This window comes from Pseudorca crassidens, chromosome 5, assembly GCF_039906515.1.
Source record: "Pseudorca crassidens isolate mPseCra1 chromosome 5, mPseCra1.hap1, whole genome shotgun sequence".
Classification (NCBI taxonomy): domain Eukaryota; kingdom Metazoa; phylum Chordata; class Mammalia; order Artiodactyla; family Delphinidae; genus Pseudorca; species Pseudorca crassidens.
This window is the reverse complement of record NC_090300.1, coordinates 83,624,109-83,874,555: the sequence shown is the minus strand read 5'-3', so window position 1 is coordinate 83,874,555 and position 250,447 is coordinate 83,624,109. Positions and strand designations below refer to the sequence as shown.

Sequence of the window (250,447 nt, the reverse complement as noted above, 5' to 3'; positions counted from 1 at the left end):
TCAATAAAGGAATAAACACGAAGATGTAAAATATGATATCAAAAACACTAAGTATGGGGGAAGGGGGTAAAAAAGGTACATCTTTTAGAATGTTTGAACTTAAAGGACTACCTGTTTCAAGTTATAGGTCAACATATATGAACCCCAGGGTAACCACAAATCAGAAGCCTATGATAGATACACCAAAACAGAGGAAAGGAACACAAACAAGCATACCACTAAAAAAAAAAAAACCATCAAACTACAAGGGAGGAAACTAAACAAAGAAGAAAAGAGAAGAATTACAAAAACAACCAGAAAACAAGTAACAAAATGGTAGTAAGTACAAACTTATCAATAATTACTTTAAACGTAAATGGACTAAATGCTCCAATCAAAAGATATAGGGTGGCTGATTGGATAAAAACACAAGACTCATCTATATTCTGCTTACAAAAGACTCACTTCAGAACTAAAGACACACATAGACTGAAAATGAAGGGATGGAAAAATATTTCATGCAAATGGAAATGACAAGAAGTTGGGAGTAACAATACTCTTTATTAGACAAAATAGACTGTAAAACAGTCTATAACAAAAGACAAAGAAGTGCACTATATAGTGATAAAGGGATCAATACAAGAAGAGGATATTACACTCATTAACATATATGCACCTAATACAGGAGCACCTAAATATATAGAGCAAATATTGACAGACACAATGGGAGAAATTGACAACAATACAATAATACTAGGGGACTTTAACAGAGCACATACATCAATGGATATATCATCCAGACAGAAGTGGTCTTAAATGACACAATAGAACAGTTGAACTTAATAGATATGTGCAGGACATTCCATCCCAAACCAGCAGAATACACATTATTTTCAAGTGCACATGGAACATTCCCCAGAACAGATCACATGCTAGGACACAAGTTTCAACAAATTTAAGATGATAGAAATTATACCAAGCATATTTTCTAACGACAATGGTATGAAACTCGAAACTAATTACAGAAAGAAAAATGGGAAAAGTGCAAACACATGGAGACATACTACTAAACAATGGGTCAATAAAGAAATCACAGAGGAAATTAGAAAATACCTTGACAAATGAAAATGGAAACACAACCTTCCAACAATCTATGGGATGCAGCAAAAGCAGTTCTAAGAGAGAAGGTTATAGCAATATTATAGCCTTCCTCTAGAAACAAGAAAAACCTCAAATAAACAACCTAACCTTCCATCTAAAGAAATTAGAAAAAGAACAAAGCCCAAAGTCAGCAGAAGGAAGGAAACAATAAAGATCAGAGAAGAAATATATAAAACACAGATCAAAACCAAAAAAAGAAAAAACAGAAAAGATTAATGAAATCAAGAGCTGGTTCTTTGAAAAGATAAACAAAATTGATAAACCTTTAGCCAGTATCATTAAGAAGAAAAGAGAGACGGACCAAATCAACAAAACAGGAAATGAAAGAGTTATCAAAATAAGAAATAACAACCAGTATCACAGAGATACAAAAAATCATAAGAGAAGGGACTTCCCTGGTAGTCCAGTGGTAAAGAATCTGCCTTCCAATGCAGGGATGCAGGTTCAAGCCTTGGTTGGGAAACTAAGGTCCCACATGCCATGGGGCAACTAAGTCCATGTGCCGCAACTACTGAGCTAGCATGCCTTAACGAGAGAGAGGCATGCCACAAACTACAGAGCCCACATGTTCTGGAGCCTGTGCGCCACGACCAGAGAGAAAAAACCCTCACACCACAACTAGAGAAAAGCCCATGTACCGCAACAAGAAGCCTGCATGCCACAACGAAGAAGCTGCGCACCACAAAGAAAGATCCCACATGCCTCAGTGAAGATCCTGCATGCCACAACTAAGACTTGATGCAGCCAAAAAAATAAAGAAAATTTTTTTAAAAATAAGAGAATACTACGAACAGTTATACACCAACATATCTGACAACCTAGAAGAAACGGACAAATTTCTAGAAACTTACAAACTTCCAAGACTGAATCAGGAAGAAACAGACAATCTGAACACACCAATCACTAATAGTAAAATGGAATTTGTAATAAAAATATCCCAGCAAACAAAAGTCTAAGACCAGACAGCTTCACAGGGGAATTTTACCAACCATATAAAGAAGAGCTAATAGCTATACCTCTCAAACTATTCCAAAATATTGAAGGGATGGAACACTCCCAAATTGATTCTATGAGGCTACCATTACCCTGATACCAACACCAAAGATACCACAAAAAAGAAAATTACAGGCCAATATCTTTTATGAATATAGATGCAAAAATCCTGAACAATATATCAGCAAACTGAATCTAAAAGTATATAAAAAGGATTACAAACCATAATCAAGTGGGATTTATCCCAGGGATGCAAGAACAGTTCAATATTCACAAATTAATCAATGTGATACACCACATTAACAAGTGGAAGGGAAAAAAAATCACATGATTATCACAATAGACAGAGAAAAGCATTTGACAAAATTCAACATCGATTCATGATAAAAACTCTCATCAAAGTGGGTATAGAGGGAACAAATCTCAACATAATAAAGGCCATCTATGACAAACCCATAGCTAACATCATATTCAACGGTGAAAAACTGAAAACTTTTCCTTTAAATTCAGGAACAAGACAAGGATGCCCACTCTTGCCACATATATTTAACATAATATTGGAAGTTCTAACAAAAGCAATTAGACAAGAAAAAGGAAAAAAGGCATCGAAATTGGAAGGAAAGAAGTAAAACTGTCACTATTTGCACATGACATGATATATACAAAACCCTAAAGTCTCCACCAAAAACTATTAGAACTAATAAATTAATTCAGTAAATTTGCCAGACACAAGATTAATATATAGAAATATGTCACTTTTGTATACACAAATAATTACTGTCAGAAAGAAAAGTTAAGGAAACAATCAGGGAAGTTTATTTCTAGGTACTTTATTCTTTTTGGTGTGATTGTAAATGTGATTCCATTTACAATCACACCAAAAAGAATAAAATACCTAGAAATAAAATAGAAATAGAAATAATAGAAATAAAATACCTAGAAATAAACTTCACCTAAGAGATGAAACACCTATATTCTGAAAACTATAATATATTGATGAAGGAATTTGAAAATGACATAAAGAAATGGAAAGATGGCCTGTGTTCTTGGATTAGGAGAATTAACATTGTTTAAAAGACCATACTACCCAAGCAATCTACAAAATTAATACAACCACTATCAAAACACTCATGACATTTTTCACACAACTGGAACAAATAATCCTAAAATTTGGGGCTTCCTTGGTGGCACAGTGGTTAAGAATTCACCTGCCAATGCAGGGGGCACAGGTTCAGGTCCTGGTCCAAGAAGATCCCACATGCCATGGAGCAACTAAGCCTGTGCACCACAACTACTGAACCTGCACTCTAGAGCCCGTGCACCACAACTACTGAGCCCGTGTGCCACAAATACTGAAGCCCACGCACCTAGAGCCCATGCTCCACAACAAGAGAAGCCACCGCAATGAGAAGTCCATGCACCACAACAAAGAGTAGCCCATGCTCACCGCAACTAGAGAAAGCCTGCATGCAGCGAAGACCCGACACAGCCAAAAAATCAAAATAAATAAATAAATAAAGTAATAATAATCTTAAAATGTATATGGAACCACAAAAAAACCCCAAATTGCAAATGTAATCCTGAGAACAAAGAACAAAGCTGGAGGTATAACTCTTCCAGACTTCAGACTATACTACAAAGCTACAGTAATCAAAACAGCATGGTACTGGCATAAAAACAGACACATAGACCAATGGAACATCATAGAGAGCTCAGAAATAAACCCACACATCTATGGTCAATTAATGTAGGACAAAGGAGGCAAGAATATACAATGGAGAAAACACAGTCTCTTCAACAAGTTGGGCTGGGAAAACTGGACAGCTACACGTAAAACAATGTAATTAGAACATTACCTCACACCATATACAAAAATAAACTCAAGGGCTCCCCTGGTGGCACAGTGGTTGAGAATCCACCTGCCGATGCAGGGGACACGGGTTCATGCCCCGGTCCGGGAAGATCCCACATGCTGTGGAGTGGCTGGGCCCGTGAGCCATGGCCACTGAGCCTGCGCGTCCAGACCCTGTATTCTGCAACGGGAGAGGCCACAGCAGTAAGAGGCCCATGTACCACACACACACACACAAAAAAAAAACTCAAAATGGCTGAAAGGCCTAAATGTAAGACCTGAAACAATAAAACTCCTAGAAGAGAACATTGATGGAAAACTCTTTGACATAAATTGTAGTAATATTTTTTTGTATCAGTCTCCTAAGGCAAAAGAAAAAAACGCAAAAATAGACAAATGGGAACTAACTAAACTTAAGAGTTTTGCACAGCAAAAGAAACCACTGACAAAATGAAAAGACAACCTACAAGCAAAGAAAATATTTGCATATGATATAACAGATAAATGGTTAATGTCCAAAATTTATAAACATCTCATAAAACTCAATATCAAAAAACCAAGAACCCAATTATAAAATGGGCAGAGGGACTTCCCTGGTGGCACAGTGGTTAAGAACCTGCCTGCCAATGCAGAGGACACGGGTTTGAGCCCTGGTCCCGGAGGATCCCACATGCCGCGGAGCAACTAAGCCCGTGTGCCACAACTACTAAGACTGCGCTCTGAGAAGCCCACGCACTGCAACGAAGAGTAGCACCTGCTCTCCGCAACTAGAGAACACCCACACGTAGCAATGAAGACCCAACACAGCCAATAAATAAATCAATAAATAATTTAAAAATAATAATAATAAAAACACTTGGAGAAAGAAAAAAAAAAGGGCAGAAAAGCTGAATGGATATTTTTCCAAAGAAGATATTCAGATGGCCAACAGGCACATGAAAAAAATGCTCAATATCACTAATCATCAGAGAAATGCAAATCAAAAATAGAATGAGGTATTACCTACACCTGTCTAAAATGGCTATCATCAAAAAGTTTACAACTAACAAACATTGGTTAGGATGTGCAGAAAAGGGAACTCTAGTATACTGTTGGTGAGATTTTAAATTGGTATAACCACTATGGAAAACGATATGTTGGTTCCTTAAGAATCAAAAAGTAGCACTACCTCATGATCCAGCAAATCCACTGCTGGGTATATACTCAGAGAAAATGAAAACGCTAATTCAAAAATATACATGCACCCCAATATTCACAGCAGCATTATTTACAATAGTCAAGATATGGAAAAAACCTAAATGTCCATCAACAGATGAATGGATAAATAAGGTGTGATACACACACACACACACACACACACACACACACACACACACACACACACACACACACACACACACACACACCGGGATATTACTCAGCCAAAACAAAAGAACTGCATTCTACCATTTGCAAAAACATGGATGGACCTAGAGAATATCATGCTTAGTGAAATAGACAGAGAAAGACAAATACTCAACATTATCACTTATAAGTGAAATCTAAAAAATAAAATAAATGAATGTATATAACAAAACAGAAACAGACTCACAGATACAGAGAAGAAACTAGTGGTTACCAGTGGAGAGAGGGAATTGGGGGAGGAGCGAGATGGGGTATGAGATTAAGAGACACAAATTACTGTTACAAAATAAATAAGTAACAAGAATATATTGTACATCCCAGGAAAATATAGCCATTATTCTGTAATAACTTTAAATGGAGTATAATCTATAAAAATACTGAATCACTATACTGTACACCTGAAACTAATGTAATATTGTAAATCAATTATATCTCAGTAAAAAAAATCCTAATGTTACTATCCAGAAAAAAAAAGAGACTAGGGGAAGGTATCACTACAATGAAGGAAAGAATGTCACTACAGATCATACAGGCATTAAAAGATTAATAAGGGAACATTTTGAGGACTTAGACAATAAATTTGGTATTTTAGCTGGAATGGACAATGTCCTTGAAATATAGAATTTACCAAAACAGATACGACAACAAATAGAAAATCTGAATAGCTCTATACCTATTAAGTAAAATGAATTCGTTATCAAAAAACCTTCCACAAAGAAACCTCTAGGACCAAATGGTTTCAATGGTGAATTCATCAAATATTTAAAGATACCAATACCAATTTTACACAAATTCCTTCAGAAAATAAAGAGAAAACACTTAACTATCATGTTTTAAAAGGCCAATATAACCATGATACCAAAACCTGACAAAGATAAGAAAATAAATTTACAGATCTGTATTTCTCATTAATGTAGATGCAAAAGTCATTAACAAAATGTGACCAAATCAAATCCAGCACTACAAAAACAAACGAAAACCTGGACAATACATCAGGACCAAGTGGATTTACTCCAAAAATGCAAGGTTGGTTCAACATTCAAAAAATCAGTACAATTTACCATATTTATTAGAGAAAAAGGAGATCATTATGATCTCCATAACTGAAGAAAAAATTCAACAAAATTCCACTGATTCATGATCAGAAATTCTCAAAAAAACTAGGAATAGAAAAAAATTTCCTCAATCTGACAAAAGCATCTATCAAAAACCTAAAGCTAGCATCACAGGCAATGGTGAAATAGTGGATGCCCCCCACCTCAAAACTGGCAACAAGTCAAGGACATACACCCCACCACACTTCTATTCAATTGTGTAGTAACGGTTCTAAATGGTTCAATAAGGCAAGAAAAAAGCATAAAGATTGGAAAGGAACAAGTAAAACTGTCATTATTTGCAGAAAACATGTTTTTTTTTTTTAACATGGAAGAACCTAAGGAGTACTAAGGAGCAACTATTGGAGCTATTTAACAAAGTCACCAGACACGGGGCAATATACAGAGGAAGGAAAAATATGTGTGTGTGTGTGTATTAGCAACAATTAGAAGATGAAAAATTTTAATTTATAATAACAGTATAAAAACCTGAATACTTAATAATAAATTTAACAAAAGATATGCAAGATCTCTGCACTGAAAATTACAAAACACTGTGAAAAAATAAGTGACCTAAATAAATAGAGAGATATACCACATTCACGTATTGGAGCACTCAACATTATGATGATGTTGATTCTCCCCAAATTGATCTATAGATTTAATAACAATCAAAATACCACAAGCATTTTAGTAACTTTGATAAGTTGATTTTGAATTTTATATGTAATGGACAAAGGTCAATTTTAAGCAAAGTTGAATGGTCCACGCACCTGAATTCAAGACTTGCTATAAAGTTTCCATCAAAACACTGTGATATTGGCATAAGGATAGACAACAAGATAAATGTTACAGAATCGGGGGTCCAGACTTACGCCCAGGCATATATAGTTAAATGAGTTTTGACTAATGTGCCAGAGCTATGTAATGGGGAAAGGATTGTCTTTTCAACAAATGATGCTGGAACTAGTGAATAAATGAAAGGGAGGAAAATGAATCTTAACACATTACACCAAACACAACTAATTTGAGATGGATCTCAGAATTAAGTTAAAAGCTTAAACTATAAACCTCTTAGAAGAAAACATAGGAGAATATCTTCATGATTTACCTGCACAGGAACCAAAAAGTACTAATCATAAACTAAAAAACAAACTGATGGATGCCTACAGCTCCTTCTGGGGAGACGTCGTTCACCATTATGGCCAATGTGGATGCAAAGCCCAACACAAAAAGGTCTTGGGCTTGTGGACAAAAAAAAATGTTGTCTGCCATTTTAGTAAACAAAGAATGCCACACAAGCCATCAGTCACTGCAGCTACCACCAACGGTGCACCCTGAGGGGCATTCAGGATGGAGAAAAATAGGCTATTGGCCCTAGATAGTTAAGATGCATGTCAGAGGAATAATCTCAATGAACCCAGACCCTTGCATCTTCCCATACACAGAAAGGCACTAAAATCATTAACTTGAAATGTCTGGATTTTTTTGTGATTTGCAGTAATCTCTTCATGTTCAACTACATTTTTTTTTTTCCAGCAAAACCTCCTTTATATCCTGGCTCCTCCCTTACCTCTTTGGAAAGTTCCACAAAGCTATCTAAGAGGCTGTTTACACACTATAATCCTCAGTAATATCCTCGAATAAATCATAATTCTCAACTTTCAGGTTGTGCATCTTTTTTTCAGTTGACAGACTTCTGGAATAGGCTTTTTTTGTTTTAGTGATCATTTCTCTCAAAAGGAAAGCCTCACTACAAGCTCCCTGTATCATCTCCTGTACAGAAAAAGGAACTGAGACAAACACAAAGAAGTTAAGAAGTGAGTCATCCACGAGCACTGATGTCAGCAAAATGGCAGAATGGGCGGCTCCAAACTCCTGTCCCTCCACACAAACACTGACAAACAAGCAGCACCTGTCAGAACCAACTTTGCCAGAACTCTTGAGAAGAGTCAGAAGTTTACGTCAACCAAGCAAATGCTGAATTAAGAAAAAGGCCACTTAAAAACGGTAGGAAAGCTCTGCGGCAGTTTTACTTTTCTTGCTACATCCCCTCCCTGGCTCAGCAGCAGTCTTGAAATCAGCAGCCTGTATTCCCAGTGTGGACCCCTGGTCCCTGGTTCTGGAGGGAGCAGAGCAGACCTTATTCACTAATTATTGTGTTTGTCTGTCCTAACCTGTCTGGAGGCCAAATGAAGGACTGTGTAAAGTGCTGTCTCTGTTTTGACTCACTTGTAACCCACACGGGGAAGGGTGTGTGTGCGTGACAAGCACTGCTCAAGAACTTTGTAAGGCAAACAAAAATCCGCAGCTTCCTGGGGACAAAAGATTCAGGTGGAGACATACAACAGACTGCCTAAGGCCTGGGAGGAAAAGCCAGGGAGAGATTCTTTGGGAAATAAGGACCATTCAAAAGTGTAAAAGACTTGAGAAGACCCTAAGCTTTTATAGTTGGCTGCTCTCCAAAGTTCAGCGCAAGCAGGAAGTGAGGACTGAGGGAGAGTTGCAAATGGCTAGGTGTTAAAAGGAGTGCCCTAGGACAAGCCACTCCACAAAGAGTAGGTAAGGTGGGGGGTTTGTTTTGTTTTGTTTAGCTCCTGGATTTCAAGGAAATCTCTGTCAAACACTAACTGAATATAAGCTAAGCCTTCAACAATTAAGAAAAGCAAACCCAGGGGGACAGGAAGAATCTGGCTTCCAGAGTTAACATATTGTAATATCTGAATGTCAAATTTTCAACAACAAAAAAAATCACAAAGCATACAAAGAAGCGGTAAAGTATGATCCATTCAAAGGAAAAAAAAAGAATTGACAAAACTGTCCATGAGGAAGCTCAGATATTGAACTTACTAGACAAAAACTTTTAAAAAACTGTTTTAAATATACTCAAAGAATAAAAGAAAACCAAGGACAAGGACTAAAGGAAACTAACTACAGCTGTTGAGAGAAGGTCATTGTCATTAATATTGCCAGAAAGAGGCACTGTTGTGTTATCAGATTCCAGATTTTCACATTCTTTCCTCAATTCCTTTATCCCTCTTATATATTATAGTGATTTATTTAAAAATAAATTTAGAAGTCCAAATCATATCTTAGTTTTTAGGTAATTCCATATATATTTAATACACAAGTATTTCTTTACTGTCAAAATATAATTTATCTCTATCATGACTTTTGCCATCATTGTGTACGTAAGTTTTAAAAAATTAAAGAGATTTTACTCATTTAAATATTAATTCATTTAATAATAAATTAAAAGTAAGCATGAGTTTCGTTCAATACTATCGTGAGCTGCAAGGAAGATTCTTTTTTTTTTTTTTCTTCGGTACGCGGCATGTGGGATCTTCCCGGACCGGGGCACGAACCCGTGTCCCCTGCATCGGCAGGCGGACTCTCAACCACTGCGCCACCAGGAAGATTCTTTCAAGGTGGTTGTGAGCTGATTTTTTTTTCTCCTTTTCAATCAAAACAGAACTTTATTAAAGCAGTGTTAGGAAAGGCCATCTTTAAAAGAATTATTGAACTGAACAGAGCATTCACCAAATGAATGTGGTACAGGTGATACAAAACAGCTGCCCTCAGGGAGATTATAACCTAGTAGCAAAAATAGACACAGGTATCACATTCTGCAATATAATTCATGAATGAGGGGAAACCAGTGTTCCAAGACTCTGAGAGGAGAGATACTGGGGCTCAACTGAGTACTGAGCAGGACTTGTGGGGCTCCTGGCCACAAAAGCCTTTCTGTGTCCCCCATTTCTTAATTACAGGAAATAGGCTTCATTCAGCCTCCTTGACCTCCCCTGAGTTGCAGCAGGCAGGTTCAAACATGCTAATTAGGGAAGGGAGGAGATGCAGAGACAAGGGAGGAGCAGTCAAGAGGAACAACAGTGCAGCCTTGGGGCAGGGTCCTGGTCCCCCCTCAGGGGATATACATAACAATATCTTTGAGCTGTTGTGCAGATACACAAGCCCCACCAGGTGGGAGAAGTTCACGGTCTGCTACCCACAAGCACGCATACCCACAAGCACGTTAGACCGTTTGGAACCAGAAGGATGATGCTGCTGCCTCCCACTTACCTCACCACCAACCAATTAGAAGAATGTCCACGAGCTGACCACGCCCTCTTTGAACCATTACTATAAAACTCCTCACTACCCCCTCCAGGTGGGGACACAAGAGTTTTGAGGGCATTAGCCCACTGTGGCCCCCTCTGCCTGGCAAAGGAATAAGGCTATTCTTTTCTACTTCACTCCAAACTCTGTCTCTGAGATTTAATTCAGTGTCAGAGTACAGAGGCTGGATTTGGCTCCACAACCACAAGTATGACTGATGGTGCCTTGGAGCAATTATAGGGTCTGGAACAGCTGAAACTCAATTTTAGTAGCTCCCCCAGTTGCTGAAACCTGCCATTTCTAGGAAGGGAAGATTCTTGGCACTGCTCCCACTTATGAAAAATGGGACCACATTCAAAGAGAAGGTTCCTATTCCTTGTCTTCTTGGGTCTTTTCTATCTCCACCCAAGGACAAAAAGGGAGAGGGTGCCTCTAGGATTGCCTCACGTGGGTCAGAGCTGCACCTCCATGTGTCCTGCCCTGGCTGCCCCCTGTTCCAGGGGTCTCCTAGAGTACACCCCGGGGGAATCTTAAGAGATTTTGAGAAGGATACCTGTCTAGTTGATAAACATCTATTTTCCTCAGGCTCGACCTGAATTTATACCATTAGTGAAAAAGTTTTATTCGGGGATCTTACTGAGGACTATATCCTGGGAGATGGCCTCTCAGATGCTCCGAGAAACTACTCTGAAGAGGTAAGTGAGGAGTCAGGATATATAGGAGTTTGGGGGCTGGAAAAACAAAACAAAACAAACATGTGGTCGAACATCAAAAGATTACTGTGAATCACAAAGAACAGACATCTCAAGTTAATGATTTTAGTGCTTTTCTATGTATGGGAAGATGCAAGAGTCTAGACTCATTGAAATTATTCCTTAGATATGCATCTTAACTGTCAAGAGCCAGTGTCCAAGGCACAGGATGTTTGCTATCTTTCTCCATCCTGAATTCCCCTCAGGGGGCACTGCTACAGTGGCTCATGGCTTGATCCTTGTAGACCTGGGATGGTGAGCAACATTCCCTGTCCACACATTACCCCTTTAGTTGACTCTCTCTGTTCTTCTTTAAAATACAAATATTCCTCAGAGGGAGGTAAAACATTAAGTGGATTCACACTAAGGAAACTCCCTAGGTTTATCATATATGCTTTTCTGTTACCAGCAGCTTAAGAGCTCCACATTTCTGGTTGCTGCAAAAGAGTAGAATATAGGTCGGGGACTCAAAACTTCTCCTACTTTTCAGCTGTGCTTGAAGCTGACTCATCTGGGGACATCAGTGTGCTGTTCTTAATAACAAGAGTGTACTTTCTGGGTGTTTCTTAGCTTAGAGCTGTGCCTGAAGTTAAAACTGCCCTTATAGACTCAAGAGGCCTGGCAGTCCTGCAGCCTTTTTCCTGTCTTCTGACCACACAAGAGACCCAAAGGAAAAGGGATCCAGAAGATCCCTGCAGAAACCTGAGAACAGTTTCTTTGCCTCAGTGGTTTTATTACCTGTTCTTAGTTCCCTGTTCCTTACTGTAAATAATTTGCTATTTTTATAAGAGAGCTAAGACCAGGCCCTTGTGAGCCAGGATGGACTGAGAGATGAAAACTATGTATTTTACCCATGACCCAAGGACTTCTGGCAAGCTGCCTTACCTGAGCTGGGATCTGCCTTTTTCTCCTGGACACAGAAATGCCTGTCTTTACAAAAGGGCCTACTTCTTTTTTTAAGACTTTGGTTTTTTTTAGAGCAGTTTTAGTTTCGGTTTTTTTTAGAGCAGTTTTAGTGTCACAGCAAAACTGAAAGAAAGGTACAGAGTCCACATATACTCTCTGAACCCCACTTGCACAGGCTCCCACCAAAATGGTGTAACAGGGAAGAGCCAAATCTGACTCCATGTTGGATCTGTTTCTTCTACTTTAACCTTTGCTTCCCATTGCTTTTGTTCACTAAAATGATACTGTCTATACACAATGGCCTGCCTCAGGGAACCCTACCCCTCTGCCTGAATGTTAAACCAAAGTGCCTTCGTTCAGGGAGGCATCCTGACCCTGTCCACCTGTGGATGGCTGCAAGAAAGAAGAAATTAACACATCCCCTCCCCGAGGCTGGCCATTCCAGGGGATATCTGCAAAATTTATGGCCTTTTTATTTTACTTCCTCATTTCCTCCCCTTCTCTATGCTATAAAAGAAACTGCATCCAGACCCCCGACAAGATGGTTACTTTGAGACATTAGTCTGCCATCTTCTCCGTCTGCTGGCTTTCTGAATGAAGTTGTACTCCTCACCTCAACAGCTCGTCTCCGATTTATTGGCCTGCTGTGCAGCCAGTGGAGCGAGCTTGGACCCGGTAACAACTGGACATTTGTTACAATCAATGAACCTACATTGACACATCATAATCACCCAGAGTCCAGGGTTTACATCAGAGTTCACTCTTGGTGGTATACATTCTATGGGTTTGGATAAATGTATAATGACATGTACCTACCATTATAGTGTCCTACAAGATTATTTTCACTGCCCTAATTATCTCCTTAGCTCCCAGAAAGACCTACTTTGAATCGTGGAAATAAAGTCTCCTGGGATTAGTTCCTAACCATTTTCAGCCTTCCAACCCCATGTGGCTGTGGTCATGACCTTCTGGTCATAGCTTATCAGGGTACCAGAGGTGCCACGGGGCCCAGCATGCAGCCCCCAGGGCACACTAGAGAGGCTGCTTCCATTGGGACCAGGATCCAGTATTTCACTTATTCTAGGTTCTTCCTGTCCAAGGCCCAAGTCAACCTCCCAACCAGTGGGATGTATAATTCAGTGCTTCCCAGTCTTAGCAGAATCCCCCGTGGACAGTCAGAATCTTGACTGAAAGAAAAGAGCTCCATGCCCACGGGTCCCAGTCACCACTGCTGCAGATCTCTTGCAGTGGGCTGTGTGAGCTGCCCTATTCTCTGCACTTGGCTGGGAGGAGCAAAGCAAGCAAGCACTTGAGAAATGTTGACCCCTAGGAAGTCCCAGACTCAAATCCCCCTTATCCCCTGGGAGGGGCAAACTGAGTAAAAGAGACAAACCAATTTAACTAAAGACCAACCAAACAAAAACCATACTTAGATATTCTTGCTCTTCTCATCAGGAGGGCTGGATTAAGACATGAATTCAAAACAAAAACAATTTAAATCAGGAAATAAGTGTAAGGAGTCGGAAATTTTCACACGAAGACTGCCACAATAATTTTTTGAGAATCCCTAGTTCTCTCCCCCACACCGCCCCCCCACATTGCCATCTAATCAACAGTTCTTCTCCCCTTCCTCTCCCCCTCCCTCTTCGTGGCCAGAACCCTCTTACTGTTGTCTGAAACATGTATCTAGCCCACTCCCTACATCTGCCATAAAGCATCCTTAAGAACAAAGCAAGTGGGAGAAACATATCCTGTGAAACTCACCACTTTGGGCTTCTGTCTCCTCTTTTCCCTTGAGAGCTAGAACAGCCATCAGCAGCTGCTGCTCGGAACCCAAAGGATTAGGCTGACGAATGAGGGGCTGCTGGCTGCTGGCAGGGCCTGGTGGAGGAAAGAACCGTTAGAACCTTTCCCCATGGTCCATGCTCCCTGCTCCTGGTCAGCCAGCGTCCTGAGGTCTGAGCCACAGATCACACTCTTGTGAGCTGTGCTCAGACCCCTCATCTCAGACTCTTTCCCTCTCCCTGAGTGCTTGTCTCTCTCTTACACAAACATGCAGTTTCAAGTAAGGAACCCTATCCAGGAAGGTGGCTCAGACAAAGGAAAGAAGTGTCTGGAGATCTAAGTTCGAATTAACTTTGCCCCGGGGGCTAAAGTGCAGAGCCCCTCAGATGCATGAAATTTGCTCAGAACTAATTAGACAAAGCAGATACTAGCAACATTCCTCCCCTTCTCCTGTGTTTTACAGTGAAGACATCCCAGAGAAAAAGTCAGGGGCACATAATGAGAGTAAATACGGTAATCTGGTCACTTGCAAGTTCAAGTACTGGACTTGGGACTTAGTAGTGCCAGATGGGGGGCACTTACAGCCTCCCTCTGACCTGGACTGAAATGTGGGTGACAGACAAGATTGGATCAGATCCTGGGAAATAATAACCTATGACTACAGCACAGGGAAGAGGAAGCACTGCCCTGACCAGAGAGGCAGCCTCTCACCCAAGTGAAGTGTTTGTTCACTCCTGTGAAAAGCAAAAGATTAAGCTAATGCTCCAGTCTTTAACAAGGCAACTACTTCAGGGATATTGATGTTTTGATTGATCCTTTATTCCTGATTGTTCAAAGTGGACCTCAAAGGAGAAGTCACAGCAAAGAAGTTACCACCTAACAGGCATGGTTTTTCTTTCTCTTTTGCTGCTGCCCCCAGTTCCATGTGAAAGAAGTGTGGGAACACAAATGTATCTTAAGTTTGAGGTCAACATCGCTGTGGGATGTGTATGTGTTGGCCTTGCTGCTCTCCACATTTCTAAGGTGGAAAAAATCATGAAGGGAATCACTTATACTGAGTCTCATTCATAATGCTTCCTGATCCTGCACTTGCCTCCTAGAGAAATAATCACAGTGGAAACCTCAACAGTAATGAACCGCCATGAGCCATACATACACTCAGCCCACTCTCTGTTGCAGTTGGAGCCTCCTGACCCAGAAGGTCGGGGACTGTGGGAGCTAGACAGTGGGAGCATCCCAGCCCTGGTTCCGCTCAGCCTGCTGAATTAGCGTTGGCAGACCCTGGGACCACAGTTGAGACAAAGCAGCGTGACAGTCACAGGGCCTCAAGTCCTCAGTGAGGGGTCCCCTCCTAAGCCTGCCACACACTGCACAGCCCTGGGGCTGTGCTGGCTTTGCCCCAGTGAGTTTTCTGTCTCCACTTGCCAGGAGAGGCACCTTGTCCCATAGAACCGAGCCTCTCCTACAGGTGTCAGAACCACCAAGCCCTCCTCCCCACCTCACAGCCCAGCCTGGCTGAGCCTATAGCCAGAGACTTTGCTTTAAGGCAACTCCACATCTGGGGATGGTCAGGAGTCACCTCTGAGGCCACTGAACCTTGACTCAGTGAGTCACGTGTGGCAGGCACTATCCCCGCCATCCCACGGATGGCTGTGCGACTCTGCTGCTGGGAAGGCCGATGGTCACCACCGAGATGGCCAAGGTAAATGGATTATCTCCACTGGGATGGGTGTTTGGTCTCTAAAGATATGGCCAGAGTCTAAAATATTCTAAGCAAGGCCCCAGAGGCTACAGCTTACTGAATTAGTTGGTTAATACAAAAGATTATTTTCCCATACAACAAAAGCACTTATTTAAAATACATTTTAGTTATATAATAAACTTAGTCTAAACAAGGGGTTCGCAAACTACAGCTCAGAAGCCAAATGTGAGCCATTTGGGGTTCTTTTTTTTATCATCTTTATTGGAGTATAACTGCTGTACGATGGTGTGTTAGTTTCTGCTGCTTAACACAGTGAATCAGCTATATGTACACATATATCCCCATATCCCCTCCCTCTTGCGTCTCCCTCCTACCCTCCCTATCCCACCCGTCTAGGTGTTCACAAAGCACCAAGTTGATCTCCCTGTGCTATGCAGCTGCTTCCCACTAGCTAGCTATTTTACGTTTGGTAGTGTATATATGTCCATGCCACTCTCTCACTTTGTCACAGCTTACCCTTCCCCTCCCCATATCCTCAAGTCCATTCTCTAGTAGGTCTGTGTCTTTATTCCCGTCTTACCCCTAGGTTCTTCATGACATTTTTTGTTTTTTTCTTAGACTCCATATATATGTGTTAGCATACGGTATTTGTCTTTCTCTTTCTGACTTACTTCACTCTGTATGACAGACTCTAGGTCCATCCACCTCACTACAAATAACTCAATTTCGTTTCTTTTTATGGCTGAGTAATATTCCATTGTATATATGTGCCGCATCTTCTTTATCCATTCATCCGATTATGGACACTTAGGTTGCTTCCATCTCCTGGCTATTGTAAATAGAGCTGCAATGAACATTTTGGTACATGACTCTTTTTGAATTATGGTTTTCTCAGGGTATATGCCCAGTAGTGGGATTGCTGGGTCATATAGTAGTTCTATTTGTAGTTTTTTAAGGAACCTCCATACTGTTCTCCATAGTGGCTGTAGCAATTCACATTCCCACCAGCAGTGAAGAGTGTTCCCTTTTCTGCACACCCTCTCCAGCATTTATTGTTTCTAGATTTTTTGATGATGGCCATTCTGACTGGTGTGAGATGATATCTCATTGTAGTTTTGATTTGCATTTCTCTAATAATTAATGATGTTGAGCATTCTTTCATGTGTTTGTTGGCAGTCTGTATATCATCATATCTCTTTCTCTGAATAAACCCAGGAAAGCCTTTTAAGAACTCTGGTAATTAGATGGAGCCCAGCTGGGTACCTCCGGGTAACTAATTCCCTGTCTCAAGGTCTGTAACCTCAATCACAGCTGCAAAGACCCTTTTGCCAATATAAGGAAACATATTCACATGTTCCGGGGATTAGGATATGGATGTCTTTGGGGGCCATTATTCTGTCTCCCACAAGGAGACAATCAAGATATCATAGAGGAGTATCAGGAAGTTAATTAATTAAAATATTAGGCTATTTTTCTGGATTTCATGATGTTTGCTACTTGTCCTTTTTAGTATTTGTTATTTATTGTGACTTCTCTTCTCATTCTTTCTCACAAATACATATTCTCTTTGGTACCTAATTATGTATTTTCAACCTTGTACTCTTTTTTTGTAAAGAAGACTCCTCCAGTTGTATAAGCCTCAGACCCCACATGAGCCGACATAAGCCGACACATGGGCACCTCTACTCACCCATTGACTCAACTGAGAACTTGATGAAATCTCTCCCACCGCCAGCTGGGGAGAGAGTCTGCTGCTGGCCGGGGTGGGTGACCCGTGGGCTCACAGGCCAGCAGGGCAGCCAGGGAGTGCTAAGTGGAGCTGACTGGTGTCTCACAGTGACCCTCCTTCTGTCTGGGCCCTGGAGAGTCACTTTCCCAGCAAATGCAGCACATGGACATGCCCTTAGGGCTGCCCAGAATGACATCTCTGCTAAATTTCAAAACCTAACAGGCAGCACCTTGGACCTCTCGCTGGGCATCTTCTTTCTTGTACCTAAAGCCAACCAATTCCCATGTCAATACCTGACTTCTGGCCCGCTGGCCTGGATGCAGCCACAGCACCGTTCCGGCGGTCTCTAAATACCTGACTCCAAAGGTTACTAGTTGATGGCTTCCCATCCTCCTATTTCCACCCCCGGCAAAGTCTTCCCCGCACCTTCCTTCTACTGCTTCCCTTTCACACGTTCCTTCTGTAGTAGAGGAGCGTGCACGTCACACATTTTTCTGATGTTTTCTAGTTTGGAGTCGAGATCAGCCACCTATCCCGTATCATTCATGCTGCGGGTGCTGCATCTCACAGCCTAATCCCCTGAGCAACAGGAAATCCCGGGTCCTGAAGCAGGGTCTCATTCAGCCTAGTTTAGGAACCTGAAATTGCTGAGTCCGCTCGCAGCACCAGGCTCCCTTTGTGAGCCTCCTGTAACCTGTCATCCTTCTCTGCTGCTCCCAGCTCACCGCTGGGTTCCATCTAGTTCCCATTCTTGAGGATGCCTCTGCAGTCCTTTCCTTGCTCCCTTTTCACCCATGAAAGTAGCACCCTGTGCTACTCTCCTTTCTCCCCTCCCTCCCCACTCCGTTCCTCTCCTCTGCTCTCCCCACCCCCGGGATCCTTGTTCCCTCTACTGCAGAAACAATTCACATTTTCTTTAGAATTTGCCCCTTATCCTCTGGTCTCGGTATGCACCACTCTCCTTCCTTTCTTTCTCCCGAAGTTGGAATCTTCTCCCTGAACAGCACGCTCTCCACCCACAGTGGTTCCCTCTGGGCCGACTTTTGAGGGACACATGCCTCTACAGTTCCTCCTCCACTTCTCTCCCTGCCAGATCAGCCCGTGGATGGACACAGATCAGCTGGTAACATCCCCAGAAAGGCACACTCTCCTCTTCCTTTTCATGCTGAAGGCCATGTTGGCCTCTTCCAGCAGGTTCCAGTTATTTATGAGGAGCCTTAGCACCAGAGAAGTTACTGAGTAGAGAGAGTCAAAGGCCAGTGGCAGGGGCTAGGCCCTCTTGACAGTGAGAGCAGGACAGTACCTGCCACATCTCCAGCCCCAGGGAGCAAAATCCAAAGTCCTCTGACCTCCAGGTGACAGTAGGACAGCTGGGTCCTGTTTGGTCACAGTTAGTCATTCCCTTGTGTACCCCCATGTATGTCATTCATGGAAGACCTCCCTTCCCCCTAATTTAATAGTAGACCTGGGACTTTAGCAAATGAAGTTACTGCCTATATTTACATCAGCCTGGTCAGGCCACTGCTGCATGCACCCAGGACTGAGCCTTCAACAATGTCAATGATTTCTTAGGCAGCACACGCTGTGGAACCATCCTGAATGTGCAGCCACCCCAAAGCTCTCCAAAGGTCCTTTGCCAAAGCTGTTTTTTTTTTTAAAGGGCTTAGTAAAAGGCCCTGGCTGGTGAGAAACAAAAGAAAAAGCTCCAACATAAACAATGAGGAAAATACAAAGGCTAAGAACCACTGAATCTGCAGAAAACAGGCAGCATCAGCCCCAGAAAAACTGCAGGTCCTTTTAGTGGTATGGCCATCTGCTCACATGAGCCTCTGCTTAGAAAGTGAAGGATGTGGAACACAGATGGAGCCTCCCTGGAACTGCTCAAGAGGCCAGTGGACTGACACATGCTCCTCTGACTGTGAGAGGGAGGGCCCGCAGCTCTCCAGAGGGTGCAGGGCCAGATGCCTCTGGATGTGGCTGGAGTGACAGCAAAGTTCCTTGGTCCCTTCTGCTGTAACCAGCATTGAGATGGCAAGAATTGAGGACCTTAGGGAATCACTTTCTGCCCAAGAACAGAGAGCTACCCCAAAGGACTCACATGACATGGAGGGATCTGTGTGAAATGAACTGCCTAGGAACAAGTCTGCACAGAAATGAAGGAGGTTTAATAAATGGTTTACCCACTCAGAAACGCATCTTGTGAAGGATGCAGCACAATGTTGAATTAAGAACACCGGTCTTGGGACTTCCCTGGTGGTGCAGTGGTTAAGAATCCACCCGCCAATGCAGGGGACATGGGTTCGAGCCCTGGTCCGGGAAGATCCCACATGCGGCGGAGCAACTAAGCCCGTGCACCACAACTATTGAGCCTGCGCTCTAGAGCCCGCAAGCCACAACTGCTGACCCTCGCGCCACAGCTACTGAAGCCCGTGCACCTAGAGCCCGTGCTCCACAAGAGAAGCCACCGCAATGAGAAGCCTGCGTACTGCAATGCAGAGTAGCCCCTGCTCGCCGCAACTAGAGAAAGCCTGCACAGCAACAAAGACCCAATGCAGCCAAATAATAAATTAATCAATTAATTTAAAAAAAAAAAACACAGGTTTTGGAGTCCGACTGACATGGGTTCAAATTCTGGCTCCACCACCTAGTAGCCAAGCCATGTCAACTAATCACTCGCCCACAGAGGGGGTGAGGATGTGTGCACTCAGGGCAGCAAGCCCCAGTCACATACAAACAGTTTATTAATTTATTCATTCATTTATTGATGGCTCTTCCTTGCTGAGAATTTACCCCATCTTTGGTATTCAAACTAAATACTGGATTTTACAATTAATTATTTTTTCAAAGGCCTCACTGAAGAAGTATTTTACTTTCATGGAATTTAAGAGGCGATCATTTCCACCCTCTGCTGGCTAGATTTCACACATTCCCAAGCAGTGAGGAACAGGTGCAAACCTCAGAGTAAATACAGCTGGAGTGAATTGAAACTGCACAGCTAACTGGTCTTATTAAATTCACATGAAAGACAGATGTGGCTGGCACATACCAGTCACCTAGTCACTGTCATTTTCCTGCCCACAGGGCATCGTTCTGTAAGAAGGGCTGATATAAGAGTGGAATAGGATCAAGACTGGGGGTGTTGGCTGGCACCCCATCGACCCCAGTCCAGATCGACATCTAACAAAGCTCCAGGCCGTCTGTTTCCATGATCTCCTGCCAAGTAACAAACCTCCCCCAAACTTACTAATTAAACCAACCACCATTTTATTTTCTGTCGTGCTCCTGTGTGTTGACGGGGCTCTGCTGGGAGTTCTGCGCACACAGCATGTGTAGACACTTAGCTGGACTGAGACACGGGTTAGGTCACAAGACAGTTAAGATCTCTAAAAGGCATCTACCCCCCTGTCTCCCTCCTGGCACAGCTGTGCGGGGACGTGTGGGTGCAGTGCGCGCTCACCCCACTATTACGGGCCTCTGAACCTCTCTGTTCCCCTAGGTCCATCAGGAGAATCTGCTCTTCCAAGGGGAAAGCCTTTGTCCAGTGAGGTAGAAAGCATCCCATAGTCTACCCGGTCCTCTGGCTGCCCCTGACCCCCCAGTCCAGAATGGGGACTGGGGAAGGCAGGGAGCTTCTATACTCCTGGGGACAGGTTTCCTCCGGCTCCCTCTTCCAAGAAGGAGAAATCCTGGAAGAGGCTGCCTCCACAGAAACCTGGGGGCGCCTGGGAGTGAGGGGGAAGAGGGCAGGGTGCGGGAAAGACCGAGGCTCGGCCTGGCGCTGAAACATCCCAGAAAGCAGCTCTGGTGCAGGCCCTGTTGGAAGCAGTGCCCACCTCCCGCATGAATGTTGCAGGACAGTCTCCTCCCCCGCTCCCCTCCTCCAGCCGGCTCCGGGGCCCAGCACCCACCGACAGACGCCTGAAGAGCGTCCGCCTGTACCCCTCCTGTGGCCCCGACCCAACTCAGAGGCAAAGGCAGGGCCCACAGAGGGTGTGACTAGTGTCCGTGTCGGGAGGGGACTGGGAGCCAGTGCCCCACGCGGCCTACCTCTTGCTCTTTGTCCTCTCGCAGCACAGCCATGAAACGCAACGCCCAGCTCTGGTGCCCTGTCCAGAAGGGCACCTACGAGATCACCCGGAAGACTCGGCGGCAGCGCCAGGCCTGCCGCCTGCCGCCTGCGCAAGCTCCTGGAGAGCGGCTGCAGGAAAGACAGCACAGGCCGCGCATGCGGGCGTGGGCACGTGAGCCCGAGCAGGCTCGGGCCGCGGGATGTGTGCGGGCGCGTGCGCAGCCGCGGGATGTGTGCAGGCGCGTGCGCAGACGGGCGGGCGTCGGCCTGAGGCCAGCTGCCTCTCCTGGAGGGGTGGAGCGCGTGTGCGCTCTCTGCTCTGGGAGGCCAGGTTCTCTCTGGCCAGGGTCATGCCCGCTTCTCACCTCTGTTGCGCTTGTGTGATTCATTTTGTTCCCTTCATAGTTGTCTAAGGCAAATTGGGGGCGGTGCATTGGGGACGGGAAGCTGGAGACGCGTGGTGTGCTATGACCCCCACCTTCCACCAGCTGCCCAGACCCGGCGTCCTCCGAGGAACTGTGTGCCGCCAGTGACAGGGGGGTTCTCATTTCCCCTGTCCAGCTTTGGTATAACTGTGCTCCCAGGGGCTCTGAGATTAAAGCACATGGGGAAAAGGCTGGAAGCTACCAGAGCGTATTTCTCTCCATCAGTCACAGAGGGACCCGAGACCCTGGGCAGCCTTTCAGGGGCCAAGTTCCTTGGGCATTTGGGCAGAGAGCCTTTCCTGCAGACCAGCAGTCCCTGCCGTCCCCTCCCTGCCAGGATCCCCACAGCTTTGCTCTGCACACACAAGTGGGCCCCAGAAATCCAGGGAAGACCCTAAGGCTACCGGCTACATAGGAAGTGGCTGGAGTCGATATTTCTTGCTAAGCAGTAGCCCCAGCTCTCTGGGGTCTTGGAGTCCCAGAGATCTTGGGGGCCTCTGAGGAGTCTTGTTGGTACCTGTTCCACCAGAGAAGAATAATCGGGTGCATTTATTGAACAACAATTATGTACCAGGAGCTGTACTAGGCATTTCCTGTGCAGTGTCCGATCCTAGCAGCAGTGTGAGGTGATCACTGTCACTCCAGATTACCAAGAAGGAAACTGAAGGCAAGAGAGGTTAGGGAGCCTGTCAAGGTCACCACTAGAAAGTGGCAAAACCGACACTCAAGCCGGTGCGTTAAGATCCAGAAGCCTGAGCAATTTCCATCGCTCCACGAAGTTGTCTTGAACCCGTCCTTCCCCAAGTGTTTCTTCAGAGGAGCCCAGAGTCCTTGAGAGTCTGGAAAAAGGCAGGTTTCTTGTCACGAGCATGTCCCCATCTGCTGCTGCTGCCCGAGCCCCTGCAGGTGCCTGAGGCTGCTTCTGGCTATCCCTGCAGTGGTCATGTCTGACGTGGCCGTGGAGCAGAAGCGGGCCTTGATCAGGAGGAAGAGGAGAGAACAGATTGGGACTCAGCCCCCTGGAGCCAAGGCTCTGACTGAAGAGCAGCGGATGATGATCAGGGAGTTGATAACCGCTCAGGTGAAAACCTCTGATGGCATCTTCACGCGCTTCAAGAATTTCCGGGTATGAGGCTTTAGCGACGGCTCAGCTCCTGCGCTAGCTCCTCAGAACCCCAACCTCATTCCCAGCGGTTCTCAAAGAGTGGCCCCTGGACTTGCAGCAGCAGCAGCATCTGGGAACTTGTAAGAAAGGCAAAATCTCAGATCATCCCCTATGTCCTGAATCAGAAACTTTGAGGTTGGGGCCCAGCAGTCTGTGCCTTGACAAGACCCCTCAGGTGATTCTGACTCATGCTCAGGTCAGGAACTCTGCTCTGTCCTTCCGCAGCAGGTAGAAATTGAGTCTGAGCCATAAATGGACTGATGGACAGCTGAGCTGCCCCAGGGTTGCTGGCGTTCAGGGCTTTATGAGGACAGGGGCAGGACCTGCAGGGGCATGACATTTCTGAACTGGTTTTACCGAACCAATAAACTCCAGTGATCTCAGCAGTGGTAGCCGTGTCTGATCCCAGTGCCCTCTTCCACCTGTGCTCACAGGTATCTCGGTGACCCGTCCAGCTCAGAGAACTGGTAGCCAGTGGTCTCCAAAGTCTGTTTCTTTCCATATTTAGCTCCCAGATCCTTTTCTCTGAGTTTCTGGAGTGCAAGGTCAGGGATGCTTGGGACGCAACCCTGACCAGGCAGGGATGTGAGGGACCATGAATTAATAGATCCACCTGATAGGAGAAGACCAAAAAGAAGGAACAAGTGCTGTGTGTGGAGGTGGGGTGTACACTCCTGCCACTGTGCAGCCACTCAGAGTGCAGCTGTTGCTGTGTCTGCCTGTCCGGGGGCTATGTCAGAACCTGTTTGGGGGAATATATGCTGTCTCTCCTCTCTTCTCTACCCCTCCCGGCTCATGTCCCAGCTGCCAGAGGTGCTTAGCCGTGTCCACAAGATTCGGAGTCTCTGCAGACTCAGTCAAATGAAGAAGCTGCCAAGTGGTGCAAGATCAGGGAAGATCTACGTTCAGCGAAGGCCTCCCTGCAGCTGCGGGGGGAAGACGGCAGCATCTGGAACTACAAGCCCGCAGCCGACAATAGTGGGAAAGAGATCTCTTCCCTGTTGCCCCACGTGGCTGACACGTCAACCTACGTGTTCAAAGGCATCATCAACTTTGCCAAAGTCATTCTCCATTTCAGGTAGAACCCAGGGGCCGGGTGGATGGTGTGGAAAGGAGCAGGAAATGGCCAACAGGTTCAAATGGTCTGGGGTAGATTTCTCTGAATTTGGGGGACGTTGGTGCCAAAAGACCCTCCTTTACCTCTGCCCCCAGGCCACCTGGTCCTGCTGGGGAACGGAGCCCTCGCTGTCTGTATGGCTCATTAGCTTTGTGACTGTGGCCTGCCCTTTGACCTGTGTCTCAGCCTCTTCATCTGCTAGACAGGGGCTAATAATGCCTACCTTGCAGGGCCGTTGTGTGGAATAAGAGAATATCTGGAAGAGCATTCATCACATACACGGTGGATGTTCAGAAAGTAATCCCCCTCCCCGTTTCCCCGCAAAGGGGCAGGAATCACAAGTTGACAGTTCCAGAGCAAAGGAAGAGTTGGAAGGAAAAGGAAGGAAGTCCAGAGGGAGAAGAAGGAAAGGGCCAGGAACAGACGCGGGGTCACTGGCAGTCTGCTGCCCAGAGAAGTCTGAGAAGGAGGACAAGGGGCCGGGATGCCCCAGAGCTAGGCGTGAAGGCAGCAGCCACTGGGCAACCGGGGTGAATGAGAGACCCTGGACCCTTCTGGTGTGGTGGTAACCACAGCCACACAATATGGAGCCTGTCAGGGCTGGAGATGGCACTGGGCGTGTCTTCCCTGGGGTCAGCCACTGGCCTTGCCAGGCCTGGGCAGGTGGAGCTGAATCACACATGAGGAGCCCTGATTTCATCCGCAGGCAGAGGGCAGGTTCTCTTCCAGGAGCCCACAGGTTGCCCTGTGGGTGACACGTAGGACTTATTTACTGGGGTGATGGTGGCCACAGGCTGGAGTGGGGTTCAGATTGTGGCAGAGTAGGTCAAGGGAGCAGGGAGAAAGGCCCCCTTCCACGCATAGACCTGGCAGATCCCCACCAACATCTCATGACCCAGACCCTACCACCAGGGTGGGAGGCCACTCATTTCTCATGACAACCAGTTTGGGGTACAGCCACCCCAGGAGGCAGCAGTTGCTCTCACCTTCATTCCACAGATAGAAAACCAAGGTTAAGGCACGTGCGCGGGATCACAGCTAATCAGAGGGGCCAACTTTGGAAGCAGAGTACAGCCTCCAGAGCCGGTCCCCTGCCTGGTCCTGGGCTGGGAGCTGGGCGGGGCGGGGGGTGAGGGCAGCGGCGGGGACACACGGTAGGAAAGATCAAGTTCACGGCATTCGTGGCTCAACGCCGTGGATCTAAAAGAAGGGACTGAACTCCCGAGGAGACCAAAGCCAGGCAAAGGTCCTCCTGAAGAGCTCCCTCCTGGGTTTTCAGTTGGAATGCCTCCATCAGTGGGGAGATGGGGGCCCCTCTCAGGTTGGGAGGGGTGTCAGTCTAACCGTGAATACTAGAGGCATCCACTGTGGCTGGGCCTGTGCTCAGTGCTATGGGTGGAGCTCAGGGCATGCAGGCTGCCTGGAGAGAAACAGAAAAAACAGCAAATCCCAAACAGACGGCAGGAAGCAAATAGCCCCGCTGCATGGAACTCATGCTGGAGGACTGGCACTTGCAAAAGGACTGCAGTCTGGAAAGACCTCTAGGAGGCACAAGGACAGCTTAGCCCAAAGGACTAGCAGAGTCTACTTAAGTGAAGCTATAGGGGTACTCATTCCAAGTGGGGAAACCGAGGCAGAAAGCAGGAGGCCAGTGACCGGGAGCCAAGGCATCGGCTGGGGGGGTCAGTGGCTGTGCAGGGAGCTGGAGGTGATGGGGCTAGGCTGTAAGGGCCTGGACACCAAGCTACATCAGCAGTGGACAGTCCCTGAAGGTAGCAGGAGACCAGAGGAAGACGGCAGGGAGGAGGAATCTGCTTGCTGGCTTGGGACAGGGAGAGATTGGAGGCAGTTTGAAGGCACCTGCAATAATCCGCAGGGGGAGGAGCCCATCCTCCCTCGCCTCTTCACCACCCTCCCATCCTGATTCTGGATTATGGGAGGGGGTGCTGGCCTGCGGCAGTTTCCTAGGAAGCGGCATCTCTTCCTTATCCTTTGCTGCCAGGGACCTGCTCATCGAGGACCAGATCTCCCTGCTGAAGGCGGCCGCCTTTGAGCTGTGCCCACTGAGATTCAACACGATGTTCAACGCAGAGACCAGGACCTGGGAGTGTGGTCAGCTGTCCTACTGCTTGGAAACCCTGCAGGTGCCCGAGAGATGCCTGTCTGCCCCGGCAGAGGGTGGGAAACAGCCGTGGAGGGAGGAGAGGAGCCACGCCAGGTTACACGGGTCCTGGGATTGCAGGGCATAAGATTGGGCAATGGGAAAAAAGACCTTGGTGAGGGAAGTCTGGGTCTTGGGTCAGCTTCCTGAGAAGTTTACCCCTCCAGCCTGCACCCAACCTACAGGTGGCTTCCAGCAGCTTCTGCTGGAGCCCGTATTGAAATTCCACTACATGCGGAAAAAGCTGCAGCTGCATAAGGAGTGTGTGCTAATGCAGGCCATCTCCCTCTTCTCTCCAGGTGATAACCCCACCTGTCGTCCTACCTGGCTTCCCCGTGCCCCTCCCCCACCTCTCCAGGCTTGCTCACACCCCGTCAGCTTCAGCTGAGGGAGGCAGCAGCCCCTCCTTTGCCTTCCCTAGGGAAGGTCCCAACTGATGGCCTCGCCCTCCAGTCACTGCTCAGCCAGATTGGGGACTCTGGCTGTTTTCTCCTAGGGTCAGAGGGGTGATGCAAAGCCCTCTTAGCGCCCCCCTCACTTCCTTGCCTGGGAATTCCTGGCTCTGGAAGGTGGTTGGCAGTTTGTCCCCTCTGGGATGGACCAAGATTCTCTCGGCCCCCATGGCCTTGTGGGGACCGTACCACCTTCTCCTCCCCACCAGACCGCCCGGGTGTGGGGCAGTGCCGCTTGCTGGACCAGCTGCAGGAGTGGTTCGCCATTACCCTGAAGGCCTACATCAAGTGCAACCGGCCCCGGCCCGCCCACCGGCGAGCAGGAAGCAGAGAGGGTGTGAGGGGGTGTGAGCCCTGCCCCCAGGCCCCCGACTGTTCTGGGTCTCTCTGGGGGCGCAGACCACAGCTGCTCCTGGGGCAGCCTCTAATTACCAGGGCTTTGGGACCCTGCTTTGTGACCTCCACTGAGGCCTCCTGCCCAGTCGACCTAGAACAACTACTGTTTATCGAGAAGAGCCAGCCCTGGTGCCAAGCAGTTTTACATGCACATCACCTTTCATCTTGAAAACAGCCCCATGCAGTGGGCGCCATCATATCCTGTAAGGGACTGGGGGCTCCGGGCGACTGACCCGGGTCCCGCCCCAGGCAGCTGGGGTCTGGAGATGGATCCTTGCGGGCCAAGCCTACAGCCCACACCCTTGAGCACTAACTACCTAACCACCTCCCAGGACAAACAACAGATAACGGGGTAGGAGACTCCTTAGTTAGTCCTGGTCACAACCCGAAGGAGGAAGGCTGCTCAGGGCTTGACCAGATAGAGGCTACCCCCCGTTCACTGGGCCTCAGCAGCCCTGTGACCTGGTACCATGGTCCCGGGCTGGACGGGGGAAGGCCAGCACTGGGTGTGCTAGTGCGAACATAGAACCTCAAGTCCTTACTTGGCCTCCGCTGCAGCTGGCTTTTGAGCTTGGCCTCCTGGGATGCTGGGGGTGGCCGTGTCTTGCTTTGCTCAGTCCTCCCCTGTACGGAGCCAGGAGGCATCATGGGGAAACTGAGGCACGAGGTGTGTCTCAGACACCGGATCCCAGGCTAGATCCGGGGAGGGACTGCTGCCTGCGGCCCGTGCCTCCACAACTACTCCACCCCATCCTGACCGCCGTCCATTAGCCACGGCAGTGATGTCCCCCCGGAATGACCTATTCCCGTGGTGCCTGCAATGCCTGGTTTTCCCACAGACGCCCCTGTGTACAGGGACTCAAGCCCAGGGGAGGGGGTGCGAGTGGGAAGGGTGGGTGCACGCCTGCAGGGCCCAGGCTGTTCTGCCCCCTCATCTGCAGGCGGAAAGGGAAGCTTAAGGAATTCAGCCAAGCCTTGTCTCTTGGCTGACCTGTGAGATGAGATGAAAACCTGAGATGAAAACCCTCCAATGTGTTCAATTTCAGAGGGGCCCCAGTGTTGGTGGGTGGGGGCAGGGCGGGCCACACCCCCAACCCTTCCTGACTGGCCGGCAGGTTCCTGTTCCTGAAGATCATGGCTATGCTCACCGAGCTCCGCAGCATCAACGTCCAGCACACCCAGCGGCTGCTGCGCATCCAGGACATTCACCCCTTCGCTACCCCACTCACGCAGAAGTTGTTCAGCATCACAAATGGCTGAGCGGCCGCCCCACGGCAGTCAGAGCCAGAGCCCTGGGAGCCAGAGCCACCACTCCTGGGGCCACACAGACAGACACTGACAATGCCGGGCAGGTCCTGCCTCTCCAGGGAACTCACAAAGACAGCCGTGAGGGTGGCAGGCTAGCCTTCCTCAGCCCCCAGCTCAGCCTGGGGAGAGCCAAGCCCTAGAGCCTTACATGAAGAGCATGCTGGCCCCTTGGTCAGGCCTATCGAGAGGCAAGGGCACCCTCCCCTTAGAAAAGGCTCTGGGTCTGGAGATCTAGTATCATGGTGGGAGAGGGGATAGGGGATACGGTGCCTGGGGCTGGGGCATCTGAGGGTCTATGCCCACACCCAAGTTCATTAGCTTCTTGGGTATTTTCACTGCTACATCTGCTACCCCTGTCTCCCACTCGCCAGCCGTTCCCAACCCACAGCCTCCTGTCCTGAGTTGCTCCGTGGGTTTCAGGCCTGTGTCCACCAGCAGGTGCATTAGCGTCTGAGGGAGTCTTTTAGAGAGAGGCCAGAAGGCCTGCACCAAATGTCACAAGCTTGTCATTACCTGTCTCTGTTTATTCTTCCCTCCTTCTGGGCACCTCATTCTGTGTCTCTGCATCCATTAAAACACATCATTAAGCACCAACAATGTGCAACCTGCTGTGGGGAATACATGCTGACTGACATGGATCCTGACCTCGAAGGGGTTATACATGTGTGTGACTTGGTGCAGGTTTGCTTCACAACTGACCTGGGGCTGGGTGGCTCCTGAGGCTGGAACGCCGAAGGCTCTGTGACGAGGCTGTACTGACGGCACTTAATAAATGTGTTCCTGTTTACACACCTGTTTGCAGAGCTGAAGAGTATGAAAGTGTCTGCTTTGTTTGTAACCACTTTGAGTAAAAATGTTGCTGCATTTTTCGAAAATTACATTTCAACTAACTTTACATAGGGCATCACACACCTAAGAACCAGGCTTAGCAAATATGATCCTGTGGTTAACGTCAAATCAAGGCAAGAGGACTTCAATAATTAACTTATGGCTAGATTTAAGCCTTTTTTGGCCTTCCTTTCTGGGGGAAAAAAAGAAATCTGGGGGTGGTGAAATAGAGATATTATATATTTGTATATATTTCTAAATTTTTATTTTACTATTGCCCTTTACATATCTGAAGACTGTTGGTGTGAGAACATAAAAATGCATTATTTGAGCTTCCCTGGTGGCGCAGTGGTTAAAAATCTGCCTGCCAATGCAGGGGACACGGGTTCGAGCCCTGGTCTGGGAAGATCCCACATGCCGTGGAGTGACTAAGCCTGTGTGCCACAATTACTGAGCCCGTGTGCTGCAACTACTGAAGCCTGTGCGCCTAGAGCCTGTGCTCCACAACAAGAGAAGCCTCCGCAATGAGAAGCCCGCGCACCACAGCAAAGAGTAGCCCCCGCTTGCCGCAACTAGAGAAAGCCCGTGCACAGCAACGAAGACCCAACGGAGCCAAAAATAAATAAATAAATTTTGAAAAAATGCATTATTTAACTTGGTTTGCTCATAATTATTCTATATAAAAATTTAAAATGAATGATTTAAAATGTAGTAATTAATTTTAAATGGTTAATATTTTGATGCAAATGAAGCTACAAGTTAACTGAATTTTAAGAAACAGATACTGGCTTAGCTTTTACCATTTTACAGGAAGGCCAAACTTGGAGAACATAAATCATTGAGACTATAAATCAAAGCAAACAAACATATTCTCTGCTATCCCTCCAGCCTCTTCTGCATCAAGGGGACATAGAACGCACTCATTTTTAGAAAAGAAACTGAGGGGAAAGGAGCTCCTCTTTCCAAACACAATGAATGCAGATTTTGCCCCCAGCAATTGTGTCTAATTATACTCATTTGGAAATATAAATGTCATTTAACTGTATTCATAGATACATCTCTTCTTTCCCACTGAAATAATTTTGAGTGTGCTATTCACTCAAGAGCCTGAAATGGTTGTTAAACGTAGACTACGATAAGGTGAGAGCAAGGTGAGATTAAGGTGGGATGTAGAGTAAACTCGCATCTCCCAGTATTGATTTTAAAAACACCTGGGCAGTTTCACAAACATTGAATTAATATGTACATATGAATTACATATATTATAAAAACTAAGTGCAGTCCAAGCGCAGTTAAGATACAATGTTAGATGCACCAGAGAGCTCACACTGGATACTTCCTTTCAGCAGCTTTGTGCATCTCGTTTTTAGGGCTAGGAGCCAGATTCAACTTTCCTACTCTCAAACATTTGAATTTCCCTATACTCCCTTCCCTGAGCCCTTGAGCAGTTGAACCAAATGTCAGTTTCTAGGCATCCCTGTGGCCCCCATTCTTTTCCTAGGTCTTGCTTCAGTCAGGTGAGGATGGAGTCAGTCTCCAAAGCTCAGGAGAAAAGCCCCTTACTGCTTACCTTCTGGCTGCCCTGTTAGAGCCCTCCGCCACCAGTCTCTACCTGGCCCGGACTTTAAGGATCGTTAAAGCCTTGACATCAACAACTCTTGTGGGAAGGCCCAGGGTGTCCTCTCCTTTCTGGAGAAAAGAGGATGTAAAGAGAAACATACATTGAATGGACCATCCCTTCCCAGCTTCTGACAACTTGTGGGCCTCATCATGCCATCTTCTACAACTGTTTTAGTTTTCCCCTTAACTGCAGCTCTCCTAGACCTGAAGGTGCTAGTGTGTGGGCGAAGTATTTTTGCACCTGAGAGAGGGGTGACAGCCCCATCACTTTTGTTCCCTTCCTTTCACAGACTTCTCCATGAAGGGGAGCTGCAACCTGAGCGCTCCCTTTCCTAACTACACTTCTAGAGCACCTTCTCAACTGGCATCCAGCCTCACTGCTCTCCTGAGACGTGATCCCGAAGGGCTGGTTCGTCACAACATTTTGGAAGACCTTAGAAATGAACGACGCAGTCTTTCAGGAGTTTTTAAGTTAAAAAGATATCTTGTTCAATCCCAATTCAAATATGGCAGGAAATAACATAGTAGTATATCCCAAACAAACGCACTTCAATGCCATCAGGAGACCCATCCCACAAGTGACATCTTGCATATTTGTGCTGATCCCCACCCTTCCCCCCAAATCCCCGCAACTGGTAAACATGTTAAACTAGTTTACAAATATTAGCTAAGCACACCACCACAATAAGAAATAAAGAGGACCAGACTTTATCCAATATAAATTTGTTTTTATTGAAGCAGCAGTCACATGACTTTATATCTAGCCTTAGATTAGGCCTGACAGAGTGAGCCAGCCCTAAAAAAAAATGTTTCTTTTTGCACTAAGAGACATAACATGTTTACATACATCATCCAGTATTGGAAATGAGCAGACTCAAACACAACGTGTTGGTTACCTGGGAGGTACAGCCCCACTGTTTGTGGTGTTCATATAATTCACAGATACTCCCAAAGACCATTACTAATGGGATGAAAGTTAAAAGAAAATACAGCTACACCAAACCATGAACACAGTAATCAGACAGCAGCTTATACACATTTGAAAAATTCGTCCCTTTCAGGGATGTATTCTTTCTTTTCAAAGCAGTGTCTGCAAAGCTTCCTCTACATCAAAGCCAAAGGTTTCCAAGATGGAAGCTGCACCTGTTGGGGCTATACAATGGAATAAGATCATTTGAAAGAAGAACTGGTGTTCACATCTTGAAGATTCATGTTTCTCTAATTGGAGGAACGAAGTGGTGATGTGACTACATATTGCAGTGGCAGAATAGGTAGGGTGAAGAAAAGAAGGTTGGGTACTGAAATAAAGACCACACACTTGTGAATTTTAATTTCATTTCCAGGCTAACCTACTTTTTATTTAATGCAAATTACAGTACCAGTTAACTATTTCCAAACCAAGTCACATAGAACGAAATGTATTTACAAGGGAATGGGGAAAGGGAAAAAAAACATTGAGCATACTTTTCACAAAAAAGTTTATATTTAAAATGAAAAAAAAAAATCAGTCACAGAGGCATTCAAGTAGTAATAATGTTATACAGATTTTGCTTTTCCTTTATATCAAGACAGATTTGCACAAGTGTTTGCAATAGTTTGTATACAACCCACAGTCCTTTATATATATATATATATAATAAATTTTGTTTTTTAGATTTGATTTTAAGATGGAAGTGGTCACGCTAATTGGTATGTGTACAGGCCCAAGTGATCCATCGGCAACACATTTATGAATGCAAATTTTACAGGCAAGCACATTTTCATACATCTATCTGTATCTGCCTGTAGACAGATATAGTAAGAAAAAAAACTTAAAAATTAACACAAGGAAGTCTACTTTGTCAAGCTAACCCCTTATGTACTGGTTGTCATTTTGCTTTTATTGCAGAGGTGCAAAACGGAGCAACAAACTTGAATAAAATGTCATAACCCTTGTGAAAATAATCCAAACCCCAGGGATTACTTTCAAAGCCTCTCAAACATAGACCTTAGTCTGGGACTCTACTCTGCTTCTAGTTGTTTCTCTTACTTTCAGTGGCTCAGGTTTCTATTAGAAAAGACAGATTTTATTGTAAAGCATGCTTAGTTTATTTTTCTGTATAGGGGAGAAAGTGTTCGACTCTGTGATTAGATGATCACTAACATGAACAAGAAGAATCAGATACAATTTTGGTTTAAAACAAAGAAAAATCCCCAAACTTCTGGGAATCTGGCACTGGCCAAACTTCCTTTGGAAGATTCCAAAGTTAAATCCCTTAAAAAGGAAAGGGAAAAAGAAATGAAATGCCAGTGTCTTTATATCCACAGGGATAGAGAATACAATAGTCCTCTCAGAAACCTTTGCATTGGTGCAGACAAGATGACTGGTTAGGCAGGCTTTGTTAAAACACAAATCAAAAATACGTGTCTAAAAATTAAGAGGACTTAAAAAAAAAAGGACACAGCACGTTGCTGGAAAGAAGGTGCAGTCTTCTGCCTTGCTGGAATGAACACGTGATATTTCAAAAATAGCAACCTTTGGTTTGGTAAAGTTTTTTTTATTCTACTCAAGACATATGGAGTACTTGGAGGCAAAACAAATTTGATTTTTTTTTCTTTCGAAAAAGGCCTTCATGATGTGCACACAGTAAGAATTAAACTGATTTTTTTCAAAGATAAATTAAAATGACATTTCATTGAACAGGGGTAGAGGTGGCAGGAGGGAGGAAAGTTCCCTTGCGAAAACAACAGTCCTCATCATGCGGGCGGCAATTGTGCAGCAGCCACTAGGAATTGCACCACAGCATTTTAGACCACTCATGTATCAAAACTGATACATTAAGAAACTTTGATTCATAAATCTAATTCTCTTTCTATTTCTTTCTCTCATTTGGGAGGGAAGTAGACAAGGAGGAGAGAGAGAGAGAGGGTGGAAGTCTCCCGGAATCTGCTGTTTGTAAGACCCATGGTTAGGGTTTGGGGACAGAGACGAGCAAAATCTAATCTATTCAATATCCTCCAGCTCTAGGGCTCCCTGGCACTACACTAAGTCCCTGGATGGACCGAGTGAAATGAAACTGGTCACTGCAACTGAGGAGGAAACAGATGTTCAGAACCAAATCAAAGGCAGGGCTTAAATGAAATGAGATTATGAACATGGTTTCCTCTTTCCACTCCTGAGCATGGTATCACTGAAATTAACTGTGGAAGGGGCAAAGATAATGTGTTATGAGTGAGCTATTATTTCAAAGGGAAAGGGGCGGGACAGGGAGACATGGATAGAGAAACCAATTAAAACTTCCAAAATGAAAAACAAAAAAACAAACACATGGAAGCGAAGGCACTCCAAACTATATAGATACACTATACATTGCTAGAGTTATTGTTACAATAATACAGGCCGGTACCTACTGTACAGAGTTAAAACTATATGGCTTTAAAAAGCTCGTCTACAATTTGTCTGATTATTAAACAGAATCACTGCCCTGAACAGTAACTTTTTGCTCATTAATAACAGTTCCTGGGTCCACATATTTACATACAAAACAATAAAACTTAAATTTAAAAACATTGAAAGAAAATATAATGTACAAGCTTGAATTTGGTGAGGAGCTTTTTATTATTATTATTATTATTATTTACAAAAAGATATTCAGAGACCTGGATCTCACTTGTATAAAAGAGTTCTGTGATCCCGCCATGATCCTTGAGAAAGAAAAATCATGCACCTCAGCCCTCACACACACACACACACACACACACACACACACACACAATAAAATAAGAGAAAAGCATCTGACTTTTCTCTCTTCTTCTCTTACCCCATTTGTGGGGGGAAAGTGTTTCCTAAAACAAGCACAGATTTTTATGGACTCTAGCAAGTATGCCAAGTCCAGAGTAGTGTCTGTGTCCAAATGTTTGGCTGGGCAGTTTGGTCTGAAAGTAGGTCCATTCCTTTGTCACAGACCTGCTGTCCAGCTTCTTTATAAATCTTTTCTGAAAATCGTCTATCAAAGCCATTCCCTTTAGGAATTATGCTGCCAAATACTTTGATTCAGACTTCTTTCAAATCTTAATTTGCTCTCGGAAGCTCATGATGCAAAGTAAAATTCAATTTGATTTGGTTTGACTGAGTGTGTTTCCCTTCTCATGAACTCTGATATAACCAGAGGCTTGAGAAACGCTTCTGTGGCTTAAGAGCTTAGCCAGACAGTGAGTGAAAACTAAGATGGCTCACCGTTGTCTCTCTGGGTACTGGTTCATGTCAGCAGGCAGTACGACTCTCTTGGAGAGTCACACACACTTTGTTAAGAAGCAGGACAGGGTGCTGGGACCTGCATGAGGGCTGCCGAGACACTCTACTTCCAAATCACCTGGAGGGCGAGACCCCTAACATGTCCTAAGGTGGCAACAAGGAGGGTGAAGGGAGGTTACACACAATCTGGGGCTCAGCTCTGCAGCCCTACAGTTATCAGCTAACCTTGGAAGGTGTATGGGGAAGGAAGGAAGGTAGGCGGGAAAGGCGGCCATCACTCAAGTGATCTTTAAATGTAAAGTACAACTGATTGTGCCTTAAAGATTCATTAGGTCAAGTAATGGCCCATAAGCACCAAGGTGACTAAGGTTCATTTTAGAGTATATAAGGCCCGCATAGATGTCAACCTTAAACATATAAACCAAACTAGTTGTGAAAACCTATTTCCTCACTGCCAACATAATCCTTCAATTCTCCTTGCTTTCCAAGGAATATTGCTTTTTCTTCAAAAACAGAGACTGATTCTTACACTGTTCACTGATTATACAAAGAATAACAGAAACAAAAATTCTTAACTGGGTTTGGGGGGAAACATTCTTCTCATGCTTCAACCAGTCAATTTTGATACTGTGGACAAAAACAAACAAACAAACAAACAAAAAACCCAAAACTAAAGGCAGTATTGAATCTATGTATATAACATATATACACACATTTATATAATCAGCTTTCCTATAAAGTCAGCAGGTACAAGTGACTGTTTATATCATTTTGATGTGTAGTTTTTAATATTCCTACCATCTAAAATTATAATGGTCTATCTCACATGCATCAATAAATAAAATTTAAAAAGCATGAGGTTAAAAAGGCTGAAATTAAATACAGATTCTAGATTTGGATTTAAAATCAGAACTATATGCAGAATGTGGCACTTTCTGCAAGCTCATTTTGCAATTAAAAAATATGAAAAATAAACCAGTAGACTGTTACAGTTCACATTATTTAACTGTGATGTCCTCTCAAGTGTATCTTTCCAAGGGAAGCAACTTTAGAAAAAATCTGGACAAATTCATCCAGTGGTGAGACCTGCCCCTGGCCTGTCCCCTTCCTCCAGGTTCGTTAGCTTTTGACCTCTGCAGTCAGAGGGGCCAGCTCAGCACCCTTTTTAGTCTCCTCCTAGGTCACTAGATTAAAACTGTACTAAGATTTATAGAGAACCTTTGGTCAGGCAAACAAAGATCCACACACAGAGCACACACGCTCCTCCTTTGACAGCTTCCTACGTAAGTTTCTTCACCACTAGCACTGATTAAGAGCAAAATAAAACCTTGACAAATCAATTAAGAATTTTCCCCTTATAGATTCAAACTTTATTGACCTCCAGGGTTACAAATGACACACATTTCCTTTTTTGTCTGCCACACCTGCCATCAACATGCCAAAGGCATGTCTTCAAGTACCCGAGGATATGGATTAATTTTACAAGTGACATTTAAGTCCCCATTGAGTTACACCTGCTAAGCTCCCAACCAATTTCAAGCTGTGCACTATACCCAAGTCTTACACTTGACTTTAAAAGAAAACAAAGTTCAAAAAAACTTCCGCACAGAACAAAGTTTTCTTCTTTTGTGGAAGGGGCATGAGGCAGGAGTCCTGTTTTTAAAGTATACAACAGCAGACTTTTGATAAAAAAAAGATTGTCGTGGGAGAGAGACTGTGTGTTCTAGTGCCCCGCTTTCCCCTCCCCACGACCCCTCCCAACCCCTGGGTCTCCCTCAAAGTGAGAATACAATGAAATTGGTTTGTATTTATAGATATTTTACAAGGTTAAATAAGAACAACAATAATAATAAAAAAATTGAACACTAAAATGAACAGGTTTTTTTTCTCTTTTTAATTTTCTTTCCAAATGTGACCAGTGTTGCTGAGTGACACTCAAGTAACTGGTGGTTTTTCCTGTGCAGCTGGCTGCTCGGGACTGTTCAGGTGGAGTTGGAAGCTGATGCGGAAGCGGCGTTATTGGTCTGTCCACGGTCTCCAGCATTAGCATCTGCAAATCAAAAGCCCCAAGAGAGAGCATGAACAATGCTGTAACACCCCAGAGAGAAAAGTACGTGGCCTCAACTGCAGGCTGAGAGCTATATCTGGAACGTTGTTTTGAATATGGCCAATACTACGAAATCTGAATTTTCTTCTGCTTAGAGTTAAGTATGTGCGTTGGCCAGGTCTTGGTACAGAGAAGACGGTATCTTTGAGTAAGTTACAGACTCAGGGAGCCAGAGACCATTTCTGTCAAAGCTCTTGCCACAGCTGGGATTAGCAGAGCATGAATACTCAGCTGGACTCTAGCTCACTTGAAAATAAGTGAACAGTGTACAGCTGTGAAAACTTGCTAAAAATTCTGAATGGTGTTACACTATGCCATCTGCTTGAGTGGGTGAATGAGTGGGGCAGTGAAAGTAATATGGGTCAGTGGTGATGGAAGAAGCACCAAGCATAAATCAAACTCAGCTGCTTGCTTTCTAGGTACAGTCCCCCTTCGTTATTCATACAAATGGAAGACACAACCAGCAAAAAGGAAATTTCAGCCATTGTAGTACCAATTCCCTTATTCAATTCAATAAAGCATCTTATAGTCAAATGTCTTAGCACTTGAGCTTACTTTACCTAATCCTTTAAAAATACATATAACTTTACAACTAACTTGAACCCCTGCCCCCCCCACTCACTTTTTAAGGTCCATTATTATTTCACAGCCTCCATTAACATTTACACAGACATTTAACTGTGTCCAGACTGGCTCTCCATCTCCGGTAGGCAAGATACTACTGTTTCAGTGGCTTGTCAAGTGGCATCCCTGTCATCACACACGTGACTGGGAATATACTGCTAGGCAAATTTTCTCTCAAAAACTTCACACTAAGCCCTGAGCAAGAAGGGAAGTGGCTTGACTGAGATGGGCAACTTCCAAGAGCCATCGCCCTAGAAGTCCACCACCCTTGGCTATCAAGGCTAGGGACACCAAAAAACAGACTCAGAAGTTTTGTCTCTCTCTCAAGACTGCAGCTCTCCTGTATCCTATGTTGAGTAGAGTAAATGTTATGGTTGAAGGCAACATTTAGTCTTTGGATCTTTCTACTTTGAATTTTTTAATTGAGCAAGAAACAAAAGACCCCAAGGATACACAGCAACTGTAGCTTAAGGAACTCTTAAGGATTAGCTTTTCAGTTTATCATTTTGATAGCCACTCTTTAAAAACTATACTTCCTTCCTAAATTCCCAATTGTTCCTCAAAACAATCTACCCTTATATACATTTAACTCAGCCTTTGGGGAAAAAATGTTTATATCTCTTAATAAGAACGGTTGTGTTTAATTCATTTTACTTCCTTCAAAACATCTATAGCACTATTTGCATGAAAATAAGCACAGACATTATGACATCAGGATCCACACGTTAGTTTCATATTGCCCATGGCATGGCATCATGCTAACTTATCTGCATGGCACATGGACAGGTGGCAAGAGAGGGTATATGATATATAGCATATAACCTAGTCTCCAAAGGCAGGCAAACAGCCCTTCCCAATAATCAGTCAGTAATTGTACTAATACCTCATTCATTAACTCTTGGTTTTTCCTGGATATGCCCTACTTAGCAGGAGTTTTATTCTCAATGATCATCCAAATTCTGTGCATCAATAACCTAACATCAATTCCTATCCAGGCCACAGGTTCCTATAAGGCTTTCTCAGGAAAAATGTTCATTTTCATAATTTAGGGACAGGCTACATTAAAAACAACACTCCTGAGAAAGCCTGGAAGGCACAGAGATATTTCAGAATTATAATGCTCCTCACAAACCCATGCTTATTATTGCAGCATTTCTCATGTTTTGGATGACACTCAGAACCTGCATGATTATCATCAAACAGCACTTTCCTCTCATTTTCAACATGTGAAGATGACAGGTAAAACTGTCACATTCTGGTCTTCCTCAGGACTTAAGAGATCAGCACACATACCAGCAGTGTTAGCAGCTCTGGCTATAGCAGCCATTAGCTATTGGCAAACATTCACCAAGGCTCCTCTACATTGCCAGCCCATTACATTAATTTACTCTTTGGCAATATCTTATTTAGCTACTAATCTGCTATTGTCCTTTCAGCGGCTATTACCTATGAGCTTATGACATTCCCAAAACTAGTCTTCCCTTCCTTGGATAAATTCAAAGGCTGCTTGTATGATCATAATAAAAAGCATAAGTCTTTTAAGTGGGCATATAACCAGAAACAAAATCACGTTCTGAATAATAAAAAACATTCATATTCCTCAGGTTTATAATTTAATGATCTCTTATTTTTCTTTGAATTATTTCCAAATCACCTAATGAGTAAAATTTTAACAGCTAATTATTTTGATTACAATTATCCTTGATATCACAGGATAATATAGTCACAGCACTGGACTCATTCATCAAAAACAAACAAAAACCCTATGCCCTGTGCAATGAACTCTACTTAAAATCAAATTATACATGTCTTTCCTGAGAAAGGAGAGTTCTCCGCTTTTCAGAGGGAGACAAAGCACAGGGAGGAGAAAAGCAAAACAAACAAACGTGACTCTCCATAAACTCAATAGTAGCTCCAACAGACTGCCTGGTTTGCTAAATGAGCAAAACTATGTTTTTAAAGTTCTTCTTGGTACATGCTTATTTTGATCTCACTGTCAAGTCTGTAAATTTATTTTACAGAGTTGAATCTGAATATGGACCCTCTATAATAAAAATGTTCATTAATTTAAAATTCTGATAAACTGTCACTAGACTTAGATGTTTACTACAATTTCTGTAACTTTTCTTCTCAAGCATTTAAAACAGTAACTTTTTTTTGACATTCTTTTTTTTAAATATTCTTTTCCGTTACAGTTTATCAGACCGGATATTGAATACACTTCCCTGTGCTATATAGTAGGACCTTGTTGTTTATCCACTCTATATGTAATAGTTTGCATCTGCTAATCCCAAACTCCCAGTCCATCCCCCCCAAACACCCCTCCCCATTGGTAACCACAAGTCTGTTCTCTATGTCTAAACAGTAACTCTTTAAAAGCAGCAAAGCTCATTTTGCCTCTCCTTCATTCCCTTCCCTTTACATATGTACTGGTAAAAGTGATGCAACCTGGCATTAAGATTTAAACTAAGATCTTTTGATTATAAAGGATCCAACTATGAAGAGTCAAAGATTGACTATATAGTCTCTTGTTTTCAGTCTTGAGATGCTCTTCTGAAGTTCACAGTGATATATCTTCCTTAAATCTAATCCAATTTCACAAAGTTGTACAACTTAATAACTGTGTGATTTTGGAACAAGTTATTTAACCTCTCTACCCTCAATTTCCCCATCTGTAAAATGGTGATAATACCACCCATCTATGTAATAAGGCCTAAGAAGTGCTTAGTAATTGTCCAGTAAATGGAAAGGTAAAAGAGACACCTAGAAATACAGAGATGTATAGTTTAGTGTGACTGCAATAACCACCATCACCACCACAGTAAGTATCAGTGGTAGCAGTTGTTGACATCTGGGTGCTTACCAATGTGCTAGACATCATACTAAGTATGTTGCAAGCATGTCATTTAGCCTACAAAGCAAGAAACAGGTACAATTATTGCACCCATTTTGCAAATGGTAAAAAATGGATGCACAAAGCGATGAGATGTGTCTAAGGTCACAGAGCTAACAAGTGGAGAGCTGAGCACAGAGGGAACAGAGGAAGAATATGATTACCTTTATGCCTATAGGAAACAAGCAGAAAAGATTTCCTAGCAAAGGGAGAAGAGAGGACTTTAATTCAGGCCTAACCCCTACATAATCCAGTGTGATTTCCAGAAGTCTATTTCTATTAACTAAAGAGTTACTACATTAAAACAGGTGAATTTATAATATGAAGAATTAGGAGGATGGCTATTTTATTATCTAATTTTCAAACAGTCTCTATGGGGTATACAGAGATACAAGTGTTTTGGAAACAACTATAGAGCTGATATTTCACTGACTTCCAACATTCCTAGAAACCAATGCTCATTACCACCCCTCTGATACTGCTGCACAATAAACCAACTAACCAACAAACCAAACGAAGGATGGACTTGAGGGAGCAAGGAAAGAATAATTAGTTTTGGGGGAGGAAGGTATAAGACCATTCTTTTACATTGTGGTAGCCACCCTCGAAGATGACTTCAATGAGTCATGCACCTCTTGGTGTCCATGCCCTCATGCAGTCCCCTCCCCCAGTAAATAGGGATGACCTGTGTAACCAACAGGATATTGCAGAAATAATGGTGCGTGACTTACAAAGTTAGGACATAAAAGACACTGTGGCTTCCACCTTCTCCTCCTTGGATTGCTTGGCCTAGGGGAAGCCAGCTGCCACAATGTGAGACACTCAAGTAGCACTACGGAAAGGTCCACGTGGTGAGGGACTGGGCCTTCTGCATACAGCCAGCTCACAGTCACTAACCACACGAATGAGCCATCCTGGAAGTACAGCTTCCAGCCCCAGGCAACCAGCCTTCAGATGTCTGAAGCCCTGGCTGACATTTTGGCTACAACCTCATGAGAAATCCTGACCGAGAATTATACAGTTAGGCTGCTTCTGAATTTCTAACCCATGAAAACTGTGTGAGATACTAAATGTTTATTCTTTTTTTTTAATGTCTTTTTTGTCTTTTATTCGTTTTTAAAAATTTATTTATTTTTTTACTTTTGGGTCTTCGTAGCTGCATGCAGGCTTTCTCTAGTTGTGGCGAGCAGGGGCTACTCTTCGTTGCGGTATGCAGGCTTCTCACTGCAGTGGCTTCTCTTGTTGTGGAGCACGGGCTCTAGATGCTCAGGCTTCAGTAGCTATGGCTCGCGGGCTCTAGAGCACAGGCTCAGTAGTTGTGGCGCACGGGCTTAGTTGCTCCGTGGCATGTGGGATCTTCCCGGCCCAGGGCTTGAACCCGTGTCCCCTGCATTGGCAGGCAGATTCTTAACCACTGTGCCACCAGAGAAGCCCGAAATGTTTATTCTTAAGCTGCTAAATTTTGGGGTCTCTTGATACGCAGCAATAGATAACTAATGCATAAATATAGGTCAAATACTTAAATGCCAGTTAGGGTTTGTGTTCACAAGCCCATGAACCAAGTCCCTCTACAAAATTAGGTATGCTCCTAATAACCTGTACAAGCAAGAAAGATTGCATCAGATGTTCAACTGTTTTTTCCCTAATGCTGAGAAGAGTCTATGGTTCTATGACTTTTGTATTGGATATGGCAAAGGGAATTTGTGCATGTACTGTATTGAGACCAATTTTACTCTGTGTGACTTCAGATGTAAAAATGACAAGTTGGGCAATCCCATAGTAAAACTAAGGGTGAAGCTCTAAGGTATTAGGTTCCCAACAGAGTCCACCAAGCTGCGATTTTTGTCCTAAATTCTTATGTACAAAATTCCATATCTGATACATATATTTTTCAGGAGAGGATTCACAGTTTTATTCTCAGATTCTCAAAGATCTGTAAGAGTTGCTACATAATCGAGTCATGGATTTGATGGGCAGCTGTCTCAATTCCGAGGAAACTGCATCATCTAGCTGCTCAGGCAGTAAACCAAAAGTTCTTACCTCAATTCTTCACTCCCCCACCCCCGCCAATGCATCAGCAAGTCCTGTCCATTCTCCCTCCAAATGTGTCTGATCAATGTGTAAATGGGGAGGGGAAGGAGAGTGAATGGAAGGTCCCACATTTACAAACTATCATCAAAAGGTTTAAATAGAAAAGCAGAAAACAAGGGAACAGGTCAGGAGGAAAGGACAGAGAATAAACAAAGGAGCTGGGGTTCCTAAGACTCTGCTCAGTATTCCAGAACTATGGGTCTATAAAAGTTAAAACCTTCTAATTGATACAAGTTTTCACTGTCTGGCTCAACAGCAATAATGGAAATGTTTTATCTGCACTCTCTAATAGGATGACTGCTAGCTACATATGGTTATTTAAATTTAATTGAAATTAAATAAAAATAAAAATGTAGTTCCTTATTTACCCTAAACACGTTTTCAGATTCTCAAAAGCTATAAAATCATTATTGGCATATTAGTAGAAGAGCGTATTTCAGATATATCAAATCCTTTTTGTGCTTTACATGTACTTTACAAGTATACTTGGGAACTTTAAGTATACTTTTATTTCCTTATTTCCTTTATTATGCTCTCCCAAGCCTATATTATGTATTTCTATTCGCCAGCTATCCTGTTTTTATAGCAAGTTAGAAATGTCTCATGACAGGTCAACTCCTCTAAAAGATAAAGTTTTGGAGGCCTGGGCCACGCTGTTTGTACTGTGTAGCTAACTCAGGATGTTGCTATTCAAGCTGTTCCAAGTGGAAATGCCTCTACTATAAAACTATGTCTCAGACATTCATGTTATTAACTGACACATGAACAAACAACACATGAACCATTACTCACAGAGAATTAAAGGTATACCCCAAAGTTATATTTAAACCGAAATCATAATCCACACTAATGAAATCAAAGTAGTATCAGTATTAAGGAAAAGGATTCAATTTTCACTTTTCTCTTTATACTGTCTACTATGATTTTGACAATTTTGTGTGTGTCATAATGAGGGAGAGGGAGGGGAACCACTCCTCAGCAAAGCACCATCACCTCTCATGTCGTATTATTCCAAGGAAAAGGTGTGGCACAAGACTCCATGGTGGCTTCAGTCATTTAAAAAATAGAACTGAAATTCAGGTGCTAGTGAGCCAATCAATCCAGCAGCAAACCTGGAGGGCTTATCAACAACACTGTTTATACTTGATCTGCCAGCAGTAGAGGTCTTAGCTGCTGTGAGTTCAGGGGCAGAGCACATTTCAATTAAGAGGCTTGGTTGTTCAGGGTAAAAAAACTGAAGGCCATGGGGACACAGGATATATTTTCATCTTTTAAGTTAAAAGACTTAGCTTAGGAACAAAGAATTAAAAAAGGCATATGAATATAAACAGGTAACTTCAGGTAAGGAACTGAGGAACACCTGAAGAACACCCGGAAGAATGTCTTATAGGACACTCACCAACTTAATCAAGAAGGTTTTATTACATTACTTTTGGAGGAAGAAGGAAAAACCCAGGTAAAATTTTTGACTTAATAGGAAAGAACATGTTTTACATAAAAAGAAGCAATTTCCTAGAAGTGATACTTAGCACTGCTCTGGTGAAAATAATGACAAAGATGGTTTGACTTTAGATACCTATACCCAAACTCACTATGTGAACTTGAAATTCTAACAGAGGGTAGATATAGTCTCATTGGTGTCAGTGAATTTGTCAAACTGGCACATATGGATGGAAGTCTGTATTTCAAACACAGAGCCAATAGGAGGAAATGGGTATAGCACTGTACCTACACCCATCTTTTTTCATCTGCTAAGTTGGTAATGCATAAAAATACACGTGTGCACATGCACTCTGCACTTCCCCCACCCCACTCTGGGCTGGCTAGTGTTGAAGTAATAGAGAAGTGAAAAAATATGTGCATTACCACTGTAGACTGGGACAAACTTTCTGGAAGGCAATTTGACAATATGTATTAAAAAAAGCTTCCTTATATCTTTTGACTCAGGAATTCTTCTAAAAACTGGGACACAACCCAAATGTCCAAGAATAAGGAATTAGTTAAAGAAATTATGGTACAGGCTTAGAATACTGGTTGAATACTAAAGTCATGTACTCCCCTTCCCCCAAATAGCATAAGCCCATTAAAAAAAATGGGACAGAGTTATCTCTGTCCACTGATAACTAGACTAAAATATATTAAATAGTGTTACCTTTGATTTTCTTTGGAAGTGAGAATACGGAGAGTCTTATTTTCTAAAATAATTATATACTGTATTTTTAATAGAGAAAAATCCTTGCGTTTTTTAAAAAAGTTATATATTTTTATAAAATTTCACATACATTTAGGTTAAGACAAAGAGAAAATAGACAGGAAAGAGTTCGGAAGATGAACACCTGAGAGCAACACTGTGGGTTCTGCAGCTAGACAGGGTATGGGTGCAGCTTTCCCAGAGCACACTATACAAGTGCCACAGAGGCAAAGGGTAATCATACTTGGGGGTTGCGGGGGGATAAAGGGATGGTAACCATCATTTTAGGAAAGTAAGTATTTGATACACTGACTTAATTTAACATTTTATTTTTCAAAATCAGTGGAAACAAACAATGGGAGAAATTACTCTGGGTTTAATTCTGCCCAGCTAGAAAAAATTGTCTGGTGATGTAGAAGGTGACAGGGTGACAGAAATTCTGGGGTAAAAATAACTGTAATAGTAAGAAAAAGGGATCACTATCCCTGGCTAAACTGAAACATGACTTTAGCAAAATGCATTTCAAAAAGTTCAGGGAACAAATAGGTATGATTTTGTAGTTACAGTCTTCAAAACGGGTTAATAACTGACAAGAAATAGAAAATTATGAAAATCAAAATTCTGACCAACCAAACAATTGCACATACTCTCAATGCAAAGTAAAAGGAGAAGAACCAAAGAAACCAACTAAAAGGGTTTTCTTTGATGGGCTCATAATTTAAAAAGTAGGGCACACATCCCAGGAAGAATAGAAAATAAAAATGTGCACTTGTCAGAACAGGCCAGATTTGGTTTAAATGAGGTAACAGCAAAGGGTTTCAAAGCAAGATCAAAAAACATTAAGCCCCCTGACCAGGTAAAAAGACAGAGAAGACAGACCTTGTCCAACTCTTATCATGATTCCCTTTTCTGTTAGAAGGGTTTTCAACCTGGAAAGGATATAACAAAAATCCTAATAAACAAAATGCAGCCCGAGGAAGGTGAGGGAAATCTATACATTTTAAATGTCTTTAAACCCAGAATCTATAGTCCAACAAACACATTCTTAAATGGATTACAGAAATTCAGTTTACAAATATTTAAGCACTAGAAATTTCCTTAAGTCTTAAAAAAAAAAAAGATTTCATTTCCATCTTTGACAGTTTCTTTTTTGATGGAAAAAAATCTGAAAGTTTTCTTGACAACAGCAAAGCATTTAACTTAGTTTTCATAACATTATTATATAAATGAGTATGGTAAGGTTGGTCTGTAGTTAAGAGACCAGTTATTCAGAGACCGTCAGAAGAATAATACCTAGTAAGCGTTGCATAGTCCCATTTAACTTATTTTATCAGTAACTTCGGTAAAGGCAACAAAACAAAACAAAACAAAACAAAAAACTAGTAGGCTCTGCCTTGTCCTGTTTAATATATTCTATTAGTTGCTTGGATAGAGGCAAAAAATTGATGTGTTTATGAAATGTGCAGATGACAAATAATTGTATAGAAAACCTAACATCCTGATACTTTAGAACATATTCAGGATTAGGATTTAAAATCCTCATTAGTATGGAGGGGATACTAGCCATCATTAAAATTTGAAGGACTTTTGCGTGTTAAGAATTGGGTTGGTTTTCTATAATCCCAGAGTAGGATCACTGAATGAAAGAGGATTTCTAACAAAGTGATACAAAGATGGAATGTGTTACTGAATATTCCAGTTACTGAATATACACAAGCATGAGACACTAGTTCTCAGTAGATAATAAAGAAGGTGAAATCAGTGGTTTTCAAATTTGTTTTAATAGCAGAACTATTGCACTGGAAGAAGACTAATATATACAAAGCAGAGAGAAAACTGCTCTAGCTGAAATTCCCAACCACATCTCACACTTAACTCAGGTGGCACTGGATCAGATTATCTCTAAAGTGGTTCGTATTTGATTAGCAAAACCATAATTCCTCAAGATGTATTACTCTAGATGGTTCAGATGAATGGTCTCCCAAATGGAATAATTGGGAGGATCTGTTGGGGGTGTGGAGAAAAATCAGGTATAAATATCAAAATAAGAAATTATACTTTATGGACTGAGAGTGGTATGTATACTTTTCATGAGTTTCTCGTGTCAATCAGAGCCACAGTCAGATATAATGCCCCCAGGCACTGAGGTATTCTAAAAACAATTTAAAAGAATGAAAGTTTTTGAGGGAAAAAAACTCCCCACCACTAACAACATCCATACCCACTAATTTAACACAACTGTTTTAATTTCTGTATATTTGTATCTAGTTCCTATCCACACGCAAATACATATTTTGGCACAGTTACCAACATGGTACATAAGATTTTTAAGTTTTCTCCACATAAATTAAGATGAATATTTCCACAAATGTAAGTTTCATAATAATTGTCTTTCATGGTTACATACAAATGGAGATTTCATAATGTACTGAAACATTTTCCTACTGTTGACCATTCAGATCATATTGGCTCTCTTCTTTTGTTATTATATAATTATTCCTATTCATATCTCTGTACATGGTAGCTTTTTTCCTTCTATTAGATGTACCCTAAAGTTAAGATTCCTAAAGTGGGATTAGTGAATAAAAAAGTATGAACGCTGCTGTGATAGCTCTTGTACATAGTAATGCTTTCCAACAGGTCTTTATCCATTCATCTGCAGTCACTACCGGAACCTTGAATACAACACATGGAAAAAGTAGTTGAAACATCTGCAAAAACAGTTTCCTCAGTATTAATCTCATTAAACTGATAGAAGCTATCTTTACTATTTTCAAGAAAGGTGAGAAAAATAGCTATTACTGTGATATTCTATTGTACTGATCAAGGTTCTTTTGGAGAGGCTAGAGAATAACAACTATATATTCCCGGAGTAATCTCACCTTTAGGCCATGGAATAATAACCTTTATGCCACAATTTGGATAAGAAAAGGTTTACTTTCTTTGCTTTTCCAGAAGTAGCAATATAGAGACTAAATTGAGATTTCTGCCTACAATGTATTTAAAATTTAATAAGACCTAACATCTGAATACCATTTAATAACTTTGGCTACCAAAAGAAATTGACTAAAATCTAAAGCTTATTTCATGATAATATAGTCAGTATGATCACGGTTGATGGCATCTTCATCATTCTACTTTGCTCTTCTTCTGCTTTTATCCTACCTACTGTAGGATTTAGCTTTGCTCCCAGATCAACGTAAATGTCACAGAACTCCATTCTTATTTAAGTCAGCTATAAACAACATAAAAGCTTCTGAGGCAGTCATCTAGGAGCCTCTGTATTCTGACGATCTTGCTCAAGATACAAACATGTTTGACAGAAGCTGAACTTCAGTGGTGCGGAGCATCAGCAGAAATGGTATTTTAACAGATCAGAAGATAATTTCAGGGCTATGCTTCTCTTCCAAAGTTGTTTCTTAGTGATCTAAATCCAATGTTAGATGACTAGGAGGCACATTCTCAGGCTAGTCAAAGTAGATATTCTGCTTCTTGTTGATACGGTTTTGTCCTAAACTAAAAGTGGCTCTATTTTCATGTATATCCTTCATTAAATTGACTTATACTAAGTAAGCCAATTGTTTAATTAGAGGTACATATTGCAATTAATTCACCCAAAGACATATTGGGTTCTATTGTGGTGCTGCATCTAGGGTGGGTGATTAGAAATTCTAATTTTGATAATTTTAAATTAGAAAAATTTCCAGGTTCAGATCTTCAAGGTCTGAAGCTTTGTAGCTTAACAGTTTACTTCTTCATACCTTGGAACAGACCCTGAAATGCTCTGTGAGGAAAGTTTCAGCCATGTCAGCAGGCATTCATTCCCTCACTGCTTGGGTGGAGAGATGGGGTGCCTATTTATTCAGGCGAGGAGAGTCACAGGTTCTTTCATAAGAATGATCCTTTTTCATAAGAGGATGGATGTCAACCTGCCTTTCACATGGCTGGTTTTTAACATTTCTGGATCTGTCCTTACTTGGCAATAACAATAATAAAAATAGTGTAGCAGTTTCCTTTCACTGAAAGTCTACCATGTGACCAGGCAAAGTGTTAAACACTTTGTACATTTTATATCTTACTTCTCACAACTATATGTAGTGGGTATTTACTATTCCTGTTTTATGGATAAAGAAACTGAAGCTAAGAAAGACAACAAAGAGCATGTATATTTTTAAGGTGTTACTAAAGAATATAACTTATACTACCAAATTCTTATTTAAAATATGTGTACACGCACAGACATATATATTTACATAAATACAGGTGGCCGTTAAGGTCATACAGTCAATCCCTTCATCTAGATGAGTATTTCCTGAGGTATGTTTGGTGACATTTACTTTGGCTTGCATTACTTTGGCCCCAAAGGAAACTGTTTTCCTTTAACTACACTGTGGTGGTATGCCTTTGGCTTACACTGAAGGGCATGAAGGGCACTTAAGAAAGTATCCAAATGGAACTCACCATTACATTTATTGTTGAAACTTTATTGTTGAGAATTTCATTTACTCTTATCTCTTATAGTACCAAATCTGTGGCCCTAAAGGAGAAATACTTCTCAAACAGCAGAGTCAGAAACACTTTGCTTCTCCTAAGCCACCAGTGTGCTTTTAATCTAATGAACGATGGAAATTTTTTTTTTTTTTTTTTGCGGTACGCGGGCCTCTCACTGTTGTGGCCTCTCCCGTTGCGGAGCACAGGCTCAGGACACGCAGGCTCAGCGGCCATGGCTCACGGGCCCAGCCGCTCCGCGGCATGTGGGATCTTCCTGGACCGGGGCACGAACCCGTGTCCCTTGCATCGGCAGGCGGACTCTCAACCACTGCGCCACCAGGGAAGCCCCAATGGAAATTTTTAACAGATATCATTTCTTTATTTACTTTAGCCACTAGGAGGCTCAGAGAAATATGTGAAATCCTTTCTGATAACTATTAAGATACTCAAGGCATACATTCCTTTAATTTTAGCTCTGCCCTTAGCCTACTATTCCTCTATTAAATTCCTCATACCCTGATCTATTTCAACTTTAAAGTAAATTCTCAGGACCAAAGTCTAATGTCAGTTTCCATATTTATGTTGAAATTCGATTTCAACAGCTATAAAATGTATATACCACAATAAAATATTTTTTGAGGACTGCTGTAACCTGTATCAAAGCAACATCAAAATCAGGTTACATACTAGGATCCTACCAGGCAGACAATTTGCCCAAAACCTTAGTTGCAATCATTAACTAGTTTAGTATTTCACATTAAGAAAATCATTTAAAATTACCCAAAACTTACCAATCATAATTCTCATTGTTATTCAGTCTAAAACAATTCCTAGAAACTAGATCAACAAGTAAATGTACTAGTTCGGGGTTAGGGCCTATTTAATGTTTTGAACAATCTGTGTAATCTAACATTGGCCAGTGAATTATTAAGTTTATTAATAGCTCATCTAAGTAATTCTGTCTTCCTTCTAAATAGAGGTCATAGTTAAAAACAAAACCAAAAACAACCTCTATATTTTTACATTTATAAAATTCAAAGCACATTTCAGTACATAATTGATTTGTACCATATTACTCTAAGAGAGCACTGCCACTCATTTTACAGATTGAGAAAACTAATAAGACATTACTAAAACTAATAAAGTTCAAATGACTTTCTCAAGGTTAACATGTGCTGATGAAACTAGAACTAGAAAAGAGACCTTTCTTTCCAAACTTTTTCTGGCATGAAGACAGGCCACAGATTAGAATTAAATGTTTTAAATCCTTATTAGCAACATTCTAAAAGAATAAGATCGGACAGGAACAAACAACTCTGTGTCAGACAACATGAGAGAGATTTTGACCTCACTGTTGAATGCTAAGAACTAGTAATGCAAGATTTTATCTCTTGGAGCATAAACGCCCTTTGGCAAAAATGGGTCTGATCCAACTCAATTCAATGAAACAGATGATTAAATAAAAATGGAGTCAGCTCCTGACATCTGCGTTTTTGGTGGTGGTGGTGGTAGTGGGGTGTTGAGGGGAAGATACCAAATTCTTTGTGAGCCCAACTGTACTACCTACTATATTGCTAACTTCATTTTAGCTGTCCTTCCGAGGACCTTCAATTCACTCAAGGGTTGGGTATTTTCAAAATATCTGTAATGACAGTAATTCTCACTAAATCAGGTCCCAACATTAGCTAGCTATGGGACCAGCAGTGTACCTGAGCTCTAAGCTGAGAGACCATGTGGGCATTCTTTTCTTTTTGGATAGACAAGATTTAGTCATATTCTGATCTAAGTCTTAGCTAAATGTATTGGCATTGCAGTTTTAGCCCTTTCAAATGATTAAATTACACCAATCTATATTCATACTTCTTGAAAATTTGCCTCTCTAGTATATTAATATAATTTATATTCAGGGTGATGGAATTAAAGTGAATTATCTTCAATAATATTACATTTGTACAGACTGCTTTCTGCTATAAGCATCTCACTTCACATATTAATCAAGAAATTATACAGAAAGCATGACTTTTAAAATAACAATTATGGTGACATCACTTAACATTATTATAAGATATTTATACCTCATATATAAAGCATTTATGGGGTCCTTTTATGCTTTTTGGAAATTAAAGCAACATTTTATTCCCATTTAATCATTTGGCTATGCTATGTTTTTGATACTTGGAAGGCACTAAATGTTCACATTCACCAAATGAGATAAAATGAAGATAAAAACAAAATATGTTTTTATAGAAGAGACTTATGTATTCTCACCTGAGGCTGCTGTGGTATTTGAAGGGGTTGAAGCAGCTGCTTGAATCCGAGCATGAGGAGGAATAAGGATGGTAGCTAGAGGTGGATTACTTGACAGTTCTAGAGAAAAGGTAAGACGCATGTGTTAGAATCCACTCTTAAATTTTATGTGAAACTATTTTATTGGTAACACTAACAGAAGATACAGCATTAAAACATTGGTTTAACAGAAAAAAAAGACATGATAAACCTACATCTGAAACTAAATCATGAGCTAGTAATTAACATATAGAGAAAGTCCACAGAAATGGTGTGATACATAACAAAGGCACTATCTGCTAAAATTAGGGTATCTCTGAGAACTAAAGATAGGCCGGGGAAAGGTACTGGTCAAAAGTTTGAGGGTAAGCATATTAATAAGATATATTTCCATCTTTTATTAACTTAAATATACTAGGTTTTCCCTTGGTGCTCTGACAGTATTTGACTGCAGGGATTGAGGGTGACAGTGTCACGGAAAAGAGAATATAATTGCAGTTTGTACTTCGGCATGCACAGACCAAGTTACTCGATAGCAGGTAAGATTTATCCAAACAGTAGTGGAAACGGGATTTAAGGAACACCTGTTTAAATTCTCATTGCTTTTATTAAAAATGTCTTTACTGAATTCTACTTTGCTTTTTAACTTAGTAAGATTATTACTTTTTAAAAGTTTGAAATACGCTTTTATCTGCACATGGAAAGTTTCTCTCTGTCAACTGTATACAAACTGGCTTTCTTTAAAGAATTAAGTTCTGTATATGAATCTTGAGAAAAAGATGATATTGGACTTAATAATGTAAACAACTACCGAGACATGGTGGTGAGCTTGTACATAAAATTATCTGGTGTTAACTTCCGATAATACGACTTCTTCTAGTCTGCCTGGGATAACCCTGGTTTATTCTTGTAGTTCTGGCATTTAACTAGTGAGTGCTTATTTCCACTCTAATAAGTGTCGCTATTAATAATTCTTATTCCAATAATTTGAAGGAATAATTATACGACCGTACTAGCTAAAGGAAGATGTTATCCTCTGAGCTACAAGCAATTCACAGTTACGGCACGGAGTAAAAAAAGTTAGGAAATAGTATTTTCTTTAAATTAAAGTAAAATTCACATAATATAAAATTAATCACTTTAAAGTGTATAATTCGTGGAAGTTAGTACATTCACAATGTTGTACAACCATCACCTGTACCTAGTTTCAAAATATTTTCATCACCCCAAAGGGAAACCTTTAAGCAACTACTCGCCATTCATCCCTTCCGCCAGCCCCTAGTAAGGGAAATATCGTTTTAACGCAGTACTTTACAAAGCCCCTGGCAATACTGATTTATTCAACTTGGTGCCTTAGTAGCTAAATTTTGTACTAAATCAGATACTAAATGATAACCAGATTCTGGTAAAAAGAAGCAATATGCTGATGTCAAGATATATGAAAAATGAATGGGAGGAAAAGCTCAAAACTGAGAGAAGACTATTCATTATCTTTTCCCCTTAAATGAGAAGACTTATTAGGTCAGCTCATCAAATAATAACCTTCCCTGAGTTGGAAAATCACTGCCCTAATGATCAGGTTTGAAGAGATGCTGTTTTCTCATAATCAGCTTTAGTAGCTGTTTCAGTTCTCACTGAGGTACAGAAAGAGCCAATGTAGTTTTACTTCAAATCAGTCCAATTTTAACGCACAACCTTACACCTAGAAAAAGAAAAGAATCACTGATAATTGCCATGGCTGATGAGTTTATGGTTCTAAGAATAAAAATTAATGTAAGATGTGGTAGTTACTCTTCAGTAATCCAAAAGAAAGTCAGACTTACCATCCCAGTTAAGATTAAAATCTTCTAAAATAGAAAAGCTTCTTTAAAATCCACCCATCCATCTACCCACCCACACCCTCATCCAACTAACAATACTGAGCATGAAAGATTGTGTTAGGTCCCAGGATAGACAGATAAAAAGATGGTTGTCTTTGTCTGTTCAACAGAAATAGGAAATGGAAGGACAATTACACAAATAAGCTGGCAAGAAAGGCATTCAATCGATTCGAGACTGGGACAGTTTTAAGTTAAAAGATCTCTATGACTATGAGCCCAACATCTAAAAGAAAACCCAAAAAAGGAAAAGATGACCAAAGATTTTAATATAAGACATTCTGACAGAGCTACAATTGAGATAATCTTTAAAATAAACTGAGTATCAGTGGTCTGTGGTCACATGCTGTCCATTTTCTCCCATTCACTCAATCTTTTACCAGATCACCTATCCTTGTGTATCTGCATGTCCAATTGAGGGCCATGGTGGTTTTGTGTCTTATTCTGGTTAAGGTGTATGTATGCGTACACACACACACACACAGTTGCAGGGTTTGAGAAAAACAATCCTCTTTTTTACTAGGTGGTAGGGGGGTAACTAATGAAAGTGAAAGGGAACAGCAAAGAAAGACGACGATAACCAAAAAAAAGGAAGCTATGGGATACTGGAGGCTTTGCCACATCTAAAGACACAGGGGAGAGGTAAGTAAGGTTCATGAAACAACTTAAAAGACTAAGTTCTTAACCTAAAGTGAACGGTGGATAGCCTTTGGGGGCGGGGAGAACTTTTGTGAAAGTTTTGAGTCACACACCCAAAAACTTAAGAAATTCTAAACTGGACAGCCACATATAGCTCTATTATCTCTCCAACTTCTATACACCATTGTCCTTTTCCTCTTCCTTAATTATATGTATTCCTTCAGGTCCATTGCTTTCCATCCATTAGCTCTTCTCCACTTCAGAGAGCTTGCTAACTGTCACAGCTTTTGCTTGTGTGAATGAGGAAGCCTCCATGTATTATAGCACTGTTTTCTACACTACAAGTCTGTCCCTTTTGTGAGGAGAGACTATGGGCACTTCTGTGGGCTGTCACAAGTAGTCCAAAATGCTTGCAATTTTTTTTTTTTTTTTTTGCATGCAACAATTACAACCTACTCCCAATCTCCCTGTCTATCCATGGCACTGAATAGTAAGGAAACGGAGGCAATGAGTATGCATACAAAATGCACAGAAAGAAAGCAAAAAAAAGGATGGCATTTTGGAGGACAGAAAGAGCAAAGCAACAGACATTTTTAGAATCAGGGAAAGTATATGTATTCTTTTTTTCTTTAAATTTTATGGACTGATTGATTGGCTGTGTTAGGTCTTCATTGCTGTGCGCGGGCTTTCTTTAGTTACAGTGGGCGGGGCAACTCTTCGTTGCAGTGCGTGGGCTTCTCATTGCGGTGGCTTCTCTTGTTGTGGAGCACGGGCTCTAGGCGCTTGGGCTTCAGCAGTTGTCGCATACGGGCTCTAGAGCGCAGGCTCAGTAGTTGTGGCACACGGGCTTGGCTGCTCCGTAGCATGTGGGATCTTCCTGGACCAGGGCTCGAACCTGTGTCCCCTGCATTGGCAGGTGGATTCTTAACCACTGTGCCACCAGGCAAGTCCCAGTATATGTATTCTTAAAGGCAGAGAATATGATGGCGTGTAGAAGAGATTGAAAATGAAAAGTTAATATTTATTCACTAAATATATGTGTGAGTCTTGAGAGCAGGGAGATTATTAAGGAAACAAGGAAGCCCATAATATAAAAGTGGGTCTAGCTATGGAAAAGAGGTGGGAAGAATAAGAGACCGCATTACTCCAGAGACATGGTTCAAACAAAATGGCAACAGGTTCCAGAATGTTTTAGAAAACTTCATGCATGACAACGATTTCTTCAACCAATTGAAGATGCCATAAAACTACTCATTAAAAGAAAAATCCCATAGTAGTTTATGAGGAAACATTATGAATGTTTTGACGGTGTATCAATCATTATGTGGTCCACCATCAAAACATAATGCACAATTCGAACAAAAGCAAATGAATTTAAAAATAGCTATCAATAAGCCAACCAAGAAAGGTATCAACCAACCAAAAGGTTAACCGAACTCATTTAAATAAATTTTGCTGCACTGTTGACACTAAAAACTATAGAAGAAAAATTCCCATGAAAAGACCACTGTAAGTTAAGCAATCTTTTTAAATGTTAAAAACAAGAACAGAACCTAAATCTAGTTGTTTTGGAGAAACCTGAAGTTTCCCTTAAAGTTTCTCTTCTTCCAAATATAAGATTTCCAAATTTATTAATAAGAAAGGGCGGGTTTTTTTTTTTTTAATTTGCAGGGGTGGGGGATAGGAGGAGGGGTGGGAAGAGGTATATACGTTTGTTAAAACTGTGTTGTGTGAAAGCTGAGGATAAGTTTGAGAATAGTAATCAATGTACAAACCAGAAGGAAGAAATCAACCCTTTATTAACTAGACCTCTTACAGTCATAAGTTAGAAGGAAATCTTCTTTGTTACCTTTGAAAGGGCTCAACATGCAGACCCCCAGAAAGGAGTCACTACAAGAGGCAAACTTTCTTTACCTTCTATAAGTAGTCTGAGGTTTTCATGTGTGTATCAGGTCTCTTAAGAATAAATGAAAATTGCCAGTGGTTGTCTATATAGTTAAAACTGCTGTTTTTTTTTCCTATTCACAGAAAATGACTTAACAATGGCATGGTACTTTTTCTTTGAGGAGTAATTTAAATGTTAGGATGGTGAACCTTGATCTTACACACTGAATTCTAATGTTGCTTGTTTGGATATATATTTTTTAGATGAACAAGTAACCCCATTACAACTGTTTCTCTCTTAACAATTTCAAAGTGCCCAGGCCAGGAAATCTCTGACCAAGTTCCTAACGTTGACTACATATGCCATACTCATTCAGAAAAGTAAACAAATACTAAACTAATCAGAATATCAGACAAATAGTAAACAAATTACAAGGCTTGCTCCTGCTGCTTGGTAATATTAGCAATGTTTCATGCGCGGACTACATGATACCTGTAGAAACCCATGACTACTTTGCCTTGGAACTGCCCAAGAGGGAGCATCACAATTTATACTAGTCACCCAAAAAGGTCTGTACTACATTTATAGTAATGCATTGTATACTACATAATGCATTTTGTGTACTACATTTATAGTAATGATACATTTACAAGTTATCTAGCAAAATGTTAGCATTTTTAAAGTCCTGGTGATTAAAAAGAATAAGCTTTAGTAACCTGAAAATCTTAGAACTCCATTCTTGATGAAATGTAATAAGTGTAGCATTTATGTTGAATTCTGCAGGAACCAGTCTGTGTTTTTCTTGTGTCCATTTGTACCATGATTTTACATATCTTATCCTTTCATGCTCTATGTTTTTAGCTTTATTTCTCATTTTTTCTTTGTCCTTCTGGAGTCAACTCATTTTTTATAATCAGAATTTTGGAGCTGTATGTGTCTTTTTTTTTTTTAAACACACGTTCTTTCTTATTTTATTCTTTCTGACAGAGTTTTGAAAAGAATCTTTTTTTTTTAACATCTTTATTGGAGTATAATTGCTTTACAACGGTGTGTTAGTTTCTGCTTTATGACAAAGTGAATCAGTTATACATATACATATGTTCCCATATCTCTTCCCTCTTGCGTCTCCCTCCCTATCCCACCACTCTAGGTGGTCACAAACCACCAAGCTGATCTCCCTGTGCTATGCGGCTGCTTCCCACTAGCTATCTATTTTACGTTTGGTAGTGTATATATGTCCATGCCACTCTCTCACTTTGTCACAGCTTACCCTTCCCCCTCCCCATATCCTCAAGTCCATTCTCTAGTAGGTCTGTGTCTTTATTCCCATCTTACCCCTAGGTTCTTCATGACCTTTTTTTTTTTCCTTAGATTCCATATATATGTGTTAGCATACGGTATTTGTTTTTCTCTTTCTGACTTACTTCACTCCATATGACAGACTCTAGGTCCATCCATCTCACTACAAATAACTCAATTTCGTTTCTTTTTACGGCTGAGTAATATTCCATTGTATATATAGAACTACCATATGACCTAGCAATCCCACTACTGGGCATATACCCTGAGAAAACCATAATTCAAAAAGAATCATGTACCAAAATGTTCATTGCAGCTCTATTTAATAGCCAGGAGATGGAAACAACCTAAGTGTCCATCATCGGATGAATGGACAAAGAAGATGTGGCACATATATACAATGGAATATTACTCAGCTGTATGTGTCTTTGAATATCCTTTAATCCAACTACCTCATCTTTTTAAATTAGTAAACTCAGAGATAGTGTCTTGGCCAAGATCTGCACCTAGTTAGAGAGAGACTGGGAAGGAGACTTTAGGTCTGACTTACTCCATATGCAATACTGCATATCTTTATTGCCTTGGTTATACATCACATACCACCAGTATTCTGGTCTTCCTGGAAGTGTATCTGTCCAAACTACACACAGAACTTTAAGTCCAGACATTAGTTTTTCATTGTTTGTTCCTATAACATTCCACATTCTCTCCAATAGTACAGTTGAGGCAGCAGAGACACTCAAATCTCAGGGAAAGGGAAAATAATCCTCATAAATAATTGATAATTTAGATCCTAAAATTCTGAATACAGTCAATACTGTATGTCAGTAGTACTCTGGTTGCCTGAACTAAAACTAACCTGCCCCCTCTTACTGGCACTCACGAATTTCCTAAGCTCTCCCTTGCAGTGTATTTCCTTGGTTTAGCTTTCAATACCTAGAAGAGTACAGCTTACCTCGATATTTTACTCTTCTAAATTATTCATAAAATATTAAAGAATAATTCTGACACCAATTCCTTTGATAAGTATAAACAGCTCCATCTCTCATTTATTTACTAGAATAATCCTTTTATTTATACCCAAATTTCCTCAAGTCCATTTATCAAGATCTTTTATAGCCATTTTTCACCCAGAAGAACACAGTAGAAAAACAGGGATAGCCATGTGAAAGGTTTATAGTTTAGTTAAAAAAAAAAAAATAGAGGGGCACTGCAAGTGAGAGCAGTTTATGAGTTCCTATTTAGGATTTGATTCATATCCTACATATAAATCAAGATTTCCTATCTTATGTAAATTTGTTCTTGCTATTGTAAATGATAATAAATCTAAAACCAAAAAGACCCTAGTCAAGGTTAGAATATTACAAGATACTTCATTACCTTAATTAAGGTGGTTGAAATACTATGTCCACTTTATTTTTTTTTTTAACTTTTTATTTTATATTGGAGTATAGCCGATTAACAATGTTGTGATATACTATGTCCACTTTAGATGTGGCTGAGGGTAAGACAGGCTAGAAGAAAATACCCAGGATATAGAAAGCTAGGTAAGCAGGTGGGCTGACCATATTTATGCATATCACTATTTCATAACAAAAAAACTGGTTTAAAAATCATTGCTATAAAGATATGGAGCCTCCTAATTATCAAAAATAATGAGTTACAACAGATTTTATAAATAAGTAGTCTACTGCTTTCAGATGAAGAAGTATAAGCCTTTGGTAAGCTGGCCTTCTGTAACACTTGCTTTTGTTGCCCACCCCCAACTTGTCCTCAGACCCTGTTTTCATCACTTACTTTTCTTTAACACAGTCCTAAACGCATTAAAAAAATCTTTCTCTGATCCTTCCCCCATTCCCTTCGGTTTTCTCTTACTCTTCCTTTTACTGACTTTTTTTCCACTTGATTTCTGGAACCCCTTTGCTGTCTCATCACTGTTTTCCTCATGTCCAGATACTCTTTTCCCTGTATCCCAAGACATCCGTAGTCTGCCTGAGTTTGCATGCTGTTTTCTGAATGCTCCAAATATCCTGTTTTAACTCTCATTTAAGCAGTCCCCCCTTCTTCTGGCCTAACCAATAAGCCACTCTTCCTCCTTGTTCCCCCACAAAACTGTCATTCCCTCAGATAACCCAGCTAAGTGGTAGAGCAGTAGACTCTTCAAACTAAGTCACACTAATGTAAATAGTTGATAATCTTTACTTACACCTGCCCAACCCCCATCCTATCCGATGCCCTCAGGGAGATGTTTACTAAAATAATTTTACTTGGTAAAATCTCATAAAATCAGGTTAGAAAATTGGAACTGGGGATGTGTGTGGTGGAATTAACTGGAGACTCATCTTTAAACATACAAAACTACCTATTTCCAGTATATTCCAGCCTTAGAATAGGTAAGGAATTGGTAAACAAAGAGAATATCGATCTCTGTTGGGATTTCCTGATTCTATTTGATTCCTAAGGTCTGATTAAGTTATGTCCAACCTTTGAGATCCAATAACTGAGGGAAAGGGAAAGAAGGGTATGGTATGCTAAAGGTCTGTCCTGGTTTCCAATGTCTGGAGGCAGGTAATACTGTCAGTCAGGGGATCCTAGAACACAGAAACCCCAGTGCCAGAAAAAAAGAGAGGTGTAATAGTTATGGATCCAGAAGGTCAGAAGGATCTCAAAGTTTTCTGTCCCATATCTGTTCACCTCTCTTCTCCCTCTAGCTGATCACAGAAACACTTGTTTTGATTATATGAAAGTAATATTAACTAACATTTATGGCTATTTACTCATGGCACAGTAACAAACATCAAATTGTAGTTAGCTATAAGCTTTACTATATTCTACTCAAGTGTCTAATCTTCATAGTTCTGTTCATATGGTAGGTTTACTTTACTAATTAAAACAACAGTACCAACAACTAGAGGGAACATTAGAAATGCCCAGTAAGTACAGGTTGCATGAATTAATAAATACTGTGTGTATTTAAAGTGGCAGGTATCAATCACTGAAACAGTCATTGAGCACCTACTATATGTAGATCAGGGATTACCTTTAGTTTATCTGGGGAAAATAGTATAGACTTCACTGAAAATTTGCTGTGAGGATGTAGGAGGGCACAGCAGAACTTCACTAATGACACCCTCCATCCCCCCCTACCTCTGCCCCCATGTTTCCTATCTCTGCACTCTCTCTAGCTATACAACCAACTGGAAAGTTAGTTCTCCTTCTTCATTCTCTTGAATTAGCCAGTTTTATTCTGATCATCCATTAACTGCTATTAATTAGTATGTGCTTTAAAGTTGCATCTGCACAACAGTTACATCTTTGCCTTAGTAAATAAGATGACTATTTGCAAAAACTGCTCCAAAATCAGAACAGGGAGGATCAAACAGAAATAACAAAAATTATTGACATCAAGTAGCACCTCTTTCCTGGACAGCTGTGTCCTTATATGGAAACACTGTTCAAGTATAATAGTGATCTAGAAGGATAGGGAGAAAGTACTACTAAGTGATCATAGCCTAGTTTCAGAATGGCTGCTAAGACAGGGCAGCATTTAACAACTTTAATAAAGAAGGGCCATATTACAAAATGATGTCATGTTCAACTTAATACATTGAGTTTTATGAAAAACCATTTCAAGGATATATTCACAGGGTCCCTTTGAAGAGGTACAAAGATTCATGCACATCCTTCTCACTGATATCCAAAGAATCACATAAAGAGTCTGACAGCCACAGAGATTGCATGCCATGTCTACATATACCACATCCATGTACACACATATTCTTCAACTCCTCAAAGTCATATGCACATTCAGACATACACAGAGTCATATTTATGTTTGATATCCTGGGCAAATATAAAAAGTTGAAATATCAAAATAAAACATTCTTCATTCCTTTTTTAAAACTTGTAACAATTAGGTATGTGTGAACAAAGTCTGAGTTAAATTATTTACTCTTTAAAATGAGCCTTTTCTTTACTTTAGTTGATTCTATTATTTGACAATATGAAAACTGCCCACTCACAAAAGTCCTTCCAATATTTTAGAGACCATATTCTAAAATCTAAGCCGATTTATTTTCATGTTAATCTGTCTTATGAACACAATTTACTAGAGAACAGGTAAATAGCATTTACCAGGTTCTAAATCATTATACTGCAGTAAGCCTTAGGATCAAATGAGATACCACTTCACACCCACTGAGACAGCTATTAAAAAAAAAAAAGGAAGACAAGTATTTGTGAGGATGTGAAGAAATGGGGACGCTTGTAACATTCCTGGTAGGAATGTAAAATGTGCAAGCCATTGTGCAAAATGGTTTGGTAGTTCCTTAAGAAATTAAACATAGAATTACCATATGACTCAAAAAAACTGAAAACAAGTATTCAAACAAATTCATACTTGTACACAATGGTCAGAGCAGCACGATTCACAATAGCCAGAAGGTAGAAACAAACCAAATGTCCATCAGTACATGAATGGATAAACAAAATGTGGTATATCCCTATGCTATGGACTGAAGGTTTGTGTCCCCTTAAACTTCATATGCTTGAAGCCCTAATCCACAATGTGATGGTATCTGGAAGTGGAGCCTTTGGGAGGAAATTTGGTCATGAGGGTAGAACCCTCATGAATGGGATTAGTGGTCTTATAAGAAGCGACACAAGAGAGGTGATCTCTCTTCACCATATGAGCAAAAAGTAGCCATCTGCAAACCAGGAGGTGGGCCCCTGCCAAACACTGAATTTGCCGGCCTCTTGACCTTGATGTTCCCAACCTCCAGAACCGTGAGAGACAAATGTTTGCTGCTTAAACCTAAGTGTCCATCGACAGATGAATGGATAAAGAAGATGTGGCACATATATACAATGGAATATTACTCAGCCATAAAAAGAAACGAAATTGAGTTATTTGTAGTGAGGTGGATGGACCTAGAGTCTGTCATACAGAGTGAAGTAAGTCAGAAAGAGAAAAACAAACACCGTATGCTAACACATATATATGGAATCTAAAAAAAAAAAAAAAAAGGTTCTGAAGAACCTAGGGGCAGGACAGGAATAAAGATGCAGATGTAGAGAATGGACTTGAGGACACGGGGAGGGGGAAGGGTAAGCTGGGACAAAGTGAGAGAGTGGCATGGACTTATATATACTACCAAATGTAAAATAGATAGCTAGTGGGAAGCAGCCGCATAGCACAGGGAGATCAGCTCGGTGCTCTGTCACCACCTAGAGGGGTGAGATAGGGAGGGTGGGAGGAAGACGCAAGAGGGAGGAGATATGGGGATATATGCATATGTATAGCTGATTCACTTTTTTATAAAGCAGAAACTAACACACCACTGTAAGGCAATTATACTCCAATAAAGATGTTTAAAAAAAATAATGTTTGCTGCTTAATCCACCTAGTCTATGGTATTTTGTTATAGTTGCCTGAACTGATTAAGACGTGATATAATGAAATATTATTCTGCCATAAAAAGGAATGAAATACTGATACATGCTACAACATGGATGAGCTCTGAAAACATGCTAAGTGAAAGAATCCCACATTATGTGATTCCATCATATGAAATACCCAGAATAGGGAAATCTATAGAGACAGAAAGCAGATTGGTGGCTACCAAGGGCTGAAGGAGGGATTAATGGAGACTGAGTGCTTAATGCATATGGAGTTTTCTTCAGGAGCAATGAAAATGTTTTGGAATTTGACAGAAGTGATAGCTGCACAACACTGTGAATGTATTAACACCACTGGATTGTTTACTTTAAAATGGTTCATCTCATGCTATGTGAATTTTATCTCAGTTTTTTAAAAAGCTTAGAAATTCATAAAATAACAAACTTAGTTGTTTTAAATTTTATTTTCTTTAGTAATAATAGAAAATTATTAGCCAGTGACTAAAGAGTTAAATGTAATTACTTCAAAAATAGTGCATGGGAACAGTGAAACTGAATCCTGGATTTTAAAATCTGATCAAAGAAAGGTTTAAGCAGCATCTCATTTTCAATCAACACATACAGGTGCACACACACATTGAAGAGTATGTATCAAAATATGTCTCAATTTAAGGAGAATTATTCTCCAAAATGTATCCATCATAAATATCACCTTGTATGCATTTGAGTTTCTACCAAGTTGTTCACTTGACAAGGGGCTGTCTTGATTTGTGTATTCTGAGAAACAAAGTACTTGCTGGAGAAGATACTTAGCATGGGAAAAAACTCAATCAAGTTTCCCTTCAAAATTTGGGAAACTTTAAAGTTACCTGACAGAAATGGTAAAAAAAGAGGTAAAGAAATTTAGCACTGACTTAGTAGTTTCTGATGTCAAGACTCCACAGTTCCACTGGATGTCACTGTATACAAAAGCCTTTTAGATACCACTTTAAAAGCAATCCACTAAATAATTATATTATGCAGACAATAAACATATACCTACAGTACAAAAAGGAAAAAAATGTATCATGCTATGTAAATGGATACATGTAGAATTTCCAATGGCGGTCTCAGACAGATTCAAAAAGTGCTTCATATTAAAAACTTTAGGTGATGTAACCTAAAAAACTATATAGATGGTTCAAAAAGTAGCTCTACTGATAACAAAGACACAGATGTAAAAGATGCATATACAGTTTGAAAAAAATTGTTTTATGAAATTTGAGATGTAAAAAAAAATTCCTAACCTAATATTAACTTTACATAATATATAATTTTCAACATATTCAAGTTAACAAAAAGAACCCTTTTGGGATCTTCTAAATGGGAAAATAGAGGATCACTTTATATTCAAGGATTAACAGTTTTAGCATTAGAAAAAAGACTGAAAAGAGCTACACCATAAAATGCTAAAAGTGATTATTTTGAAGACTAAAAGTACTTCGGGATTGTGATTTTAATTTTCTCTACCTCCTCTGCATTTTCAACATTTTCTTCCATCTACATGTATTACTCGATTAAAACAAAAGCAGTAAGAATTAAAAATAAAATTTATTTTCTCAAGAGGTCTAAAACTTGTATGACATGGAATCAATGAATTTCTGTTCTGGAAGAGGCCAAGAGTCTCCCAGTCTAACCTTCTTCCAAATCAGAATCATCTTATCTACAATATTTGACATCATCCAGCTTTTCCCCGATATACAGATCAATATTCTGAAAACAGCTTGTTCCATTATTACCAGCTGAAAACTTCTTTATTGATTCATCAATAATTTTATTTAGTCTCTATTTATGCCAGGGGCTGAGGTCTTTATTTGAGGTATTTTTCTCAGGAGTCCCTTAAGTCTTCACTTTTCCAGGCTCTATATCCAATTCTGCTCCTTTGTATACCCTACCTGGCATTCATTAACATTCTTCTTAGAGAGGCATAGTCAGGACTTAAAGCAACATTCCAAGTGATTTCTGATCAACCCTAGTCAAAATTAATAGTCCCAGGATACCTGAACATTTTTCTTAGATGAACGTAGACTACATCAGCATTGCCAGCATTACATAATAGTGACAGCTTAAGATTATAGTCAACTGAATCATCCAGGTCTATTTTACTAGCAACTTAGATGTTCCAAATCTAAAGTTTAAGCAGCACATTTTTCCACAATCAATTTTAGAAAAGTTTAAATATGGGGGAAAAATTGGCTTTATAATAAAGGAAATATATCTATTTCCTGATCACAGAAAGCTCTCCATCCCCCTTCTATATTTTTAGCTTGACTAATCAATGAAAACAAGCAATCTATTTATTCCTTGTTTTATCTATAGGGAATTGTACACATTTAATGTTCAGTTTAGGAAGAAAATCATATCATCAGAGGCAGTGTGGTTGATGAATGAATGAAAAACGAACATAGAAATGGTGAAGAAATGACTATCCCTGGGCTTTTTAGAAACCACCAATGCACAAACTTAGTTTTCCAATCAGTGTTTTCTCAGCAGCAATGATGCCAAGCCCAGAAGGGATGAGAATTTCTCTTCTACATCCGTTATATATAAAGTTATATTAAGTTCCAAGAAGGGGTTTATAGGACTCTAGTTTTCCCCATCTGTATAATGTCTAAAATTACAAAAATACAGCCACCAATTTATTCCCAGGTTAAAAAAACTTGATATAAATCCTTGGGAAGCAAGAAATTTTAATATTCTAACTTTTATATACAAAGCTGAAGGTTAAATTATACATTAGTCTTACTAGTGATAAACCTCACTCAGTGAAATCTCTATATAACTTCTCCAGTGCCAAGATTTATCATAATCTGCTAAAAATTAGAGAAGCTATGCCTATTTGAAACTTTTTGCCTGCCATTATTTTGTTCAAAACCATACAAGTGGTAGCCTAATAAGTGGTTAGATAGGATGCTTCCTACCTGCATAAGTACTTAATATGCTTACTTTTATCCTACACAGATTTAATTAACAGAGTGTCACTTCACACACATGTGTAATTTTCCCAGAAATGGTAAAAGAATTAAGTGTTAGAAGTTACCTTGAGTGGTGAAGTTGAAGAGTGCAGGTGTGTCTCGCCCATTTGGTAGTTTGACATTTGGGTCCCGTAATTCATCAAAAAATGAATGTGCACAAGCTTCCAGTGGTGTCAATCGGGCAGTTGGGGTATACTCCAGCAGACGGCTACATAGTGCAATCGCCTCTGGTGGAGTTCGAGGTCGGAAGACCTACGGTATAAAAAAAGAGAAGGTACAATTAATGTTTCCTTGTAAGAATCTTAGCAAATTATCCTCTGAGTACTGAGTTAATTCCCACCATGTACAAAAACATGGTTGCATTTGTGAAAGGAACCTTCTAGAATGAAAGGAGTTAACTGCACATGATTTACCACAGTGATGTGAACCGCTAATTAAAGACTATATGAGAAAAGCTCAGAGAAAAAACTAGGGGAAATGGAAAAAAATCTATATATGCTGATCATAAAGCAGTACAATCAAACATGCACACAAAATGTGACAGGCACAAAAGAAAGCCTGAGTTCTGGAGGCAAGCGCAACTAGGAGAATACAAAATTAATTTTAAAGTTTTGACTGCTGTGGCAATAGATAAAACGTTGCCTCTTTTGTGTGATTTTTTTAGCAGAACGATTATGGATAATGGACAGCGCTGTTCAAATTTTGGCAATTAATATCTTTTAAAAAAGAAAAGCTGTTTTACTCTTAGTCTATAAATATTAATGATTTGGTATTAATTGTTCAATAAGCAGAGACTATTATTATTTGAAGAAATTCTTGAATATCCAGAACTTCGCAAAATGTCCAAAACTGTTTTCTCAGGTAGCGGTTGTCGTGAACACGGCCAGTTTACCCTCATTTGAATAAATATTCTAGGGTTTTAATCAGGAATAGAGAAATGTATTTTTCATTAAGAGCTATTAATTCACAGAAAAAGTAAACTGAAAGCTATACTGAAGCAAAATGCAAATAAATAAATTTGCTTAAAGGAATAGAAAGCTTTCTACTCATCTATGTCTTAAAACTCCTAATAAATACATGAAACTATGAAAAATATACTGTGTTCTAAATTATGGACAGTTAAAGAATAAAAGCAGAAGGTGAAAAACAAATAAACGAACAGAAAGCCTTTGAAATTAAAGAAAAATGAAACATATACCCCTTGACAGGAAGAACACAGAATCAAATAGAAGGTGTAGTAGTGGCAGTGGTGGAGGTGGACAGACACATAAAGAGAAAGAGATGTGTAAAAATGGAGGGAAATAGACCTAAAAGTGAGGAAAGAACATGTAGATTGTGACAAGGCACAGAGGAGCCTGGGAGGCTTAAGTTTTCCTAACGAGAAAGGCTCATGTAACATTTGTCTATTCACCTAGGCTGAAAGCAGAACTGGTTACTACTACAGACTCCTTAGGTTATAAGAGACTATTTATAAGAGTACTCTACTCTGAAAATCTTTTTTTATTCCTTTTGTTTTCACACAAAGTTTATTATTAATAAAGATATTTTCCATGGAAATTGAGAGATTGGCTTGGGTAGGATATTAGAAATTTACTTCCGAATATTAAAGGCCTTAGTTAATTTATTTGGCTTGTTAGAAAACCCTCTCTCTAAGGTCAAAAACTGCTTTATCTTTATTCTTTTGAGTAATCTGACTTGCCTCAGTCAAGGAGTTACTGTATTATTTGAAATGTTTAGATCTTACACTGTTCTTAGTCATTTTCCCCTTTCTTGCTCCCCAGCCAGAACCATAATCAAAGTGTGAAAGAAAATAATCAGTGGAAATATTTAGAAAATTTTTCGTAAAAATATTAAGCACTACTGACATTGCTCTGAGGGCAATTTGCATTTGACAGCATATGGATTTATTTTGCTAGCTAGTCTAATAAAAATGTCTCTGCACCAATATGGTAACACATAAGTAGAATTAAAAGTACCACCACCAAAAGCAGAAATAAATATCTTCTAACATTCAAATGCAGGGAAGCTACACAGTGAGTGTAGTTTAAATGAAAAAAAAATTTGTGTTATTGCTATTAATAAATCAGTATTGTAAGCTTATTTCTGATTATTAAAAAAAAAAGTCATCCACATCTTTCTGGTTTCTTACTGGCTACAAGTGACCATCCATGTTGGTACTAAGACACATATTAGCTTATTCTTGCCAGGGAATCCTAACTCACAGTATCAAAGAGTTAAAAACAATAAAGAAAAGAATTCATTCCAAGAGCCTAAAATTAAGACTTAACCCGACTTTTAAAAATGTATCCATTATTAATTTAAACCCCTTGAGAGATTCTTGATGAGAAAAGTCTTGGTTCAGTAATCTATGGATAAAGGTTAAGCAGAAAATTATGCGGGGTCAAAACCCAGTGTACCCAAAGTCCAGATTTCTGACCATAAGACTGGGTGTGGTAGCATGCAACTTTCAAAAATTACGGGCCAAACTAGAAATAGCTCTTCTGAATTATGTCTGTGTCTAAAGAAAAGGAAATCAGTAACTATTGAGATTTGGCTTCTTTTTTTTTTTTGGCCGCAATGCGCGGCATGCAGAACTTCCCCAACCAGGGATCGAACCCGTCCCCACTTCAGTGGAAATAGAGTCTTGACCCCTGGACTGCCATGGAAGTCCCTGGCTTTTAGTTTCTGCTGCTTTTCATTCCTTACTCATTTAAATTGCCTAACACTCGGAATCTTTGGTTCTGTGGATCTTTGTCAATATTTATTCTTGTAAAAATAATAATTTTTAAACCCCTCAACTCCTAAACTTCAGCTTAGATGTCAATAAATCACTCAGGAAACTGACAATCTAAATATACTATAAGCAAAACCTATACCATACAGTGAGTAAAAACAGAAATCACAGCTACCTACATTGTTTTTACTATTACATTTCAAGAATGAATAACTATTTAGCTTTTCAAAAAAAGTTTTCCCCCTAGTTTTATAGACCTGCCCTGAAATTTTGGGAAAAAAAAATTAAGTACATACCCGAACTCCTGAGGTGAAATGTCCTGTTCCTGACGAATCCTAAAGATGAGAATGCAGTGAAATAATCCAAACAGGGGAAGTCAATCCAAAAGAGAATAGTCCAGCAAGGAAAAATATATCCAATGTTATAAGAAATCCATGGTGTGGGGGGGGACATAGAAAATGTTTATACAGTTATAAACTTTAAACATCAGTCTCCACAGTAGCAAGTCCAAGTTTTAAAAATTATTTCACCACAGTGTATGCAAAAAAAATTTGATTGCGCAATGGTGAGGCACAGTAAAGAAACATTTTAATTTTAGTTAATTATGTTCCGATGCCAGTGCGTTTATTAAAAAAATACAAAACCAAAAAAAGTTAAAATCAAAATGAAATCTAGAAGTAAAGTTCCCAAAGTAAAGTGTTTGGTCTTCTACGACCTGGATTCATTGTCCATTGACATGGCTTGGGAGGGGGCATATCAGACTGCTTTTAAAGATACAAGTTCCCAATTTGCTAATTTTCTCTATTAATGAATTTCAGTACACAGTATAAACATTTTTTGCTAAATTATTAGTGATGAGAGAAAAGTAATAAATATATTTAATTTATATTACTATAGATTTCAAGCCAGATATTTTCAATTTGTGTGAGCTAAGAAGGATCAGGCCACCGCGGATTATTCTCCATTTTGGATTGACTTCCCTGCTAAGAGATGTTTACTGACATTCTCATTATCTTAGAGGACTCTTCAGGAAATTGACATATCACCTCAGGAGTGCGGGTATAAACTTACTTTTTCTATTGTGGGCTTTGCCCCCTAATACCCTTGCACCCATTACTTAGGAAAAATAATGAACATTCTTTCTTTTTGGAAAAACTCACTGAAAAAAATTCTATATCTTTGAGCACTACAAATTCAACACAGTTCCATCTGCAAATATGCCCAATTCACCCACCAAAAGCTAAACAAAAATATATACAATGAACAATACAACTAAGGGACAGTCACAGTTATAGGTGACATGCATAGTAATGTACACCAACACCTAGGCACAACGGAGCCAATTATGCAAAAGGGAGGTAGTAGGGTCTATTATGTCTAGGTATTGAGAACAAAAAATGGCAGACCTCACCAGTAGCTGTGAATTCCCTTGGCTATTCTAAGAGTATTTAACATTCTTTTAGGATAGTTTCCAGTGGGGGAATTAAATATTTTGCAAAAATAAATAATCCGCGGATTATTTTTAGTCTGCAGACTAAAATTTAGTACACGGATTAAAATCCGGCCCATCAGGATAAAAATCTCTCATGAACTTAAAACACAACCAGGTGGACAAAAATAGAAAACCAGACTCAAAAAACTGAGAGCACAAAGTAAGACTCAACTGGGCCAACTAATAATTAGTGCGCAGACTAAATATGGCCAGCCAAGAATGTCAGCAAGGCCATGAAGAGCCCAAAACACCCCCTGTAAAAACTAAAACCAAAAATAAATAAATAAAACAAAACAGAACAAAGCAAAAAATAAATAAACAAAAGGAAAGAAAACAAAAGAGAAAGGAAAAACTGAAAAGAATCAAAACACTGACATGAACTTTTAAGTGATTCAAATACTACCTCACCTGTGCAGCAACTCATTTTCTTAAATTGAAACAAACTCTCATCACAAATACTAGTCTATAGAAGAAACTGAGAGAAAAAATTCATTTTTTTCCAAAATAAATTATCTGTGGTACTGAACAAATGCAAATGAGTCCTTAACAGAAGAATTATTCAAAATAAATTTGTATTTGGATAACTCAGAAAGGACAGAGGTAATTTTCTCCTTTACATGTCCTAGAATAGACTTTTGCCATCAAAATCAAATTTCAACCTGGAGCTGTTATGACTGAATCATAAGCCCCTTAAAATTATCATTTATAAATGGTCATATATACCACATCAAGGCCTATGGTTGATTCTCATAGCATCAGCTTTCAACAATTCCACTGTATTAAACAGCCAACCAGAGCAATGTAAGAATGCCTATGAGCAATGATAATTAATCTAAGTAGAATGCAGAACAAGTACTGTGCCTGTTTCAAACAGCTACTCCTCCCAAGTTTTCATTGTGATAAATGTACAATACAGACGACACTGTTCTCTGGTCATACCCAAAATACACAAGCATCCAATGCTAAAAACTGATACACCATGAACATTCCTGAAGAGCAACCCTAATATATAAAATTATTTGCAATTTGTAAGCCTTAAATACAGGACTAAAAGTGAGACAATGCCATGGATTTGTTGACTAGTTAACTATGCTAATTAATCAAGTTAATTAAGAAAAGAACTTAAGTCTACTGAAGTGCTCATGTGCAGTACATAATTCATAAGAAACAAAAACATCCTTTCCTTAGCCACAGCAGAGCCAGCATTCAATACATTTCAGCTGCACTAATTAAAAGGCTTATGGAGATTTCCTGAGCTCTAATACACATAAGGAATATCATATGTGTATTGATATCAGCATTTAACTATGAAATGAAATTTCTCTCTCTAATCTCATTTACTGATAAAATAGTACTATACTATAGAAGTATGAATTACCAAATGTCCACTTATCCAATTTAATCTTTCATTGTTCATAAAATGGTGACTATAGTCAGCTTGATCTTCCTAAGAATATAATATTTTCTTTTCATCCACACCTCCTTATCTTAAGGGATATTCCCCTAAACTACAGCAATTCCTAACTTAAGCGACACCTAAGCAGATCTAAATCCTCCTTCAAAAGTACCCACCCTCATTCCCCCTAGCCCTTCTATCACCCTTAAAGGAGGCTTCCTTTTTCCCTCCACCACCCATGCTGGAACTCTTCCCTATAATACCTATAGTATGTGAAACAACTTTGAATACCAATAGTACATAATCAAGTATATGGTTATATGTATTATTCAATACTTGCTTCAACTGAGTCAGTTATATCATCTCTAAGTTCTTCAAAGAGGAGGACTATATATTTTAGTTCTTTTGCATCCTTTATGGTAGCCAGCACAGCACTGATTACACAGGAGATAAGTGTTTTAAAGAACAAATGATTAAGTCAGAAGCAGATTTTTGCCTTCTTTTTCAATCCACCCTCAACCCTATCCTCTGCTCCCCACAAGTGATCTTGAAACTTATGTCTTAGCATTCTTTCTTTTTTATATTATTCTTCCCACATATGGACTAGCCACACTAGTAGCTGGATTTTAATGTGCAATAGTTTCCAAAGAAATAGGGGTAAAGCCAGTATAAACAGAAAAGTGAGGAGGTCTATTCACATAGGAAAATAGGTGATGTAGGTAGAAAATTCAGTAGAGAACGTAGTATATTTATGAGATAATTGATAATGTACTAGTTGAGGTCAGCATGCAGATGGGGTTGAGTAATAATATACAAATTGATTACCTAAGCAATAGAACAAAACAGACAAGTGGCAGACTTAGGAACCAATAGAAATCCCCAACACAGTTTTATGCTTTCTGGAATACATGTGAGCAAAACAAGGCAGACAGACCAGAAAAGGTAGAGTGGACTTGCAAAAAAAAAAAGTTTGACAGCAATTTTTGTTTTGCGCTAAGACCCTCTGAAGACATTTTTGGTAACATGTGAAACTGTAGTTAGAACAGGTAAGTTTACCAAGTGAAAAATCTTGTACTCAAAGGCTCAGGGAATAAAAACCAACATTATGAAGAAAAGTCTTTTAAAAAATATTATAGTGGGGCTTTTTGGTTTAGCTTTAAGCATAGAGAATAATACATATAATAAGCAGTTCATCTGGTCTGAGTCCTTGATGGCTGAAATGACCTCAATTTTCTGCTTACTCTATTAGCTAGCTGGAAACACTAGTATTCATTCATTTCACAGCATGTGGACTGTGTTCTAAGAAATCAAGTATGTAAGGATTGATTTTTGTAGATAAGGCTTTCTAGGATACTTAACCAATGATCCAAGGTCCTCACATACCCTAAAGACAATCAAGTATTAAGTAAACTTAATACTTAATATTAAGTTTTGGCATACATACTCATGTATGCCAAAAACTCAGCAACAAACATTTTGAGGGAATATTTATTTTATTACTACCATTACAAAAGAGAAATTAGAAACTGCTACAATACATATGGTATGAACTGACAGCTACTGCAGGAGTTATGTGGTGGGAATAATCATGTAGAATTTGGATAATTAGAAAATGTTTCACGGGAGAAGTGAGATTTGAGGTCTTAACAGAAGGTCAAGACTTGGTAAGCAGAGAAAAAAAGAATGTTCTAAGTGTTCACTAGGAAGCGGTAGAAACGAATGTGGCTTCTCTGGGGGACCATTAGGAGAACAGTTTGATTAGACCAAAAAAATTCAGCATGACTGCATGATCCCTTCAAAGTGAGGACAACACTGTCATATGTAGCTAACATATTAAACAGCAATAGGTCAACAGAAAGAGACCAAGGCCCTTGGGATTCTAATCTACTTCCTTCTACTAACTAGATACATCATTTATGAATTTCATTACTCTGAAAGAAAATACAGATATCTGTGTTATCTAACTGACCTCACAGGATTACTTATTACTGGGATAAAGGGGAATACTTGTTTTAACTTTAAACAAAACGTTACTCAAAATTGGGAAGAAATTTATATAACTATTACAATGTAACCTTATCAGAAACCCTTAATCTACCTCAACTAAACACTAAGCTTTTAAATTCATTGCTTAACTGTATGCATTTAAGGGTGAAGGAGTTGGAGCACTTGGGAAAGACTGGGTTTAATGGACTAGATGCCTCAGAAAAAGTTAAGAGCAGGACAAAGAACTAAATCTCTTGTTTTTCTGGAAAGAAAAAGCAGAAATGATTAGGAGCAGAGTGACTGGATAATCTGTCACCCAAACTAGGACAGTGAAGAGTGTGAAGGAACGTGGCATTAATAATTTCACTGGACAAGCATAAATTGGGACACATGATCACTCTTGTCTTTATGTGTATAGTATGTCAAATTTTCCTAAAGGCAATGAGGAATCAGAAAAATTTTAAATAGAAGTGACAGTATCACATGTGCTTTTAAGAAAGCTGACTTTGACAGCAATGAGGATGTGAAAGATATGAAGGAGGGAACTTAGGATGTAGGAGGTTGTTTTAACAATTCTATGATACGATGATGGGCTAAACTAAAGTCAGGGCAGTGGAGATAGAGAGGACAAATCACAGAACTACACTGGAGGTACAATCTTTACATTTACTCTGAACTAAAATGAAATAATCCTTTATATGCATACTTTGTTTTCAAAAGAATTTGGAGAAAAGACACAACAGCTAATTGCTATCTTACCAAAACAAAACAAAACAAAAAAGACAAAAACAAAAAAAATTTTAAGCACAAAGAATGGGAGAAGTGCTTAAACTAGATCATTACTTCATACCTAAAAGAACTGTCATTTGACCAAATCTCCATGTACCAAATGCAGAATATTTCAGCTTCTTCTCTTCTTCCAACCAATCACCATCTCTGTTTAATTCTCAATTTATTTTTTTTTCAATTTACTTTTATTATCACTTCCTTTTGCTTCCCATCTGGCTTTTATTCTTTTAAGTATACACCATACACCAGTGGGGAGGTATTTATCCTCCCCACCCTCACTCTCAATATTGGTCCCTGTTTCAAAACATTAGAACATATTTCCTTTCCAACTTAAGCCTCAAATGCTTATCCAATGAATTAGGTTGTTATGGCTATTAAGTAATAGTCAAGGCCATCTTATTGGATTTCTAAATTCTCAAGATTCCTGCTATATATCACACTAGGATTATTTCATTGTTTTGTTCTTCTGTTTGTTATCTTTCTTACACATCTTAATATCCTCACCTCAATGTTTCCACGGTAGACATTTTCTCCCTTGATCTTTTTGTCTGCCTACATTTTTTGAGAACAAGAGCTCCCAGATCTGGGGATATAGTTGTACTACACTGCCACATAGGAAAGGAGGGTTTACATGCTCACAGCTTCAGGAAATGGGGCTAAAGTGGGTTTTAACAGAAGACCTCAATAAAGGCAAAGCAGGTTTTGTTTCCAGACTCCCGTTTACCTGCCCTCCAAAGGCAAAAAGCTCTTCTCTTTAGAGAACATTTTGTATGTTTTAAAAAAATAACTCCATTGACTGCCTAGCATAAGAGAGCATTTCTCAAGTTGGTGTTCACTCTCCCGTTGCGGAGCACAGGCTCCGGACGCGCAGGCTCAGTGGCCATGGCTCACGGGCCCAGCTGCTCCGCGGCATGTGGGATCTTCCCAGACCGGGGCACGAACCCGTGTCCCATGCATTGGCAGGCGGACTCTCAACCACTGCGCAACCAGGGAAGCCCCAATTATAATCTACTTTTAAAAATCAATATATTCTGGATCACCTGAATGACAGAGTAGTGCCATGGAATTTCTATGTCTGAATTTGGTTTTGTGTTTACACCCACAATAACAGCAACCTAATGGTGTGCACTATTAAGAAATTAATATATGTGTACTATTACATAATAAATGCATTTGTACCAAGTGAGAACCCAATTACGTTACATATATGAATGAAGAGTTCACAAGAGTTTGAAGAGACAAAATAGGTAGGAGAATTGAGTTATTACTCTACACATGGTACAGGAATGGAAGCCTAAATAAAACAAACAAGTAAAAGGGCTTTGTATAGATTATTCAGGTTTGAAAAGCATTAGTGTAAGATATAGAAACATCAGGAATCCACAAAGGCAAAAGAAGATGTAAAGCATGCAAATTCACCACAAATCTTCAATTGCCTGCATGGTAATTATAGTAAATCATTCCCCACATACCATCCCGGCTAATACTTGAAGAGATATAATCCAGGGGAAAAAAATGCAGAATATGACACACACTAATACTGGTGTCAGTCTTGACTAAAAAAAAAAAAATTGAGGACAAGGACTACTAAATAAGATCTCATGACCTCGTTTCAACATTATATTGGTCAGAAACTCTATACATGTGATGAATACTTAGATTAGATTCAACCAAAAAGAATATTACTTTTCTTTCTTCCTAAAAATAACATGCTTATTAAATAAAATATGGAAATATAGAAATGCAGAACAAAGAAAATAAAATCACCTACACTCTTCTTACCCTAACTACTAATTGCTTTTTGTTTCTCTTTAACATGGTTGAAATCACTTGTTACAAACACTTTAACTTGGAGTAACTTTGCTGGATTCAAACTGTAACTCAGCTTCTAAATCCAAACAGGCCACCTAGGATTCTCTGAGTTTAGAATAAGTGAGAGACACTAAATATCTTCTGAACCAGATTCAAAATAAACTTGAAGTACAAAGACCAAAGAATGATTTACCTCAGAATATTTAGTGTTTATTGTAAACTTAAAAAGAGGGTGGGGGAGAGGGCAACATCTTAGTCAGTGAAAGCTACAACCTATAGCTCTGGCACTAAAATATTACTGAGGTCTTTGATTCTAAATAATAAATAATTAGTAATAAGAGGATTTTCTGAAGTGAAGAGAGGTGAAGAGAAGTGAAGAGAAGTGAAGATAGTGATTAACTCGAAGGAAAGTAACTTGAATCATAATACAACTTATAGAAAGAGACCTACTTTTAATCTAAAATTGTAAATTATTTTACCTAGCCCTAAATTACTTCACCTCTTATTATAAAAGATCTACAACCAATTAAATGAACATGATCAAAACATGTTATATATATACATTTTTAAATATACAAAGTCTCTGCTTGAAATACATATTAAAAAGCTGAAAACTTCCAACCCACAAAATATATAATGAAATGTAAGTAAATTGGGAAGGGCGATGCATGCATAGCACGTAACTAGAAGTTTAAAAGACCAGGCATTAAACACACACACACACACACACACACACACACACACACACACACGAGAAGAAGCTTAATCCTGGCTTTGTCACAGCCACCTATGGAATCTTTGATAAGTCATTTGACATGTTTAGCCAGAGTTTCAGAATCTATAAAATGAGAGATTCACTCTAGCTATAAACCCTGTTGAGATTTTTTTCTTTTCCCTCTGCATACAATCTCACAAATCAAACTGACATGAAAACAACTTCGTAATAAAATCTCTCTAGAATCATCTCAATTAAGTATCAAAGCAAAAAATAAAGTCTTCTCATAAATTAGTACTTATGGCTCTTAGAATTGGCTCCGTCTAATTGTTGCGGTTAGGCTTTTCCAATGGCTAGTGACACGCTGTTGACATATTAATTGCTTTCAATGTATACTACTAGTATGATCAAATCTTCATTTTATTCCTGCTCCCAAAACACCAATAGGAAAGTAAACAAAAGAACACAAAATATCATCTATAATATGGTCTATATATTAACAGTTAAAAAAATAAAAATATATAAAATGTATATTTTCATATGCTATATGATACTGAACTAATAATAAACACTTCTAACTATGTAAAGAAATTACTTCTGAATTTTAAGTAGTCAAAATTTATATATAAGATCCTGCTCCTAATGAAATTCTTTATTTGAATGCTATGTATATGTATTGTCCTGATCCTACAAATAAAAACCCAGGCTGAAAACTTTCTATAGGAAGTCAGTGGGGAATGAAACTATATGGTCAATGAAACACTGAAGTACAGCTATCTAATTATCTTTACGTGCAGAAGTGCTATTGTACTTTGTACTCTGGCAGCCATCTAGTCTCGAAATAGTTTACTTTAAGAACAAAGAGAAATCCAACTTCTAGTTAACTACTGGTTAATGTGCTTTTTAAAAAACTCTTTTGACTCACCTTAGTCCAAGGATGTGCCTTAATTTGAGGGAATTTGAATTCTGTGTAGTTTGGGTTCATTTCTCTAATTTGCTCCCTTGTTGGTGTCCCCAGGACCTAGATAAAGAAAGCAAGTTATTGCCGTATTTTTCTATGTACTTACAAATACAGTCTTTATGTCTTAATGTACTGGTTTTACTGGAAAAAGGAATCCCAAAGTTATAAAATACACAGCTCATTAAATAGAGCAGACTTTATAAAAAGACTTTAATTTCTAACTGACTACAGAACCCATGCTAGACTACCGTATACGGACATTTATGATAATAGTAATGTTAAATCAGGCTTGTAAAAGAAAGATCACTCAAAAATATTCAAGTAAAAATCCTTGTTCTGTCTAGAAAAACAATCTATTGCAATGATGGCATCTGAAATGAGAGTATCTTTTATTCATTTAGTAAAGTAAGCCAAAGGTTTTATTATTAATAAACTGTTGATATTTAGGAGGATCTTAGTCAAACATGGTCATCAATGATTCCATTCAATCACTGAATATTAAGTGAGTGTCTCTGTGTACTAGGAACTACACTATGGTATATGAAGGATACAAAGAACAAGAGATTTCCTGCTATGATAAACTTACTTATTTGTGTGTGGAAAAAAGTATAACTATAATACAAGATGAAAATATATCAAGTACTTCATTGCCTCCAGAGCTGTATTAGGCACCAGACAAAGGAAAGTATATGGACCTGAGTGCACAAAGTAGATGATGGGAAGAAACACTAAATACTAAAATGAGTACTTTGAAGAAAGATGACATTTATTGCCCATCTTTATAACTCTAGGGCCTGATATAAAACAAGTTTGTTAAAATAAAATGTTAAGCCATTTACAATTCAAGGATAGTTGTGCAGGAGGAGTAGAATGTAATGATAAGTACTTGATTTGTGGCGAATAATCACGGCAAAGTAAGAATTTCAGGTTTTTGTTGTTGTTTCTACTTCTGTAGACTTCATTAAAACTTGCAGAACTTAATCAAAATTTTAAAAGTTTTATTCTTCAAAAGACACTCTTAAGAAAACAAAAGGTAAGCTAGACTGAGAGAAAACATTTGCAAAACATATTTCAAAGGACTTGTATCTCGAATACACAAGGACTCTTATAATTCAAAAACAGAAAGACAACACAATAAAAATGGGCAAAAGATATGACCAGATACTTCACAGAAGACACAGAGATGGCAAATAAGCACATTAAACGACGCTCAATATCACTGATCATTAGGGAAATGCTAATCAAAACTACAAGATACTACCTACTAAGGCGGCTAAAATTAAAAGGACTACGTATACAAAGTCTTGTTGAGAATGTAGAGCAAGTGAAACTCTCATCCAGTGCTGGTGGAATTGTAAAAAAGTTATACTCATCATTCCCTCTCCTAGGTAGTTACCCAAGATAATTAAAAGCATATGTCCATACAAAGACTTGTACACTAATGTGCATAGCAGCTTTCTTGCCACTGCCAGAAAGTGGAAATAACTCAAATGTCCACAACATGGTGAATGAACAAATAGTGTTATATTAATACAATGCAATACTACTCAGTAATAATAATAAGAATAAAAACATGGATGAATAATTATACTGAGCAAAAGCAGATGAAAAAAGTACCTACTGTATAATTTAATTCATATGGAATTCTAGAACATTTTCTGCCTACAGTGACAGAAAGAAGATCCATGGTTATGAGGAGCTGGAGGCAAATATTACAAAGAGGTCCTAGGACATTTTTAGAGGTGATAAATATTTATAAACTTCCTTTCCTTCTTGTAGTAGAATTCCAGCTTTACAGAGAGAAGCAAGGTGTATTGAGAAGGGAAATCTCTGATCTTTGTAGTTGTAACTATCAGATATTTAAAAGTCAGGAGCTATCCATACTTAAAATATGAAAAATAAAAGTTTTTATTTTTAAATAATAAAGCAAGCACTTATATTCTAAATTAGACCCTTGATGAAGGGTGTACATGTATAACATGTACTGGGAAAAAGGGAAAAGAGTGAAAAAGAAGGGAGAGTGAACTTATCGATAATTCTACTTCCTAAATGCAACTCCACTGGATTTTTTAAGTTCTAAAGAAAAACAACAGCAATGACTTGAAAAAACATGAGTATTTAAAATGCATACCTTCAGGGACTCCCCTTGTGGTCCAGTGGTAAAGAATCCACCTCCCAATGGAGGGGATGCAGGTTCAATCCCTGGTCAGGGAACTAGGATCCCACATGCCACGGGGCAACTAAGCCCACGTGCCACAAACTGCTGCAGAGCTCATGCACTCCGGAGCCCAAGTGCCACAACTAGAGAGAAGCCCACGTGCCACAACAAAAGATCCCACATGCCACAACGAAGATCCCGTGTGCCACAACTAAGACCCAATGCAGTCAAATAAATAAATAATTTTAAAAAAATGAAATGCATACCTTTAATGATTTTACAACCCACTAATTCCACTTTAAGGCATATACTCTAACCTAGAGAATCTCTTTATATATATATATACACATATATATATAGTCTGTAATATATGTATATGTAGTCTGTAAGATATATATGTAATCTGTAATAATATAATATTGCAGGCAAAAACAAAAATCCAAAAGTAGAATAAATAAATTGTGGTATAGTCATACGATGATATACTAACTAGCAATGACAATAAATGAACTAGAGCTACACATACCTCATGGATGAATCTCATGCAGTGGTGAGTTTTCACTCAATAATGAATACATATAGTATAACTGCCTTATATAAAGTTTAAAAACAGGTAACACTAAACTATATTTTAGTTTACATAGTAAAACTAAATCAAAAGCATGGGAATATTCATTAGAAAAATCAAGTATAGATTATTTAGCTTACTAGAAAGGATGTAGGAGGAGGGACTGTGAGTGGGATGGGCATTAAGTAGTTCTTCTAATTCTAATTCTTAATATGAGTGGTACTTACATGGATATCCACTTTATTATTATGCTTTAAACTTAATATATTTTTGCATTATGATACATTTCACAATAAACAAAATGACACTTAAGAAATGCCCACTCTCAAATCAGTGAGTATTTTTTGCGCAGTCTCCCTGTATTTATTCAATACTTTGTTAACACAAGGCACGGTCCTAACTCCCTACAAGCTGGTAAGAATGCCAAAAGAAATGAGCGTTGTATGCTACCCACTAGTAAATACATTTTTTTACTGTATGAACACAGATCACATGAACTTATCAGCCATTTGGCTGACTGTCCCATATTTACACACTGTATAATTAAAAGGCAGGATGTTCCTTGAAGTTTCAATTCTTATGTTTTTTATTATAGCCTATGAATATTCCCAAGGGAAGAAAATCTGTGAAATATACACTGAAACAGCTGAGAAACTTATGACATGTACAAAAGGTTTGCTTAACATACAAATTTTAGTAATTTATTTTATGTGAAAGCAAGAAGATATACTATATGTGTGCATATGTATAGTCACTTTCATATTCTCCCTAAATCCACTAGTCCAGGGATTAGTGTCTCACAGCCACTTAGATCTAAACATTTATCCAAAATTTTATACATGAAAAATTTCAAACATGAGAAAGTTGCACCTTTTCTTAAATAGTGAAAATGCCCTCGTCTATACCACCTCGATTCTATGATTAATATTTTACTATATTTGTTTCATCACATTTCCACCCCTCAATCCATATATCGATCCACCTTATTTTTTGATACATTTGAAAGTCAGTTGCAGACACTAGTACATGTCAGCATACATATAATTAACTAAGGTTCAATATTTCTGGCATTTTCATCTAAGCATTTTTTACATACCTAGAATTCTCCTTCGATATACACCAGGTGCATGGATGTGGAAAAAAATCTTTTATCACAATGGGAAATAACCTGCTTTGATGAATAGTTATGATATAAAAAAGATTCTTAATTACACTTCTGATTAGTGGTCAGTTTAACTGTGTTCTTTACCTTCAAAATGTGGATATTTGTGACTTTTAAGAAACTTAATTACTAACTAGTAAATGCAATCATTGACATATTCACTATCAATTATTTAAAAGCAATTAAGCAAATGAACTAGCATGTTACCACAAAGTGGCAATAGAGCTCTCCTTACTCCTTTGTTACTGCCACATGACCTTGAATCACTAAGGCCATTAGATGGGGAAAGCGAAATTCCAATGTCACAGTCTGTTCTATGTTTAATTTCTCTTGCCAAATATTCAACTACTATAATAATTTTTCTATTCTTTTTCTTCTCACTTTTAAATCTTGAAAGCACATTCTCCCCAGGCTGGCTAACAGAGATGAAAAGTAGATGGGAGATCCACTAGTCCAGGGATTAGCAAACTTTTTTTAAAGGGCCAGAGAGTAAATACCTTGGCTTTGTGGGCCATACAGCCTCTGTCACTAGTCAGCTCTACTACTGTAGCACAAAGCAGCCATAAATAAATAGGCAGCAGACTTAATTTGGTCCCTGGGCCCTAGTTGCTGACCTCTAATCTAGTCTAAACATTTTTAGAGATGAGAAAAACTGAAGCCCAGAAAGAACAACTTTTCAGAGGTCAGAACTAATCAGAAGCAGAGCTAGAACATAATTTAAATCTTGGGACTTCCCTGGTGGTCCAGTGGTTAAGACTCCATATTCCCAATGCAGGGTTAAATCCCTGGTCAGGGAACTAGATCCCTCATGCCGCAACTAAAGATCCTGTGTGCTGCAAATAAGACCTGGCGCAGCCAAATAAATAAATAAATATTAAACAAACATAAGAAAGACAAATCTTAAAAAACATATTTAAATCTCATCAGTGGCAAACCAATTTTAGGAGATGGTATGAAAGAATCTGTTTATTGACTTGGTTGGAGGACAAACAATTTCAGCTTTTAATGTTGGTAGTTGTGAAAAATTTTGATGCTATTAAGCATGAAGGAATAGAGCTGGAGGAGAAAACAGTATTTAAGATATTCAAGAAGAACCTGGAGGAGTTCTCCACCAAGTGGTGGATATAAGTATATCATTTAGAAGTGAGCTTGAGGATGGAAAAACAGCTTTGGTAGTACCTGATGCACAGACGCTAGGTGGTTGTGAGAGTAAGAGGCAAAGCAGGTTGAAGAAGAAGAGTGCTAAAGATGGGGACTCAAAAGACACAAATATATGGAAAAAGGGAAATTTAAAAAGGTTGAGACAGAAGCCTAAGAGATTGGAACAGGTCCTACAGATGATGATACCATGGAGGACAAGGAAAGTGAACATTTATTTAAAGGACTGAGAGGTGGGTATCTGACACAACGAGCCCAGGTAAAACAAAGCCCAAAAGGTGTTCACTGATGCTGGCCATGAAGACTTCCTTTCTGACCTTGGTGAGGTTAGTCGTGAGAAGAGCAAGCAGACTATAATCTGAAATGAGCAAGTAAAGACAGCATACATAAGTTCTCCTTTTAAAAGGTACATCAGTGAGGGAAGTGGGAGAACAAAAAGAAGAAATGTTTACCGAGTAACCAGTATTAAGAGCTCTGTGCTAGGTATATTAATTTTCTTTTCTCGTTTAAACTTTACAGATACTCTATTACCCCATTTCACACTTAAGAGAAACCTAAGGTTCACTGAGGTAAACAGACTTCTCAGAGTTACAGTCTGCCAATAGTAAATATGGGATTCAATGCACGTGTAGTTGACTCCCTAAAATGGTCTACCTAATATTAAGAGCAGGAACAAGAAAAGGTTTCTAAAAAATAATTTAAAGGGACTTCCCTGTGGCACAGTGGTTAAGAATCCGCCTGCCAATGCAGGGGACATGGGTTGGATCCCTGGTCCGGGAAGATCCCACGTGCCGTGGAGCAACTAAGCCCAAGCGTCACAACTACTGAGCCTGTGCTCTAGAGCCCACAAGCCACAACTACTGAAGTCCGCGTGCCTAGAGCCTGTGCTCCACAACAAGAGAAGCCACCACGATGAAAAGCACTCCCATCGCAACAAAGAGTAGCCCCTGCTCGCCACAACTAGAGAAAGCCACGTGCAGCAACAAAGACCCAACACAGCCAAAATTAAATAAATAAATTTATTTTAAAAGTAATAATAATTTTTAAAAATCACTTTCTTAAACTCCATTGGCTATACCATAATATAAAACCTGAATTCTTTGGAGTCATGTGGAATATATTTAGATTTTATAAGATCACAAGGCTGTAGTTAAAAGTTAAACAAAAAAGGTGGACTTTTCTTGACAACTTAAAAAAAACATGATTTAAATAAAATCTACCTATATCATGGTAAAATCTAACTATATCAATTTAATAAAAGGAATATCTTGAACTGTTTATGGATTACAGATCTTAGGCAACAGAAGAATAATATGAATAAATACAGGCATCTATTTGGCTAAACAAGATCAACAAGTGTAACAAATCTCAAACTTATTTTATAAAGTTTTGTAAAAATTCTTTTAATAATTGAGCAATCTTGATAAATCACTTTCAGGCTCCATTAGCTGTAGATTTTCACTGTAAATCCCATGCTTACTCATGCTTAAGCATATCTGCAATACCAAACATATAAGTTTAGTACCTTGTATGTAAGTGATTGTTTCACACATGTAGAATTTAGATTGGAATGTTAAATGATGGGCAAGTCCCATGGATGTGCACATTATAAGTAATTCTATTGCTCAGAATTTTTAATCTCAAGGCCTAAGTTACAGAAACCATTGTTATGGAATTGCTTTGGGTATAAATATTGTGCACACCTACCAGGGAGCCATAACTACTTTAAGGTGGTCTAATGTAAACTAAAAGCCTTATATAACATAGTACAATTCTGCATAACCTGGCATCAGTATAGTTCAATAAATTTGGAATGTCATGCAAAGGCTTGCATTATTTTAAAAAAAAATTATCATGGACTTCTCCTTCTAGTCATTATTAAGTAACTGATACTAGAATTGCTCTCTAGAGTAAATAACTAGAAAACTAACTCTAAAAAAGTTTAGTTTTCTAAAAAAAAACTTTTTTTTAAAAAAAAAAGTTTTTTTTTAAAAAAACTAAAAAGACAAAATACTCTTTAAAGAAAAAGGTAAATATGATCCAAAAAGAAGAGGGGGGAAAAAACTGGTCAACAGGTACAGATCCAAAAATGACAGAGATGACACAATTGACAAATAAGGACTATAAGACAGCTATTATAATGAGGAGACACATGGAGGATTAAAAAAAAAACAAACACACAGTAATTGTACAGTTGAAAAGTATGACACGTGAAATGAAAACCTCCCTGGAGGTCTAACACCACAGAAGACAATCAGTGAACTTTAAAAAACAAAAGAAAAACAAAAAATAGAAACTACTAAAGCTGAAGCATGGAGGTAAAATGGCTAGAAAAACATATGTACATGTGTTTGGAGTCTGAGTAGGGTAATGGGGGGAAAGATGTAGAAAAACTATTTGAAGAAATAGTGGCCAACATTTTTCCAAATTTGATGAAAATCTCAGTGAAACCTAGGCAGTTTAAATAAAGAAAATAACATAACAAGTCACAATCAACTAATAAAAGCCACTGATAAAGGGAAAATCTTTCCCGAAACAAAGGGACACATTTTATACAGCCAACAATAAGAATGACAGCTGACTTAGCAGAAACAATGCAAGCCAGAAGAAAATAGAGATCTTTCTAAAAAAAGAAAAAAGAAACTGGAAACCAAGAAATTTTATATCCAGTGAAAATATCCTTCAAAAGACATTATTAGGCAAACAAAAGCTAAGAGAGTTTGTCACCAGGAGATTTTCACTAAAAGAAAATACTTCAGGATGACAGAAAAGGATTCCAAATGGACATTCCTCTCTATACAAAGGAATAAAGACCACCAAAACTGGTAAATATGGGCTATATGTATGACATTTCCCCTTTGCTTTTAAATTGCTTTAGAAGAAAACTGTTTAAAGCAAAATAATAAAGTATTGTAGGAGTAAAAAATGTCTGACAACAAGAGCACGAAGGACAGGAAGGGAAAATGGAAATACTTTGTTGTAAGGTTCTTACTTTATATGCAAAGTGGTAAATTATTATTTGTAGTCTGTGACAGAGTAGGATGCCTATTTTCAATCTTAGAACAAACTCTAAAAAAATGCAACATGGTGATATAGCTTAAAAAGTCAATAGGGAAAATAAAAAACACTCATTATAAGCCACAAGGTAGCAGTAAAAGAGAAGAAGAGAGAGAGAAGGAACAATAAAAAGAAAACAAATATCAAGGTGGAATACTTAAATCCAAGCATATTAATAATTGCATTGAATGTAAATGGTCTAAACACTCCAATTAAAGGCAGAAATTATCAGACAATTTAAAAAAGAAGACCTAAGTATATACTGTCTGTAAGAAATGAACTTTAAATATAAAGACACATATATTAAAAGTAAAAGGATGCAAAAAGATATACTATGCAAACACTAATCATAAGAAGGATGGAGTGCAAAAAGATATACCATGCAAACACTAATCATAAGAAGGATGGAGTGCTTATTACATTAATATCAGAAAATTGTAGACTTCAGGACAAGGAAATGAAACAAAAACAAAGAGGGACATTTCCTAATGATAAAAGCAATTTTAAGACTAAACTTAAAATTATTATGAATACCATATGTTGGTAAGAATGTAAACCGCTGGAACTCTCATACACTGCTGGTGGGAGTGAAAAATAGTGAAACTGCTTTGGAAAACAGTTTGATGATTTCTTACAAAGTTTACATACACTTATCATATGACCAGCAATTTCAGTCCTAGCTCTTTATTGAAGAGAAATGTAAACACATGTCTGCAGAAATATTTATAAACAAACACAGAAACTTTATTCATAATAGCCAAAACAAAGAAACAAGTCAAATGCCCATCCACAAGTGAATGGATAAACAAATTGTGGTATATGCATAGAATACAACTAAGCATAAAACAGAATAAACAGGTAATACAAATAAAAAGATGGATGAGTCTCAAAAACATGATGTTGAGCTAAAGAAGCCAGATATAAAAACATACATATACTATATGATTCCATTCATATGAAATTCTGGAATAGGAAAAACTAATCATCAGTGACAGAAAGCAGACCTATGGTAACCTGAAATAGAAGATGGGAGACTGCAAAGGTATACAAACAGGGTGATCAACTGTCCCAGTTTACCTGGGACTACTATCTTGACAAATCCCTCAGTCCTGGGCAAATTGGGACATTTGGTCACCCCATTTTTTGGGGTGATGTAAATGTTCTAAACCTTGACCAGGATAGTGGTTATATGTTTGTCAAAACTCGTTAAACTGTACACTTAAAGTTGCTACGTTTTATTGTATGTAAATTAACATCTCTATGAAATTAATTTAAAAAGTAAAAAACAGACCATTATGTAATTTGTGATGACGTTACTACCCTAAATACAACCATGTTTATCCTTCTTCTGTTGCTATCTTAAGGTTAGCATTAAAAGTTATCAGAGTCTGTCAAACCCTAAAATCAGAATTATTTTATATACAGTATGTTTAGTCTTTAAGAAAGCAAAGGTATGAGTTAAGATGCAAAGGAATGTAAGAATGCAAAGGTTAGACATAATTGAGAGGCATTTAAAAAATTTTTTCAGCCTCCTTAAGTCACTCACTCAACAAAGTTCCTATGCTCAAGGAGCTCGAGGGCAGAGAGACTTGTACATTATAAATCAAGTTCAAATAGCCAAGATCAGTACAACAAAATAAGCACAGATAATGTCTAAGGTGAAAGTGCTAACAATGCACTGAAGTAAGGAAAAGATTCAGGAAAGGATTCTGAAAGGAGAGGCAAGAGCTAATTTTACTTAAGGAATCTAGGAAGCAAGCGAGTCAGATGCACACTCTATGCGCTCTAGGTACCAAGTGGAGAACAGCATGATCTGGATAACTGTTAACAGTTGAGTGCTAACAGAAAATAAGGATTAGAAAATGGATGGATGGCAACATTAAAGGCTAAAAGGTAAATAAGTGACAGATTATGAAGAGCAAGATTCTGAATGCATCACCATCTGTAATCAATACCACAAATATAAAACATTTAAATACATCAACTATCCCATTTCTACTTCTGAGTATATCTTTAAGTTTTATGTTGTTTCTATTAGGTTCAGAGTGTATTTCCGCCTGATTTATTTCAGCTGATTTATATTTGGAAACTCTGAAATCATATACTTAAACTTTTTCATTTTATAGATTAAGAAAAAGCATGTTTGATGTGGACTTCATCACTTCAGACACAAAACAAGTCTTAGGATTCCACCAAATATTAAGAGGTGGAAAAGTAATTTTTTTCCAAAACTTTTAGACTAAGGGTACACTTAAAAAATAATTATTATTCCTGGATTTCCTAAAAACTGAGTCCCCCACAACTTAAAGGAAACGAAACTACATGTAATGTTTTATGCACTTTTCTGTAAGTATCTCTCTCACACAATATAAGGGGCGGACGTTCAAAATTATCACACCATTGGAAAGTGTGTACTCTGAGTTATCTGTTATTAGAATAAGATCTTTCCATTTATTGCAAAAGAGCATTTTTTAAGTCCATTGTCCTAGAACATCATGTGGAGTAGGTGGTGGAAAGACTCAAAGTACCAGAGATTAGCCTGTCACAACCCTTTGGGGATGCTGTTCATCCCTTATGATTAAATCAATCATTTCATTTGTACCCAGTCCCATCATGCTTGTTTTAACATTTTTTTCATATATTTAGTTGCAAACTTAGCTAACACCAATAAATATCAAGTCAGGAATTACGATTTATGTCTTCAAAGAAATAAAACACAGCCAAGAATCATCTGACAAGAGCTCTGAAATACATTTCTTTCACAGCTTTGCGTTTTAATGGCTCAACACCAGAGGTCGCCAAACTTTAGCAATAGAGCTGTACGTGCAGCCTTTAAAGCAAACGTGAAATAAAAGAAATTCTATTAGAAATCTGTTACTCCTCTGCTTAAAATCCTACAGTGGCTTCCAGCTGCTTACATACTAATGTGTTCTGGCCACTGCCCACAGCTCCAGCCTTCTCTCTCCTGGTAAACTCATATTCTATCCCCACCATTCAGAACCTTAAGCTCAAACCATAAAGCAACACACAATAGACCTGACTTCACTAAGCATCCTTGTCCAAATTGGCATGTATGTCCTCCATTCTCGTCCTTTCACTAAATGGTGAATGGTTTCAAGAGTCAGCTCAAGAGTTACCTCTTATATGAAGTCTTTCCAGATAGGATTTACCTCCAAATAGAATGCTCCTGCCTTTGTACTCTGCTCAGACTTCTGGGATCATACCTGCCTTACTTTATTGCCCTCATTTGTTCCCTTCCTCCCCTCAATGAGTCTCTGAACTCCTTGAGGGCAAAGACCCTCGATGTTCTAGCCCAGATAGTTCACTAAATCAACATGTTGTTGATTTAGTGGTATGTACCCTGAAAGACTAAAAGGATACATGACCCAGGCTATACATAATGAATTCAATCAAAGCTTTTTAAATAAGCAGATAAAAACTGTGTAACACAGAAGGAAAAGAGATTATGTGTGACATGGCTGAATAATTAAACATCTTTATTTCCTTTCTGCATAAAAGAAATGTTTATTCAAATTGCATAACTGTCAAGTTGGCTGCCTATATCATAAATGTAACAAATTTCTCTAATTAGAAAACTAGAAAAGATGTCACTGAGCTATTCTATTTCAAAATATTAGTACTCTATTGACACTGGAATCATTTCTACACATTTTCACTTCCACAGGATTGATATAAAATGCTATGTCCTCTGTAGGTAGCCAAAATACTTAACTCTCAACACACACAGATTTTTATCCAGTTTCTATCTACCTCTTTCTTACAATATATGAGTGAAATTTTGGTATAAGAATTTTTTTTTTTTTGGTGGTGTATGCAATGTTTCCTTCTCAGGGTTCTCCACTGATTTCCAAAAGGCAAGGAACCACCACCCACCCCTTCCCCGGCAAAAAAGTGCAGCAATACAAATCTTAAAATCCCATTAGGAACATCTGTGAAGAAAAGAGCATCAAGTTGTCATGTTATTTGAACACAACTAAACAATTTGGCTGAAGTATTTTCTCAGCCTAGAGGGGATAAACTAGTACAGGAGGGTCCCTTTATGTGTCCATGCTGTACTCCATTTAATCCTGTGCCATCTGTCACTTAACTTGATCTGAGTCCTTTGCAAAACTATGGTCAGAGTTTATTGCCTTTCTTAAAATATGGTGGAAACAGCAACACGACCTGATCAAAAGTTCTGTAGGCAGATGCCATCACTCTTGTCTTCAGAACAAAAATCTTTCAGATATACCATATATTATGAAATTCACCCCTTTAACAACTGCTATCTAATTTTAGAACATGTTCATCACCCCAAAATGAAACCCTGCACCCATAAGCAGTCACTCCCATTTCCACTCTCCCCAATTCCTGGCAACCACTAATCTACTTTCTGTCTCTACAGATCTGCTTATTCTGGACATTTCACATAAATGGAATCACATTAACATGTGGTCTTTTGTGTCTGACATTTTCTTTATCCATTCATCAACTGATGGATGTTTGAAACATTTCTACTTTTTGGCTATAAATAATGTTGCTATGAACATTTATGTGCAAGTTTTTATGTGGATAAATATTTTCAATTCATTCCTATGAATGGAATTGCCGGGTCATATGGTAACTCTATGTTTAGTATTTTGAGGAAGTGTCAAACCATTTTTTGTTCACACCATTTTACAATCCCTCCAGCAATGTATGAAGATTTCAATTTCTCCACATCCTTACCAATACTAGTTATTGTCTGTCTTTATTTTAGCCATCCTGATGAATGTGATGTAGTATTCATTATGGTATTGATTTGCATTTCTCTAATGACTAACAATGTTGAGCATCTTTTTTGTGTATGTGTGCCTACTAGTCATTTGTACGTCTTCTTTCGAGAAATGTTATTTGGATCCTTTGCCCATTTTTCTATTGGGCTGTCTTTTTATCATTGAGCTGTAAGAGTTCCTTATTCTGGATACAAGTCCTTTATCATATATATGATTTGCAAAAATTTTCTCCCATTCTGTGTGCTGTCTTTTAATTTTCTGGATGGTGTCCTTTGAAACACAATTTTTAAAATTTTGATGAAGTTCAATGTATCTGTTTTTTCTACTGTCACTTGTGCTTTTTGTGCCATATCTAAAAAGTCACTGCCTAATTGAAAGTCACAAAGATTTACACCCATGTTTCTTTCTAAGAGTTTTATAGTCTTGGCTCTTATGTTTAGGTCTATCCATTTTGAGTTAATTTTTGTATACGGTGTAAGAGGTAGGTGTCCAACTTCATTCTTTTGCATATGGATAGCCAGTTGCCCAAATATCATTTGTTAAAAAGACTATTGTTTCCCTGTTGAACTGCCCTTGTCAAAGGTCAACAGACCATAAATGTAAAGGTTTATTTCTAGACTCTCAATTCTACTCCATTGATCTACATGCCTACACTCATGTCAGTACTATACTTCCCCCAACCCTTTCTTGAGGTTTAACTGACAAAATTGTAAGACATACAAAATGTACACAGTTGTGATTTTATATACATATAAAGGATTTCCACCATCTAGTTCATTAACATATTCATCACCTCACACTTTCTTCCCTTCCTTCCCTCCTTCCTTCTTTTGGTGAGAACATTTAATAGTGTTATCAACTATAGCCACCATGTTTTACATCAGATCCTCAGACCTTATTCATCTTATAAAGTCTGTCCTCTTTTACCAACCTCTCCTCATTTCCTCCACCTCCCTAAGTCCCTGGTGACCACTTTTCTACTCTCTGTTTCTATGACTTGACTCTTTTCTTTTCTTTTTAGATTCTACATACATGGAATACCATGCAGTAGTTGTCTTTCTCTCTCTGGCTTATTTCATTTAGCACAATGCCCTAAGGTCCATCCATGTTGTCACATATGGCAGAATTTCCTTCTTTCTTCTGGCTGAATAATATTCCATTGTATATGCACTGTCTTGATTGCTGCAGCTGTATAGTAAGTTTCAAAAATGGGAAGTATGACTTTACTCTTTTTTTTAAAGATTGTTTTGACTCTCATTTTTTCTTCCTGAATAAAATTTTATATTTGGCAACAAGTACCCTCATTCCCCCCGAAAAAGGTGATTACTGTTTTGATTATTGAAATTATTCAACATAAAGTAAAAAAGTCATTCTTGGTTAATACATATTCACAGGAGTCAAAGGCCTTTTTTTTCCTAGGTGAATCTCAGCCATAGTGGTATGCTCAAGGTAGGAGTACAAAAGAGAAAAGGGGCTAGGGGTGGGATTAGAATCTCTTTGGTTAAAAAGAAAAACAAAAAAACCTCACTGTATTTCCCAAACTTTTAAAAATCACACTCCGCTTTGAGACACGTAAACATTTTATACACACATCACCCAGCTTTTGCTTCTTTTGAGAATCATTAACACTATAGCTCTTCATAGCACCACATGCCAAGATTTTCTTCATGTTTTCCTTCTATTATATATGTATCAATAATATAAAAATTATGTTTTATAAATATGAAATATCAATCAGTATGCTTTTAACAAAATAAATGCCCCTCTACAAGATTCCATTGTTTCTTTATATTGGACCCTGAAATTAAGCAAACACACCAAAGAACTCAAAATGCAACCATGCGGAAGAATCTGCAGTTGACACATGAAGTGTATCATATCCCACAAAGAGTAATTCGGGTTGTAAAATGTAATTATCAGTACAACAGTTTTGAGGTCACAATGTCATGAAACTTAGGTCTGTGTGAAAAAAGTTTCTTTGCATAAATAAAACATATCCTGGCAACTTAGTAAATCATTTTATACTGCTTGTTTTGGGGAAATTAAAGATTTCAAATGGATGTCATTATTCTCAAGTCAAAAGCTAAACTATACCACATTGCCAGAAAACGACTTCTCTGTGCCTGGGCACACTTACATATAAGCGCACAGAGATTTAACCAAGTATTAGTATTACTGTAGAGTCAGTAAAATTTCATAGTAGTTACTTACAACTTGATGTTTCTTCTGGTCTATGTACAACATATTAATGTAAAGATGTAGCTGAGGAGTTTTACATTAAAATGATTGTTCTAATACTCATTTACTCATTCACTTATTTTTACTTTTATTTTATTTTATTTTTTATTTATTTATTTTTTTGCGGTACATGGGCCCCTCACTGTTGTGGCCTCTCCCGTTGCGGAGCACAGGCTCCGGACACGCAGGTTCAGCGGCCATGGCTCACAGGCCCAGCCGCTCCGCGGCATGTGGGATCTTCCTGGATCGGGGCACGAACCCGTGTCCCCTGCATCGGCAGGTGGACTCTCAACCACTGTCCCACCAGGGAAGCCCTCATTCACTTATTTTTAAAACGTTGACATTATGTACATAATATTTATACTGCAGGTGGTTACTATAAATTGTAACCATAGTTCCTTGTACTAGTATAGGCATATTTAAGCTAGGGATTCTGGATGAGCTTCAGAAAGTCCAAAGTTCACCTGATATCATATGCAAAACTCTGGCATGACTGCATTTTTCTGGGGGAGAGTCCATTGCTATGAACAGATTTTCAAAGAGGTCCATGATCCAAAAGCTACTAAAAGTTGCTGCTCTAGTCAGTAATAAACATAGAAACATTTAAACAAATAATACAAGAATGAAAAAAGCAATAAAATTTTTTTTATATATTGCATATTATAATGATACATTACAAGTAAAAATGTGTACCACAATGTGTAATGGGGTGTGCTTACTTGTTACGGAGAGTGGAAAAAGGAGAGAGAACTAAGTTTAATATGCTGTCCCTGCAGTCTGTTAACAACGCAAGAGCTCTATGATATGACAGCACAAGAAATATCACCAGGTAACATATGATTAAGCTCCAAATGCATGTTAGCAAAGATACGTCAGGGATCCGTCAAAAAACTTAGGAAAAAAAGTATTTTATACTTATTAAATTCTGATTTAGTTAATATCTGAGACCTCTGTCTGAAAGACTGTTTAATGGTGAAAATTTTAAGCCAGGAGAGAGTGCACACACAGGTGCTAAACAACTCATAATACGGAGATAACTGAAAGCTAAACTATTAGCTAAACAAAGATGATGAAAATGACACTGAGCTGTACTTGAAAGCAAGGAATCCACTATTACAACCTTGATTGCTTTAGATGAAGCACAACTAAATCTAGTCCAAAGACATCACAAACTGATTTCGTATATTCATTACAATAAGATTTAGGGGCTGTTTCCTTTATTTTGTGGTCATACTTTAAAAATACTAAATTCAGGGACTTCCCTGGTGGCGCAGTGGTTAAGAATCCGCCTGCCAATGCAAGGGACACAGGTTCGAGCCCTGGTCCGGGAAGACCCCACATGCCGCGGGGCAACTAAACCCGTGTGCCACAACTACTGAGCCTGCGCTCTAGAGCCCGTGAGCCACAACTACTGAGCCCGCGTACCACAACTACTGAAGCCCGCACGCCTAGAGCCCATGCTCCGCAGCAAGAGAAGCGACCTCAATAAGAAGCCTGCACACCTCAACGAAGAGTAGCCCCCGCTCGCCGCAACTAGAGAAAGCCCGTGTGCAGCAACGAAGACTCAGTGCAGCCAAAAATAAATAAATATATTTAAAAATATACTAAATTAATGGGTTCTAGACAACAAGTTGACATTAAGTATCATATTGTTTTCCCCAGAGCTACAAAATACCATGAATAGAGGACACCAATTTAGCTAAAGATGAATCAGACAGGATTTTCCTACCACCCAACCCCTCCCAGATAACAGTAGTGGTACTCATCTTTGTCATTATCATCCTTCTAGGATTAAGGTAAGGATTAAATGTGGTAATATATGTAAAGTGCTTAGCCCAGTGCCTGGTTCAGAGGAAGTTCTCACTGAGTGGTAGCTTTTATAATTAGCAGTATTTTACCAATATTCGAAAATGTAGACTTCTGAGGGGCCAGATAATCACTGATCTATTTGTCTATAAATTATACTGCAAAGAGCCATCAGTCAAACTGGAAGACCAGGAAAACAATGATTTAGACAGACATTTGTAATAAAATGCAGCTCTCTTAACTCTATGTAACTATTTTTATTTGTTTCCTAACAAAAGATTCTGGCACAAAACAACTGAAAACATCTATTTTTTTCATAGTTTCTGGGATTTCAAAAAGCTGATTGTTTAAAAAAAAAATCAACATCACAGACAGTAAAAAGTGAAAATCCTCCTTTTCCCCTCTCTCTCCTTAATCCCACTCTCCACTGCTAAATCTTTTTCTACTGATAGGCGTCACAAGAAATGAAGTCCACTTAACTTAGCTATAATAACATAATCAAAAGATTATTTGGATCTGTTTTTTACTTTCAAATTTCTGAAGTTTCTGCTAAAGATTTTACTAGCTCTTACCTGTGTAAGAGCCATCTACACAAATATCTAAATTGAATTATTGCTAAGAGGAAATTAAACAATAGCTTAGTAAAGTTGTTTTAAAAGGGAAATTATGTAATTTTAATTGCCTTATAACAAATTATTTAAGTATGTTTTGCACCCCAATGTTCATATCAGGACTATTTACAACAGCCAAGACATGGAAGCAACCTTGGCTATTTACAACAGCCAAGACATGGAATCAACAGATAAATTGATAAAAAAGATGTGGAAGATATGGTGTACGTATATACACACGCAAAAAACAATACTACTCAGCCATAAAAGGAATGAAGTAGTGCCATTTGCAGCAACATGGATGGACCTAGAGATCATCATACTAAGTGAAGTAAGTCAAAAAGAGAAAGACAAATATCATATGATATCACTTATATGTGAAATCTAAAATATGACAGAAATGAACTTATTTACGAACAGAAACAGACTCACAGACACAGAAAACAAACTTATGGTTACCAAAGAGGTAAGGTTACCAATGGGGGAGAGAGAAATGAGGAGTCTGGGATTAGCAGATACGAACTACTATATATAAAATAGATAAATAAGGTTCTACTGTATAGCACAGGGAACTATATTCAATATCCTGTAATAAACTATAATGGAAAAGAACATGAAAGGATATGCATATATATGTATACCTGAATCACTCTGCCGTACACCAGAAACTAACACAATGTTGTAAATCAACTATAAAAATAAAAAATTAAAGAAAAAACGATCTACATGTTTAATGTCATGTTTTTCTAAAAGAGATATATCCAAATTTAAAAGGCTAGTTACTACAGTTATGAAAGCTATAGAGAAATTCTATCATCTAGAGGTGGACTCTACTTCTGCCTTTAAAACTCTTCCATTAGAAAGAAAGGGTCATATTATTACAAAGCACAAGTAAATGTTTACGGAATAAATCAAAGTATATCTCTAGGAACATTATTACATTTAAAACTTGAAATCCTACAAAATGGTTGGTTTCTTTCAAATATTAAGTTTTGTGATATTTTAATCCAAAAATTCAACTCTGGACTGAAGCTTGCCTTTCCTTACTTGAAATTTACATTTTAAAATTTGGAGGGGGAAAAGAAACTATTAGTAAAACCTACAGCATTCCCAGGTCCAGAATTTCCTAGACTGCTTCAACTTCAATCCATCTGGGGAATTTTGGGGACATCTGTCATTTATATAAGGAAGTTAATGATCAAATCTTTGAGAAGCTAAATATGGAATTTCTCTTCAAAAGCAATAGTTTACCACTTTATATTATTCTTTTCAGAATCAATTATGTAATTCAGAATAGAACCTACAATAGAATCTATGCAGTCATTAAAAAAATCACTTAGTCAACATACACTTCTTCACATGAGAAATACATTTAATTATTTAGTAAAAAAAAGTCTACAAAACAGATGGCACTTTTGTTTTAACATACATATGCATAGAAAAGTGTATAAAAATATTCACAGAAGTTATTTTTCATGATGTACCAGAACAGAAAGTGATTACTTTTGTTCTTTTCTTTGCATTTGTGTCTGGGTATATTTTCTGCATTAAGCATATAAAATTATAGCATATATAATTATAAAAAAGTAATCATATTAAAAACTACTACCTTTTCCAAGTCTTCAAAAGATTCTTTAACCCCACTGCTATGACTTATGGCAGAGGTGTCAAAGGACAATGCTATATCACTGAACCTATGGTTTGTGAAATTCCTGACTGATGTTATCCCAAAATGTTTTATCTTTATCCAGGTATCTGAAACCACATCAAATATTCCTTAAGGGTATTTTAACTAGTACTGTTAAGGAAGAATTTAAGAAAAAAAATCTTATTATCTGAGAAGCCCCAAACAGAATCTCTCTGTTTACAAATGCTTTGAAAATCCAAGCACTTTTTAATACTCAGAGATTAACCGGCATAATGAGATTCTGATCTGATAATCCTATGTATGAAATCAACTTCAGAAAGCTAAGTGTTTTTCATGCTTAAAAATGATTTCTCATGACTTTCTATTCCATTCTGCCTTACACTTTTAACTTACTCTGAAGATGTATTTTAATTTTATTCTAAATATTTTTCAAAAGCCTTATTTGAGGGTAAGTAGGGAGGTTAAGGTTAAGCTAAGTTAGCTCAGCTTAAATAATACTCTGTGTTACTCATTCTGTAAATTATTGGCATGGACGTCCAAGCCAATAAAATTTAGTAAACAACATATACAACAACAATCACACTAACTTTTCTTATTAATTCCCAGGTAATTCCAAATTCATGAATGAACAATGATCTAGTAGATTAATTCAATTTAAACACTTACTGAAAACTATTTTGGTGTCCTTGGATATTAAAACACAACAATAAAAGAAAGTCCCTGCTCAGAAAGTTTATAAAATAATTAGGTAATTCTACCATTTATAATTTATGAAGTTTGCTGTACGATTGTTCACTTTTTGCATAAACTCAAAATCAGAGAGAAGAGTACCTATCGTACCGGGGGCAGGGGTGTGGGGGGGCTGCGTCAGCTACCTCCAGTTACTCCAGAGGAATACCCATGAGGCTTTCAAGAGAGAAAATGAAAAGAGCAGAAAGGAACAGTAACATAGATTCCCTAGTTACCAAAAGGACTAAGGGTGCATGCCTAACATCTCAAAAAAACTGAGACTTGAGTTGGGCAACTGTGAGACCACTTTTCACGGAAAACTCAAATCTATTCTTGAAGTCCTGATTAGCAGAAATGACAATATTTGCTTAAAATGTAAAATGTCTTAATACATTTAACTTTGAAAGCTAACCTATATAACTCTTTTCTGACATACAACTTAGATCAGGAAAACTGGAACAGTTATATCAGAATTAGTTAAGAGTTCTTATTTCAATGAAACATCACAGATATTCAACATGTAAAGTACACAGACAGGATCAACAAGACTTAGAGCTAACTTAAACACACAAAATCTCTACAAAGTTTATTAACCTCCATGCAATAAGATTTAGAGCTATACTATACACACATACACACACACTCCAACACAATGTCTATTAATTAACCTTAGTATAATGTATAACTTTAGGTCACCAAATGGGTGGTAAACTAATACTGATGTATCATTTATCCTGGGTAGTATTGCTTAAAACTGCAAAAGGGACTGAGAAGCTTGATATCTCAAACTGTCCTGGGATGTTAACTCCATTATATCATCTTCAAAACATCTATAGAAAGTGATCTTGGAACTTCAGTAGGTGATGACTACATATAAATGCAAGATGACAAGATAACATAAAAATGAAAAGAGTGTTTTGTTTTAGAGATGGCCTACTACAACAAATTAATCATGGACAAACTTGCAACAAATAAGCCCTATATAAAAATGAAATCTTAAACCATCAATAACAAATTGACAGTTTCTACTAAAATTAAATAAGCACAGACCAATATTAGTAGAAAACTGAATTACAAGGACTGACAAGAAGTGGTGAAATAAGTTCTGGACTTAAAGGTGTATAAGATATGAGATATAGGATTTATCACAGATATTCAGTTTAGCTTCCTAAGCAATTTCGTTTGTGTCCTGTATGAATTCATTAAAATTAATGACAAAGAATAAACCATCACACAGTTCTAAACTATAATCAGTAGAGAAATGATGCAGTTCTAATAAGCTAAACATATATGACAAATAGGATATCAATACGCCAGGAGAATTGTAGTATGGTAAACTCAAGTACAACTGAAAGCCTGGGGATAGAAGAAATGCTGAATGGTTGTACTGACTAAGGGTCAGCAAACTATGGCCCAATCTCTGTTTATGTAGGAAGGGCCCAGGAACTAAGAATTGATTTTACAGATAAACATTTGCAATCAATTTGATGATACGAAACACTGACTTTGAACCCCAATTAAGAGAAATGTTATAGCCCCCTCAAAAGAAATCCATTCCTCTAATTAGTAGACTTGAATTTCATCAATGAAAAATATGTGGAAATTTTGTTATATTGAGTTGGCCAAAAAGTTCGTTCGGTTTTAAGTACTAATAAAAGACACATTTTTCATTTTCATGAAGAACTTTACTGAACAATGTGTTCAGTAACTGAACAAACTTTTTGCCCAATCCAATATATCTCAGACATCCCTAACTTTCATTTTAGCCCACGAAGCCTAAAATATTTTATCTAGCCCTTTATAGAAAGTTTGCCAACTCCTGTATTAGAATACTAATTTGAATAATAATGAAGAATACATAGGCGTTTAGGAAACAAGGAAATCAAACTATCTGAACTTAGATCTGAGTGTAGTATGGGAATCAGGAAGGAAGGAGATCTGTTGAACTAAGTTTAAAGCTTCAATTTGAAACTAAAAGATGGTTACTACAAAAAGACAGCAAAATACCAGTGATCTCAAGTGCAAATCATAAGAAATTATATAGATAGTAAGGAAGATTCTTGATTACACATGGGTGTTTTCAACCACACTTGTATACACTGATACCTAGCAAAATCATTTTATCAAAAGTAATATATTCTGGGCCTCCCTGGTGGCGCAGTAGTTGAAAGTCCGCCTGCCGATGCAGGGGACACGGGTTCGTGCCCTGGTCCGGGAAGATCCCACATGCCGCGTAGCGGCTGGACCCATGAGCCATGGCCACTGAGCCTGCGCGTCTGGAGCCTGTGCTCCACAACGGGAGAGGCCACAACAGTGAGAGGCCCGCATACCGCAAAAAAAAAAAAAAAAAAAAAAGTAACATATTCTTATAAATTAAGTACAAGGATTTTAAAATAACTTAATCACCATCCTGTGTATAACTACAAAAAGCTACTGAGAACCAATAAGGACGTACTGAATAGCATAGGGAACCCTGCTCAATACTCTGTAATAACCTAAATGGGAAAAGATTTAGAAAAATAGATAATGTATATGTATAACTGAATCACGTTGCTGTACACTTGAAACTAACACAACATTGTTAATCAACTATACTCCAATATAAAATACAAAATTTTTTTAAATAAATAAATAAATAAATAAATAAGCTGCTGAGGTTCAGCACAATAAAAACTAAATTCAAGCTGTCCAGATACAAAACAGGCTGCATTCCAAAGTAGCAACCTGATGCTGGAAGTATTCAAGAAAACACTGAAAAATCATCTGTCAGGAATGTAACTAAGAAGGTTCTTTCATTGGATGGAGAATTGGACTACATAACCTCTAAGGAGATTTTCAATTTTCCACTTCTGTGAAACATTTGGAAAATCAAGAATAAAGCCTAATAGACAGTAGGTGTTGTTGCTTTGGACAAACTATAACCTTAGAATCAACCAATCTAGTGGTCTAAATACAGAGACACTAGATATTACTAAAGGGGGGGGAGGTGAGAACTTATTTAAAATCTCAAGTATTAAAAACTTTAAAATGTCAGTGCTGCTGTTCTTAAGAGACAGTATGAATTCCAAAATAATAATACTTTGGATCTGATGTTGTTAATAAAGGTGTTGACCGACCTAATAAATAAAATTATAAGTAAATTTATAAGTAAAAACTTACTTAAATTATAAGTAAAAATTCTGCTTCTATCAAGTGATCTAGTCATATATACTCACTTTTTCATTTTATAAATATTTAAATATTGACTAAATACAAGCATCTCCTATGTGCTCAGCAGAGTATTATGAGCAGAGAGCACATGGTGAGCAAAAACAGACATAGCTTGGGTTTTTATTCAGTTTATATACATTTTAGTGATCTATTGCTTTTAAGTACTTTAAATAACAGATATATCCCTTTCTTGCATCAGATAGCCAAAATAGCTTTTCTAGTATCACATAACAAAAGAATAACTCAATTAGAAAGCAAAAGCTGGGTTCTTATACTTCTTCCACAGCTGAACTTGCTATGTGATCTTAGATCACGTTCTCCATTTCCTCAGTTTTTCATGAGTGTGTGTGAGATATGGATTCTTAGAAAACAGCAATAAGATTCCTTCCAGTTCAAAAATTCTGATTCAATCTTCTCACCTTGATTATTTCTACCAATTGATCCACACCACTGTCCCCTGGAAATATTGGTTGTCCTAACAACAGCTCAGCCAACACACAGCCTGCAGACCATACATCTGAAGAAAAAAAAAAAAAAAAAAGCTTATTAATACTCTGTAGTTTAAGTTGCATTAAACTGTATACATTTTCTAATTTTACTTTGGTCAGAGAAATATCACAAGGAAAAGACTGTATAATCTAAAACAGAGGGAAAAGTCATCAAACTATCCTTAATGCATTTAAAAATTGTGTTAAACTTACTAAACAGGAAACAGGACAATAAGAATATTCTAATAAAGGGTAATATCTATTTAATTATCAAATAGCAGATGTTCAAGTCTTCAAGAACCAAGACAGGGATTATAGAATGAAAACATAGCACATGATTATTTACTTATTATACTTAAAAATAAGTCAAAGTGATACAATCTCTTCACATTGGCAGGTACTTATACAGAGTAGCAGAAAGCAAGGGTTTAATCTCCTATATACAGGGTTGTAGGCCAATGAAAATTTCTGAGAAAAAAATTTTAATACTTTAAATGGTTAAACTTTTGTCTTGTAATATGACTGACAGAAAAATGTGCTTAAATATATGAATATTTTAAAATGCAAAGAGAGAAGAATACATTTTATTTTACAAATTATAAAATATAATTCACTTTTAAGTCAAAACCGAAACCTCAATCTTGAGAGAAAACTTTAAAAAATAATTTAATTAATAAATTTTAATAATTTATAAATAAATTTACTAAATAAAAAAATAAAGCGTACATCCTGGCTTACCCACGATAGTCCTGGTCTAGACGACCGTCCTGGGATAATTATGAAGAGCATCCCCTTTCTCTCTTAAAAGTATTACCAAATGAGAAGATAAATTATATGGGCAGTCTATTTAGAGCCCACTACCTAAGACTTCCTGCAAGAAAAAGCTAATTTTCAGTTTCTGGATTCCTGGGTTTTGTATGAATCACCAAACAAGTGTTTTAGGGAGATGAACATAAATCATTGCTGGGTTTTCTATCTACCAGTAGGGAAGGAGAAGAATGGTGAATGGCATGGGGACAACAAATAATTTAATCAGTCTGATGTGGTAAGATGCACTAACAAGAGGAACTGGAAACTAACACAACATTGTAAGTCAACTATATTCCAATATAAAATAAAAATTAAATTAAAAAAAAAAGAGGAATTGGAAATCCCTGCTCCAATGACTACATTTTACTGGCTTGGAAAAATAATGACAGAAAATTCATTTAAGAAATTCAAGTTGATTTTGTCCAGCTACTCTTTCACTTTTAATACCATTGTTAAAAATATTTCCAAAATATATTTGTATTAGAACACTTTTAAATATATTTATTTTTGTTTATTTATAAATCTTCCAGAGTCTTAAGAAGCAAGTATCCTAAATCTAAAAGGGAAAGCCAAATCTAGGCTTGTTAGGTTTCAAAAGGTCCCAGATGAATCAGTGGCTGATGGTGAGTCCTACGCCTAGGACGTCAGAATCTGGTTTTAGTCAAGCAAAGGAGGCTACTGGAAAGCAGGTACTCATAATATCCAGAAAATTGATTCCTAGTAGAGGAAACAGATTACACTGGCCTTTTTTGTGAGAAGTATTCCCAAAGAACTGCTAGGCACATGGACATTTACAGAAGTAATATACTCTTAAGAGGGTTAAAGGTTTATGTTAAACATGCCTTAATATGTCACGTAATATGATCATGACTTTTTTAAAAGAAGCAAACCAGGACTTCCCTGGAGGTGCAGTGGTTAAGAAACTGCCTGTCAATGCAGGGGACATAGGTTCAAACCCTGGGCCAGGAAGATCCCACATGCCACGGAGCAACAAAGCCCGTGTGCCACAACTACTGAGACTGTGCTCTAGAGCCCGTGAGCCACAACTACTGAGCCCACGTGCCACAACTGCTGAAGCCCGCACACCAAGTCCATGTTCCACAACAAGAGAAGCCACCGCAATGAGAAGCACACGCACTGCAACGAAGAGTAGCCCCTACTCGCTCCAACTAAAGAAAGCCCGCATGCAGCAATGAAGACCCAATGCAGCCAAAAATAAAATAAATTAATAAAAAATAAATAAATAAAAGAGGCAAACCGCATTTATTTTTTTGTTTGTTTGTTTTGTATTTGTATGCTTTTGGACCAAGGAATTCTCTTCAGAAGCAATATATAACAATAAAATAAAGTTGACCTCCACCTGCATGCCACCCTAAGGTTGCTCCTTTCTTAGCTTCCTATTCATGTCCAACTGATCATACTCTGTATGTGCACTACTACTAGTGGGCTAAAATGAGGTAGAAGAGGAGGTCAATAAAGAATGAAGCAAACTGTCTCTATTCAATTCCTTCTATCATTAAAGATCTTTGGTGACAAATTCTACAGAATTGGTGGGTTTGTCCAAACTACTAATGAAAAAATCAGATTGTTCCTTTTGAGCAGACTTAAATAACCAACTGAGACAGCACAGCAGGAGTATCAGTAATATGGTCATCCTACCACTTTAATCATAAACTTAATTGATGCAAATTCTCCAACTGGTGATCAAGCTCAGAAGGGAATATTTCAGGGGAATTTCTTTTTTTAAGTTAGAAAAGGTATACTTAGAATTTATTTACAATTTTAAGTTAAAAATAACTGTACTCCTAAAGAAATCACAAAGGAGTAGCTTATAATGCAAGAAACGTAAAAGTAGAATAATAAATATATCTTAAATTCTATACATTTTTGCATATCAATCTTTAAGAAGAAATATATTTCAAGGCATATTTATATTTAAGAACAGATTAGTAATACTAAATTACTAAAAACAAGATGCAATAAATAATTACAAGCCATTATATTTGGGTCTATTACTTACCTATACTAGAGGTATAATCAGTGGCTCCAAAGATCAACTCTGGTGCCCTATAGTACCGAGAACAGATATACGAAACATTGGGTTCTCCTCGGACCAGCTGCTTTGCACTAATAAAAAAATCAAAAGCAGAAATTCTTTAAATGAAAATCTAAACTGTATCATTGCTATCGTAAACTGCTATCATTCGCATTCGCAACACAATGTTTATCTAAGATTCCCATAATTCCAATCATGCAATATATAAGAAAAAGAAAATATGGACCATAACTATGTCTGACAAAACAAACTTATAATTTTAACATATCACTCTGAAAAAAGAACAGTAACTTTTAAAGAATGCATTTGTTAACTGTCACCTGAGGAAAAAGATTTTTTAAAAAATCACAAAATGATAAATGTTAAATTTCTTCTGCTCTTGTTCCCTGAATTCCACCTTTAAAATACAAAGAAGAAAGGGCAGAAAAATGAGCGGTACTTCCCCTCACCAAAAAGCACAGTAATAGATTATAATATAAGAATGAATACTGCTTACCCAATATGTTTTTTAAAAAGGTAAGAAATTGGCCACTCTCTTAAAATTTGACTTCTGACTCAGAGTAAGTATCCCAAAGCTTGCAGATCCAATCTACTTTATGTTTTTCCACCGTTTGGTCAATTTATTAACTGCCTAAGCATTCGTTACCCAATAAAAAAAGATAGGCCCTTTCCTGTAGGGCAGAGATAATTCACAGTCCATGAATTCTAATTCCACTGTCGTAAGTTAAATCACACATTCTCTTAATCCAACTTTCCTTCCCAAATACTTTGTGGCATGTATTTTAAATATTAAAATTAGTTTCTTTTGAAGTACCTCTCAAGATAACTTGAAGACACCCTAAAATAAATAAACTGCTACAGAAGCTAACCATTTTGACATACAATAATAGGAAAGATAAATACAGGAAATAAATACAAACAACAAAATAAAACAGTAAAAAAGTAAGTCACAGAAAAGGTAAAAAAAAAATTTTTAGGTAAAGGTACAGGAAAATCAGAGTAGAGATAGATGAAAGTAGTCACAAAGGTTTCAGTTTGGGCTTTCTTTTCTTCCATTTATTTCTGGTCAATGATAAGTCTGACCATAACCTGGTCTTCCTTCATCACAAGTTTTGAAGGTGGGAGGCAGTTTATTTTTTAACATTCTCACCAAGGTTTGACATACAGCAGCCATTTCCTAAATTAATAAACACTAATCCCTGTTTTTAGGCTGCATGAAAATTAAGACACTTTTTCAGCAAAACTGATAAAACCTTTCTACCTTATAAAGAATTTTCTAAATTAACAAGACGATTCCAATTATTTAGTCATAAAATTCAGTGATAAAGAAGGTAATATTAGAAATGCCACTTGATAGAGCTACCTTCAAAGTGTATCCCAAACTCTACTTGCTCAAACTAGCCGTCAAAAACATAAAAGGCAGCTTTGTTATCAGAGCTATTAAAAGTGAACTAGGCAGAGTCAAGATGGTGGTGTGGGAAGACACAGTTAGCTTCTCCCCACAACTAGTGTGCCTGCCGGCCGCTGGTGGGGGACACTAACGCCCAAGGAGATAGTAGGAACCCCAAAGTAAACCGGTAGGAAGTAGGGGGACTGAGGGGGGAGAAGTGGAGGTCAGACAGGATCTGTGCCCCTGAGGTCAGGGAGATCAGGAGAGGCACGAGGGAGGGACTCTCTGGGAAGAGAAGGAGAGGAGCAGAGGGTGATCGCCTGGCTCACTTGGGCTGGGGAGCCTGCTGAGCTCTCAAGCCAGTACCCCACCTCCACAGCCCCATCCAGGCCATGTGGGTCCTGCGGGCATAAGAGGGAGGCTGGGGAGATGAGGAGTGGCAGGCGGGAGGAGCCATCCAAGGAGGCACAGGAGAGAAGCAGAGGGCGATTGCCCCACCCACTGGGGCCCTGGGCAGCCGGCTGAGCTCCCAGACCGATCCCCTGCCCTCCAAAGGCCCCTCCAGGTCTCGTGGGTCCTTGGGGGCATAGGAAGGAGGCCTAGGGGAGAACAGGAGAGGCAGGCGGGAGGAGCAGAGGGCAACTGCCCCACCCACTAGAGCCCAGGAAGATTGCTGGGCTCCCCTGTGAGGTCCCCCACCCTCTGAGACCAGGGCTGGGGGGCAAACCTGGGTCCCTTCTGTTCCTTGAACCTAAGCCCCACCCCCAACAGCCCCCAGCGCCTTTTCCAGTCCTGTCAGTCCTGAGCATTAGCCCTGCCCACCGCCCAAACCTCACCCTTGCTTAGGCCCCGCCCTCCACAGCCAAGGCCTCCCCCCACCCCGCCCCCCCGCCCACCCCTTTTCTCTTCTTTTTTCTTTTCCCTCCTCCTCTTTTTTACTATTATGGTACTGATGTGCCTTCTGGCTGTTGATTCATCTATACTTTTATTTTTATATTCTTCCTAACATATCTGTTTATTTTTTACTTTGTTATTTTTTTTTTTTGCTGCCCCAGGCAACTTGCCGGACCTTGGTTCACAAACCCAGGGTTGGGCCAAAATTCCTTCGGTGGGAGCTCCGAGTCTGAACCACTGGACTAACAGAGAACCTCAGACCTCAGGGAATGTTCACTGGAGTGAGACCTCACAGAGCTCCTCATCTCAGCACCAAGACCCAGCTCTACCCAATAGCCTACAAACTCCAGTGTTGGAAGTCTCAGGTCAAACAACCAGTAAGTCAGAAACACAATCCCACTCATTAGGGGAAAAAAAAAAAAAAAAGACACGGCAAAAAAATATGTCACAAATGAAGGAGCAAGGTAAAAACCTACAAGACCAAATAAATGAAGAGGAAATAGGCAATCTACCTGAAAAAGAATTCAGAGTAATGATAGTAAAGATGATCCAGAATCTCAGAAATAGAATGGAGGCATGGACTGAGAAAATACAAGAAATGGTTAACAAAGATCTAGAAGAACTAAAGAACAAACAAACAGAGATGAACAACACAATACTGAAATGAAAAAGACACTAGAGGAATCGATAACAGAATAACTAAGGCAGAAAAACGAATAAGTGAGCTGGAAGACAAAATGGTGGAAATAATTGCTGAGGAGCAGAAAAAAGAATGAAAAGATTGAAGACAATCTCAAGACCTCTGGGACAACACGAAATGCACCAACATTCGAATTATGGGGGTCCCAGAAGAAGAGGAGAAAAAGAAAGGGTCTGAGAAAATATTTGAAGAGATTATAGTTGAAAACTTCCCTAACATGGGAAAGTAAACAGTCATCCAAGTCCAGGAAGTACAGAGAGTCCCATACAGGATAAACCCTAGGAAAAACACACCAAGACACATATTAATCAAACTAACAAAAATTAAATTCAAAGAAAAAAATATTAAAAGCAGCAAGGGAAAAACAAAAAACATACAAAGGAATCCCCATAACGTTATCAGCTGATTTTTCAGAGGAAACTCTGCAGGCCAGAAGGGAGTGGCAGGATTCAATGGAAAAGTCAAAAGCTTTTCAGACAAGCAAAAGCTAAGAGAATTCAGCACCACCAAACCAGCTTTACAACAAATGCTAAAGAAACTTCTCTAAGTGGAGACACAAGAGAAGAAAAAGACCCACAAAAACAAACCCAAGGGCTTCCCTGGTGGTGCAGTGGTTGAAAGTCCGCCTGCCGATGCAGGGGACACGGGTTCGTGCCCCGGTCTGGGAAGATCCCACATGCCATGGAGCGGCTGGGCCCGTGAACCATGGCCGCTGAGCCTGCGTGTCCGGAGCCTGTGCTCCACAACTGGAGAGGCCACAACAGTGAGAGGCCCGCGTACCGCAAAAAAAAAAAAAAAAAAAAAAAAAAAATAAGAAAATGGTAATAGGAACATACATATCGATAATAACTTTGACTATAAATGGATTAAATGCCCCAACCAAAAGACACAGACTGGCTGAATGGATACAAAAACAAGACCCATATATATCCTGTCTACAAGAGACCCACTTCAGACCTAGGGACACATACAGACTGAAAGTGAGGGGATGGAAAAAGATATTCCATGCAAATGGAAATCAAAAGAAAGCTGGAGTAACAATACTCGTATCAGATTAAATAGATTTTAAAATAAAGACTGTTACAAGAGATAAGGAGGGACACTACGTAATGATCAAAGGATCAATCCAAGAAGAAGATATAACAATTATAAATGTTTATGCACCCAACATAGGAGCACCTCAATACATAAGGCAAATGCTAACAACCATGAAAGGAGAAATCGACAGTAACACAATAATAGTAGGGGACTTTAACACCCCACTTACACCCATGGACAGATCATCCAAACAGAAAATAAATAAGGAAACACAAGCTTTAAATGACACAATAAACCAGATAGCTCTAACTGATATTTATAGAACATTCCTCCCAGAAGTGGCAGAATACACTTTCTTCTCAACTGCACCTGGAACATTCTCCAGGACAGATCAAATCTTGGGTCACAAATCAAGCCTCGGAAGATTTAAGAAAATTGAAATAGTATCAAGCATCTTTTCTGACCACAACACTATGAGACTGGAAATCAATTACAGGAAAAAAAACTGTAAAAAACACAAATACATGGAGGCTAAACAGTGTGCTACTAAATAACCAAGAGATCACTGAAGAAATCAAAGAAGAAATTAAAAAATACATAGAAACAAATGACAATGAAAACATGATGACCCAAAACCTATGGGACATAGCAAAAGCAGTTCTAAGAGGGGAGTTTACAGCAATTCAACGTCACCTCAAGAAACAAGAATAATCTCAAATAAACAATCTAACCCTACACTTAAAACAACTAGAGAAAGAAGACCAAAGAAAACCCAAAGTCAGTAGAAGGAAAGAAATCATGAAGATCAGAGCAGAAATAAATGAAATAGAAATGAAGAAATCTATAGTAAAGATCAATAAAACTAAAAGCTGGTTCTTTGAGAAGATAAACAAAATTGATAAACCCTTAGCCAGACTCATCAAGAAAAAATGGGAGAGGATGCAAATAAATAAAATTAGAAATGAAAAAGGAGAAATCACAACTGACACTACAGAAATACAAAGGATTGTAAGAGACTACTACAAACAACTATATGCCAATAAAATGGACAACCTGGAAGAAACTGACAAGTTCTTGGAAAGGTACAATTTTCCAAGACTGAACCACGAAGAAGTAGAAAATATAAACAGACCTATCACAAGTAATGAAATTGAAACCGTTATTAAAAATCTTCCAACAAACAAAAGTTCAGGACCAGATGGCTTCACAGGCGAATTCTATCAAACGTTTACAGAAGAACTAACACCTATCCTTGTCAAACTCTTGCAAAAAATTGCAGAGGGAGAAACACTCCCAAAGTCATTCTATGAAGCCACCATCACACTGTCACCACAACCAGAAAAAGGTATCACAAAAAAAGAAAATTATAGACCAATATCACTGATGAACACAGATGCAAAAATCCTGAACAAAATATTAGCATACAGAATCCAACAGCACATTAAAAGGATCATACACCATGATCAAGTGGGATTTATCCCAGGGATGCAATGATTCTTCAATATACACAAATCAATCAATGTGACGCACCACATTAACAAATTAAGGAATAAAAACCATATGATCATCTCAATAGATGCAGAAAAAGCTTCTGACAAAATTCAACACACATTTATGATAAAAGCTCTCCAGAAAATGGGTAGAGAGGGAAACTTCCTCAACATAATAAAGGCTATATATGACAAATCCACAGCAAGCATCATACTCAATGGTGAAAAACTGAAAGCATTTTCACTAAGATCAGGAACAAAACAAGGATGCCCACTCTCACCACTCTTATTCAACATAGTTTTGCAAGTCCTAGCCACAGCAATCAGAGAAGAAAAAGAAATAAAAGCAATACAAATTGGAAAAGAAGAAGTAAAACTGTCACTGTTTGCAGATGACATACACTATACATAGAAAATCCTAAAGATGCCACCAGAAAACCAGTAGAACTAACCAGTGAATTTGGTAAAGTAGCAGGATAAAAAATTAATGCACAGAAATCTCTGGCATTCCTATACACTAACAACGAAAAATCAGAAAGAGAAATTAAGGAAACACTCCCATTTACCACTGCAATGGAAAGAATAAAATACCTAGGAATAAACCTGCTTAAGGAGGCGGAAGACTTGTACTCAGAAAACTATAAAACACTGATGAAAGAAATCAAAGATGACATAAACAGATGGAGAAATATACCATGCTCTTGGATTGGAAGAATCAATATTGTGAAAATGACTATACTACCCAAAGCAATCTATAGATTCAATGCAATCCCTATCAAACTACCAATGGCATTCTTCACAGAATTAGAAGAAAAAATTTTACAATTCATATGGAAACTCAAAAGATCCCGTACAGCCAAGGCAATCTTGACAAAGAGAAATGGAGTTGAAGGAATCAGATTCCCCGACTTCAAACTACACCACAAAGCTACAGTAATCAAGACAGTATAGTACTGGCACAAAAACAGAAATATAGATCAATGGTACAGGACAGAATGCCCAGAGATAAACCCATGCACATATGGGCACCTAATTTATGACAAAGAAGGCAAGAACATACAATGGAGAAAAGACAGCCTCTTCAACAAGTGGTGCTGGGAAAACTGGACAGCTATGTGTAAAAGAATGAAATTAGAACACTCCCTAACACCATAACAAAAATAAACTCAAAATGGATTAAAGACCTAAAGGTAAGACCAGATACTATACAAGTCTTAGAGGAAAATGTAGGAAAAACACTTTCACATAAACCACAGCAAGATCTTTTTTGACCCACCTCCTAGAGTAACGGAAATAAAACCATAAATAAACAAATGGGACTTGCTCCTAGGAGCAATCGATATTATGAATTTATATCATTCCAAAAATAAGCTATGTATCTGTGTACATATGCCTATACTCTCTGTGTTTTTAGAATACAAAAGGGAACATACTATGTAGATTCTTGACCTTCTTTTTTTGAATTTAATACTTCTTAGAAATCATTCATTTTCCATTCATAGAGAGCCTCCCCTTTCTTTTTTTAACAGCTGCATGTATTACATTATATGTATGATGTACCATAATTTATCTGGTAATCTTCCTACTGCCAGACATTTATATACAATTCTATGATAAAAATCCTGGTATATACAATATTTTGTAAATGTGTGAGTATCTGTAAGGGAACAGTTCCTAGGAGTTAAATTGCTCGATGAAAGACTAAAATTCTGAGTATACAGGGTGGGAGGGTGGGGTTGGAGAGGAGGGAAGGGAGGGAGAAGAAAAGAGAACTAGCTTACCTTCCAAAGTCACAGAGTTTTAAGACAGCTGTATCAGGATCCAACAAGAGGTTCTGTGGTTTAATATCCCGATGGCAGATTCCAAAGGAATGGATATAGGCTAAACTTCGGAACAGCTGATACATATACAACTGGAATAAAGAGTAAAAATTCATTGAATACTTACTTTCTATCCCAAACAATTCAGAGTCCTTACACAGGAAACAAAGTAACAGATTTCCAGAAAAGAATAGTGAAAAGCTGGGGATTGTTTGCACTCAGTCTTTCTTAAACAAGTTTTATGTCATTTCTCTATCCATTAGCTAATTATAGTTTAGTTAACCAATGTTATATTTGTACCATCTTTTAATAACTTAAAAAAGGGAAATTTACAATGTGCTTTTATAATTTTTATTTTACTAACATCTCACCACAAACCTGTTTTTTTCCCCTAAACACAGATTTAAAAACTCAGAGGGGTATTCCAAATCATGTGTAACAAGTAACAATGTTTAGACCAGAAGCCAAGTCTTCTTGGCTTCATCATCCTTTGTCAGGGCCAGAGGTTACTGATACAGAGGTCTGGGAAAACTCACACGTGAACTGAGAAAATCTGTTATCAACGATCTATCAAGACATCAGTAAATCTATTAATAGCAACACCACTCTTCCTGTTAATATCCTTCAGAATTAAGTAGACTTCAAAATGCCATTTAAAAACAGATCCTAGATGACTACTGACATCAATTTAAAAGAATATTTATTTCAATTTTATTACAAAACAACATACAGTGAGAAACTGGGTCTGTGTGGAAGAAAGAATTAGACTCTTGACTGGTGAAGAGACAGTCTTTGTGAAGAAAGTGAGTATATCTTTTTCTTTCTTTCTTTCTTTTTTTTTGTAGTACGCGGGCCTCTCACTGTTGTGGCCTCTCCCGTTGCGGAGCACAGGCTCCGGACGCGCAGGCTCAGCGGCCATGGCTCACGGGCCCAGCTGCTCCGCGGCATGTGGGATCTTCCCGGACCGGGGCACGAACCCGTGTCCCCTGCATCGGCAGGCGGACTCTCAACCACTGCGCCACCAGGGAAGCCCGAAAGTGAGTATATCTTAAACCTTCTATTTGTTCCAAGGTCAGTGTTCTGGTTCACTTATGAATTTTTCTGACTCCTCACCTTCTGACCTCTACCCCAAAGTTATATACCATGAAAAGAACTTTTGAAATGATTCAAATCAAAGATACCAGTATCTTGGTGAAAAACAACAAAAAGAGAGTTAAAAGTCAGATAAAGCACTGACATAAGGTATCATCTACATATGAAGTGGTCTTGACTCCTACAAAAATATACTGAATCACCAATTTACAGGAAATACTGAGGACAGAGGAACATATTAACACCACTACAGTAATCCCATCAGCAAAATCCATTTTATTACTTTAAAGCTTAAAACTATAACTATTAAGTAAAAACTTCGATACTCAAAACATTCAGAATCAATGCCATTTTATTTTCTAGAGTATTTGTATAAAAGGTAAAATGCAAAAAATTATACTTAGAAAGCTGAACTTTTAAACTTAACTCCTAGTTAATTTTCACAACGTCATAGTTAAACAAATAATAATCTGTTTCTAATAATCCACCACAACTTCAGTTATAATTATGTTGGATAAATTGCAAGCCACTCTAACATGAGTTGTATCAAATAAAAAAGATGACATTGACATCAGGTACCAAAAATTAAATAACACCTTAATAGAGTCTGTGCATATTTAAAATTACGAAAAGTTTAAACTTCAGCTACGGACACGTTGTATCTATAAATGGCAATGAAACATTGCATTCAGTAATATTTATAACCATATTTTTATAATTTTATAGGATACGCTTGTTCCTATTTCAGCCTGTGGCACAATAAGGGTTATAAGAAATTAAATTAAAAGGTGCTATAGGTAGCAAAATTAAAACCCATAATTGTCTGTGAAAAAGTTCATTTGTCAGAAAGATGACAAGTATCTTTAACACCTGCGTCATGAAAGCTTAAAAAGGGAACACTTCACGCTTTAAAACTGTACAAAAATTTAATGAAACTCTAGCAATACCTACTTTGCAGCTTTCCCCCCTCAGAATGAGATGTAATAATATAGTTAAAATACACCCAGCACTCTCCCTTGTTCATAATAACTAAAATGGTAAATTGCTCCATTTTTACATACCTTAACATAGATCACAGGGAGCGTCTGTTTGGCTCGACTATAGTGTCTGGCAACTCTGTATACTGTTTCCGGAACATAGTCCAGCACCAGATTAAGATAGACCTCATCTTTCTGAAAGAGTTTATTAAAAACAAACCAAAAAAACAAGATTAGGAACTAGTCTTTAAATATTCAAATTAGAGTAAATTCTCTATACATTCACTTATTCAGATTTTTAAAGAAAAGATTCATGTGTTCAATTTTAATTATACAAAATTAATTCAGAATATAACCATAATAGTAAAAACAAGTCTACCACATTTTTTTTACTAACAATTTCATGGCAAAACCACAGCTATTTCAAGACTGTTAAGATTCCTAGTCATATTTAAACTGTTATTTTGGTTATATGATTTTAGAGGATATTACCTGTCACAAAATTTCATATTTTCTAGTTTGAGAGTCATTGCCCTTATATCCTATCAGGAAAGGTGTCATGGTAGTAAAATAAGTATTGAACTGGGAGCTAAGAAATGTGCATTTCTAGCCCTAGCTCTGCTAACTGTTGTATGCAAGCCATTTAATCTCTCTAGGCTTCCATTTCTTCAACTATAGCATGAAAAGTTGGACTTCAAAATGTCTCCTTAAAAAAGATTCTATGGTTATTTGATTAGTTATATTAGTTAATTAGTCTATAATTAGTAAAATAACCACTTGTCTTCTACAATTAACTGAAAAAAAAAAAGAATAACTTATAAGGCAGCGAGTTAACCATACTCACAAGTTCACTGCAGGTCATATGTTTAAACATCCATTCACAGCAGCATAAAGACACCAATCCAAGATCAGTGGAAAGAAAGAAGGGAATTCCAACTAAGTACCAAGTAGGAAAGAAGAAGAGAGTGCTACCCTCACCCTGTTCATGTGAATAATATCAGATAAGCAAACTGAAGCAGAACACAAAGTTGAGAATCACTGTGTTCAAGTCTAGAACTGGCTACTGAGTAGGAAAATCTTCAGGTAAAACTTCACAATCTTCCCAGTTTGAAATCATCTTACCTGCCAAACTAAAGTGAAGAATTTCAATTTTCAGCATTTATTGAGCATTTTCTATGTCAGTAGTCATTGCAGAGGAAGTAAGGATGCAGGTAAAAGACATGTCATCTAAATTGAGTATGAAAGGGGCATTTCAGGCAGAGAGAAAACTGTATTCAAGATGTGAGGTCAGGCTTTCCTGATGGCGCAGTGGTTAAGAATCCGCCTGCTGATGCAGGGGACATGGGTTCGAGCCCTGGTCCAGGAAGATCCCACATGCTGCAGAGCAACTAAGCCCATGCACCACAACTACTGAGGCTGCGCTCTAGAGCCCGCGAACCCCAACTACTGAGCCCAGGTGCCACAACTACTGAAGCCCGCGTGCCTAGAGCCCATGCTCCACAACAAGGGAAGCCATGACAATGAGAAGCCCGCGCACCGCAACGAAGAGTAGCCCCCACTCACCGCAACTAGAGAAAGCCTGCGTGCAGCAATGAAGACACAACACAGCCAAAAATAAATTTAAAAAAAAAAAAAAAGATGTGAGGTCAAAGAACAGAGCAGATCTCAGGAAACAGTTTAGTGAGGCAGCATGCCATTGACACTACTACCTTTTCACTTTCCCTCAGTCTTTCATGTTCTCCTCTCTTCCCTCCGTATCCAGCTTAAATTCCATGGTCTAACATTACCCTCACTCTCTAACAAGGGAGTTAGTAAACAATAGCAAAGGCCTGTTTTTAAACTCTTCTCCCATCCTCACCCTCAGCTGATACCTTGCTTGTACCACTACATGTATCCATTTACCAGCATCTTCCCCCAGATGCTTTTCCTTCACTACTCTAACTAGAGATAAGCTGACCAAGCTCCTTTCTAAGGCAAACTCTGCTGCATGTAAACAAACTACTCTGCTTTTCCTATTCACACTCATTGCTTCAGTAATTTTTCTTTCTCTGTCGATTATTCTCTCTCTGTGAGAGCATTACAATCAGCACATAAACTTGTTATTTCTTCCATCGTTAAAAAAAATCTCTAATCGCACTAATCACCACCATCCTATTTTCTGGCCCCTTTAACAGCAAAATTCTTCAAGAGATGTCTGAACTGACTTTCTCCACTACCTGGCTCTTCTCATTCTCTCTAAAACTTACTCCAATAGAATTTCACCACCACTATTCCACAAGAATTATTCATCAAAATCAATAATTTCCTTGTTGCTGTATTCAGTGCTAATTTTCAGGCATCATCTTTCCCTCTCTTTTACTTGACTTAGCACTACCATCTGACATAGTCGATCACGTTCCCTTCTTTGAAACACTTGCTTCACTTGGGTTTTAGAACACTATACTCTTCTGGTTTTCATCCTACCTTAAAGACAGCTCTTCTGGCTCTCTACTTCTGGTTCCTTCTATTCTCCTTTATCTCTTAAGGAATAGAGGATCCTAAGGCTCAGTCCTCAGACCTCTGTTCTTTGTGTAAGCCCACTCATCCAGTCTAATGGCTCAGTACTACTATACACTGATGACTCCCAAATTCATATATATCCTGGGACCTCTGCCTTTAAGTCCAGGCTAGTATCCACTAGCCTGGACTTAAAGGCAGAGGGGGAAGTTGGGAAGATGATAATGAAAGCAGTGTGAGCAGCTGGAAACCTTCTACAAGGATCCAAGGCCTAGACTAGGGCATAGGTAATAAGGATTTTTAAAAAAGGAGGTGGGAGACAGGTATATTGGCTAGCTAAACAAGAGAGTAATAGAGAACCTGAGAAACAAAGAAGTTTGGATTAATTTAACAGTCTCTAAACCTGGGCAACTAGGCAGGTAATGAGACAAGGAATGTGAAAAGAGCAAAAAGGTGTGAGGGAAAAAGTTGAACTTTTATTTAATGAATATCAGAACATTTTAGGTAGCTTTGTTCCATAGGTGGTTGGAAATACATAGGTGGTTGGTCAAGTCAAACTCAGAAAACAAGAGTAGAGCATAGCTAGAGATTTAGGCAATAGCTGAAACTGTAAGAACAAGAATCACTCACCTAAGAAGAGTGTATACAGCAAGAGAGTGAGGAAAGGACTGAGTATAAGATCCTTGAAAATTAAGAATGAAATTTCCCTTAAGACATTAGGGGACAACTTAGCAATGAGAACTAAGAGGCATAAAAGAGCAAGGAAAGACTAGCATCGAAAGATCCAAAGTTGAGTTTCAATAATGACAAGATGTGGAACAGCAAAGTGTTTCAATGGCAGGAAGGATGGGATTGAAAAGGCTGTTGGATCTGGTATGCCATGGTTCCGTGATGCTGTTGGAAAGAGCAGTTTCAGACCATGGTGCCAATAGCAACCAACCGGTACTGAGTTCATGAGTGAGCAGATGGCAGGTAAGAAATAGGAGGCAGTTAATTTAGTTTGTTCTTACAAAATCTCTAGTGGTGAAAGTAAGGAGAGAGCTGGGAGCTGGTAACTTGAGGGGAAACAAAAGTCAAAGAAAAATTTTCAATGTGCTTTTTGTTTGTAGTTTTTAGTGGCTAAGAGACCCAAATTTATTTGTATGCTGACTGGATAAAGACAGAAAAGTTTTAAGAAACAAAAGAAAAGGGACAAGTGATGAAACAAGGTTCTTGAACATCACAAGAACAGGAAAACAAGAACACAGAGAAGTTATACCATGTAGTAATTAAGAGGCAAGGTTAGCATGAGTCACACAAACTACATGGAGGTCCCAACACTGCTACTACAAGTTATGTGACCACAGCAAGTTACTTAACCTCTTGAAGCCACAGTTTCCTGTAAAATAGTGCTAATGATGATACCTACTTTAAAAGATTGTCATGAGATTATTAGAAATAATCATATACAGCTCTTGAAGCATATTACCTGGCACATAATACTTAATTTTAACATCTTTAAAAAGGAACGATACCACATTTTCCCCCCTGTACATCTAAAATAAGTGATTAGGTGTTAGAAAGAATAAATAAAATGAATGTATGTCTGATGACCCTATTTCTTGTAAAATAAGAGATAGGTTATATGTAAAACTGAGGGTAGCAAAAGCAATGCTCAGGGCTAAGGGAAGAAAATTTCAAAGATCAAGATTTAGGTAAGAATTAGTTCCAAGTGAAGGTGAGGTCTGATAAAGAGAATAAACAAATAGAAAATGCTGAACTGGTGTTGAAGGGGTTGCTGTGTAAGTAGAACCCAAGGAATGGTAAGTCTTGGGTTTTGGAAGGGTCATTAATACAGATGCCAAAATTATTCTTTTTTAACTATTATTTGATTACAAGGTTTCTTGATTTTAATAAATCACTTGACAAAGTTAATCACAATATATTTATAAATGACCTGGAGATGTGTATGGTAATTTAATTCATTTGCTAAATAATCATACCAAAAGTGAAGAATAAAAAGACTAAAAAATGAATACTAAGTTCAAGGAAGATTTCTAGTTGTAGGGCTACAAACTCTGTTCTTCCCTTGTCCTAATCAAATTATTGTAAATGATTTCCTTCATTAGGGGATGCAAGAGCAAATGGCTAAACAACAAATGTAAATGTGTGAAGCCAAAATGTATAATGCAGTAAGAGGCAGTGGTTGGTAAATCAGATAGTACAAGACTTAACTAAAAGCATTCTAATTAAAAAAAAAAATTAACAATGTGCTTGCAAAATAAAACACATCAGAGGATGAATCTGGCAGTCAATTTACAATTTTCTTACTTTAACACAACCACCTAATATTGCCACAAACCTAGGAAGAATGGCTTAAAATGGAAGACTAAATATATCTAGTAGTCTAGAATGCTAAGCCAAACCCACAAAATAAAACTTAACAAAGATAAATATAAAACCCTATGATTAAAATCAAAGTATCAATTTATTATGTAGAATGACAGATTAAGACTTAGTAATTCATCTGGAAAATAAATGATAGGTGTAACTGAACTGAGCTCAAAAGTTACCAACATTGAGATACAGCTAATGAAAAAATTTGATTCAGTATTAGTTTACAGTAGAAGTATTGTGTTCAGATCAACAAAGATAATTCCACTCTACTTTGTACAGTTCAGGCTTCATTTGATGTACTGATGATATCCATTTTTAGGCAGTATACTTTATTCATAATATTAACAAAACAAAACACATCAAAGGAAGGTTATCGAAACCATGTCTGCGATAGGTCAAAAGTTCTCATTTATTATACTATGAGAAATATGGAGGCTCAAATTATATTTGGAGCAGTACTTTGCAGATTAATATAAGCTTATCTTTTTGCTCAAATAAATTTTATTTATTCACTCCATTAACTAATCAACAACTTGTCAATTTTCTTTAGCACCATAGAGGAGGTCTGTCCATTTTGTAAGTATAACTGTCTCACTGACATTTAAAAGTTGTCATTTTGACTATCGTCATTTTCTGAGACACTGGAGGTGTCTATACTCAAAGGCACTTTGAACAACCCTTCACTTCATGGCTTGTATTCAAATCAAATCCGCTTAGAAATATATATATATACAATTGGTCCTAAGACTGAAAACCAAAACTAACAACAAGTAATACTACCACCAATGCCAATTTGAAATAAATGGGCTCAACATCATATTCTTTAAATGCTCTTGTTAAACCTACAGATGTTCTGCTGTAAATTTAACAGCCTCAGGAGTAATCCCTGTGGGGGAAGTGCCCATTCCTAGGAAATGTCATCACAGCAGAGAAACTACAATTTCACGTTTCCAAAGTAGCTTTGTCTGGAGGTTTACGTAAAAGATAATTCATGAGACTGAGGACACTAATATTTCAAGAAGAAAGAAGGATCAGGATTCTGCATTTCTATCACTTGTAATTTTTTGGAAAATCTCAGGCCTGCTGTTTTCTTAATGTAATCTCTCTCTTTTGAGTTATCAACAGAATGCCTGAATATTCACAGATTAGCAGTGAACTGTAAAAGCTAAGTATAAAAATACAACATAAAGAGTATCATTTAGCTGGAGATACTGAAAACAGTCTACTAACATAATGAGAAAGTACTATTTCAGAGAACAGTTACTAGGCTTCCAAATTACATGATGTACAACTTCAGGAATATTTCTCTCAATGGTTCAGTTATCATTTTTATTAATAAACTATTCTCTAACTGCTGATAATCCCTCCTCTATGAACTCCACTCTAAAACTATTCACTGAGTTAAGAAATTTAAATGACAAAATTTTGATCACACCTAACAAAAACTCAGCAAAAGCTGTGATAACTTCATCCATTGGAAGACAGACACTACTTACTATGATGCTCTTACCCCCAAATAATTTTTCAAGTCAGGGAAACAAAATTGCTTGAAGCTGCAGTTTTAAGTAGAACCATGCTAGCATTCTAAAAATTTGATGGGATGCAAAGCAGCATATAAGAGAACCCAGTAAAAAGACATCCAACAGGGCTTCCCTGGTGGCGCAGTGGTTGAGAGTCCGCCTGCCGATGCAGGGGACATGGGTTTGTGCCCCGGTCTGGGCCACGGAGCGGCTGGGCCTGTGAGCCATGGCCGCTGAGCCTGCGCGTCTGGAGCCTGTGTTCCGCAACGGGAGAGGCCACAACAGTGAGAGGCCCGCGTACCGCAAAAAAAAAAAAAAAAAAAAAAAAAAAAGACATCCAACAAAGTATCATGATAGACCTGGATTCTCCTCAGAATTGGGTTTAGGGAACTTGCACTAGCAGAAAAACCTTCAAAGCAGATGCCTTTTCTCTGATGAATGTGCCAGGCTGGCTAAAGATGGAAATAATACTAACAGTAAAGTGGGTGTGGGTTAGAAAAAAGAGAAACATTCTTTTGCTTGGGAGACTGAGGGAGAGAATGGGGAAAGAGATGAGAACCTAGCATACAACAATGATTATGGCAAGCTTCATCCTTATCTCACACCTTCAAAGAAAATAAATACCAAATTTACATAAAAATGTACCAGAACAAAAGATGTTTGCAAATACTGTAGGGCAAAATATTTATAAGCTATTAAGGAAAATAATGCCAATCTGATTACATAAAAATGTAAAACATTTATACTACTTTAAAAAAAAACAGAACAAACCAAATAAAAATATGACAATTTGGAAAAAAATTTTGCTTACACACGACAAAGAACTAACTTGTTTTTGTTTAAAATGCAAATGGGACTTCGCTGGTGGCGCAGTGGTTAATAATCCACCTGCTAATGCAGGGGACATGGGTTTGAGCCCTGGACCGGGAAGATCCCACATGCTGCAGAGCAGCTAAGCCCATGAGCCGCAACTAGTGAGCCTGCGCTCTAGAGCCCGTGAGCCACAACTACTGAAGCCCACACGCCTAGAGCCCGTGCTCCGCAACAAGAGAAGCCACCGCAATGAGAAGCCTGCGCACCACAATGAAGAGTAGCACCCGCTCAATGCAACTAGAGAAAGCCCGCGTGTGGCAATGAAGACCCAACACAGCCAAAATAAATAAATAAATAAATAAATAAAATAAATTTACAAAATGCAAATGGCTCTTATAAGTCAATAACAAAAGACTAACATTCTAATAGAAAAAAATGGAAAGAGGCACGAATACATAGCCATACAAATGGCAAACAAAAATGCAGAAAGATGCTCAACCTCATTCATAATTAAAGAAATGCAATAAAAATAACAATCAGCTACCATTTCTTATATATCAAATTGGAAAAGAAAATTCAATCTGAGAAAACTAAGAATTGGAACAGTGTCACTGTCCAAAATGCACCATTATACACTTCTGGTGAATGTCCCAACTCTTGCAATCTTTTGGGAAGTCAATGGGCTAACATATTCATCCCAAAGTGAAGATGAACAGACACCCATTTCAACTCAGCAATGCCATTCCTACGAACTAAGTCTATGAAAACAATTCCGTACGTGTATGCTTATGTATATGTGCATGCACACAAAGATGATTGAAGATTTGTGAAAATAAATTTAAAATAATCTATATGCCAGAAAGTAGACATGCTCAAAAACGCAAACCAAAACAAAACTGAGACCCACATTAATAGGGGTATGTCAAAGGAGAAGAGATGCTAACTGCAAAGAGCTCCCAATAACCAAAGCAGGAACAAGTTGATTAATAAAATAAAGTAGTATTAGATTATAACCCAAAGTATAAAATAAATATGCATGAGTCCACACTGATATAAGTAAATAATAGATTAATAAATGGGGGAGAAGAGACAATCTTTCACTCAAAAGAAATCCAAATAGTTTATGTAGCAACTTTGCCCTTAAGGAAAATAACTCCCCTCTTCTTAGGTGTGGGCTATGGATAGTGACTTCCTTCCAAAGGATACAGCATGGAAATGGGGGAAAAAGAGCAACTTTACAGTGGAGAAAACTGAAAAATACAAGGTCAGCCAGGTAATCAAGATTAATAGCAATTCTTATTGATAGCACATACCCTTGATATGATGTGATGAAAATAGCACTCTGTGGTCTTTTCCCAAATAACCTATAGCCCTAGTTTGTTATGAGATAAACATCAGATGAATTCCAATAGTGAGGCAGTCCACAAAATCTCTACCTAGTATTCCTCAAAACTGTCAAGGTCATCAAAAACAAGGAAAGTCTGAGAAATTGCCAGGGCCAAAAGGAGCCTAAGAGACATAATAACTAAATGCACTATGGTAGCTTAAACAGGATCATGGAAGAGAAAAAAGACATTATGTAAAAACTAAGGAAATCTGGGACTTCTCTGGTGGTCCAGTGGTTAACACTCCATGCTCCCAATGCAGGGCACTGGGTTTGATCCCTGGTCAGGGAACTAGATCTCGCATGCCTCAACTAAGAGCCAGTGTAGCCGAATAAGTAAATAAATATTAAAAAACAAACAAAAACTATGGAAATCTGAATAAACTATGGATACATAATAATGTTATCAATACTGGTTCATTAATTATAATAAATGTACCATACTAACATTAGATGTTAACAACAGAGGAAACTGGGTGCAGTGTCTATGTACACAGACATAAAGGCCACATTATTATGCTGTTATATTAACCTATGATATATGTGCTCATATATGCACATAGGAAATTTACCTCTGTGGAAAGGGATTTGGGGAGTTAGGGATTAGGGTAAAGAAGATTTTACTGTTGTCTACTGCCCTTCTGTGTTACCTCAATTTTTTTATAATATGAATGTAATAATATTTTAGTTTTAGTAAAATATTAAAATAACATTAAAACAAGGTAATAATTGACATTAACAAGAAACTCCTAGATTAACATTTTCAAGCAGATGATAGTTAGCATCTTATTGCTGTTAGTAACATTTATAATTTATGAGGAGATCTTGACAATTCATCCACTGCAGGAGTTTTACGTTACCTATATATTTATTCTCTAGGTCACACTCCAATAAGAATGTCAGCATTTCATCAGTAAAAGTTTCATCCAGATTATCAATGTACCACTTTAGCAGAAATCACCATAAAATTTTAAGGAAGATACAAAACTGGCCTTATTTAGGCAACCTCTTTATTTAATAAAATTCCTTGCTATCAATAATTTTCACACAGTAAGAAAGGTGAGAGAAAAAAAAGTGACGGGGGTTTATTTTGTAAACTCGGCCATGTATACACTTAGCTATAACTTTGTATACCATTTCTGTATGTATGTCATTTCTATAACAGGGTTTTATTTAATTTAAAACAACAACATAACAAAATATCCTTTTCATATAGGGAGGCTGACCTTGACCCAAACAATTATGAACCCACTTTTACTTCCTCAGCTTCACCTCCCACTACTGTCCCCACACTCCCCTAACTTTATATACCTGAAATTTCGAAATACCTGTATCTCCTTACACAGACTATGCTCTTTAACTCCAATAAACTTTTCAAACATCCTGGACTTCTAAATTGACACATACTTATTCTGCACTAGTTATCAAAATAGCTCCTATTTGGCCTTCAAAACCCTGAATAAGCATCACCTCTCCTATGTAATTCCTTTGCTGACTCCTCTGGATAATTTATTACTTTCCTCCATCCTATTTCTGTTCACAGTACAAATAACTGTCTTTCCATGTATCATTTTGCAGTATTATTTCTCTTCTTGTCCTTCTTCAAACTCATTTAGACAGATCTTATACTTTGTCTTTGTACCTAAAACACTACACAGTGCCAGTAAATTGAAATAAAGTAAACTTTACAATGTGAAGAGAATAGGAGGTAGGAAAGAACACAGACTTTATAGTTGAAGAATCTATGTTTGAAAATGGTTCCCATGGTTACTAATTAACTATACAACATTGGACAAATTCTTTAGTCACACAAGACTCCAATATTCCCAATGATAAAACTAACGAAATAGTACTATTATCAATCTAGAGTACTGTTATGATGCTTAAATGACAAAAATGCATTAAAAAAAGCACTTTATAAATAATAAAATTTTAAAAGAAAAATTTGTATTTTTATTCACGATTTAAGACATTATGTAATTCTACAGTTAACCAAAAGAATATCTCTAAGAATTTGAATGTGATGAAAATTATATATAGGATATATTTATTTAATGTTTTAAAATATTTATTTTGGTATATGTTTTATAAAGTATTAGTAAAAGGTACTAATTTTTTGTGTTTACGTAAAATTTTTTTAGCTAATGAGGTAAACAGACATAGACGATTAGCATATGCTCAGTCATTACTTTTTAGTCTATCCCTCTACACTACAGTATGCACCCACTATAGTTGGAGGCCTCTTTTTATTCATCTTTTCTATCTAGAATAACAATTTCACTAAGCAGTCCACAAAGTGTAGAAAATAGTAAGAGGGAGAGCAGGACTTCTGAAATAGCAGCACAAGGAGTTCAAATTTTCTCCTCAGCAAAGCAAAATGATAAAATGATTAGCAAACAGTTGTGTAAAGTATCTGGAAATTGTTCTAAGGGCGCACAGCAAGTGAAGAAACAAATCTTGGCAAGAACTGCAAGAGTCTATGGCATTTTAGTACAGACCTGCTCCTTTACCCTGCCATACTACCTCCATGTTTGGAAAGGTCTACCCAGCACTCTTAATCCAGACAGCACCCTCTCTGCTCAGCAACCAATCAGGAACTATGGTTTCACCCCAGGAGGGAAAAGCTGCATCCCAAGTTGCAAAAGACTTATCCCAGCCAAGAGAACTGTATCTCCCTTCCCCCATTCAGTCCCCACTAGTAAGCCAGAGAAGGCCTACTCCAGGCAGAGTAGGCTAGGGTCCCGAGAGCCTCATCCTCAATCTGCTCACAGGGAGGATCTCCCACTTGGAGAGGGCCAACTTGTGAAGACCAGGGGCTGCCATTGCACTGCACCTCCTCCAGTGCCCTACATAAAGTGGGGATGTTACTCTGGGAAAAGTGAGTTCTCACCTCAGTTCTAGGGCAGTAGAAAAGGGGCTCTGTCCAGAGGGAAAGGCAGGCTAAGTGCTCTGCTGAAAGAGACTATTTGCAATATAGTAGGAAGAGCTCTAGCCTATAGGCGTTGCCTAAAAACAGTGGAGATCTTTGTGGAGAGCAATTAAGAGGTGGCTGGTAGGTTCATGACACAAACAAGGCAAGGCACCAGAAATTTAATAGAAAGAACCAAGGACAGAGATAGCCAAGAAGAGCCTACTTGGGATTACAGTCATCTCTGGAGGTCGATAAGAATGTGTACAGGGCTTCCCTGGTGGCGCAGTGGTTGAGAGTCCACCTGCCGATGCAGGGGACACAGGTTCGTGCTCTGGTCCGGGAAGATACCACATGCCGCAGAGCGGCTGGGCCCGTGAGCCATAGCCGCTGAGCCTGTGCGTCCAGAGCCTGTGCTCCGCAACGGGAGAGGCCACGGCAGTGAGAGGCCCGCGTACCGCAAAAACAAAACAAAACGAAAAAAAAAAACAAAAAAAACCCCAATGTGTACAGGTGCTAGCTGAGCAGCATGCAGGACAAACTTGAAGCATTCCCCAAGTTGCACACAGATACATCAACGTACAGCAGAAGCATCACTGGCACAAGGGGCTTACAAGCAACCTCTGACCAAACATTTGATTAAACAATAAACTGACTCAAGAGCAACTCTCAGGAAGTAAAATCACATTCATCCTGGCAGTCAAAAAGACTGAATGCCCAAGGCTGTACCCTCTCAGGAGCAATCAGAGAGGAAAGTCCAAGCTACTAGTCCCTGGTTCAACATGTGGCAAATAAATATGAACTCCCTGAACTATGATAGCAGCACCCAAGCCACTCAAACATCCAATGGTAAAGGATAAAAATATAACTGGCTAATGGGACTTTAAGCATAGCCTCTGACCAATAAGTGACATTTAAAAGAGGAAAGATCTCTAATCAATAAGCTTAACTTCTAGCTTAAAAAACTAGGGGAAAAAAAAGGCAAAATAAACCCCCAAGAAGAAAATAACGAAGACTAGAACATAAATAAATAAACTGGAGAATACAAAAGCAATTTTAAAAGCTTAATGAAATCAAAAGTTGGTTCACTGAAAAAAAAAAATCAACAAAATTGACAGGCCTTGAGCTAGACTGACCAAGAAACATAAGACTCAAATTATTGAAACCAGGAATGAAAGACGAGACATCACAACTGACTTTAAAGAAACAAAAAGAATTTTAAGACAAAAGTATAAACTTTATACCAATAAATAAGATAATTTAGATGAAATGAACAAATCACCAAAATGGACAAAAGAAGAAATAAAAAAATCTAAGTACACCTATTACAAGTAAAGTAACTGAATTAGTAATTTAAAATTTACCACAAAAAGTGACCTGTTGTAAATGACTTCACTGGAGAAAACTACCAAACCTTCAAAGAAGAATCAATACCAATTCTTCACAAAAATTTTCAAAAAAATAGAAGACAAAAACACTTCTTAACTCATTCTATGAGACCAGTATTACCCTGATACCAAACCAAACAAAGCCATCACAAGAAGGGGAAAGAAAGAAAGAAGACTAATTTATATTCCTTATGAATACAGATGCAAAAATCCTCTAAAAAATACTATCCAGCAACATATAAAAATTATACACCATGACCAAATGTTATTAATTCCAGAAATGCAAGGTAGGTTTAGCATTCAAAAAATTAACGTAAAATATTAATAGAATAAAGGACAAAAACTCCAACAGATGGGGGAAAACCATTTGAAGAAAGACAACATTTCATGATAAAAATGCTCAACAAACTAGCAATGGCAAGGAACCTCCTCAACCTGATAAATGACATCTACAAAAAACACAGCTAAAAATAACACTTAAAAATGAAGGACTAAATACTTTTTCTCTCTAAAATTTGAAACAAGGATGTCTGCCTTCATCTCTTCTCAACATCATGCTGGAGGTTCTAGCCAGGGCAGTTGCAAGAAAAAGAAATAAAAGGCATTCAAGACATTATATTTTAATAAGGGTCAATTCATCAAGAAGATATAACTATTATATAATATATTCACTAAACAACAGAGTTCCAAATACATGATACAAATATTGATAGAAGTGAAGGAAGAAATAAACAATTCTACAACAATAGCTGGGAGACTTTAATACACCACTTCCAATAATGGACATCTAGACAGAAGAGCAATAAAAAAACCAGAGGACTTCAACAGCACTGTAAACCAACTGGACCTAACAGATATATATAGAATACTCTACCCCAAAAGAGAAGAATACAAATTCTTCTCAAGCGTACATGGGATGTTATCCAGAATATGTCATATGTTAGGTCACAAGACAAATCTCAATAAGTTTAAAAAGACTGAAAGCATACAAAGTTATCTTCTCCAACCACAATGAAATAAAACTAGAAATCAATAACAGAGGAAACCAAAAGATTCACAAATGTGTGGAAATTAAACGACACATTGTTAACAACCAACAGGTCAAAGGAAATTAAACACACTCTAAAACAAGAAAAATGAGAAAATACTTAAGAGATAAATGAAAACAAAAACACAATATACCAAAACTTATGGGAGGCAGTGAAGGCAGTACTCAGGAAAATCTACAGCTGTAAATGCCTACATTAAGAAGAAGATCTTAAGTCAATAACCTAACTTTACATCCTGAAGAACTAGAAAAAGAAGAGGAAACTAAACCTAAACTACTAGAAGAAAGAAAATAATAAAGATTAGACCAGAAATAAAATAAGAGACCAGAAAAAAAAAATAGATTCAAGAAAACCAAAAGTTGGTTCTTTGAAAAGATCAACAAAGTTGAAACCTTTAGCTAGACTGACAGAGAGAAGACACAAATAACTAAATCAGAAATGAAAGTGAGGACATTACTACTGACCTTATAGAAATAAGGCCTAAACAGAATATGATAAACTGTGTGCCAACGAATTAGATAATACAGATGAAACTGATAAATTCCTAGAAACACACCAATCACTAAAATGACTCAAGATGAAATACAAAATCTCAACAAACCTGTATGACAAATAGAGATTGAATCAGTAAGCAAAAACTTCCCCACAAGTCCAAAGCCAACTGGTTTCAATGGCAAATTCTAACAAACATTTAAAGAAGAATTAACAACAATCCTCTCAAAAGCTCTTCCAAAAAAATAGAAAACAAAAAACAAAAGAGTAAGTAAAATGTTTAGGTTATAGCCATATAGTAAGCACCATATAAGTTTGGGCTATTATTACTATTTACTATTAGTATTACTATTTACTATTACTATCATACAGCAAAAGGCTATTTATTCTCTTCTAAAAAAGTTCTACAAAGTAGACACTGTACAATCTCCCCTTGTTAATCATTACTAAGACATTTTTTTTCTTTTAAAGAGACAGCCTTTATTTTAAGGATTTTTACATTGAAGACTTCAAAAAGTGGTAGGTTTTTAGAACTTATTGACCTGTATTTAGAAGGAACTGTTGACAGAGATTCGCCAGAAATAATCTGAACAAGTGGGAAAATACAGTTAATACTACTGAAACCTACTAAAATAACTCCAGGACATACGGTTTGTCTGACATAACGATACCTCTAAATGCTGTCACCGATATGAAACTGACTGCTTCTTTTCTAAACACACAGTGGTATAATTAACAATATTCAATCACTTCTGTTCTTTCCTGAATATATAAAAATTAAAATACCAATTAAAAAACGAATATATTTTTCTCTTTCAATGTTTCTTACAGATACAATTTCAATATTTTCATTCAATAGTAGTGTGGTTTAAGAGACTTATCATTCACAAGTCAAACAACAATCCACCCAAAGGGAACTGATAGTCTATAGGCTCACAGTGCAAATAAAGAGTTCAGGAATGCAGCAACTGACCTTTCTAAAGTACAAAACGGATAAAATTCTTAGAGGATACATGCAATAAGATCTACTAAGCACATGGCCATAGAACTAGAACATTTGATAATTTTCCTGGTGATTTCAATGGGACTCCAGCTGTTTCCAAACTCAACTTGAACTCTCACCTTAGGCTTTGTATTTTGCTTTTCCCGTTTCGCTAATGACACAAACATGATTCAAATCCCTGAAGTATTCATTATAGTCAAGGGCATATCCTACAACAAACTTGTCTGGAATTTCAAATCCAACAAAGTCTGGTCTATATCCAACACACTGAGGAGTCCTTTTCACCAGCAAGCTTGTAACCTTGACCATCTTCGGATTATGCTGCTTGACCAAGGAAAGCAAGGTTTGCATTGTTTTGCCAGTGTCAATTATATCTTCAACAATCAAGACATTCTTTCCAGTTAAAGTTGAGAGATATCTCCACCAATTACTTTTATGTCACCTGTTGACTGGTCATTACGGTAGCTCTTCAGTCTGATAAAATCTACAGTCACAGGTATAGATCTATCACTACTTCTGTTCAGTGCTTTGATGTAATCCAGCAGGTCAGCAAAGAACTTATAGCCCCCACTGAGCACACAGAGGGCCACGATGTGATGGCCTCCCATCTCCTTCATCACATCTCGAGCCAGTCATTCGGTCCTGTCCATAATTAGTCCATGAGGAATAAACACCTTTTCCAAATCCTCAGCATAATGATTAGGTATACAGAATAAATCTAGGTCATAACCTGGTGCATCATCACTAATCACGACGCTGGGGCTCCGGGTAGCCATAACGGAGCCGACCGGCGCGCGGGCTGAGGGCAGTCTGGGGAGGAGGAAGCCGATGGCCGGGCCCAGCAGGAGGCAGAGGCGCGGCGGGAAGCGGCGCCGCGCGGGAAGCAGAGTGGTCCGCGGGAGCACTCTTACCCGCCGCAGCGCTCTTCCCCACCGCCAACGCTGGAGCTCTACTAAGACATTTTTAAGTGTTACATTTCTAACACACTGCTTCTAGAGAAATCTACATTCTATGCTAAATGGTATAGCAATATTACACAGACTCTGGAGACACAGACTCTGGAGTTGACTCCTAACTTTGACACTCTGTAGTTGTAGGACTCTTAGGTAACTTAACTGTGACTGCCTCCGTTTCTTCTTCTATAAAATGGGGATAATAACAGTATACCCTTTCTTCACTGGGTTGCAGTGAGGTTTAAGTGTCTGGATGCATAGCAAGTGCAACATATATTTGCTATTATTAAACAATAATCTGTAAAATAGTAAGTTAATGTGTTAATTATATGCCACGTGCTATGATAAGCACTTAGTAAACATTATTACATTTTTTCCTTACAAAATCCCTACTGTACAGATGACAAGGGTTGAAAAGGGTTTACAAAGGTAAATATCTTGCCCTGTCATACTGCTATCAAGTGGCACAAATAGGATGCAAACCCAAATATTTCTGGACACAAAGCCAGAGCTCTTTACTTTTCAGAATGGATTCACCCCAACCTTTCCTCTCCAGGGCTAGTGACAAACAGGCATAATCAAGCACAGCATTCTTCTCCCTGATCCCAGAAGCACTGGTACAGTCTTCACTTTCTGAACACAGCCCTCCACACAGTTACTCTCAATAGAAAAGTTGGTATGAGGAATAAGATCAATTTGCAAACCTTGCTATTTAAACTGTCTCTCATACAAATAGAGGGAGAGTTTTATTTAAGGAAGATAGCCTTTATCACTCAAGTAATCAATCTATGATGAACCACAGGTAAAACATTTTTATATGTAAGGCTACTTAGAGAAATATTTCTTACAGAAAACTTAATTGATTTAAATAAAATTGAAGGCTCCTGTAAAAACAAAATATGATTTCCATACTCCTACAGAGACCCAAGGTTCTACAAAGGTGAGCCGCAACTCAAGGGAAGGTAAAGTCAGCTGGTCCCATATCCCAGTTTCAACCAGAACAACTTTGCTTTTTATCTATTCTACCTGTAGAACAGGGATTCTTCATAAATTTCATTTAGGGGGAGAAAGGTTCCTATTGCTAAATATTAATACTAAAAAACACTATTCTCTAAGATACTTGGAATTCACAAAACTATTATAAGCCCAGACTGTTCAAAACCTTTAAAAAATTCCATTTCTCTCTGATCAAGGAGAAAGAGTACTAATTACTCTGAACTAAATCAGAGTTAATAAAATCTATTGGTTAACCTGGAGTATACTAATTGACTACATGAAGCTCCAGTTATTACAGCAAATACTAATAATTCCAACCAGAAGACTAATGACTAGGACTAATTTGGTCACATTTCTAGTCCCTGTCCTGACTAATTCCTCCTTCTTCTAGCTACATTGGCTACTCTCTTCCACAATTATAGGCTGAAAGCTGATTATGTATAATTCCTAAAGAAAAAACAGTCTAAAATGGTAGGGTGGAGCACAATAAAGAGAAGGTCACCAAAATAGGTATAACCGTTCAGTCAAACTGTGGCCAGTGGACATATTTGTCAAATATTAACAGCCATCCTACTTGAACCCAGAGCTGGAAAATGCTCATGGACAAAAATTATGATGAGACTTTTGGATAGCTTAGCTACAATTCTAAAATTAAAAATAATAATAGGGGAACAGTTAAGAGTATTATGTAGTACAAAAACCCAGAGGAATATTACATAACCAATACCTAAAAATATTATAAGGCAAAAAGGGAAAGCTTTTATGAGATTTTGAATACTTAACAAGGTTAAAAATAGTTATTCATACAACTATGTATAACATGAACATACAGAATAAGATATGTAGTACTGAAGTCAAAAGCCAGGATAGTGAGTGAAAATTTTTCCTTTTTTAAAAAATTCCCAAAAAGGAGTAGTAGAGGCTCAGAGAGAAGACATACCAAGAGAGTGAATGAGGAAGGCTCAGGACAGATGGAAATCCACACAAAAATGTAGAAAGGATCAAATATTCAAAGAGAATAGGATGGGTAGAAACCCAATGAATGAGGGGTACAGAAACCCAGAGAAAGAGGTTGAAAAGAAGTAGCCCACAGAGAGAGAAACAGATAGACAGACACCAGAGTTAAAGAGGAAAGAAATATGAGGGGGTGCCACAGACCAAGAGAATGGGATAGAAACCCAGAGACAGAAAGAGACAAAGAGCCCAGAGTGAAAGGGCCAGAAACCCAGAATGTGGACAGAGACTGAAGGAAAAGGAGATAAAAAGCTTAGAAGAACAGAGTGATTGAAAAATCATAGAGAAGAAAGAGAATCAGAGATGATGAGAGAATTAAAAAATATTCCCATTTATATTTAAACATATTCACAGAACCTTACAAGAATTTCATGCCTATAATGATGAAACACTGAAATCTTCTCTTTCTCATCCTCACAATGCCGTCAACTCATTCTAATGGCCTCCTCACACCTCCTTTAGGCTCATGTTCTTACCAGAGATCTCCTGCTCAGAGCTTCCCCTAAGCAATCTGAAACCCCAAAAGAAACTCTTCACAGAGCTTCAAACCCCAGTCTCTTCAAAGAGGGTTCTTTTCACGGCCTTGCCCTAGACAAAACCTGGATCCAACTCAAAGGCACTGGTTTCCTTGCACCTCTCTCAAATGAAGCCTGCTCTCAACCCTCAACATATTCTAGGACAAGAGAGCAATACTGATAAACTGCTAGCTCTTTGCTCAAACAACATCACCTCTCCCTCCTTCCTGACTCCTAAGAGCTCTACAACATGACTACACACCCTATCTACCCAACCTTGTCAATGTCATCTCTCCACTTAAGAGTCCCACCACCACCACCTAGAAGTCTTACATGTATACGTCTACTGGGCATCTCTCTATTTGCATATCCCAGAGGCATTTCAAACTACTAGTTTAATTATTTCCTCCCCCAAACTCTTCTAATATATATACATAGGCAATATATAATGCTCTTCACAAGACATTTAGATCCCTTTCTAAACAGCAGCTCTGAGTTCACTCTCAGTAACCCACTCTTGGACAGTTAGAACTAACAAACCTGAGCTCTCAAACCTAGAGCAGAATCCATTTTCTCATATGAGAAATATTAGTTTACTACCTGGTCTCTTGAGTGATGTTAGTCCTGCCAGAACAATTCAGAAGCAAGGAAGTGAAGATCATGAGTAGGGGAAGAAGAAATTATCATTTTGGTGGCTGGAAGATTATGGAAGTTCCTTAACCTATATACTTCTGCATATCTTTAGAAAGCCTTCCCTTTTTTGACAACGGAGGATCATTATTTTCAGCAACACATCACAACTTTTCTTCCTTTCTTTCTGTTCTCTTAATGGAGCTAGGCAAAATTAAAAGGGGTCTTTTTTTCACTTTGGAAAACTTATAACACTCAAGAGAAAGTTCTGAGATAAATGAAATACTAGAAAGTATATGTATTTCTTTTTTATAATAGAGAGAAGTGCATTGTCCTTCCGGTTATCCTCCCTTAATGACTTCTCAATTGCTCTTTATCTGTAAGACCATTTAAGATAAATAAGCAGCTCTGAAGAGCAGCAGGGAGGAAATCATCCTCTGCAGTACACAGATAACAGTCAGTCCATTGTCACTTCTTCTGCAGGATTAAGTAAGGGTAAGGGCAGATTGTGATGGGGGCTTCCACCAAACCAAAACCAGACAGGTAAGCCTTTAGGTGCTACCACAAAAGGTAGTCCTGAAAAGGTTTGTTCAAAAGGTTTGTGCTTCCCTTTCTGCTCTTTATCTTCGTAAGAATTAAATGAGTTAGTATTTGTAAAGCACTAAAACAGTGCCTGGCATACAGGAAAAGCTATATACATATACACACACACACATATATCTATATATATATATTTTTTTCTTTTCCACTATGGTTTATTACAGGATATTGGATATAGTTCCCTGAGCTATACAATATGACCTTGTTGTTTATCCAGGGAAAGCTATATAAATTAAGTAATCAAGAGAAGATGTTTAAGGGGCTTTGTAGGGAGGCCTTTGCAAATGAATCCACATGCAATTCAGTGGTTCATGGAACAAATAGTTCTGACCTTTACGTTCCTCCCTGGGGTATTATAATGTCTAGCATTTAATAACAAAACCCATAGGGATGCGAAATTCCATTATAAGAGTGCTGTGCACACAACAGATGCTCCATAATTTTATTTGGGAAGGGACAGGAAAAAGTAAAAACATGTCAAAACAGGTAAGATCAAAGACATAACAGGCAGTTTGCTACGTTAAAAAAAAAAAAAAAAAAAGGAGCATGAACCAAATAATGGGCTTTAGGAACAAAAGAGCTCAAATATTTGAGGGTTTATGGTCCTTAATACAAGCAGAGGCCATCATTTAAACTTAAAAAAAAAAATTAAAAAAAAAACACCTAAGAAATGAGAGTCACTAAAGGGCCAATCTGCTAATTATGGTTGTTAGAACATTAGCTATCATATACACACATGCGCGTGCACGCGCGCAACAACTATATATCTGTAGGCATGTATATCATAATTCTGGCTTAATACATAGGTATTTTCCCATATTACAGGCTCTGTCATGAAAAAAGAATTTCTAAGGAAATAATCTCAATAAAAGTTAATGGAAAATGATTAAATGGTACACTGGGAAATATGTGAGTAAAAAGAACTGGGCTAGAAATCAAGAGGTATTATGGATCTAAGGGCTTTGGGACAGTATAAGCATGGTATGTGAGGTCCAAAAATATCAAATGAATTTATCCAAAGTAATGTTTATTTAGCCAAAAAGATGAAGTGCTTATTACTTGCCCTCCCCCTTACCCCAAACCAGTGAAGGAAGACTGAATCTGGGAAGAAGGAACAGTGAACAGACAGAAAGAAGACGACCATGGTAAAACAGAAGAAACTGGTTTTCTATGCTTCCAACTCCAGTGAGTACAGTGACATTAGCCATTGCATCTTCTAAAGAGAAAGACCAAGGGGGTCGGGGTAGGGGGCAAGGGGGATCCAAAGCATGAAATCTTCTTTAATTATCCTTTGCTTTCACAGAATTAAATGTGATCATAAATAGTGATCACTTATTAAGAAGTTCTGTAATATTATATCTTTTCCAAATTTTTCCCTAGCCAAGGATAGGTTAAACATGCTTCCCAATGTTTAAGTCTCATTCTGGTCCTACCAAAGTCCTCCTGCTTCCCTTTCCCCTCCAACACTTCCACTTAACAATATGACATCATTTTCCTCCCTCCAATAAACAGGTGAACTATCATGGGGCTCCAGAAGCACATAAGGAACACAAAAGGTTTTAAAATATATACGTATTTGCTTTAGAACCGAAGACAAGTGTTTTAAAAAGAAGAAAATTCTTAAAAATTAATCCCCTCTATCATTTCATTAACATTTTCCTGATATAACTAATGATATTCAATAATCATATCTTGAGGTCAGAATCACTAGGGCCTGTGTTTTGGAATACTTCCATTCAATGAGCAAAGCTGTTTCAAGGGGAAGGGGGGATATGGACTATTTCTAGAAGAATAACAAGTCTATCACAATATTCAGTATCAACGTTCTACAAGACTTACCTTTTCACCACTTGAGTAGAAGAAATAACGCAATCGGACTATGTTACAGTGATCTAGCTTTCTCATGATTTGGAGCTCTCGGTTCTGAAAAGGAAACACATGAAAATATTTTTTAAAGGATAACTGCTATTCATATTGACTAAGATGCTTCTGAAATAACATTAAGCACTACAAAGAGCAGGCTATAGATATGTTACTAAAAAGTATCATCTATAGACCAGTCTGTGAACTATTTATTACTGTTCTGCAATAAGATAAATATAGAAATTGAGAATAAGTGTTCAGACTCTTTTATTGCAATGTGAAAGAATAATTTGATATCTATGAATCTTATAATTAAAAGTGGGGCCTATAGTTTGTATTTTCTTAAAATTCACTTTTCTCATAATTCATTTTTATTGTAGTTTATAAAAAATATCAGTCTTCAATGAATTGGAAATTTTTAAAACCAGTAAGTACCTCACTACAAATAGCTTGAGAAGCACTGGTCTACCGTATGTAAGAGTTATCTGAAAGAAGCTATTATTACTATAATTTTTGCAACTATAATAAAAATCAAACTTCTCACCAAACAAATAAATTTGGGTGCCAAGAAAACTCTCACAAGCCCTATTATTTTCCAAGATACAGTGAAAAATCTGAGAGTTAGCCCCACTAGAAGGGCTCAGTTGCCAGAGTTAAAATATGACATGCTGGAAATTGTACAGTCCTGGTAAATTTATAGATTCCACAAATAATATTCCCTTTGGGGAGTTTCAAAATTATGCTGCAAGAAAATAAAACATTAAATAATATGACAACTTCCTAACACCATGAATTTTGCAGTAATAAATTTGAAGAGTACATGTATATTAACAACAATTCCAACCATTATACTTAGCTGTCAGAAATCCAGTTAATAAAATCCAAATTATATAACACAGAGAAAGAATACCAAAATGTCTGTTAAGCGGACAGAAAACATACAATTTCAATTAAAATGGTGATTTAGAAGAGCTAGAAACATAAAGTACATACCTGGGAATTTGGAAGGTAAATGATGTTATGGTTAGAAAACAAGGCCAAAATATAGAGGGGTGGGGGGTGTACTGCGGACAAAGAGCCTAATAAGCAGAACCGTCCTAGAGCAGAGTGGGCTCCAGTTCTTGGAAGATGGTAGCAGAAATAAGCAAATGTTCCTCCTCCTCTAGAAACCTCCAATAGACTCTATGATGGTTCTAGCATGTCCTCTAAAAGGAAATAGGAAACTCAAGATGACTCTCCTTCTGTCCCTTTAAACTGACTATGAGAGCTGGGCTTATGTACACAGTGATATTTAAAATCCTTTTATAAAATATCCATCTTTCACTCCATTACTTGTTATAAAATGTTTATAGCTGAAGCAATAAACAGAAACTTAAGAGAGTACAGTATACTTGCTTTAACAAAAATAATAACTTGTATCAGACTCTGAGTTTTGACTGTTACAGAGAAGGACACAGAAAATTTTACAAATTTCAAAACTTTCCATTTCTTCCAAATTGAAGCTATTTCTGAAGTATGGCTATACTTTGCCAATTCACATCTAGGTAGCTAGTTTTGTGGGAGAACTGCTAGTAAGCTAAGACTCACTCTTCTCAGATATTAAGATTGTTTTTAACATAGACACCCATGTTAAAATAAGCTATCTATTTTTCCGGACTCATTAACCAAGGTAACAGAGAACTATTAAATTCCCAGATGACAGAAGTTGTGTTAAGGTTATGCATATGATCTTTTATCAAAAAGAATGCATAAGTGAAGCAAGTACAAGGACCAAATATTCATCTAGGGACTTCCCTGGTGGCACAGTGATTAAGAATTCGCCTGCCAATGCAGGGGACACGGGTTTGAGCCCTGGTCCAGGAAGATCCCACATGCTGCAGAGCAACTAAGCCCGTCCACCACAACTACTGAGCCTGCGCTCTGGAGCCCGTGAGCCACAACTACTAACCCTACGTGCCGCAACTACTGAAGCCCACACGCCTAGAGCCCGTGCCCCACAACAAGAGAAGCCACTGCAATGAGAAGCCCACCCAACACAATGAAGAGTAGCTCCCACTCACCACAACTAGCGAAAGCCAGTGCACAGCAATGAAACACCAAACACAGCCAAAAAAAAAATTTCCCTAAAAGATCCAAAATATAAATTTCATAGAGCAATATTTTAAATTATTAATCAAGCCAATATTAGACAAAGTTCATGTCTGAGATGAATTTAATACACAACTATCCCAAGCCTAACCATTTTTACTGAGTCATTCTTTATTAGTACACTAATGACATACTAATTCTACAGAAAAAAATTGTTATTCTACAAATACAGTGCGCCTATTCTGTGACAGGCATCATTTACAGTATTAAGGATATGGCAGTGAACAAGACTAACAAAGTTCTTATCCTCATGAAACTTTCAGTCTATGGAGGACAGGGAGGAATAAACAATATATTTTCATGTAAAGTAAGAGGATAGATCATGATAGAGAGAAAGGGTTATTATTTTAGATACGGAAGTCGGAGTAGACCTCACAAAGAAGGTAAGATCTGAACACAAATCTGAATGATATAAAAATGAGAACCATGTGAGGATATGGGGGAAGAGCACTACAGTTACAGGGAACTCCAAATATAAATGCCTAGAGGTGGGCTTGGTATATTCAAAAATAGCTAGAAGAATAATGTGATTGCAACATGTTGAGTAAAGGAAGAGGCGGGAGACAAGTACAGAGAGAGGCAGGTGGTATGTCATATAAACTCTCATTAATAATGGTGAGAAACTGAATTTCACACTAAATGTAAAGGAAAGCCAATGAGGCCAAGAAAATGACATAATCAGACTTACATTTTTAAATGATCATTCCAAAAACTAAAAATAAATTTGGGGGAGAAAGTGGATCAAGAGTTCTGTTTGAAATCCTTATTAGACATCCAAGTGAAAACACTGAGGCTCAAGGTAGAAGGTGGGGCTGGAAATATATGTCTGGAAGTCATCGCATAAAGGGGACTCAAAGCAAGGGGACCTAATAATATCACCTAGGGAAGAAGTTTAGAAAAATACATATATATATTCATATATCTATATATCTATATCTATTTATCTATCTACCTACCTACCTACCTATCCATCCATCCATTCATCTGTCTGTCCGTCCACAGGTATAAAAAGGAGTAAATTAAGTGAAGTAATCAGTGAAGCAGGATGAAAAGCAAGAGAGAAGATTACCTTAGAAGCCAAGTAAAATAAGTTTTCAGAAAAAGGCCCTGACCATTTATATCAAAAGCTGCTGAAAGGCTGATTAAGATGAAAATAGAAGACAACTGGATATGGCAAATGCAGGATGTTAGTGACTCTTACAAGAGTGATTTCAGTGGTGACAAAAGTCTGACTACAGTGAATTAAATTGGGGTTGGGAGACAAGGGAAAGAACTAAGAAGTCAAAGTTCAAAGAGAAATGAGATTTTCAGCTCTAGCGGAATGAAGAAATCAGCAAATTCACTCCCCCAAAACACCTGTAAAAAGAACTGCATTGTAGAAAACAATCATTTCAGGGCTCAGGAAATCAACCAAAAGCAACAACAAATCAAAAAGCATTTATTCAAGAAACACTGCTAGATACTGGAGTTATGACAGTGGGGGCTGGTTACCTTCTTGCTAGGGAATACTACCTTCCCCCACAATCACCTCCCAGCTCAGCCCACAGCTCCGCTACCCTAAGGATTCAACACCAGGTGGGGAAAATGACAGACTGGCAGAACACTAAGAAATATAACAGGGAGATCCTGAAAATGGAGAGGCTAAATAAGCTCTGCACATACCCTTGGGCTGATTTAGAGGCTGTGCACATATGCATGGGAGATCCAAGAAGGCCTTTGGAGAAAGTAAAAGCTGAGGCTGACTTAAAAACTGCCTGAATTTTTAATGTACAGAACCCGTGTACAGAAGCATCCAAAAAATGATGGAAGCTTTATAAACTCAAAATGTTTGAACATAATCTCTAACCAATAACTGGCTGACCACTAAGCCATGCAAAGAGTAATTCCTAAGAAATGAGGAGAAAAAATTAAAATTAGAATAAAAATTTAACACAGAATTCAGGGGCTTCAAACTGGGGAGGAGAAAGATTCTATAGATTAGCTGCAGGTAAGTTACAAAAAAAAGAAAAAGAAAGAAAACCCCCAAAACAAGTTTCAGGGCGAATAAAAAAAAAATTAACAGAATCCAGAGTTGCTACAATATATTATCCAACATTTCCAACTGTCCAAGAAAATTGTGAGACCTGCAAACAACAGGAAAAGTTGACCTACACTCAGGTAAAAAAGAAAAGGAGCCAACAGAAACTGACTCTGGGTAGACACAGCTGTTGGATTTAGCAGACAAGAATACAAAGCAGGTATTATGTTCAAAGAATGTTAAGCTTCTTGACACTGGCCTTGGCAATGATTTTTTAGATTTGACACCAAAAGCAAAGGCAACAAAAACAAAAATAAACAAGTGGGACTACCTCAAATTAAAAACCTCTGCACGGCAAACTACCAACAAAATGAAAAGACAACCTATGGAATGGGATAAAATATTTGCAAATCATATATTAGATAAGGGGTTAATATCCAAAATATATAAAACTCATACAACTCAACAGCAAAATAAAGAACAAAACAAAACAAACCTCAAATAATCTGATTTAAAAATCGGCAAAGGACCTGAATAGGCATTTTTCCAAAGAAGACATACAGATGGCCAACAAGTACATGAAAAGATGCTCAACATCACTAATCATCAGGCAATGCAAATCAAAACCACACCTGTTAGAATGGATATTATCAAAAAGGCAAGAAATAACCAGTGTTTGTGAGGATGCAGAGAAAGGGAACCTTGGAAATGTACCTTGGAAATGTACACTGGTGCAGCCACTATGGAAAATAATAGTACACTGGTGGATGTACTACTGGTGGAAATGTACACTGATGCAGCCACTATGGAAAATAGTATGGAGGTTCCTCAAAATATTAAAAATAGAACTATTTGAGGAGCTTTTTATGGAAATGTTACCATTTTGACCTCTATTATTTCAGTATATCATTGTAATGAATAAAGAGTTAAAAGCAGAAAAAAAAAAAAAAAGAACTATCAAAGGATCCAGCAATTCCACTTCTGGGTATATATCCAAAGAAAATGAAATGACTATCTCAAAGAGATACCTGTACTGCCATGTTCACTGCAGTATTATTTACAACAGCCCAAGACATAGAAGCAATCTAAGTGTCCATCAACAGCTGAATGGATAAAGAAAATGTGTGTGTGTGTGTGTGTGTGTGTGTGTGTGTGTGAGAGAGAGAGAGAGAGAGAGAGAGAGCGAGCATTATGCTAAGTGAAATAAGTCAGACAGAGAAAGACAAACACTGTACGATAACACATGTGGAATCTAAAAAAGCCCAACTCATACAAACAGACTAGAAAGGTGGCTGCCAGAGGCTGGAGGTTGGGGGAAAGGAGGAGCTGGTCAAAGAATATAAACTTCAAATTATAACATAAACAAGTTTTGAGAATTTCATATACAGTATGACTATAATTAATAATACTTATTGTATATCTGAAAGTTGCTGAGAGAGTAGACCTTAAATGTTCTCACTACAAAAAAGAAATAGTAATTACAAGCCGTGACATGTTAGCAGATGCTATGATGGTAATCATTTTGCTATATATAACTGCATGAAATCAAAATGTTGTACCTTAAACTTACACAATATTATACATCAATTGTATCTCAATAAAGCTGAAAAAAATTTTAATATATACTAAATAAATTAATATGTTCAAAGAATTAAGGGAAATTATATTTTAAAAATTAAAGAAAAATATTATGACAACTATACAAGTAGAAAACTTCAATAAAGAAATATGAACATTTAAAACCTGGAAATACTAGAGATGAAAAGTGTAACAAAAGAAGTAAAAGATTCACTATGGGCTCAAGATAAGATTTGAGGTGACATTACAAAAAAAAATCTGTGAACTTGAAAACAGAGAATTAGAAATTATTCAACTGAAAAACCAAAGAGAAAAATAAGACAGCAGAAAAATGAACAGGGCCTCAGAGACCTGCTGTAGGATAATGTCACACCTACCAAACAACTAGAAATATGTATAAAGGCAATCAGAAAAAAGACCTACCAAAATATGGATAAAGGCAACATCAGAAAAGAGGAAAAAGAAAAAGGAGAAAAAATATATTTGAAGAAGTAATTGCTGAAAACTTCCCAAATTTGATGAAAAACACTAATCTACTGAACCATAAAGCTTAATGAACCCCCAACAGAATAAACACAAAAAGATTCACACGGAGGCACAGCACTTTTGAACTGAAGCCACAAAAGAAGAATAATGAAAGCAGTAACAGAAAAATGATTCATCATATACACGGGGAAAACAATATAATTAACAGCTGACTAATCATCGAACTAATGGAGGCTAGAAAGCAATTTAAAAAAAAATCAAAATGCTGAAAGAAAAAAACCAAATAAACCCTGTCAACCAAGAATGCTATATACAAAAAAATTATTCTTCAAACAGGAAAGGAAAAATAAAAACATCCTCAGATTTTTTTTTTAAATGGTGAATATTCTATGGCAGAAGGCCTGTCTTTAAAAAATACTAAAGCAAGTCTCTCAGGCTGAAAGGAAACGACACCAGAAGGTAATTCAAATACACAAGGAGAAATAAGACAACTACAAATGGTAAATATAAATGGGAAAATAGAAAAAACTACACATTTTTTCTTTTCTTAATTTCATCAGACATAAACTCTATAAAGCAATTATGATAACAGTGTGTTAGTAGGCTTATAACAGAAATAGATATAATACATACGACAATAATAGCAGGAAGGAGAGGGGAGAAAAGGTATTTTGGAAAAAAGGTGCTATATTTTACTGGAATTAAGTCAGTAACTAAACTGAAGCAGACTGTGATAAACTGAAATGCACACTGTAATTCCTAAAGCAGCCACTAAGAACATAATTTTTTTAATATTGAAAATCAACACCGGGGGCTTCCCTGGTGGCGCAGTGGTTGAGAGTCTGCCTGCCGATGCAGGGGACACGGGTTCGTGCCCCGGTCCGGGAAGATCCCACATGCCGCGGAGCGGCTGGGCCCGTGAGCCATGGCCGCTGAGCCTGCGCGTCCGGAGCCTGTGCTCCACAACCGGAGAGGCCACAACAGTGAGAGGCCTGCGTACCGCAAAAAAAAAAAAATCAACACTGGACCTAAAATGGTACACTAAAAAAGTTGTTCAACACAAAGGGAGGCAATAAATGAGAACGGAGGAACAAAAACAACACGAGAGATATAGAAAACAAAGAGCAACATGCAGGGGTAAAACTAGTCATGTGAAAAACTATGTAAAATGTGATTGAGTATACAGTCAAAGGCAAAGATTGTCAGACTGGAGAAGAAAGCAAGCTCCAACTATATTCTTCCTACAACAGGCACGCTTTAGATTCAGATTCAAAGACATAATAACTTGAGCATAAAATGATGGAAAAACATATGCCATGAAAACAGCAACAAAAGAGATCTGGAGTGGAAATGTTATTAGCAAAGTAAATTTTAAGAGAGATAAGAAATATTCCCATTTCCTACCAGATAAAGTCTAAATCACTTCATAATCTCGTCCCTCTTTATCAACTCAATCTTACCCTCCGCTCAAGGCCAATGAGATCATAACTAGATCCCACTTCTCACTCTTCTTGAGTATATTACTTCACTCCCAGTTCTAAGCCACTGATCACACTTAGCATCACTGGAATGTCTCTATCCTCCCTCCCTCCTACATATATTCTACCCATCCTTTAAGTTCCTATTTAACTCCCACCTCTTCAAGGCCATCTCCAGCTGCCCCCACTCACACTAATCTTTTCCAATATCTAAATTCCTGTAGCACCTAAGAATTATTTTGGAATTTATTATATACTCTATTAGCTTTGTTTTATTTTACAACTATAGTTCAGTGCTGTTATATAAAACACTGCTTTTCAAAAAGCAGCTTATAAAAATCATATATATCACTGGAGATACACATACACACACACACACACCCCTTGCCCAACTAGCTTACTATAAGTGCCTTTAGAGCAAAATATGAATTTTGTGTCTTTCTATATCACCCACAGGGTTCTCAAAGCCTAGCCAAATTAATAGTTTCACTTGCTAGTTCATCTAATCTCCTTATTTTCTAGACAACGAAGTAGCCAGGGCTTGGTCTCTCACCTCTTTTTAGCTATCTCAATTATCTCTTCCAGTCTCAGGGCTTTAAAGGCTGATGACTCCCAATTTTATATTGCCAGACCAGATCTTTCCTATGTAATACCCCAGAATCTTCTAGCCAACTGCCTACTTGACAATTCTTCTAATATACATCTCAACTTGACGTATCATGAGTAAAATTCCTGATCTTCCTTAAACCTGTTCAACTCATAGCCTCCCTATCTCAATTATCGACAATTCCACTATTCCAGCCGTGCAGGCCAAAAATTTGAAATCTTGATTCCTCCTTCTCTCTGACCTCACCTTCAATCTGTCAAGAAATACTGTTGGCTCCACCTTCAAAATATTTCCAAGATCCCAGCAACTGCACTGTGAAGCAATTTAATAGAAATGGATATTTATGTTTATACAAAAAACCTACAGTTGAATGTTCATAGCTGAATTCAGAATAGCTACCAGATGTCTTTCAATGCGCGAATGGATAAACAAATTGTGGTATATACATACTATGGAATGCTAGTTAGTAATAAGAAAAGAGAACCAATTATTGATACATGCAACAACTTTGATGAATCTCCAGAGAATTATGCTGAGCAAATAAAGCCAATCTCAAAAGGTAACACACTGTATATGACTTCATTTATATAGCATTCTTCAAATAACGATATTACAGAAATGGGAAACAGATTACTGATTGTTGCAAGGGGTTAAACTGGAGGTTAGGAGTGGAAAGATGGTGGGGAGACAAATGAGTATGGTTATAAAAGGGCAGTAAGAGGGTCCTTGTGATGGTGGAACTGTTCCATATCTTGACTGTAGTAGTAAATACACAAACCTACACATATAATAAAATTGGGGAGAATTAAAAAATACACACAAACGTACAAAGTAGTACAAGAAGATATGGAGATGTCATACAGAGTGAAGTAAGTCAGAAAGAGAAAGACAAATACCGTATGCTAACACATATATATGGAATTTAAGAAAAAAAAATGTCATGAAGAACCTAGGGGTAAGACAAGAATAAAGCCACAGACATACTAGAGAACGGACTTGAGGATATGGGGAGGGGGAAGGGTGAGCTGTGACAAAGCGAGAGAGAGGCATGGACATATATACACTACCAAATGTAAGGTAGATAGCTAGTGGGATGCAGCTCCATAGCACAGGGAGATCAGCTCGGTGGTTTGTGACCACCTAGAGGGGTGGGATAGGGAGGGTGGGAGGGAGGGAGACGCAAGAGGGAAGAGATATGGGAACATATGTATATGTATAACTGATTCACTTTGTTATAAAGCAGAAACTAACACACCATTGTAAAGGAATTATACTCCAATAAAGATGTTAAAAAAAAGAGCATTAAAAAATGAATAATAAAAGTAAAATATATTTTATTTTTCTTATTCTTAATTGATCTAACATATAACCATTTGTTCAAAATAATAACAGCAACAATGCATTCAGTGATGATATCATCACTCAGTATGATAATCTCTAGGTCCACCATGTTGCTACAAATGGCATTATTTCATTCTTTTTAATGGCTTAGTAATATTCTGCTGTATATATGCACCACATCTTCTTTAGCCACTCCTCTGTTGATGGACATTTAGGTTGCTTCCATGTCTTGGCTATTGTAAACAGTGCTGCAATGAACACTGGGGTGCATGTATCCTTTTGGACCATGTTTTTCTGCAGATATATGCCCAGAAGTGTAATGTAAATTGGTACAGCCACTATGGAGAACAGTATGGAGGTTCCTTAAAAAACTAAAAATAGAGCTACCATATGATCCTGTAATCCTACTCCTGGGTATATCTCTGGAGAAATACCAAGTTTTATACCTGGAATGCAAGGGTGGTTCTACATATGGAAATCAATCAATGTAATACATCACATTAGCAACATGAAGGACAAAAATCAAATGACCATCTCAACTGATACAGAAAAAGCATTTAACAAAATTCAACATTCTTTCATGGTAAGAATGCTCAACAAACTAGAAATAGAAGAAAACTGCCTCAACATAATAAGTTGTATGTGAAAAGCCCACAGTTAACATCATACTCAATGTCAAAAAACTTAAAGCTTCCCCTCTAAAATCAGGAACAAGGCAAGGATGCCCTCTCTTGCCACTACTATTAAAACAGTGTTTGAAACTCTAGCCAGAACATTTACAAAAGAAAAATAATAAAAGACATTCAAATTGGAAAAATAAGTAAAATTATTTCTGTTTACAGATGAGATGATCTTACATGTAGAAAAACCTGAAGAATTAAAAACAAAAAAACCCCACAAAGCCCTGTTAGAAATAATAAACGATTTCAGCAAAGTTTTAGGATACTAAAACAAAATGAATACAAAAATTGATTGTATTTCTATAAACTAACAATGACCAATCAAAAAAGAAAGCAATCAGGCTTCCCTGGTGGTGCAGTGGTTGAGAATATGCCTGCTGATGCAGGGGACAGGGGTTTGTGCCCCGGTCCAGGAAGATCCCACATGCTGCGGAGCGGCTGGGCCTGTAAGCCATGGCCGCTGAGCCTGCGCGTCCGGAGCCTGTGCTCCGCAACGGGAGAGGCCACAACAGGGAGAGGCCACAACAGCGAGAGGCCCGCGTACCACAAAAAAAAAAAAAAAAAGCAATTTCATTTACTATATATAGCGCCAAAAAGGACAAAATACTTAGGAAAAAACCTAACCAAGGAGGTAAAAAACTTGTACACTGAGAACTATGAAACACTGCCAAAAGAAATCAAAGATAGAAATAAGTGGAAAGACCTCACGCTAATGGTCTGGAAGACTTAATAACATTAAAATGTCTGTACCACCCAAAAGTCATCTATAGATTCAATCCAATTCCTATCAAAATCCCAATGGCATCTTTTGCAGTAATAGAAAAACAAAATCCTAAAATTCTATACAGAATCTCAAATACCCCAAAGAGCCAAAACAATCTTGAAAACAGAAGGACAAAGTTGGAGGTTTCACACTTCCTGATTTGAAAACAAGCTACAAAGCAACAGGAATCAAGACAGTATGGAACTAGCATAAACACAGATATATAGACTAATGGAACAGAATAGAGAAACTAGAAATAAACCCTTATGTGTATTTTCAACAAGGGTGCCAAGACTACACAATCGGGAAAGGATAATCTCTTAAGCAAATGGTGCTGGGAAAACAGGATATTCACAGGCAAAAAAAAAAAGAAGAGGGACCCTTACCTTACACCATACACAAAAATTAACTCAAAATGGATCAAAGTCCTAAACAGAAGACCACAAAAATCCTGGAAGAAAATATAGGGGAAACACTTCAGGACACGAGCATTGGCAACATATTTGACCTTTGGTGACTAGCTTACTTCACTTAGCATAATGTTTTTGAGGTTCATCCATGTTCTGACAAGTGACAGAATTTCTTTCTTTTGATGACATCAAAAAGCTCAAGTGACTACAGCAAAAAGAGACAAATGGGACTACATCAAACTTTTAAACTTTTGAGTGTTAAAGGAAATTAAAGCATAAGCTAACTTGTATGTGAAATCCTTTTTTTAATTAAAAAAAAGGTCAAACTCACAGAAAAATAGAGTAGAATTATGGTTACAATGGGTTGGGGTGTGGGTGAAACAGAAAGATGCTGGTTAAAGGGTACATGCCTTCAGTCATGAGATGACATAGTTCTGGGGATCTAATGTACAGCATGGTACCTATAGTTAATAGTACTGTATTGTATTCTTGAAATTTGCTAAGAGAGTAGATCTCAAGTGTTCTCACCATGCACATACAAAAAAGGTAATTATGTGAGGTGATGAATATGTTAATTACTTCTTAGGGCAATCATTTCACAATTTATACATATAACAGATTATTACATTGAATACTTTAAATATATGCAGTTTTGTAAATTATACTTAATAAAACTGGGGGGAAAACGTTCAACAAAAAAAAACCCCAAAACAGAAAAAATAGCTACGTAAATCAGTTTAATGTTACATTTTTTTTTGTAAAATAAAGGAATGGAGAACAATATACCATACAAAGACTGAGCTAAAGAAAACTGAAGTAGTTACATTAATTTCAGACAAAGAGGACTACACAGCAAGAATAATTATCAGGGATAAAAAGGGACATTACAGACATTACATAATGAAAAAGGGATCAATTCTCCAAAGAGACATAATAATTCTTAAGGTGTATGCACCTAACAACAGAGTCAAAATATTTGAGGCAGAAACTAATGGAATCGGGCTTCCCTGGCGGTGCAGTGGTTGAGAGTCCGCCTGCTGATGCATGGGACACGGATTCGTGCCCCGGTCCGGGAGGATCCCGCATGCCGCGGAGCGGCTGGGCCCGTGAGACATGGCTGCTGGGTCTGTGCGTCCAGAGCCTGTGCTCCGCAAAGGGAGAGGCCACAACAGTGAGAGGCCCGCATACCTCAAAAAAACAAAACAAAACAAAACAAAACTAATGGAATCACAAGGAGGAACAGACAAATCCACTATTATATTTAGAGATTTCAACAACTTTTCATCAGTTATCAGTTACTGATAGATCCAGCAAGCAGAAAATCAACGAAGGACATAGTTAAACTGAACGACACTATTAATCAACTGGATCTAATTAACATATTTACAGAAAATTTTATCCAACAGTTGAATATGTATTTTTCTCAAGCTCATATAGAACATTAGTCAAGACAGACCTAATTCTGGGCCATAAAACATACCCTAGCAAATTAAAAAGAAGAGACATCATACAAGGTATGCTCTCAGACCACAATGGAATTAAACTAGAAATCAGTAACCGAAAAAGAGTCAGAAAAAAAAAACAAAAAAACTTGGAGCATAAACAACATACTTCTAAGTACCAACTGGGCCAAAGAAGTCTCAAGAGAAAATAGAAAATAGTTTGAGCTAAATCAATATTTGTGGATGCAATGAAGGCAGTGCTTACAGGGAAATTTATAGCAATGATTGCATATATTAAATAAGAAGAAAATCCAAAAGCAATATCTAAGTTTGCAACTTATGAAAGTAGAAAAAGAACAAATTAAATCCAAAGTAAGCAGAAGAAAAGAAATATAAATTAGAGATGAAACTGAAAACAGGAAATCAACAGAGAAAAATTAGCAAAATCAAAAGATAGTTCTTTGAAAAGATCAATAAAACTGATAAAAATCTAGCCAGGTTAGCTAAGAAGAGAGAAGACATAAATTACTAATATCAAAAGCAAAAAGATGTCATCATCACAGATCTCATGGACATTAACAGATTAAAGGAATATCACGACAAACTGTACTCACAAATTTGATAACACAGATAAAATGGGCCAATTTCTTGAAAAACACAATCTACTAGAACACACACAAGGAGAACTAGATACTCTGAAAAGGTCTGTATCTATTAAACAATCTGACATACAATTAATCACCTTCCAAAATAGAAAGCACCACACCCAGATGAGTTCACTGGTGAATTCCACCAATCACTTAAGGAAGAAATTATATCAATTCTCTACAGTCCCTTCCAGAAGACAAAAACAAAGGGAATATATCCCAACTCATTCTTTGAGACCAGTATTACCCTAATACCAAAAACAGAAGACATTACAAGAAACAAAAGCTACAGACCAATATCTCACATGAACATAAATGCAAAAATCATCAACAAAATATTAGCAAACTGATTCCAACAATGTATAAAAAGAAGTATACACCAAGACCAAGTGGGATTTAGTCCAGGTATGATAAGCTGGTTCAACATTTAAAATTAATTAATATAATCCAGTCCATCAACTGGCTAAAGAAGAATTATCTGATCATATGTATAGATGTAGAAAACGTATTTGACAAAATCCAACATCCGTCCACGATGAAAAAAAGAAAAAAACAACTCTTAGCAAACTAGGAATAGAGGGGAACATCTTCAACTTGATGAAGAACATCTACAGGGACTTCCCTGGTAGTGCAGTGGTTAAGACTCTGTACTCCCAATGCAGGGGGCCTGGGTTCAATCCCTGGTCAGGGAACTAGATCCCACATGCATGCCGCAACTAAGAGATCGCATGCCACAACTAAGGAGCCTGCCTGCCACAACTAAGACCAGGCGCAACCAAATAAATAAATAAATAAAAATTTTTTTAAAAAAGAACATCTACAAAAAATTCTACAGCTAACTTTATACTTAATGAGGAGAAATTATGTTTTCCTGCTAAGATCAGAAACAAGCCAAGAAAAACTTGAGACTCTCACCACTCCTATTCAACGTTGCATATGCAATAAGACACCCACTCCCCAAGAAAATAAAGGGTATACAAACTTGGAAAGAAGTAAAACTATCTTTGTTCACAGATGACATGATTGTCCATGTAAAAAAATCCCAAGGCATCAAAAACAAAAAACACCCTGGAATTAATAAGGGACTATACCAAGATTGCTGGATACAAGATTAAGGTACAAAAGTCAAGTGCTTTTTTATATACCAGCAATGAACAATTTACATTTGAAATTTAAAAACAATACAATTTACATTAGTACACAAAAAAAGAAAAAAAAGGAATATTAGGTACAAAGCAATCAAACTATATAAAAGATTTATATGAGGAAAACTATAAAGCTCTGAGGAAAGAAATCAAGGATCTAAATAAATGGAAACATATTTCATGTACATGGAGAGGAGGACTGAATAGTCAAGATGTCAGTTCTTCCTAACATGATCTATAGATTTAATGCAATCCCAATCAAATCCCAGCAAATTATTTTGTGGATATGGAACAGTCAACACAATACTGAAGAAGAGTCAAAAGACTGACACTAACTGACTTCAAGACTTATTATAAAGCTAGAGTAAAAATGGATATGATATTAGAGAAAGAACAAACAAATAGATCACTGGAACAGAACAGAGAGTGCAGAAATAGCCACAGATATAATTAACTGAACTTTGACAAAGGAACAAAGGCATTTAAAGGGAGAAAGGATAGTCTTTTCAACAAATAGTGCTGTAACAACTGAACAGCAAAGAAATGAATCTCGACACCGATCTTACAACTTTCACAAAAATTAACTCAAAATGGATCACATACCTAAATGTAAAAGGCAAAACTATAAAACACTACAAGATAATATGGGAGAAAATTTAGGTGTCCTTGCATTTGGCAGTGACTTTTTAGATGCAACTCCAAAAGCACAATCCATGAAAGAAAAAAGTTGTAAATTGGACTTTTCACTAAAATTAAAAATTTCTGGTCTAAGACACTAATGAAAAGACAAGTCACAGACTGGGAGAAAAGCACTGTAAAACACTTATCTGATAAAGAATTGTTAACTAAAATATACAAAGAACCCTTAAAACTCAATAGGAGAAAACACTCAACCATTAGTAATGGGCAAAAGACTTGAAAAGACACCTCACCAAAGAAGATATAGAAAGAAAAGATGCTCAACATCGTATTTCATTGGGAACTGCAAATTTAAACAACAGTGAGATACTACTGCACTCCTATTAGAATGGCTAAAACCCAAAACACTGATAACACCAAAGGCTGGTAAGGATGCAGAGCAACAGAAACTCTCATCAATGCTGGTGGGAATACAAAATTATTCTGCACAGTCACTTTGGAAGATAATTGGGCAGTTTCTTGAAAAACTGAACCATACTCTTAACATACAATCTAGCAACTGTGCTACTTGGTATTTACCCAAATGACCTGAAAACTTATATACACACAAAAACCTGCACATGAATGTTAACAGCAACTTTATTCATAACTGCCAAACCTGGAAGCAACCAAGATGTCCTTCAATAAGCAAATAAAAAAACCAAAATGTAGTATATGCATATAATTGTATTTTTTAAGAGAGAAAAAGAAATGAGCTATCACGCCAAGAAAAGCTATGCAGGCACATTAAATGCATACTGCTAAGTGAAAAAAGTCAATCTGAAAAGGCTATGTATGTACTGTTTGATTCCAAGTATATGACATTCTACAAGAGGCAAAACTACAGAAACAGTTTTTAAAAAAATCAATCGTTGTCAGGGTTGAGGTGAGGAAGGGAGGGATGAATAGGTGGAGCTCAGGAAATTTTTAGGGCAGTGAAACTATTCTGCATGACACTGTAATGATGGAAACATGTCATTATACATTTGCCAAAGTCCACAGACTATACAACACAAATACTGAACCATAATGCAAACTGTGGACTTTAATTACTACTAATACATCAATATTGCTACGATTGTAACAAATCTACATTAATGCAAAAGGTTGAAAATGGGGGAAATGAGGAGAAGAGTGTATACAGGAACACTGTACTTTCCATTCATTTTTCTGTAAAACTAAAACTGCTCAAAAAATAGTTATCTGTTAAAAAGAGAAAATTTCAAATTAAAAAAAAATTCTAGTGGGTAAAGAAATTCAACAGACAGGGACTTCCCTGGTGTCACAGTGGTTAAGAATCTGCCTGCCAATGCAGGGGACACAGTTTCGAGCCCTGGTCCGGGAAGATCCCACATGCCTGGAAGCAACTAAGCCCGTGCACCACAACTACTGAGCCTGCTCTCTAGAGCCCAAGAGCCACAGCTACTGAAGCCCGCGCACCTAGAGCCCGTGCTCCGTAACAAGAGAAGCCACCACAATGAGAAGCCCACGCACCACAATGAAGAGTAGCCCCCGAATGCCGCAACTAGAGAAAGCCCACACGCAGCAACGAATACCCAACGCAGCCAAAAATAATAATTAATTAGTTAATTAATTAAAAAAAAAGAAATTCAACAGACATTTCTCCAAAGAACACATACTAATGGCCAATAAAAGATGAAGAGATGCCCATTAGCCACCAGGAAATTTAAATCAAGACAAGATGTATCAGTTTACTCTAAGACAGATACCATCAAAAACCAGATAATAACAAGTATTGGCAATGATGTGGAGAAACTGCAATGTTTATCCAGTGCTTGTGGATTGTAGAATGGTACAGTGGCTTTGGAAAACAAGTTCGCACTTGCTCATAATGTTAAGCACAGAGTCACCATATGACCCACCATACTTCCAAGTATATACCCAAGAGAACTGTTAAAAAAAAAAAGTCCCCACAAAAACTTGTATGCAAATGTTCAGAGGAGCATCATTCATTATAGCCAAAAAATGAAGACAACTCAGATGTTCATCTACTGACAAATGGATAAACAAAATGTAGCATATCCATAAAATGGAATATTATTCATCCACAAAAAGTACTTAAGTAATGAGACAGTACAATGTGGATGAACCTTGAATACATTATTCCAAGGGAAAGAAGACAGAAACAAAAAGGTCATATATTATGATTCCATTTATATGAAATGTCCAGAATGGGCAAATCCATAGAGATAGAAAGTAGATTAGCGATTGCCAGGGCCTAGGGGAAGAGGAGGATGGGGAGGGACTATTAATAAGAATTGAATAGGGAACTATTAAAAGAGTTCCTTCTTGAGGTGATGAAAATATTCTAGAATTAGTAGTGACAGTTGCACAGCTCTGTGACTATACTGAAACCAATGTATATACTTTAAAAGGGTGAAAGAGTGTTTACTTTAAAAGGGTGAAATTTATGGTATAGGAATTATATCTCAATAAAACTGTTAATAAAAAAAGAATCAAGGAGCTGACCATCCACAAAAATTGCAAAGCCTTCAGTGAAACTTGTCAAAAGAGCAGATCTAACTCCGGATGCTAAACACTTCTTTGGAACTTACCACAGAAATATAGGAATTTGAAAAGGTATAAACACTAAAGGATAATAAAATTAAAAGAAAAAAAGTGAGAAAACTCAGAAGTGTACTATGCCTCATATTTAAGTTTTATTTTCTTTTTTCTTTTTATCTTTTGACCCCCTTCACCTATTTCTCCCACCTCCTGCCTCTGGCAACCACCAATCTGTTCTCTATATCTACAAGCTTGCTTTTTGTTGTTGCTGCTGTTCATTTTTTAAGATTTCATACATAAGAGAGAGCATATGGCATTTGTGTTATTCTGTCTGACTTATTTCACTTAGCATAATGCTCTTAAGGTCTATTCATGTTATCACAATGTCAGAATTTCCTTCTCTTTACGGCTGAATAATGTTCCATCATACACACAACACACACACACACACACACACACACACACAAATTTCTTTATCCATTCATCCACTGATGGGCACTTAGGTTGTCTCCATATCCTAACTATTGTAAATAATGCTGCAATGAACATGGGGTACATATATCTTTTCAAGTTATTTTCATTTTCTTCAGATAAATATCCAAAAGTAGAATTGCTGGATCCTATGGTAGTTCTATTCTTAATATTTTGAGGAACCTCCATACTGTTTTCCATAGTGCCTGTACCAATCTACATTCCCACAAACAGCACACAAATGTTCCCTTTCTCCGCATCCTTGCCAACACTTGTTATTTCTTGTCTTTTTCATAATAGCCATTCTAACAGGTGTGAGGTGATATCTCATTGTGGTTTTAATTTGCCTTTCCCTGATGATTAGTGATGTTGAGCATCTTTTCATGTACTTGTCAGCCATCTGTATGTCTTCTTCAGGAAAATGTCTATTCAGGTCCTGTGCCCATTTTTTAATTGGATTTTTGGGATTTTTCTTTTTTATATTAGCCTGTTATCAGACATATGATTTGCGAATATTTTATCGCATTCAGTGGGCTGCCTTTTCATTTTGTTGATGGTTTCCTTTGCTGTGCAGAAGCTTTTTAGTTTGATGTAGTCCCACTTGTTTACTTTTGCTTTTGTTGCCTCTGGTTTTAGTGTCAGATTCAAAAAATCATCACCAAGACCTACATCAAGTAGTTTACCATTTATGTTTTCTTCTAGTTTTATGGTTTCAGGTCTTAAACTCAGGTCTTTAATCCATTTTGAGTTAATTTTTGTGTATGGTATAAGACAGTTGTCAAGTTTCATTCTTTTGCATGTGGCTCTTCAGTTTTCCCAACACCATTTATTGAAAAGGCTGTCCTTTCCTCACTGTATATTCTTGTCTCCTTCACTGTAAATTAATTGACCATGTGTGGGTTTATTCCTGGATTCTCTATTCTGTCCCACTGATCTATGTGTCTGGTTTTATGCTAATACTATATTGCTTTAATTGCAGTAGCTGTGTAATATAGTTTGAAATCATGAAGCATTATATCTCCAGCTTTGTTCTTCTTTCTCAAGAATGCTTTGACTATTTGAGGTTTTTGTGGTTCTATACAAATTTTAGGATTATCTGTTCTATTTCTTTGAAAAATGACATTGGAATTTTGATAGGGATTGCAGTGAATCCGTAGATTGTTTTGGGTAGTATGGACATTTTAACAATATTGATTCAATCCACAAGCACATAATATCTTTCCATTTATTTGTGTCTTCAACAATTTCTTTCATTAATGTCTTAGAGTTTTCAATATACAGCTCTTTCATTTCCTTGGTCAAATATATTCCTAGGTATTTTATTCTTTTCAGTGCAACTGTTAATGAGATTGTTTTCTTTATTTCTCTTTCTGATAGTTTGTTATTAGTATACAGAAATGCAAGAGATTTGTGTGCACTGATCTGTATCCTGCAACTTTACTGAATTGGTTTATTCTAACAGTTTTTTTTTTTAATGGAGTCTTTAGGATTTTCCATATGTAATATTATGTCATCTGCAACCAGTGACAGTTTTATTTCTTCCTTTCCAATTTGGATGCCTTTTACTTCTTTTTCTTGCCTAATTACTCTGGCCACCTTCTATTAAGTTCGATTTCTCTTTCTCTCAAGCCATTCAAGCCACTGAAAGGCAGAAAGAAGACATTCAGGACCACAATATCATGCCTCCATTTTTACTCTCTGGAATAATGGAGGCAATAAAACTATATATAATTTTAAAGCAAAATCAATAGGATCCTTACCAATTAACCTTTGTACAGTCTCTGAAAATTCAATTTGAAAAAACATTTTACCAGTCATCCTACATAGGCACTTGGGAAAGTAGCATAAAATAGTCTATATCCTTAGGAAGTTTGGTATGTCAACTATGAAAATGTGCCTCTCAGATATCCCACTGCAGGAAACATTATTGACCAATGGTCCCAGCTGCTGAACTCTCAAAGCTATTCTCTTGTTTGGGGCCAAGCCAAGCTTCTCATGAGCTGTTCCCTGCCAATGACTCAGCATGGCAGACATATTTAATGAAGCTCTTTTCCCAGGAGACACTGGACTCCTCTGATGGTTCAACCTTGCACTGAAAAAAATCCAAAGTAAATAGCAGTTTGTAATACTTCAGAAGCCTAAAATTAAAACCAATAGAACTTAATTATAAGGAGTTTTAAAATTCAGTAAATGTTCTCATAATACATTATTTCATTTGATTCACACAATGTTGGAGTAAAAAGGGAGCACAATACTTATTGAGTTCTTTTTTTTTTCTTCTTCTTTTTTTTTTTGCGGTACGCGGGCCTCTCCCGTTGCGGAGCACAGGCTCCGGACGCGCAGGCTCAGCGGCCATGGCTCACGGGCCCAGCCGCTCCGCGGCATGTGGGATCTTCCCGGACCGGGGCACGAACCCGTGTCCCCTGCATCGGCAGGCAGACTCTCAACCACTGCGCCACCAGGGAAGCTCCTTATTGAGTTCTTTTATGCACCAAACACTGGACTGGGGCATTGCTGTAATAACAGCATTCCCATTGTACACATGATGAAATTGAAGCTCATAAAGTTAATGGATATACTTAAGCTTACAAAACTAATAGTGGACCAAGGTCTTATTTCTCCTTTGTTGTCTCCAGAATATCATACAGAAAATAATCATATCCCTAAGGACTGAGCCCAGACATTCTCTCTCCTCACTCTCCAAAATGGTATATATTAAAGTAGGGCTCAAATTCTCTATTCACAACAGAACAACAGTGACACTTCACTTCACCCCTACATCCTAACTACAGAACAAATGAAACTAAGCAGGACACCTGAAACCTATGACTTGGTTCAAAGGAGAACTGACATTAATAGTTAATGAAGCTAAGATTACTAATTAATTAAAATGTAGCTTACTGATTTTCAAATTGGAAAAGCCAGCCCCAACAACCATCTGTAGCCTTTGGGATTGATTAATCTTCTCCCTGCTCTAATATCAAAGGTCTCCTACATTAGGTACCTAGCTGGACTCTACCCCTAACACCACAATAGCATTTTCTATCACAAGCACTTTCAAACTGGCCAACTGAAGTTGCTTAATTTTAGTTATTTGCCACAGTATGATGGGTCCAGAAGGAAAAAAGTATTCAAATTGTAAGTAAAACACTACTGAAATGAAACTTGTTACACCAGAAATTCTTTAAAAAAAAAAAGGTTCAGTATCTTAGATATAGTTTTCATGACTACAGTGCAGGGATAATTACTCTTGTTTTCTTTCTATCTCTGACCATTCTTTCTCTTCTTGTTTTTTCACCACAACAAACTGCCTCTCACTGACACCAGCAGGTTAAGCATGCTGGTTTATGTAATTGTGCAAGAAGATCCTATTCCACCTTTTCCTGAAAATACGTAATTATTTAATGCAAAATACATGATTATTTAATCCTAGGTAGCAGCTATGTAAAAATTACAAATGTGAAACTACAGAATTTTAAGTTGTCAGAAAAAATGCCTATTTTATGATAATCAAGAGAAATGAATCGGTCAATACACCAAATTTTATATTTTTGGAAACAGCTAACATTTAGCAAGGAGAACAAAGAATACTTAAGTTTCACAAAGAAAAGGTGATACACTGGAAAGAACTGAGCCTGGTGTCACACAGCCTGCCACGTTATAGCATTTAGCAGAAAAAAATAAAAAGAAAAACAAAATTATATAATAGCAACAGAAGCAATAAAATAAGCTTAATAAGAAATGTCAAAGCCTATATAAGTAAAACTCCTAAAAGATACAAAAGTAAACTTGAACAAATGGAAAGGCATCTCTTATTCCTGGATAAGGTAATTCAGCATCATGGACAGGTGATTTAACTCCCTAAGTTAGTTTATAAAGTTGATGAAATTCCAATTAAAAATATCAGTGAGCTTTTTCATGAAGTTAGTCAAACTGATACCAAAGTTCATCGGGAAAAATAAACATCCAAAAATAGCTAGAAAAACATGAAGAAGAAAAGCTACATGGGTGGATTAGCCCTACCAGACACTGAAATATACTATAGAGCTCTATAATTAAAACAATGTGGTACTGACTTAGATATATGCAAATGACCTAGTAGAACAGAATGGAAAGTCCAGAAATAGACCAAATTACCGTGGAAATTCAGCATATGATAACAATAGCATCTCAAATCACTGGAACAAACATAGACTTTTTAATAAATGAGATAAATGATTAATGATTTAGAAAGGATAAAATTAGATCAATAACTCATACCATACATAGGAATAAACTCCACAAACAGGAACAAACTTCAAATGGATCAGGGATCTAACTGTAAAAAGTGAAAACTTACAAGTGCTAGAAAATATGAATGAATTTCTCTTTAACCTGAGGAAAAGGCTTTCTATAAGATTTTATAAGGAAGAGGCTTTCTAATCACAACTAAAATCCAGATATGATAAAAGTGGACATTAAACACATGAAAGGATGTTAAACTACATTCATAAGATTGTAAATTAAAACTACAATGAGATACCATTTCTCACCTATCAGATTGGCAAAAACTGAAAAAGTAAATCAATGCATGTTGTCAAACCTTGTTGGTAAATAGGCATTCATATATTACTAGAGAGAATGCAAATCTGTACAAGCTCTTATGCAGGGGAATTTAGCAATATCATACAAAACTACATATATGTTTATGTTGTCATTCAGCAGCCCTAGTTCTCTTAATTTATTGTGAAGATACACATCTACTAATAAATACCTATGCACAAAGTTTTTCATAACAGCCCCCTTGGAGATTACAAAATATTGAAAAGTAATTCAATATCCATATATAGAAGAATGGTTGGAATCAACTCTGCAATACTATGAAGCTCTAAAACGGATGAGAAAAATCTCTGAACTGATATGACTTTCAGGAACTATAGTTAACAGAAAAGGAAAGTACAAAAGAGTATCTCTAATACTACACTTTGTGTAAGAAAGAAAAAAAGAGAACTACAGTCTACCCTCTGCATTCATGGATTCCGCAACCAGGTATTCAGCCAAGCTGGGATCAAAAATATTCAGGGGGGAAAAGCTCTGGAAAGTTCCCAAAATCAAAACTTCAATTTGCCACATCAGCAACTATTTACATAGTATTTAAATTGTATTTACAACTATTCACATAGCATCAACAAGGTATTATAAGTATTCTAGAGATGGTTTAAAGTATATGGGAGGATGAGCTTAGGTTACATGGAAATACCACACCATTTTATATACGGAACTAGAGCATCTGCAGATTTTGGTATCCACTGGGTGTCCTGGAACCAGTCCACTGTGGATACCAAGGGATGATTGTACACTTACTGCTCATTTGTGCAAAAGAAACCCAGAAAAAATAAATCACAACATAATGAGATTGGCTATCTAGAGGGAGTGAGTGGAAACAAGACAGAGGGAATGACATTTGTGTATCTCTGACTTTTAGAACCACATTAGCGTTTCACAGACTGAAAATATAAATTTTTTAAAAAAAGTCAAAAAGAATGGGGATAAAGTTCTACAAAGGGATACATACAAAAACAGATGAACCAAATTGTATTTCAGTTGAAATAACTTAAATATGATAAAGGGAAAAATTAAAATTTTTTTAAAAAGCAAGAAAAAGAAGAACTAACCGAAGTATCTTCTGAACAGAATATACTGGTTTGATACAGCAATGATAAAATATAATAAAGCACTCTAGAGTCAGACTGCTTGGATTCAAATACCTACCCATCTATCCACTTGCTAACTGTATGACCCTGGACAAGTTAATTTATAATCTCTTTGTGTGTAGGTTTCCTTATCTGAATAATAACAGTACCAATATCACAGGACTAACGGTAAAGCTCCTATAAAACTACTCATGTAAAAGCCTTAGATCACCTGGCATATTTTAAGGATTTGATAAGTATCTGCTATCAGCAACTATTAATTCAAAAACACATTAAGTGTGTGGATATCCTGGAGACACACATAATAAAAATGGAGTCCTTGTCATGAAAAAATTTGGAATTTCCTAGTTTATGAACAATAAGTGTTCAAGGAATCTAGACTAGCAAGATCCATAGGGCTGGCTGGAATCATCTGGGAAATTTCATAAAGGAAGAAACTGACATGGATCTTTATATATGCACACGGTTTAGACAGCAGGAGAATGCAAGTGACAGAACGGAAACTGAACAAAAGCAGAGAGGCCATAAAAACCAATATATCTCAAAGATAGTGATACATAAGGTTTGTAAAAGCTGAATATCTGGAGATAAGGCAAGACTATAGAAGCTCCCGAATGTACAATTAAAACTGGGCAGGCTTTATTTTCTAGGCTATGAGGAACCCATAGAAGATTTGTGTGTAGGAGAAACAACATGACCAAACTGAACTGTGGGATTATTCTAATGTTGGTATACAGAAAGACTGGAAGTGAGAAGATCAGAGGCAAGAGTCTTACTAGTCGTTAAGCCAAATAATGACAAAGGTCTGGCTAGAATAGCAGTGATGAGAAAAGGAAAGAAGGTATAGCTCAACAAGGCAGTTGGCGGGGTGGGGTGGGGGGAATCAACCAAATTTGGTAATCACTGGATATGAGGTATGAGAGAATGAAAGAGCCTGAATGACAGGTAAATGAGAAAACCATTAGAAGGAAAGAGCCACAACAAATGGGAGCCAATAGAGAGGATTTCCTTTAAGATTGAAAGTTTAAGTCAGAGTTAGATAAGAAACCTTGCCAATATGAAATAACAGTACCTTCAGACTGGGCAACATGGTACTAGTGCTTGGGAGAGAGAGAATTGAAGACAAAAACTTCAGAATTTTTTTTTTAAATCTCTTTAGAAAGTTCAGGACATTCTGGAGCATACAGACACTAGGCTGTGTGCTATTTCAGAGCAGTGATCACCTCTTATTTTTTTTTTTAATCCCTCAATGTTTAGCACAGTTCCTAGTACACAGGAGACTCTCAGTAAAATGTTGCAGAGGTAGGAAGAGTAGGGAAGGGAACAGAGTTGCATGGCTTGTTAATGGCAGAGCCTTGATTAGAGCGCAGGTCTCACTGATTCTCCACTATACCATAACGTACAGGTGACCCTGACCATCTATGTACAGGACACCCTAAAGAGACGGTGTAAGAAATAAAAATAAGCTGAACTGTGGTGAGTACTGCTTTCTAGGGGCAGATGAAAGGGAGACATAAGAAGATAGCAAAGAAAGGTCATTTATGGGGGAAAAAAATGATAGTGTTATATCACTGACTCAAAGGAAATTTTTCAAGAGAGGAAGCATAGTCAACTGTACCAAATGATCATATGCTACAGGTAATGTTTCTCTGGTCTCCTACACCAGTGACAACCAAGGCAGAGAAAGGTCACATTTTAAAACAGAAATTAAGAAATTTTAATCTACATTTCACAGCATTTTAAATACATATGTCACTCACAGCAGTTCAAAAAAAAATACTGCAATCTTCAGTAAATTTTATCTCTACATAATACACAATGCGAAATAAAGTCACTACAGTAGTTGAGCTGAATAAAAATTTGTTCAATAAATGAAATTTAAAGCAAAGAGAAACAACTGAAAAAATAATTATTTACATGTATTGACAGCAACAAAATACATGAAATACTGAAGGTCTTACCTTAAATCTCTTGTCCTGTAATACTTTCTTGATGGCAACCAGCTCTCCTGAATCACAAAGTTTGGCTTGATATACCACACCAAATGACCCATTCCCAATCACTTTAGTGTCTGTATAGCTGACTTCTTGTGGCCTGTCTGGACCCTGCCCAGGAGTTGCCACCACTGTGGTCACCTTGCTGCCATCCTTGTCTCCTAGAAGAAATAAGGGATAGATAAATGAGAACTGTAAAGAATTCAACAGAGAAAATTGCCAAAGTATACCAAGTAAACTATATTCTTTACTACAAATTATTTTTAAATGCTCATCTTAGTTTATCACATAGTATTACTTCAACTATTTGTTTCAATTATAAGTAATTATTTTAACCACCATTTATTCAGTCATTCCATAGACCAGACACCATGCTTAGTTTATATATATGACTTCATTTAATGAAAACAACCCCATGAAGTAGACAAAACTGTTCCTATATTAAACATAATGAGAAGAATGTTACATTTGTTCAGTCAAAAGGCGAATGATGGACCCACGAAAGAATCCTTATCTGTCCAACTCTAAAGGCCCTAATTCTTTCCTCAGGGCTTTCTTATTTTACTTGAAAATAAGATAAGTGCAATTGAAAAAGTCTAAATATGCTGACTCTATTCAGACCACTCTCCCTTTAGGAAGGTAAGGCTTTGAGTTTTTGCTTCTCCGTGTCTTATTTCTTCTTCAGAAAATAATGATGCCTTTCCAAGAAACGTCTGATGGGTAAAAGAAATAGCGGAATGTTAAATTTGGGGGTAAGAGATGCAAAACTTAAAAGAAAAATCAAACCCATTCTGAACTGAGCCTCATTCATAACTAGCTCTCCAGCTCTGGGGTCTCTGCCCACTCATGACCATCTCCTTAACTCTTCTGCCTTCTCTCCTCGCCAGTAACAATCCAAAGACTCTTCAATTCAAGCTCAAGAGCCACCTCCTTCTTGACTAAGCACAGTTCATATCTCGGAATTCTTAAACTATTCTAAACCATTCTATACTACCTAGCACTTAATTTTAAGAAGCTTTAAATTGTTCTTTTAGTGATTCCAGAATACACAAAGATTCTAGGGACTACAATCTTTGTGAAGTAGCAATTATAACTTCGTGCTTGTTCTCTCTTTCCTGACAAATCTAAAACCAATTCTCACTACAATGTAAGTCCTTAGGCTCACTGACTAAACTTCACTTCTTTTTCTTCTCTCTCTTACTCTTCCATTATAGCAATTTTATTTTTAAGATGCTCACTGAATTCATACTAACCTCATAGAAGAAAAATAATGTAATATTTAACCCTAGATACCAAACCAAACAACAACAACAAAAACCTCTGGTCACTATCTTAGTAAAAATTAAAAGGTTTACTCTGTTCTCTTTTGAGCAGTTAGAGAAACTGCTGAGAACTCTTACAGACTATATTCTCCCACTAGTAGGAAATCCTGGGTATACAAGGAACAATGGCTCTTTGAGCCTAAGCATCCTGGAATTTTTATTCAGAAATCACCAAGCTCTTCAGACTGCTCCATCAGAGATCTGAAATAGCAGAGCTGTAGAGAATGGCAAGGTAACACCGGGGGTGACTTGGTATGAGCATTAGTAATGCATGGGACAGTCAGCAGCTAGTGTGCCAAGGAAAAGCATGTCACCATTTGGCACTGCAATTTGCTGACTCAGCAATAAAATAACAGCTGTATAAAATTTCACTGTACAAAAGAACTTTCCGATTGTTTCATCTACTCTAATACTTAAATGGAGGGCCATGTTTACTATGCAAATAAGGAAAGTAAGAGAGATTAACTTGTCCAATATCATAAAGCTTTAAGTAAAGGAACTCTTCATTCACGTCAGGCTGCCTCTGCCATTATTTTACAACCTTCCTACTACAGCTGAAAGACCGACTTCATATACCATTACCCACCCCACCCCCCAAGAAGCAGATGTTTCTGAAAATATGATGTAAAAAAGGTCAGTTCCAGAATAATAGTAAGAGAATACATGAATAATCTTTTGTAGTTTTCAGTCCTCAATTATTCATTTATTAATAGCTAAAGAGCTTTTTCCAAAGATACTTTGGCAACATTAGTTTGAAAGTTATCCCAAATCAAAAGCATATGGAAAACAAAAATATAAAACAATTGATTCTGTGATGTTCAAACAATTTAACTTTTGCTACTAGAAACTGCATAACTTTGGATCTTAACAACAGAGCAGCATTTTAAACACTGCTACCAAGAAACCAAAATCCTCATGAAAAGCTAGAATTCATAACAGACATGCCTCATTAAAAAATAAAAAAAAAAGTCACCACTTTGCCCAATATTGAATTTCCCAGAATGCATGGTATCATGAGCTTCACACCAACTACAATAAAACTGGTCCCTAAAAAATGCCACTGTCTCTCAGGAGCAACAACAGCAAAGCAGTGGGAACAGCTCAGTTTCAGGCACTCTCTTCTGGCCAGAGAACTCCTGGAATCCTCTATTACAACTAAAATTCACTCAGGTGGTATGAATTTCCTATTCTGATTAGAACATAGAATTAAATCCCCTATTCTTTAGCACAGTGGATAAATCTTAAATATATAAACCACAAAAGACTCCTCATAAAGCAATGGAAAGGTGGTATGCAACAGAACAACCACTTTCAATTGAAGGCTGTTAAATACAGAATACAATTTTACAAAGCCCCTTATATGTATCCCAAAATGATATGTGCAGTCTTGTTCTCAGTCTCTCAAACACAGCAACACCTTGTGGTTACATTTTTTTGTCTTCTGAAGTCACTCCTCAGAACAATCGATCCATCCAAAACCCAAAAGGCCACTTTGGGCATATGTAAATATTTAGGAGGTATCTGACACTGACATTCTAATTTTAGTATTTCTTAATGATTCAGAGCTGAGAAAAAGCAACTGTGACCCTTTTTAACTAGGAGGCTTTTAGAGATGTTAATAAGTCATACTACTAAATAAACTGAACAAAGTCAGCAACGATTATCTATATTAAATCTTCCTTTACCTCCAGAAGAATGTCTCCCGTGTAGAAATAGCAGAAAATTAAAAGTCTACAAAGCCCAGAGAAACCAGCACACCCGGTATGATACAAGGAGGATACAAGGTATTTTTATGAAGCTTTTTAACCTAACAATAGGATTAGTAAGGAAACTAGCTCTGACTATTGTTTCTCATGAAGAGATATAACAGATAGCTATGTTTATGGATGTTCAAAAACAATATAACAGTCTATTGAAAAATATTATTATATAAATTACTTAAAAGAACCAAAAAACCTTATTTTCACGCATGATTAAGATAGTCTGAAGGGGAAACACTGACCACTGTCAAATTTTCAGGTTTTTAAATTAAACTTCAAATAACTCTTTATCTTAAGTATATGGCTAAGGAACTTCTATTAAAGCAAGATGTCCTCCCCTAAATAAACACAACAGCTTAGAGACATGAAAACAACATAAAAATTAATAAGCAAAAGAAATAAGAAACAAGGAACTGAGGTCCACAGAACATCAGAGTTAGACAAATTCTAAAATAAGCTTATTATTGTCCAGAAATAGGGCCTCTACCCTATGATGTGGAAGCTCTAGCGAGTGTGCAACTGCTCTCATAACTTGGAGCAAAACTATGAAGAAAGAAAGAGAATGCAAACTAAGCAGCTGAATCAGTCAAATCAATCCTAATGTCAACAGCACGATAAAAAATTTTAGGGGCTTCCCTGGTGGCGCAGTGGTTGAGAGTCCGCCTGCCGATGCAGGGGACACGGGTTCGTGCCCTGGTCCAGGAAGATCCCACATGCCGCGGAGCAGCTGGGCCCGTGAGCCATGGCCACTGAGCCTGCGCGTCCGGAGCCTGTACTCCGCAACGGGAGAGGGCACAACAGTGAGAGGCCCGCGTACCGCAAAAAAAAAAAAAAAAAGGACAGATGTTATACATGAGCTGGCTTTTGGAGATGTTTTCCTGTATATCACTTCTAGAAATGAAAGGAAAACATAGGGTGATAGAGGATAAAGGTGAGACAGAAAAGACTCCCAAGTCCTTGATAGTGCAATAATACCACATTTTCAATCACAGGCAGATACCATGCCAAATGATTAACAAGCATCAATTCTGAAGAACCATAAAAGTAATCTTAAGAAAAACAAATCAGTCATTTTTGTCCTTAGAGAGAGGCATAATGGTGTTAATATGGGCTCTGAAGTCAGACCAAGGTTTGAATCACGTATTCTACCACTTAGTATCTATAAAATGTAAATAACTGCTACTTCATAGGGTTGTTGTAATGATTAAATAACACAGGTTAAGCAGTTTTGTTTTGTTTTGTTTTTTAAGTACATGCCATATAGTGAGTGCTCGATAAATTATAGTTTCTCTGAAGAATTATTGGTAGTGGGAATTGAAAAAATTCTTCTGCTATGCTCTTTTACCACCAGGTACGTGCCCTACTACAGTGCTGATCACAATGTTCTATAATTATTAAGAGTCCGAGCCCCCCACTTGACTATGAGCTCTTAGGAAAGCCAGACATTACCTAAATCATTTAGATTTATTTCCCTAGTACTTATTAGCAGAGGGTTCAGCACAATGCAGGTGGCCCAGCAAATGTCTGCTCTTGAATTTATATAAAAATCACTCGAGCAGAATTATTAGGATTTGGGAAATGACTACTTCCTGCTAAACAGTTAGTAGTGTTTTAACTTCTTGCACTTGCCATTGATCAGATACAAATCCCTAGGGATAAGGTATATAGAAACCTTAAAAATAGCAAAACAGAATGGAAGGTTTACTAAAAACATGGCAACAACAAGCAGCCAAAACAAATAACACAATTTGCCACATGTGTATCTATTTACAGGTAGGAGAATTACTCTGTTCATAACCCTTTTCCAAGTAATTTTGGTTTCTTCAGAGCATCAATATGCAGCAATGGATAAGAACTGGGCAAGGGACATCTCTGAGGTCTGAAGCTCAATTTACATCAATACATATATAAGTATATTCCTTGAGTACTATTTTACAGTTTGGAAGCACCACTCACAGTGGACGTAAGAGTCACCTGGGAGAGTTTACTAAGAATGAAGATTCTAGAATTTCACCACTAAAAAGACTCAGTAAATCTGCAGTAGGGCAGAAACTGTATTTTTTTTTTTTTTTTTTTGCGGTACGCGGGCCTCTCACTGTTGTGCCCTCTCCCGTTGTGGAGCACAGGCTCCGGACGCGCAGGCTCAGCGGCCATGGCTCACGGGCCCAGCCGCTCCGCGGCATGTGGGATCCTCCCGGACCGGGGCACGAACCCGTGTCCCCTGCATCGGCAGGCGGACTCTCAACCACTGTGCCACCAGGGAAGCCCGAAACTGTATTTTTAATAAGCCCCCCGCCCCAATGATTCTTAATGCAGTTCTAGCAACCACTGTTTTTTTTTTTTTTTTTGGCTGAGTTGGGTCTTTGTTGCTGAGCACGGCTTTCTCTAGTTGCGGAGCTACTCTTCAGCATGGTGCGCGGGCTTCTCATTGCGGTGGCTTCTCTTGTTGCACAGCACGGGCTCTAGGCATGCGGGCTTTAGTAGCTGTGGCTCGCGGGGCTCTAGAGTGCAGACTCAGTTGTGGCGCACGCGCTTAGTTGCTCCGCGGCATGTGGGATCTTCCCGGACCAGGGCTCGAACACGTGTCCCCTGCATTGACAGGCAGATTCTTTTTTTTTTTTTTTTTCCGCTGTACGCCGGTCTCTCACTGTTGTGGCCTCTCCCGTTGCAGAGCACAGGCTCTGGACGCGCAGGCTCAGCGGCATGTGGGATCCTCCCGGACCGGGGCACGAACCCGTGTCCCCTGCATCGGCAGGCGGACTCTCAACCACTGCGCCACCAGGGAAGCCCGGCAGGGGGATTCTTAACCACTGTGCCACCAGGGAAGCCCCTAGCTACCATATTGTGAGAAAGAACCATAATACCATTTAATTCGTACAACTTTGTGATGTACTCAGATAATCATTTAACAAATGGGAGAAACTAGGATGTTTGAAAGGTTCATTGGTAATTTGCCCAAAGTAACCCCTTCAATAAAGTGTACCCACAGGATTCAGACCTATCCATTTACTCTAAAACCTGTACCCTACTACTTTGCTTAAGACTATGCCATGAAAATAACACACAGGGGTTAAGGTCCTAAAATCAACCTTCTATTTTCAGCAAAACTGAAAATTTTAAATACTTTACAGAAGATTCTGATGCAAAACTCTTACTTCAAGTTATCTATACTCCTTTTGAACTAATTTTAATTTACTCAAATTTTAAATCTTCTCTTAAAACCCAAATTTTACTTTAAACCAAAAACCAGAATGAACCATGCTAATTTTCAACAGTCTGAATTTAAATATTATTTTATTCATGAACTATGAACTGGAATCAAGCACATTTTTTCCTTTTTTCTAACTCAAGTGAACTGGAATAAAATTAAACCAAACCCAAAATTAATAAACATTTTACTTGGTCTTAAGCCTTCACTTGAAACAGTATCAAGATGTATCAATATTTTAGAAACAGGTTTATTTCCCATGGAAGTCTAAAAGGCTTGCAGCATGTGTCTAAAGAGCTTTGGCTTTTAGGAATTAACATTAGAATCTTTAAGTCTTAAACATGCTTATCTGCTTGATTTACAAAAAGTGACCAATTTGGTGCAGGGAGAAAGTAGACAAATACATTAAAATCTTTCTTAATGAGGAAGTTTACCATATTACCAAAGAAACAGTATACCATACATGGGTGGGAAGAGTAAACGGTAAACACTTAAACTAAAGAAACAAATAATTACTTTAAAAAACACAATGACTCACTGAGCAGTGATCACACTTCTGGCAACTTCAGTATTGAACAGCTGTGAATCCCGAAGAAAGCCAAAAAATAGCTCTCACAAAGCTGATATAATTTATTCTAGTCTTTAGTGACCGTAATATTAAAATCAGCACTCTATAATTTCTTTTTAATGGATTACGTCTGTTCTTGGCCTGACACACATCCCCTCAATGCTCAATATTACCTTCTGACAACCCAAAACCCTGACTCAGTCTTGCTTTCTCCTGAACTACGCACCAAAGTTATCTCCACCCCTAAATCCAAACTGCTTTTCCAACAGCACAGCATACAAATTTACAAGTGTTTTTATATGCATTTTAAAGAAGTTATTAACCTAAAATTTTATGCTATATTTCAAACAGCAGTAAAGAGGGGAAGGACAGGATCTGTTTTCTCCCAGAAGACTTGGTTACTCTAGGTTGGTCCCATGTGCTTTATCAATTACAATTTAACAACTATATCCAATCCATGAGGGCAACAATCAAGTTTATCACACGTTTATTGCTGTAACCCATTTTATGCCTATGCACATAGCAGGCTGTAAAATATTTGCTCATTTATAAGTGAACAGCTTCCTATAGGATTCCACTAAACTTTGAAATCTGCTAAAATTCTTAAAGTCACTACAACAAGTACCTCTAATTCCTCCTCTAAAATGATACAAGACTCTGTAATCTCTCAAAAGGACTGGGTCACTCAGTAGACTGAGAAGAAAATGCAAAGACAAATTCAGTGGTTTGACAATTTTCCCTGGGACCAACCATGATCACCACACATCATCTTCACCAATAACATATTTGTGGAGCACTTGATAGTTTATGAACATGTTTAGACCCATAACCTCACTTTATCCAGGCAACAGTCCTATGGGGGGGATAGAACCAATAATGAACTGTAGAACTGAAGCTCAAAAGATAAGCAAAATTGCCCAGGTCGTCCAATTCCCAAGTTTAACACACTTTCCAATGCCTATAAAAATGGAAGCAAACCAAGCCATTTATTTCTATTCCAAAATAAATCCATAAAAATAACTCAGCCAACAGTACCACTTAAGCATCCTCACACATTTTTAAAATTTTTATTTATTTAGTTATTTATTTGTGGCTTCGTTTGGGTCTTCATTGCTGCACGCGGGCTTCAGTAGTTGCAGCATGTGCGCTCTAGAGCACAGGCTCAGTAGTTGTGGGGCACAGGCTTAGTTGCTCCGCGACATGTGGGATCTTCCCGGACCAGGGCTCGAAGCCGTGTCCCCTGCACTGGCTGGCGGATTCTTAACCACTGCGCCACCAGGGAAGTCCCCTCACACATTTTAATATAAACTGCAAAAATACTTTCAATAAAAAATTGCTTCGTTTTGCCTGAGACATAAGGCTACCTGATACATAAGGCTATCTAAAATGAGTAAAATGAGAGTCAGAATTCCTCTGAGGAAAATCAAATCAGTGACCTGATAGCAAAAATTTAAGTACTTGAACAGATTCATCACAATACAAAATAATAATCCACTGGTTAACGACAGCTGCTACTTTTGCAGGAACAGAAGAAACATTTCCTGCCTTTTTTTTTTTTTGGTGGGGGCACGTCTGCGGGGGCGGGGGGTTTGTGTGGTTTATTCTAAATAAGAAACCTACGGGGGACAGAAAAAGCAGGGGAGCATGATTTTTCTAATCAAGAAACAAAAAAGAAATATGAAGACTAAATCTCTCTACATTACACAGTTTTAGGAATCTCCTATTGATCTGGCTGAATTACAATATTTCCCTTTTTTTTTAAGTTTTAAAAATACTGATTTATTAATTCATTTAAAAATAACAGAAATAACAAAAATAAACCCATTACATGTTAACATAATTAACATACAATATTTCACTTTTCATAAATGTAAAGATAACAGCATACTTGCTTAATAATGATAATTGTATTTATTTTAAAAAATACCCCCAAATCTATGTAATATTTGGTGGTAGATGCTGTCCCACATCATGAAAAACCAACTCTGAAATATGTGCAAATATAAATACCAAATTAGCACACTGTTCCTCATTCCCAGTTCTAAACAGCTTCCAAAGGTACCCAGCACCAGTTACTGACCAACACAGGGTTGTCTAACTCAACACACTTTCTTATTATCACCTTCTCTCTCCCAGAACAGGAATCATTCACATTGTTATACTCTCCCCCCACTCCCTTACACTTGCATTATTCTTATGTCAATTAAATCCACCTCAGACAACAGACATCCTAGGTTACTTCACCTTCTGTCTGTTTGTTTTCAAGTTGTAGTTACCAAAAGAAACTTTCTCTCCCTTTCTTTTCCCTATCACTTCATTCCACTCAAGAACTAAAAAAGCAACCTTAACCACAGCTGGTAAGCAAAAGGATAGCACTTCTGCTCTTACACCAGTATCAAGAGAAAGTAAAGCCATGAGTTAAAAAGCCAATCCCATCCATCTATTAAGCTCCTGAAAGTACCCAGAAAGATGTCAGTTTCCCATAGTCTCTATCTACTTCTCATCTCCCTCAGATTAAATCCCTTTATCAATCTAGTAGTACCAGCATTTGGAAGAATTTTTCAAAACTAATTTTTAGGGGGGGTTTTAGTTTTACTAAAATAATATTATAATATGATATTATCAGTAATAATATAATATAGAGAATATTATTATTCTCTATTATTTTTCACTATAGTATGTAGATATCTGAGCTAATTATGGCTTAGTTAGGCTTTTGTAGGATAGCCTGGGAACCTAATTATTTTTATTTCACATATTTACAAAACTTTCAGTGAAAAAGTATGTTTTGAGTTCCAAAACAACTGATGAACTTTTAAAACACAATCTGTTTACAGGCTAAGACTATTCTGTATAATCTGGGAGGAAAATAAACATAAAATGTTACAGTTTAACTTGTTAAACTGTTAAAGTGGAAATGAGATAGGGTACCTCCTAAGAACTTTACAAGAATCTCTTTAACTATGAAAAATAAAATAACCAGGTAATAAGAGTTCTGTCAATTCCATTTCCATAAGGAACACCATACACTTTCAAATAGTGGTTAATTAATTTTTAGATTACATTTATAACTACATGAGTAATAACACTACGTTTATAGTTAATAAATATGCCTAAGAGAAAAATATATTAAATAGCATTGTCCCAACTGATGCTAATCCTTTGGAATCAAATCCATATTGGTTTTCATATTTACCCCTTTCTTCCTTCCTCCAAAAGCTGACAACATTCCCCAGTACTCTGCCCACAAAAATGGACTTTAGAGAACAGAACAATGCCATTTAAATAGGACAAGTCCCAGGCCCATCTTTCCATGGAGGAAGAGTAATGACAGATCAACTGGGTCAATTCACAAAGCAGAGTCCACTCTACATTTCTCCTCACAAAGCTCTGCTACAAGAGAAGCTAACTGGGCTCTGTTAAATAAAGAGCATTGAAATGACACAGTCTTACACTCACAGTGGGACTATAATAAGAGTTGGCTTCAATTGCCACTGCCTAAGAAGTATGGCTGATCCTCTTACTAGTGGGTCACAGAAGAGCATGCTGGGACACCCCCATGCCAGGGTAGAGTAATTCTCACACTGCTGACTCATAACTTATAATGTAAGAAGCCTAAGAGGACTTAAAGAAAAAGAACTCTCATCCTTGGGAAACACCTACCTTGCTAACCTTGCCTTTTCAGATGGTCTCTGTCATCTCCTACTGTTACCTACATGATCCAATGATAAACCAGGACAGGACCAGCGTAAGCCTATTAACAGTGACTGCTGGCTAAGTTCCTTTTTTATACCATACCCCCACAATCTACAGAAGCACTGGAACACATACTCTAAAGTCAATGGGAAAGTGAGTACCATTTAAAATGAGAACAAGAGAGACAGAAATGCGATCCTATACTTCAAGTACTTGTATTTTAATAAATCATCTGTGTTTTATATTTATAAAATATTCTCATATGTGTTTGTGTTACATACAACCTTTCTAGTTTGTAAGTATTCTCTCACATTAATGGCACACAGTAGGCTAACTGTAGAAAGTTTCAAAAATCTTGAGAACAGAAAAAGAAGATGCAGTTGAATTTTTGCTTCACATACATTGTTATTGATTAATTCTTCACATGCTTAATAAGCATTATCGGGGCTTCCCTGGTGGCACAGTGGTTAAGAATCTGCTTGCCAACGCAGGGGACATGGGTTCGAGCCCTGGTCCAGGAAGATCCCACATGCCACGGAGCAACTAAGCCCGTGCGTCACAACTACTGAGCCTGCACTCTAGAGCCCACATGCCACATCTACTGAAGCCCAAGCGCCTAGAGCCCGTGCTCCGCAACAAGAGAGGCCACCGCAATGAGAAGCCCATGCACCACAACGAAGAGTAGCCCCCGCTCGCCGCCAACTAGAGAGAAGCCTGTGCGCAGCAACGAAGACCCAACGCAGCCAAAAATAAATAAATTTATTTTTAAAAACATGAGCATTCTCTGTGTACTAAATAGGTATTGTGCTAAGAACTGGGGTCCCCAAAAATGAATAAGATAAATAAGAACCCTTCCTTCATGGAGTTTTCTGTTCAAAGAGAATTTAGTTATTTATTTATTAATGAAATCTGGATTCAATATTTATTCAAAATCTGGGTTCAGTATTTCCTGTAACATAATAGAGCCAGACACCTTACTAATTATTTTCACATAATACCTTACTTAACCTTAATAATCCTGTGAAGTTCATGAAATTACTTCCACTTCACAGATGAGGAAACTGAGACTCCAGGAAGTTAAGAGACTCATTGGAAATCACTAACTATTAAGAGGGGCCACATTAAAACAGCTATTCTAACTCCAAGTGACGACTCCGTTACTAATAGATCAATCTGCTTCTAAGAAAAGGCCAAACAGGAAAAGGTACCACTGGCTGCCCTGATTATGAAATTAACTTTAACAAGAAACGAAGTTCCAAAAATCTTTTTAAAAACATTCTGGTGCAAATATATACAAATAACAGGACCAAGACTGCAATGAAGACATTTCTGAGTTGATTCCCTTCAAGACTCCATCCAATACAGCCCTCCATTCTGTGCACATTCATGCTTCACAGATGAAATACACTGTAATAAAAGTTAATTATAAAGTATCTGTAGCACCATCATACTTTCTCACCAGTTTCCATTATAAAAAAATGAAACTACGAACCCACAGAAGAGCTTAACGGTAGAGACAGAGTTTAAGGCTTCAGAGATTTGATTTGGTAAACAGTCTCGTGCAACTTATGATCTTGTAGATCAACAAGGTCAACAGAAAGCCATGTGAACTATTACTCTTAAAATGTTACTTTAAATCTCATCAAGGAGAAATATACTATTTCCCCCTATTTTTGAGACCCCCATACACACAACCCATAGTCACATACCTTTGCCCCAGGCCCCTGCATTATCCAAAAAGGAGCAAATAAACATTAAGGGAGAAAAGAACAAATGTACCAAACAATCCAGGTACTATAACAAATAGAGAAGAAATAGTGGACTTCAGAGACCAATAACAGCAGTTGAACCTTGACAAATTCATTAATATATCCATCAAAGCAAGTGAAGCAACATGCTCCTGCAATAAACTGTGTCCCAAGGAGACAACAGAACCCATAATTTACAAATGTCCTTGGAAACCTGAAATGTTTGATTCCAAATTTTAAAAAGAGAGAATATTTTAGTTGGGCTATTCCACTTCTTGGGTAGGATAAATATTCCACATAATCTAGTCAACAACATAAATGGACTCCAGAAATTAACCTGGCACTAACATCTTAAGCTTTCCTTTAGTGACAGATTTTCTCAAGTCATATTTCTGGGAGAGTGTAATAGACAATGCTTATGTCCAACACATGTACATAAAGCCTAATTTACCACTAATTTTCTAATTTTTCAGCTTACGTTTTCAACTATGAGTAGTGTTGTTACACTGAGAGTTAATACACACAATTAATATCCTCCCTCTCTTCTCTAAAAACTTCCCCCCTCTCACTGGGTTGAGCACCTGAATGTATTCATCCAAGTAGTTATTTCTTCCTAGACTAGACAGTGGAAAATCAACAACAAACAACAAACTCCTTGCTTTCATGGACCTAGAGTCTAGTGAGAAAAGCAAAGATTATTTATACAAATAATTATCCAGTTATATAACAAATGAGGCAAGAGTATGTAAAAGAGAACTACAGGATCCAAGGAAGCCCATGATGGAGGATCTAGAACCTAATTAGGGTTGGGTCACCTAGAGAGAGTGATATATTTTGGTTGAAATTTGAAGAAGTGTGAAGGGGGGAGGGACAACAGGATGGGAAAAGATAATAAAGGCATGTTAAAAGAAAGACATTGAAGGAGTTCAGGAAAATAGGGGACTAAAAGAAGGGTAGTCAGTCACAAAGACAATATATTGCATGATCCTGTTTACATGAGATGTCCAGAATAAGCAAATCTACAGAAGGTAAATTAGTGGTTGCCTAGGGTTGGGGAGGGGCGTGGGGGAGAAGATAGGTAATGATTGCTAATGGGTTAGAGATTTCTTTGCGAGATGAGGGAAATGTTCTAATATTAGATTGTGGTGATGATTGCACAACCCTGTAAACAAACTAAAGATAAATGAATTGTACCATTTAAATGAGTGAATTTTACAGTATGAAAATACATACTCTCTAAAAGTGGGGGCACCCAAAGCCCAAGGCAGTGTGGTTAGAGCTAAGTGAGCAAAAAAGAATGGAGGCAGGGGATTGGAGAAGAGGCCAGGAGCTGTATTACTAAGCAGGTTTGTAAACCATTTCAGTATCACTAGATTGAATTAAATGACTTCTTGTCTGATACCTCAGTATATATTCACTGCAACTCAGAAATGGTCATTTGAAGAATAGATCCACTATCTCCCCAACTTTGGCTTTACAGCAAAAACAGGTAGTTTAACTACTTTAGCTATCAGATACTTTAAATGAAACTGATGTCACTGAGAGATGAATGGTTTCTAATTAAGCAGATTATTTATAAAATTAGACATTTTGGCAGGCTACCTCTAGAAAAACAATGACCATCAGTGAAAATAATACACTACGGCATGGTTCCTAACACTGCTCATACGTCTAAAAGCAATTCTGAAGGAAAATGGTGAAAAGACAACGTATTGAGAACTCTCTCTGATACTCCTCAATACGGTAAAAAGTAGAACATGAAAATGCCATAGGCAGCTATGGAGTTGGGAGTGGCAAGGTAGGGGAGGGAGGGTCCAGGAGAAGTCCGCAGCTAATTTTTTTACCCCCGAAAGCCCCTTACACACCACAGGTGAACCTCAGCAAAAGCTGAAAAGGCCGATGTCTTCAAGATTATACTAAATTGAGGGAAAAAACAGAAGCCCACAAAAATGGAATGTACCCATGGCTTAGTGGTGGAAAAAATGCTCAGAAAGGATTACACTGGTTAATAGACTTCTTTACCTACTATACCCCTCAGGCTACAGAAGAGTGGTTGAAAAACAATGGCCACATTAGTAGAAGACAAAGATATCCAAACTAAGGTGCAAAAGAAAGAATTCACTGATAGACACTGTATCAAAACAAAAGATCTGGAAAGAGCTGCCCAATTTAACCATAAGAAAGTTGAAAAAAACTGACACAAACACACTACAGGAAAAACATGCAAAAGCCAAATCAAACACTTATCTGGAAGAACAGGAAAAAAATTCCTTCCAATAGTGAGAACTTAAAAAGAAAGTAATTAAAACAAGAGTCCAAAGATAAGGTCATAAAACAACAGAAAGATTAAAAAGAAAAATTATTTTGGTCCTTGTATTAGTTTCCTGTGGCTGCAGTAACAAATTACCAAAAACTGGGCTGCTTAAGAGAACAGAAATTATTCTCACAGTCCTGGAGGCCAGAAGTCTGAAATCAAGCTGTCAGCATGGCTGCACTCCCTCCGTAGGCTGTAGGAGAGAACCCATCCCTTGCATCTTCTAGCTTCTGGTAGCTGTCCACGTTGCTTGCATTGTGGCCTTGTGGACACATGATTCCAAATCTCTGCCTCCATGGTCACATAGCCTCCTCCTCTGTGTGTCTGCTCTCTTCTGTGTATCTCATAAGGACATCTGTCAGTTGGACTTAGATCCTACCAGGATAATCTAGGATGATCTCATTTCAAGATCCTTAATTTACCTGCAATCTGCAAAAACCCTTTTTCCAAATAAGGTAACATTCACAGGTTGCTAAAGTTTGACATGGATATCTTTGGGGGGCTCATTTTTCAGCCTACCACAGTTCTCAATTTGTTCCTTAGCTTAGCAAAACAACCACAGATCTAATAAACTAGAAACAGCAAAGAACAGGAGAGACTTGGTGAAAAATTAATGCAAGGGGGAAAGGAAATCATAGTAATGCAGAGGGAATCAATGAAGAGATTAAAGTAATTCTTGAGAAGATAATAAATGTGGAGAACAAAAATGATAATTATTGTTCCAAGAATGGATTCCAACACATGAGTAGAAAACGTATTCAAAGATACAAATTTCCTTGAAATTGAGCAAACTACATCTGCAGGACAAAAAGTTATGGTGTATACCAGAAAGAACTGACTCAGAATGGTTGAAATATCCTGGTTAAACTAAAGGGTAAAAAAGATTCTATCAGGCATCCAAACAGAAAAAAATTAGTCACCTACAAGGGCGGGGGTGGGGGGGCAGGGGATGTTTGCAGAAAAGCCAACAGACTAGCTATGAAAAAACAAGCCAGCTTTTTTGTACCACTGTTTGGTTTATGACTTTGGCAAAGTCAAGGAAGCTCCTTTCTAAACCTCACTTTCCCTATCTGTAAACTGAAAGGAGTGAATAAATATGAGCTTTTAGATCCTTTTTGGGTCTTAAAGTATATGATTTCATGGCAGCCAGATGAAGAGGATAAATTTCAAACACTAGGTTTTAGAACCTAATTCTCACCTTCCAATTTTTATTCAATTACAGGTTGGGAAATAAAGAAGTTACTATTTCAGTCACTCCTCCTACCCCCAAATATAGCTATCATTTATACCCAGCAAATTAGCAAATATTAAAAAATAAAAAGTAAACACTCGAGGTTAACAAGGATACAATAAAACTAGGCATCCTCAAACACAATTAGCTCTTACTGAGTTCTAGAGGTTTTATCAATTTACACTTTCACTCCCAGTGTTCGAGAATTAATATCTTAAAACTGTTAAAAAGTCTTAAAATTGTTCCCAAATATCAAGCAAGAATGTTAGAAAAAAAGTTCACTTAATGAAGAAGGAGTATTTGTTAGGGGCAATGAGAAGGTATCTGCTGGAGTAAGAGCAGTGAAAGATAAGGTGTGAGAGAGAAGTGAAGGTTTATATATAATATAATCTCCAGTAGTAGTCGCAACATTTGAGCCAAAGAGACCCTGTAGAATCTGTTATTGCAAGGAGGTCTCCAAATCCATAAACAAACCAACCATTGTTGGAATTGCACAATAAATAATGTCATACCCACAAATATATACACATATGTATATAGATTCTTAAATATGAAATCCTGTATTAAGTATATTTTTCCTTAAAAGCATCAACAATGACAAACAACAACAAAACCCTACCCTTTGACTCAGTATTTCCCTTTCTAGGAATATGGTGGGGAAAAAAGTAATCAGAGGGACTTCCCTGGTGGCGCAGTGGTTAAAAATCCACCTGCCAATGCAGGGGACACGGGTTCGATCCCTGATCCGGGAAGATCCCACATGCTGTGCAACTAGGCCTGTGCGCCACAACTACTGAGCCCATGCGCCGAGAGCCCGTGCTCCACAATGAGAAGACACCACAGTGAGAAGCCCGTGTACCACATGAAGAGTAGCCCCCGCTCGCCACAACTAGAGAAAGCCTGTGCACAGCAACGAAGACCCAATGCAGCCAAAAATAAATAAATAAATAAAGAACATAAACATTAAAAAAAAAGTAATCATAAACTGAGAGAGAATGATTGCTTTATGTAGACATTCATATTCACTGAAGCAATATATATATCAATAAATTGAAACCAATCTAGATACTCCAAAATAAGAGAATAACTAGGTAAATACGATAATGCTCCAGTGAACAGATTAAACAACCATTAAAATTAACTTTCAAAGAATACTTAAGTTTACAAGGAAATACTCATGATTACATGAAAAAGCAGGTTACAAACTGCTATATACTGTGTGATCCCAATGTTGAAAAAAAAAATTACAAACACATCAAAAAGTAAACGGAGTTTTTCTCTGGATAGTGAGAATACAGACGAATTTTCTTTTTTGTACCTCTTTGTAATTTCCAAATTCTCTATAATTGAGCATGTAAATTTTTTAAAGATGAATTTGCTTAAAGTTCTAAAAAGATACTCTTTTCATAGAAGTATTACTGTTATAATCTACCATTTTCATCACTGGGTTCTAAAATATCCAAGTACGCTTAAGGAACTGTCTAAAGTAAAAAAAGAGCAAAGGCCTACTTTCTGAATGTGTTATCCTTAGTTCTAAAATAGAGTATAATCAGTATTATGAAGAGATGGATTGAGTGCCTCATAGCCAATGTTTATTTTTCAATTAAGCATTGATTCTTATATTCAATACAGAAAAGAGTGACAAGAAAATAAGGTGGATAAATCATGACTCATTATGATGTACATTTAAAAGATTTCCTAAAGGGCTATCCATATTCAGATTCAACTTTTATGAACCACTCTGTGACTGTTCATTTAAATCATAAAACAATCAACGAGGTATTATTACTATTTAATAAATAAAAGAATTGAACTGGCCAGCCCAGAGCCTCACCATAGTACAACTAGAATGTACTAAAGCCAATTTACATCAACAAAAACCTGTTCCTCCCCCAACAACTATTTGAAATTGTCCAAATTTTACCACTAAGGCCATAGATCCCTCCAGCCTACAAGAAACTTTAAGGACTAAATCTATCACACCGCATATCCTTGTTTACCTAAGTCTTCACCAGAAATACAAGCCCCTCTTATTTGCTATTAACTCTCATCTCCCATCTACTCTATATATCCTTCTCATCTGAGTCAACTCGACTTCCCCTTCTACAATGTCCTCTGAATTCTTACTCTGATCAGCAAACTCCCATCTGCTGGCCTTAAGGAAAACATAATTTCCCCCAAGGACACTACTTTCAGAAATCCCACAGAGGCTGATTCAATTCCTCGACACATCTCAAATAATGTCCTTCTTGCTCCTTATTTCCATTTCAGAACCTCTGGTCATCCAAAACAACCCCCACCACCCCGCAAAAAAAAAAAAAAATACAGCCTTGCTTATAATTGAGGGACTCCTGTCTATTCTGTTTCCTCCTCTACAAACCTCTAAATGCTGGAGGTCTTCTGGTCTGGGTCCTAGACCTCCTTTCTCTTCTGCCACTATACTTTCCCCAAATTTATCTTACACATTCCCAGAACTTTAATTACATGGTATTCAAATTATTAATAACATTTGAGAGCTGTTGGTTCTCAAATTTATTTCTGTAGCCCAGACCTCTCTTTCAACCTTTAGAGACCCTTATATTCAACCTCCCATTTCAGTGTTACACTTGTCTAAATCATGTCCCTGATTAAAATACTTGAAAGGGTTCAACATGTTATACAAGACTCTACAAAATCTGGTTGGATTCTCACCTCATGCCATTCTTCCCCTTGCTCCCATCATCAGGTCACACTAGGCTTCTTTCAATTTATTGGATACATAACGCTCTTTGCCTCCACAGGACTCTTAACATGATATTTCCCTGTGCCTGGAATGGTATTTTTCTAGGCCACTAGCCGACTCCTTTTCTTCTAGGTCTCAGCTTAAATATCACTTTCTCAGAGAAGCCTACTATATGACCATCCTAACAAAGTAATTTTCCTCTGTTATTATCCTCTCACTGTAACCAGCTCTTTTCCTTCAAAGTATTTATCACAATCTGTAAATATAAGTAAATACACAAATAATGTCCTGATCACATTAAATATTCAAACTATATCTTTCAAATGAATCGACAGTGAATGAACGGACTTACTACAACCATATAGCTAACACACAAGAAAGCAAGATCTGCCCAACCTAAATCCAGTGTTCAACATACAATAATAATGTCACTACAACTCATCTCAAACTTAATGTAACTAACTTTAGTATTTAACTAGATTTAATAATTCTTACTGTAAAAAAGTATGGTAAAGTTTTGAGATCTTAGAATGTAAAAATTACAAGGATCAGAGTGCTCAGAAATGTAATGGGAAGTCTGAATTTTTGAAAAATAAAATAATTTTAGGGCTTCCCTGGTGGCACAGTGGTTGAAAGTCCACCTGCCGATGCAGGGGACACGGGTTCGTGCCCCGGTCCGGGAAGATCCCACATGCCGCAGAGCGGCTAGGCCGATGAGCCATGGCCGCTGAGCCTCCACACCCGGAGCCTGTGCTCCGCAATGGGAGAGGCCACAACAGTGAGAGGTCCGCGTACCGCAGAAAATAATAATAATAATTTTATTTCAACACTTCTCAAAATATTTTTGAAACACTTTCTTATCTGAATAAGCAAAAGATAATAAATTTAGCAGGCAGAGCTCCAAATTTTCACTCATAGAATTGTTTGGATTGAAACATTAAAATTTACAGAAAAAGCAATAATTTATGTTCTTAATCCAGTCCATAAAAACCTATTTAACACTGGTTAAATAGGCCTTAGTACTAATAGTACAAACCTGAGTTCTGGGTCTAGGAAGCAGGACTGTGTAGTGAAAGAAGGCTGAGGATAAAAGAAGAAGGTAAGAGCTCATTTAAGTCCCTGGGTAGCCTGCTTGTTTTTTGACTCTGCCACGTCCTAAGCTTCTTTTTCCCATGCCCTGATGCATGCATTCAACAAGGGACAGAGGATAAAGTGGGAACAAAGAAAGAGAAGAGCAGTATTAATTAAATACTTGGCAACAAGTACAGTGTTGGGCATATCCTATTTCATTTACTCCCACCAACCCCACAATGCAGTTATCATCATCCGTTGTTTCACAGGGAATAATTAACTTTAAGCCTATGCTCTTTCCACTAACTACTCTTAACCAATTCTAATTAAATAATTGTATAATTAACTGTTTAATGTACTGTCCACAAGGAGATAAGACAGGTCTGCATTTTACACCAGTTTTCATAAAAGAGCTCAACATTTCTTGGATGAATAAATGACTGACTTAATAAATGAATGAGTGAGCAAAATAAACTGAAGTTCCATCTCCTCTGTGACCTGTCCTAACCATTCTAAACTACAATGATTATTCATCCTCTGGAGTCACACTGACTGTCTCTATCTGTGCTAACACAACAGTCACCAACAACATGAGGCTACTGAACACTTGAAAGTGGTTAGTCTGAATTGAGACGTGCTGTTATTACATAACACGTTTTGAAGACTCAATATAAAAAAAGAATGCAAAATATCTCAATAACTTTTATATGTATTACATGTTAAAATGTGAATATTTTTATATATTGGGTTAAATAAAATATATTACTACAATTAATCCCATCCATTTCTTTTTTTTAAAAGTGGCTTTTAGAATTTTTCATTATATGTGTGCCTTACAATATATATTATTTTATTTTATTTTATTATTATTATTTTTTTGCAGTACGTGGGCCTCTCACTGTTGTGGCCTCTCCCGTTGCGGAGCACAGGCTCCAGACATGCAGGCTCAGCGGCCATGGCCTAGCCACTCCACGGCATTACAGTATATCTTTACTGAACAACACTGACCTATAACTTACATATTTCTATTTTATAGCATCTCTTATGTTATTTAAATTTTCATGTGATGTTTCCCTACAATGAAGGGTCCCTAGTCTTATAAAATGACAATATGAACTTTTTAAATGTACTTTTTTAAATGCATTTTTAAAAACAGGTTTGTTAAGTTATACTTTATATCACATATAATTCACCCATTTAAAGTGTACAGTTCAGTGACTTTTAGTATATTCACAGGCTTGTGCATCCATCATCTCAATCAATTTCAGAACATTTTCATTACATCAAAGAGAAACTCTACACCCCTTAGCCATCATCCCCCCATCCCTCCATCCCTACTAGCCCTAGGAAAATATTAATCTACTTTCTATCTATAGATTTGTCTGTTCTAGACACTTCATACAAATGGAATCATGTGGTCTTTTGTGGCTGGCTTCTTTAACTTTCAATGTTTTCCAGGTTCATCCATGTTGAGGTACTTTGATTTCTTTATGTATTGATATGATTTTTTAAAATTACTGAATAATATTCCATTGTATGGATAGTCCCCATTTTCTTTGTCCATTCATCAGATGATGGACATTTGGGTGTTTCTACTTTATGGCTACTATGAATAATGAAGCTATGAACATTCATGTACATGAACATATGGGTATATATCTAGGAGCGGAATTGCTGGAGCATATGGTAACTCTATGTGTAAACATTCAAAGAACTACCAAATTGTTTTCTGAAGTGGCTGCACTATTTTATATTCCCACCTACAGAGTATCAGGGTTCCAATTTATCCACATCTTCACAAACACTTAACATTATCTGACATTTTTATTCTAGCCATCCTAGCAGATGTGAAGTAGTATTTCCTTGTAGTTTTTCTTTAGATTTCCCTGATGGCTAATGATGTTGAGCAACTTTTCATGTGTTTATGGGCCACTGGGTTACTTAGCTTTCTTATTATTGAGTTATAAGAGTTCTTTATATATTCTAGATATAAGTCCCTTATCAGATATATGATTCGCAATTATTTTCTCCCAAGAAAACGGTCTTTTCTTTTTCTTGGTATTCTGAACCGTAAATGTTTTTATTTTTAATAATGTTCAATTTACCTTTTCTTTTGTTACTTGTGCTCTTGATATCATATGCAAGAAGCCATTGCCTAATCCAAGGTCACAAAGATTTATTACTGTTTTATTATCCTAAGAGTTCTACAGTTTTAGCTCTTGCATGTAGGTCTTTAATCTATTTTGAGACAATTTTTACATATGGTGTAAGGTAGGAATTCAACTTCATTCTTTTTGTGTGTAGTTAACGAGTTGTCTCAGACCATTTGTGGAAAAGACACTTCTTTTCAAAACCAACTGACCATAAATGTAGCGGCTTATTTCTAAACTCTCAAATCTATTCCATTGATCTATATGTCAATCCTTATGCCAGTACCACACTGTCTAATTACTGTACCTTTGTAGTAAGTTTTGAAATTGGTAAGTATAAGTCCTCCAACTTTGTTCTTTTTCTTTTCAAGATATTTTTGGCTACTAAGAGGCTGCTATGGATTGAATTGGGTCCCCCCCAAAAGACACATGCAAGTTCTAACCCTCAGTACCTCAGAATGTGACCTTATTTAGAAATAGGGTTTTTACAGAAGTAATCACGTTAAAATGAGGTTATTCTGGTGGCCCCTAATCCAATGACTCGTGTCATAATAAAAAAGGGTATTCTGGAAACACAGACAAACACATAGAGGGCAGACAATGTGAAGACACACATGGAGAAGACATCCAGGTGAATGGAGTGATGCGTCTACAAGCCAAGGAATACAGAGGACTGTCAGCAAACACCAGAAACCTGAAGAGATAAGGGAGGACTCTTCCTTAGAGCTATCAGAGAGCATGGCCCAGCCAACATCTTGATTTTGGACTTCTAGCTTCTGGAACGGTGAGACAATAAATTTCTGTTGTTTTAAGCCACCTTGCTTTTGATACTTTGCTATGGAAGCCCTAGAAAACTAATACAAGATCCCGTGTATTTCTGCATGAATTTCAGGATCAGCTCATCAATTTCTGCAAAAAAGCAGTTTTGTGTGGATGAAAGGGCTCTTGGTGCTGCAGCCAGGAGTCAGTGCTGTGCCTCTGAGGTGGGAGAGCCAACTTCAGGACACTGGTCCACAAGAGATCTCCCAGCTCCACGTAATATCAAAGGGCAAAAATCTCCCAGAGATCTCCATCTCAACACCAACACCCAGCTTCACTCAACGACCAGCAAGCTACAGTGCTGGACACCCTATGCCAAACAACTACCAAGACAGGAACACAACCCCACCCGTTAGTAGAGAGGCTACCTAAAATCATAATAAGTCCACAGACACCCCAAAACACACCAACAGACGTGGACCTGCCCACCAGAAAGACAAGATCCAGCCTCATCCACCAGAACACAGGAACTAGTCCCCTCCACCAGGAAGCCTACACAATCCACTGAACCAACTTTAGCCACTGGGGACGGACACCAAAAACAACGGGAATTACGAACCTGCAGCATGCAAATAGGAGACCCCAAACACAGTAAGATAAGCAAAATGAGAAGACAGAAAAACACACCACAGATGAAGGAGCAAGATAAAAACCCACCAGACCTAACAAATGAAGAGGAAATAGGCAGTCTACCTGAAAAAGAATTCAGAATAATGATAGTAAAGATGATCCAAAATCTTGGAAATAGAATAGACAAAATGCAAGAAACATTTAACAAGGACCTAGAAGAACTAAAGATGAAACAAGCAATGATGAACAACACAATAAATGAAATTTAAAATACTCTAGATGGGATCAATAGCAGAATAACTGAGGCAAAAGAATAGATAAGTGACCTGGAAGATAAAATAGTGGAAATAACTACTGCAGAGCAGAATAAAGAAAAAAGAATGAAAAGAACTGAGGACAGTCTCAGAGACCTCTGGGACAACATTAAACGCACCAACATTCGAATTATAGGGGTTCCAGAAGAAGAAGAGAAAAAGAAAGGGACTGAGAAAATATTTGAAAAGATTATAGTTGAAAACTTCCCTAATATGGGAAAGGAAATAGTTAATCAAGTCCAGGAAGCAAAGAGAGTCCCATACAGGAAAAATCCAAGGAGAAATACGCCAAGACACATATTAGTCAAACTGTCAAAAATTAAATACAAAGAAAGCATATTAAAAGCAGCAAGGGAAAAACAACAAATAACACACAAGGGAATCCCATAAGGTTAACAGCTGATCTTTCAGCAGAAACTCTGCAAGCCAGAAGGGACTGGCAGGACATTAAATTAAAGTGATGAAGGAGAAGAACCTGCAACCAAGATTACTCTACCCAGCAAGGATCTCATTCAGATTTGATGGAGAAATTAAAACCTTTACAGACAAGCAAAAACTGAGAGAGTTCAGCACCACGAAACCAGCTTTACAAACAAATGCTAAAGGAACTTCTCTAGACAAGAAACACAAGAGAAGGAAAAGACCTACAATAACGAACCCAAAACAATTAAGAAAATGGGAATAGGAACATACATATCAATAATTACCTTAAATGTAAATGGATTAAATGCTCCCACCAAAAGACACCGATTGGCTGAATGGATACAAAAACAAAACCCATATATATGCTGTCTACAAGAGACCCACTTCAGACCTAGAGACACATACAGACTGAAAGTAAGGGGATGGAAAAATATATTCCATGCAAATGGAAACCAAAAGAAAGCTGGAGTAGCAATTCTCATATCAGGCAAAATAGACTTTAAAATAAAAAGTATTAGAAGAGACGAAGTAGGACACTACATAATGATCAAGGGAGCGATCCAAGAAGAAGATATAACAATTGTAAATATTTATGCACCCAACATAAGAGCACCTCAATACATAAGGCAAATACTAAAGCCATAAAAGGGGAAATCAACAGTAACACATTCATAGTAGGGGACTTTAACACCTCACTTTCACCAATGGACAAATCATCCAAAATGAAAATAAATAAGGAAACACAAGCTTTAAATGATACATTAAACAAGATGGACTTAATTGATATTTACAGGACACTTCATCCAAAAACAACAGAATACACATTTTTCTCAAGTGCTCATGGAACATTCTCCAGTATAGATCTTATCTTGGGTCACAAATCAAGCCTTGGTAAATTTAAGAAAATTAAAATTGTATCAAGTATCTTTTCCGACCACAACACCATGAGACTAGATATCAATTACAGGAAAAGATCTGTAAAAAATACAAACACATGGAAGTTAAACAATACACTACTTAATAACGAAGTGATCACTGAAGAAAATCAAAGAGGAAATCAAAAAATACAAAAACAAAAAAAAACAAATGACAATGGAGACATGACGACCCAAAACCTATGGGATGCAGCAAAAGCAGTTCTAAGAGGGAAGTTTATACCAATACAAGCCCACCTTAAGAAACAGGAAACATCTCGAATAAACAACCTAATCTTGCACCTAAAGCAATTAGAGAAAGAAGAACAAAAAAACCCCAAAGTTAGCAGAAGGAAAGAAATCATAAAAATCAGATCAGAAATAAATGAAAAAGAAATGAAGGAAACAATAGCAAAGATCAATAAAACTAAAAGCTGGCCCTTTGAGAAGATAAACAAAATTGATAAACCACTAGCCAGACTCATCAAGAAAAAAAGGGAGAAGACTCAAATCAATAGAACTAGAAATGAAAAAGGAGAAGTAACAACTGACACTGCAGAAATACAAAAGATCATGAGAGATTACTACAAGCAACTCTATGCCAATAAAATGGACAACCTGGAAGAAATGGACAAATTCTTAGAAATGCACAACCTGCCAAGACTGAATCAGGAAGAAATAGAAAATATGAACAGACCAATCACAAGCACTGAAATTGAAACTGTGATTAAAAATCTTCCAACAAAGAAAAGCCCAGGACCAGATGGCTTCACAGGCGAATTCTATCAAACATTTAGAGAAGAGCTAACACCTATCCTTCTCAAACTCTTCCAAAATATAGCAGAGGGAGGAACACTCCCAAATTCATTCTACGAGGCCACCATCACCTTGATACCAAAACCAGGCAAGGATGTCACAAAGAAAGAAAACTACAGGCCGATATCACTGATGAACATAGATGCAAAAATCCTCAACAAAACACTAGCAAACAGAATCCAACAGCACATTAAAAGGATCATACACCATGATCAAGTGGGGTTTATTCCAGGAATGCAAGGATTCGTCAATATATGCTAATCAATCAATGTGATAAACCATATTAACAAATTGAAGGAGAAAAACCATATGATCATCTCAATAGATGCAGAAGAAGCTTTTGACAAAATTCAACACCCATTTATGATAAAAACCCTGCAGAAAGTAGGCATAGAGGGAACTTTCCTCAACCTTTTTTTTGAATTTTATTTACTTTTTTATACAGCAGGTTCTTATTAGTTATCCATTTTATACATATTAGTGTATATATGTGAATCCCAATCTCCTGAAATACAACTTACTTTTATACAGTGATTCTCTGTCATGCTAATAAACTCACTGATTAGCTGTAATAGTGGATTTCTTGGACTTTCTATACACATCTGATCTATACACAAACAGAGAAGTTTTACTTCCTCCTCACCAATTTGGATGCCTTTGATTTCTTTTTCTTGCCAAACTGCCGTGGCTAGGACTTCCTATACAATGTTGAATAGAAGTGGCAATAGTGGACATTCTTATCTTGCTCCTGATCTTAGCTTATCCATAGCAATTAAGAAACACATACTTCTCTACCCAGAAGTTCTGTAACACTGAAGAACTGAAGAGCCATTACCTTAAAAAATTCATATTCTTTTTGGCAAGATTAACTCAAACAAAATCTAAAATAAATTATTCTAAATACATAAGCAAGCAGATAGTGTGTAATTCATCATATACAAAGAAGTGAAATATGTTTTCATAGACACTACAGCTCTTCTTTCACCATCACCTTTTACATATAACTGTTACTCTTGAACTATTCGATATTTATTGAGTTTAGAAAACAATGAGCTTGTAGAATGAAGTAAGCACTCAGTTTTTTATACTTTACGCACTTTAAACGATGATTATACTAGGTCAGTCATTAAACTCCCTTATGTAAATCTGCTTCTGCCAGAAAGTCATCAATAACAACAGAAACAGTCCAAGTATAATGTTTATTCTTCTTTAGATTAACACCATTATTATTTCTCTATAACACACTGTAGGGAATAAAGTAACAGAGTTTAGAAATTTAAAAGTATATAAAGCATTTGGGGGTTTCTTATTTTTTAACAGATCTTTACTGGAGTATAATTGCTTCATAATACTGTGTTAGTTTCTGTTGCACAACAAAGAGAATCAGCCATATGATAGGCAACATACTGTACCGCTTTATATTACATATTTTTCACTTAGCATAAGAATAGTTTTTACACAGGAGGAGACTGAGGCACAGTTAAGTAACTTGTCCAAGGTCACAGCTAGTAAATGGCAAATTCAGAATCTGAAAAAAAGAAATGAGTTGTCCTAGAACCCAAGCTCTTACTCAATATGCTACTACCTCCTAAACTACTCTTAAACTCTATAAATCAGGGCTCCCCTGGTGGCGCAGTGGTTAAGAATCCGCCTGCCAATGCAGGGGACACAGGTTCGAGCCCTGGTCCGGGAAGATCCCACATGCCATGGAGCAACTAAGCCCAAGCGCCACAACTACAGAGCCTGCACTCTAGAGGCCGTGAGCCACAACTACTGAACCCGCGTGCCCCAACTACTGAAGCTGATGCACCTAGAGCCCATGCTCCGCAAGAAGAGAAGCCACCGCAATGAGAAGCCCGCTCACCACAACCAACCGTAGCCCCCACTTGCCGCAAGTAGAGAAAGCCCGTGCACAGCAATGAAGACCCAACACAGCCAAAAAAAAAAAAAAAAAAAAAAAAAAAATTTAACTCTATAAATCAAAACAGTGATGGTAATCTCAAGTTCTTTATTTTATTTTTTTTTATTTATTATTATTTTTTGTGGTACGCGGGCCTCTCACTGTTGTGGTCTCTCCCGTTGCGGACCACAGCCTCCAGACCCGCAGTCTCAGCGGCCATGGCTCACGGGCCCAGCCGCTCCGCAGCATGTGGGATCTTCCCGGACCGGGGCACGAACCCGCGTCCCCTGCATCGGCAGGCGGACTCTCAACCACTGCGCCACCAGGGAAGCCCTCCTTATTTTATTTTAAGAATCATAATTCACACTTGAGCACAGCTCCATTGAAAGAGGACATCAAAAAAGCATGACAGGTGTTCAAAAAAATTGTGGTAGATCAACTAGATATCTACTTGTAAAAAAAAAATTTGAATATAAACTGCGTTTACACCTTTTACAAATATTAACTTAAAATGGATCACAGACCTAAAGTAAAATGCAAAACTATAAAACTTCTAAAAGATAACACAGGAGAAAATCTAGCTGCCCAGGGGTTTGGTGATGACTTTTTAGATACAACACCAAAATCAAAGTCCATGAAAGAAAAACTGATTAGTTGGACTTCTGCTTAGCAAAAGACACCGTTAAGAGAATGAAAAGCCACAAATTGGGAGAAAATATTTGCAAAACACATATCTGATAAAGGACTTGTATCCAAAATATACGAAGAGTTCTTAAAACTCAACAATAAGAAAACAACCCAATTAAAAACAGGCAAAAGACTTGAACAGACGTCTCACCAAAGAAGATATACAGATGGCAAATAAAGTATGAAAAGATGCTCAACACTGTATGTCATTAGGGAATTGCAAGATTAAAATAAAATACTACTGCAAACCTATTAGGAAGGCTAAAATCCAAAACACTGACAACACCAAAGGCTGGTGAGGATGTAGAGCAACAGAAACTTCCACTGTTGGTCCCCATCCCAAATCTAATAAAAAAAAAAAAGCCTTTGGGAGTAGGACCCTAACATGTTTATTAAGTTTATAAAAGTCCCCAAGTGATTCTACTGTCAATATGATGCAAAAGAGCCAGGAACTTTTGAGTTAAACAGACTGGTTGACTGCTGATTTGTACTGAGCTAGCACGTAACATAATTTCTTTGCACCCCAATTTCCTCAAATGTAAAATGAGAGGATTAAACTTGACAAACAGGAACATGAACCAGAATACTAGGGTCACTTCTGGCTCAAAATTTCCTTCTCTACATGAATATAAGTTTGAACTAGAATGATTTCTAAACCACATACTCCTTTACTTATTTTAATCAAGATAGACAATTTTTATTGTTTTAACTGAAGTGATACAAAAGACCTATAAACTACACCTAAACTGTCTTACCTGATCAAATAAACCAATGCTTTTTCTATCACAGTTCTCTTCCCACAAGAACAAGAGCATTTAAGTCTTTTGCAACTGTTTGGGGTATTCAAAAAGATCATTTAGGGTGTAAGTTAAGAATCTGAGATAACTAAGAAATCAGATACTCTCAAGAAAGCAATCTGATAGACTGCTATTATCGCTCACTGGTAGCAAATTTCCCATATTTCCTAACATTCACGAGAGCAAAGACCAGCACACACTAAACTCAATGCCAGTACGGTTCAATTTCCCTGTTTAAAAATTGGTCTAAGTATCATGCTGATATCAAAAGTCTCACCCTAGAAAACTAAAATTTACCATCTACCCTCAGCACCTAGTACATTAAGCAGCACCTGTGTACCATATAATATGTATATAGGGAATAATTAAGTATTTTTAGTTAGCAAATAATTGTTAACCACTTACTATATACCAGACACTATGCTGAGCAATGGAAAAGAACAGTGAGCAAAACCAAGTCTCTGTCCTCAGGAAGTTTACACTTTAAGTAGAAAAGACAAACTAATATATGCCAAGCTGAAATAATTGCAATTTTTGAAAATAAAGCAAGATAAGGGATGGGGCATTTACTGACTGGGAGGGGCCACAAGAGAGTCTTCTGGAATGATAATGAAAATGTTGAACACTTCGGTTGATCTCTGTGGTAGTGTATTCACTGCGTCGTACACTTAGGCTTTGAGTAATCTGCTTTATATACGTTGTATCTCCAGGTGTTTTTTTAAGCTGGCTAAAAGCAACACCTAGAATCTCCAATGATGATTTCCTCTTGATTACCACAGTTATTAATATATTTCCAGGTTTAGGGACTTTATATACTCACAGCTAAATAAAATTATACCTTCTATAGCTACATACATAAATTTGTTTCATTATATATATATATATATTTAACTTTCAACTGTAGTACACTTGCCTCTATTGCCCCACAGTTCTTTGCTTAAAGCCAACCATTTAGTAAGCACTTACTATATACATACAAGTTAAGCCAAAAGAAAACCAAACTCTTGCCTCAATTTGCAGTAAAAGATAAAAGGAATTCTATCACTAATCACGAAAAATATAAAATGGGATATAAATGTCTTTTTTAAGAAAACTATCTTTAACCATTTAGTACTTCCTCCTTTCCCCACTGGCCCCAAATCCCAGAGTTTTGTTTTAAAGAGGAAGGCAATGAACACAAGAACTGTGCACTCAAATCATTCCATGATCCATGAAGGAAAAGTCCATCGTACTGACCAAGAGCACCTAGTCTGGGGCCAGACAGCTGGGGTTAAATTCTGGCTCCACCATTTATTAGCTGTATTATCTTAGCCAAGTTTATTTATGTCACTTCCCTGTGCCTCAGGCCCCTCATCTGTAAAATAAGGATAACAGAATCTACCTCATAGGTTATAAATGAGTTAATTTATGTACTACTGTGCTTAGAACAGTCGCTGGCACATAAAAAGCACTGGACAGGTGTCAACAATGACAATGACAATGACAATGACGACTCCTCCTCCTTCTACTGGTAGGAAATATTATGAGGACCAGCACCTACGTCCCACAAACAGGTATATTAATCTAGTAAAGAAAAAGTATAGATAGCTAACAGCTAATGGCAATAGTAACACATTCCATTTCTGTTCCCATTTACACCCAGACTAACTCAGTACTTTTAGAATGACTTTGTCCTGTATGAATGCATCAACTTAGCACATTCCATCTATCTTGTTCCTTATATCTGCACTATGCAGAACAGGTCATATGATGCCTAATTAATGGCACAAAATATTAAATTAAAATCAATTAAATTGCCCAGTACGGAAGAGAATAAAAAGTGCCTATATATGACAAGGGGGGGGAAGTTAGTAATTAAAACAAATCAAGTCCCCTTTTAATGGGCTTAGCCAGATAGCCTCTCTTTGATAAATGTCCATTCTCCCCAAAAGGAATCTTTTGCTTCCTTTATCTAGATGACAATTCAAACCAAGAATTTAACCAATAACTGTACCTACTATGGATATAGCATTTCCCTAGATACAATCAGAGGAAGTAAAAGTTGTTTAAGACATGATTCCTGCCATGACAGACTAGTTAGGAAAAGTTTAACACAAAAGCAATCAATTCACTCAGTCAACAAACACTTCTTGAAAGAGTAATTCAATACCTGGCTCCAGGCCTGGCCAAGGGTTGGTTTTAAAGTCTACTAGGGGAATACCATTAAATGGATAAGATTGCATGATGGGTATGTTAAGTACAACAAAAGTTGTAGAAGGTATGAAGGAAGCAAGGAAGAGGGAATAATCTAGAATATCAGAAGATTTCTTAGGAAAATAACATCTGTGCTAGATTTTGAGAGACATATAAATGTACCAGAAAGAAAAGAGAACATTTCAGGCACATACCAGAGAGACTAAGATGCCTTCTGAATGAGAAAATAAGCCAAGAGAGGTAAGCAAGGGCTTTATGTATGATAAGAGTCTCAAACTTTATTCAATAGGGAATGAATAGTAAATAAAAGATTCATGCAATGGGATATATGGTCAGACCTCTGAATATTCACCTGGAGTGGTAGACACAGTAAAGACAGAAAATCCAAGGGTAGGCAAATCTTTTCTGTAAAGGGTCTGACAGTAAATATTTTAGGCTTTGCAGGCCATGTGGTCTCTGTTACAACTATACAACTCTGCCACTGTAGCATAAAACCAGCCATAGATGATGAACACCTAAAACTAATGAGCAAAGCTGTATTCCCATAAAACTTGATTCTACAAAAACTGCTGACAGCTGGCCATAACTGGTCTTTGGGCTACAGTTTGTGAACCCCTTTCTAGGCAAAAAGTGATAAGGTCCTAAACTAAAGTGAGGTCTATAGCAATGAAAAGGAAGAGATTCCAGAGATATTTAAGGGGTGGAGTGGACTTGAAGAATGACTAGAGGTAGAGAATTAGGTACTCATATAAAGAGGAAACAACTCTGACTCCTGGGAACAAACCCAGGGATCTCCATGGATAATGGTGCCATTTACCAAGAGAGAGAATAGAAGGAAGAGTAATACTAAGGTTTCATTTCATTTAAGGAAGGAGAGGGTAAGGAGAGAAAAGGATTTCAATTTTAACATGTTCAGTTTAAAGTAGTTGTGAAACATCCAGGTGGTAATTCCAGCAGGTCTGGAATTCTGATGATATCTGGGTTAGAGATCTCAATTTGGCCACAGAAGTAGCTAAGATCACCCAGGGAGAAGGAAGGTGGAAAGAGTAAGAACAAAGGGCTGAGGTCAATATACAAACATTAGGGGGAGGGCCCTCTCCCTGCCTTCCCGCAAAGGAAGCACCCTGCAGGAAAGACTCAGAGGAAACAACTTGAGAAACGGAAAAGCAGTTCCAGTGGAGTGCAGTGCTAATGTTCACTGAAGCTAAATTAAACTACAGGATACAATCTCTGTGAGGAGGAAGAAATAAGTGGGCCAAATACTGAAGAGGCCTAATAGGATTCTGGATACTCTGGGCAGAAAGAACAAAACCGGATGCATAGAGGATAAAAACAAATGACAGCCCAGAATAAGTAAATCCATAGGGACAGAAAGCATGCTGGTGGTTGCCAGGGGTTTATAGGAAGACTTGAGTAGGTGATTGCTAATGGACACAGATTTTTCTTTCAAGGTGATAAAAATGTTTCGGAACTTGATAAAAGTGGTGGCTACATACTGTGAATGTAAACGCATGTACACTTTAAAGTGTTTGATTTTTTTGTTGTGTCAATTTTATCTCCAAAAAAAAAAATGACAGAGAGAAAGTCACTGGGCAAGCCAGAGAACAGAACTCTGGGAAATAAAACTGAATAGACTATGAGAAAGCAAATTATTAAGAAAGCCTTCAAAGAAAGGCAGGAAAATTAATCAGATTAAAATAGGCAACAGAGGACAATTTTAAACATCTCTTCCAGTTTTCTTAACTAAATAGGACATAACTCAACTGTTTAGTTGGGAACCCAATTTGCATTATGTAGGAAAGCGTAACTGTGAAGGAAATAAGATAAAAGCTGTTTGTAGGTATAGCACAGCTACTCCAGGGAGTAGGTATGTGCTTTATCACTAATAAAGGTTTAAAAGTATACGATTGGGTAATTGAAAAAAATCACTATACTAAATGTGGGAGGTTTTTTTTTTAATTGGAGTATAGTCCATTAAATGTGGGAGACTGACTGTAAAAGTTCCCCCCATTTTTCAGGTCTCTCTATATTTACACACTTCACAGTGTGACTTTGTAGTCTTTCCCCACCTCTTGAATTTGAATTGGACTGATGACATGCTTTGGCCAATAGAAGGCAGTAAAAATGACAGTTTGCCAGTTTTAAGCCTAAGCCTCAAGAACTCCTGCATGCTTCCATCTCTCTCTCTTGAAAATATGCTCTGCCACAGTGGAACAAGCCTAAGTCAGACTGCAGGGTATCTAAAGACATGTGGCCCAGTCACCCTGGTACTCCAGCTGACATGCAGCCACAACCAGCAAATCATGAGTGAGACCACGCTAGACAAGTTAGTCTTAGACAATCTATTGACTAAATCCATGAGAAATATGAGCAAACCCATGTAAGATAGGTAGGCCTGGCCCAGATCAGCAGAACTACCCAGTTGATCCAAAGATTCATGGGCAATAACAAATGGTGGTTGTTTTAAACCATGTTTTCAGTGGTTTATTATATGTCAATAGCTAACACACACTACTGATACCAGTGATGACAGGTAAAGGCCATTAATCTGGTGCAAAAGCTAGCTTTATGTTATCAAATACTCACTTGTTCAGTGTGGTTTAGGTTCTATAGATATACAATCTATATCTTAAAGAGAAAAAGAAAACCTACCTATTAAATTTGTACAATTACTTTGTGATTAGGAATCTGAAAACCAATCTACTAAGCCACCACCACCCTTTTTTCTAAAATTTTAGCAACTTAAAACCATTAATAACATAAATGCAATTTTTGATAACATGACATTACTTTGGAAAAACAACTATCACATAGTGGCCACTGACTGTACTTAGAGGGGAGGTATTTATATGGTTAACTAAAATTGGAGTTTTTAGGGTTTTTTCCTTTTGCTTAAGTAAGGGAATTCTCCAAGTGTTTCTAAATTTTCCAGAAGAACTGTATCACGAGAGCAACTTTTTAATACAAGACAATTAAATCTTACTTTGACAAGTCAAAAATACTAAACCTTATTAATCCAATACCTCCCACAAATGGTACAATAGTTTTCTCAACTGGCAAGCACCTAACATATTTCAACACAGAACAGAGATCTTATCCCTCCTTCAATGAAAAGCTAGCACTGCTTTAATAGTCAGGTCACTGACCTAACACTGCCAATGCCAACAAGCTCTACCTACTGCTGAGAGGGTGGTTTTGTAGCAAGGCAAGAACCAAGGCACTCGTGTTTCATTTGGTATGACTGCAGATACGGAGAGACCTGCATACAGGAAGTACTTTTTTTAAAAAAACGCATTGAAACCTTTAATGTTTTCTTAAATCATTCTGAATTTAACATGGTCTTTTTACTAAGCCAGTTATCAATAAAAGTAAAATCTGTTTTTATGGCATTTAAAACAAGTGAAAATTCCCACGTGGGTTTAGCAGTTTTATAAATTTTCAACTCCATTAACACATCCAGAGAAATTCTCAGAAGGAAACAATTTAGTTAACTATTTTTAAACATATTAAATGCTCCTCTCCTTTATAAAGGGGGTCTGTGGGTGTTACAGAAGTTCAATGGCGAGGCTTACATATGTACTTGTACATTCACAAAAGCTACAAAACAGGATTTTCCATCCATTAGTGTTTGACTATACCAAAAAAGGCATAGATTCTCAACAGAACTCTAAATTGTTTAAAAGAATAGTACAACTTATTTGATAGAAGGAAAAAAAGAATGACTAAATTGACGGTTATCAAATACTAGATAATTTCATTCTCTGTCTTTTTTGAGAGCTCAAGTCTCTCATAAAAAAAGGTGAATATAGGCTTTCTCAGACAAAGGCACAGACTCTAACTTCCTGCCCTCCAAGTACTGCCCTGGGTTAAATTACAGGTTACCCAGAGGTTTTGATACTAAGCCTGCAATATTCATGAGCCTCACCAGGTTACATTAATTTCCTGTCCTAAAATAGCAGCCTACAGCAACCCCTGTTCTCCTACACACACACACACACACACACACACACACACACACACACACACACACACTCTCTCTCTCTCTCTCTCTCTCTCTCTCTCTCTTTCTCTCTCTCTCTCTGTGTGTCTCTGTCTCTCTCAACTAAAATGCCCCATAACATAATTCTAGGTCATTTTTACCCCCCTCTCATTTTAAAATACTTTTTGTATTCGATTCAAAAATAAAGGGATTACAGAACCAATTTAGAGGTATACAGCATTTCAAATGCCTCTAAGAAAAACCTGCCCTCAACAGGTATAACAACCAAGCAACCTATCTCAGGAAATAAATCTCCTTCTTTATATATGCTGCAAATTCTCACTGCCCTCCCAGACACATAAAATCTACACTATGCTCTATTTTAATCTAGTCCCTTTTCAAATATAGTAACACCTCTCTAATCAAGAAAACATCCAGGAACATCAAGCCTAGAAAATCAAAACCCTGGAGACAGTAACAGCAAACAATTGTTAATCTACCTGCTCTGCACCAAGCGTGTTTTTAATGGGTTACACCATTTATCCTCCATAATGGTCCTGTGAGGTAAGTACTATTATCATCATTTTAAAAATAAAGTCAAGTTTTGAAAGTTTTTCAAGTTCAGAGTTAGTAAGTGTTGGAGTTGGCATTCTAAAGCAATGTAACTATGAGCTCTACATCCTTTAAGTGAAACAGCAGCAGAAAACCATAGACAGATACATAGATAGATCACAAACTAAGCTTTATGGAAGCAGCCATCCCCCAGATCTTCCTTACAATTTACTAATTAATATCAGTAATCTCATTCAGAGCACAATTCTAACTACTGATTAACAGATTTCCCAGTTCAGTTACGTAGGCAGTACATTTGTAGGAACAGATGGTATTACTGTTAGCATCAACCACATTAATGAGTTGGGGGGACACATACACATGCAAGAAAAAGATGAAACTGACCATCAAAAAGCTATATGACTATATTAAATAGCCCATTTTAGAAGGGAGCTCTTCAGAAGAACAACAGTAGAGTAACTCCTGTTTGTGACAACTGAAATATCATAAAAAGGTATCAAAAACCATAGTCAGTATTATCTAAAATATACATTTTAGAAAAATTTTTACGAAAAGAACAAAAAGTTTGAAATCATTTCTCTAGAAAGTCCAAGATGACTGTATTTCCCCAACTCCTAGTTCAATCTCTTATTCTCTCCTCTCTTCTTCCTTAGAACGTAAACACTCTCAAATCCCTATCTACACTCTCCCCTATCTTCATAGGCAAGCTTCTCAAAGAGTAGCCAATACTATCTTCCACTTCTTCACCTTTAACCTCTTTGCTATTAATTTCTGTACCCAGCCCCCCAGTTAAACTGTTTTTGCTTTAGTCAACAATGCCTCCTTATTCTTAAATCTAATGAACCATTTTCAGGCTTGTCTTTTTAAGCTGGATTTAACATTTCAAATCCCTTTCTCCGCTACCCTCATCCTTCTTTAAATTCTGGTCAGTTGCATTCTACACCACCACTCTTCCATTTTCCCCTCTTCTGACTACTTTTTGCTGGATTTATTTTCCTCTGCCTGTCTCTCAAATGTTGGAGGGTCCCTATCCTTCTTCTCTTCTCCTGCTAATAATTCTCAAAGGATGATCTTAATCTTCATTCAACCACTTATGCTACACTGCTAACTCTCTAGCCCACACTCTCTCCTAACAGCTTTCCAATGCCTCCTACACATCTCCACCTGAATATTTCCAGGCCCATCAAACTCAACATGGCCACAACTGATCTCATCTTGGAAAGCAAAAGAACAGAGCCTTGGAAAGTGTAGGTGTGCAGGGAGTTTTATTTTGTTAGGAGCAGAATATATTCCCTATTTTAGTAAACTTCATTATCCACCCTGTCTTTCAAGCCAAATAGTTGGGAGTCATTCTTGACTCCTACCTTCTCTTGACCCAGATAGCCAAACAAATCATCAAAAAATACTACAGAAAGATTATACAACCTTAATTTTTTCAAGACCACTGCCTACTCTTCACTCCCTCATCATTTTTCAACAATAGCTTGCTTAGGCTCTCCCATAATATTCATAATTGCTTACAGCTATAATAATACTTATCACATAACATGTTTATTATTTTTTCATTAACCTGCAAAATTAGTGACAAGAGAAATGAAGTCTTGTTCTTTTTATCCAAAGTACCTAGGAACACACAAAAAGTAATAAACATAAGTCTGGTGAGCAAGGGATCCCAAGAAGCTAAGCAGCACATCAAAAGATGTACAATTTATTAAGAGTGGAGCAGGAATTTACGTATAGTTCAACTTGCTAGCATTTTTCAATACTGAAGTAACCTCCACCACAGGACAACAACAATAGCATGTCTGCAGCACTCCGCACATTCATAGTGACAAAATATTCTTTTCTCATTTATGCTTCTATGCACATTTTAGATTTCCTACAGTGATTATACATCACTTTCAGAATTGGTGAGCAAACCATTTATCAGAGCAATATGCCACAATCATCAACAGAAATAAAAAATCTTTAAGTTTTAGGACAATATATGTGAAACTGAAAGTTGGGGTTGAGGGAATGCATCAGGAACCTAAGAGAATATAGCAAAATAGAAATACAACATTAAGCAAAGATTGCTAACACTAGGGCTTTCAATCAACAGTTAAGCTCAGGCAGTAACAACTGAGCAAGGTGGAAAGGTTTATAGCTTCTTTCTAGGCAGTCAGTCAATGATTTACAAGAAAATGGGACTTTCAAAAGATGTTGGGTAGGGCTTCCTGGTGGCGCAGTGGTTGAGAGTCCACCTGCCGATGCAGGGGACACGGGTTCGTGCCCCGGTCTGGGAAGATCCCACATGCCACGGAGCGGCTGGGCCCATGAGCCATGGCAGGTAAGCCTGCACGTCTGGAGCCTGTGCTCTGCAACGGGAGAGGCCACACAGTGAGAGGCCCGCGTACCGCAAAAAAAAAAAAAAAAAGATGTTGACTAATGAGTGGTGGGAAGGTAGTAATCAAATTCATTCCAGATTTAAATTCGGTCATAAAAATACAAGAAGAAAATATAATTGAATATTTATGTCAGTAGTTCTCAAAGTGTAGTCTAGATCTCTGGATTCTTTCAGGAGGCCCATGAGGCCAAAACTATTTTCATAACAATAATATTTCACATAACATAACAATGCCTTTTTCACTCTCATTCTCTTTGCAAAGAGATTTGCAAAAATGTAAAATTTCTCAATATTTTTATTTGGGAAAATATTATTTTTATTAAAAATGTCATTAGGGACTTCGCTGGTGGTGCAGTGGTTAAGAATCCGCCTGCCAATGCAGGGGACACGGGTTCGAGCCCTGGTCCGGGAAGATCCCACATGCCACAGAGCAACTAAGCCCGTGTGCCACAACTACTGAGCCCATGCACCACAACTACTGAAGTCCGCGTGCCTAGAGCCTGTGCTCTGCAACAAGAGAAGCCACCGCAATGGGAAGCCCGTGCATTGCAATGAAGAGTAGCCCCTGCTCGCCGCAACTAGAGAAAGCCCGTGAGCAGCAACGAAGACCCAACACAGCCAAAAATAAATAAATTTATTAAAAAAAAAAAAAACTTTATGACGTAGGCTGCCCTCTCCAAACCTCAGTTCTTTCCTTTGAAAAATTTAAATAATTTGCCCCAAAACCATGAAAGTCTCAAATCACAAAACTATTAGATGGCAGAGCCCAGATTTAACTCCAGGTCTCAGAAACTCTGGAATCCAAACTATCAATATATTACGTTAAATATCACCCATATACCAAAAGGTTAACAGTGGATCAACAGGACTATGGCTCTCCCCATCCCAGCTACCTTTCTTCTTTTCTTCTTTTCTCTTCTCCCTAATGTTGTATTTCTTGCCATAATGAATATATGTTATTTTTTCTTAAAAAAAAAAGAGAATTTTTATTTTGAAATACTCTGGCTCAAAATTTGCAGAACAGCTTACAAATTCAGTACATCTTGTTATTTAACATTACCTACATGCCCCCAACCCTGCCAAAATAAAGAAAACCAGATTCCTCTGGGGAAGTGTTATAAAAAGTTTATGGACTTCAGCATCAATAGGCTTGGTTTAAAATCCACAACTTATAAGCTATGAACCGTACGCGAATGACTTAAGCTCTCTGAAACTCACTTTTCTTATTTGTAAAATACTGACAATAACTCCCATCTCTCAGGGTTGTTATAAGGACTACGTTAAAAGAATAAAGCAGGTAAAAAGTACAAGACAATAAATGTTAATACCTTCAAAAAGTCATATACATTCATACAAACTCCAGCTCAATAGCAGATTGATATTAAAATTATGCTGTGAGGGCTTCCCTGGTGGCCCAGTGTTTGGGAGTCCGCCTGCCGATGCAGGGGACATGGGTTTGTGCCCCGGTCCGGGAAGATCCCACACGCTACGGAGTGGCTGGGCCCGTGAGCCATGGCCGCTGAGCCTGCGCGTCCGGAGCCTGTGCTCTGCAACAGGAGAGGCCACAACAGTGAGAGGCCCGTGTACCGCAAAAAAAAAAAAAAAAAAAAAAAAAAAATTATGCTGTGATCATACATCTCAATACTAGTTAGTGGCTCATTTTCTATTTCAATTTAGATTAAATCAAAATCAAAAATACCCAAGAAAATAAATTCTCCTGCTTTTGGGAAATCCCACATCCAGGAGAAGCACCTGTGAAACAAACATTTTTACTATCTCCTCTTTACTGAATCTGTCCCACTGACTTTTGTATGCTCAGTAGTCTAGCAGAGTGCCTAGCATATAGTTGGCCTTAAGTGCTGGATGAATAAATGTGGAGACCTTGGAACATCTTACACTCTATAATAATGAGACTCATTATCACTCAAGTCTAAAAGCCTTCACACAAAGCTGTGGTGCTAATTAACATTCAACAACAGTTTTGATTTCAAAAAAGCAATCATGGCAGCAGTTTCATCAAACTCATTTCCTCACAACTTGTTATTTCCAAAGAAATATAACTAAAAACACAAAATCCCTGGGATGAATCTCAAAGTCAGAGAGAGAGCAAGAAAGCTATTAAACCTTAATCCAGGTCCCTCACAAGGACCAAAAAAGCCAGACTCTCACAGCAAGCTAAAAGGTTTTCCCCTACTCATCTTATTAGTCTTCTTTTTGGTATTCACTTAGCAAATGTTAATAAACAATATCATAAAAGTTAAATTAATAAAGAATAATCCCTGTTCTGGAATTATTCAGAAATAAATTCAGAAATTTCAACTTGTCAATAAATTTAATTCTATTACTAGACTGACAATGAAACACCACAATACAAAACAACTATGGAATCCTAAACTGTAAACACTTAGAATTTCACCTCCATCAACTAAATATAAAACATCCAATCATTCCACAAATACTGAATACCCTCTATTCATTGTTCAAAAAATATTTACAGAAATCCTATTATCCAGGCATTGCTTTGCACTCTGGAAATACACAAGGCACTAAAGAAACAAAAATCTGCCCACTCTCTGTAACTTTCATTTTAAACAGGGGAGGAGGGAAGAGCAGACACAAAATAAATTATATATAACAAGGTGATAAATGTTTCAAAAAAAAGTGCAGAGGAGGGGAATGGAAAGTGCAGAATTGGGGAGCAGCTACAATTTTTAAAATATGGGGCAAAGAAGGCCTGACTGAGAAAAACATTTTAACAAGGTCTTAAAGATGAAGCTAAGTAAAACTAGCACAAGTTCTAGTCCTACATAGATCAGATTCATAAGCAGCAACCTGGTGAACTAATTTTCTTAATTCCTGAAAAGGGTAGGAACAAGACTGAAACTATAAGACTCAAAAGATTTGAAAGAAACCAATTCTTAAGGAGGAGAAAAAATAATTATAAGAATTACTGGGGGCTTCCCTGGTGGCACAGTGGTTGAGAGTCCGCCTGCCGATGCAGGGGACACGGGTTCGTGCCCCAGTCCGGGAGGATCCCACGTGCCGTGGAGCGGCTGGGCCCGTGAGCCATGGCCGCTGAGCCTGCGCGTCCGGAGCCTGTGCTCGCAACGCGAGAGGCCACAACAGTGAGAGGCCCACGTACCGCAAAAAAAAAAAATAATTACTGGACTTCCCTGGTGGTGCAGTCATTAAGAATCCACCTGCCAATGCAGGGGACACGGGTTCGAGCCCTGGTCCGGGAAGATCCCACATGCCGTGGAGCAACTAAGCCCGTGGGCCACAACTACTGAGCCTGCGCTCTAGAGCCCGCGAGCCACAACTACTAAAGCCCGCGAGCCTAGAGCCCGTGCTCCGCAACGAGAAGCCACTGCCATAAGGAGCCCGCGCATCGCAACTAAGAGCAGCCCCTGCTCGCCACCCGCCGCAACTAGAGAAAGCCCACGTGGAACAACAAAGACCCAACGCAGCCAAAATTAAATAATAAAATGAAAGATATAATGAAATAAAAATTTTTTAAAAAGAATTACTAAATTCCTACTGGAAAAGAGAAAATACCTTATTATAATACCATGAAAATATAGCAAGCAAAAATATAGCAAGTCCCTTTCTATTTCCTTCCTTCATTCTTTTTCCCCCTCCCCCTTCTTTCTTTCTTTCTTTTATTTATGATAAAGCTTTACTGCCAGCAACCACAAAACTAACATCTAAAAGACTTCGTCATTTTGCCATTGTCAGGCTTCAAACTTTATATGCTTCAGTTAACTTTCTACTCTTTCCATTTCTAATCCCTAGAAAACACCATCCAATTAACAGAAATCAAAGACTACACTTCATTTTAATCCCTATTTTAGGTGTTCACCAAAAGTTAGTTACTAATGGATTTCTACTTTAAAGGTACTTAGAGAATTTACTGTTCAGGAATCCTGAAGCAAACCCTTTTGCAAAATCAAAGAACATTTTAAAAAATAACAGGTTTCTTTTTAGACAAATATATGTTCACTGTAGAAAAACTCAGAAAAAGTAACATATTTGAACAACAGGATTATAACTGTATTGTAAGTACAATAAAGGGTTATAACCATAAGAATAAATATTTGGAGAATATTCTCAGTTTTCTCTATTTTGTTGCAGTTAATGCAATCACACTGCACATACTCCTATGCAATGTGCTGTTTGTTTTCACTCATTCTTATCATGAACTTATTTCTATGTTAAATATTCTTATACATCATCATTTTTAATCCTACTGTATAAATACCATAGTATTGTAGAAAGGATTAAATAAATGTATGGCATGGATGAAGCACTATTTAAGTAGTATTACTGTTATTAATCCCAGGATTAAATTTTTCATAAACATTCATGTGAAACTAAATTTATGAGCATAGTCTTAATTTTTTTCCTTAAAGTCTCAGAATTAGAACTTCTGAAACTCTCCAAACTGCCCTCCAAAAAGAATAAATTTACTTTCCTTCTGCAACACAACTCCCAAAACTCTTGTCACCAACTAAATATGATCTTTCTAATCTTTGCCAATTTCACTGGGGAGGAAGGGGTACAATTTTGCCTCATTCTATTTTTGTATTTCACCAATTATACTAAATTGAACACTTTTTTCACGTTAACTATTTTTATTTCTCATTATGTGAATTGCTTATCAAAATACTTCAAAGTGAGTAACTCTAATATTCATCATCAATACTCATATATTAGATTTGTTTAAAGCACGTTAATGCACACTGCCATTCTACATAAACATTTACTTATGTTATACACTTTAAGAAAGGGAGTTATACAAGTTCGTTCCAATATAATCCTCAACTTAGTATTTTTCACTAATATTTTAAAAACAGAACACTAGTACCAAAGTCTGGGGGGGGTGAGGAGGGTTCAAATTACAGTCTTTAAAACCACCTAATTATGTAATATATAGTATCTCCATTAATACATTCATTTAAAAGAATGAAGCAGATACTTAAGTATTGACAAGAAAACTTTCCATAATATATTAACAAATGAAAAAAGGATACAGAACATGATCCATTTCTAATTTATGGTGAAAATAAAACAAATACAGAGTAAGAAGAATAGGGAACCAGTCGCTGTCCTAGGTGCTAGGGACCCAGTGATAAACAAGATAGGCAGGTTTTTTCCTGTTTTTATGGAGCTCACTGGTGGTTAACAGGTATACTGACTTTATTTAGATTTCCTTTTAGTGTTAAGCCACAATAGAATACAATAAAATTTTTCTCAATTTCATTCCAAATGTAAGTTTGAGTCTAAGAAGAAAGTAAAGAGGGATATAGCTACACACACTACTTTATGGATTTTAGAGCAAAAATTACAATACAGAAAATTTAGTAAGTTATATACACACACACACAAAAAAAAAATTATTGAGTAGTGTTAATGAAAGAGAAGGAAAAAAGTCTCAAAATCATTTTTTTTTTTTTTTTTTTTTTTTTGCGGTACGCAGGCCTCTTACTGTCGTGGCCTCTACCATTGCGGAGCACAGGCTCCGGATGCGCAGGCTCAGCGGCCATGGCTCACGGGCCTAGCCGCTCCGCAGCATGTGGGATTTTCCCGGACCGGGGCACGAACCCGTGCCCCTTGCATCGGCAGGTGGACTCTCAACCACTGCGCCACCAGGGAAGCCCTCAAAATAATTTTTTAAGTCTTAGTTATACTCACGAATCTTTTTCATTATCCAAATTTAAAGCTCAATCGATAATATCACATTGAAGAAATCAAGTTACAGAATATTCATGATATGATCCCCATTTTGTTTAAAAACTATTTGTAGTATATTAAATGCTATACACTCGTAGAAAAATATCTTGAACTAACTTACTAGCAGTAATTTCTGGAGATAGGAATAAAGGGAAACTGAGCATATGGGAATCAGAGACAACTTTACAAATTTTATTGCATACACTTCTATACTGTTTGAGTATTTGTGGTAAAATAATATCTTTATTATATAAATAAAAAATAAAATACTTTGAAGTTTCAGTGCCAGAAGAACCAGGAACTTGGTCCCATCAAAATTTCTCTATGGGGCTTCCCTGGTGGCACAGTGGTTGGGACTCCGCCTGCCAATGCAGGGGACACGGGTTCGTGCCCTGGTCCGGGAAGATCCCACGTGCCGTGGAGCGGCTGGGCCCATGAGCCATGGCCGCTGAGCCTGCGTGTCCAGCCTGTGCTCCGCAACGGGAGAGGCCACAACAGTGAGAGGCCCGCGTACTGAAAAAAAAAAAAAATTCTCTATGTAATACACTAATGTAATCAATATGGAACTGCTTGGATTAAAAAATCAGAGTGTTAGTCAGGTTTAAAAAGCAGTAAGGAAGAGCTCCCTATATTCTGAGTGATTTCCAGGATTTCTGCTAAGTAGAAGAAAATACAAGGTGCTAAATAAAGTGTAAGTTTTATCTAAGAAAGAAAGAGTAATATGACTAAGTATATATACATTTTTTGTAAACAACGAAAAACTAATAAAAATGGTCACTTATGGGGGAAGGAGAGGATAAAGGCTAGATTTTTCTGACTACATATTGTAGTTTTGGTTCGGGAACAATGAAAATGTTTTACATAATTATAGAAGTAATCAAAAATAAATCAAAATGAAAACAGATTATTCCCAAAAACTGACAGCAAAATGAATAAACCAAACTATATATCAAATGGGTGGCTTAGAGAGCAATCATTTCAAATGATTTTAAAACAGTAGTTTGACTATAAATCCCTAGTAGAATTTGTAAGAATTCTTTTTTTTTTTAAGTTGGTCCAATTTTATTGAAATCTGTTACAGAAGACAATTCAAATAGGAACCACTGTCTGTGGTTTTAAGGCCTATAGAAATCTGAGTTACGTCTTACTACAAAATATAAAATACATTAATTCAAACTACAGCGTAAAAAGATTTTAATAATGAATTGTACGTCCTCATTAAATTAGATATTTGCAAATGTTTTCCTAAATACTTACAACCAATTTAGAGATATCTTTTAAAGTTCAAATAGCCAGTTTAAATTTGAGAAAACATACTTACTGTAACATGAAAGATGTTCACATTGAGATACTTCAGCCCCAGCTTCACAAACTACTGGAAATTAGGAGATACTCTGTTGCTAGATGAATAAATATCACTTAACGTCAGGGAAAATTATACTAGACTACCAGTTTAAAATGAGCAATAGTTCACATAATATTAGAGAAATTCTCTCTTGCCTTACAAATGCAAAATAAATCCTCCAGACTCCCTTCTCTGTAGAGACCACCAGCTCACTAACCAGGCTCTGAAACTCAGCACAGTTAGTTAGGGAAAAAACAAGACAGACTTCAGTATGAGAATGAGCCAAAACATTTCCCGAGGGAAGCATTTCTGATTTTGTTTTTGTTAAGTATTCTCTTGATCTTTAAGCTCATTAAAAAAAAAGAAAAAAAAAACCACTCAATTCCCAAGATCAGTTTGAAAATGAAAAAAATAGATCTGCTGGCTCTCACAGCAACCTTCATCATGTCAAGGCACTGGTTTAACTCACATCTCCTGATATTTCCTGCCCATTTCCTACCGACAGCGTCCCCCTTGCCCTTACAGAATTGAGGTTCCCTGTAATACTGACCCTAGGTTTTTTTTAGCGTTAGCTAAAACACATATTTTGAAAAATGTGTTTAGTAAAAATACCCTTCAAGTCCTGACCTAATTTCCTTATATGTAAAGCACATAAGACGTGGTGTCCCCTGTGACTGTCTAAGGCTTACCAACTATTTACGAAGTTCCCTTGACTCTTAAGTTTGCCTTTAGAGGTTAAAATTCAACATAGAAAAAAATTCAGTTATCAAACATCTATTCCTAACTTAGAGTAAAGCTATATTACTTAGCAAAACTCCACTTATTAAACTTTATCTCATGCAAACTTAAAATTTGAAAATTGAATCCGCAAAAGTTGAATCCATTCACTGTTTGAATCTTGCAGGATGCTTGAAATTCATGATGGTTATGATGTGGAACTTTCTAAAGTAATGAGACCCAGAAGTGCTGGTCCCGCTACTGGCTCAGCTCGATGTAGGAGTCGCTGCACAGCACCTTCAGGAGGCCACCTGACATAGTGCACGGAAGTGACCGAGGACTCCGCCACTGTGAGAATAACGAAGCCACCCCAGTGGTGGCAGAACTGGCAATTGTTTTCAGCAACCATTTTCTAAAATAAGCTCAAAATAATACTACTAATACACATATGTATATATAAGTAACATGGCAAGTAATTCATTACTCTCCAAGACGTTCAGCGTAAAAGAAGAGCTATAAATATAAATCTTTAAAAAGTTAAAGGGAAAATCTTATAATCCTAAACCCTTAAACTGGAAACAAAATCAGACTTAGAAATATTAGTATGAACTCATGGTGTATTTTATTTTCTTTTTTTTTTACTTTTAAAAATTTTTATTTATTTTTTAAATTTTTATTGGAGTATAGCTACTTTACAGCGTTGTTAGTGTATTTTCGCATTTAAATAATCATACAACAGACTAAGCAAAGTTGCAGAATATAAGATCAACACAAAAATCATGCATATTTTTATACACTAAGCAAATGAACACTCTGAAAAGAATATTAAGAAACAGTTCAGTTTACAACAGCATTAAAAATTTCAATTTAATAGCATAAAATACCACTTATGAGTAAATTAACCAAGGAGGTACAAGACTTGAAAACTACAAAAGTTACTGAAAGAAATAAAAGAATACTTAAATAAATGGAAAGACATGCCATGTTCATAGGTCAGAAGACTTAATATTAAAATGTCAATACTACCCAAAGCAACCTACAGAAGATTCTAAAATTCAAATGAAATTGAAAAGGATTCTGAACAGCCAAAATAATCTTTTTAAAAAACTAAGTTAGGGCTTCCCTGGTGGCACAGTGGTTGAGAGTCCGCCTGCCGATGCAGGGGACTCAGGTTCGTGCCCCGGTCTGGGAAGATCCCACATGCCGTGGAGCGGCTGGGCCCGTGAGCCATGGCCGCTGAGCCTGCGCGTCCGGAGCCTGTACTCCGCAACGGGAGAGGCCACAACAGTGAGAGGCCTGCGTACCGCAAAAAAAAAAAAAAAACCTAAGTTAGACTACCTAAACTTCCCAGTATCAAAACTTACCACAAAGCTAGAGTAATCAAGACAGTGTAGTACTGACATAAAGACAGAAATACAGATCAGTGGAACAGAACTGAGAGCCCACAAATAAACCCATGCATCTATATAGTCAACTGATAATCAACAAGGGTGCCAAGACACTTCAACGGGAAAAGAACAGGCTCTTCAACACATCGAACTTGGACAACTGGACCCTTACTTCACACCATATATAAAAATTAACTCAAAAATGGTTCAGGGACCTAAATATAAGAAATAAAATATAAAATCCTTGGTAGAAAACACATGGGTAAATCTTCATGATTTTGGATTTGGGAATACTTTTTCAGATATGACACCAAAAGCACAAGAAGGAAAGAAGCAGGTACATTCAACTTCATCAAAATTTAAAACTTCTGTGCATCTAAGTACACTGTCAAGAGAGTGAAAAGATTACCCACATAACGGCAGAATGTATTTTCAAATCATGTATCTGGTACGGGTCTAGTATCCAGAATATATAAGGAAGACTTACAACCCAACAACAAAAAGAAAAAATGGGAAAAGGAGTTGAATAGACATTTCTCCAAAGAAAATATACCTATGGCCAACATGCCCATCAACATCATTAGTCATTAGGGAAATGCAAATCAAAATCACAATGAGATACCACTTCATACCAACTAGGATGGCCATTATCAAAACATGGAAAATAACAAGTGTTAAAGAAGATGTGGAAAAATTAGAACCCTCATACACTGCTGGTGGAAATATAAAATGAGGCACCCACTGTGGAAAACTGGCAGCTCCTCAGTAAACACCCAAGAAAACTGACAAGTGTTCAAAAAAAATTTGTACACATTTACCCCAGCACTATTCACAATCGCCAAAATCTGGAAACAACCCAAACATCCATCAACTGAATAAACAAAATGTGATATATCCATACAATGGAATGTTATTCAGCCATAAGAAAGAATGAAGTATTGATACATGCTACAACATGGATGAACCTTGAAAACACCTATGCTGAGTGAAAGAGGCCAGACACAAAGACCACATGTTGTATGATTCTACTTATGAACCGTCCAGAACAAGCAAATCCATAGTCAGAAAGCAGATTAGTGCCAGGGTCTGGGGAGAGGTAGGAGTGCAGAGTGACCACTTAATGAATACAGGGTTTCCTTTTGGAGTATGAAAAAGTTCAGGAACTAGACAGTGGTGATCAATAAACAATACTGTGAATGTACTTAATGTCACTGAATTGTATACTTTAAAATAGAAACGGTCAATTTTACATTGCTTATTTTACCAGAAAAAAAAAATCACACACATACACACACCACACCCCCTAGCTCTCTGTCCAATAAAAGGGCCTACAAACAACACAACCATAGCAACAAAGACTCAGATGATGGTCTTTAAACATAATCTTACACTAAAAGGAATCAAAACCCCTTAGAGAAATAACCGGTTCTAGATCTGAGACAGGTGATGTACAAGATGAGCCTGGAACATCTTTTTATACTGGAAAACAGGGTTACCAAAGATTATTGAGGTTTTCTCGAGGAATACAGGAGTCAACATGAAGGGGCTCCCACTAGCTAAAGATGAGACAATTTGAGAATTAAAAAGAATAACTACAACGGATTATAACAAACATATCCAAAACCTGGGGTTCATATTGATTCTTAAAGAAAACAAAACAAACAAAAACCTCACTGGCCACCTCTATCAAATACTAGGAAAAGAATCAGGCATTTATTCTACTGTTCCTCAGAATAATCATACAATTGATTGAAGTAGAGTTGTTCTTTTTTATAGAAGAGCTCCAGCAAATAAAACAGAAGGAATAAAAAAATATCACCACCATCAAATAGAGTGATCTAGATCAGGGCTGGCAAACTTTTTCGGTGCCAATAAAGAGCTAAGTGGAAAGGGAAAAGGAGAAGAGAAGCAGAATAGGAGAAAGAATGAAACTGTGACTCATTCTTCTCTTCCTTCACCCTAGTTAGTGACAAGGTAGTGAGGTGCTGCTACTAGCTGTTCCTTTAAAAATGTCCTGACAAGGACAAAGAGTATTTTATTTTATAAGAAAAGGTTTCCCATGAAAATCACTCTGCCTCAAGCTGTGAAAACTGGTGTTCTTAGAGCCCCCAAAGATCTTGGCTATTTCAAAGCAGGAAATAAAAATTTAGGAAAAGAAAAAAATTTTTCAGGGGGGTGGTGGGGAGGCTCTCTCCCCCACTTCCTCAGAACTGAAGAGGAATAAAAACTGAAAGAAGAAAAATACCTTACTCTGCTTAACTCAATCCACAGTTAATAGTCTTATTAACTGGTTTTGAAAGGCTCTAAACATGCTTTCCAAATTTTCAGAGGGCACCTCAGACTATTTAACTCTACTGAGCAAGACTATAGACATCCAAGTTGGGAGAAAAAAAATCTTCACATTCCACAGTAATCTGGTTTGCCCGCCATAGTTAAACATTTAATAACTAATGGTCAAATACAAACCAAACTGTCACTGCATACAGATTAGCCTGAAAACAGTTTTCAGGAGAAAAATATGCAGTATAAAAAGACTGACTAGGGACTTCCCTGGTGGCGCAGTGGTTAAGAATCTGCCTGCCAACGCAAGAGACACGGGTTCGAGCCCTGGTCCAGGAAGATCCCACATGCCGCAGAGCAACTAAGCCCGTGTGCCACAGCTACTGAGCCTGTGCTCTAGAGCCCAAGAGCCACAACTACTGAGCCCGTGTCCCACAACTACTGAAGCCCAGGCGCCTAGAGCCTGTGCTGCACAACAAGAGAAGCCATGACAATGAGAAGCCCACACACCGCAACAAAAAGTAGCCCCCGCTCACCGCAACTAGAGAAAAGCCCGCATGCAACGAAGACCCAATGCAGCCAAAAATAAATTAAAAAATTTTTTAAATATTGACTACACACGGGCTTCCCTGGTGGCGGAGTGGTTGAGAGTCCGCCTGCCGATGCAGGGGACTCGGGTTCGTGCCCCGGTCCGGGAGGATCCCACATGCTGCGAAGCAGCTGGGCCCGTGAGCCATGGCTGCTGAGCATGCGTGTCCGGAGCCTGTGCTCCACAACGGAAAAGGCCACAGCGGTGATGAGGCCCGTGTACCGCAAAAAAAAAAAAAAAAAAATTGACTACACAGACATTAGATCTACTCAAAATACACATCTCACATTAAAAACAAACAAGAACTTTATGGGCACTAGGCCAACATCTGCTGATTACAAATAGTACTCACTGACAAAGTGCCAGATGCCTAACAGCAACCGTAACTTTCTTAATGCCCTATAAAATATACCCAAGATAGGACTTTCATTCTAGGCATACCTCGGAGATATTGCAGGTTCGGTTCCAGACCATCGCAATAAAGTGAGTATCACAATAAAGTGAGCCACACACGTTTTCTGGTTTCCCAGCACACATAAAACTTATGTTTACACTACACTGTAGTCTACTAAGCATGCAATAGCATTATATCTACAAAAAAACAATGTATACACCTTAACTAAAAAATACTTTGTCGCTAAAAATGCTAACCATCATCTGACAACACAGGGTGCCACAAACCTTCAGTCTGTAAAAAATGTGGTATCTGCAAAGTGCAATAAAGCGAAGCACAGTAAGATGAGCTATGACTGTAATTTAGTAAGGCAAATGGTGATGATTTTTCCTCAAGTAAGTTTAAAAAAAGATTTGGAGGCTTTCCTTATGACCACCCTACACATGCCCATTAAGAAACAAAACAAAACAAAAAAACAGGAAACAGAGAGGTAACAATCTACACCTAAGCCTTAATTACTTTTATTACTAATAATAATAACAGCAGCTAAGGTTACCCTGTGCCAGACACCTCATGCATAATTACCTCCTTTAAGCATCACAATCACCCAGAAAAGTAGGTATTATTATCACCACGTCCAGATGAGGAAAATGAAGCTATAAAAAGTTTGTAACTTGTCTAAGCCCACTATATCTGATCAAAGAGGGGGTTCTGGCCTTATAATGTCAAAAATGGACATAAAGCTATACATAACTAAACATACTATCAAATCTCACTCTAAAAGCACTTTAATTTACACAGTATTCTCTGAAACCTTCCCCTCTGGAGCATGGAATTCATCCATGCAAAGCAAAGGACACAGACCACGTGTCAGGTAAGTAAATTTATCCTTTCCTTCTTCCCTAAGTAGGGCAGCTTAATCTCTTTCCTAGTATTATTGCTAAATTGCTGTTTCTAAAGTGTAAAACCCAAATGGGCAGTTCATTACAATTATATAGTAGCACAATAAAGTCAAAAGAGCAAAGATTTAGGAATCAGAGAGATTAGGGATCCATTCCCAGTTTTGCCCTGTTGCTAGTTTTGTGTTCTTTATCCTCCAGAAGAGCCTCAGGTTCCTTGTCTGTAAAATGGAGATATCACCTAGGTCCTGTACAGTAATGCTCTTTAAACGTTGGTTCCCCTCCCTTCTCTTCTAAAATAAAAGCAAGACCCAGATACCTAAGGTAAGGACTCCAAAGTGTGATCCAATGAACACCAACCCTTAGAGGGATCCTACAAGCAGCATTTCCTAAACTTCTTTAGCCACAGAATATTATTACAGCATAACACTGCTTAAAGTAACTAGTGTAGGAAATGCTGACCAAAGGATTTTACATAGGTTAAAAAACAAAATGACACTTTGCTTCAGATGATAGCTCTTTTGGCTCTCAGTGTTCATTTTTATCCACTATCTAGTTCCTGCCTGCATTCTGGATAGCTGAGCTGAGTAAGTGCCTTGTGGATATATGAATACTCCATTTATAAACTATTATACATTAAAACCCAGATGTCCTCTTAAAAGTGTGGTCTGAAAATTCTAACAGGGCTTGTTACTGCAATGTTAACAGAAAACAGTATTTTTCCACTAGTCTTCCAGTTACAGAGTAGAGAAGACAGGGGATAAAAAGTTCACATATCAGTTTTCATTTACCAAAACTGTAGGACATAAAATAAACTAAATCACTACAAACATAATGTGTATCTGGCCTCACCTGTAGAGAAAAAGGCAGTACAGAGAATGGGAGCCAATTATACTGCATCTGAATTTTGTATCATCACAGGATTTTATTATAATCTGACACTTAAAACACTTATCAACTAAGAAAAGTTCCTCAGAAGCACAGAAAATTTACTCCACGTCATGAAAACTATAAATCAACCTTTTAAATTAATATTTAACTACCCTCAAAAGCTACAAAAATACTACTTAGAGAGAAAAACATGATTATGAACTGATATATTAAAAGTTGGTCTCTATGCTCAAGATTCACTGCTTTAAATTTCTGATTTATTTTTCAACATTCAACATTTATTAAGCAACAACTAGATACAGAGGATCTTCATGTGCAACAAAAATGCAAAGCAACAACAAAAATTATTGAGGGACTTCCTAGGTGGTCCAGTGGCTAAACTCCACCCTCCCAATGCAGGGGGCATGGGTTCAATCCCTGGTCAGGGAACTAGATCCCACATGCCACAACTAAGACCTGATGCAGCCAAATAAATAAGTTAATTAATTTTTTTTAAATTATTGAGACTAGTGACCTCAGGAAACAATAAGGATGGAAGCAGGTGGGTGAAGTCTAACGCTTGCCTTGAGTCAAGCTATGATGTGTCAAACTCAAAATCGGTGTCTTCAAGTTACCAGAGGTAGCAAGGCTCCATTTTTGCACATCATTCACATTCTCTTAGGACAGTAAAGTAGTTAAGAAAAGAGCTCTAGATTAAATTACCTTGGTTGGAATCCAAGCTCTGCCATCTGCTGGTTCTGAAACCTTGGCAAAAGTTACCCAACCTCTCTAAGCCTCAATTTCCTCAATGATAATGGGATCTGGCTCATAACTGACTTTGCAATATGGATTTCAACTATATTTGTTATCCATTTCTTATAGCCACTATTTCACAGACAGGCTGCATTAATTTTAAAGCAAGGTATTTGCTCTTAAAATTTTTACTTCAAAAGGATAAAACAATTTAACTTTACTTGTATATGGCTGACAATTTACTTTCTTCTTGGTAAGCAACATTAATAAAAAGTAAAAGTTCCAAAGCCCTACCCTAAGAAATCTTAGTTCAACCAACTTCCCAGAATCTTCCTATTTTCTTTCCAAATTATAAAGGTTACATAGTGCAGCAGTTAAAAGAACAAATTTGAAGTATGGCTACAAAATTTTCTGGCTGTGTAAGGCTCTCTAAGCCTCAAGTTTCCCCACTTGTAAATTGTATTTGCCTTACCAGATTGTGGTAAAGATTAAATAAGATAGAAATAAATTGCTTAGTACAGTGCAATGACATACTAAGTACTGAAAAAACTTTTGTCTTTTATTTAAAGTCTAGTGGCCTGAGTTCAACATGCTGGGCCTATTCCCTTCTAGTTGTGAGATCCTGAATATATCAATTAAAATATTTTTAACTCCATTATCCTTTAAATGGGGAGAATATTGCCTCAAAGCATTATGAAAGTTATATGAAGTATCAGTCCTTGGCACACAGTAAACACTCAAACAGTAGCTACATCTGAATTATTCTAGTTCTAAGATATGGACTACCATCATAGCATCTAGGGAAACTCAATACTCATCATAATAACCACAATCTTTTTTCTAATTAACTTTTTCCCCAACCCTCACTCCTATGGTCAACAGCAGCATTTCTTACCTCTTCCCTGAACTTTAGAAAGTACATAGGCTTTCCCAGGTATATATATGAAAAAAAAAATTTGTTGTTGTTGTTAATTGGGACATAAAGTAAAGCTACATTTTTAAACAATGTTTTATTCTTAAATTAATAATGGTAGTTGACAAGCTATACAATTTATATTGATGCCATATACAAGACAGTGGAGTCAGAGAATCTTCTGCCTCTGGGGATCTTTCTTTTCTAAGGATCCCAGGAACTGGCCCACTTGCTCCTACGTTAGAAGTCATGACACACAGATCCTTTGTTTCTTACTAAGTACTCATTCTCCACTATAGCAGAAATAAAATACTAGAACATTTCCTCTATCCTTTGAAAGTGCACAGCCATTCTTTAACTTTCTATAAATTGACAAGAGGTAAATATATACTGTAAAGTCTCAAAACTCTCTCAATAAAGGTTATCCCTGATGTTCAACTGAATTTAAATAGAATTATGTTTTGTCCTTTATTAACTCCTCTTACGTTTCAATGGCACAGCAAGCATTTGCTACTTACAGAGAAAATAAATCTCTTCTAAGAATCATGCCCTAGGTCAGCCAAACATCTCACAATGTATACAATTAGTTAAAGAAGCAGATACAATGTTGATCAGTAAAAACCAAATTATTATCCTGACATCATGATTTCTCAAAACCCAATACAGATGGCCAAATTTTATAGCTATTTAAGAAGTTGGATTATTTAGTGAAGAGAACCCTTATTGCTTATTAATATTTCTTACTTTCTCTGGGAAAGCTCTTGAATTGATATACGAATATACACTAGTATATCAGACAAACAAACACTATCCGAGAGACACAAAAAGAGGCCCTGTAAAAATTAAAGTTTTCATAAATCCCCACAATACAATTATATGTCTAAGTACATCCATGGTGAAAGGGCCTGTTCATATTTAAATAGTCTGTTTACTTTGTCTCTTGCAGAATAAGCTACCTGGTAAAAATAAGGAAACTGATTTATCACTTTTCATTATTCTAAATCTCTCTTCTACCCTCACCCTCTCCAAATAAACTCCTGGAAGGCTTGGGGGTATTGTACTAGCTGGACAGGCTCAATGTTTCAAAGGTATTGTGCTTACCAACCAGTGCAACCTAGCACCTGAGTTCTTTCATTCAGCTATCCATCCAGAGTTCACACCCCTCTGTGCTAAGCACACAGTATTAACACAAGTGTCTATATCTCTGTGTCTCTTTCCTTTCCCTACTACTGTTCCTTTGTGTTTAAACAAAAACCCAGGTTTAACTTTATAAATTAATTTCTTGTATCAAAACTTAAATGTTTTTAGAAACATCAGTGACAGTTTGATGACCTGGAAACTCTAATACTATCATGTATAGTATACATGTAACTACCATGATAAATTGCTTTCAACTCAAATACGTATTAAGTAACCCACTATAGAAAGCACTGTGCTCCACACTGCAGGAAACATAAAGGTGAGTAAAATACCGTTTTTGCCATATTCGAATTTATAATCACCTAGAAAGAGACAAAACAAGTTAACTAGAATACAAGGCAGCACATAAGAAGAGTAATTGTGCTATAGGAGTTACATGCAAGTGCATTTCATGCCTTGGAGTAAAGGGCCAGGAAGACTAAGTAGTTGAGGTGGCATATGAGACTCTGAAAGCTGGGTGGCTCTTTGAAACAGCAAGGGGAGAGAATGTATGACAAAGAATATTTAGACTAATAAGATCTCATTGGGACCAAGACAATCATGGCAATAACAACATCTAACAAGTATACCAATAAGAATTTTAATATACTTTTTAAGTGTGCTAAAATATGGGGAAAAAATCATTACCTCCTACACCAAGGACCTTTCTGAAGAACATAAATCTCTCAACCTCCTTTAATGTGGTGTAAATTTCAAAATAAACTGAAGACATGACTAAAAACAAAGCAATGAGACAAATCAATGAAGCGTTTTTAAACTACATACACCTTATCTGTTCCTTTAAAATACATATATATATAATATATATATATATGATTAGGCAGATTAACAACAATATTACACAGTAACGTAATTCTGGAAAATTCTAAACCTGTACTGCTCAACATGTGGCTATTAAGCGCTTAAAATGTGGCTACTACAAATTAGTATGTGCTATTAAGAGTGAAATACCCACTAGGTTGTGAAGACTCAGTACTCAAAAAAGGTGGCAAAATTTATCATTAGTAAATTTTATATTCATTACATGTTGACATAATATTTTGGATACACTGCTTTAAATAAAATATATTCTTAAGATTAAGTTCACCTGTCTTTTTACTCTTTTTAATGTGGCTCCTAGAAAATTTTAAATTACATATGCGACTCACATTTGTGGCTTCCATTATATTTCTATTGAATAGGTCTGGTTTAAACAACTACTTAACATTTATATTGTTCAGATTTCTGTACTTGCTTCAGATTGGCATGGTAATCACTTGATCACAATGATACTAAGTAACCTTCCAAACATCTTGCCTCAGTGTCTAGATACTGAAAAGGTGAGACACCTGCCAAAAAAGTGTTTCAGCTTCTTAACTACACTTTTGGAGCAAATGTGGAAAAAACAACCAACTAAAAACTTTTCCAGATACATTTACCAAACAGTTAATACTCCAGGCACTGCTAGCTGATGTCATGAGACTATGTTAGATAAGAACTACTCAGGGATGCAAAGAGATGGGATCCAAGAAATAGGACAGTGGACCCTAAAGAGCAGTGAAAGAAGTTAGAGGATGACAGCTGTACAGCAGAGGCCTGGAGAACAACCAGGCCAGATCCCAGTAGGACAGCACTCCAGGAAAAGAATGGAGGGTAGGGCAGAATCCAGAGAATGCTTAATAAAATTTGAGGGGAAAAAAATGAAGACTGTGATCATTGCAAGCTGTGCAAGAAAAAGAAAACGGCAACAAAAAAGTGTAAAAAAAAGTTGAAAGCAAAGGAAATGTGATCGCCACTTCAGAAAGTTTGGTAATTCTTTAAAATATTAAACAGTTACCATATGACCTAGCAATTCCACTCCTAAGTATATACCCAAAAGATCTGAAAATATATGTCCACACAAAAACTTGTTCACAAATGTTCATATCAGCGTAATTCATAATAGCCAAAAAGTAGAAACTATCCAAATGTCCACTGACTGATGAACGGGTAAACAAATGGTGGCATTTCCATACAATGGAATATTATTCAGCAATAAAAAGTAATGAAGTACTGATAAATGCTACAACATGGATGAACCTAGAAGACATTATATGAAGTAAAAGAAGCTAGTCACAAAAGGCCACATATTTTATGATTCCATTTATATGAAATGTCAAGCATAGGCAAATCCACAGAGACAGAGAGTAGATTAGTGGTTGCCTGGAGCTGGAAGGAAGGGAAATATGAGGAATGACTACTAATGGATACAGGGTTTCTTTTTGGGGTGATTAAAAATGTTCTAAAATTAGATTGTGGTGATGGTTGCATCACTCTGTGAGTACTGGAAACCACTGAACTGTACACCTTAAATTAATGAATTTTATGGTATGTGAATTATATCTCAATAATGCAGTTTTTAAAAGGAAATTGTACACTATTGTACACTATTCACCTTAATGTCTAGATATTGAGTACTGATCATTTGAATAATAATTTAAATAAATAATTATTTAACTAAAAATGGTGGTATAATTGCATTAGTAAGATAGTAAAAGGGAGATGGTGATAACAATAAATAATATCTAAAAATAATTTAAAGACATAGACAAATAGTACACTAATTAAAATTATAATAAAACTACTAGAGGAAATAGCTGTCATAGTTAAGGTTGCCTCTGAGAAACAGAAATGAGGGAGAGGAGTTATGCTTCGATATTAAGACTTTCTGCACTATTTGATTTCTTTAAATCATACGATAGAGTGTATTACTTAATAAAAAAATTTTTTTTTAATTTTTTAAGACTAAGGAATGCTGGTTTAGGAGCAGAATGAAACCATGCGCTCTTAAAGAGGTAAAAGGCACAGGCTTCATTGACATTGACGCACTCTGCGCCTCTGATCTCTCAAGAGAACAGGTTTTCTCATCTAAGATGTTCAAAAAATGCAAAGTTAAAGGAAAATATCAATTATCTTTTATCTTTTTCTTTACAATGAAATAAACAGCTATTTCCAGCAAGAACACACATAATATCTACTTGACCTTATAGATCATTTCTCAAATACACAGAGTGGCAAATATTTTAAATGCGCCACTAAGCGTTCATCGGTTATGCCTGTTATCATTTTACCTCTTATTACCAAGAGAAGCACTCTCTCATCTTCGTATTTACTCCCCATCCAACTCATATTCTAAAAATAAGGGTTTAGTAATCTACTAGGATGAAAAACAATAGCAATTTTCTAGAATAACTGATTTAAATTTTGTTTTAATTCTAACACTCTTATGCTAAAGCCAGTGTTAATTTAGGTCTGCATACACAAAATGTTATTTCATAGCAGAAATAACCTGTAAAGATTCAGAATATCTATGGAAGGATACTTAAGAAATTGGAATGCTGACTGTCTCCAGGAAAGAGGACTGGTAGTTACAGAGCAGGAGGAGGAGGAAGACATCACTGAATACTTTTAAATTTTGAATCATGTGAATAAATTCCATTTTTAAAAGCAAAATATGTAAATAAGACAAATATGGAATTGTCTATCATACAGCATCCAATTTATATTATTATTGCGATTATTACTATACATTATGTAAATATGATACACATATATACATACAATTTATTATTATTATTGAAACCCTACCAACTCAAAGCTTCCCTCTTCCCTTCAGAGTTTAAATAATGTGTAAAGTGCGAAAGCTCTGAAATTCCAGTAAGACAGCAAATGCACCTACAATACCGTCAGTCTGATGCCAGGCATAACTCCAGCACTCCAATTCTCCAGGTGCTGCCTTTATGAATTCAAAAGTCTAGGATTAGCAGCTCGATTCAACTCAATAACTTCCACACAGATCATGAAGAAAGTGGTTAATCAATTTAAAAGAATTAACTGATTTTACGGGAATAAGGGGAAGTAGAGGGAGTCACATTTTTAAAAGATAGGTTAGCCTTCCTTAGAAAGAAATCTGAAACATCTTCTCACTTATATTAGTCAATTAAGCCCCTAAAAATTTCTTAGACCTCCAAAAGAGAAAAAAAAGTACGTTGTCATGGTTGTCCTTTTTCTTCAGGTCAACAATTAAGATACCCACCTTTTCAATTCTCATTATAGAGGCCATAAGTGTATTTGGTAAAGTGACTCTCTAACAGCTAATCATAATTCATAAGAAAGCTTAAATGACTCCATGCAGCGCCTTCTAAGCATTCCACAAAGGTATGGGCATGTCAAAATCCAAACAGCAACTCCATATATACCACAGAAGAAAAAATAAGACAACAAATCTTAAATCAGATAAAATGCTGTTGCTGAGTAATATACATAGATGGGCAATGGAAGAAAGAGTTGGAAACGATACTCTGGGCTAGCATACTGAAGACTTTAGTACCTTCATCCGTTATCACTGAAAGCCAACTGGAATTGGTCAACCAGACAGAGATGACCCAGTTCTCTTCCTCATCACTTCAGGTAACCAAGAAATTAGAGACTGTTTAATGCAGTGAGAAGTTGAGAATCCCAGCTACCCAGAAGAGACCTTCCTGACTCCTGTCCTTTTGAGAGAGTGAAGTTAGTATAATTTAACCTTCCCTAAACCAAAATTTTGAACAATTATCAGAGTGATTTCCCCTGGGGTTGTGTGAGGCTACACCAAGTAATCGCAATATGCTTGTTTTCCTGAACTGTCTGTCTATACTTTTTAGAAGGTGTAATGCTTAATATCAGTGTAATTCAGTCCCTTCTAATTCGCAGTTTTAAAAAAAAAAAAGACAATTGAATGACTTAGAGCTATGTGTTAAAGAATAAAAAAAGAACTCTAAATAAAAGCCAAAAAATAACCTATGAGGAAAGAGTATGCACCATTTGTGTGGGGATTTTTGGTTCACTTCCTGATTGTCAAATACCAACGAATTCCAAAAAGGTGATGTTCCAAATAACCCAACTGCACATTGATGCATAGCTGTTATTCTTTAACAACAAGTACAACAACCTGAAGGCTCACAGTTCCAGACATAACAAGTGTCCGACAGATACTTGACTAATTGGTTGTGTACATATAATAAAATTTCATGAAGTTTGCTGTCAAATATTAAAATAAAGATTAGAACACTTAAAATACTTCACAACCTATAGGAAGAGATGGAGAGAAATAATCCTTAATAATGGCTAATTTGGGGCTTCCCTGGTGGCGCAGTGGTTGAGAGTCCGCCTGCCGATGCAGGGGACACAAACCGGTCTGGGAAAATCCCACATGCCGCGGAGCGGCTGGGCCTGTGAGCCATGGCCGCTGAGCCTGCACGTCCGGAGCCTGTGCTCCGCAACGGGATAGGCCGCAACAGTGAGAGGCCCACGTACCGCCAAAAAAAAAATAATAATGGCTAATTTGTAGAATCACATTCTAATATTACCTGGAAATATAAATACACCAGATTTACTTACGATCAATCAGTACTTTTCAATAAAAACCAGTGCTCCAACTGAACATTAAACAAAAAAATACCATAACTTATTTTTCTTTTTGTGCCATCATAAGCCCTAACATTTTCATCAATGTTTGTCTTAACAAGTTTTCCCTGAAATCTTAAAAGAATTGAGAATTTTTTCCAATATAACTGTAAGTAATTAAATACTATATTTGCTGACAGGCATGCCTGAAACTAATTTCAAAAGAGGTACCAATCATGAAAGTCTTACACAGTCACTGCTAAATTATCAATGAAAGACTATCCTAAAAGAAAAGGCACTTTAGCTTAACACTTGGAATCCAAGTGTTAAGGCAACAGCAATCCATTCTCTATAAAATATACAATAAAGAGCAAGAGCTCTAGAATCAGAATGCCTGTATTTGAATTCTAGCAGAGCAATCTTCTAGTCAGGTAATCTTGGACAAGTGGCTTCACTTCTCTAAATGTCATTTACCTATCTATAAGGTGGGGATAATAGTATTAGCTACTTTGTAGAGTTGTAATGATTAAAATGAGCTGTTGCATGTAAAGAATTTAGCAGATTGCTTATTAGCATTTAATAAACATTCAATAGACATATCACAAGTCAATCACGTTATTATTCACAGCCCCTTTCTATTAAAGCAACCTACTTATTTTTGGCTTCCTAAGCCAAGGAATTCAACATGATACAATTAATGGTAATGAAAAAATGGAGTATTAATGTTACTGCTTTGCACCAATGTTACCAATATTTTTGCCTGCCTACCTACCATCTCTTTGGCATTAGGGCATGCTCATTAAATCCTAGGACTGTAAGTTCATTTAAATTATACCACCATCTAAAACACAAGTTTCTATGGGAGTTTGCTAGTGGCCTAGTGGTTAGGATTCCGGGCTTTCACTACCGTGGCCCAAGTTCAATCCCTGGTCCGGGAACTCAGATCCCACAAGCCTCGTGGTGCAGCCAAAAAAAAGTTTAAAATTTTAAAAATACAAGTTTCTAGGAAAATAGTGCCTCGTTCGTCAGGAATGTTTACTTTTCATTATTAAATTGATTTGAAAGGACAATCAAGAAATTGACAACTCCAAACTATGTTAATAAAGGAACACGTTAAAGGTTCATATTCATGCCATTGTTGGCCATGGTATCCTGGAGACAAAAGGAAAACCTGGTTTGGCAAAATTAGTTTCAAAATAACCAAAACATCATTGCCTCAATATGATCACACTAAAATGCTTCTAAGAAAACTATTCAATACAAAAATATAAGATTCAATCATTTACAGAATTTCAACTTGCACACGCTTTGAAAGTACACTTTTCTCCCCAAAACATAAGCAAAAGTGAGAAAGGAGATCATAAACTAAGAATCCAAATCTACAAAGTTGTGTCTTTGTATCTTGTTTCAGACCAAGTATATTACAGACATGAGCATAAACTGAAATAATTTACTGAATGTCCATCACGTGCTAAATATTAACTCATTTTTTAAAAAAACTAGAATAAAAACTCAATAATAGAATAGAATAAATATCCCTTTATTTTATCAATTTAATGGTAGGAAACTTGGGAAAACAAATTGTTCTCCTTTAACTCTGTCAGTTTTTCCTTGCTGTTTTATTCACACAGGTCTTCATATAAATATACATTTCTATATCGCACTCAACCAAGGTCAAAGACAATTTATATAACCAAGGATGATTTGTACAACCCAAGATAGAAGCAAAGATTGCAACCTCTACTTTAAAACCAGTGAACCATGAAAATGCTTCTATCCTTGCAATCATGCAAGGTTCCCTTTCCATACTATCTCCTCCAACCCCTCCCCCCCAAAAATAGGCTAGAAAATGATGCTAAACATTCCAATAAATTCATTTACTCATGGTGATTATGTTCTTAGTAGAACAATATCTGGGAAATCAGGTTAGTTCTGTTAGTACCAGCATATAATCCCATCACACCCACATGCTCTGCCCCTCCATTCTCCTATTGCAGGGTGGAGCATCACAAGAGACACCACAATCCCACAGCCTGCCCAATCCCACCCCTGTCCCACAATCCCATGAGAGTTATTAAATGTATGGAACTGCAGCACATGCACGTTTCACAGCCTTCTCTACACATAATGCACACAAAAAAACAGAGCTCCCTTGGTCTCAGAATCTGCTGCTGACACTTAAGGCTGCTTCCCCAGCCTTGCTGTTTCTCCAAAACAGTATCTCACACCAGCAACCTAAGTCCAAAACAAGGGGCAGACAGCACAGGATACAAGTATATACTGATTTTCAGCTGAACTATGCAAGTGAACTGAGAAGATGTCGCCTCATTTTCTAAATGCAATTCCCAACCAGTCATAAATTGATTTGTGAACCTCTGGGTTCCCTTGAAGTTTTTTCCTAGTACACTACTGTGCCTTAAAGTCATTTCACAATTAGCATTCTAGAGGTGCATGTAACAAGAGAGCATGCAATTTTTATATGAAGGTCTAGTTTTTTTAACAACTCTGGAAAGGGCTGGTTGGGAAAGGAATGAAAACAATGAAAATAAAAGTCTAGTTTTCAGTTTCACACATGAGCTCTCTTCCACAATGGATAATCTAGAAATTGGTTACATTCTAATAACCTGATTTTTGTGTCACAAAGAGATTAAATTCCCTCTGGAATAGAAAAACTCTAAGTTGCCACCTGCTCTTTGGTTTTAGTCACCATACAACTAAATACTGCACAGTAATATGCAACTACTATTAATTATTCACTTCACTAAAAAAAATTGATCTAAAAAAGTTTTATATGAGGAAATAACTTGACTTAGCTAGACAACTAGCTAAATTTTCACTAACAGTTTATCAAAAAGATTTGTTACTAATATTTTAACCACAAGTCACCATAGACAGTCCCTCACTTTCTCTATTTTGAGTAAAATATCATGTGATTCTACAGAAGAACTTCACAACATTTATTTAATAACACTTGAATATGGACGAGGACAAAAAAAAATGGGTTCACCATAGCGAGTAAAAAAAAAAAAAAAAAAAAAAATTCAGGGACTTCCCTGGTGGCACAGTGGTTAAGAATCCGCTTGCCAATGCAGGGGACACGGGTTCGAGCCCCGGTCTGGGAAGATCCGCCATGGTGCAGAGCAACTAAGCCCGTGCACCACAACTATTGAGCCTGTGCTCTAGAGCCCACGAGCCACAACTACTGAGCCCACACGCCACAACTACTGAAGCCCAAGCACCTAGAGCCCGAGCTCTGTAACAAGAGAAGCCTCTGCAATGAGAAGCCCGTGCACCACAACTAGAGAGAGCCCACGTGTAGCAACGAAGACCCAACGCAGCCAAAAAAAAAATTCAAATATACTGTTTTAAACTTAGCTCAACAAAAAAAGGCAAAAAATACTTGTTATAAAATCAACTTTTAATTTCTGCTGGAGTCTGCATATTACCATTATTTTAAATGCAAGGTTTACTTAAGAATAACCATTATTTATGAAAAACTAGTTTTAAGCAAGTACCGAAGATTAAATTAAAGGCTGTATAAAATATCTAAAATTTTTATGTCACGGTTTAGCCCAAAAAATATTTTCATTGTTTTCAAATAAATTACCATCGGGTTTTTATAACTAAGTTTCAAGTGTGAGGTTTTTGAATCTACATAAAAAATTATTTTCTTTTTTAGGACTTTAAATGGAATGCATATAAATAAAAACCTTTAGTTTACTAGTCCTGAAAATAAATCTGACAGTTTTGGGTTCAGAAAAATTAGAAACAGTTCAAGACTGTAAAGTTAAATATCATTGCCAGTAACCAACTGCTGCCTCTGAATTTCAAGAAAACCTATTGTATATTAAATTTTTAAAAAGTGAACTCAACTACCCTCTCATCTCAGCACTTTCTCAACTTTCCCATTACAATCAACAATATAACTTGGTGGTCAAATCTTCCAGACCAGTAACATCAGAATTTATTTTTAACTCCTGACTCCTTCCCAAATATTCCCCTTCAATCCAATCCAAAGCCCTGCCAGTTCTTCATTCACGCTGTCTCGCAAATGTGCTTTCATCTCATTTTCACACTTTATATTCTCATTCTTCATGACATACCCTACTACTCCCTAAAATGGCTCTGATGTTTTGCTACTAACCCATCAACTCAGCTGCCCAGATCGTCTTCAAATATTTCGTTCAGCAACCTACAGTAAATACCAATCTCTCTTGAATCTCAACCAAACTCTTACAGACCCCCTTTGCCCTCCATCAGTTAACACATTTCTCAAATTCCATCTCCTCTTATTTTCCTATTTAGGCCCCTTTCATTCAGATTTACTAACCTGCTTTATAAATACAAAAATCACCACCTCTGTGCGTCTGTCCATTCCTTCCATCTAGAATCCTCTATGCTTCTCTGTCAATTCAAGTTACTGCCTCCTTTAACACCTGTCTTAAAACACACCTCTACAGAAGTCTTCTCTCTCCAGCCCTCTACCTCATCCCTTCATTTCTTGTCCCTCTGAACGAAGCACTTCTGTTTGCATTTATAGTCTTGCAGTCATCATGATATTGTTTTCACATTTTGACCTATAACCTGTCTCAACAACTGACAAGCTTTTCAGGCCAAGGACTATAATTTCTTACGTATCTCTCATTTGAACAGGGGTCCCTTAGAACACTAACACTCCAACAAACGCTTAATTACTCCCCTTTCTTCCAAAATGTCCTTAAAGTTAGGGTTGTCAAAAACACATAATTAGCACTGATCTCCAACTTTTAAAATGTTAGGTTGACCTATATGGTAACAGAAAAGTCAACATTTTAACCTGCACACTTTGCAAGGGTTACTCCATCCTCAGGCAACATCCACAAAGGATTCAAAGAGAATCCTGGAAATTAAATGAAAAGTCCCCAAATTTAATATTATAAGCTATCCTATTTTGCTCTCTGAAATAGATCTAATACATTAATTACCTAAAATTGATTTCAAGTGGTTTTTAAACCAAGATGAAAAACATCCTAACACTCCAGTACCACAAGAGGCTCTTAAGTAGCTATTATAAGATTTGCTTCATCACAGCAGAAAATTACCCCAGAATTTTAAAATATTCCTCTCAAATGACCCCATGAAGTGCTTAGAAAGCTTGACCATTCCCTGAAAGATGCATCATCAGCTTCCCTCTTCACATACCCTGCATTCTGAACTAGCTAGTCACCAAAAAAAAACTTAACTCTCAAAAATAATCTCCCATTCAGTTATTACCTTAGACTACCCTGTTTCAGGCAAGTTCCAAAAGCCAAAATAAATTGAAATTCTGAGTTCAAATAAGAGTGATCATTTTATGTTGCTTAAGGACATAATCAATTTCATATAACAGCAAATACTTTTTAAAAATCTCAGTTCAATTCTCTCCTTCTAGGCAGCAAAACAGTTTTTCTTTGCCCTCATCATGCCCCTTTCTGGAGGAATAAGGAAACAATACAGATATTTTTGTCAAATTCTGTAAGTATGTTTAAATAAACTGTCATTAAATACCACATAAACATATCCACATATAGAGAACATTAGAACACTGGACACTTAGTATAGACTTGGACACTCAACATAGACTTTTCTGCACAAATCAGGGAAGACGGTACAGTCTAGCAACAACCTTGAACACAGCCCAAGTATCCCTATTATATGCAGGACCACAGCCTTCTGCAAAACCTATGATGGAAAGGTCTAAATCCATATTCTTCTAACTCCATAGTCTTACCTAAATTCAACAGGAAACCAATGCAAGAGTATTTTAAATAGTCTTAAGAAGGAACCCCTGAACTCTAGATCATTTAGCAAGTACTGAGTGCAATGGCACCCTAAAACTGAACTTTAATGATGAGTCAGTGACAATTAACATTCAACTTAGCATTTGGCAACATGACAATACAAGCCCCAATCAAAACTTGGACATACTTCCAAATTACCTTTTGATTAAACGTTAATTCTATAGTGGTAGATTGGTAATGTCAAAATGGAAAGGTTAAGAGATAACATATTATACCACTTATCCAATTTAGAACAATGCATGTTGAGATACTACTGCTACTGCATATCAATCAGCCCCACCGGTCCCTTCTAAAGGGAAGAATCAAAGCTTGCCTCCAAACCGTAATGTGGTTACGGAGCAAGTTCATCTCTAGATTATGAACACATACTTTGTATAGTCACATAGGCAAGAAAGAAATGTTACGAGACAGTGACATTTAGCTCCTCTATTAAGTATACAAAACTATGATAACCCCTGAGACCTGAGCTAACTAAACTATCCCTCATTCCAAAAGACACATTCTGCAAAGGCACATAATGGTTTATGAGTCTTGTCCTTCGCTTTATTCAAAAGGATGAGCAAGTAACCACTTCCATCGCTATTCTAAGATGGAAAAACTCAACCGCTTGATAAAGCTATCAACTGCAAGAAAACTATATGAAAAGAACTAAGTTTCAGATCGAATCATCCAAATAAAAATCATATTCCCTCAATTCAAGGTTAATAAGACCGGGGGAGGGGATATGGGAGGAGAAAAGAGGGAGCTGCCTCATCCTTGACTGAAGACAGGTTTTTGCCCTTTTCCATTACCTCCGGCTGTTATATCAGAAGGTCTCATATTTTAAGATCCTGATATTTTAAAGTCTCTTATTTAAAGGGTGAGGTGGAAAGGGGGTGTAAAATAAAATCAATACTCACTGCTAACTTTCATGCTGCCAAAAGCTGAAGGCTGCTGCACTGGCTTGCAGCTCTCCGCAAAGGAGGTGGTTCTGGGCCGCCCTGACATGATCACTCTCTTTCCGAATCACCTTCTTTTCCTTCCTTCCTCCTCTTCTTCCTTTTGTTTTATGTTGGGGTGTTAGGTTAATGATAAATGCAGCATTAAGTTCTCCCACAAGAAAAAGACTTCGTCCTCTTGGCTTTTCACTCCTTTTGTACAGCTATTAAAAAAAGCGAGCGATGTATTTCTCCTTGAAGACAGATCAGTACGGATATTTAACATATAGATGATCGGGAGCTGGGAAAAAAATACAATTCTTTCCCCTCCCTTTCCTTGGAAGGGAGAAATGGTTGGGAGGTCCTAAAAAATATATATCACGTGAAACGGGGGCAGATACTTGATTGAAAATAAGTACTCTGAATATTATATTTTCCTCGGGGATTTTTTTTCCGAGTCAATGAAGAAGGGAAGCGGCGGAAGGATCACGAGTCTCACGCTTGAAAAGAAAGGGGGATGGGAAGGAGGGAGGGAGAGGGAGGGGGTGGCTCGGAGATGCGTCGGGAAACGCTGCGGCTCCGACAGCGGCGGGATCCGGCGGCCTGACGGCAGGGGCCCGGCGAACTGGAAGGCGGCGGAGTCGCGAGTCAGTCAGAGGCGGGCGGTGGCGGCGGCTCCCCTCCTCATTGCGCCAGGAGCAGCTGCACTCGGCGGCTGGATCCAGCGGCCATGGCGGCGGCGGTGGCGGAGGCAGCTCCCTTCAGACCCCAGGCAGCGGCTCCTCGACTGCTCCCCATACGCCGGGGACATGGGAACCCAGCAACCGCTTCCGTCCCTCGGGGCCCCCTCCCCCGTCCAAGGCAGCAGCGCGGCCGCCCTCCCGCCCCTCGCTTCTGCACGGTCCCGCTCAGGAAGTGTCCGCGCTTTGCCCCCAGCCCGGGCCCTGTCAGTGGCTGCAGGGCCGGCTCCTCCTCGCTTCCTTCCTTCCTTTGTCACTCGGCCCGGGCGGCGGCGGCGGCGGCGGCGGCGGCGGCGGCAGCGGCAGCACAAACCTGCATTCGCCCGGGTCGGGGGCAGCTCTGTGTGAGGAGTGCCGTCTGCGCAGCCGCCTAGCTTTTCCCCACTCCCCCTCCCCCCTCCTACTCGTCCTCCGCCTCCTTCCTCCCCCACCCAGCCTTACACCGCCCAGCGCCCCCGCGTCCGCGTAACAGGCGTCTGGGAATCGCCGGCCGAGCCGAGTGTCCTCCCCCTTCGGTAGGGGAGCCGAAGCCCGAGCGGAACCAATCACGGATGTCGTTTGTTTGCAGATCCTCCCGGAAAAAGCCGATCGACCTGAGGAGCCAATTAGAAAGTGTCGCTGGAAATTCACGCCCAAGGACGGAAAATGCCGAAGATAGCCGACCGAGAAGAAGGTGGGTTCGCCTTGTCTTGTGGCTGGCTGGAGGAGAAATTCGACAATGGCAACAGTGACCAATCGGAGTCGCCGGCCCTCAGGAAAATGCTTGAAGAGTTAAGGACGGTGAAGCCCGGAGTCGCTGGTGAAACCGCACGGCTGGGCGCCGTGGCCGCTTTGTAATTGGCCGAAACTCCGCTGGGAGTGCACCTCCCTCGGTGATTGGTGAAGGAATGGGGCTTCCGAGGACAGTCTGGCCAGTCAGGACGTCCCCTCCCTCGACGAGGTGGGGAGAAGTTGAGAGCGAAGGGAGGGCATCTATAAAGCGCCTTCTCATTGGCCTGAAGCTCTGGAGCCGGAGTCGGGGCAAAAGGGAAAAGGAGGGAGGTCGAAACCCGTAGCGGCAGCCAATCGGCTCTCGCTGCCGTCCAATCGCAAGACCTAGCTGCAGTGTGATTGGCCTTCGGTCTCCGGTGGCGGTCCCTGGAGCGGGGAGAATCGCGACTGGGGTCGTGGCGGATGGTTAGACGGGCTCGCCTGCGGCTACTTGCAGCCTGTGTGGAAACTTGCAGATAGGGAGCGCGAGCCCTTCGCGAGCCGGTGTGAAACTGCTGTGGTCGGCGGCGCTGGGCTCCGAGCGCTCGAGCGAACGGAGGGTTGAGGGGTCTCCCCACCCACTGGAGGCTCTCGGCGGGGCGGGGCTAATTCTGCGCGCCCGAGGCTCCCCTCCGCCCAAGAGAGCGCGTCCCGAGCGCCGGCGTCTTCCCAGGAAGGGCCAGACGGATTCAGGGCGCCTCCCCGGCTGGGTGCGAGTTCTCGGGCGCTAAACTTGAGAACAAAGCTTCCAGACAGGCAGCGCCCCTCGGCGGCCGCGCCCCGCCCAGTCGCGGAGGCCATTGATAAGAGTGAGGGCGACTGCGCCTCGTGCGCCAGGCCAAACCCGGCCTTCCAGAAACGCCCCTGAGAAATGAGCTCATGCTGGCTGCGCGCGCTCTTCGGGCGCGACTGCCCAGCGCAGAACGGGCCCCAAAAGCAGGTGAGGGGAAGTGCCGTCAGGTCGGATATCCCGAAGACTCTGAGGAAACAGGGAGTCAGAATAGCCCTTTGTAGTTTTTGGTTCTTTGGAACTAGGGTGATCTATAAAAGTACTATATAAGTTGATTTCGCACGTAGGCCAGTGGTCAGATTCCCGTGGTTTGCCTGAGGACAGTGAGGTATGGCTACAGAAAAAGTAGAAAGGACAGTTGCCATCAGTCCCGTGGTGTCTGTAATTTCCACCTGCAGAGTCATCCCTTTCTGTTAAGATACTATCTCTGGGAGCACATATAAAAATACACATACTTGGTCAGGTTAACTAGATGTTGCTTTGTCAAACTGATGAGGAACTTGGGACAGAACAAAGTAAGCTTTGATGGGAGAATGGAAAGGTCTAGATAGTGTTTGCAAACTCAGATGTCTACAGGGGCCAGAAAAGCAAAGCAAATGAGTGAAACTGGCCTGGTGTAAAACAATAGGGAATGATAAGCAACGTGGCAAATTGGAGTGTCCCTGCTGTAACTGAAAGGAGCAGCTGTTCGGCTCTAGCAGATTGTTACCCTGAAGAATGTGGATCCAGTGTTCTGAGGTATTCTGGTTTTTTCCCCCAAGAGAAACCGTAAAGCAGGATTTTTGTATGAAATCTCTCGATTTTTACACCAATATTTCCAAACCCTACAGGTCGAATTAAAAACATCCCAGGGTAGATGTGGCCAACATGCAATCAATTTGTAATCTCAAACCTGGACATAGGTTTTTTTTATATAGCCCAGGAGTGGTAGCAGCTCTTGTTCTTTGCAATGAAGAGAGAACATGAGGCCTCTGGATGCCATGGAGAAGGGTAAAGAATGTTAAAAGCAAACTCAGTGCGTGGCAATTTTGTCAAATGATTGTTGCCTCTCCCTGCAAACTATTATGAAAGACCTTTGCCACTAGTCCCTAAAACACTGTGAGGCAAAGCTCTAAATCCTGCCTTCCTCTTTACTCCCCATCCCTACTCCCATTTATACCAGCGGGAAAGTGAATAACAAATGTTTAGGTTATACAAATTGGAAACATGGCTATTCTTTTGTATATAATAAAGTACAAAAATAGTCTACCTTAAGGTTATGATTAGTAGCTTTACTGTTGCTGCCTTCAAATATTTTGAACTGATGCTGTTTAAAATAAAAAAAAAAATCTGACCAAGAGGGGGGAAACTTTATAGGAAAAAATAAAAGTAGTTCAATCTAGAATTAGGACATAAGGAGGGAGAAGTTTAGGAGAAAATATAGAACCACTGAAATTAACATTCCATGATTGTTTCTCTGACTTTTCAAATTCTTCCTCTACCTTCCCGCCTGCTGTCAACCATTTATCAGTTTTTAATAATTTTAATAGTTAATGCTTCCTGAGTGTTTATAATGTGCCAGACACTGTTCTTAAGTGCTTCACACATGCTATCTCAAATTATAATCGTAAGTACTGTTACCAGCCTCCACTTAAAAGATGAGGAAACTCAAGGTCTGAAAGTTGTACTGACTTACCTAAGGTCCACAGAGCTAAAGTAAGCAGAACCAGGATTCAGATCTCTTGTACTTCTCTCTCAAACATAGTCCCCACCTCTCCTGGTCTTGCTTTATCTTAAATTCTAAGCCTTATGTATTCAACTGTGTGTGCCTGGTTGTGAATACATCCCCTAGTTTGGTTTCTAATAGTTTGGTTTCCTTTAGGGCTCATCAGGTGGTCCCTTGCAAAGATCAGTGATTCTGAGCCACAGTAACCAACCAGAGGACTAGAAAAAGATGAATATAGGAAAGCTGGGTGATACAGAACAGGTAAGTAGTGTAGTAGAGGGGGAAAAAAAAGAGATTGGTGAGCCTGTCCACAAGGTAACGGTTATAAATTAAAATGCACAATGAACTGGCTTCTATAGTAATTACATGTATTTGTATAGCACTTTGCACTTGGGAAGTACTATTACGTTAATGAAGTTTACCAAGTACTGTTATGGAACTATTATTATGTTTTTACAAATGAGGAAACTACACAATAGCTCAGAATCACTTAGCTGCATTTTTAATTGAAACTAGAAGAAAATATATGCAGGTTTAATAATGAAGATAGCAAATAGAATATGAGATGCTGTTTATTTAGATGAACCCAGGGTCAGTCAGTACAAACAGAAGTTCACTAGCAAACTCTTCCTAGGACCTCATTTAGTTAGCCAACGTATATTAAATACCTAAATGTTGTTGGGTGCTGGCCTTCAAAATTTAATAAGATATGGTCTCTGCTCCAGATATTTGCAGATACTGTAAGATGGAAAAGAGTTGTTTAGTAATGAACTCTAGGAAAACCCTCCAATAACAAGGTCGATGTGAAGATTAAGAGGAAGGAAAAGATTTTGCATTTACTGAGTGCCTGTTCAGTCCTTCCCTGAACCTCCAGAGACAGCCATTATTAACTCTTTTGTTAATAGATTGGGGAGGGGGGATGAGCAATAAGTACATTGATCAAGGCCACACAGTTAGAAAATGGCAGAGCTGGGATGGAATCTACAGCTGAGTATATTTGATCCAGCTTCTTTATACTAGATTACTCTGCTCTCCATCAAAAAATAATATTGTTTATCCCATTTATGTAAAATTGCATATGTGTGTGTGCTTGCACACCCACACATAAGAGTCTAGAAATATTCATTTTGATGGCATTTTGGATGATACTTACTGTATTCATGATTTCCAGTATTGTCTTCATTTTCCACCTTTACATAAGAAACAAAATACTTAAAAAGAGAAAACAAAGGTAAGACTGCAGACGAACCAAAGAAAAGAAGTAGCAGTGTGAAATCGCTCAGTTTGATAAATCAATTTGATTTATAGGACACTGTGCCAAGTCTTAGGAATACAGGAGTGTGAAGATGAATAAAAGTCATTCAGAGGTGACTGTCTTGCTCCAGTCTTAGGGGGAGCTCTTGTAGAGTGGAGACGTGTAAACAGACAACACCACAATGTGATCTGGGCAGCTATGGAAGAAAAGTGGCCCAGAGATCATTTTCCAAGTTGTATTTAAACTACCGGTCTCCAAAGTTGTGTGTATATACCCAGAGGTTGTATGGGATGATCCTTTGGAATGCTAGAACTACTAAATCTTATTTTTATCTTAAAACGTAAGAAATTACCTTTCCAGTGGTTAATATACTGGTAGACAGTGGTGCCCTCCTCAGTCCCTATGTCAAAGGAAGGAGTCACATGGTCCACCATACAGTTTTCCTAAAGGAAGGGGATGAATCCACAGCCTAGAAGGGATTGTGAATATACGGTACCCTCCTGCTTTTTAAAAATTTAAGCAACATACGACACTTTACTTGTGCTTAATTAATGGATTTGCAGTCATATTATTTGATTTTTAACTAACTTGACCCTCATAGATTGAAAATGATTCCTGCAAATAAAGTGTAGATAAAAGAACAAACAAAATGGCAAAGCTCACATTCTACTCTTAGTAGGAACTCTTCATCAGTCACATCAATAGGTTAAAAACAATAATGAGCTAATCAAATTTGACCAGAAGTAGGCCTGAAATTTTTGGAATTTTTGAAATATGAACCATCCACTATTTTTTAGTCAAAATTTACCCTAAGGTTAAGTATGACATATAGCTAATGCCAGTGTGAAGTCTTCACAATTACCAAAATGTTTAAAGACTATGCATCTGGGACAGTTAATAATTTGGGGGGGCGGGGGGTTAGCGGTGAGAATAAAAAAGTATTGGGGGTACTTCCCTGGTGGCGCAGTGGTTAAGAATCCGCCTGCCAATGCAAGGGACATGGGTTCAAACCGTGGACCAGGAAGATTCGTACATGCCACAGAGCAAGTAAGCCCGTGCGCCACAACTACTGAAGCCCACGCACCTAGAGCCCGTGCTCCGCAACGAGAGGCCACAGGAATGAGAAGCCCATGCACTGCAACAAAGAGTAGCCCCCGCTCACCACAACTAGAGAAAGCCTGCGCGCAGCAACAAAGACCCAATGCAGCCAAAAATTAATTAATTAATTTTTTAAAAAGTATTGGGCTTTAAATAATGTTGTTTTAAAATATTGTTTATTATGCCTGTTATCCTTTTTTATTCCTGTATATGTCTTATATATGCATATCATGTTAGCTCAAGAGTATATGTTTTATAAATATGCAGAATATTGGGGGGTTGATATTAAAATTTTTTACTAGTACAGTGTAAGAACAAAAAAGTTTGTAGACCACTGTTTTTTTTGCTGTTTTTTGGGGGTTTTTTTAATAGATCTTTATTGGAGTATAATTGCTTCATGATACTGTGTTAGTTTCTGTTGTACAGCAAAGTGAATCAGCCATATGCATACACATTTCCCCATGTCCCCTCCCTCTTGAGCCTCCCTCCCAACCTCCCTATCCCACTGCTCTAGGTCATTGCAAAGCACTGAGCCGATCTCCCTGTGCTATGCTGCTGCTTCCCACCAGCCAACTATTTTACATTCGGTAGTATATGTATGTTGATGCTCCTCTCACTTTGCCCCAGCTTCACCCTCCCACCCCATGTCATCAAGTCCATTCTCTATGTCTACCTCTTTATTCCTGCCCTGCAACTAGGTTCATCAGTACCATTTTTTTTTTTTTTAGATTCCATATATATGCATTAGCATACGGTATTTGTTTTTTTCTTTCTTACTTCACTCTGTATGACAGACTCTAGGTCCATCCACCTCACTACAAATAACTCAATTTTGTTTCTTTTTATGGCTAAGTAATACTCCATTTTTTATATGTGCCACATCTTTATCCATTCATCTTGTAGACCACTGTTTTAAACAAAGATTAGTTTTTTAGATGATGGAAGGGAAGAACATTCTAGGCAAAAAGAAGTTATGCAATGGCGGAAATATATGTTACAGGGTATCAGAGAACTGGAGGTAGTTTGAAATTATGTAGCATGTAAGAGCTGGGCCTAGAGAAAAGAAAGGGAAACAGTATCAGATAATAAAGGTGTAGTTAAGTAAATTATGTTCTACTAAGTCCATATTATGTAAACAGAAAAAAGAATAAATACAAAGACTAATAGCAACTTAATACTAATTAAAAAATATAGAACTTGATTGTATATTACCAATTTCCAATTCTGCAAAATATGAACATATTGAAAAGGAAGACAGAAATTAGAATAATTTTGTTAATATATTGGCATATTATAGATGAAAATATTCACTTTAACTGTTTTCATGTCATATTTTTACAATAAATCAATGTTTGTTGGGTTTTAAAAGGGAATTGGCTCCCTTTTCTTTACTGTGATTCACATATTCCTCAGAATGGCTCTCATTACATGGAATTCTTAACAAAAACTCCAAATTTCTCAGCAAAGCTTTCCAATGCTAACATTTCTACTGATAAGCCTTTGTATTATAAATTATACACTGTATTAATAAAACTAGCCAACATTTGTTATATGCAAGACATCTGCTAGGCACCTGATATAAAGAAGTACATGAGCCACCTGAGTGGCTCTGTGCCCTTAGTGAACTTATCCTCTGGGGAAACCACCTCATGAAAAGCTAAATAAGTAATTATTTAAGATCATATTTGAATCCATAAGTTGTAAGGCAGAACATAATTTGCTAATATGTTTGTTACTCATGCTCAAATGAATTGGTCATGCTGTCCTATTTAAAATAGGTAAATGGAGGACACTTCAATCTAAAGTGAATCTTAAAGGATGGGTAGTAGGATTTGGAGATGAAGAAAGGAAAGTGGAAGTAAACTATTTTCTACCACTTCATTTCCAACCCATCAGACAAACCCGCTTAGTAAACTTAGGTGGATCCAGCTGTCAGAGCAATTAAGGACAGTGTGAGTCTGTTCATTTGACTATAGGAAAACCAGTTTGGCTATAATAGAAAGCCGATAGAGGAGACTAATGGACGATAAAGCTTAAAAGGTAGTTTGGGGGCTTCCCTGGTGGCGCAGTGGTTGAGAGTCTGCCTGCCGATGCAGGGGGACATGGGTTCGTGCCCCGGTCCGGGAAGATCCCACATGCCGCGGAGCGGCTGGGCCCGTGAGCCATGGCCGCTGAGCCTACGCATCCGGAGCCTGTGCTCCGCAGCGAGAGAGGCCACAACAGTAAGAGGCCCACGTACCGCGAAAAAAAAAAAAAAGGTAGTTTGGGGCCAGATTTGAAAAAGCTTTGAATGTTATACCAAGAAATCTTGTAGACAATGGAGAATTATGGGAGGTAGCAGATGTAAGACATTGTCACTGCAGGAGAGCCTCTGGGGTAACATACACTGTGTGGTTTTTCCCGTTGCTGAAAATGTGCCCAGGGTAACAAGACAGCATATTTCATCATGCTTCTTATAACCAATGGGGTGTGCCCAAATGGGAAAATAATGGATGACTACCCAGAAAGAAGAGGGACAGTGTTTGAAACATTGCCACTATGAAGTAGACTCTGGTTATATTAAAAGTTTCATATCAAGCCTTTGATCATATAAATACTCTAATTTAACATCTAAAGAAGTATACTATCTAAAAAGAAAGCAAACACTCGGTGAATCCTTTTAGTTTTTTATGCTTGTCATATTTTTGCTCCAAAGAGGGTATAATCATGTGGTTAATACATTATAACTGATTAGATTATTTTGAGCTGTTTCAATTTTATTTCTTTTACTCCATTTCTATTCACAATTTTAAGAAAGGGCTTCTTTAGATAAGAGTGTAAATATTTCCACATTGAACTGAATAAGTGAATCCACATGAATTGAAAACAATAAGTATGTATTGATTGAATACTTTGACTTAAGTATACTTTACAACATTCTAGGTGATTCAGCCTTGTTTTATGTGCATTAAATGTATTAAATTAAAAGTGCAAAACTCTCAGTTGGAACAAATACTTTAAGAACTCATTAGCCAGCAGTAAATCAGAAATGGTCATATTTTCTTGTTCACATGGAACTAGGACTCACATCTGAGAATACAGCAAAACTCTAGGTCTTTTTTTTTTTTTTTTTTGCGGTATACGGGCCTCTCACTGTGTGGCCTCTCCCGTTGCAGAGCACAAGCTCCAGACGCGCAGGCTCAGCGGCCCAGCTGCTCTGTAGCATGTGGGATCTTCCCAGACCGGGGCATGAACCCATGTCCCCTGCATCGGCAGGCGGACTCTCAACCACTGCGCCACCAGGGAAGCCGAAAACTCTAGGTCTTTATATCTGGTTGATGCTGAATGTGAAAGTTACAAGAAAATTGGCATTCTGTTTCTTGGCTATTAAACAGCTCAACTTGGAGTTGGGGGAAACACTTGAAGAGAAATTAAGTCCCATGGATTATCCAAGAAGGAATTCCAGAATGCAGAGACGGCCTGTCTTCTTCAGTCAGGCCACAGTTTCATTTGGATTGTGGCCATCAAGAGGCATCATTGCTCTGACTTCATTCCTGTGCCCTGTGGGATGGAATTCTGAAAGGGGATGGGAGAGAATGCACAAATCCCCAAGGACTGTGTGTCCCTGTATGACATCCAGATGAGAGGGTAGTAGGAAGTACCATATATCAGACCAGAAAGGATTCTTGGCGGAAGGTTTATAGCTCAGTGTTGTAAACCCATTAATATTTTTCTGTGTCTATTATTCATTATTTTTATAATTTATACTGTATATGTATTGATAGTGCCCATTACTTGAAGATAAAAGTAATAATTCAGGAAAAAGAATCCTAAATGATTCTTACTACTTTTTAGGAGCATTCAAGAGTCTCAGAAAAATACTAACACAGATTTTTTTTTTCTTTTTGAGGAATCAACATGTCTGAGACAGCTGAGCACATCCTCTTTTCAGTCCTCTTCTATTTTCTCGAATTATGTCTTTACAATTTGAATGCAGTTTTACATTTAGTCTTCCTATCAAAAGTGATCCAGTTGGGACTTCCCTGGTGGTCCAGTGGGTAAGATTCCACACTCCCAATGCAGGGGGCCCAGGTTCAATCCCTGGTCGGGGAACTAGATCCTGAATGCATGCTGCAACTAAGTCTGCATAACAGAACTAAGAAGTCTGCATGCCGCAATGAAGATCCCACATGCAGCAACAAAGATCCTGCAAGCCACAACTAAGACCGGCACAGCCAAATAAATAAATAAATATTAAAAAAAAAAAAGTGATCCAGTTACTCCAATTTTTATCGTTAAATGCTTTGGCTGTGGTTCTATGAAAGTTTTATAAATGTTGCTGGGTTTGTGTTTGAAAAACACAATATTGAATATCCTGATTCCATTAGGAAGTGTTTATTATGTGTCTGCTGCATGCCCAGAACTGTGCCAGATATGGTGGGAAACACGTTTGCTCACAGCAAATTGAGAAAACTAAAAACTATACATGTTTAAACTATAAACTGTATATGTTTTAATATTTTCAAGGTCAAAAGGGTATGGGCTCCTTCAGAATTCAAAACAAATCTCTTACAGAGCAAAGTCAGCTGGAACGCTATGTAAGTAAACTATTCCGTAGAGGTTAAGCTTTTAATCTAGCATGAGAGGAGTTAAAATGAAGTACTTCTAAGCACCAGAGAAACCATCAAGTGAAAAATTCATCAACAGGAGTTGCCAAAAGACACACATAGTTTACCTTTTATCTTTCTTCCTGCTTAAATGGAATTACATGGAGATGTAAAGCATTTCTCTTGACCTCAGTTGATGCTGTGCACATAATAGGAACTCAGTAAATGCTGGCAAAATGAGCAATATGATTACAATTGAAAAAGTGAAACCTAATTATAACCGTTAAAATTAGAACTTTATAAAATATTTGCATATGGAGAGGGACTCTGAGGAAATGTCCAAGAATAAAAACATTTGATTTATTGATTTGTTGGTTTTCTGAAAGTTTTTTCTTACATTAAATTTTTTTCCATTATTGTTGCTGCAATATAACTTGGGTATCAAATTTTAAAAAGTAGGTGCATTCAAATACTTAACAGAGAATCACAGCTTGAGACAAACCTCTGTCCACCACTGGGGTTCAAACATATCTTGGCATATCTGGCAAATTAGTGGGTCTAGACTGCCAAGAGGGTGATTTACATAAGGGTTTTGGCAGAAAGACTGCCAAGAAGTGTGGGTGCCATCAAGGAGGGTGTTGGCCAGGCTACTTTTTGATCAGTTTGCACTGCTACAATGCACTAGTCAGTATTCCACTTGGTCAATGCCCGTACCAGGCCAGCTGAACCAATTTTGAATGTTAACTCTTGGATTGAGAGGACAATGCTTACCTATCTTAAAGATTCATACTCTCATGCAGTCTCATGGACTCCTCTTGGAAAGCACCATAACCAGAAATAGGAGTGCACTAAAATCTTTCTTACATCACAAAATATAATCCAAAGATGAGTGATTGGGTGTTTTTTCTACTTCTGAGGAAATACGATACAATTTTGCAGTATTGGAGACTCCAGCAAACACAGAAGCATTTTGATTCCTTGAGAACCACACTGTAGATCATGAAAATGTCCAGTAGAAGGTTGTGGTGACCTGGCTTAATGGGACTGACTCAGTGATGAGTGCCAGAAGTGTTCAAAGACAGCAGAAATCTCAGCAGCAGACATCCATGTGGCCACAGACAAGACTTGTTCTTGAGTCCATGTAGAACACTCTCCACAGGCTCTTAGAAATTATGGGCAGGGGACTTTGCAAGGAGCTGGAGGTCCTGCAACAGCAGGGAAGCCAGGAGCCAGCGAAATATGGATTATAAAACCATTACTAATAAGTTCATAATTATAGTTTTTAGTTCATAAAGAATATGAAATGTGAGAAGTGAATCTGCTGAATCTCACTAAGTGCTCCCCATCCCCCACATGCTACTTATCAGTGTGAGCATTTCATGGAACTAAGCCTGCTGATAGTTTTTAAAATACAGGGCTTGGGACTTGCCTGGTGGCGCAGTGGATAAGACTCCATGCTCCCAGTGCAGGAGGCCCAGGTTCAATCCCTGGTCGGGAAACTGGATCCCACATGCATGCCGGAACTAAGAGTTTGCATGCCACAACTAAGGAGCCCGTGTGCCGCAACTAAGAGCTGGTGAGCCACAACTAAGGAGTGCACCTGCCACAACAAAGACCCGGTGCAACCAAATAAATAAATAAATGTTTTTTAAATAAATAAACAAAATACAGGGCTTATTTTTCTTACAACATGACCCATAATACAAGTTAAATACAATTCTTCATCTGGTTCAATGAAAGAAACACTGGTACGTTCCAATACTGGGAGAAAAACTAATAAATAAAAAGACAGACTTTATTATCTATGGTCCTTTAAAGAGTAATTTTGGATGTATACATCCAAAAATGCTGTTTTTAGAACCTAAATCTTGCCAAAGAGGCAACTCCAGGGGTTTACCTTTCATATAGTGCTTAATAGGCTCATAATGAACATTATAGAATTGGACATGTACCAGACAAAACTCGTAAGGTAGATAAAACAGGTAATAGTACTCCCATTTTACAGATTAAAAATGGAGGCAAAGAGAACTATAATTAGGTTTCTGGCTCAACTTTACCACATTGATCAGTAAATATTTACTGAGCAGTCACAGTTATATGGCATTCCACTATGTTCTTGGAATATATATTTTTAAAGGCATGAAGGTATGCTCTGAGCAGGCAAGAGAAGTCTCTCATAAAATGAAAGTAGCTTACAATGTGACATCGTTTTAAAAATTTTTTTCATGGGCCTTCTTTTTCTCATTGGTCTATTTACTCCCTTTATATGGTGTAGTAATTGGTGTTTAATAACTGCATTAAAATAAACAGACCCTTTGAAAACAAATACTGTTGGAGTACAGAACACTATTCATGGCATCTACCATATGAATCAGAGATTTTTTTAAAAGAAAGATGTACATATAGAGTCCCACCACATTTGAAATACGGTTTAACTAGTGAACACACTGAATACTTATTATGTGCAAAGTGGTGTTCTTTTTTTTTTTTTTTTTTTTGCGGTACGCGGGCCTCTCACTGTTGTGGCCTCTCCCGTTGCGGAGCACAGGCTCCGGATGCGTAGGCTCAGCGGCCATGGCTCACGGGCCCAGCCGCTCCGCGGCATGTGGGATCTTCCCGGACCGGGGCACGAACCCGTGTCCCCTGCATCGGCAGGCGGACTCTCAACCACTGCGCCACCAGGGAAGCCCCAAAGTGGTGTTCTTAATGAGAGTGAATCAAAAAAGAATATGAGACATGATCACTGCCCTTAATAATTTTTTTATAAATTTGTTTATTTTTGGCTGCGTTGGGTCTTCATTGCTGCGCGCGGGCTTTCTCTGGTTGCAGCGAGTGGGGACTACTCTTCATTGCAGTGCACGGGCTTCTCATTGTGGTGGCTTCTCCTGTTGCAGAGTATGGGCTCTGGGCGCATGGGCTTCAGTAGTTGTGGTGCATGGGCTGAGTAGTTGTGGCTTGCGGGCTCTAGAGCACAGGCTCAGTAGTTGTGGCGCACGGGCTTTGTTGCTCCACGGCATGTGGGATCTTCCTGGATAAGGGTTTGAACCTGTGTCGCCTGCATTGGCAGGCAGATTCTTAACCACTATGCCACCAGGAAAGCCCCTACCCTTAATAATTTCTAATCTGTGTAGGAAGGGATAAGACAGATATATTGAAAATAAACAAACAGTCCTACTGTATAGCAGAGGGAACTATATTCAGTATCCTGTAAAAAACCATAATGGAAAAGAATATGAAAAAGAATATATTAAAAAACTGAATCATTTTGCTGTATATCAGAAACTAACACACAAAAAAAGCCTCAATAAATATTTGTTGAATGAATAAATAGATGGCTATAATAGTTCATTATTGGTCCATAGTAGCATATGATAAATACCAAGAAAATGAGAGAATGTGTATATATAGATTGGAGTTCAGGTGATAGTTGGAATAGAGAATGGAATACTCTACTGGTCAGACCCATCTTGCATACTCACTCCTGCACATAGAGTAATGTCCCCACAAGAAAAAGAGGAATTCTGTTACAAAAGAAATTTAAGGTGAAAGGCTGGGACAGCACACTGACAAAACTAAAGTTACCCCTGGCCACTATAGGCCTATTTAGTTTAAATTTTTCAGTAGGATATTTGCCATACCCAGAAAGCAGCAGGAGGTGCAAGGCCAGTGCCTAGAAGAAAATCTGGAGCTATATCAAGAGAACAAGGGATTATCCACTAACTCTGTAGGATGAATGAGGCATCTAAGAAACAGTGGAATTTAGAGAACAGAGTTGAGATGTTGACTCCCTCATTTTTAAGGATTGCAAAGGTATGGAAATAGTAGAAAGAATGGTTCGAGAGGGTAAGCAGTGGACCATTATATCAATTTTTTTAAAAGACTGCAAAATGATATTATATTTATCATTAGGAAGTCATTAGAGTCCTCTATGACTATGTAGAGTCAGAATTATGAAGGTGAGGTCAGGTTGCAGATCAATTCTGAATAGCCAAAAGAATAATTCAGCTGAAGAAACCAGGGATTACAGGTAACTAAGAGTATACTAAGAAGATATGCGGATACTAATGTTTATCTTGGAAGCAAAACAGAAATTGTTCTGATACCAGTAGTGTCTTGGAGGAGCAACTTGAGGTCAGTATGATGATCACTCTAGAAGCCAAGAGTTGGCACAGAGACAGGTATTCTTCTAAGTTAAGATTTGCATTACTTGGTCATACAATGGAAAATTGAGCTTAGTCTGGAATCTCCTTCATGGAAAAAGTACAATTAGAGATAATCCACGTTGATGTTTTATACATTTACAGGGAACTTGGTACTCTATAGGATTTTGGAAAAGACACACTAAAATTTATCTCCAAAGTGAATGAGTCCAAAGCTGCAAATTTCAGAGACTGGCTAAAGCTTCATCAAGCAATTTGATGGATTTTTTTTTTCTTTTAGAAAGTGGCTCAGGACCCAGTGAATCTGGGGACACTCTTGAGTACTTCTGCCAGGTGCCCATTTAAAAGACTGATCCCTGGGACTTCCCTGGTGGCGCAGTGGTTAAGGATCCACCTGCCATGCAGGGGACATGTGTTCGATCCCTGGTCCAGAAGATCCCACATGCCACAGAGCAACTACTGAGCCTGCGCTCTAGAGCCCATAAGCCACAACTACTGAGCCTGCGTGCCACAACTACTGAAGCCTGCTCGCCTAGAGCCTATGCTCCGCAACAAGAAAAGCCACCACAATGAGAAGCCCGCGCACCACAACAAAGAGTAGCCTCCGCTCACTGCAACTAGAGAAAGCCTCCACGCAGTGAAGACCCAACGCAGCCAAAAATTAATTAATTAATTTTAAAAAAATAAAGACTGATCCCTCTCCTTGAACTTTAATGTTGAGGCCATAACCTATTGGCATTCAGATGACAATTTATGAAAGAGGCCTCATCATGCTCCCGAAAGAAACAACTTGTTCCCTGCCAAAATTAGGATTACTTTGCTTTAGGGAGCGGGTGCATACTATGCTGACAGCCAAATGATGATTTGCCAAAAATATCAAACTGCCATAGTGGATGGCAAAGGAGCTTCATATAACCCAGAAGGGAGAGGGTATTAGGGATGGCCTTCCAGGCAGATGATGAGGGACCTGCTGAAGTCTGTGCTGAAAGCAAAATAGTCATAATTGGGCATGGCACTAACTTAATGAGCTGGCAAATCGGAAACCACTTTGGTAAAGGTAAATCACTGGGTAGGGGTTTTAAGCCCTAAGTGTTAAGGCCTAGGGCAGGCATAGCAAAAATGAGGACCTGTGGCACCATTTATTCCATTTCTATGCATGTAGAGACATGGATGACAGATAACGCAGTGTCAGGGTCCTTCTCAGTCTCAGAGTCCTTCTCAAATCAACACAGCATTTTAAGTAGGCACTGCCTATTAGTGGGATCCGTCAGGTCGTTCGAAACCTATTTCCTTGCCTGCAAACTGCTCCCATATGACAGATGCCTGGTTTACCCTTAGGTGAGAGGATAATGGTCCTGAAGAAAAGGACTTGGCTGTGGGAGGGGCTTTCATCTCACAAGAGGTTGGGCAACACAACTAAGTGAATGTCCACTCATGAGGATGTCCAGGAGCTCAGGGATCCACTTGCATTCAGCTTACCCCCGGAGGTGGACTGCCATGCTTCATTACTCATGGCCCACTGCCCAAGAGTACCTGATCTGAGTAGACATCAGCTAAGCAAACCTTTCCATAAAGAGATGCTAATGCAGCCAGGCTGCCTGTGGTTGGTTGCTTCTTGGCCTTGGCTTAGGACTGTTTCTGCTGTTGGAAAATACTTGGTTTTTGAGGGGATGTAATGAGATAACACCTGTGAAAATTGTTCGAAATCTTTAAAGGCCTGTACTCATGTAGGGGATATGGGTGAGGATGATTATTGGGAGATAACAAAGAGTTAAGCCCAGAATTTTTCCTTAGGCTTACAATTTCTTATTTAATTAGTTCTTTTCCATAATACTGGAGTGGAATATTTTCCCCTCTGGGAGGCAAAAATAATGAGATGAATGCTTGACTTTGTTATTATTGTGTATGTATAACATCCTTACGACTCCAACACATCCTACACACTTGTCAAATTAACTCTCACACCACTGTCATCACTTCACCCAGCTGCTCAGGAACCTAAATTGATTCCCCTGTCTGTTGTAGAAAATGTAAGCTCTTCTGTCTTGCATTCAAAGTTGTCCTTCAAACGTCACTAATTATTAGAGAAATGCAAATCAAAACTACAATGAGATATCACCTCACACCAGTCAGAATGGCCATCATCAAAAAATCTACAAACAATAAATGCTGGAGAGGGTGTGGAGCAAAGAGAACCCTCCTACAATGTTGGTGGGAATATAAATCAGCAGAGCCACTATGGAGAACAGTATGGAGGTTGATTAAAAAACTAAAAATAGAACTATCATATGACCCAGCAATCCCACTCCTAGGCATATACCTGGAGACAACCATAATTCGAAAAGATACATGCACCCCAGTGTTCATTGCAGCAATATTTACAATAGCCAGGACATGGAAGCAACCTAAATATCCATCAACAGAGGAATGGATAAAGAAGATGTGGTACATATATACAATGGAATATTACTCAGCCATAAAAAAGAACAAAATAATGCCATTTTCAGCAACATGGTTGGACCTAGAGATTGTCATACTGAGTGAAGTAAGTCAGACACAGAAAGACAAATATTATATGATATCACTTATATGTGGAACCTAAAAAAATATGATACAAATGAACTTATTTACAAAACAGAAACAGACTCATAGACTTTGAAAACAAACTTACAGTTACTAAAGGGGAAAGGTGGGGGAAGGGATAAATCAGGAGTTTGCGATTAACGTATACACACTACTATATATAAAATAGACAATCAACAAGGACCAACTGTATAGTACAGGGAACTCTACTCAACACTCTGTAATGGCCTATATGGGAAAAGAATCTAAAAAAAGAGTGGCTAGGGGCTTCCCTGGTGGCGCAGTGGTTGAGAGTCAGCCTGCCGATGCAGGGGATGTGGGTTCATGCCCCGGTCCGGGAAGATCCCACATGCCGTGGAGCCGCTGGGCCTGTGAGCCATGGCTGCTGAGCCTGCGCGTCAGAGCCTGTGCTCCACAACGGGAGAGGCCACAGCAGTGAGAGGCCCGCGTACCACAAAAAAAAAGAAAAAAGAGTGGATATATGTATATGTACAACTGATTCACTTTGCTGTACACCTGAAACTAACACAACATTGTAAATCAACTATACGCCAAACATTTTTTTTTAATTAAAAGAAAAACAAACCAAAGTCCTCATTCAACTATACACCGCTTCCACTCACCCACCAACCTCCACCACCTTTCCAGTCTCACCTCTTCCTGCTTCACATTGTAGAAGCAGGTACTGTTGGAACTGGCAATCATCAAAAAGATGGTGCTCCCAATGTTCATAGCAGCACTATTTACAAGTGCCAAGATATGAAAGCAACCCGTGTTCATCAACAGATGAATGGATAAAGAAAATGTGGTATATATATACAATGGAATACTATTCAGCCATAAAAAAGAATGAAATTTTTCCATTTGCAGCAACATGGATGGACTTAGAGGGCATTATGCTAAGTGAAATAAGTCAGACACAGAAAGACAGACACTGTATGATATCACTTATATGTGGACTCTAAAAAATATAACAAACTAGTGAACATAACAAAAAAGAAGCAGAGTCACAGATACAGAGAACAAACTAGTGCTTACCAGTGGGGAGAGGGAAGGGGAGGGGCAATAGGGGTAGGGGAGTAAGAAGTACAAACTATTATGTATAAAATAAGCTACAAGGATATACTGTACAACACAGGGAGTATAGCCAATATTTTATAACTATAAATGGAGTATACCCTTTAAAAATTGTGAATCACTGTATTGTACACATAACATATAATATTGCACATCAACTATACTTCAATAATTTAAAAAAAGATGGTGCTCATCCAATCTTCGTATTTTATAGTTGGGGAAACTAAAGCCCAGAGAGGTGAGGTGATATTCCCAAGGCCATACACAACCCCTGTGGCCAAGACAACATGCTTTCCATTCCCCACACAACTTGTTCCTCTGGTCCTAAGCACTGGGATAGGATGGGTAGAACCCGTACCCAGGGAACAGCGTGGCATGGGATAAATGATGCATAAAGCAATATTGAGAATTAAAAACCCAATGTGCCTTCAACATACTGTGTTTGCAGCAAATGTCCTTTATGTAGAATTTGCCACCCTCTTAATAGGGAATTCACTAAAGGTGGAAATTAATCTGCAAAACTTTTGTTCTACTGGCTTTGGAAGGAATATTTGTGACAATTGTCCTCTATCTAAATAGAATGAATTGTTCAGGTCTAGAAATGATTAAAGATATGTCAGGGTTTCCCTGGGGAATGGCCCGTTGAGTTATTATTTGCCCAGTTTTTTCTCTGAATTGAAGCTAATAAGGTCATTTCAAGGGTAACTGTATTGAGGAACCTCGGTACAATCACCCTGTTACAACTTGCCCAGCTAGAAGCTAGGAAACCACACCTTCTTTAGAAGGTTTATGTGGTTGAAAATGGGAGGTGGGTAGTGATTTAAACCTTACTGATTATCATGAATGGCAGGAAGAGGAAAAAAGTGAAGGAAAAGCCCTGATTATAAAAATATTGTTCAAGAAAATCAAAGGAAGTTTTATAAATGTTCAAATACATAATGTAATTCAAAATGAGACTGATCAACTTTCTACATCTGCTTTGATGAGTAGATAAGAATACTTACAATTCACGTATTAAGTATTTGAATATAAATTTCTCCTTATAAAGTATTTGAGGGTGTTTTTTTATAAGTTTTCTTTACTACTTAAATCATCGCCATGGAACTTAAAAAAATATTTCTCATCATCATTTTTACATATATATAGACTATAGTACTTATTCAGATTATTAAAAATTCCAAATAAATGGAGCCTGAATTAATGAAGTTTTAATATGCCTACAAGTAAGGGCATTAGTCTGAGTGTCTTGGTCAAGATATAGTACTTTTCACATTTTACCACTAACAAAAATATCTCTATTCCACTAGGACCTGCCCACAACAAAGCCCAAAGAAGCAGACTGTCTTCTACAACTCTTTCTATTTTCTACAAAATAGAAAATGGTTGTTTTAGTATAAAAATTCACCCTTCACCCCTGCTTACACACACACACAAATCCTCAAGTAATTGACTCCTCAGGAAGATGCTTCATTTTGGCCATGGCTTCCCTCTATCCTGGCATGTGGCAGAGGAGCCCTCCACGACCCAGGGTGAGAAGCAGGGTGTGATTGATCTATATTTAGGAAGACTTGACAAGTCAGGTCATCTAATTTGAGTGGGGAAGAGTGGTCACACTTTGCATAAGCTAAATCTCAGTAAATGTTTATTAACTGGAATATTGTTGACTATTGAGAACTTTTTGTAGCTGAGAAACTCTATTTAGATATAACGTATTAATAATATAAAGATCAATATTAGCCAATCAGTCTCTTGGTACATAATTCTTTTAAGCTCATGACTCAAGAAAAACAGCAAGATGTGCTTTACCACTTCTCCTCTTATGTGGGCTCCAGTCTCTTCTGTTTATTCTCACATCTGCAATTGAACACCATTTGCCTGCTTGAGATCAAAGTAACTTTACCTCTTTTCAATGTTTTCTTAACATCACACCACTTCTCAAAGAGCAAGGAGGTGAGGGCTATGCTTCCTGATTTTTGCTTCTTGCTCCAAGCATAGATTGAAAATCCTTTTATTTTATTATTATTATTTTTTTTGGCCATGCCAGGCAGCATGTGGGATCTTAGTTTCCAGACCAGAGATGGAACCCGTGCTTCCTGCAGTGGAAGGGCAGAGTCTTAACCACTTGACCACCAGGGAAGTCCAAAAATCCTTTTATTTTATATTGAAGTATAGTTGATTTACAATGTTGCATTAGTTTCAGGTGTACAGAAAAGTGATTCCATTTATATACATATTCTTTTTCAGATTCTTTTCCATTATAGGTTATTAGAAGATACTGAATGTAGTCCCCTGTGCCATAGAGTAGGTCTTTGTTGTTTATCTATTTTATATATAATATCTGTTAATCCCAAGTTCCTAATTTATCCCTCCCTCCCCTTTCCTGTTTGGTAACAGTAGGTTTGTTTTCGATGTCTGTGAG

The 250,447-nt window shown here is 38.1% G+C and overlaps 2 protein-coding genes and 1 pseudogene across 6 annotated transcripts; 1 reads left to right on the top strand and 2 right to left on the bottom strand.

The window, feature by feature from the left end:
• The first annotated feature begins 21,669 nt into the window (after positions 1 to 21,669).
• NR1I2 (nuclear receptor subfamily 1 group I member 2) lies at positions 21,670 to 29,989 on the top strand. The gene is made up of 8 exons (XM_067737260.1): positions 21,670 to 21,685; positions 22,906 to 23,093; positions 23,588 to 23,618; positions 23,967 to 24,210; positions 26,252 to 26,384; positions 26,586 to 26,709; positions 27,072 to 27,177; positions 28,374 to 29,989. Coding segments are annotated over exons 1-8 (972 nt in total). The 5' UTR covers positions 21,670 to 21,684; the 3' UTR covers positions 28,519 to 29,989.
• A 2,503-nt stretch (positions 29,990 to 32,492) lies between these two features.
• GSK3B (glycogen synthase kinase 3 beta) lies at positions 32,493 to 229,770 on the bottom strand. 5 transcript variants are annotated; one of them, XM_067738774.1, is made up of 13 exons: positions 229,267 to 229,770; positions 161,874 to 162,067; positions 135,779 to 135,862; positions 113,887 to 113,997; positions 111,695 to 111,825; positions 104,366 to 104,472; positions 101,467 to 101,564; positions 77,892 to 77,987; positions 69,073 to 69,111; positions 66,108 to 66,294; positions 51,914 to 52,012; positions 46,034 to 46,083; positions 32,493 to 37,298 (listed from the first exon to the last, which is right to left on the bottom strand). In XM_067738774.1, exons 1-12 carry the CDS (start codon positions 229,352 to 229,354, stop codon positions 46,079 to 46,081), a joined length of 1,239 nt encoding a protein of 412 aa, XP_067594875.1. In that variant the 5' UTR covers positions 229,355 to 229,770; the 3' UTR covers positions 32,493 to 37,298; positions 46,034 to 46,078. The 5 variants fall into 5 exon arrangements, with proteins under 5 accessions (XP_067594875.1, XP_067594871.1, XP_067594873.1 ...); XM_067738770.1 differs by lacking the exon at positions 46,034 to 46,083; XM_067738771.1 differs by lacking the exons at positions 32,493 to 37,298; positions 46,034 to 46,083 and adding an exon at positions 46,917 to 47,158.
• LOC137224503 (hypoxanthine-guanine phosphoribosyltransferase pseudogene) lies at positions 128,689 to 130,097 on the bottom strand (annotated as a pseudogene).
• Positions 229,771 to 250,447: the final 20,677 nt, after the last annotated feature.

What these genes read in the sequence shown, in the direction of transcription:
- NR1I2 (XM_067737260.1), top strand. An exon ending in AAAGTCATTCTCCATTTCAG is followed by an intron (nt 24,211 to 26,251) that starts GTAGAACCCAGG and finishes CTTTGCTGCCAG; the next exon opens with GGACCTGCTCATCGAGGACC. An exon ending in AGCTGTCCTACTGCTTGGAA is followed by an intron (nt 26,385 to 26,585) that starts ACCCTGCAGGTG and finishes CCAGCCTGCACC; the next exon opens with CAACCTACAGGTGGCTTCCA.
- GSK3B (XM_067738770.1), bottom strand. Translation starts at nt 229,354, where the DNA reads ATGTCAGGGCGGCCCAGAACCACCTCCTTTGCGGAGAGCTGCAAGCCA. An exon ending in AAACTCTGTGACTTTGGAAG is followed by an intron (nt 104,473 to 111,694) that starts GTAAGCTAGTTC and finishes TTTTTTTATTAG; the next exon opens with TGCAAAGCAGCTGGTCCGAG. An exon ending in AGGCACATCCTTGGACTAAG is followed by an intron (nt 69,112 to 77,891) that starts GTGAGTCAAAAG and finishes TCTCATCTTTAG; the next exon opens with GATTCGTCAGGAACAGGACA.